A 288,358-nucleotide genomic window follows, 5' to 3' on the forward strand; every position below is an offset into this window, starting at 1 on the left:
ATGCCTGTGTGGCATGTGGAACTTCCTTTATGTGGAACTTCCTTGACCAGGGATCGAACCCGGGCCCCTTGCAGTGGAAGTGTGGAGTCTTAACCACTGGACTACCAGGGAAGTCCTAAACATGGTTAACTTTCTGAATACAAATTTGCAAGGTGTAAGCAGTATTTTTTTTAAGTGTAAGCATTTATTGTTTTGTTTGCTAAAGCATCATTCAGCAAGTTTTCACTTTACAAAAAAAGATCAGAGACTTGGCTTCTTGAGGATTAATGACTCCTCAGTCCTGGGATATCATGAGGCAAACTGGCAAAGTGGAGAAAAGAGCAAATGGAGAACTATTGGCCTGAGAGGTCCCCCAGGGGGCTCCCCCAAACCACAGCACAGAACAAGTCAGTCACCTTCAGGGTTGTGGCTTTCAAACCGCCAGTCACATTTCAAGTGGGCAATCAGAGAGGAGGCCAGAGAGGAGCCCCTTATGGTATCCCCTAGATGGCAGGCCCACCACTCCTTGGTCTGCTCCTTCATCGTTGAATTCTGGCCACTAACTTGTTTCAGAAAATTTCCCCTGCCTTAGCTCATCAGGTCAGACTCTGATGGGCAATGCTGGGGCCTATGTGTTGCAAGTTTCTATCCCTGCCTGCCTGTCACAGCCCCTGACCCCACTGCTCCTCAGGGCTGGCTGCTTGCATCCCTGGGCCATCCCATGGTTGACCCTGACACCATGGCAGGGGCCCTGGCCCTCCTTTCCTATGTGCTCCCATCCCAGCTGGCTCCCTGGAGCTTTCCCCAGTCTGATGCTCCCCTGGTCCCTCCCCAGCCCCGGTTCTCCAGCTCCAGGGGGCAGGATAGCCCTCCAAGGGGTTGGGGGGTGGGGTGTGCCTTAGAGCTTGGGAGACCCTCTCAGTAGTTCTCTCTTCTCCCTGGTCTCCCTGACTGTCCTCAGATTTTCCCTACATTGGAAAACAGGCCTGGAGTAGGAGGTAGTGCCTAGCCTCAGTCTGGAAATGTGCTGAAGGGGGGACGGAGTTCATTTTTCTTGAACTTGAATCCTGCTTTCTCCACCTAGAGCAGCCACAAGTTACAGCAGACCATCTCTTATCCCTGCCCTCCTCTTCCTTCAGCACCCTGTTGAAGAGTACGGGCTCTGGGACACACAGCCAAATTTGGCTCTGGAGCAGGTTGCTTGGCCTCTCTTAACTAGCAGCCTCTTCAACTGTGCGCTGGAAAATAGCAGTTGTACCCACCGCAGGGTATTGTGGGAATGAAGCAGATCTTCAGGTAAAGGGTGTAGTACCAGGCCTGGCCCATGGGGGGCACTCTCCCTCAGCTCCTGTTGTTGGCTGGCGTTCTGTGGCTGAGTGGTGTCCGATTCTTTGCGACCTCATAGACGGCAGCACGCCAAGCTTCTCTGTCCTCCACTATCTCCTGGAGTTTGCTCACACTCACGTCCATTGAGTCAGTGATGCCATCCAACCATCTCATCCTCTGTTGCCTCCTTCTGTCCTCAATCTTTCCCAGCATCAGGGTCTTTCCCAGTGAGTCAGCTCTTCGCATCAAGTGGCCATTGTATTGAAGCTTCAACATAAGTCCTTCCAATGAATATTCGGGGTTGATTTCCTTTGGGATTGACTGGCTGGATCTCCTTGCAGTCCCAGGGACCCTCAAGAGTTGTCTCCAACATCACAGTTCAATTCTTCAGTGCTCAGCTTTCTTTATGGTCCAACTCTCACATCTGTAAAACCATAGTTTTGACTATTCGGGCCTTTGTTAGCAAAGTGATGTCTCTGCTTTTTAATACGCTCTCTAGGCTTGTCATAGCTTTCCTTCCAAGGAGCATTTTTGATTTCATGGCTCCGGTCACCATCCACAGCGATTTTGGAGCCCAAGAAAATAAAATCTGTCACTGCTTCCTCTTTTTCCCCTTCTGTTTGCCATGAAGTGATGGGACCGGATGCCTGTTTGTTATTCTTTTCCTAATCTCTCATTTCTTTGTGGGAGCATAGTGGCACTCGGGGGTCAAGGAGGGAGGAGGGCAGCAGGCCATGTTTCTTCTCCCCTCTGAGTTTTGAGTTCCCCCCTCCCCCCACCCCTTATAGGTCCAGGGCCTTCAGCCAGAGCATGGCCATCAGCCCAGAGCTGACATCCCCTCAGTATAAGTGAAGGAGAACTATGGGACCTGGGGAGGGAGGCTAGTCTGAATAAGATGGGGCGAGAACCTGAGAAGCAGCCTTTGACCATCTACTCTCCCCCAAATTGCTGAATGTCCACTTAAATTCCTTTGAGATGCTAAACACTTCTGAGCAACATCTCTTCAGTTCCAGGCACTTCACCTATGTCAGGGCACCTGATCCATTCCACGCTCCTGGGCAATTAGAGATCATCCCTACCATTTTCTGGGTGGGAAAACCAAGTTCTAAGAGGAGATGTGTCTTATTCGAGGTCATATGGGTCCCAGCCTTTTTGTCAAACCAGGTTGCCTGAGAGCAAGGGCTCTGCCCAGTGTCAGTCACTCTGGAGGGGGGATTCTGGACAAGCCTTTAAGCCCCGTCCCACTCTGGAAGCCACAGGCATCTCTGACACCCCTCCCTAGAGATAACCCTGCTTGGGTTTGTTGGTGTTGTTTTTTGAAGTTGCTGAGTCATGTGCGACTCTTTGTGACCCCATGGACTATAGCCTACCAGGCTCCTCTGTCCATGAGATTCTCCAGGCAAGACTATTGGAATGGGTAGCCATTTCCTTCTCCAGGGGATCTTCCTGACCCAGAGATCGAACCCAGGTCTCCTGCACTGCAGGCAGATTCTTTACCGTCTGAACCACCAGGGAAGCCTGGTGGGTCACTGTGACCCATTCCTTTCCAACTTCTTGCCAGACAGGAACTTCTCTCTCAGTGCCACTGGCCTGCCAGCGGCATAGTTGAAAGTCATACACAGTGTAGCTGATAAATGAGAAGTTTGGTGTTTTTTTAAAAATTATTATTATTTTATCTAGAGAGCTGGCATGGTTTATTTGTGTCCGGGGCTGTCGTGACATTTGGATGAGGTCGAGCAAGGAAGGAGGCTGTCTTCGGGGCAGACAAAGTACACACCTCACCTTGACACACCCTTGGTGAGGATTCTCTTTATCCCTCGACCTGAGACCGCGGAGCCATCTGGGCTGGCAGCTGGGCTTCCTCCGTCTTCCACAGGCATCCTACTCCTTGCCTCCCCAGGAAGCCGTCTCCTGCCTGCTGTTCTGGGTCCACGCCACTCTCATCGCATCCGTGGCCCTTTCTCCCCAGCCTGGAGACAGCTGGATGCGAGCTCCTGCCCGGCCCACCACAACCCCTGGCTGCCTCCCTCTGAGGAAATAAAACCAAGTCAAGCATCCCACCCAAACCTCAAACCCAGGCTTGGTTTTTTCTTGGTCTGGGATCAAATGTCATCCAGGAGGTATGGGATGGGAGGGGAAGTGTGGGGCTGGGAAGTGGAGGCCACCCAGGGGAAGGGGTGAGAGGAGCGCAGACCGAGGACCCTGGGCCTCCTATATTGCCCCCTGGCTTCAAGGGACGTGTCTTTTTTGGTGTGCCCCACCCCACCCCCCACACCCCCGGTTCATGCTCTCCTGTCCTCTATTTCTTGTACTAGGGCTGGGAGATTGGAAGCTGTGGGGACCCTGTAGGGGGCGCTGTGAGTAAGTGGCATTTGTTTATCACTCCCAGGTGGCTCAGATGGTAAAGAATCTGCCTGCAGTGCAGGAGACCTGGCTTCCATCCCTGGGTCAGGAAGATCCCCTGGAGAAGGGAATGGCTACCCTCTGCAGTATTCTTGCTTGGAGAGTCCCATGGACAAAGGAGAGAGCCCCATGGACAAAGGAGAGAGTCCCATGGACAAAGGAGCCTGGCGAGCTACAGTCCATGGGGTCGCCAAGAGTCGGACATGACAGAAGTGACTAACACACACACACAGGGACCGCGGACATTTGTCAGGATTCCCTTGGAAATCTCAAAGAATCACCACATTGGCAAATGTCAAGATACTCTGTCATTTCTGCATAAGCACCATCTGTTTTACTCCTATGCCGCTAGCTTACTTTGAAGGGTCATTTTTTTTTTTTTTTCACAAAGAATTAAAGCGTTCCTAACTTTACAAGGATGAGTGTGTCTGACAAAAAGCAGAGAACCGAGTCACAGAAGGCCTGCACCTCTCACCGTTAGGCAGAGTCTCCAGTGTCAGACTGGTGATGCCCAGTACAGTCTGCTTGTCCTCTTCTCTGTTCCTTTTGGAAGACCCAGGAGACTTCAGGGAAAGGAACTAGAGGATGGTGATTGAGATACCCTTTTAGAGTCACGGATTTCTGTGTTTAAGCAGGTCCTGGTCTTCCTGGGCACTGTGATTCCAGAACACAGTAGGGCAGTCGGACCGACTCTGGATTGTACTTAAGACACAAGGCTTCGCATCTATTTCCTGACCGACTAGATGATCTCCTCTGACACGAGGGGGAGTCAAGAATCCCCCTCAAACACTTTCATCACAAGACATTAGGATCTGGGCAGCATAGCTCTGGGCTTAAAGCCTGCCAGCTCATCTTCCCTGCTAACACCCACCCAGGCACTGATTGCAGCCTTCAGACCTCCAAATGGTGATAAGTCACTGTGCTGCCTCTTGGAGGCCACACTTTGGGGGCACACATTTCTGGAAGGCCCTAAAATCTGATCCACTCCCTGTATCTCTCAGGCCAAATAAGATTGAAATCAAAATACTAGCCAGATACAAAATTGTGAATCAACTATATGTGTGTATGCTAAGTCACTTCAGCTGTGTCCGACTCCTTGCGACCCCATGGCCCACCAGGCTCCTCTGTACATGGGATTCTCCAGGCAAGAATGCTGCAGTGGTTTGCCATTTCCTACTGCAGGGGATCTTCCCCACCCAGGGATCAAACCCAAGTCTCTTAAGTCTCCTGCATTGGCAGTGGGTTCTTCACCACTAGCAAAGCCAGAGACATAACATTGTAAATCAAGTATACTTTAAAAAATAAAAGGCAAGTCAGGAGACTTAAAAAAAATTTTTTTTTTTTAATGTGGACCATCTTTTAAAGCCTTTATTGAATTTGTTACAATATTACTCCTGTTTTATGTTTCTTTTTTTCGGCCATGAGGCTCCCTGTCCAGGGGTTGAACCCACAGCCCATGCACCGGAAATCGAAGTCTTAACCACTGGACCACCAGGCAAGTCCCCAAGCCGGCTGACTTCTGACTGCCCCAGATAGCAGTGTGACCTTGAGCAAGGGGACTTCTGTTTGTGGGTCTCAGGTTCCTGGGGAGATGGGGCCAGATGGCCCTCAGGTCTCTCCCAGCCCCCACCCCCTCAGGTGGGCGGGAAAAGCCCAAAGCAGCTGCCTGTTTTCACCCTCATCCGGCTCTGTCCTGGGTGACTGGGCGGATGCCAGGGAGCGCCAAGGCTTCCCGCAGATCACCTAGGAGGTGGGTTCTAACAGCAGCCTTATTTACCAATGAAGCCACTGCCGAGAAGAGCCAGGTACCTTGCCCAGGGCTCCCGTGAATGAGCGCCAGAGCCCAGCAGTGTGACCCCAGACGACCCCTGCCTGCCTTTGCTGCCGGGAAGCCAGCAGGAACTGCTGTCAGGAGCTGCTGTTCTCATCCGCCCAGCGTGCAAATGATGAGGTTACAGGAGGATGAGGTTTCAGGACTCAGAGACGCTGAGCTGCAGGCAGCATGGTGGGGCATGCAGGCAGAGCTAGAAGGGGTCTCACAGCCCCTCAGGTAGGAGGGAGGAGACCTGCCCAGACCACTGGACCCCTCGGCATCAGCCAAGAGACAGCACTTGCATCAGAGGACTGCAGAACCATGCAGGAAACCAGAAGGTGGGAACCAGGGGAGGAGAAATCTCCTGAGAATAATGGAGACAATTCCGCTAAAGAGAAGACAAGAGATAGGGGAAGGGGGCAGGGAGGGCTGACGTGACGGAGGAAGGGATGGAAAACCAGCACGTGGAGGGGCCTCCTCCCTGAGTGTCCCTTTCCAGGATGATTTCTGATATTTCTCCTCTACAGGCTTAGGGAGTAGATGGATGTGGGTGGCCCAGAGAGAGTTTTTCCATGCCAGAGTCCAGCTCTCTGAGGAGCTAATTGCAGGCTAGGGGCACAAGCCAGACCTATGGGTAGGCTGGAGTCGCTGGCTTCTCAAACTTTTTCTGATACTTTTCCCCTGATACTCCCCTGAGGCTTGTGGAGGGGGAAGAAAAGCAGATTCTACTTTTTCCCAAAGGCATCCTCATGCAGGGAGACTGGGAAGGGGCCCTGGAATCTGCAGGTTTACAGGCACCCCCGGTGTTTTTAGTGGAGGTGGCTCCCGTCCCCACTGCAGACATACTGGTGGGGACCTGTTCAAGGTGGGGATGAAGTGCGGGCTGCAGCAGGCAGGAGGGGTGTCCGTTCCCCTTATTTGTTCTGAAGAAAGTGAGCATGTGTGATGGGGGAGGCGAGCAGGATGTTGAAACGGTCTTAGCAGAGAACTGTCCTCTTCAAGAAACTAAGCCCGTGGTCCTTACCTACGGACAACTTTGCTCCCCCAGGGGACACAGTTGGGAAAGGAGAGTGTTTCTGGTATTGAGTGGGTCAAGGCCAGAGGTGCTGTTGAACATCTTGGGACAGCTTCTCCTGCCCTAACGCACAACAAAGAATTATCCTGCCCCAAAGAGCAGAGGTTAAAAATTTGAGAGCCACCCAGGTCACCATTCCCAACCCCTCTCCAGGATCTTGAATAAAAACTTGCACTGCATCACATCTGCTGAGGAACGATGTGATGTGGGCGATGCTACAATCACAGTCATTTGGCTCAGGTGAAAAAAATCACTGCAGCCAGGTGCATCTCTGTCCCCCTCCCATTCTTTCCAGCCTGTGCTGCAAGCCAGCAGACGCTTTGGATGCTCTTCGCAAGCAACTGGTGCCACCTAGTGATCCTAGAGTTAACACCAGCAGGGATATTTCCAAGAGCTGGAAACTGTTGGTTATTCAGGGGTTTACTGCTTACTGCTGTGAAGCTTCTAGGGAAATAAACGAAGACCACTCAAATGAGTACAAGCAGAGGCTATTTATTCAGAATTTTCAAACAGCAAGAGAGTCAATTACAATTAATTGTATTTGGCAGAGACTCCAGTACAAGTGGAGAATCAAATGCTAGTGGAAAAGGTTTAGAAAAAAGGTTTAGAGAAAAGGTATCAGGTGCCCTGAGTTGAAAGTTGTTGGCTTTGGGAGGCTGGAGGCCGGAGCATCTTTTGTGACTGGGTTTGGAGAGGTTATTTGGCTTTCTATGATTGGTTCTGAGTTGGTAGTGGGGGCAAAAATTAGAGAAGCTGCAGTCATTGACTAAGTCCTGAGTATTCTGGGCCCATTGCTATAGAGGCTGTGGATCAGAGTTCTATCGTCATATATGGTCCAGCCTGTGTCTGTTTGTATATCTAGCCTCTTAATTCATTGGCCATTCTAAATACGGTCTGTATTTAGACTGTTGTTACTACTCATGAAACATTACATAGAATTGTCCATGTGAGAAGCAGCTTGACTGCAAATCAACACCTGTGATTTTCAAAGCCTGCCCTTTCAATTTTTGATTTAGGGTTTATATTTGATATAACTGTTTGATTTTGCTGTCCATGATGTCTTACTGTGTACAACATTGCTCTCCCAAGTGAAATCCACATGGGCCTCAGGGACTCCTCAACTGCGCCTGTGTGGGCGACTGTAATTCCTTGAGATGCTGCACTTGTTCCACCATCACGACCACCACCACCTCCGTCTACTACCACCTGCAGCTCCATCACCACCGCCACAAGATCGATGGTTCTCAAACTGTGTTCCCAGGCCCACAGGCGGCAGCATACCAAAACTTGTTAGGACTGCAGATCCCCAGGCTCCATGCCAACCTACAGAATCAGACACTGGGGACAGGGCCAGCCCTCAGGGAGTTCTGATGGATGCTAAAGTTAGAGAGCCTCCGCTTCAGGGGAATTTCTAGGATGCCACAAGGGGCTCAAGTCAGATCTTCCATGATGTTGCCTCCGAATCTGTGAAACAACTTTTGTTTATCTAGATAATATAAACGACAATACTTGCTAACATTTAGTGACACCTGGTGTTACGTACATCACATACAGTTTTGGCTTTCAAAAGTCTGAGAGGCAGGATCTGTTTATACCTCCATCTGACAAGCGAGGAATAGAGGCTCCAAAAGGTGAGGTAACCTGTCCCTAACATTATACAGGTTACACAGAACTGAAAACAGGCTTATCTGGCTCCAGAATTTTGCTCTTAACTGTTAAAGACACCAATTGGTGGACTTCCCTGGCGGTCCACTGGTTAAGACTCAGTGCAGAGGGCATGGCTCTATCTCTGGTCTGGGAACTAAGGTCCCATATGCTACATGGAGAGGTCAAGAAAGAAATAATCAAACAAAAAAGATGCTAATTGCCACATGGATGGAAGTCTAGAGAATTTGTATAGCTTTAGTCAGAGCCCCCGCCCCAATTTGCCTGAAGTCAAACAGAGGCCCAGACAGACCATGTGAGGTCCTGTGTTTACCTCTTTTGGGGGAGGGGGAATCAAAAATTTTTTTATTTATCCTTCCGCCAAACTAATTTCCATCTACAGTTATTTTTTAAGGTAAAAAGCAGTGAGTCAACGAAGAAAGGGCTGTGGCCTTGGCTAGGCCATGGTCACACTGTGACACTTGGCTGAGACCCTGGGCCTGTGGGGATGAGCGGGACTGGACCCGGCTCAGGGAAGCGTCTCCAGGAAGGCTCTGCGGCCCCACGCCCTCTGCTGGTAGACAAGCTCAAGGTCAGTGTAGTTGCCGTAACAGGAATCTTCAACAATGAGCTGTTTTGGGGATCATAGCTCCCAGGTCAATTCAGTTCAGTCACTTAGTTGTGTCCAACTCTTTGCGACCCCATGGACTGCAGTACACCAGGCCTCCCTGTCCATCACCAACTCCTGAAGTTTACTCAAACTCATGTCCATCAAGTTGGTGATGCCATCCAACCATCTCATCCTCTGTTGTCCCCTTCTCCTCCCGCCTTCTATCTTTCCCAGCATCAGGGTCTCCTCCAATGAGTCAGTTCTTTGCATCATATGGCCAAAGTATTGGAGTTTCAGCTCCCAAGCAGTTTGGTTTTTGCTCTGCTATTTTTAATTTGATTGATTTTTCTATTCAAAGGTCTTAGGTCGCCTTCATCCATACATACTATATAATGAAAAGCTGCGAACTCTTTTTTTGGTAACCCAGACATAAACAGCACTGAGTGGGTCACCTGTTCTGCCATCTTCCCTCCTGCCTAGAGGCCCCCACTTATGTGGTTACCTCTTAATTAGGGGGCTAGAACCTAGGGCCTCTGGTTTCAAATTAAGTCCTCATTAAGCCCTTTGGTGAATTAAAGGCATACAAGAATATTCTACTCCTTTGGGACAAGAGTGGATCCATAAACCAGAGGAAGCTTGTTGTTCAGTTGCTCAGTTGTGTCCAACTCTGTGACCCCATAGACTGCAGCACACCAGGCTTCCCTGCCCATCACCAACTCCCGGAGCTTACTCAAACTCATGTCCATCAAGTTGGTGATGCCATCCAACCATCTCATCCTCTGTCGTCCCCTTCTCCTCCCGCCTTCAATCTTTCCCAGCATCAGGGTATTTTCCAATGAGTCAGTTCTTTGCATCAGGTGGCAAAAGTATTGGAGTTTCAGCTTCAGCATCAGTCCTTCCAATAAATATTCAGGACTGATTTCCTTTAGGATAGACTGGTTGGATCTCCTTGCAGTCCAAGGGACTCTCAAGAGTCTTCTCCAGCTCAAAAGCATCAATTTTTTGGTAAGCAGCCTTTATATGGTCCAACTCTCACAGCCATACATGACTAATGGGAAAACCATAGCTCTGACTAGATGGACCTTTGCTGGCAAAATAATGTCTCTGTTTTTAATATACTGTCTAGGTTGGTCATAGCTTTTCTTCCAAGGAGCAAGCATCTTTTAATTCCATGGCTGCAGTCACCATCTGCAGTGATTATGGAGCCCCCAAAATAAAGTCTCTCACTGTTTCCATTGTTTCCCCACCTATTTGCCACGAAGTAATGGGGCCAGATGCCATGATCTTAGTTTTCTGAATGTTGAGTTTTAAGCCAGCTTTTTCACTCTCCTCTTTGACTTTCAGCAAGAGGCTCTTTAGTTCCTCTTCGCTTTCTGTCTTAAGGCTTGTGTCATTTGCATATCTGAGGTTATTGATATTTCTCCCAGCAATCTTGATTCCAGCTCGTGCTTCATCCAGCCCAGCATTTCTCATGATGTACTCTGCATATAAGTTAAATAAGCAGGGTGACCATATACAGCCTTTGAGGATTTGCAATAGCTCAGCTAGGATTCCATCACCTCCATTAACTTCCTAAGGCCCATTTGACTTCACACTCCAGGATGTTTGGCTCTAGGTGAGTGATCACACCATCGTGGTTATCTGGGTCATTAAAATCTTTTGTATAGTTCTTTTGTGTATTCTTGCCTCCTCTTCTTAATATCTTCTGCTTCTGTTAGGTCCATACTGTTTCTGTCCTTTATTGTGCCCATCTTTGCATGAAATGTTCCTGTGGTACCTCTAATTTTCTTGAAGAGATCTCTAGTCTTTCCCATTCTATTGTTTTCCTCTATTTCTTTGCATTGTTCACTTAAAAAGGTTTTCTTACCTCTCTTTGCTATTCTTTGGAACTCTGCATTCAGATGGATATATCTTTCCTTTTCCCCTTTGCCTTTCACGTCTCTTCTTTTCTCAGCTATTCGTAAGACCTCCTCAGACAATCATTTTGCCTTTCTGCATTTCTTTTTCCTGGGGATGGTTTTGATCACCACCTCCTGTACAATGTTATGAACCTCCATCCATAGTTTCTCAGGCACTATCTATCAGATCTAATCCCTTGAATTTATTTGTCACTTCAAAGTGTATAATCCTAAGGGATTTGATTTAGATCATACCTGAATGGTCTAGTGGTTTTCCCTACTTCCTTCAGTTTAAGTCTGAATTTTGCAATAAGGAGTTCATGATCTGAGCCACAGTCAACTCCCGTTCTTGTTTCTGCAGACTGTATAGAGCTTCTCCATCTTTGGCTGCAAAGAATATAATCAATCTGATTTCAGTATTGACCATCTGGGGATGTCCATGTGTAGTGTCATCTCTTGTGTTGTTGGAAGAGGGTGTTTTCTATGACCAGTGGGTTCTTTTGGCAAAACTCTGTTAGCCTTTGTCTTGTTTCATTTTGTACTCTGAAGCTTGGAGGGTATAGTTAATGGCTGGCCATACTTGAAAACAGCGGAGTTAGGTATGACTTCTGTCTTGAGAACTTCAAAAGGGTCTGTACATCTTGGGAAATGGGAGTTGGATTATTAGCTGGCAGCGCAGGAGTCCCCAGGTTTTCCTGCACTCCTTAGGCTGTTAGCGGCAGTCACACTTCCAGCAGCAGGCATGGGCCACGTCTCCAGGGTCTTTACACTTGTGAGTCCCTGGCAGACTTCTCTGGAAGGCTGTCACCCACGTGGAGATAAAGGGTCATGAATGTAGAGGAGACTGTGGTACCCCAGCGCAGGCAGCCTCCAAGTCCCAAACAGCAGAGCAGAAGACCGCTGGCCTTCCCTGGCTGTCCTGGCTGATTTCCAAGCTCTGCTCCACTCCTCTTTGCTTGGTAGAGCTATCTGGCCTTCTTCTGGTTCTTGACAGTTAAACAAACTCCCCTAGAACCTCACACCAAACACCTTCCTATTTGGGGGCTTTATTCTTTCTGTGGCTGAACACCCTCCCACCTGTACCACCCTCCCCTCTTCTCCCAAGTAGCTGCCATCCTGGGGGTTCTCGTTGCCCAAATTTTGGCTCTGTGCACCAGTGCCAAACAGAAATATGGAGACAGTTATGGAGGAGAAGGAAAGAGTGGCTTTATTACTTTGCCAGTCAAAGGGGGAATACAGTAGGCTAGCGCCTCAAGAACTGTGCCCCCCTCCCTGGTAAATAGGGAGGGGTTATATAGTCTGGCAAGGGTACCTGAGAAGGATCAAGATGGTAACATTCTTCTGCCAAGTTTCAAAAGGGTGAGGTTGCTGACAAGGTTAGGGTGTGCAGCGGCTTGGATGGTTAGGTCTCCTAATTCTTGATGTCCCTTTAATCTTGCCTCAGGTGGTTTCCTGGCTGCTCCTCCCTTGATTAGCAACTGTTCTGTCCTTTGGGACTCTGAGAAGGTCCTGGAGGCTGGAGTCTTGCCTACAAGAAACGGGGGACAAAGAGACCTTCGTGTCCAGGAGACCCGCAGGGCGCAGCTTGGCATCGTCCCCATTGTTCCCTTCTTTCACGGTGGGATCTTCCTCAAAAGTGATGAGCCTACAAGGTCAGGATGTGTGTTTCCATGTTCCCAGGACCTTGCACGGTAGATATTATTGAGCCTCGATAAATATTAAATTGAGTTTAAGAAATATAGACTTGGTTGAATGAATGAGCACTCCGGAGCCACAGCCCCGGAGTCCAAACACGTTCTCCAAATCAGGGCAGCCTGGGAATCCCGCCGTCCAAGGACAACACCCCCCCACCCAACTCCTCCTACCACCCTCCCGGTCCCGCTCAATTGAAAACCAGACCTGTGTTCAGGAAACGGCTGTCAATTTACCCAGCGTTCCCGCGTTTCCACGCTCTTTGTAAGGAAAGCTACCATGTCATTGGAGAGACAGACGCATAGTGGAGAGACCGGGTGTGGAGGGCGCGTTTGGGGTTAATTTTATTTGTGGGGCCCCAGGACCCGAGGGCCGGGTGAGTCTCAGCCGGAGTCTGGGTCGCGGTCGCTTTAAAGGGGCGGTTCCCGAGCCGGCGGGCGGGCGGTCCCGGAAGACGCGCGTTGCGCGGCCTGGGCGTCGGGATCCCAGCTCCCCGGCCCCCCCCAGTCCCCGATTCCCGGTCCTCCGACCCCCGACCCCCCTAGTCCCGATCCCCGGTCCTCCGCTCCGCGACCCTCCGCTCTCCTTCCCCGCCCCTGGCGCCCAGACCTCCAGTGCCCTTGGGACCTCGGCTCTCTGGAGCCCCCACCCGACTCCTCCCCACCGCGCGCTCGCGCCCTGGTCCTCGGCCGTTCGCGCTGCCCCCGCCCCCGGCCCCAGCTCTCCACCCCTCGCCTTATCTGGTTCTTCCTCACCCCCACCAGGCTCTCCGCACCGCGGCCCTCCGATCGGTCCCCCTCGCGCCCCTCCGCGCAGCACCGCTGCGTCCTGGCCCTCGGCGGGTGCACTCTGGCGCCGGCGGGCGTGCGCGGTGACCCTGCGGTCGCCAGGCTCGGTCTCCGCCCGCGCGGCCACCTCGCGCAGGTCACGTCCCTGTCCTGGGGACTGCACACGGGCGGCCAGGTCTGCGCTCCCCCTTCGTCTCGCTGCTGCCTCGCTCTTTAGCGGAATTCTCAGCGGAGGCCCGGACTCATGTCCGCCTTGCGAAAAGAAGGAACATAGATGGGCCCTCCTTAAGTGGAGGCAAGCAGCCGAGGCCGTGACCTCTGGGAGAGGATGGTGACCCCCTGGCGCTTCTCTCTCAGGGTCTGCTTGGCGCACTTGAGAGGTTTTGCGCTCAGAAAGGAACTCGGCCTTCTGAGACCCTCTGAGGGCTGTCGCAAGGCTAGACTTTGTTGGCTTCTGCTTGGCACTTTGCCCAAACTCGTCTCCACCTATGAGGACATTGGCGAGGGGTCTCCGGAGAGCGTACGTCGGCGGAAGACCAGTTGGAGTGACCTGGCTGAAGATGGGCCGCTGGAGAGAGTCCCTCCGGAGGGGCGGCTGGGCTGGCTCCTCCTGCACGTGCGCATCTGGCTCAGAGCAGGGGCTCTCTTGGTGAAATTCTTCCCCCTCCTCCTACTCTATCCCCTCACCTACCTGGCTCCCAGTGTCTCCAGTCTCTGGCTCCACCTGCTTCTGAAAGCCACCGAGACCTCGGGCCCCACCTACATCAAACTGGGCCAGTGGGCCAGCACCCGGCGGGATCTCTTCTCAGAGGCGTTCTGCGCCCATTTCTCCAGGCTGCACGTCCAGGTCTCGCCCCATCCTTGGACTCACACCGAACACTTCCTGCGCCAGGCCTTTGGGGAGGACTGGGGGAGGGTCCTCTGCTTTGAGAAGCAGGAGCCAGTGGGTTCTGGCTGCGTGGCCCAAGTGTACAAAGCGCGTGCCAATCCTTCCTTCCTGGAGAAGGACAGCATCCAGAGACTGGCCACGGCCTCTAGACTGCAGCTCTCCTTGGAAACTGGGGCAGGTGGGGGGCTGGACGAGCTCCCTGGACGCCTGGGGAAGGCGGGGAGGCCTCAAGAGAGTCTTGCCGACCAGTCATTTGTAGAAAGGCTGCTCTTCCCTAAGGCGGACCTGGTTGGATCCAATGCATCCTTGTCTCAGGCTTCAGGGCCCACCGGTGAACAGGAGCCAGATCACCTCGTCCCCGTGGCCGTGAAAGTAAGTGTTCTGATGTTTGCAGCCAGGCCCTCCCATCTCTAAAACCTCACAAACTCCACGGAGCTACCCAGGTCAGGATACACCCCTTTGCAAATTACCCCACTTTGCCTTCCATTGGTTTCTTTCAGCTTGACCATTTTCTGAGTACCTGTGACACGCAAGCTGTTTGATTTCTTGGCTTGAAGGAGAGTGATGCAAATGGCCTGAAAAAGGAAGATGAAGAGGCTCTGGAGTTGGCTGTCTCTGCGGGGGGAGGACCCATCATCCATCCAGCTCACCTCTTGGCTCTGGGATCGGGATAAGTGGGAGACAGACTAGGTTAGGTGTGCTATGGCGAGTCCAAGAGGGCAGCGTTCATTTTTACAACATCAGCTTCCGTCTCTTCATTTCCAGTCACCCCTGCCCAGCTCCATCATCTCTTCTCTCCACACCTTTCCATCCCTGATCCGAACACCCCCAGGAGAACTAGCGGATGCTAGTAGCCAATACCCTGGTGCTCTCACCCTCACAGAAAAATCCCTCCCAAGGGTGCCTCACTGATTTCACCTAATTTCCAAGGCTGAAACCTAATTTCCAAGGGGAGAGTCCGACCTGGCTTTTTTATAAATGCTGCAAATGAGTCGCAACATCAGGCATGTTTAGGAAACACCTGTCCAAAGTATCTTGAAGTTTCCCTTTGCTCTGTGGGAGACTAAAGGAGTAGATGCCTGCTGTATACCAGGAAATGTGTCCCCTTTATTTAATGTGTATGAGGTGCCTGAGGTGGGCATTTTTTTTTAAACAGGTTTAAAAAAATTTTTTTTTGCTTATTTATTTGGCTGTGCTGGTTCTTAGCTGTGGCACGCGGGATCTCCTTCTCCCACCAAGGGTTGAACCTGGGCCGCCTGCATTGGTAGCCCAGAGTCTTAGCCACTGGACCGCCAAGAAGTCCCTGTACTAGTTTTTCTTACATGTTTATTTACATTCCACTTTATTCTGAAAAGGATTTGTGGTGGAGGTAGAGGCTGTTATCTGCGTGTTTTAAATGATGGAACAGGAAGCTGAGAAGAGGTTGAGTGGCCGGTCCAGTTTCATACAGGGGATGAGTTGCAGAACTGGAGTTTTTGAAACCCAGAGCTCTTTCCATCTCACCTCTGGAGTCCTGTGACTCTAGAGCAGTATTTTGCAGGCTTAGGACTACCTGACTCAGTTACCTGGACACTCAGTAAAATGCAGATTTCCACCCTGCCTCCCAGCCAGTCTGATTCAGTAGGTCTTGGAGGAGGCTGGGGGTCCACACTTTACCAAGCAGCCCATACTGGTTTTTTATGCTTGCTGATGTTTGGGAGCTGCTGATCTAAACTCAGTGTATTTGGAAGGGAAGCCAACCTATTCTTCCCAGCAAAGCTGAGTGCCGCTCAGGGGAGCTGCCCTTTTGTCCCCTCAGGAAGGCACAAAGGAATGGGTGTTGGAACTGCTTCCCCTCAGCCAGCTGATGGTCCTCTTTCTGTGGGGGGTGGTTGGGGGGACGTTGGCTGCACCACAAGGCATGTGTGATCTTCATTTCTCAACCAGAGGTAGAACCTGCATTGGAAGCACGAAGTCCTAACTGCTGAATTGCCAGGGAAGTCCCCTAGATCTCTTTTGATGTTGGGCCCCAGCCCTGGCTAGGCAAATGTGCCCCCCTGATTGATCCCTCCTCTGTCTCACTGTTCCTCTTTTGGCAGGTGTTGCACCCTGGCCTGCTCGCTCAGGTGCAGATGGACCTGCTGCTGATGAAGATGGGCAGCCGGGTCCTTGCACTTTTGCCAGGAATCAAGTGGCTCAGCTTGCCTGAGATCGTGGAGGAATTTGAGAAGCTCATGGTGCAACAGGTGAATTCGCCTTCTCTCAGTCGTAAATAGCATACAACAGTTTTTGCTGTTAGCAGCTGTTTCATAAATGTTGAATGGATGAGCATTTTTCTCAGGGCGCCATGGCTAATGTAGAATATTAGTCAGGATAGGTGATGCTAGCTGATATAACAAAGAATATCCAAACCTCAGTGAGTTAAGGCAGCAAGGTTATTTCTTGCTATTCTATGGAAGCTCCATGCAGGTAAACTGGGGGAGCAGGTGGGAGCTCCACTCCATAGTTACTCAGGGACCCAGTTTCCTCCAAATTTAGTCATTGGGGTCAGTATGGAATGGGGAGAGAGACCATGAAGGGTCATGTAAAGGATTCTGTGGCCAGGCCTGGAAATGATGAACCTCACTTCTTCCCAGGCTACATGTCAGGCCCAGTGTAACTACGAGGGAACTTGGGGAAGGCGGTCTTGCATAGAGCCTGGGCTGCAAACGAAATGAGTCTGGTCGAATAGAGCATTATCTGTGCTGCAATCAATGGCCGCACTCCAGGAGAAGAAGAATCAGTGAAGTCACACACTGTGCCTTTGTTTTCCTTTGTTTCTGGGGTTTAATGAGTAGACAAGGGCCCTGTCCAGGGCCTTTGGGACACCTGTTTAAGTAGCCAGACTCAGTAGACACACTGGAGTCCCTGAAGGCTCCAAGGAGCCATCTGTGCTGGCTTCCTGGTGGTTGGCACAGAAATTGACAGGCTTTCAGGGGCTGTGTGCCCAACTTCATTTATGTCATCTGACTTAGGGTTTTAAGCCCCAGGAATGCATTTTCACGTTTAGAAAGCTTTGCTTTATGATATGGAGGTGTCTACTTTTGATAATAAAAGAAAATTAAAACAGAAAAATAGCTGCTGTTCCAACACCCATCTTGGTGTTAATACTCTTAGTTCCACCACCTACCTGAACTTCAGTTCTGCTTCAAGAAGTCTGATACGCACTGTGAGATGCCATCACTTCAAGTTCAGACCTCTATAGCGCTGTAACTCACCCCATTTTGCCTCAAAAATCAACTCTTCCTGCCAGCTGTAGCTCTCAGTGGTCTCATAATGCTGCCTGGCTTGAAAGCTTAGAGTCTGGGTGTATGTAGAGGGATGTATGTTCATTTATAAGTTCATACAACAAGTATTAAAAACTCTGTTAGGATCTGGTGAAAGAAAACAAGTGGGGTTCCCTGAATCTTCTTTGATGGTGGGACCCAGTCCTGGCTGGGCAAATGTGCCCTCCTGGCTGGTCCCAAGAAGTATGTACTAGGAGGAGGAGGGCTGACGTGAAGTGTTTGCAGCACAAGTGCTAGTTCCAATAGGAGTTCTTACGGGTTCAGCTGGGCTTAGCTGAGGCCCAACAGAGGAAGTGGTCATTCCACCCTGCGGGTCCAGGCTCCCGAGGCTTGAGTGGAATCTTGAAAGGAGAGTGTCTGCAGTTAGACCCAATGGGGGAAGAACATTCCAGTCAGGTGGAGTACAGAAGGCACTCAGAGGGGAAGTGTTAGGTGGGCTGGGATACTCCCGCTCTATAGATTGGGTGCAGCTGGAGTTTGGGGCTGTAAAAAAAGGAGGCTGTATCACAAGAGATGGACCTGGAGGAAGAAGCTGGGCCCAGACCATGACCCACCTTGGACGTCTTCCTAACCAATGCAGACTCTATCCTGCAGGGGGTGGTGGTGGGCACCAGCAGATGGATTGTAGAAAGGGGAGCTGGGGGACAGGGAACCCAACTAAGACACCTCTGCTGGGGTTCAGGTGACTGGTTTCGAGTCACCTTGGGAGGAACAGTGGGATGGAAAAAAACAGCTCTGAGCGTGGTGAGGGCTATAGAGCTGATGGCAGCGGGTCTCCCATGGGTGTGAAGGGTGAGAGAGAAGGAATCCTCTGCAGGGACTCTTGGGGCGGGGTGAATGTGAAATCTGTTAAGTTCTCCAGTGTGTCTGTTGTCTGCAGCTTGGAGTCACATGGTGGGGAGGGATGGGGGATCGGGACTTCTGGGGCGGCCTTCACCCTCAAGTGTCCTGGGAGTTCTGCAGGAGGTTAGCTGGTGCAGGCAGGTGAGTCTCGGGCTCTGCCAGCTCTTGGGGGGGTTCAGTGTTGCTGTCCCTGGCCCAGACTAGCCCCTCCCTCACCTCTTCTCTCCACTTGCCTGCAGATCGACCTGCGGTACGAGGCTCGGAATCTCGAACTCTTCCAGTGCAACTTCCTAAATGTGAACTCCGTCAAGTTCCCCACGCCTCTGCGTCCCTTCGTCACCAAGGATGTTCTGGTGGAGACATACGAAGTAAGAAGGAGAGCTTCCCCTAGCCATTTGCCTTTTATCTCTGCTCCACAGGAAGGCTTGAGTCTGAGAGGGGTTTGAATCCGCCTGAGGGTGGGAGATAGGGTAGCAAGGCGGGGAAGAGCCTGGCCCTGCCCTCAGACTTGCTGGAAGTCTGCTCTGCCAATTGTATCTGATTCGCGTTTTTCCCTACGCTGTTACAAAAAACCAGAATGACTTTTTTGGCCAACTCAATATTTGCTGGGTGGCTTCAGTTACCTCCTGCAGAACAGCAGGATACCCTTCCTGCCTCGTAGGAGGCAATGACACATTGAATGCAAAGTGTCCTGCACACAGAGTATGCACAGAGGAAGTGCCTCATGGCCTCAGCTGTCTTCTGGTCCAGCTTCCTTTGTAAAGATGGTAACGCGACCCAGAGGAGTGGCCTGAATGACCCACTGTTACTAGCTGTGTGACGTTGAGCAAGTTACTTAAACTCTCTGGGCTTTAGTTCTTTAATTTGTTAATTAAGATTACAAGATCTATCTCAACAGGCTGGTTTGACAATTAAATAACCAACCTGTCTCAAGTGCCTATGGAGCAGCTCCCCTTCTCTCTTCCTTTTCTTTCTCCTCCAGTGAGGTCGCAGAGCTCCTTCGTGTCCCTGTTGGCTGATTCTTGACTAGATACTACCCTTGATCTTAGCCAAAAGGCCGAGAAGTGATGATGATTCTTGACTAGAAACAAGCTCATCCTGACCTCACAGCCTCTCTTACCTGTGGGCGGCAGTCAGTGGGTTTCCTCCCTGGGAACCTATGGACTTGTTGAGATGTATTATAGAAGGGAAGTGTAAATGTCAGTTACAACTCACTTGTGGGTGACGGATGCACAGGCGTTCTGGGAAAGGAAAAACTCTTTGGGTCATTTCCCAATCAGCGGGAAGGCAGTACCTGTGTGTCCCTGGGAGGATGAGGACCTGGGCAGTCGCGGCTGTGCCGTTGAAGCGGTTCTCACCCCGTCTTCCTCACAGGAGAGTGTGCCCGTGTCCAGTTACCAGCACGCAGGGATTCCCCTGGACGTGAAGAGGAAGATTGCGCGGCTGGGGATCAACATGCTCCTGAAGATGGTGAGCTCACAGCGGGGCGCGCACCCGCCTCCCTGCCTTGTCCTGGATCTCCGGGAACTCGCCGTCACCCTGGAAGCTTTTCCGCGCGTGGCCTGGTAGAGGTGGGATGGTGAGGTTGACTCAGCCTGGAGTAGCTCTGGTCTCTCCGCAGATATTTGTGGACAACTTCGTCCACGCGGACCTTCACCCTGGGAACATCCTCGTCCAGGGCGCCGACGGTCTTGCCCAGGGCCCAGAGGCGCGGCTGCAGCAGGTGGACGTCTGCGAGGCGCTGGCGGTGGCCGTGTCGCCGGCCCGCTGCCCGCTGCGCCTGGTGCTGCTGGATGCCGGCATCGTGGCCGAGCTGCAGGCCGCCGACCTGAGGAACTTCCGGGCTGTCTTCATGGCCGTGGCCATGGGCCAGGTGAGGCCCGCCGGGCCCTCGGGGGGTTGGGGCCGAGTTTTTTTTTTTAACCACGGGGCTCCTCAGGGTTTGTCATTCTTGTTAATGCCGGCATTTGCCAAGGGTGCTCCCGAGAGAGGAAGGAGGGAGGAGGAAGAGAAGCCCAGGAGATGAAGCCACCGAGGGTCCGTAGACAGAACAGGCTTGTTCCTGGCAGCTCATGGTTTAGGATGATGGGAAGCAGTGCCTCCTTCTCAAGTGATGTTCTGGTGGTTTCTCTTCCGTCCTCAGTCACTATACAGTTGGGCTCTGGAAATGCTAGCTTCTTGACAATAATAGCGGCCTCAAGTGCGTGCCATCTGCTCTGAGAAGGTGGGGCTGGAAAGAAGCAGCGGCTCAGGGAACTTACTCTCCCTGTGTGGGAAGTCACCTGGGGCAGGGGGAGATGACTGGTTTTCAGTTCTCATCCCACCCCTCGGAGGAGCTCCTGTGGTTGAGAATTGTTATTTAGGAAAAGGGACTCAGCGAAACCTCTGCGGGAGTCAATCTAAAGTGCCACATCAAGGGTGACAGTGAATTCTCCAGCAGGAAAGACCCCGGGAAAGACGAGCTGGACAGACTTCCCTGGTGGTCCGCACTCCCAGTGCAGAGGGCCTGGGTTCGATCCCTGGTCAGGGAAGTAGATCCCACATGCCGGGACTAGAAGTTTGCATGCCATAACTAAAGGTCCCACATGCCATAAATAAGACCTGATGCAGCTAAATAAATAAATTTTGGGGGGAAAAAAACCTGGGGAAAAAGGGCAAAATTGAGAGAAGCCCCTGCTTAGGAGGCTTCTGGGGTGGATTGGGGGTGGTGGTAGATAGACCAGAGGCTTGAGTCTGAGCCAGTTTGAAAGTGTCCCCCAGGCCAAGGTTAAACATCTAGGTGCAGTGATGGGTGGGGGCTGGGAGGTGCTCCTCTGCACAGGTTAGGGCAGAGGAAGAAGGTCACAGTCAAGGAGGAAGAGCTTGGCTCCTGGGCCATGACCAAGGGGCCCAGGTGGGTGTTAGGAAGACCTTGGAGCATCCTGGGTGGAGGAGGAGCCAGCAGGCTGTGAGCGGGGAATTCTGCTCAGGCAGGAAGACCGCCCTCAAGGAGAGTATGACTAGTCTGTCCCGGAGGCAGGCCTTTGGGCCAGGCCGGTTGGTTGGCAGGCAGTGCCTCGAGGAGCGTGAGCAGTGGGGCCCTGGCTTGGCCACTGGGCCTGTGTGGCCTCGGAGACAAAGGAGACCACACAGCTCCTGCCTCTGATTGTGCTGAGCACGGGTGGGGCCTCGCCAACCGAGAGAAGCATCAAAAGGTTTTGATTGACGACCAGGTATTATTGGAAGGCAGCGAGGTAAAAAAAATGGATGAAGGGGGTGCAAAAGCAGGAGGGTAGAGAAACTGGGATGGAAAGAACTAGATATGAAGACATTTGGGCAGAGAATCCAGGGTTAGGCCCTCTTGATTCTAGCATGTTTTTTCCTTTTCCATCTTCCAGGGCCAAAGGGTGGCTGAGCTCATCCTGCATCACGCCCGGGCCAGCGAGTGCGAGGACGTGGAGGGATTTAAGGCTGAGATGGCCCGGCTGGTGACCCAGGCCAGGAAGAACACCATCACCCTGGAAAAGGTGAGCAGGCCACTGGAGGGCCTTTTCCTCGGCTCACATCCTCCAGGGGTAAGGAGGCCCACTGAAATCTCCAGCTCTCAAGAGTGGCTCCTTGACCGGGCTCTCCTGTGTGGTTGCCGGGGGAGGGGGTGATATATGTGATACTGCACATCTGTCCAGACCCAGGTGTAGCTGTCCTGCAGCTTCATCTACGAGGAGCTCAGCTGAGCATGGGGTGGGGGAGGGAGCATGGAGGCCCCTGAGCAGACAAAGGACTCACCTAGTGTTCACATCCTTTATTTAGACCTGAAGCAGAAAAGTGAAAGTTTTAGTTGCTCACCCATGTCTGACTTTTTGCAACCCCCATGGACTGCAGCCCGCCAGGCTCCTCTGTCCAGGGGATTCTCCAGGCAAGAATACTGGAGTGGGTTGCCATTCCCTTCTCCAGGGGAACTTCCCGGACCCAGGGATCGAACTCTGGTCTCCCGCATTGCAGGCAGATTCTTTACCATCTGAGCCACCAGGGAAGCCCTTACCTGAAGCGGAGCCCACTTTGAATTCTGCACACAGTTCTAACAAAGCTGACTTTTCTTCCCAAGTTCATTCCCAAGTCCACTCTGGCCGGATCGAGTCAGAAAAAGAGGTGGCAATGAGGAGCGGCAGCTGGCCCTTGGCACTGCCTGTCTTATTTATTCCAGTGTGATTTCTGTGTGTGCCGGGCGTGCTGGGGTAGAGGCCTCCAGGCTGGTTCTCCTGGGGGGGAGGGGCCTTTGAGCTCAGTCATGAGGTGGAAGTTGGGCTTGTGTGAATGTAGTCCTTTTGGGGATTTGTCAGGCAGTCCATTTCTGATCAGTGGGGTGTGTGTGGGTGTGGATGTGGGTGAGGGGCAGGTGAGGGAGAGAAGTGGTTCCCTGTGACTCTCTGTTTTCCAGCTTCAAGTTTCCAGCCTTCTCTCGAATGTCTTTAAGTTGCTGATGACTCACAAGGTGAGGCCTGGGTGGGGAGCTTGCACTCTGGTCAGGCAGGAGGGAGGTCTGTGGGGAAGGCCAGTGGCCTCAGGGTTGTGGCAGGTTCTTCTCTTACGGGAGATCTTTTCTGGAAACGTTCTGTACACCGATCCCTCTGCTAAGAGTGCTGTTTCTACTCCCTGACGTCCAGCAAGGTTTTCCTTTGATCACGCTGTAACCCCAAGTTGGTGGGATTTGGGGGGAAAAACTTTATGCTTTCCAAGAGTTTTGACAAGTTCTATTTTAAAAACGACTTAAATCTCACGTTAGAGTTAGGGAAAGCTTTCATCATTGCTGGGGGTTGGCTTAGAGACAACTGGGAATGAACACACACTCCTGGGAGTTTATTTGCTCAGGACAGGTTGCTGGAGGGTGAGGCTTGTAGCCAGCTCTGACCTGGGCGGCCTCTCCAAGGCCCCGGGGCTGCCAGGAGGGCCAGATGAGGCTGTGACACGGTGATCAGTGTGCTGTGACCTCCCTCTATCCACCTAATTCAGTTGGATAACATCTATTAGTATCTGATTTAATCCCAACATTCCTCGAGGCTGGCACCAAACAACTCGCCCTGGCCCCCAAGGCCGCCCGCCCAGGGAGCCCCACTTCCCGTGACTTTGTTCTTTAGCCTTGGGGCTCCCACTGGTACGCAGCCTTCCTCACACACTGCGTGGGACACAACAGTTACCAGTGCTTTAGATGTTTGCTGTTGTCACTGTGATTCCCAGGATGGGAGAGCAGAGAGAGGGCCAAGTATAGCCATTCTCTTCAAATATTTCACCAGGCACTTAATTTAAAATAATTTAAAAAATTTAAATTATGGTTAAAAACTAATATACAGTTTGCCCCTACCCACCTCCAAGTGTACTGTTCAGCAGTGTCAGCCACATCCACGTAGTTGTGTAACAGATCTCTAGATCTCTAATAGAGCCCTATACCTACTGAACAAAAACTCCGTGTCTCTTACCTAAGCCCCTGACAACCACCAGGTCCATGGTTTTGATAGCTCTTGATTTCTCCTATAAGTAGGATCATATGGTATTTGTTCTTCCGTGACTGGCTTATTTCACTCAATGGAGTGTTCTTGAGGTTCATGGACGTTGTAGCAGACGACAGGATTTCCTTTTTAAAGACTAAATAATATTCCATGGTATGTACATAACCATAATTTTCTTTATTTGTTCATCCTCTGATGGACATTTGGGCCACTTGTACCTCTTGGCTACTAAGAACAATGCTGCAGTGAACAAATATCTCTTTGAGATCCTGGTTTCAAATTCTTTTGGATATTTACACAGAATTGGGATTGCTAGATGATATAGTTGGTTTTTTTAAATTTAAGTATAAATTTATATGGGGCTTCCCCTGGTGGCTCAGAGAGTAAAGTGTCTGCCTGCAATGCGGGAGACCTGGGTTTGATTCCTGGGTTGGGAAGATACCCTAGAGAAGGAATGGAGAATCCCATGGATGGAGGAGCCTGGCGGGCTACATTCCACAAGGTCACAAAGAGTTGGGCACAACTGAGCAACTTCACTTTCTTATAGATTTATACATATTATTATTTTAGCTTTTTCTCCATACTGTTTTCCAAAGTCTACACAATTCTATACTCCCACCATGAGTGCATACATAACACGCTGCTTTCTTCTGATTGGCCCATCTGACCCCTCAGACAACTTTTTGGGCCTTAACTGAGACAAAGACTCTTTGCTTTCATGAAAGGTTATTTCCCCATGAGTCATCCTTCCATTTCCTGACCTTCTGTCCACCTGAAAGCAGATTGCTGTTCTAGGTTTAAATCCTGGCTCAACTCTTCCTCATGTGAGTTTCCCTGGTGGCTCAGTGGTTAAGAACCCTCTTGTCAATGCAGGAGACATAAGTTCAATCCCTAGTTTGGGAAGATCCCCTGGAGAAGGGAACGGCTACCCCCTCCAGTATTCTTGCCTGGGAAATCCCATGGACAGAGGAGCCTGGTGGGCTACAGTCCACAGGATCCCAAAAGAGTCGGACATGACTTGGTGACTAAAACAAACAAACAGACTCCTCCTCACCCAGAGGACTTGAGCAAATCACTCAGCCACCCTGAGCCTTAGCTTCCTTATCTACTGAGTGGGCACAATGACTACTTTTGAGGATTAACTGGGTAATCCATGTAAACTATTATTACTGTTAGCCTGGCTCCAAAGGGGAAGAAACCTGCTGTATTTGAGCAAAGCCAGACGTGCTTGGTCTCAAAAAGACTACTGTGGATTTTGAAGCATGACCCATATTTAGATTTATAGTTTCTGGTGGTGGTTGTTGTTTAGTCGATAAGTTGTGTCTGGCTCTTTGCGATGCCATGGCCTGTAGCCCACCAGGCTCCTCTGTCTGTGGAATTCTCTAGGCAAGAATACTGGAGTGGTAGCCATTCCCTTCTCCAGGGGATCTTCCCGACCCAGGGACTGAACCCAAGTCTCCTGCACTGGCAGGCGGGTTCTTGACTGCTGAGCCACCAGGGAAGCCCAGTTTCTGGTGTTAGCTGTGAACTTTTCACTTTAGTACCTTCTAAGTTATTCACACATTCACACTGTACACACTGCATCCCCCAGATTTTTTCTTACTATGTCTAGTGGGTAGGGGGGGTTGGGTGAGTAGATGAGATGGCGGGAAGACTGACTGGATAGGGAAAAGAATGTTCAGTTCAGTCGCTCAGTCACGTCCAACTCTTTGTGACCCTATGGACTGCAGCAGGCCAGTCTTCTCTGTCCATCACCAACTCCCGGAGCTTACTCAAACTCATGTCCATTGAGTCAGTGATGCCATCCAACCATCTCATCCTCTGTCGTTCCCTTTTCCTCCTGCCTTCAATCTTTCCCAGCATCAGGGTCTTTACCAATGAGTCAGTGCTTCACATCAGGTGGCCAGAGTATTGGAGTTTCAGCCTCAGCATCAGCCCATGCAATGAATATTCAGGACTGATCTCCTTTAGGATGGACTGGTTGGATCTCCCTGCAGTCCAAGGGACTCTCAAGAGTCCTCTCCAACACCACAGTTCAAAAGCATCAATTCTTTGGTGCTCAGCTTTCTTTTTATAGTTCAACTCTCATATCCATAGCTTTGACCAGATGGACCTTTATTGGCAAGGTAACATCTCTGCTTTTTAATATGCTGTCTAGGTTGGTCATAGCTTTTCTTCCAAGGAGCAAGTATCTTTTAATTTCATGGCTGCAGTCACCATGTGCAGTGATTTTGAAGGCCAGAAAAATAAAGTCTTTCACTGTTTCCATTGTTTCCCCATCTATTTGCCATGGGGTGATAGGACCGGATGCCATGATCTTAGTTTTCTGAATGTTGAGTTTTAAGCCAACTTTTTCACCCTCCTCTTTCACTTTCATCAAGAGGCTCTTTAGTTCTTCTTCGCTTTCTGCCATAAGGGTGGTGTCATCTGCATATCTGAGGTTATTGATATTTCTCCCGGCAATCTTGATTCCAGCTTGTGCTTCATCCAGCCCAGTGTTTCTCATGATGCACTCTGCATATAAATTAGTTAAGCAGGGTGTATAAGGTTAATTAGCCTTGATGTACACCTTTCCCAATTTGGAATCAATCTGTTGTTCCATGTCCAGTTCTAACTGTTGCTTCTTGACCTGCATACAGATTTCTCAGGAGGCAAGTCAGGTGGTCTGGTATTCCCGTCTCTTGAAGAATTTTCCACAGTTTGTTGTGATCCACACAGTCAGAGACTTTGGCGTAGTCAGTAAAGAAGTAGATGTTTTTCTGGAACTCTCTTGCTTTTTCGATGATCCAGCGGATGTTGGTCATTTGATCTCTGGTTCCTCTGCCTTTTCTAAATCCAGCTTGAACTCTGGAAGTTCATAGTTCATGTACTGATGAAGCCTGGCTTGGAGAATTTTGAGCAGAACCTTGCTAGCATGTGAGATGAATGCAATTGTGTGGTAGTGGGAACATTCTTTGGCATTGCCTTTCTTTGGGATTGGAATGAAAACTGACCTTTTCCTGTCCTGAGGCCACTGCTGAGTTTTCCAAATTTGCTGGCATATTGAGTGCAGCATTTTCACAGCATCATCTTTTAGGATTTGAAATAGCTCAACTGGAATTCCATCACCTCCACTAGCTTTGTTCATAGTGATGCTTTCTAAGGCCCACTTGGCTTTGCATTTCAAGATGTTTGGCTCTAGGTGAGTGATCACACCATCATGGTTTTCTGGGTCATGAAGATCTGGGTCATACAGTGTATTCTTAGAAAAAATACATTTCTGGGTCATGAAGTGTATTCTTGCCACTTCTTAATATTTTCTGCTTCTGTTAGGCCCATACCATTTCTGTCCTTTATCTCTAAGAATGTTACGTAGATAGTAAAAATCATGTGGGCAGACACACGATGCCAGGAGTGGAAGTTGACCTGGTAACTACTCAGGATACTCTCCGTTTATCCATGGGCTTCAGAAAGAACCCCTGTTTTTCTGTTTCAGGTAAAGCTTGAGAGCAACTTTGCCTCAATCGTGTTTGCCATCATGGTGTTGGAGGGGCTTGGCCGCTCACTGGACCCTAAACTGGACATCCTGGAGGCAGCAAAGCCCTTCCTCCTAAAAGAACTAGTGACCTCCCGCTGACAGCAGCAGAGGGGGCTTCATCTCGGAACTGGAGGCCGCTCCCAACAGCCTCTCGTGTGGCAGCTTGGACATTCTAGAACTGGGATTATGGAGGGCCTGCCACTGTGTTTCACCCTGGTTTGGTTTCAAGCATCTGTTTCCAAAGGTCTGGGTTACCTGGGAAAGTAAAAGGAGGAAAGGTCCTGACAGCTCAGTCGTGGAAGCAGGGCTTGGTGTCAGAGAGACTGTTTCAGGGAAAACATTCTCTGGAGGAGGATGAATAAACTTAGTTATTTTGTTTTCTGGTTTTTCTCTTTCCTGTTCTTAACCTCTGTACTCCTGGATCAGGCTGGTCTTCCTGGTCCTTTCCAGACTCTGATATTTAGGTTAGAAAATGTCATAGAAGCCTGTAGACCCATGGTTTCCAAATTGGGGGGCGGGGGGGGCATGGCACATAGCTTGCGAGATCTTAGTTTCCTGACCAAGGATTGAACCCATGCCCTCAGCACCAAGTCCTAACCACTAAACCGCCAGGGAATTCCCCCAAGTATTTTGTGTTGTTTTTTTGTTTTGTTTTTTCCCCCCAAAAGTTTTGATTATGTGCCCTGTTGGTAAAGGGCTGCGTATATTTATATATACATGCACATATAATTTATTTATAGGTTTTATACAGGTTCTACGATCACCAGCAAATCTCTGAAGACACAGACACACGTAGGGCATGTTTCACTGTATCTCAAATTATCCTTTTGATAATTTAAAATCTTTTTTGCCATTCTCTTGCTAAATTTTATTATAAGGTAAAAGAAAAAAAAAACAATGATCAGTGGTTAATGTGACATACTAGAGACAGGAACAGAGTCAGCTCTGCTATTTATCTTAAAGTTTCCCTGTGCTCACATATTAGCATTTAGATACTGGTTTTTCTGAGCATTGTACAGGGCTACTTTTGGTTAATGTCAACAAATAGATAATATAATCAGTACATTCCTGTTAAGGCTTCCCTGGTGGCTCAGATGCTAAAGAATCTGCCTGCAATACTGGAGACCCGGGTTTGATCCCTGGATCAGGAATATCCCCTGAAGAAGGGCATGACAGCCCACTCCAGTCTTCTTGCCTGGGAAACCCCATGGACAGAGGAGCCTGGGAGGCTATAATCCATGGTGTCGCAGACAGTTGGACATGACCGAATGGCTAACATTTTCACATCCTGTTAACCAGGACTTGAAATTCGCAGTAGTGCCCAGCAATACTCCAGCAGTAAAGGAAAGTGGGGTGGCCATTGCCTGGCCCTCTGCACTGGGCCAGCCCACGGGCCATTCTCTCAAAGCTGGTCTGACACGTGGCTGGCCTGCATAGACTTAGAGCATCCCAGGGTCAGTTTGTAGAGTGGATATTAATAAAGCTTAATTTCCTAATTTTGTTTAAAAGTAATGTTTTCTCCTGCATCTCAGTGGATTCTCCTGCTTGTTTTGGAGACTGCTCTAGACAGTGAGTGGAAAGTCAAACCTTCCTGCTCTCTGATAGATTCTCCTATTCTTTCTTTCTTAAGGATAAAGTTCCTGTCTTTTAGGAAACAACTGAGGACAGAAATTATCTTTAGATATTGGACAGAGATTCCCTTGGATACAGTTTTTTTTCTTTCTTTTTTTTTTTTAGAGGGGTGGAGATGTTGTTGGCACTTTCAAAGTCTTGAGGGTAGGGCATTTGAATCAGGCAGTGAAGGGTTGGGGGCTCCAGGTAACCCTGTTCAGCTCCCTCCTCATGGGCAAACCAGCCAGATATTCAGCCCTTTGTGCCAAATGCATATGCATTTGCACTGTGGGACAAGAGACAGGGGTACCAACCAGAGCAGTGTCTCCCTGTGCGAACACCAGCACCTCTGAGCCTTCCTTGAAAGCCAATAAATTCCATCTACTTACTGTGATAATCATTAGTTATCTCTCACTGCATACACGCTGCCCACAAATACAGCAGTTTAGTACAACTGTTCTTGTTACTTGGTAGTCTCTGCAGGTCAGAAATGTGGGCGAAGCTTGGCGGATCCTCTGCTCAATCTTGCACGGCTATAAGCATCTTCGGGCTCCTCTGGGGTAGGTCTGAATTCAGGCTCACTCATGTAGTTCCTCGTGGGCTGCTGAACCGAGGGCCTCAGTAGCTCAGGAGCTGTTACAGCAGCAACAGAAAATGAATACAGGCTGAACTGAAGAGAAAAATGGTTATTAATGGCTGTGCTTGGCTTTAATATAGGTAATTTGCTGATTTTTAAAATAAGCATCTTAAAAAGGCTAAACTTGATTTGTACATTCATCTTCATAAGGAGAAAACACTACTTCTTGGGTGTAAGTAGATAAAGGGGCAGTGGGGCATCACTTGGAAGGGAGATCCCAGTTTAATCCCTCCAAAGTAGAAAGAACAAGGTTCATTTCTGTGTTAAAACTGCAGGAAAGATAAGTTCCTTTCTTCTTTCGGAGACTTAGAGGGAAAGGGTGATCAAGCAACCTTTAAACATAGAAAATTAGGGAATTCCCTGGCAGTCAGTGGTTAAGACTCAGTGCTTTCACTGCTACGGTCCATGTTCAAAGTAAGATTCCAAGAGACATACAGTGCAGGGGGAAAAAAAAAAGTAGAAAATTAAATAAAATGAAATCGTGTGAACAAGTTTTTTTTTTTTTTCCCTTCCTCATTCCCCTGCTGTGTTCTCAATTTCCAGTTACAGGATATATTTTTGATTTGGGGTTAGATGCTATAAGTTAGGCTATTTAGAGTCTGTCCTCACAGTTAAAATTTGACTGGGGAACTGATTTGCCTGTCAAAGCTAAGAACAGTGTCAGGGCTTGTTATCCTTTCCCTCACCTTCTAATATGCATTCATTCAAACAGTTTGCTTTTCTGAGAATCAAAAAGAAGGCCATTGTGCAACCTGCAAAAGGCAGTCAGGGATATTTGCCCTTGGAATTTTTAGAACGTGTCTGCAACACAAACACACATTGCTGTTACACAGTAAAATAGTGTATTGATTGGGACCCTAAACTTTTCATAGTAAAAAATCACAATTAGTGATTCAAAACATTAGAGCTAAGGACCCCACAAATGGTCTATAGAACAGTATTGTTTTAAATACAAGCCAGCATTAAAGTTAAAAGTTTTTATTTTGTAATTGAGCAAGAAAGATGGGGTGGGGGGGGGGGGTAAGTGAATTTCAGTTTACCTGAAAAGCTTTTGCAGCCAGGAAAATATTGACAAAGTAATAAAAAATTGCTGAGTACATGCTGTGGGCCAGGTACTCTCTTGAATGGCTGATGAAGGGCACTGAGACCTGGAGAAGTGACTTGTCCAAATGGACAGGGCTAATCACTGGTAGAGCTGAGGCTGAACTCCAGATCTTCAGACTATCAAGTTGTATGGAGTGCTTTTGTTTAAGCTGGGTTTTTTGTTTTTGTTTTTGTTTTTTTGTGGCCTAGGAATCACAGCATTGTTCTTTCCTAGTAGCAAGGCAGGCAGCTCTATAATATGGGCAAAGAGCTCTCTTCGGAAGGATGGAAGACCCTGCTCTCCCCATTCATGAACATCTCTTAGTGGTTTGTACATGTACTAGGAAGGGTAAGTAGTGAATGGTAGCCCAGAGAAAGCCACACTATTGCGTATCAGCTGGAAAGTCAACTTGCACCCAGAATACAGTACATTCTTTCCTACAGTTTATATACCTAGAAGTTAGGAGGACAGGAGAAGGTAGGGGTGGGGAGGGATAGCAGGTGGATGTGGGGAGGGCCATGAGTTCTACAGGGCCAGAGGGTCAATCAGTAAGTTCTGCAGAAAGGTATGTTGTTTGTTTGCTAAGTCGTGTCCGACTCTTTGCGATCCCTTGGACTGCAGCACTCCAGGCTTCCCTGTCCTTCACTGTCTCCCAGAGGAAGCCTTTCTCCCGGGAGAGAGGTTCCTAGCTACTGGGCACATGGAGGCCCATATCTTGCCACAAGAGGAGTGTCAGTTATATTCAATACACTCAAATCCCTAAATTCAGTTCTATGTGTCTCTCCATAAATTTCCAATTTTTCATGCTTATCACTCAGTGTGAAGTCTTCAGTGCTTGGCAGGTGATCCATTTCAAGTCGAAATCTCCAACGTGTGAGGCTGGCAGGTTAAGTTTATAAAAATCGAGAATTCTTAGGAAAACTATAACCCATAAGTGGGGACACTAAGAATTTTGGAGCCGGGGTTCTCAAGGCTGGAGAAAGGGGTTCTTCAGCTCCCCAAAGTTTTGGAAGTTTGGAGTTCATCCAGGACTTAATATTAAGAGACAAACGCCAAGAATCCAGGGCTGGCTCAGGATCCAGGGATCGGGAGCACCGCGTATGTTGGGGGCCTGCTAAAATTCAGATTCCTTGGCTCTACTCCAGACGTAATAGCTGGGGTCGGACTCCTCAGGGGATTCTGATACCTCCAGGCTAGGTGCTGACATTTGAGAACCACGCGCTGCGGGTTGGTTATTAAGCTCAGGTTTGCACAACAACGTATAACGATGAAAGCTTTAAAGAAATCGTGGAGCCTTTGCAGGGGAGGAATACAATGGACTAGCTTTGGGAAGGACAGACTTGTTCAGAATGGATTTGGCAGCCTAGGAGGGTCTGGAAGGGTACTTAATTCGGGGGAGCAGGCAGAGGGGCGGGCCCGGGTGGGGTAACAGCGCCTAGATCAGCACCCGTAGCAAAGAGCGAGCTGTGTCAGCGTTGTTTCTCAGTGTCCGCGTAACATCGAGGGGCTCGAGGAGCGGAGCGCCCATCCGCGGGCTCCGCCAGGGCCGTCTACACCCATGACCTTTCGTCAGGGGGCCACCAGGCCCGCAAAGCGACGCCCAGTCTGGTGGCTCAGAGCGAACCGCGCGCTCAGGAGGCGGCCCCGGACGCCCTCACCTCAGGGAAGGGACTGGAACGCTCCTTCGGGGCGGTAACTACCGCTTCCCCGCCCCTCCTTATGTCATAGGGAGAGGGGCGGGCCGGCGCTGTGACGTCACCGGCCGGGTGCCAGCGGAAGTGACGTGCGGCGGCGGTGCGGCCTGGGCAACGGCCGATCTAAAGATGGCTGGCATGTCGGCTCTGAAGCGACTGTCGCCTTTCGCTCACGTTGGAGGCCACCTTTTCAGAGGCCGCTGCGCGCGGGCGGCTGGAGCCAGTGGCGTCCGTCGGTGAGTATTGCCTGGGGTTGGGGCTTCGCCCGCTTCTAGAGGAAGGCACTAGCCTTCGGGACGCCCTCACCTTGACGCCGAGCCTCAGGGGCTTATCCTGGTCTGCGGCGGCCTCCACCCCTGAGGCATGCTGGGACTTGTAGTCTGACGGCGCGACGCCGGGGCCGGGGGAGCCGATTGAGGTGTGTATCTGACGGTCCCGGCCCCAGAGGGAGGTTGCCCCCGGGAAGCTGACCAGTTGAACAGTTGGAGACAGTTGGAGTTAATCTTTAAGCAAGGACAGGAGCTGAGGAAATCACCTGTACAGGGTAGTTTGAAGCTTCAAGCTCGAGGCAAGGTGAGGCCGGAGACCTCGGGTCGCAGGGAAAGAATGGTAGAGGCTCCTTATGCGTGGTTGTGCCCTAGTTTCCCTGGTGGCTCAGACAGTAAAGGATCTGCCCGCAATGCGGGAGACCCGAGTTCGATCCCTGGATCAAGAAGATTCCCCCGGAGAAGGGAATGGCAACCCACTCTAGTGTATCTTGGGTGGAGAATCCTCTGGACAGAGGAGCCTGCCGGGCTACGGTCCATGGGGGTCACAAAGAGTCGGACACCACTGACCGACTAAGACACACAGGCCTGCCTGATTTCCAACAGAGGCGCTGATCGGTCGTTTTAATCAGATGCCACGTGGCCACATTTTAATTCTAAAAAATTACTGTGGTTGCAGAGTGGAGAATTAGTGCTCCAAGGCACGAGAATGGAGTGGGGAAGGGTGGGAAGAGAGCCAAAAGTGGATGCTTGGGCAATGTCGGAAGTTTTCTTTTTAAAAATATTTCGTAGAACAGTTTTCTGTTTCCAAAAAAAAAAATTGAGAGGAAGGTACAGAGATTTGCCATAAACCCCCCAAGCCACACATGCATAGCCTGCTCCATTATCAGCATTGCCCACCTGAGGGTACGTTGACAGATTATTGTCACCCAAAGCCCATAGTATCCTTTAGAGTTTACCTTTGCAATACCAGAATTTAAGAGAGTGAGCAAAAGCAGAGTCACCCATGATGTAGCGGGAGAAACCCACTGGAGAGTCCAGTGCTGATGCCAAGGGAGGGCAGGTCTACCAAAAGCAAGCTGGGAGTGCAGAGAGATCCAGTAAGAGCAGGACTGAAAACAGTACCCTGGATTTTTTCAGGTGATGTTCCAGGTCTCTCCGACCACGGTCCACACTTTACCAAGAGGCACTGCAGATAGTGGTTTAAAAGCAGGATTCTGCCCTCAGACTGTTCAGATCTCACCTCTGCCACGCTCTTGCTGTATCATCTTGGAAAAGTTTCATGATCTCTTAAGAACTTAGTTTTCTCACCAGTTTAATTGGGATAATAATGTTGACTTCCAGGGAAGTAAATGAATAACAAATCTCCGAAGTGTTTTTACCAGAGTTGCTGGAGCCCTGTGAAGACCAGACAAATATTGTATAAATAGCTGTTGTTATTAGGGAACTGAGACCCAGCTAAATGAAAAGAGTGACTTGCTTAAAGCCACGTGTCTGTTATGAATATGGAACTGGGACAGACGTAGGATGGAGAGAAGGAAAAGGCATGTGTGACCTGAGAAGGACAGAGATCGAGAGCCACCAACAGCCTTTGAGCCTGCATGGGAAGACGAGGGGGTGTTCCTCTCTGCTGTGCTCTTGGTACTTCCATACCAAGATTTTAATGATTTATTAAAAGTTAAAAAAAAATTAATCTGCTGTCGTAGTTTCTATTTGGAGGATGTTCAGGCCTATCTAGTTTGCCTTAGTGCAGTTAACCACCTCTCGGAGCATAAAATTAGATGTTTGTGGACTCTTTATATTTTTTAATCATGGCAATCATTATGTCATCCATCCTTTCTCTAATTGCAGTGTTTCAAATCTTCGTTCAAAAAGATTTATACCTTGCAGTCAATGACCCACTTATTTCATAGTTAAAACAAGATGTAACTCTCACAATAATGAAATATGGAGAGTTCCTGGGAAGGGGTTTAAACTATAATTTTCAAAACTTATTTTAAATGAGTTTAACTGATGGGCACTTACTCGTATGCACAGATAGCTCCTGCATAGGTACTTTTAAATAAAATTGACATACAGAAACAGTGTGATAAATTCAGGGTGTAAAGTAGTGATGCTTGACAGAAGCTTTTAAAAGTAACATGTCGTGCAGAGGGTTATTGGTGGCTTGAACAATAAATGCACATGGAAGCGCTTTGTAATCTGTAAAGTTCCATACAAATGTAATATCATATTCTCAGCAAAAAATTAGTACTATACGTTAGTAAAAGAGTACCTAAAACCTGACTAAAGTTTAGAAGCTGGCTTTAATAAATGTTTGAAAAAAAAAAAGTAATATATGGTTACTGTAAAAAAGGATACATACTTACATGAATACACACATGCATGCAGAAAGAATAAAACCCATTTCTTATACCATCCATAGCTAATTACTATTAATATTTTATATAGGATCTTTCAAATAAAAATGTTGATAGATAGATACATAGATATGGAATTAATGTTGTTTGTGGGCAGTATTTAAGAGCTTGCGCTTTGCCACTGAACAGTAATACTCCAGTGTCCTCATTTGTAAACATTGATAACCATAGATCTATCTCATCAGGTTGTTTTGAAAATTAAATGATAATATATAAAGTGCTTGGTGTGGTGTCTGACAGGTGATAAGACACTCTGTAAATAATATTAGTAATCTTTAAGAGTAGAGGAGAATAAAAAGGGTACTAGGTAATACGTATCAAGAACCATGGAAGTATTAATGTTCACACAACTGTAGTGTATTTTGAAGTAATTTTACTGAAGTTTTTGTACAGATACTCATTTCTGTGTCAAACAAAAGGGAACATTGCTTTATAAGCTGATTCTTACCTGGAATGAAATTTGTGAACATGTTTTATATAGAAACTTTTTTTGAAATTCAATATCCATTTCTATTTAATAGTATATGTATAGCTGCTGAGAAGGACTTGAAAGTAGCCCCATTAAATACAACTTACATTATTTATGTTAGATTCAAGCTATAATAATAATCCAACAAAATAAAATGAGTAGAGTCCTATGGATGGTATCCCACACCTTGTCAACAGTATCTAAATGAAAAAACAAAAACCAGAAAAACCTGTTCAAACTGATTGTTTTAAGTCGCTTTGTCCAGTGCTGTTGCCTTATTAAAAAGGATCTAAGTTCTCTTTTCCATAAAGTGGTCTTTTAATAAAGATTGTATTACTGATACAGCAGAGGACATAATTTGTCTTGGAAACAGATGGCTCTCCGGAACAAAATTTGCTGATTTGTTTCACTGGATAAGCTAATTGTTATGCCCGATGTCCGAATCCCCGAGCGGGAAGAGAGAAGGCTTCCAAGACAATGCAACTCGCAAAAAAGGGAAGTTTATTACTGTCTCGAGCCAGGGCTTTCTGCCACAAACATCACAGTGGTGCAGGGTCAGAAAAGCCCTGGCTCAAGCTTGGTATACAAATTTATAAGATATGCAAAAGCGGTTAGTAGCTGGCTTAAGCGGATTGGTTACATGTTTGCAAAGTAATTCTATCGGTACAGACTTTCGCGGGCTTTTCAGCTCTCCCTTTGTTCTTACTGGGCGCATATTGATTGGCTGGCTCCAGGTTACCTGATGGGGGTAGGGAATCTTACCATTTCGGGGGAAGCTAAAACTTAGGTCCAGGCCGCCCGTCACGGTATTAACTCTGGCAGCCTCACATTCCCCCCTGTCTTCTTGTTCCTGTAGAGGAATCCTTCTCTTCATCCTGAGCTACCATCTGATATTGCTGCCTCAATACCATAATCTGAATGGTATTTAGACGTTCTTTAATAAATGACATTAGCCGGTTTAAAATACAAGGGCCAAATGTGAGTGTTAATAATAGCACTATAAGCGGGCCCAGGAGGGTGGAAACTAAGGTGGTCAGCCAGGGGGAGCGTTGAAACCAAGACTCAAACCATCCCTGCTGGGCCTCCCGTTCCCTCTTTCGTTGCGCCAGCCCTTCTCTTACTTTTGCCATAGATTCTCTTACCACTCCTGTATGGTCTGCATAGAAACAACATTCTTCTCCCAGAGCCGCGCAGACCCCACCCTGTTGGAGAAAAATCAAGTCCAATCCTCTCCTATTCTGCAAGACCACCTCAGACAAGGAAGTCAGAGACTTCTCTAAGTGGCTGATTGATTCTTCTATGCGAGTTATATCTTCATCTATGGCGGCTCGTAGGGAAGAAAACCCTTGGCCTTGCAGAGATAGTGAAGCTATTCCTGTCCCTGCTCCTGCCAGCCCAAGACTGAACAAGGCTGCCATGGTGATCGCACTGATTGGCTCTCTCTTTTGTCTTGGCAATTCTCGGTCCCAATGTGAGTACATAACCTCTTCAGAGTGGTATAAGATTTTTGGCATTACAGCAACCAGAACACAGAATTCTTGACTCTGGTTAAAAACCTTCACATTTAAACATGGGGTTAGCCCAGTATGTGAACAAATCCACCAGCCCCCAACCTCTGGCACAATCCAATTTTTACCATATAAGCGTAGGTTACTAATAGTCCGGGCACAGAGGGAAGTTTTATCACGTGGCACTGTGCCCAAACAGAGTCCCTGTCCCCAAACTTCATTCATTGTGAGGCCAACCTTGCGTTCTTCCCATCGGCATGGGGGTGGGTTCTGGCCTGAAGATAAGTAGTAAGAGACATTGAGGCCTATGGCCTCATAGAAGGGGGGGTGAAGATTATAACAAAGCCAACAGGACTGGGTTGCATTAGGGTTGGTATGGTTTAAGACCGTAAAGGCTGCATTCACTAAGGCCCATAGGGGGTCCTGAATTGCTGATCTAACGGTAACAGCCAGAGGGTCAGGGGTTTCTGTCAGTCTGCCTCTGAGGCTAGGGGTAGAGGAGATGTTAAATGTTCCTGGCAAGCTTGGTCTGAAGGGGGTTGGCTTGGGGGTCGCCTTGTGCCCCTGTAATGCTTTGACCAGATTGGGACCTAAACTATGTACCTGCACCGGCTCAATAACCTGTTTAATGATTAAAAGCTCGCCTGGGTAGGGGCCGGGCCAATTTACGTGGAGCTGAAAACCCCAAGTCAGTCCTGAGGTCCAGCGGTTTTCTTTCTTCGCCCGTTCCTGGTTAAATCGTACTCGTACCTGAGGCCCCTGGTGTCTACGGTCCTTGAAGGTGAAGCTAACTAGATCTCTGTTTCCGACATCCCACCTCTGGGGTCCATCACAAGAGGTCACACAACTCCAGCTCCTGCAATAATAGCTTTCTATGCCACCACAGGTTTTCCAGTTATTTTTTATATAGCCCGGGCAAGCCCAAAACCCCAACCTATGGTTTTTTATCCCATCCCTATAGTACTTATCATGGAGACCGTCCTGCTTTGCGAAGAGGCTTGAGAGGTCGAAGTTCAGGTCCGGCCACCAGGTGTTTGGAGGGTGGATTCCTGAGGTCTCATTGAGCAGCTCATGAGTTTGCCCGTCGTTGAGTTTCCATGTGATCTTAGCAGGTTGATGGGGGTTATGACTGGTCGCTCCTGGGTCGATGAGAGCTGCCATCAGCAGGAGAATTAGGAGGTCTCCCAGCGGACAAGTTTCAGTTTCAAAGGATTTGACGGGTGAGGACTCGCCTTCCATTCTGCTCGCGCTTTTTCCTGTTCTTCCGATGTGGCTTGCCGCACGTGATTGCAATGAACCCAGGGTCCAATCCCGTCGACCTTGACAGCGGTAGGAGTGGTAAGGAGAACAACATAAGGGCCTTTCCATCTAGGTTCTAATACTTTAGATTGGTGTCGTTTTACCCAAACCCAATCACCTGGGCCAATATTATGTGAGGGGAGGGCCCTCTTGTTTTGGCCCTCATGTATCTCTCGAATCAATTTCCAAACATGGTTATGCACCTTACTTAATGCTATCAGAGTTTGCTGGAATTGTCCCAAAGTAGGGGGTGGCAGATATTTTCCTTTGAAAATAGGATACACAGGAGGGGGTCTTCCATACAGAATCTCAAAAGGAGTAAGATTCAGCTTATAAGGGGTGTTACGTGCCCGAAAGAGTGCAAAGGGGAGGAGGGTCACCCAGTCCCCGCCAGTCTCTATTGCCAACTTTGTCAAAGTTTCTTTTAGGGTCCGATTCATTCTCTCAACCTGTCCTGAGCTCTGGGGATTATATTCGCAATGTAACTTCCATTTCGTCCCCAGAGCTTGGGCCAGCCCTTGTACAATCTGGCTCACAAAGGCAGGTCCATTATCAGAGCCCATAGTCACTGGCAGCCCATACCTAGGCACTATCTCCTCTAAGATCTTTTTAGCAACCACTATTGCTGTCTCTCCCTTAGTGGGGAAAGCTTCCACCCACCCCGAGAAAGTATCTACCAGTACCAACAGATAGCGGTACCCATACTTGCCTGGCCTTACCTCGGTGAAATCTATCTCCCAATGTTGCCCTGGCTTTTCCCCTCGGTACCTCGTTCCCGAGTGCTGCTTCTTCTCTGCCCTCATCAGCTGGCACGCTTTGCAGGCTTGAATTATCTCTCGTACAGTTACATTTTGACGAGGGAACCTCAGGCAGGCCATCTGGAGAAGTGTTAGGGTCTTTTTTTCTCCCAAGTGTGTAGTTGTGTGCAGGTGTTCACACAGGTGACGACCCAGGGAGGCAGGCAAGATCAGGTTGTTGTTTTGGTCTCGGTACCATCCATCTTGGTCATCTTTCTGGAGGGTGGTATCCTTGTTGATCCAGGCGAGATCGGGGAGGGAATATTCGGGAACTGGTGGCAAGGTCCCCATACCAGGGGGTGGAAGTCCCACGGCTAATATGGGGGCGGCATAGTCCCGGCTAGCCGCTTCTCGAGCGGCCGCATCAGCAGCACGATTGCCCAGCGCCTTAGGGTCTTCTCCCTTCTGGTGACCGGGGACATGTACTATAGCTACTGCCCGGGGTAGTTGGACAGCTTCCAAGAGCCTGCGAATCTCAGGCAGATTTTTGACCTCTTTTCCCTCAGCTGTCCGAAATCCCCTTTCTTGGTATATGGGACCTTGAATATGGGCAGTGCTGAAAGCATATCGGCTGTCAGTAAAAATGGTGACTCTCTTCCCTTTGGCTTGCTCCAGAGCCTGTATCAGGGCAATCAATTCTGCTTTTTGTGCAGAAGTGTTTGGGGGTAGTGTCTCAGCCCATATCGTCTGCCCTGAATCATCAACTATGGCTGCTCCCGCCTTCCTTTGCCCATCTTTTACATAACTGCTCCCATCGGTGAACCATACTAGCTCACTGTTGCTTAGGGGTACATCAGTTAAGTCTTTTCGTGCCGCCAGGGCCTCAGCCAGTATCTCACTGCAATCATGGAGAGGGCTGTCCTTCTCTGGGTTGGGTAGGAGCGTGGCCGGATTTAGGAAGCAAGGGGTCTGAAAACGCACCCGTGGGGCATCGAGCAGCAAGGCCTGGTAGTGTGTCAAGCGGGCATTGGAGATCCACTTACCCGGCGGCTGCTTTAAAACCCCTTCCACGGCGTGGGGGGTGTAAACCGAGAGTTGCTGTCCATACGTCAACTTGTCAGCGTCGCGGACGAGGAGGGCTGTAGCTGCAATGATGCGAAGGCAAGGGGGCCACCCAGCGGCCACCGGGTCTAATCGCTTCGAAAGGTATGCTACCGGCCGCTTCCATGGTCCCCATTGTTGAGTCAAGACCCCCTTTCCTATTCCTTGCTTTTCATCTATAAACAGCTGGAATGGCTTATTTGGGTTAGGCAGGGCAAGGGCTGGGGCTTCTAGTAGGGCCCGTCTGAGTGTCTGGAAAGCCTGTTTCATTGGCTCAGTCCAAGTCCACTTTGGGGTCTCTTTACTTCCCTCATATAAGGGCCGGGCCTTCTCAGCAAACCCCATAATCCACAGTCTGCAATATCCAACAGTCCCCAGAAACTCTCTCACCTGGCGGGGGTTTTTGGGCTCTGGTATCTGCAATATTGTTTCTTTCATGGCCTGGGTTAGCCACCTTTGCCCCTGCCTGATCTTATACCCCAAATAGGTGACCTCTTGCCGGGCTATTTGTGCCTTCTTTGCGCTAGCGCGATATCCCAAGATGCCTAGGGTCTGTAATAGGTCCCCAGTGGCACGGCTGCAAGCTTCCTCTGTGGTTCCAGCCAACATAAGGTCATCTACATATTGTAGCAGAATGACCTCTGGGTGGCAAGCCCGATATTCGTAGAGGTCCTCACTCAGAGCCTCATTAAACAAGGTAGGGGAGTTCTTGAACCCCTGTGGGAGGCGGGTCCAAGTTAATTGTACTACTGGTTGGCCCTCCTCCTCAGTCCACTCAAAGGCAAATATCTCTTGGCTCTGGACTGCCAGGGGTAGGCTGAAAAAGGCATCCTTCAAGTCCAGCACAGTGTACCACGTGTACTCAGGCAGTAAACTGCTCAGGAGGGTATACGGGTTAGGGACAGTTGGGTGTATGTCACTCACCCGTTTGTTGACTTCTCGCAGGTCTTGGACAGGTCTGTAATCTGTCCCCCCTAGCTTCTTCACCGGCAGTAAGGGGGTGTTCCAAGGGGATCGGCATCGCCTGAGAATTCCGGCCTCCATGAGCCGTCGAATGTGGGGAGTGATCCCCCGCCGAGCTTCTTGGCTCATAGGGTACTGTCTCACCCTCACAGGAACTGCCTCGGCCTTTAGCTCGATGACGACCGGATGTCTCTGTTTAGCTAGTCCCATTCCTGCTGTTTCTGCCCAGGCCAATGGATATTTATGGACCCACGGTTGTACATCTAGTGCTATAGTCTCTGAGGGCTTAGGCGCAAAAAGTCTGTATTCATCCCTTAAGGCTAGGGACAAGACATGTATCGGTTGTCCAAGTCCATCCGTGACTGACATTCCCCCTGGGTCAAAATGGATCTGAGCATTAACTTTAGTCAACAAGTCTCTTCCAAGTAGAGGGGCTGGGCATTCTGGTATCACCAAAAACGAATGGGACACCTGGTGGGTCCCTAGATTTACTTTCCGTTCTGTGGTCCAACAATATCTTTTTGTCCCCGTGGCTCCTTGCACTAAGCTGGCTTTCTTAGACATTGGTCCCAGTTTTTGATTTAAAACAGAGTGTTGGGCGCCAGTATCCACCATGAAGCCAACGGGTTTCCCCTCCACATGTATGGTTACCCAGGACTCGGGGAGGGGTGCCGAGTCTCGACTCCCCTAGTCACTGTCTTCCCCCGCATATAGAACTCGAGTTCCGGGGGGGATTTTCTCTCTCTGGGTCATTCCTCTCCTTGAGTCCCTCTTAGGGCACTCGTTTTTCCAGTGCCCCTGTTCTTTGCAGTAGGCGCACTGATCCTTCTTTAGGGCCTGCCTTTTTGGTTTTTCTTTTTCTCCCGTCCGGGGGTCTCGAGGTTCCCTCAATTCTGTTCCGGCCTTTAACCCCGCAAAAAGAATCTGGGCTAGCTCCTTCTGGTTCTTCCGGTTTTCCCTCGCCCTATGTTCCCTCTCTTCTTTCCTGATCTTTTCCGCTAATTCCCTTTCCTCCCGCCGAATTCGCTCTTCCCTTTCTTCTGGGGTCTCCCTATTATTAAATACCTTTTCAGCTACTTTCAGTAAATCCTGTATTGTCTGTTCTCCCAATCCCTCTACCTTTTGTAATTTCTTCCTAATATCTGGGGCTGCCTGATTCACAAACGCTAACAAAACTGCAGCGCGTGACTCCTCAGCCTGGGGGTCCATAGGTGTATATTGCCTGAAAGCTTCCATCAGCCTCTCTAGGAAGGCTGCCGGGCTTTCAGTGGGCTCTTGCCTTACTAAATTTACCTTTGCCAGATTTGTCGGCTTTCTTGCTGCAGCCCGCAGGCCAGCCATTAGAGTCTGGCGGTACACTCGGAGACGCTCCCTACCTTCCACCCGCTCAAAATCCCAGTTAGGCCGCAACAGAGGAAACCCCTCGTCCACAAGATGAGGCTGGGCGGTTGGCCTCCCGTCGACCCCTGGTACCCGTTTCCGCGCCTCTGCCAGAATTCGCTCCCGTTCTTCCGTGGTGAAGAGCACCTGCAACAGCTGCTGACAATCATCCCAGGTGGGATTATGAGTAAACAAAATGGAATCTAAGAGGTCAATGAGGCCTTGGGGCTTCTCTGAGAAAGGAGGGTTTTGGGTCTTCCAATTGTACAGGTCACTCGTGGAAAAGGGCCAGTACTGATAGGTTCGCTCTCCGTCCGGGTTAGTTGGTCCCACTCGGACGGGGAGCGCCTGAACAGTGGATGAAGGTAACTCTGGGTCCCCAGGGTCTTGCTTACCCCTATCTCCCTTAGTTTTCCCCCGGGTCCCCAATGCCGGTCCCCCCTCACGGTCGGTTCCCGTTGGCCCTCTTAATCCTCTCGGTTCACCTGTGGGAGCTTCTCTCCTCGGAGGGGATTGCAAGGAGGGCACATATGGCGGAGGCCTTATCTCCGTTTCTAGATCTATCAGGTTTGGATAAGATGATTCCTGAAGGACTGGTTTTGGGTCCTCTTTCTTTTTGGTTTCCTCCGGGGGGGTCTCCATCACCAGGACCTGTGAACTGGAGGAACTAGGAAGTTTGTAAACAAAAGGTTTTAACCATTTAGGCGGATTTTCTACTAGATCCTGCCAGACCATGACATAGGGGACTTGACTCGGATGGCCCCAGGGATCAGGAGCCATAATCTTCTCCTTCACAGCCTGTATGATGGACGGTTGAAAGGTGCCTTCCGGAGGCCATCCAACCTGAAAGGCGGGCCACTCTGCAGAACAAAGAGTTATTAATTTACCTTTTTTGACTAGCAAAGACAAGTCATGGGCCCTGGCCCTGACATCCGAAAAATGGTCAGTCATGAGAGAAAGTGGGGTAGATTCTCCCTGCCCCATGGTCAAAGAATAAACGGTAAGGAAGAGAGAGAATAAGTCAGAAGTGAGAAAGAACGATGCACCAGAAGAGAACGAGACTAGAGACAATGCCGGCACACACACACAAAAACACGGAGAGCCAAAGACAAACACACGGACAAACAAACGTCGGCCGACGACACAGCGCTGGGTTTTCGGGCCCCCTGAATTTTCTTGCCTCCCGGTAGCAGATTCACCTTACCGAATGACGTCCGCTGTTCACCAGGCTCGGGGTCGGGAGAGGAACTTTCCTTCCCGCGGAGTCGGCTGCCCCCCAGCGCGTCCGCTGGCCTTGGCCTTACGCCGGCTTGGCTCCCCCTTTATAAAAAGCCTTCTCGCGGAGTCGGCTGCCCCCCAGCGCGTCCGCTGGCCTTGGCCTTACGCCGGCTTGCTCCCCCTTTATAAAAAAAGCCTTCTCGCGGAGTCGGCTGCCCCCCAGCGCGTCCGCTGGCCCTGGCCTTACGCCGGCTTGCTCCCCCTTTATAAAAAAGCCTTCTCGCGGAGTCGGCTGCCGCCCAGCGCGTCCGCTGGCCCCGGCCTTACGCCAGCTTGCTCCCCCTGCTTCCTGAGCACCGGTGTTATTATTTATCCTTCCCCTTTGTCCTGTAAGCGTTCTCTTCTCCCCGTCAAGGGATCCCGGACGAGCCCCCAAATGTTATGCCCGATGTCCGAATCCCCGAGCGGGAAGAGAGAAGGCTTCCAAGACAATGCAACTCGCAAAAAAGGGAAGTTTATTACTGTCTCGAGCCAGGGCTTTCTGCCACAAACATCACAGTGGTGCAGGGTCAGAAAAGCCCTGGCTCAAGCTTGGTATACAAATTTATAAGATATGCAAAAGCGGTTAGTAGCTGGCTTAAGCGGATTGGTTACATGTTTGCAAAGTAATTCTATCGGTACAGACTTTCGCGGGCTTTTCAGCTCTCCCTTTGTTCTTACTGGGCGCATATTGATTGGCTGGCTCCAGGTTACCTGATGGGGGTAGGGAATCTTACCATTTCGGGGGAAGCTAAAACTTAGGTCCAGGCCGCCCGTCACGGTATTAACTCTGGCAGCCTCACACTAATGACCTACTGCAGGTCGTGATCCTTTAACAACCATGGGGGGCCAGTACCCCGCTAATCAACACATTCATATCTGGTGTAAAATGTATGGATATTCACTCAATGAACATCATAATTAGCCTCTTGTTCAGGCCAGTTTTTGCCGCTGCACACGTTTACAGCAAGCTTAAAGTGGAGTATTTTAAGGGACCATTATCATTCTGGCTTTTTTTGTATTGGAGGAGAGAAAGAAAGGTTTAGTTTCTGGCTGTAACTCATAGAGTTTTAGATGAGCTCGAAGACAAAGCAAGCTGCTTCACACGTCCGTTTTGTTGTGTAGGGCTGGCGGAGGTGCGCACATCGAGCCCCGGTACAGACAGTTCCCGCAGCTGACCCGATCCCAGGCGATCCAGGCCGAGTTCTTCAGTGCGACCATGTGGTTCTGGATTCTGTGGCGCTTCTGGCACGACTCAGATGCTGTGCTGGTAAGTGCAGGAGAGTAGTCCCTGTCCTTCTTTGGGTGTGGGGAGGGAAGATGTGTTAACAGCTGAAGATTGTTTTTCTGTTTGTAGCCTGTTCTTCTCTCTGGAGGTATGTTGTCCTTATGTATATGCAGGGATCCTTTTATTTTAGGAAACATTATCATCTCTGACCTTTTCCACCCAGGGATGTACAGGTAGGTACTGCGTGTCTTATAGTTGCCAGTTGGTGGCCATATCTGGAAGGGAGACTACAGAAGCTAATTCTCTTACCTTCCAAGCTGGGCAGGGGGTCATCGGCTGGTTAAGTTTCACCCTTAAATGCCTTTAAATGATACATGTCATCTAGTCTGTGTAGAGGCCCAAGGCAGCAAGCAGGTTGAGGTGGAATGGATATGAGCTAATTTGCCTGAAGCAGGGAAATTAATTACTGGTGACTTTCTAACATGTAACTGGCCTCAAATGAGCTTTTAATCATATTTGCACAGATACCATTCTCTAGGAAATTACACTTTTAGGCCATTGAAATCCGTGCTTATTGATCCAGAATACTTTGAATTTCAGTAAATTAACTTTTTTTTTAAGGATAGGGAAAAATCTTAAATTTACACTGAGTTCTAGAAGCATCAGGTTGATTGGCGTCCCACTTCTCTTAGAATTTCTGTGCCCTTGTCCCCCAGAAAGAAGCCGCCTGGTGTCTGTGAACTGGTAGCACAGAGACAGCTTTGTCTCACTGTGGGTCAGCTCTTAGGTCTGTGTGTGGCTGTTTGGCCGGAGATGATGACACGCCCTAGATAAGGATCAAAGCGGAATGAGTCCACCCGAGGCGCCCAGGTCTCCCAGCAGGAACTACAGGACAGTTTGAGACACTGTGTTTTGTCAGGGAGTCAGGACAACACTGTTGTCAAGGGATTCACAACAATTCAGGGACTGTTGTGACGTGGGGTGTCTTTGAAATCTGTTGTCTCTGTTCCCCCTCCCTTCCATCCAAAACTCATACTCAAATGCCGGCTCAGGGGGAAGCTCCAAAGTGGCCAAGCTTCTCAAATTCAGGCCGCGGCGCATTCTGAACATATTGAAGAATAGTTGGACCATCAGATGGTTGAAGTGTAATAGAATTTGCTCCTGGGGTATATCAAGGATTGTTTATTATTTAAATCATTTTCCCCCCCCAAGATTTCTTTTAAAATTTAATCAACTGTACAGAGTATAGATTATTAATAGTTTTGTGAAGTATAGATTCTTGAACTTTTTTTTTAATTGGTTGTCCTTAGGGTCACTTTCCTTATCCCGACCCTTCCCAGTGGACGGATGAGGAATTGGGTATCCCTCCGGATGATGAAGACTGAAAACAGAGGCTCAGCTCTTGCCAAATGCGTGCACCCCATGTTTCTTGTTATGTTTAACATTTGTCTGTAAACATGTTTTGACTTTGCACCTATGATGGTTCCGAAGAAACAGTGCATTTTATAATAGCATAAAGAATAATTAACACATCACGTCTAATTTCTGCTTTTCCTATTTTCACATTTGCTGTCATTCTGCCTCCTCTTCCCCCTACACACTTTTAGTCTTATCTTCCTTTTCCTTTTATGTTTCAAAAAATTATTTTTTCTTAAGCTTCGTTACAGTTTAGGGTCCCATTTGTCTGTCTGTTGATGAAAGACTTTAAGCACCAGCTGTGCTGGACAAGATAGATAGCTTGTTTGTAGTTGCACAAATAGTTCTAATGAAAAATTTGAGCAAATGGGAATGTTACATTTTGGAATTGTATGGAAATCAACTCTTTCAATAGTAAAAGGTTATGGCCATTTCATTTTCCAGATCAGGAGGTTTTTCTTTCAAAAGGAAGATACTGGGAGGAATTCTTTTCCTCACAAATCCTTCAGGGATTAAGACATTGTCATTTAAAATGTTTTTAAATCATTGCATGGACAATAGACCTAAAATAAAGCCCAGACTCTTAAAGCTTTTAAAAGAAAGCACAGGAGACTATCTTAACAATTTTAAGGCAGACAAAAAAGTTTTGGAGAAAAAACAAAAGCACTGATTAAAAAAACAATAAATTTTATTTAGCCTCATCAAAAATTTCTTTTATTAAAATATACCATTAAGGACTGAAATATATAAGCCACTAATTTGGAAAAAATATAGCATCTATATCCAACAAAGGGCTTGTATCTGGTATATGTAAAGAACCCCTATAATCATAAATTAGATTAACAATCCAATTGAAAAATGGGCAAAGGCCTTGAGCAGATACTTCACAAAGGAAGATACATGAATGGCCAATAATCACAAGAAAAAAGGCTCTTAATGTCATTAGTCACCAGGGAAATGCAAATTAAAACTACAGTAAGGTATCTTTTGTACTCACTAGGATGGCTAAAATAGGACTGACAACTTTAAATGTTAGTGACAATTTGGAGCAACTAGCAATATTTGCTAGTAAGAATGTAAAACAGTACAATGATTTTGTAGAATTCTTTGGCAGTTTCTAATGAACTTAAACATGTGTATCCTAGGATTCAGCAACTGTATTCCTAGGATTTACTCAAGAGAAATGAAAACTGTATGTCCATAAAAGACATGTAAAAAATTTTTCATAATGTCTTCAAACTAGGCCTAATTGTACCTCAATGAGAGAATGGATAAACATGTTACAGTATATTCATTCAACTGAATAATAATTCAACAATTAAAAGCAACAAGCTATAAGACACAATCATTTAGATTAATCTGAGAGTCATCATATTAAGCAAATGTCACTTAAAAGTACATAATGATTCCATTCATACGAAGTCTACATACTGGTGAAACTGTAGAGGTAGGGTGGGGGTTATGTGGGTATATACAGTTGTCAAAATTCATTGAATTAAACCCTTAGTATCTGCATTTTAATTTTAATTACACCTCCATAAAAATGTAAAAAACATAAAAACCATCGCACATTAATAATTGCCAGCATTCAAAATACCTTGGAAATTGTTTTAAAGAATAGGAAGCATTAAGTGACAGTTATATGTTCCTGTTAAATCAGACTACTAGTATTGCTGTTATTTTAATTAGTAGTAGTTTATTGACATAAAAATCACAGCAGTTTTGAGTATGTGGGGGTGGGGGTTGAGGGCAAACAGTTAAGCTGTTTTACAGCTTGTTTCGTGTCTCTGGCTTTGCTATGAACCAGGCAGAGGTCCCCGTCCTCACCAAGCCTTTGTTTCTCCAATGTTAATAGGTCTGCAGCGCTAGTCTCTCCTATCTTCTCATATATTTTCCAATATTCCTGCACACAGTCATTAACATTTTAATGATCAGAGCATAAGCCTGTTGAGAAAGCAAGGTGATTTTGACTCCTCTGCAAGGCCACTCACATGATTGATGCTCAGTGAATGCTTGAATAGTTGAATGAACAAGAGCGATGGATTTGAAGCTTTCCAACTTTTGTTTCCCTGCAGGAGCCAGGTGAGAATTTCAAGAAATTAAGGACATCATATTGTATATTAAAGTTGTAAATTAAAGTGTGTTGGTCAAGAATGAGGAACTGAGTCACGGATATTTCTGATGATGACAGCCACCCTTCATGGATGATTTCCTGTGCACTGAACTGCTATGCCAACTGCTTATAGCCCTTTCGGTGGATCTTCTTGGGTACCCCATGGTACAGATGATCAGTGAGGACATCAGGGTTCAAGGAAATGAAGTAACCTTGCTTAGGGTCACACACTGCTGGGTGAATGACATTAGGTCTGACCCCATGCTCAACAGCGGTACCATACTGCCTACCTGCTTAGCTGTCTTAGTCACATGTAATTGACAGTTTATGTGAAGATCTTGCCATTTCTCTACTGCTAGTGTTTTCTTGCCCAAAGTATACAGAAGTTAGAGGTCGGTGCAGTCCATCTCGTGTTTATGTATCTCTTGCGGGCTGGACATTGTGTTGAGTCACCATTTGTGGAACTCTTAAGACATGTTTCTATCTAGGAATTCTTAGGGCCAGAGAATGAGATAAGGATGAAATAGGATAATGCAGTTTTTCAAGAGTTTGTTTCAAAGTACTTTTCCACTTTTGTGTAGTATCATAGTTCTGAGAGGAGGTAGGACAGAATTTTTTCTATCTACAGATAAAAATATACACTAGAGTAGCTTAAGGACTTGCCCAGAAGCATAGCTGTTCACATTTTTATGTTTTTGACTATCTAGGTGTTGGGACTGCCATGCTAAACAAGACAGATGAGAACTCAAGACTTTGGCAAGGACAGAAAGACAAGCAGAGGGTTGCTGTGAAGGCAGTTACACTGGCTGCTAGGTGGGTCTGTGCTGATCCTTTTTGGTAGACAGAAGGTTGAGCTGAAACCTGACATGTAGCAGGAACCAGTTGTGTGGGGTCTGAAGGAAGAGTGCCCCGCGGACAAGGAATAGCAAGGACCAAGGTCTAGGGTGGGACCAGGGTCACCATGTTTAAGGGACAGAAAGTCCACTGGGCTTCCAGCAGGGGAGGAGAGGGTGGGACTGGATGAGGTCAGGCAGTAAGAGAGCTGCTCACAAGCTTTAAGCAGGGGATGGTCCAATTTGAGTTCCTAGTTCCTAGGCTTTCACTCACCCTCTGGTTCTCCCCAGTGGTCAGAGTGGGCACAATGGCAGCAGAGGCAAGTGAAACAGTTTTTCACCCTCCCGACTGTCGGCTCCAGCAGCCCTGGGCCTGGTGCACAGGTGTTGGACACTCCTGGTTTTGTGTTTCCTTACCTGTGTAGGAGTGTGCTGTCTCACCTGATGGTCTTTAAAAGATTAGATTCCTATGTACTTTTTAGTTCTCATTTTTTGTTGTTTTCCATTGCTGCTCCTCCCCCCATCAATAGAGTTGTTTGGGAAAGAATACAGTCTTTAACAGTGAACTCAAGTAGGATAACCCAATTAGTTTTTTCCCTGAGAAATCAATCAGAATTGCTTGACTTGAATTAAAAGATTACTTAAACTAGCCCTCTATTTTTTTTTTGTTTTCTTTTTATTTTATTTTTATTTATTTTTTCAGTGGGTTTTGTCATACATTGATATGAATCAGCCATAGATATACACGTATTCCCCCTCCCGATCCCCCCTCCCACCTCCCTCTCCACCCGATTCCTCTGGGTCTTCCCAGTGCACCAGGCCCGAGCACTTGTCTCATGCATCCCACCTGGGCTGGTGATCTGTTTCACCATAGATAATATACCTGCTGTTCTTTCGAAACATCCCACCCTCCCCTTCTCTCACAGAGTTCAAAAGTCTGTTCTGTACTTCTGTGTCTCTTTTTCTGTTTTGCATATAGGGTTGTCGTTACCATCTTTCTAAATTCCATATATATGTGTTAGTATGCTGTATTGGTCTTTATCTTTCTGGCTTACTTCACTCTGTATAATGGGCTCCAGTTTCATCCATCTCATTAGGACTGGTTCAAATGAATTCTTTTTAACGGCTGAGTAATATTCCATGGTGTATATGTACCACAGCTTCCTTATCCATTCATCTGCTGATGGGCATCTAGGCTGCTTCCATGTCCTGGCTGTTATAAACAGTGCTGCGGTGAACATTGGGGTGCACGTGTCTCTTTCAGATCTGGTTTCCTCAGTGTGTATGCCCAGAAGTGGGCTTGCTGGGTCATATGGCAGTTCTATTTCCAGTTTTTTAAGAAATCTCCACACTGTTTTCCATAGCACTAGCCCTCTTTTAAAATCGGCCAATGTGGCCTCCATATACTGAATCCTCTTTTCTATACCTGGGCTGTGAAATCAGTTTGTGCTGATGCAAAAATTGTCCCAGCCAGCCTACTCTCAAAGGAACAAACCTCTTACTTTCAGATTCTTTCCATTTTAGAGATGAGTAAGTTGAACTTCCCTTGTGGCTCAGCTGTTAAAGAATCTGTCTGCAATGCGGGAGACCTGGGTTCGATCTCTGGGTTGGGAAGATTCCCTGGAGAAGGGAAAGGCTGCCCACTCCAGTATTCTGGCCTGGAGAATTCCATGGACTTCCCCGTATAGTCCACGGGGTCGCAGAGTCAGACACGACTGAGTGACTTGCACTTGCAGCTTTAACTTTTAAGTTGAACTGTAGCGTGGTTAGGTAACTTCCCCAAGTCCCAGCAGAGAACTAAGGTTCAAGTCCTGGCTGTTTGGCTGTAGGTCTGAGTGAGGTGGACAGTGTAAAGCTTTGTGAGCAAGACCTGCCCACTAAAGTCATTTTATGCCGTGATCTAGAGTGTGTGAGTGTGTGAGTGTGTGTGTGTGTGTGTGTGTATACATACATAATAGAAAAGTTTTATGAAAACTTACATGTTATATTTTCTTTCTTATTCTATTCTACATTTAAACGGTTGATTGAGACTGATTTTACTACCCACTAATGGGTTTCAGTTTGCAGTTTGGAAAATTGGCATAGTGAAGAACTCAGGCCCTGGAGCCAGACTTGCTGGGTCTGACTCCTAGCTCTGGTCATTTATTTATGGAATGCCTGCTGGGAGTTTGGACAGATTACTTGTTTGAACTTTGCCTCAATGCCCTCATTTGTAAAATGGATTAAGTAGATTCAATGAATTTGCACATAAGCCGTCAGAACTACATCTGGCAGGAAGGAAATAACCTAAATGGAAGCAACTGTTATTTCCAAATCATTGGGTCTAAACTAAGCTTATAGTGACCCGTGAATCCTAGTTTGATTTTTATAAATAAGCCTCCACATGGAGACAACTGTAAACATATTTCAGCAGATGCAGAGCCACCCCTCTCCTTTGCCTAAAGCAAGACAAACATTTAGGATGGTTTTTCCTTCCTAGTGAGTGGCTAAAAGAACAAAGTTAGTTTTAGGCTGTGACCTGGTAGATGGAGAGTTGTACCTTCATAAATGGAAAGGTAGGCAGTGAAAGAATTGATGGCAACAGAAAATATCAAGTGTTAAAATTTAACACACGAGTTTACCCAGTTTCCTATGGAAACTTGAATGTAAGTAACGCAATTACCTAATAAAGTTGTGAGGCGTGGAGGTACTGTGGAAGGAATGCTTGTTGTGTGTCTTCCGGGAATTACAGATGTCCTCTTGGTCCCATCTGCCTCTGGAACTAGTCTGTGGAAGAGGCAGACCCCGGTGCCTGTTGCCACCATCTCATCGGAGCCTCAGAGGACAGCAGTGCATAGTGGAGGAGACGGGAGCTGTCTGAGCCAGTACTGGCCTGCCTCAGTACTCGGCCTTGACCTTCTAGCTCCTGCATGAGCAGTGGGCTTGTTGACTGGAGGAGACAGAAGAGCAAGTGGAATAGGCAAGTGGCACAGTCTCCTTCTCTAGCTACAAATTCAGTATCATGGAGTCAACACCAATTTTATATCCAAATCTCACTATAGCCATCACAACCACGAAGTGTGCATGTGTGTTAAGTTGCTTCAGTCCTGGCCGACTCTGCGACTTTATGGACCGTAGCCGCCAGGCTCCTCTGTCCATGGGATTCTCCAGGCAAGAATACTGGAGTGGGTTGTGGGTTGCTATTTCAGTCACCAGGGGATCTTCCCCACCGAGGGATTGAACCAGCATCTCTTCAGTATCCTGCATTGGCCGGCAGGTTCTTTACCACTAGCACCACCTGGGAAGCAAGTATATAGTAGTGATCTTGGAAACCTACTTATTGACATAGTAGTGATCTTGGAAACCAAAGTCCTGACTTTTTAGTCCTGGCTGCATGAATCTAGCCAAGTCATCCCTGGGGATTCATATTTAGTAGCTGACGAGGGGACCATGCAATCCTTAAGACTGAGCCACAAAAACTTTTCTTTGGTGGGGAGAGGACCACGCCACATGGCTTGTGGGATCTTAGTTCCCTCACCAGTGATCGAAACCTCACCCCCTGCCGTGGAAGCATGGAATCCTAACCACAGGGCTGCCAGGGAATTTCCTAGACCATGTAATCTTCAAGAGCTCTTTTGGCTCTTAATATTTCACAAGTCTAGGAGAACTACATAGCCTAGGTAGTAGGCTCAACCTTTATCAAACCCCTGATAGAATTTAAGAAAAGCTAGTATGGTATGCTTCTTTATAATAATAGAATTTTATCACAATAATTAAAGGATTCATAATTCTGGACTAGATTTTAAGGAAAACTAGAACAATGCATTAAGAAGTGAATCCACAGTTACACTCCATCATGTATGAAGGTTACTTAAAAGTTAGCTTCTGTTATGTGGTATTACAGAGTTACATTTTTCAGATGAGAGAACTGCAGTTCAGAGAAAATACTTGTCTCACTAGCATTTTATTATTCATTGGAGGGGCACAAAGATCAGAAACCAGGTTCCTCAAACATGTGCCATCTTGAAGACTTTTCTGTTTATATTGTTCTCAGACACAGAGTTTCCCGGTAAAGTTTTAGAATTATTTCTCTCTTCTGGAAACTTTGCCTGGTAATATCACAAAACGCTGATGATATTCTAGGTGTCTTTCAAACTTCATGAGATAAAATGTATAAAGTCAAGGTAGCCAGCATTAAAATGGGAAGTATAAAACATGAATGCATAGTTTCAAATACATATATTTCTGTCTACAGCCTGTGTTCCTATAGAAAATACATCTTTGGAAGTTGTGTCAAAAAAAATCTGAAAGGTACCATTCACAGTTCAGAAGAGGGAACTTCTCCAGACAGACTACTACTTGTACGACTCAATTATAGCACACTCTTCAGCTGAGCCACTGGAAGGGGGACAGTCATATCACATCACATCACACAGTACTTGAGGATCATCACCAACATCAGACAAAAACTGTCACTTCTACAAGAGGGTAACTGGTGCAAAGTACCAAGTATTTATCTTGACAACTTACTTTAAATGTATTTCTCATATAAATACCTTTTGCCCACCAAGCAGTAATTGAAATATATATATAAAATTTCATTACATATGAAACAGTGTACACTTCTCAAGTCCCTCCACTGCCTGAAAGAACTGTCAAAACCCTACGTCCATTACTGAATGTGACAGTGCTAGAAAAATAATTGTCTTCATAAAGACTTCTCCATGCAGTCAATCTTTATTATAGCAGTATTCGCATATTCACATCAAGTACATAGAACTTTTTTTGCCTTTTATATAGTACAGAGTTTTTAAATAACTTTACACAAATAAATTTCAATCTGAATTTCAGCTATCTTTTTTATTTAATCCTCCATGCGTTCTATCCAAACTGAACAATATTTTCCACTGTACAAATTTACATGAGAAAAAACTCCAAAGTACAAATGAAAGGACCTGAGCAGGAAAGAGAACTCAGGAAGTATCAAGAAGTGGGGATGGGGAGAAATGAAAAAAAAAAATAAAAATAAAAACTTCAAGCAAACACTGAGGATTAAGGGACAAGGACACATCATCCATTTGACTGAAAATAAATGTCTTATGAATTGAAAAATAAGCTTTAAAAATAAGTTACTCCTTTGTAATTTTTGCAAAGCAGGTACAGAGAGGTCTGTGGACAATTAAAAACCATCTTTTCACTGGGCACACTCCAGACTCCATGAAAACCTTTTCAATGCTTGAGCAGAACTGAAGTGAATAAAACCCAAACCTTTGGCAGCAAGAGAGGAGAGGGATGTGAACATGCATCACTGTAAGGTCTGGTGTAAACCAGGGCCATTAACTCGCCGCGGTTAAAACATGAAGGAGTTCCCTTTCCTCTCTTATAGAAGAACTGTCCTCAAGCTAAGCGTAAGTGAAAAGGTGGGGAGGCGGGATTTCCTTTTTCTTGGTCCAAACCAAAGAGCAATCATAACTAATAAATAGAATTCAAAGGGACATATGTTAAACAGTTAATTTCAATCTCATGGTTGTACACTCCTGTTTTAGAAGAAACAGTAATTGCTGAGCAAGGAAAAGGGTTAGAGTGTGTACAACCAATGAACGAGCTACGTCACTGTGATAGTCCTTCAAATCAGGTGATAGGAAGGCCAAGCTGAGACTATGACCTGTGGCATGGCCTAAGGAAACACAGAGGACCCAACAAATGCATTTTCAAATGAAGGAGGGAAAATTTATAGCATACACACACACACACACATCCCTGTATGTAAACTAACATAACATGAAGATAAATAAGACGTAAAGGTTAGCCATTTATGTTGGTAATTAACATGAATAAAAAGGCATATGTTTATATAGCTGGTTTTAATCAGCTATGGGAACATAGGCAAATGCATTAGGAAGGAATGATTTTTTTTAAAAACCCGTTCACAGCTTAGAATAAAAAGCACACTTATTGCACTCTTACATTTTATTTCAGGTAATTACAGTTTATTTCCCACCCTCACATCAATTTTTCCCTACCCTAGACTTATTCCCATACCTTCCCCCCTCCCATTTTGGTCCATTTTGTCTACATTTGTGCCTAGTCTGTGAGCTTTGTTGCTTATGCTAGTCTGAGGTTTCTTCCTATGTGACATATACTGTCAAAACACAAGTAGGTTAAAAAGGCTTAACACACAAATGTAACACAGTAATTTTCAAAAACAAAGCCAACTGACTAAGCAACTTACTCATAACTCGCATCTCCATTCCTGTAAACAGAACACTTCCTCTGCTCTATCTCTTAAGTGAATTTCACACCCGATTCCCTACGTAGATTCTGCGATGAGAACCAGCCACCTGTGGGTGATGGACAACGTGCTCAGCCTGCCAGAAGCAGCAGATGGTCTGCACATAGCTTTTTTTTTTCATACCAACATGAATAAACGTATTTTAGTTGTTTTCAATGAGTACTTCATAAATCTACAGAAGTCTTAAGAAAAAAAGCATCACAAAAAAACCTCAGATATACTCACTGGCTGTGTCCTCATGCACAACTGGCTATATTATATCATTGCAATTAGTCAAAACTGCTAAATAAACATTTTAATGAAACTGACTTAGTAATTAATAAAACTACATTGACACTTAGGTAAAGGGGTTCAAAAGGTAAAAAAAAAAAAAATCAAAAAAGTATTACAAAAACAATAGCCGAACTTGTGAATGCTGAAATAAAAGATTCACTCAATCACTTTTTTTGAGGTAGAGACTAACCACCCCTAAGCATTTTAAAATAAACCACGGTTACCTTAAGATTTTAGAACTTATGTTTCTATCCTCTTCTACTTTAAAAATACCTGATAGAAACTGCTAATTACCATGACTGGCAAAATTTAGGACTGAAACTCAATTTAAATGTCTTTCCAAATGGAAGTGAAAACTGATTAAGAACAACAAAACAAAGCTTACTCTCCAGTGTACTGATGAAACAAAAATCTTACCAGTATTTTCAATTTACCAGAGCTAGCAACATGGAACATGAGTACATTGGCCACTTTATTCTCCTCGGGCCAACCAGTCATGCAGAGATGCTACTGCACTCCTCGGGTGCTCAACAACCTATGGGTGTTAGTAACACACCTTGGTGGAAATGTCTAGAGAACTCGCCGAAGCCCTTCTTGAGGGTGGCGAGGAATCAAGATACAAGAAGCACACCATGAAGTGTGTCCAGTTCACAGCCGCCCACCAGGTCGTTAGCTAGTCTGCTGTCCTCTCAGAGAGGATTCCCTGGAAGCCCCCACCTGGCCCTCAGAGCATTTCTGAACAGGACAAGCAGGACAGTCCCACTGAATCTGCAAATGAGTCCTGAGCGGCAAGTTTACGTTTCAGTCTCTGGAAACTCAGTGTCTAGGTCGGCAGCAGTACTCTGGGAACCAGAAAATCAAATTCTGTCCTGTACCTTAATTTCTCCCTTCTCACTAGTTAATACATACGATTGCTGCCCAGCACACAGTACTTCAGCCCCAAACTACAGAAATTTAAAATGTCTGTCACACATTTCTGTTATATAAAAGTTCCATGCTTTGAAGAACCTATGGGAGTAGAAAAAGTTTCTCTATAAATGTCACTGAATTGTGATTTCAACCTATTTGCTCTATGTGATAAATATATCTGACTACACTAGGGATTATGTGCTTTAAAAAAATAATTTTGTTCACTGAAAATTTACTTGTGTTTTCTCTCATTTTTTAAATGTGATTTTGGCTATAAACACTTTAGTGCATTTATCTTTGCAGTCTAAATTGCACACTAAAAAATATTAACACAGCTGAGTTAGACCAGGGTGGCTGCTCTCTTCACAAATCACTGATTTCTGCTAAAATTTTAGCTTTTTTTTTTTTTATTGCATCATGAAGGCACAGTAAGATCATTTGGCAAATTGTCAAGGTATTTTTCTAGCGCCTTACCTACACCATTTCAATGTGTGACCTGTAACCTATTTGCTGTTTATACTCACAGTAAACTTTCTGTGTCTGGCTGCAGTTTGTCTGTTTGGTTTGTTTTGCTATTAATAGCCTAATAGTTGGAATCACTAGTTTCAAAGTGCTGATATTCTAGTACTCCCAATGCCAGTTTGGACAAAGAGAATCTTGAAAAATGGGTCATCATTCTACCCTCTTAACTGGGCAGTATCTCAATAGGAAAATCTGTGCATGTGATGAAGTTGTGGCTAACTCATTATGAAAATGTACTGTCTTGCTAAAAGCCTACCGAAAATTAAAATTATATCTGTTAGTCAAGTGTTACCATTAACTATTTAATTTCATGCAATCGATTTAAGGTTAAGATTCTGATACGTACCCCTAAAACAGATTCTGGCACCACTTTCAACAACATTCAGATACTCTGAGCTACATTTTTCAGTATTACTGCTTAAATGTATAATGCCCTTTAGGACAAAAGGAGAGTGCTCAAATACAAGTATACATAAAAGTTAAAATCTTAGATCATCTTCATGTTCTAGAGCTCCTGACTTTTCATATCTTAAAATAAATAACTATTCATTACCTCATTCTGAGGAGGTAGTTTTTGAAGAGGTCACCTGAACCCTGCAATGTGTTTCAAACTAAAGCTAAATGAGGTGTGCACAGGGCTGGAGAGGTGAATGTACAGGAGGGGCAGGTGAGATCTGAGGAGGGGCGTGCAGCAGCTCGAACATTGCCCGATGAGGAAAAGATAACATTGTGTGACAAAGAGCCGTGACTGCATCAAATGACAATCTAGGAAATATTTACAAAGTTTCAGGTTGACAGTGCTGAAGTCTTGAATTCTTTATTACTACACAATGCTCTTTGCCAACTCTGACATAAATATAACATCTATCCTAAAGTATATGGGATTTTATCTGCTAGCGTGCCCCAGCATGTCCTACCAGATCTCAAACACAATCAAGGACTGGATGTTAAGGAACCAGAATTTGACAGCTAGACAGAATCCTCTTTTAAGGTGCACATAAGTACAAATGATCACATTGTATTTTCTGTTCACAAATCCCTTTTATAAATTGCTTTTTGGTCAATATTATTTCAATGGTAAAAGTTTAGATCCTAGACTAATTTAATGATGAAAAAGTCCATCAGTAATACTATGTATTTTAAAATAATCTTCTTATGGTTGCTCTGAGATTTTTCAGAAGGCATAACCTTTCCTTATATACACTACAGAAGGCACTGCAGCCGCCTTACAGGAAAGACATAAGTACAGCCTCACAAGCTTGTCAGGGAAGCAGTCACATCCTATCCACACAAACTACTCATAAAGTGCTCTGCACAACGAAGAGTTCCTCCTTGTATTTTCTTTTTTTTTTTCTCCTTGTATTTTCTTAGGAGCTCAACATGCCTATCTGTAGTCTAAGCATCAAGAAAAAAAAAAAAAGGCATACAAAACTCAGGGGAAATTCCTTTTCCGTCTCATTTGTAAACTAGAGAAAAAAGAATCTGATGGAGAAAAGAAGAAAAAAGGAAAGCTAAAATTTTGTTATTTTTTGAGGGCACTATACAAATCTCTCAACACCCTGAGCCTGGCTTCTGGGCACAGATTTATTTGAGATCAAATCTATTTCCCTTTTTCAAATCAGATAGCAATCTATTCTAAAACAGAAAGGGAAGAAGAAAGAGTTATCACCTTGAATTGTGAAAATGCCAGCGCTAAGCTTCCTCCATAACCAGCTCCTCCTGGGCAGTTTCTGCCCGGCTGAGGGAGGGGGCCCTGCCTGAGAGCTCCTGGCTCTTCCCAACCACGGAAAAGGTAACACGAGCATGTTCATGTTCAAAAGCATCTATGGGGACAAATTTAAAAAGAAAAATAGACACTGCTTTTAAAAGAGAGGCAGTATTATGCACACAGATGCTCTTTAAATCAGCATGAATCATTTTTACAATTTCTGAAATTTGTAGGATCTTGCTCTACTCACCAAAGACTTAAGACCTCATTGTTTTTCAAACTCATTAATAACTTGAGGATTATTTTCCACTTTACTGGGACAATCTTTTACAAATCCATGGAATTTTCAGTAGGCCCTCCTCTGAATGTAGGTATTGTAGCAAAAATAATGTAACGGCAGTAAGCTTTAGTAGGCTGAAAGACAGCAGGGCAATTTACAGTTTGAAAACTTCAAATAATTTCTAATTCCCTGATTTATAGGTTCTGCCTAATATTGTTCAGGTCTTTTACTACATAGCTTGGTTGGGCTGGGTACATTTGATTTACATTCCTAAATCTTGTTAAGAGAGTCTATATTCATGGTAAGGGAGGTATTGACCAGGAACACATCCAAAGTCTCTTTCTTTGCTACTACTGTGATTTATGCCACACTTTAGTAAAGGCTGAGGGAGGTTATGATTAGGTTATATTCTCCATTTATAAAGATAAAGAAGAAGGTTCTTAATTATTCCACAGCAGTTCTTTACTGATGTTAATCTTTACACATCCTCCCTCAGTCCCAATACACCTAAAACTGCTCTATTCTCTGCCTGGGGAACTCAGCTGCCAAATTAACCAACCTTTTGAAGATCAGGCTTGGGAAAAAAGGAAGGAGGAGAATGAATGAAGATACCACCATTTTTATTTGAGGTTGCATATTCTAGATAAAAGACTAAGAAGATGTAGGATGTAGTGTAGGAGTAAGTTGGAAGAAACAATGAGATATTTAGTAAAGATGTTAGTGTGGATCCAGCAAGTACCATTAATTTAAAAATTATAAATATTTGTCATTAAGCTAAGACTCCCCATATATCTAGGTAGAGAAAAGGGTAATGATCTTTCTTTAAAAGCTGCTTATGTAACAAAAATACAATTTTCCAGGATATATAATTCTAGTGGGAAGTAATATTATTTTATTCCAATTCAATCTGAAAATTATTTTCTTTTTTTAATAAAAATATAATAGAAGAAACTCAGAAATTAAAACTTGTACCTTACACTTAAATTACATAAATGTCTCACATTCAAAACTGTTATCAAGCAGTTTTGTAGGCTTTTAATTAGATACAGGCATTTTGTGCCCTGGACAAAGTAGCCACTTAAGTACTTGGTGACTGACTGGAAGAGCTTAGGAGGAAGATATCAATTGTATTTTCCTGAGAACTTGCTACATGGTGGAGAAAAAAAAAATCCCCAAACACTTGTCTTCATTGCTGGACCCAATGGGAAAAGAAGGCAATGCGCGCCACTTCCGGCCGGCCCGCCAGGCAGGGAGCCGCGTGAGCAAGGAAGCCAAGGCCAGAGCCCCAGCAGCCCAGGAAAAAGATGCAGCATTCCCTTTCCTCCACACCCAAACCGACCTCCTCACCTCTCACCCTCCTTTTAAATAAAGTAGCTTCATTTTGGTAAAAATTTGTCAAGGACTGAACATGCACCACACAGGAAGGGCATGCTGCATTTTTGTTCCATCCCTCAGAAATGAACCGGTGGTGGCCAGGGGAAAGGGTTCCACAACACAATCCCAGAACAGGAAAGAGAACGAGGCTTGGTGATTGCGACTGCCCCATCAGACGATCAGCCACATACTGATCTGGTGGTTAGAAGGGCAAAGTTGACTGGCAGACTTCCCAGAGCAAATCTCCCAAGCTGTAGCAGCGGTTTCTTTCCATCATGCCTGACCATCAAAAGGTCAGAACTCAGGGTCTCTCCTCTTTCTTCCTGGGAGTGGGCAGACTTGTATACACGTGGTATTTGTGGTGAAGAAGAAGCACTGGCAGCAGAGAATTCTGGTTCCTAAAACATTCTTCCCTCTCTTGTTGGATGGGAAATTTCCTTCTGTTCCATACCAGCTTATGCACTGAAAACTTTTATCTTTAAAAAGAGTTGAGGAACAGAACTGTGTTTTGATGTTAACAAATTGTACGAACACAAGACTTAAGAAATAAGAGTAGATGCTGTCATGATGGTGTGGCTACTTGAAGGCTGCAAATTCTCCTGTAGAGGGAGGACAAGAGCTAATTTTAAAAAAGTTATCTCAAATAGCCTAGAGACGCAGAAAAGCCTCGCTGAAACCTGAAAGGTGACTAGCTATGTATTACAGATCTAGCAATGACAGGCAAAAATGGTCAAAACCATGAAAGAAGCCAACTTACATAATACTACATTAAATCTGCAGATAATCCCCCAGTTGGGTTTTACATGCTATGATTCTAATCAAGCTATAAGCAGTTCAAATGAACAAAACTTCTCAGAAACCAATGGTAAAATAATAAGGTTGATTTGTAGAATACTTTCCCCCCAAATTATCAACTCATTTTCATTATTATAATGCAACTATTAGGAAGGAAGAAGAAGGAATTAATCTCCTTTTGTAAAAGATAAAATTTATAGGTCAAATAATATGTCCACATTACACATTTGACTGAAGGAAAGAAAATTCAGACCTCTCCCATTTGTAGTTCATTTTACCTTTTAAACTATCAAAAAATTACATATAGGCACATGTCAATGAAGATCATTCTCAGCATACAAATTTTAAATCGCAAAGACCGACCCTTTGAGGTATTATACTCTTTTAAGCTTACTGAATTTGGGGGCTTCAAGACGTTATTTTTCACCAACTATTTTGTCCATACCTTCTACTCGAAACTAGAGATAGGTTCCTCTTATTAATTACACCACAGTTCATTTCTGGAAGTTGGCTAGTAACTGACAACTATCACAATTTAGTCAGCCTTAACATCATTTTTCAGTAACAGCAACTTCTGATAAGGATCCAAGCAATCACTTATATGAATACACTATTTAAATGAAGAATAATCTATCCGTTTTTAGATAGTTTTTTTGCTACTGATTTCAACTGGTTACTAGAGAACACTGGCATGTCCCAACAAACAACAGATTGCTAACGACTGGCTGACAGAATCCTCCGATTGTATGCTGATAATATTAGCAACTATTCTATTGTCTATTATAGTATACCAGGTGACTCCCTGAATACTTTAAACACATTTGCACTGCATCTGAGCCTCATAACAACTCTATGAAGTGGGTGCTATTACTTCTTAATTTACTGGGGTTAATTTACTTCTTAAAGCTGGGGTTTAAAGTGGTTAAGTAACTTGTCCAAAATTTCACAGCCAGAAAATGGCAGACCTGGAATGCATAGCCAGGCACTGATTCCAAAGTCCAAGGTCTTAACAATGAACATATTTTCAATAATGAATTTTCAATAATGAATAATCTGTTTTTCCATTCTGAATACTACTACTAACTGGAACTGCAGATAGTATTATTGTCTCTTTCCATTTAAGGATTCCTTTTAACAAACAATTAACCAAGGTATTTATTGTAAGTCAAAAGATCAAGGAAGGGTAAAAGATTTTTTAAAGTTAAAAGAACTGGGGAGTTTGGCACTGACTGGAAAAAAAGCCAAATTACTAAAACCTTGGAAAGCAAAACATTTAAAGTAAAACCATAAGAGGCTATTATGTAAACAGGGACTCTAGAAATATATAAACATTCTTATTACCTTTGCTTATGGTTTTAAGGTTGCTTTTTTCAGAACTATTCTGATACATTTCTTTTTTTTTTGGATACATTTCTTAAAAGTAATTTTCAACAGTCTCATGAGCAGTCACCATATCCAGCAGAATCTAAAACTCCTCAAAGGAAGCCAATGTGAAAACAGGATTTGCTTAACAGAAATCTTTATAAAAAATGGCTAGAATTCATCTTTTAAGTAAGAGAATATCAGAAAATGATAAACTCTAAGCTCAATTGTATATACCATGTTCAAAATAACTTAAAAAAAAACTTCAGATGTTTCCTACTCATTATTATAATCTGAACAGCATTCTACTTGACAAACTTAAATATTAGCCTTAAAAATAAAATGACACAACCCCCGCAAAGCACAAAATCTTACTAACAAACTTCAAATCAAATAACAATAAAGCAAACTAAAGATCATGCTACCACAATCTACTGGTAGATGCTACCAGAAGAGTTGTTGATTTCATCATCAGACTTTAGGTTGGGGGTGGAGGGTGTGGGGAGGGGATGACAAAAAGAACTCATAGCTTAGGAATTTCTCTGGTGTTCCAGGGGTTAAGATTTCACCTTTCAGTGCAGCGGGTGTGAGTGTGGTCCCTGGTTGGGGAGCTAAGATCCCATATGCCTCTTGGCCGAAAAACCAAAACATTAAAAAAACAAAAAGAACTCATAGTTTAGGTATCAATAAAACTCCTTCTACATGTCTTTGAAATCACAGACAATTTAAGAAAAGACAGAGGTAACAGACAATAGATATGATTTTGGGAAAACAAACCTTTTTTCTTGCTTATTCTTCCCTGCATACCAGGAAATCTCTAAATCCCAACTTCTACTCTATTTTATTTGATGTAAGAGCCAAATCTGCTTCTGTGAAAGTTATTTAAAATGAAACATCTAGATACTCTGACTTTTTAAAAAATCTCAGTATATTAATTTAATTATTAACCAAAAATCAATCAGAGGTCAAAATGAAACTTTTTAAAAACCTCCTTTCTGGTTGAGAATAACCTAAGCTCTATTTTCCATTTGATTTTATTTAGGAAAAGGGCAGAGAACACTTGGGAAGACCCCAAGATTTCAGACACCTCAAATATCAAGTATTTGTTTATTTGAAAGCTAAGGACTTTACTAACTAGTTTTAAGATATTACTAAATGATCACCCTTAATTTCAGAGTTAAATGTATTTCAGTGACTGTTACACATATAATCTGATAAAAATTTCTTAAACATAAAATAGTCTAGGAAAAATCTAATGTTATTTTGTATACAAATATATCCCTGTTTTAGATGTAGAGGGGCAGTCATTTGAAACAAGAGGAAGTCCCATTCCTTCTTTGTGGTGACCTTTCAGGCAGTTTATAAAAAATGAGGAGCATCCTGGCACTGCCACACTGAACTTTAAAACTTAGACAGATAATCACAGAAAAGGCGCTGCAGAAGTGCTCGATGCTCGTCAAGTGAGACTGTAACTGGCCAAGTGTTTCTGTCATGAAATGTTTTCATAATACTTTAAAAAAAGGATAGATGATTTCCTTACATTTAGACTGATCCACTTGGCCAAAAGGCCAGATAAGCTACTGTGTTAAATAGTCACTACTTTAGAATGTGTTTAACTACTTGCTTAGGATTTAAATGGCTGGTTCAACAATACAGTAATATTTGAAAATAAACAAACCTGAAGTATTTTATTTAAATGCTGTGATCCCTAAATAACTTAAAATCAAGAAGACAAACCTCATTCCTTATCACTGACTAGTAAACTTTTAAAATGTAAAACATTTTATAAAATGGCTGCCTTCTGAAGAAGGAAATCAATCAACTTTAATGAAAATATCCGAGGGTACAGGTTTTAGGAAAGAAGCTGTCAGTTGCAAGAGAGTGAACGTCTGTCCTTCTGTTTCAATTCCTTAGTCAAAAAAATTAACTCTACATATGGTTAGGAAAATGTTTTTCTTGTTTGAAGAACAAACACATCTAAAACTCAGTATCAAACAAACAGCAACAACAGAAAGGAAAACTACCATGTATCATTCTAATACTTCATACTTCTCTGGATCCATGTTATTTAAATATTTCACCTGCTACATTTTTAATGTTCTCCCAATAACATTTCCAGCGGGCCCAATTTGGAAAGAAGAGAATTACTATGCAACCCTGTGAAGGCATGTTCAAATGTCAAGGGATGGTATAATGAGTATTCCGAGCAGTTCTAAGAGTTTAGCAATGCCCTCTGGCAAATGAGACTGGTATAGGAAGGAACGAAAAGAGTCAAAAGCAGAGGTGGAGCGCTGGCTGGGTGGTGTTGGTGTAGGGATAGTGCTGGGGGGAAAAAGAGGGTGAACAAAGACAGGAAGATAAAAGTGAATAAACTATGCTGGGAAATTATAAAAGAGCTCTATCAATAAAAAGATCCTTTGACTCTTGCCCAAACCTTTGAACATTCCACAGACCAAAGTCAATTTTGTAAAAACTTTGCTAGCTACATGCTTGCTGTTCAATTCATGAATAAATAAAACCCAGCTTCATGAATAAATAAAACCCAGACTAATAGTTACTAATAATCGCATCTTTAGTGTCACTGGAAAATTTAGAAATTGTGAATTTTGATGTTTTTGAATAAGTTACATTCTTTTACGATTTTCTTATTCTCATTTTTTAAAATACAAGAAATGTTCTTTTTCACTACTCTTCCTAAACTAAAAGTTATGAATAGATTTTTAAAAGCATGAATGGTATTCTTTATCTTAAGCTACCCAAATGAAGGGCAAAAATTATGTCAAACTTATCAATGAGTGATTTCCCTGGATGAAATCTAACTTACTTAAAGAAATAAAATATTTCAAAATTTTATTTATGGTGTGTGTTATCTGTGGTACTTAGAGACTAAACTATTATTAGTGTAAAGTCTTCCCAATTTTCTCCTTTATTTTCAAGAACGGCATTTATGCAGAAACTATCTGTGTGCCGCTGAATAACCTTGAACTGTCAGCTATAATGAAAATCATCACAAATCCAAACTGAGTAAATGAAGGTGTATTTAACAGGCTGGCTTTGGTCCCTAGGCTGACTCTGAAGTTGAAACAGCAATGCTGCTTCTCTCACTTTGATTCCCAGTAAAGACTCTTGATTCACAGTAAGAATATGCTGACTGCCACATTAGTTATTTTTTTTTATACAAGAAAGTGGGAGTCCTAGAAAGCACTAAACATACTAATTACACTGGGGAATCAAAAAAGAAAATAGCATTCATTCATAACAAGTGGACTCCTGTTGGGCAAAGAACATAAGGAGGAAAGATATTTTACAAGACACATGGATAAGGTGATTGCTAACAGGTATCATGAGAGGTGAGTATAATCTAAGGCAATAATAATTTTTAAAAAATCAATTACTTAGTTGTTTGGCAACCGCAGTTATCCAAAAGAAAACAAACCAACCTACAAGTTCTCAGAGAATTCTGCTGTGCTTTTTGGAAGGAAGAGGAGGCAATACTTTTGTCAGCAAATTTGACTTGTATAATGTGTGAAAGTGAAAGTGAAGTTGTGTCCCACTCGTTGCGACCCCATGGACTGTAGCCCACCAGGCTTCTCCGTCCATGGGATTCTCCAGGCAAGAATACTGGAGTGGGTTGCCAGTTCCTTCTCCAGGGGATCTTCCTGACCCAGGGATCGAACCCAGGTCTCTTGCATTGCAGGCAGACGCTTTAACCTCTGAGCCACCAGGGAAGCCCCTATAATGTGTAAGACATCCTTAATATATAAGGAAATATTAACTAAAAACCCAAAGTTAAACTATGTTACTCATGTCAAACATGCCACTCCTCAGTAATATCTTTGGTTACCTATACCGATTATTTAGACTGCTGTAAAGGATTGAAGAAAAATTGTATTTTCTAAATTATTACAAAAAGATATAGTTATAAGAAAAAATATTAATAAAAATAAGCTTATTCCATTCTAGTGATTCCTAATTAGACCTGGTCAGTTTACCTTCACTAACACAGCCTAACTCACCATCAGTTTCCCACCTGGCAACACACACACACAGAGTGCTATTCTAGGAGCCCCTAATAGATGCGGGCTAGCTAATAGCAACAGGTAGGTGAGGAAAGTTTAACTAAAGGTTAATGATTAGACTAACCAAGTAAACAAAACAAACTTGGAATGGGAAGTAAAGCCTCTGGAAAAGGTACTGTAAATTTCCAGCAATGTCTGTTAATTAAAAAAAAAAAAAATTCACTGTTGAAAATCTAATGCTAACCATGGATTTTACACTGGGGAAAAAACTATATCCAGATTTTAAAAACATCCATGTTCTTATGTTCACCTTTAAAGAAAAAGAAAATCCTATTCAATTTAACAAATATATAAGCAAATATATGTTCACTTTCTTTTGTCCCTACCCTCCTAAACGCTGTCAGTCACTCAGTTTGTTTCAGTGAACAGGAAACGTACCATATCCCCCTGCCTGAATGGGTGTTTTTGGAGAAGCACAAGCATATAGACTAAAATCCTCTGTTTGGAAGCCAGCCCGATTCAAGGAGGGTTCTGATGCACTGCGGTGAATTTTTGGCAATGAGCGGGCCAGAAGCTCAATAGAGGCGAGAATCTAAAAAAGGAAAAAAAAAGGAAAGAAAGAATGAAAATGTAGATGGTGTTAATCTTTAAGAGTCCCATTATACTTTATAAGAAAGTGTATGAAATCTTACATTGTTTTTACTGTAATCCCAAATGCCTAGAACATACTAAAGAAACATACTTTTCCTTTAAAAGAAGAGAAAATTATCTATTACATCTTTTAATCTCTATAAACTGAATGAGAAAAGAAACCTGTAGTTAGTTTTTATTTACATCTTATAATTTTTAGATCATTTGCCAGCCTTGGAATAGTAAACAACAAAAAATTTAAAATCAATTATATACCTATTTCTCACAGACCACAAGTCCCTTTTGGGAAGAAGATGGAGCATAAATAATTAAAGCACTATATGACTTCATAAACAGAACCATTAGAGCAACTCATTCTTTAAAGAGATTTAGTAATGGGAAATATCTTTCACACATATAATTAAAGATAGGGCCCCAATGACCCTAGTGCCACAGGAGTGAGAAGTGACAGATGATGACCCATGAGTAAAAAAAAAAGACAAGAAAACTCTACAAATAGACACCAATAAACAAAATGTAGAAATTCAGCACATTTTTAAGGCACAAAGAAACAGGTTATGACTCCTGAAGGCATACAGCATGATAACACATGAAACATACATATAAAGAGCTTGGCACAATGCCTGGCATATAGAAAGTACTCAATAAAACTTTAGCAGCCACTCTTATTACTACTATGATTATATACTATACAGTAGTATTATACACATTATATACTACATTATTATTATTTTTCTGAGCTACCAAAAGTTTTTTTTTAAGTTAAACGAAATCTGTATAATGATTAGTATAAGAAGGCAAAGAAGTAAGCGTTGTTACAAAAATTTTAAAACTATAACACACAAATACAAATTCAAATAATACAGAAAAGTATAAATCGTACCTTCCAGGGGTAACCACTGTTAAAGAGTCTATACTTTCTTCTGGACCTTTCCTATGCATAAACATGCACATATGAAAACAGAGCCCAGCCCCACCCTCACCACCATTTAAAATGGTATCACACTACACATTTTTCGGCATTCTTTCTTTTCCCCTCACTGATACCTAAGCCATCTACAGAGACACCTTGATCTTTATGTCTTTAATTTTTCCTATTACAGTTAACAATCTAGTATCTATCTGGATACTTGGAAGCAGATTCTGTAGCATAGAGTAGATTTTTGGGAGTGGAATTACCAGAGCAAAAGGTGTATGTATTTTAAGTTTATGGAGTCTACCAAATCCTTTCAAAAGGTCAAACCACTTTACATCCCTATCAAAAAAATTTAAAAGAAAAGCTCTTCCTCACTTCCCAACATTGTTCCCAATGCTGAATATATTGTTAATCTGAGAGACAAAAATAAAAATGCATTTCATAGTTGTGACTCTGTATTTTACTGATTATCACTGAATTCTTAACATCTAGTGCCAAGTTCATTCACCATTTGCATTTCTTTTGTGAATCACTAGTGCATATTTTTTGTTCACTTTCTGATTACCTTTACTTATGGATCTGTATAACATAATCACTCTTTATTATACATGCTACAATTTTTTTCCTCAGCGTTTATCTTTCAATATTGTTTTTACTATACAGAGATGTAAAATGTTTAATGTCATACCTGCTAATCTTTTCCCTGATAACTTCTGAATTTTGTCTCCTGCTTAGGAAGCCTTTCCTACCTTAAGGTTGTAAAAATCATGTTACAGTTTTGTTTTTTACATGTAAACCTTTAGCCATCTGAAATTTGTGTGTGTATGGTGGGAAGAGAGATCTTATAATGAAAATGTGAAAAAAGTACTTAAAGCGGCAGTGTTTAATAATCTGGAATATTCATATATGGACTTCATTTTCTAATACCATGAAAAGAGTAAAATATTATTTATGTTTAGAAATATGACCATTTTGTCCCTTTTAATACCATCTGAAAAGTAAGCCTAAGGATATAATCTGTATTATTAATATACATCAACCACGTTAAGCAGGGGGGCCTCGCACCTGGGATGTGAAACAAGAACATGGTGCAGAGCCCTGTTGACACCGGCCAACAATACTGGTCGTTTACTTCAACAGTCATAAGCGAGTGGTTTCCTAGGTTTAAAAAACCCCAACTCTTTCTCAAAGCAATAGCAATGTAGAAGTCCAATTTGTAAAACAAATCTACCCACCCAGCCCTTCAGCCTTCCCTCCCTGCTCTGGATCGAGAGAGACTTGGTTAAAAGCATAAATTCTATCTTTAATTCTTTAGTTGGGAATAAAAGACTCACACATTCACTGACTTCCAAGAAACCTAGCTAGGACTGGGTACTCAAAGGTGTTTAGATTCACAAAAGACCAAGTCAGTAATTCTGGTAGCTGAATTATGGAAGTCAGCACTTCCCACGTGAAATCTGGACTGACTCGCTGAAACATTTATACAGCATATGATGAATTTCCGAGGTATTATAGAACACTGAATTTTTATGACTGTACCTACTACAGCTAAACTTCCTAAGCTTGTTCAGGTACTTAGTTCCAGTTCATGAGGCTTATGAAAAATTATTAACTTAAGGCTGTTAGCCCTCCCACTTGAAAAGAATCTGTGGAAAGTTTCCAAGAGTTAGAGAACGGCAGACAACACCAAGAGCTGCCTTCTCTTTTTGCCCCAGGTAAAAATGCCTCTTCAGATAACCTAATATTAGAGGGATGCTTGCCACCTATTTATTTTATTGTCAAGAAGAATAAAGGTAGCAGTACACAAAGTGTAGTCTGTAGAAAACTATTAATGCACTAACACTAAGATATTATTTGCCTTTTTTACTGTCATTACTTTATAAGTGGAGTTTTTAGAGGCTATATAATGTAAGATACTACAACATAATAAATGCAAAGCAGAGAATCCAGCTGTCTTCTTTTTGCAGCAATTTGCGAGAAAGTGTAGAACAAATGTCACTTTTCTCTAATTTTTTTTGCTTGGAAAAATACATTTTTTCATAAAACATTATTTAACGTAATGGTTTTATTTTTACTATGTTTAAGTAAATTTATAAATAAATATTTAAAACCTTAGTTTTAATTTCTAAAATGGGAATTACTACCTACAAAAACAAAAGGTCCTTGGGGGTCTTCAATAATTTTTAAGTGTAGAAAATGGTTCTGAGATCAAAACGTTTAAGAATTGCTAGACAAAAGCAAAAGCTTTCTGAATATTTTGTATTGGGATCCTAAGTTACTAGGTTCAGCCTTCATTAAATCTCCTTTAATAATAATATGTTAACTTATATGAGTCTTCACATAATCACAAGGAATCCAAATCTGTGAAATACAAACTGTGTGCTCTAAAAAAGTGCCTAAAAATCTGCATTAGAGTTATCAGTCTGTCCTTTTAGGTAACATAAAGCTTTTCCTTACTTGGGGAAAGAGTGGTCTTTCATCTCTTTTCTTTTTTAGGCACTCTGCCATTAATCTCTTCATGGCTTTTGGACAGTTACTCCGTACCTTACTGAGATCTGGAGACAGATATCCTCGTCCCACCATAAAAATTATCTGGGGAGGAAAAAAAAAAGGCAAATGATATAATCTTGTAAATAGGTGAAAACACTGAAAATTCAACAAGTTGTACACGTAAGACAGGGACTTTTCTGTATGTACATTACACTTAAATAAACAATTAAAAAGCACAATGCCACTAGTACTCAGAGTCTTATATATCATAGACTATGGGGAATCAATATGTAATGTGCTGCAAGCTGAAATCTTCATGATCCTGTTGAGTACTGCAAAGGTCTCCTAACTGCTTCTCACACTTTCAGTCTTTCCTTATCCAGTCCATTTTCCCACTGACTGGGTAATCACTCTGAAACACAGATCAGATCTACCTCTTCCATTCAACCAAGAGTTAACCTTTGGTTAACCAAAGTTAATCCATTAAGCAGTTGTTCTGGCATCTGAACTTTGAACTCTTTTTGTTGAGGAAACTCTAATGGGGCATTGAGTTACATAAGTCTGAGAATCAGAGTCTCTTCCAGAGAGAAGAAGGTGAACTGGGAACTAAAATCTTCTGTTTAACAAGAAAAAAGGTTTATCTTCCCTGCGTGCAGGCAGAGATTCGCAATTTTTCTGCTTTCTTTTCTAATTTTCTTACTTGTGGTTCTTTTGAAAGTGGGCAAAGACAGATGTTAGCAGTCTTAAGTCTCAGGGAGAAGAGAGGGATTTTGATCTTAGAGGGAATAGGTTCAATAGCGGTAGACTGGATGCTAATACCCTGATGCTGGGAAAGACTGAAGGCAAAAGGAGAAGAGGACAGCAGAGGAGATGGTTAGATAGTATGACAAGACTCAATGGACATAAGTTTGAGCAAACTCTGGGAGACGGTGCAGGACAGGGGAGCCTGGAGTGCTATAGTCCATGGGGACATGACTGAGCTACTGAACAACAACAGAGGCTAAGGTGGAAAGAGGCAGTCAGAGATCCTTGGTTACAGGGCAGAATTGATGAATTTTAGAAACAGTCAAGTCTGATATCCTACTTTGTTATTTCTGGTTTGGTGCTGTACTAACCCTTATTTAACTACACGCTGATCTGCCCGAGCATCACCAAAGTGAAGTCAGTTTAATTTCGCTTACCTCCTTTCCCATCTCCTTTGTTTTAACTGCTCTTCTTCCACTTCATAACAGGCATACCTTTTACCCATATGCAAGTTAAATATATTGCATATCACAATGTATTGCATATATGACACTGCATTGTGTGATATACTGCAATCACAATATATTGCATATATCACACTGTGCCAAGGTGTAAAACTGCTCAGGGTACCAAAGGGACACTTTTAAATACTGCTGTCTAACTAGATTCTAATGAATGGGTAGCAAATCCCTTTGTAAGACAATTGGTTTCCAATTCTTTGCTTTCAGCAAAATCAACTGAATTGCCAGCTAATTATTAAAATAATTTTAATGACAAGTTATTAAATAATTTTTGGTATGCAATAGAAAGTGTGATGATTTACAGTGTTGTGTCAGATTCTAGTTTATAGCAAAGTGATTCAGTTATATATATTCTTTTTCAGATTCTTTTCCATTACAGGTTATCATGAGATATTCCCTATGTTACACAGTAAGTCCTCACTGTTTACTAGGATTTTATTTTTAACTTAAGCACTTTAAAGTTCTTGAATGTTTCAGCCACAGGAGATATTATGTAGTTTCATTGTTTGATCATTTATGTTTAAGAAACATTTTGTCAGTTCCAATGGCATCTTTTAGCTTTCAACCTGTTGAACAGTTCTCAGTTACATTTGTTTTGTAGAGTTCCTTCTTACTGTTCAAAGAGCAAATTTCTTCCTTGTTCACAAGGAGAGTTCACAAAATCCTCAGTTATGGCCATGTGCTTCTGATCCGTGGCTTTGTCTCCTTTCCTTGCACAGACTTTTAAAAAATAAATTTATCTTAATTGGAGGTTAATTCCTTTATAATATTGTGGTGGTTTTTGCCACACACTGACATGAATCAGCCCCGTCCTGAAGCCCTCCCGCCTCCCCCCCACCCCATCCCTTTGGGCTGCCCCAGTGCACCGGCTTTGAGTGCCCTGACCCATGAGTCGCACTTGCACTGGTCATCTATTTTACATATGGTAATACACACTTCAACGCTCTTCTCTCAAATCATCCCGCACTTCCCTTCTCCCACAGAGTCCAAAAGTCTGTTCTTTATATTTGTGTCTCTTTTGCTGTCTTGCATATAGGGTTGTCATTACCATCTTTCTAAATTCCATATATATGCGTTGATATACTGTACTGCTGTTTCTCTTTCTGACTTACTTCACTCTGTATACTAGGCTCCAGTTTCATTCACCTCACGAGAATTGACTCAAATGCAATCTTTTTAATAGCTGAGTAATATTCCGTGGTGTATATGTATCCCAAGTTCGTTATCCATTTGTCTGCTGATGGACATCTAGATGGCTTCCATGTCCTGGCTGTTGTAAACAGTGCTGTGATGAACACTGGGGTACATGTGTCTCTTTCAATTCTGGTCTCCTCGGTGTACATGCCCAGCAGTGGGATTGCTGGGTCGTACGGCAGTTCTATTTCCATTTTTTTAAGGAATCACCATTCTGTTCTCCAAAGTGACTGTACTAGTTTGCATTCCCACCAACAGTGTTTTTCTCCACACCCTCTCCAGCATTTATTGTTTGTAGGCTTTTTGACAGTGGCCATTCTGACTGGCGTGAGATGGTACCTCATTGTGGTTTTGATTTGCATTTCTCTGATAATGAGTGATGCTGAGCATCTTTCATGTGTTTGTTAGCCATGGCTTTGTCTTAACTGACATTAATTAAATTCTGTTTTTTAAAAATAATAAAGCAAAGAAGAAATTCAATAAAAAAAATAAGTAGGTCAAGCAATATAATCTGTGTGAAAGTTGACAAGTCTTATTATTTTGGGGACTTGTGAAACAGTTTAAGATGGTTTTATGTGATCAACTAGTAGAACAGATACATATTTTCTTATGCTTTCTTTCGAAAATTAAATTCAACTTTTAGAGTATTCTAGTGAAGTATAATTGGTTTTATAAAGATACAAAATTCAATTTTAATGACTCTTCTCCAAATAAATAACTTGCTATTACATTTAGTTTAATAAAACTATAGTATTTCTATGCATATATTTATATATTTTGAAGAAGGAAATGGCAATCCACTCCAGTGTTCCTGCCTGGGGAAATCCCATGGACAGAGAAGCCTGGCACACTATAGTCCATGGGGCTGCAAGAATTGGACACAGCTTAGCGACTAAAGCACCACCATAGAAAGAGTTCAAATAACCAGTGACAGAGTCATGGTAAAGAATTAATCTTGCCCACAGGGAGGGCTGGCTTTTGCCTTTGGCTCCTAGAAGACTCTGGTTCAGTCCCTGGGTTGGGAAGATCCCCTGGAGGAGGAGTGAATGAGCACCAGCACCACCTGGAAGGTAATCTCTGAGCCCTGGAATGTCCTGCCTGATAAGAGTGCCTTTGTTTACCTGGGAGTCTAAGATCATGTCAGACAGTCTTATTCTATCAACGTGATTTACTGAGAGGGTTTTAAGTTATATGGTAAGAGTTTGATCTCTGCAGGGGCTAAAAACTAAGGTGGCCAACTGTATCTATGTGACTGAGGCCTGAGAATAACTCTGGCCTCCAAGACTTAGGCGAGTTTCCCTGGCTGGCAATACTTCCTGCATGCTGTTACATGTGGCTGCCAGGAGAACTTAGGACTGGCCATAACTGCACTGAAAGAGGACAACTGGAAGCTCCATATGTGACACTCTCCTGGATTCTGCCCTATGTGCCTCTTCCTGTGGCTCATTTTAACCTGTATCCTTTTGTTTTAATAAACCATCATGTGAGTATTAACAACTTCCAGTGAGTTCTGTAAAAGTTACTGAACCTGCTGAACCTGCTGAACTCTGCATACAGTTGTAACAAAACTTCTGACTTTCCCATACTCTTATTAATATTTATTTGAACAATATTTCTCAGACTTCTTTAAAAATAAAACTAGAAAAAGGACTGATGCTAAGTCCCAGCTTATTCTAGCAAAAGTCTTATTTTTCACAAATATATGGATGAAGAGGAGACAAAAGTCCCATGTTGTTCATTAAATTACACATTTCCAATAAAATTTTACCTGTTTCTATATATCAAAACCTGTATGTTATTTTCATCAGATATATATTAATAATTGTTAATAGATAATTTGGAATTTAAAAAGTTAACAGAGCCTAAGGTCACTGGCAACTTTTAAAAAAAACTCTAAATTAAAATCCCTATTTTTTGTTGCAGAGATGTAATCTGAGTGATCAATAAGAGGTTTCAAAGCATACAAATATGTTATATTAGGGAAAAAAAACTCATTGGAGAAAGAAAAATACAGATATTCAATAGTTTAAAGGCAAAAAAAGAGCCATGTAAAACTTGCAGAAATTTCTATATATATAATATTCATTCATACATGTTTTGTATGTATATACATACATATATATACATATTTTGGCTGCACTGTGCAGATCTTAGTTTCCCAACCAGGGATAGAACCTGTGTCCCCTGCAATGGGAGCACAGAGTTTTAACCACTGGATGGCCATGGAAGTTCTGAAACTTCCAAAAATTAAGAGGTTTTATATTTTTTAAACAAGTAATGATGGTAAGTATCTAAATAAAGTATGACTTAGATTTTAATTGGTACATTTAGAAGTGATATAATCACATTTTTTGGAAATGTCAATAAAACACACTGAAAATTACATTCTTTGTAATGATTTAAACTTAAGGGAAGGTCTTTGCTGGATGTAATTCATGGATAGGAAATTAAACTGGCACTTACACTACAAAATCAACAGCTTGGTTTGCAATTCTGGGATTGGTTACTTTCATCCTCAGTCTACACATCTACACTTGCACTCCTGGTATCCCTGCCCTCCCTTCACTCCTGTTTTGTTGGAGCACACATCTGCTCATCCTCAACATCACCTCCTGCACTGCCTCAACAGAACTGTGAACTCCCCTTAGAGCACAATCTATGTTTTACTCATCTTTGTATTGCTCTAAATCCCATACAGTAGGCATCACAAATTTTTTTTATTAAAATAAACTAGTTTGCATGTTGGTAATTTATTGGCTTCCCTGGAGACTCAGTGGTAAAGAATCTACTTGCCAATTCAGGAGACTTAGGTTCGATTTCTGGGTCGTGAAGATCCCCTGGAGAAGGAGATGGCAACTGACTGCAGTATCCTTGCCTGGGAAATCCCATGGACAGAGGAGACTGTCCATGGGGTCACAAAAGAGTTGGACCTGACTTAGCAACTAAACAACAACAGCAAGAAAATACTTGTTATCATTCCCTGGTACTTGTCATTTCCTGTCTCCTTTAGATCTTGCAGCTTAGAACCCAGCCACCAAACTGTGATAAAAGTCCAAGGTTCCTGTGAAAAAGTCCTCACAGAAAGACCCATGTTCAGAAGAACTGAGGCCCCTGGCCCTTGGCCATGACTAAGCTTCCGGCTGACAGCTAACTAGTTAACTGGTCACACCTTCTCAGGTATGCAAATGAGCCATTTTGGAAGTAGATCCTTTATCAGCCAGTGAACTGACCACAGCCATGTGAAATAGAGAGAAACCTTCCACACTGAGAGAAGCCCACATTGCAGATTTATAGTTTAAGTCACTACATTTTAGGTGGTTGGTTATACAGCAGTAACTGGAATTCATGTGAAATATAAACATTTTCTTCTAAGATGACACAGCACTTCTGCTCCAAGAGAAAAAAAAGTCACTATACCTAGCTTAACTGAGCACGTTATTAATCCCAATTTAGTAGTGAAGCTGCACTGCAAGAGGTAAGAATAGGGTGACTAGACAGCCAAACAGAATGATAAAGAGAGGGGAAAGGACAAAGCAATTTCTCAGACTTTTGGCACTCGTGTAAGTGAAATAAAAGGCATGCTACTTGGCAAAGTCATATAGGGATGGTCATTCCTCCAGGAGTTAAGAGGCCTATTTAGGAAAGAATCTGATCTTTGTTAACTTTAAGGAATTCTTTAGTTCAATCTCTTATTTTTAATAATTGAAAAAAAAAAAAAAAGATACCTAGAGAGGTACAGTAGCCAGGTCATGCAGGTTGTGAGTCCAACATCTGCCATCACATCAGGCTGTTTGACCAGTCCTATCCTGAATTTACAGGCAAAACCTGCCACCTCAGACTATGGAGGGGTGAGAATATGGGGGGATGGGCCTACCTTACACAGTAAAGAAGCAGCTGTACCATCTCCCATGGAAAAAATAAAGAATATTCCTAGATTTTCAAACAGAAGTCCAATCTGAGAGCCATGGAGATTAAAGTATGAGAAAGACAGAAAGAAAAATCAAATCAAGGAGATGGATGGAACACTACCTGGGGGGATGACTAGAGTTTCTGATTCAAAAGAGGGAGTTCCATGAAAAGCGCCACTTACAGCAGACTAGAAAGTAATGAAGTAGAATGGGGATGGTGGGAAGAGTACACAATTCTTTCATATCCTTTTCTTTATCAAACACTTGGTTTCAGACTGGCAAATTCCAGAAGGCTCTAACTATACTACCAGAAAGAATTAACTAGTAAAGGCCTTACCCTTCTGTTGGTCACTCACTTCTCTCATGGGAAGTAAGCCCTTGCACAGCATTTATTACACTCCCATGGAGGACAAAGCACCTAAAATGCCAAGAAGTGGATGAGTGCAGAACTCTGGGATGCTTTTTCCATATTTTGGAGACACTACTACTTATTTCCATAATATAACTTTATTCTTTTATTAAAACAAACTTATTCACTGACAAACGGATTTCATCCAGATCTTAGGTTTGTAATTTTTTATTGTTTTTTATCTCTATGATAAATCAACTAAAACTAAACTAAAATTCCCTCATGATTCGTCTAGAAGAACAGTATGGCTAGGAAAACTGAACATGGCACAGGGTATTATGCTGGATGGTTGAGTTAATAAGACTGTAACAGGCAGACCACATGAAGCTGGTAAATTAGAGGCAATCTAATCCTCAGAATGCCACCATCGAATCAATCATCTCAGTGATCTAGGATCTGTCACAAGGACACTAAGTGCAATGTTTCAATTATGTTCTTTAGCTTCTATTTTAGCCCACTCTGAATCTAAATTTCATGGAGGCTTAAAAGGATCAGATCATCAGAAGCCAGGTCATAGATTTCTCTTTAACACTTAGAGCTACAATTCAACATTTTAAAGCTATGAAGCAGTTAGAAAGACCAAACAACAAATTAAAAAATTTAATTTTAGACTGACTTAGGTGGAAATGTAGCTATTTAAAAAATCCTCAAGATAGAGAACCAAGGCCATTGTTGAGTTAGGGTCATATGGTGATTCAATAAGTACACACAAGCATATGACAACTTAGATTACTTCTCTGATATTACATGATAGTTAAAAATTCTTAGTGAGAAAGTTACCCAATATCTTTAGAAAGCTTCAGTTATTACCAAAAAGATTGACAGTTGAACTGCTGACCAAAAAACTACTAAAGGAAGCATTATACATTAAAAACTATCATTTCATTAGGTTGGGAGGTTATGACCAAACACATACAACATTCATGCTTTTTTAAAGACTCTTTACACTGGTGATTCTCCGTGTGTGTTAGAAACGCCCAGTGAACCCATTAAAATGCTGATGCCTGGACCCCACCCCACTGAATCAGCATCTGCTCCAGCATCTTCATTTTTAAAACAAATTATCCGGGTGATTCACATGCAAGTCACAGTATAATGTATAACTGCTATTTTAATCCCAGTTTATATGGTCAACTATTGTTTTCTAATATATTAACAGTATAACTGCTGCAATCTCTCTCCACATACACCCCCCCACACACACACACTCTTTTAAAATGTTAAGGTGTATAAGGTAATTTCAGTAAAGACAGTTCACTTTTCTTGGCCAGTGTTAAAAGCCTAGGTGAATTTAACATGGCTGGGATCAAAATGACAAAGAGCTGCACGAGGCTATGCTGACACTTTGGAAGATAAGGAAGAGAGCAGGAGCTTAGGAAGAGAGAAGTAAAAATTCCCTCCTACTTGAATTCGTATCACAGAAAAATGAAAGCATGATGTAACAGTCCTTTCATTTATCTAGCTTTAAAAATCTAAAAAGTAGGGAGAAAGCTTAGTAATTTTGAAAGGATTTGGTATCAAGAAGTTCACAGCTGAGTACCTGCTCAGACCTGACTGCACATCTGTGACAGAGTAAAAGTCCTAAGCCCAGATGCTACAGTACTGTGCCACGGTCACAAGGCAGGAGCCAGGCCCAGCACTGTGTCTCTAGTTCCTAGTCAGGAGGCCAGGCGGTTCACCCCACTACGACACTGAAGTATGGTATTTCAAGGAAAGGTCTTACACGCTGTGATTACTGTCAAAAGTACTGAACAAAAGGTTCTAAACCTGGAACCAAGATCAAGAGTTCTGTTCTTCATGCCTACCCGAGATCCAAGACTTCTTTGCTACAATGAATTGGAGCCTCTTGACAAATAGTAAAATTAACCCCAAGAAATGGGTGAATATTTACCTGGTCCCTGTTGTTGATATTTGAATAAGGTAACTGTCCAGTCATCAATTCATACAGAACAATCCCAAATGCATATACATCTGACTGAAAGCTATATGGGTTTTTATCTTGCATTCTGATTACTTCTGGTGCCTGGTAGAACATAAAAAGAAAAATATTGTTGTTTATTATTCACATCAACCAAATAAAGACTGAAAACCAAACTATAATAATTCTCAGAACAATGTTTTTATCATTAAATAATCTATGCAAAATATGTAATTGATTCTCTTATTTATGGCCAAAGAAAGAAAACTGATTATCAAAGATAAACAAAAAATAAATGCTCTGTAAACTCTGAGAGAAGCAGTACTGAGATTCCATATACATTATTAAGATTTAAAAAATTTTAACAGCTGCCCTCTTTCTACACAAAATACCATTACTGCCATTTGAATTTTTCCCATTACTTTTCCTATTAAGAGTGAGTTCCCACTTTCCATTACTGACTCAGGAAAGAAACCCCAGACCTGTCATTATGAGATGTTTGAAAGCAGCATAACCACTATGGTAATCGCCTGAGAATTTCAGTTTTTCCCATTGGTACAAATGATTCTCCTTATCTCAGCACACATTAGAAAATCATGGTAAAATTTCAAGACTGATACATTCCAACGCCTTTCCTGTCTCCAAAAGCAGTAGAATTATGCCATGGATGCTTTATTAACAAAACCAACAGACAGTAGGTAGATTTAGTAGAAAATGGTATAAAGATTCTTTTGGCTGCTGCTTCTTGGGCAAAGATACAGACCTAATCATATTTGCTATATTTTTACGCATTTCAATTACTATAGTCTACAACTGGATTATTAGCCATTTACATGTAATACAATAAATGGCTGATTAAATATTAGCTTTAAAGAGTTCCTTCACCTTGCATCTTCTGTACTGTTTCATTGGGAAGAAATTAGAGAAACTCAGGGTAACAAGACTTGGTGAAAACATGAGTCTGATACAAAACCAAGACGAGCTGCAAAAATGGCCCAAAGACCTGGAACAAGATTCCCAGTTAGGGGTCAGGGTAAGGCTGGGCAGACTATCTTACAAGGAGTAACAGCACTCCTCAGTCTCACCTGCATAACAGAATCACCTGTGCAGCCTTTCAACTCTCAACATCTAGAGTACATACTAGCTCAGTAACACACCATCAGAGTCTAGGGATGGTATCAGCTTCAACTGCTAGTTTTTATAGCTCCCCAGATGACTTTAATGTCCACCAAGGCTGAAAACCACTGAGGAAAGATGTATGGGAGATCCAGAGGCGAGTAAAGGATGGGGAGGGGTGAGGGTGCTGTGAGGGGTCCATCCACTTGGTTTTGTCATGTATTTTCTTGATAACTGTTCTTGGTAGTACAGTGCAAAATAAACCCCATACAACTGTGAAGCAATCAACAAGCCAGATTATTAAGAGGCCGGTTATGATACAGACATAATTTTCAAAGCCAGGATGCAATTTTTGTGAGGAACAGTTGAAGAACTGCCTTCTTGAAATTTAGTTTTACTTCACTACTGTTGGTAGATGGTTTGATGAAAAATCATATGTGATCTATTTATAAGAAATGCATGATTTATCCTCAATTAATTTAGTAACATGAAAATTTTCACAAAAGGTTTTATTATTTAAGATATAAATAAAGCAAGATTGAGAATACCACTGTAAATAATTCAGGGACTTACCTAACCTTTGGTTCTGACCAAGCTCTTCTCTCTTAGTCTATGGATGTTTCTGTTTATGAAGGCAGTATCAACTCAAAAGGATTTTACTCAACATTTAAGTGTACTACTGACTAATCTCTTATCTTAAAACTCAGCTTGGTGGAATAAAGGATGAACCCATCTGCCCAGGTATCAACAAAAAAGAAATTAAAAGAAAATATAAAACAATGTATAATAGTCCATAAACTGTATAATCTAAGGTTTTTGGAAAAGGACACCTGGAGACTTGACTGAGCCTAACTTTCCCACACTAGTTAAAATAAACACACCTTTAAAACATGTATCAAAAAAAAAAAAAACATGTATCAACTGTTTCTTTATAATTGTAGATTTTGCAATTTCACCCCCTCCCAGGATACCTGTTATCTTTGCTACAGGTGTATGCCTTAAAGGTGTCTGAGATCCAGATTACAATGATTAATTAGCTTGTTTTTAATTATTTATTAAAACAAACATGTATTATAGAAAAATATAGCTAGCTCTAATTACTAGATCCCAGAAAAGGCATTCAAAATCCATTAGTTCAACCCAGTGTTAAAGATGGAACGACTTGGAGGAGGTCAAGAAACAGGCAGGTTAAGAGTCAAAAGTACGAGAGTAAAGACATCTGGACTTCAAGTCCAATGCCAATCCCGTTCCACCTTGCCATTCACTCTAATGCCAGTTATTATAAGAAATCATAGCCAAATTTAACCCCAGGCTTATCGTGACTAATTCAGAATCCTCTTAGAACTGCTACAGATAAGTTCAGGGAATTCAGGCAAATGCGGCTTTGAAAGCCCTTGCAGTTTTGCTATTTCCAGCAGGTGTCCCAAAGTTTTACTGCAGGTTCAGTTATTCAAAACTTAAAACTGCACTAATAGTTTTGGAACATCCTGTATTCAACTTGGAGCACAGGTTCTCAAACTTTTTGGTCTCAGAATTTTTTCAGTCTTAAAAATTATGGAGGACCCCAAGAAGCATCTGTTTATGTGGATTATACCTGAGGATACTGATCATATTAAAACTTAACTGAGGAACTGTTAAAATATTTATTAAATTATAAAACAACCATTAGCTGTGAAGACAGATTACCCCCCTTTTAAAAAAACAAAACAAAACTAGATTTTCAAAAACAAAGCTTACTGAGAAGAATACTGCCATTTTTCCCCTTACCACATCACAAGGCATGCAGGATCTTGGTTCCCCACCAGGGACTGAACCTGTGACCCCTGGCGTAGAAGCATGGAGCCTTAATCACTGGACTGCCAGGGAAGTAAGTCCCTCTAGTTCCTTTTGACTGGTTTAACAGCAGCTAGCTACGGTCACATATTCACTTATGCATTCAATCTGTTGTGATGTGTTCAACAGTATGAAGAAAAAGCTAGTCTCACACAGGACGATCTTGGGAAACCTTAAAGGGTCTTAAGGACCCCCCTGAGAAGAGCTGGCTTAAGAAAAGCCCTATGACCGCCCTTTTCACAGCATGCTGAAAGGAACTGAACAAAAGTTTTAGTTCCCTCTTCTTATAATTTCTCTTTCTTCTTTTCCACAAAGCAGAAATAGGAATAAAGAAAGAACAAGAAGGAGCTATGCAGGGCACACAAGGTTGACAGTGTTAAAAATCTACCTTTCATTTTTCTTTTTCCCAGCTGCCCATAATTACACCATTCTTTCTAGTCTAAAGAAAGTAACTTTCCAATTTAGGCTTAAATAAGATTGTGAAACAGTCTCTTATTCTTAAAAAGAGTAGCTCTTTTATTGAAACCTTAATAATGGCTGCAGATCACACCTACTTTTAAATTGCATACTTGTTTTTTTTTGAAACAGCATACATAGAACATTCTAAACACAAAATATTTTAGAGACAATTCTATATAAAACTTAAGCAGTGCTTATAAAAGATACATTCTTTTGTTTAAGATATACTGAAGCTGGTTCCATAATATTCTTCCTAAAGATAAAATTAAAGTCTATTTATAACAAAATAAGATCAACATTGGTTTTTGTGAATACTGAGAACTATGAGAACACTATAGTTGAAATCTTCAATGACTTTCTAATAACAGCATCTCAGGGGCCAAAAATTTAATTAATGGAGAAATAGCCTCAATTCTTACCATCCACAAAATGGATCCAGACAACTGTTCAAACTGATGGGACCCACTCCATCGAGATTTCACTGTGGCTAGACCAAAATCACCTATTTTTACTGTGAGGTCTTCATGAAGAAAAATATCTGAGGTGTAGTAAGTAAAGGAAAACAACAGGTCTCATTTTCCTATCAAAGCAAGCATTATGAAGATTTTAGGTATGAGATATAATTTCCACAATTCTTTACTATGATATTCTTTAAAAAGAAGTATAGTACTTCGCATTTTCTTTTAAAGTTAATAAGTATGCTTTAAAAACAGTGTTATTTGAACTGTATGACCTGCTTTTAGGATTTTTGATGCCTGAAACGTGGTAAGATGAGGTACGCTGTTTTCCTAAGTTTGTGGGAGACCTTGAGACTTCCCCATTGGATTTTAGTAGAAGAGGCCCAAATCTCCTTCTGGCACTGCTAGGAAGGCTATAAAGCTCATCACTGGCATTGAGGCACTTGGCAGATCGGATCTGAATCTGGGCTTATGGAGGAAGAAGAAACGTTATGTTTTCCTCACCTCATTGTTATATAATGTAGAGCCATCAAATACATCTCAACGACCACTGAACAAGGTCAGGGCACTGAAAGAAGCTAGTAGATAGCTACAGAACTAGGCATGTTATAGTGCTTACAGGACATAAACAAGCAATCATAGTCCTACTATCATAAGGACTTAATAGATTTTTTTTTTTTGCAATGGTTAGCTGTTCAAAAACCAAAAGCAGGTTGTAGTATCGTGTGTTACTACCCTCTAGTGCAAACCCATTTATTGATTCCCTTTACAGTGTATTGTTGAACTCAGCATGAAAACTGGTTTTACATAATGTGAAGATAAAATGCAGGAGAAAAGGTCAGGATGTTTTCAAACTTCGCAGACAAGTTCAGGAAGGATACTATTACTCTTGAGGTCTCTGTGGATGATTGACTTGGCGTGTAAGTAACTGAAAAACAAAACATCATTTTAACCTGAGGAGGGCTAACGACTCTGGCCTCAGTATCTATAGAACACATTTAGGGGTGTAAACAAAGATTTATTTAGAATCATGATACAACTGCAAACTTCACATTGTGATAATCCCTTTATAGAAGAAACAGTAAAATAGACTACAAGTGAACTGAGGATTTTAGGAACATATTACTATTATGGTACAACCAAAATCTTTTTTTCTATTGAATGACTTTGCTTTATCTTTTACTATTTACCAATACAAACCTTCTACTCCAGTCACGCCTATTTATACAGGTCCTTTAAGTATACCTTGGTATTTAATCCCATCTCTGTGATCAGTGCTCCCCTCCCACACCAAATTAGCTTTCATTCTATTCTCCACTGAATCAGACTTATTCCTTAAGACTGAATATAGTTCTGACTCCTAAGTGACATCTTCCCAAGAGTCAACCATAAATGAAGTGATCTTTCCCCTGTTCAGTTATATAGTAATTACTGTAACAGTTTGATTCATGTTTGTTTGCTTTTTTTCACCTATGTTCACTTTCTATTTGTAATATAAACTTAATTTGATAAAATAAAATCACTTTTAAATGTTGTATTCTATGTTCTTAAAATACTTTCTTAAAACTAGTGAGGAACTTGCTACTGTAACAGACACAGTGAATCTATTTCAAAGTCAATGATAAATTTAAATCATCTGTTACCCCTAAAAACTGCCTCAGTTGAGTTTTTTGAGGGAAAGAACTGTGTCTGGTTTGTTTCTGTTCATCCCCAGTGCCTAGTAGCATGCCTGGCATGTGGTAAATATTCAATACATATACAATGAATCAACAACAATGAGATAAATATAATGTCCTAGTGAAGGTTATTTTTCTTCATTTAACTGTAGGAAGAACAGATACATGAGACTTCTGAAATCTAACGATGACTATTAGGAAATAAATTTTGCCTTGAAGTAAGACTTTAAATTCGAATGATATAATCAAAATTATATAATGAACACTGTTAAAAAGAAAACATTTGCAAATAATTAACTTAATTATTTATGCTTTCTCATCTTTAATTTCCTCATCCAGAGATCAAGACTTTGAAATTTTTTCTCAGACAACATTTTTATTTAAAATTACTGCTTATACAAAGCCAACTCCTTCTCCTCCAATTACTCTTACATTATACTGTTTATTTCCTTCACAGCATTTATCACAATCTGAAATTATCTTGTTATCATGATTTTTTAGGCTGAGAGTTTGATACGCTACATCACACTCACTCTTGCATCGAAAGAAAACATGGTTATCAGGCCTCATATGCTTGAAAAGTTCTGCAGTGACATAGAAAGGTTCAAAAGGAGAAAAATGAGTCAATCAAAAGCTGTTCCAAGATGGGGAGACCTTATCCTCATTAGAAAGAAAAGCGGATAGGTCACGATACTGGTGGTGGAGTTTGTTCTTATTAGTATTTAGTACACAGAAAAGGTGTGGTCTCTGGAAAGAGGTCCTGTCTCCTTTGAAATTAAAGACAACAACAACAAATGGGTGGTACATATGAAAATAAAGAGGCATGATGAAGTTACAAGATGGGAAGATATAGGTATTCTTGATGGATAGTCTCAATCTTTTCAACAAATTTGATACAAAGAAATACACCAAGAATAATGTAGATAGAAATGTAACTACAGGGTTGAAGAGAGAAAATTTCTGACCAGGCAAGTACTAGATAATTAACAAGATATAAATATAATGGCTGAGCTAGTGATATATAATCATAAACAGCATAAATCTATTATAGGCCAAAGTTGCATACAGCTGCAACCTGAACTAATATTACTTTATCCTTGTGTAGTCTTTTATCATTTAGAAATTGCTCTACTAACTTGTATCTTATTTAATAAACTGTCTTTCTGCAACACTTCTACAACAAAAGCAGCACAAGAGCAGAAATCCTGGTCTATATAATGGAAGGTTGGAAAGAGGAGAGACTCAAACTCCTCAGCTGGAAAAGAGGGATGAGTATCATACCTCAATCCCTACTCAATCCCTGTAATATTCTCGATATAGGCTGACCCTAAACCATGATTTCCTTAAGCATCAACCAGTTACAATGTAAGATGCCACACCCCACATTAACTGGTTGAGGGTAAGGAAGGGAACAAGAATAAACGCACTAAAAAAAAAAAAAAGAATAAACGGACTTTGCTATAGATGATACAAAAGTCTATCCATTATATAGGACAGTTACACTGGAACTCCTTCTAACCTTTCAAAGATGCTAAGAAGAACCCTCTAAGTTTATAAAAGTAGTGCTTAGTTGCTGAGTCATGTCCGACTCTTTGTGACCCCATGGGCTGTAGCCTGCCAGGCTCCTCTATCCATGGAATGAATTCTCCAGGCAAGAATACTGGAGTGGGTTACCATGCCCTCCTCCAGGTGAGCTTCCCAGCCCAGGGATCGAACTCAGGTCTCCCCCACTGCAGGCAGATTCTTTACCATCTGAGCCACCAAGGAAGTCCATAAAAGTAGTAGCAAAGAAAAAAACATGTTATAAACTAAATGAATATCAGGCTCTTGATAGGTTTCTGTTAGGAGTCTCCTTTCCTAAAGAAAAGTATCCACCTACAGAATCAATTTAACCTGAAGAAGCTGGCACATCAGCTAGTAAAATTTGTTCTCTATGCTGTTTCTTTCAAGGTCTTATGCAAGATTCAATTTTTCAGCGTTCTTTTTAGACCATACTATGATGCCCTGACATCAAACTAAAAAGCTTCTGCACAACATAGGAAACCACCACCAAGATGAAAAGGCAACCTACCAAAGGGGAGAAAGTATATGTAAATCATGTATCTATAGGGGATATCAAAAAATAAAAAGAACTCACACCTCAGTAACCAAAAACTCAAATCAAGTTTTAAAAACAGACATTTTCCCAAAGAAGAAATAAAGATAGGCCAACAGGTACATACATGAAAAGGTGTTCAACACCACTAACTACCAGGGAAATGCAAACCAAAACCACAACAAAATATCATGTCATATCTGTTATAATGGCTATTATCAAAAAGGTAAGAAATGCCAAGTGTTGGCAAGGGGCAGATAAAGGGAATCCTTATGTACTGTTGGTGGGACTATAAATTGGTACAGCTGCTATGGAAAACAGAATGGAGGTTCTGCAAAAAATTAGACACAGAATTACCATATGGTCTAACAATCCCATGTTGGGGTATATATATCCAAAAATATTTAACTCAGCATCTCAAAAACACTTGCACCCTCATGTTCACTGCAGCATTATTCATAGCAACCAAGACACGGAAACAACTTAAGTGCCCATCAATGGATAAAGAAAATGTTAACACACACACACACATATACAAAGCAACAGTATTCAGCCATAAAAAATGAGGATATCCAGCCATTGATGACAACATGGATGGATCTCGAGGTCATTATGCTAAGTGAAACAGGTCAGAGAAAGACAAATACTGCATGATGTCACTTACTTTTGCAATCTCAAAAAAGAGAAAAAGCAAAACAAAACCCAAATTCCTTTCATCTTCCTTATGGTGGGAAAAAAATGTTTATTAAATCAGCTACTGTTATTATGGCAGCTACAGTCACTCTACTGACTCCTATTAAAATTATATTCAACTATAGCCCTAGAGAGTTGTTGTTCTTGCATGGCTCCACAAAACCATTTCCCTTATCCAAAATTTGTGTACTTCTCTATTTTGGACTTGAATAAGATTTCATATTTTGCACACATGGCCTACATGTGCTTAGTTGCTCAGGCGTGTCCGACTCCTTGTGATCCTATGGACTGTTACCTGCCAAGCTCCTCTCCATGGGGATTCTCCAGGCAAGAATACTGGAGTGGGTTGCTATGCCCTCCTCCAGGGGATCTAGCCAACCCAGTGACTGAACCCAGGTCTCTGGCATCGCAGGCGGATTCTTTACTGTCTGAGCCACCAGGGAAGTCCTGAGACATGGCCTGTAATTGTAGCTTATTAAAGTTCTAGTTTTCACTAAAAATTAAGTTTATCAGCATGCAAATGATGCCTTCATCTAAGTAATGTATAAATATATGCTAGTCATATTCAAGAGAAGAGCCAGGACAAAACTCTCCTCGCGTAAGAACTTCAGGTATGATAATTATACAATTATGAACCTAGTTAAATTCTTCATGTGTGTTACACATCTCTATTTTATCCTAAAGAATATCATGAGAGATTTTAGTCAAATACTTTGCTGAGATTCAAATACTGTGCCCACACCATCTGCCCAAATTATCAGTCTAGTCTATTTATAAAAGCCTCAAGTGTCTCTCACTCGTTTGCTGTTTTCTTACACTTTCAGCTATTTCTAAAATCAAGCAACTGACCTACAGACACATTAGCATTTCAGTCCTCTTTGATCTAATGCTACACAATTTGAAATAAGTTCATTGGTCTTTACACAGCAAGATGAATCTCTCCTCTGACACCAACAGAGAACTGTTAGCAGTTGATTGGACTAGAATGCGCGATGGTGGTGACAAGGTGTTATTTTATCCAAATAAGAGTTTCAAATCCCAGTCTCCATTCTAGTTTGATGTTTTCCTCATCCCTCATAATCAGTGTGGAAGGTGAGCAAAACTTCAGGGAATGCCATTCTGCCAGTCTTATGTAGTTAGTAATCATTTACCACATTAAAATGATGAAAGTCCCTAGTAAGTGGAGATCACACATTTTTCAGCTGCATGCTACAGTGGCCTAAATTCAATTTTTACTTAGATCTTTCAGTTTCTCTCACTTTAAAAATCTAATTTACGGAGAGGTGTAACCAGTATACAACACAAAATGTACCCATTTACTATGTCAGTTTAAAGAGTTTTTGGCAGACACATATGTATACTTGCCTAAAGACCAATCATAATCAAGGTGAAGAATATCCATCACCCCGAAAGTTTCTTCATACATTTCTACAATTAACGGTACCTCCCTAGGCTCAGGCAACCATTGATAATGATTTCTATTACTAGCAATTAGCTTTACCTTTCCTAGAATTTCACATAAACAAAATCATTTGGCTTCTTTTGCTCAGCATGATTTGGAGACTCACACCCTGGCTGCATACAGTATTAGAGTGGATAGATATACCATAACTTAACCAGTTAGTTGTTAGACATTTGGGTTGTTGTGTTTTTTGGCAATTATGAATAAGATACTATCTATAAACATTCATATATGAGTTTTTGTTGCTGACTTGTTTTCATTTCTTTTGGGAAGTCAGTGAGATTAGAATTGTTCATATGGTTAATTTTAATTTGAAAAGAACCTGCCAAAGTGGTTGCACCATTTAAGATCCTTACCAGCAACATGTAAGAGCTCTGGTTACTCTGCATCCTTGCAAATATTGCTTTGTTGGCTCTGATTATAAGCATTCTAGCGGGTGTGTAGTGGCACCCTATCTGAAATGTCTAACATGTTGAGGATCTTTGCATGTGCTTATTTGCCATTCTTTCATCTTCTTTAATAAAGTATTCCAATCTTTTGCCCATTTTTTCATTGGGTAGTTTGTCCTATAATTAAGTTGTCTTATAATTAAGTTCTTCATATGCTTTGGATATAATTCTTTTACCAGATAATGTGTCCTGCAAACATTATCTTCAAGTCTGTGGCTTGTCTTTTCATTTTCTTAACAGTGTCTTTTGAAAAGCAAAATTTTTAAATTCTGATAAAGTCTAATTTATTAATTTTTTCTTTTATGGTTCTTAATTTTTGTGTCATAAGAAATCTTCACCTATCTTCAGGCTACAATGATTTTCTCCTATGTTTCTTCTAGAGGTTTTAGATGTTCAGCTTTTAGTCTTAGGCCTTTGATCCATTTTGAATGAATATTCACATCTTGTACCAGAAAAGGGCTAGTTATTTATCCTATTTGGATATACAGTTGTTACGGTAACATTTTATTTTGTTTGTTTTAAAATATTTATTTGGCTGTGCCAGGTCTTAGTTACATGGGATCTCTGCTTTTCTTGTGCATGAGTTGTGGCATGCGTGTTCTTTGGTAGTGGCATGCAGGATCTAATTCCCTGACCAGTGATGGAACACAGGCCCCCTGCATGGGGAGCCAGGAGGCTTAGTCACCAGAGAAGTCCCAGGATGAAGATTTTGTGAAAATGGCTCTAGGGAGCCAGTTCTGGGAAAAGTGGATTGGGGAGAGGGAGCTTCTGAAGGAGGGGGGTGCAGGGGTCGTGGACTCTGAGGAGAGGAAGATTCTGGGGAGAGTAGGCGGGGGGCAGTGGGGAGAGGGAGCCCCGAGTGGAGGGAGATTCAGGCAAACAGGGGTGTAAGGTGAAAGCTCTGATGAGGGGGATTTAGGAGTGGGCCTACTGTGAGCATTCGGGGAGGAGGAGACTGAAAGGAAGGAAGTTTTGGTGAAAGCTAGATTCTGGGGAAGGGGGCTTTAAGAGGAAAAGGACTCTGGGAGAGGACAAGGAGGTGGGTTCCAAAAGGTAGGGGGATTCTGAATCCTGCCAGAATTCTCGGAGAGGAATTCTAGAAGAAAAGATGACTGCTGATGGTGAAGTTGTAAGACAAACCTCCTCCGAGGGGACTGAGAATCAATTTCCAGTAACATTTTTTGAAAGGACTCTCTTTTCTCCATGAATTGCCCTGGCATCCTGGTGTTAAAAAAAAAAAAAAATCTACTGATCACAGACGTAATAGATATACTTCTAGACTTTCTTTCCTGTTTTGTTGAGTCACACATCTATCATTAAAAATTACACTGTCTTGATTACTGTGGCGGCTTATAGAAAGTTTTGAATCTCACATTAAATGTCCTTCAACTTTGTTCTTTTTCAAAACTGACTGACTAAAACTGACTATTCTTGCCACTGTATTTCCATATATGTTTTAGGACCAACTTGTGAATTTATACCAAAATCCTGCTGAGACTGGGGCTGTACTGAACTTACAGATTCTATAGATCAATTTGGAAAAAATAGACATCTTAATAATATAGCGTTTTCTAGTCCATGAATATGATATCTGCATGTTCTGTTTCCTGGCTGGGACTTACATTAGAGAGGGTATAATCTCTCTTTGGAAAATAGTCTCACCATAATTTAAGTACACCACTGGCCTGAAGAGACTAAGTGGGAGTGTACTGTAAACATGGAATATCACGATATTGATAGAATAGCAAAAACTATGCTGTTCCTAGAATAGCATTCATAAGCTCAAACACATAAATTCACAAGTATGGTACTTGTTTGTTTATAAGAGCAAGACAGTTAAATGTGGGAAATGAGAGGTACTTCAACCACTGCTGCTGGAACAATTGGATATCCACATAAGGAAAAAAAAATCTTCAATTCTTACTTCATACTAATTTGAAGTAGGTGGAAGAACTAAAACTAAAAGCAAAAATTATAAAACCTCTATAAAAAAACCAAAGAATTACTATCACCCTCCTGTACATGTAAAGTATTTTCAAGTTCTCAGGATATTTTTTACATCATTTGATTTTATAACCTTTGCATTTCTTTGTGAGGCAAGCAAAAGGGCAATAAGGTCACTTATGCTGATGGGAAAACCAAAGCTCAGAGGACCTAAGTGCTGTGACTAGAAAGGTGAGGAGGAAAGGACATGGGTTGTGAATGTGCAGATCTGGCTCTGAGATCCAACTGTATCACTTACTAGCCGTATGACCTTGGATACATGACATAATTCCTGAAGCTCTGGATTTCTAACATGTAAAACGGAGATAATGTTTACCTTCATAGATTCTTTCTTTCATTTATTTAACACATATTTATTGAAATCCCACTCTGTGCTAAGCAACAATTGTTCTAAGTCTTGGAAATTAAGCAGAAAATCCCTACCCTAAAGGGGCTTGCATTTTAGTACAGAAGATATTAAAAAGATGCAAAAAAGTAGGTGGGAGACAGAAAGTGCTGAGTGTCAGGGGGTTGTAATTTCGGCCAGGGAAGGTCTCTTTTCAAAGGATAGCTTGAGTAAAGATTCAAAGGAAGAGAGGGAGAGTCGTACAGACACGGGGTAAGAACCCAGCAGGCAGAGGGGCGAGCAAGGGCAAAACCCCACGGCAGCTGTGTGCTTCCTGCGCTCTGCAAACAGCAAAGGCAACCTGGCTTAGACGAGAGCAGGAGGCGGAAGAGCAGTCAGTGAGCTGAGAGCGGCAGTAAAACAGGCGGGGGGAGGTAGTGGGGACATTCTAACAACTATTAGAAGTACTCTGGCTTCCTTTCTGTATGAAATGTGAAGACACTGGAGGAGCAGAAGAGCAACATAATCAATCTGACTGAAGTCTTCAAAGGACTACTCTGGCTACTAAGTTGAGAATACAATGAAGGTGGGTAAGGGTGGAAGTAAGGCACTCACCCAGGCAAGAGGTAACTGTGGCCTGAATCAGGGTAACAGCAGAATAGGTGATGAGAAGCTGTGAGATTCTTGCTGCGGTTCAGTCGCTAAGTCGTGTCTGACTCTTTATGACCTCATGGATGGACTGCAGCACGCCAGGCTTCTTTGCCCTTTACCATCTCCTGGAGTTTGCTCAGATTCATGTCCACTGAGTCGGTGATGCTATCTAACCACCTCATCCTATCAACCCCTCTCCTCCTGCCTTCAGTATTTCCCAGCATCAAGGTCTTTACCAATGAGTCAGCACTTTGTATCAGGTGACCAAAGTACTGGAGCTTCAGCATCAGTCTTTTCAACGAGTATTTAGGGTTGATTTCCTTTAGGATTGACTGGTTTGGTTTCCTTGTAGTTCAAGGGACTTTCAAGAGTCTTCTCCAGCACCACAACTCAAAGGCATCAATTCTTCAGTGCTCACCCTTCTTTATGGTCCAGTTCTCACATCCATACATGACTACTGGAAAAACCATAGCTTTGATTATACGGATATCTGTCAGCAAAGTGATGTCTTCGTTTTTTAATATACTGTCTAGGTTTGTCATAGCTTCCCTTCCAAGGAACGTCTTTTAAATTTCATGGCTGCAGTCACTGTCCACAGTGATTTTTTGGAGCCCAAGGAAATAAAGTCTGTCACTGATTCCATTGTTTCCCCATTTATTTGCCATGGAGTGATGGGACCAGATGCCATGATCTTAGTTACTATTTTCTTTTTATGTTGAGTTTTAAGCTTTTTCACTCTCTTCTTTCACCCTCATCAAGAGACTCTTTAATTCTTCTTCTCTTTCTGCCATTAGAGTAAGATCCTAAATATACTTTAAAGATAAAGATAACTGGAGCTGATTAATAGATTGGTAGTATGGTATAAGAAAAAAGAAAGATGTCAAAGACTAGGAACAAAATGTCAGATATAAGCAGCCTAAGAAGAGAGCTGCCAGTCACTGCAATGAAAAGACTGCAGGAAGGGCAGCCTTGAGGAAAAAGATCAGGACCCCAGAATCAGACATATTACATTTGAGATGTCCATTGGACAATCAAGAGATGTTAAGCACAGTTAGATATGACAGTCTGGAGTTCAGAGGAAATGAATTGGCTGGAGACTGCCATAGAAATGGAAATTAAACGGTATTTTAAGTCATGAAACTTGATGAGATTACCAAAGGACTATTTCAATGTTTAGAGAGGTTAAGGAGTTGAAGAACTAGCTGAGAAGGAACAGATAGTAAGGAGAAGGGAAATCAAGAGAATATAAAGTAATGCTTCTCAAACTTTAGAATGATTAATGATTAGAATCACTTAGGGATCTTGTTAAAATGCTGCCTACAATTCAGTAGACACGAGGTGGTGTTTAACATTCAGCTTTTCTAAAAGGCTCCCAGGTAGTAGAGTTTAAGGGATTAAGAAGAGGTTTCATGAAGAAGAGTGTGATCAACTGCATTATACACTTCTGATGGTTGAGGACTGAATATTTAACCACTGGATCTAGCAACATGGTAACTATCTTATTAAAAGATATTTCAGTGAAGTGTCAGGGGCAAAAGCCTGACTGGAGAGGGGTCCAAGAAAAAAGGGGAGGGAAGAATTTAGAGAGTAAGGACAACTCAGTTGAGAAGTTTTACTATAAAAGAAAGAAGAGGAAAGAAGTGATAGCTTGAGAGGGAAGTGGGGTCAAGAAAAGGACTCCCACGACTTCTTTATTATGAAAACTTTTATGCATAGAAAAATGAAAAGAATAGCATAATAAATTACCTGAGACTTGCACCTACGTTTAAGAATTGTCAGCATTCTTCCAAATGTACATAAGAAAGATGTTTTAAAACACAAGAAAATCCATAGAAAAGGAAAATCTGATGTTGAGCAGGAGAGCGCTACTCAAAAGATGTCAGTCTGTAGGAGAAAGGGGATGGTATGTGTGCACAAATTAGAAGGGCTGGCTTTTACTCTTAACCATGAGACAGAAAAATTGAGTGTGAATGCAGACAGGTAGGAAGATACTGTGGTGGGTGTTTCTAGTAGTTAATAAAATGGCAAGCAAGGTTATCAGTTGACAGTTCTTGGAGAAGAGATACTGGAGGACTGAGGATAAAAAAAGTATGACAGGGTCTACAACAGAGGAAGAGCAAAAACCCAGCAAGTGGAAGTATGATGGCTGCATGGCATTCAGGGCCCATTTATATGCTGAAAGGACTAACTAAACTGAAGAAGCAGAACAGTGAAGAGGTCAAGGAAATACACTCTGGAGCCAAAGTGCTTGCGGCAAGTCACCTGGCCTTTTAAACTAGTTTCTCCACCAGTAAATACAGGATAATAACAGTATCTACCTGCAGGGAGGAAAAGGCCCTGATGCTGGGAAAGACTGAGGGCAGAAGAAGAAGCGGGTAGTAGAGGATGAGATGGTTGAATGGCATCTCTGACTCAACAGACATGAGTTTGAGCAAACTCAGGGAGACAGTGAAGGACAGGGAAGCCTGGCATGCTGCAGTCTATGGGGTTGCAAAGAGTCAGACATGACTTTGCGACTGAACAACAACAGGGTTGCTAAGGATTAAATGAGATAGTATATATAAAGTACACAGAACAGTGCTTGGAACAAATATTATGTAACTGCTAAATATATCACTATATAAAAAACCCCACAAAACATAGTTGGTATAAAAAAAAGAGTGAGTTACTAGTAGTAGCAGAGATGGAGTTAGAACATATTTATTGATCGGTAAAGACGTCTAAAATAAGAGCAAGTAAAAAAAAGTAAAACCAGTGTGATTCTGTGTTTAAAACAACAAACCACTGTATGCAGTATTAAAATACAGAATTCTGAAAAGATACACAATACTACACATCCGAACGTTAACAGTAATTCTCTCTCAGCATAGTACTGGTGCTTATTTATGCTTACACTTTCTAAATTTTCTATAGCAATTATGTATTTCCTTATAATGCTTTATATTTTGAAATTAAGAAAAACTGCAACAAAGGCTAATTGTAGAAACCACTTTTCCTCACTACATTTAACGCTTTAAAATTTTTACACATTTGCCTCCTTTTTAAAAAAAATTACACCTGTAAGAAAGTTGTGAAAATAAAACACAACTATAGAATCTTTTAAATAAAAAGACGGAAACCACAAGAATTTTACATAGGTAAAACTAAAGTCTCTTTGTCCTTGATAAGCTAGCCCCATCTTAAGACTCTTTTTTGCCATCCTGGAGACAACTACTACTGATTGAGCTTGCTGTGTACCTTCTAAGCTTTTGTTTAATATTTCTACATATATATACATAAGATTTAAAAATACATGTAATGCTTTGTTTTTAAAATTTTAAATGGTCTCAGGCTGCAGCTTGCTTTTCTCACTTGACATACTTTAAAGCTGATGTTGAAACATATTATTATTCATTTGTGCTATATATTCTTTCCCTGCACATACGTGCCAATACTTTATTCATGCAGTCCTCTACTGATGAGCATTTATGTTTCCAAATTTTCACTAGTAGATATTTTCCTGTAGTATATCTCCTTCAATATATCTCTCTTGGAACAAAAGCTGGTTGTTTCTTGGGGGAAGACCAAACACTTTGTTTTAATAGATCCTTCCAAGTTATCCCCAGGTTGGCTGGCTGCGTCAGGAGCGTCCCAGTAAGCAATCCCCCAATCTTTATCAATACTTAATCTTGCCAGAATTTGGACATTTAAGCAATTCTAGTAGGTAAAAAATAGTACTTCTTTTAATTTGCATTTTTTGTGATTATCAGCATCCTCCTCTCAAATACTGTTTTTATCTGCCAGAAAATAATGTTTACTATAATTAAATATTCTTTGATCAATCAGAATTATTTTCAGTCATTAATACATGTTTACCATCTTCTCAGCTTCAATTCATCCTTCTGTCTTTCAACCAGGATGACCCAGGAGTAAAAAGCAGCATGCACGCTGTGCACGCTGAGTCGCTGTGGTCGTGTCTGACTCTGTGCGACCCCCTGGGCAGCGGCCCACCAGGCTCCTCTGTCCAAGGGACTCTCTAGGCAAGAATACTGGGGTGGGTTGCCATTGCACTTCATTGTTGTTTTTTAAGTAAATTGTAAGAATTTATCCTCAAATTATTTTTAATCACCTTACAATCAGAATACATCACTCCTGTGAGAACAACAGATTGCAACTTTTTCTGTGTGCCTCCCTGAGTAAACATTTAGTAAATTTTCTAATAACACTACATTTAAAATTATACAATAAATATTAGACTGAAATGAAAAGCCCTGAAAAGAAATAGCACAACAGACTGACCTGAAAAGAAATAGCACAACAGACTGACAATTCCTGGAATTTCTCTGTAACGTTATTCTTTAAATACTTTGGCCCTTTGGCAGAATCAATGACTTTCAGGTGAGAAGATGATAAACATATACTATATGAATCCTGATTCCTAAGAGTGAGTCTTTAATTATCTGCCACTAGAAAAGCTCTGCTCTCTTAAAGTAAACCTAGGAATAGGAAATGATCTTTTGCTGAAGAGAGAAGACAGTCACACAGGAAAAATGTCACTCATCTACTGTCGGCTTATATTTTCTAATCCAATAAAAGGGACACATTTGAAAGTCCCAATAATTCAATCTTCCTAATTCCTAAAGGTTTTATCTAGGAATGACTGAAACCCCAGTACTATATATAGTGAGACAGCATGCTCTTATTCTGCTTACATCCTGGAACTTTAGAATCAGTTTTGGAAAGCAGTCAGAAAAGATCATTTTGAACAGTCTCTGGAAATCATTCGGGGGCAGACTAGTTTGAAATGAGGGCTGAAATAAAGGCCATTACTAAGCAACTATTTAAATAGTCTACAGATCTACTGGTCAGCTATATCTAGCTTGTTCTGTACTTGGTGAAATGATGGTGAAGGACAATGGAAGAGGGACCTGACATCTAAAAGCTTAAATAATTGGAAGGAATGTAATTTCCAGTTGACTATAAATATCAGCATTTTAACATTTTTACATTGTTATAGGAATGTTCCTTATAAAGCATCTGTCCTTATTTCATAGAAAATCTTTTATCTCTGAGGAAACTGGTAAGAGGTTTTTGCAGGGGGGGGGGGGGGGTGGGGGTGGGGGGGGGGGAGGTTAGCCCTTCTTGAACTGTGTTTGTTTATTCCTAGTTTCCTTTCCCCCATTTGTTCTCTGTCACTGGCCTAAGAGACCTTCCCTCTGATGTCTGGTAATTGAGAGATAATTTGTCTTTATCCAGACTAAGTGAGACTAAAAGGCAGTCTGAAAGCTTGGAGCATACAGATGGAATCCTTGTTCTGAACTCCCATCTAGATGGAATTCCTAGTATCACTACCTTTGTGTCTCTACCCTTGGCTGGTAGATTCCTCAAACAAGAGTCTTCCAGTCTCCTGCCTGAAGGGGAAGGTTTGGCTGCCAGTACTCTGGGAAACAAATGAAAACAGAGTACTAGCTCTCCATTCATCACTTAGTAGGCAGTCACCCAACCCCACTCCCCACCCCCACACCCCATTTCCCCTGTATCCTGGGTCCAGAAACTTTCTCTCCTCTCTAGAGAGTATGTTTCCAGTGTCCTGCCAGGCAGGGTAGGGATGGGGTGTCCATCCAGTGGCATAGAGCACGAGAAGGGATCCCGAGAAACATTTCAGACAGGCCTTTTCATTTATGTACTTTTCCTCCTCCAGAGATAATTCACACTCCCAGTTCTTGAGACTTGAGGATTCCATAGTACAAATCAGGTTGGCTTCCATTTTTCTACACCCAGTTAATAATTTATTTTTTTGGGGTGCGCTATGTCTATTATCACTTCTTCATTTGCTTTCTAGCTTCTAAAATATTACTGCTCTTCTTTTTTTCCTCTCCATCATTATATGTTCATGCTTAAAAACAATTTTCATTATTATAGTTCTGGTGGCATCTCAAGGAAACAAAAATGGGTCACCTTAACCCAAAAGCCACATAGCCACTTTAATAAGAGGACTTTCAATCTGCCAAAGCCTTCAGTAAGAAAAGATGTGTTGGAACATTTAACCAGTTGCATATATTGTCTTATAAGAACTAAAAGGAAAAAAGGAATTGTATCTTCTTTGGTTAAATTTAAGCTGGCAATAAAAAATATAATCTGTTAGGAAGCTTATATTTTATAATTAATATTTTTCAGCTATTAAGATAAAGGATAAACTAATGGGATGATCTACATTCACAACCAGATATACTCAACATATAGTTAGAGTTACTTCAAAATGCAAACCAAGTATTTTAAACACATAGACTGTAACAGTTTATACTTACAGATCCCAAACTGTAAAGTAATGGGAAAATACTGCCTCTTAACTATTTCCCAGATCACAGAACAATTCCAATTTGACAGTGTTTTTCTCTACCGCTACTTCTTACCTTAATCAACACTGCACTTCACTGCCCAGTCACTGTTTCTAAAACAATATTTAATACTATTCTGTTGCCTCTGTGTATAGCAAAAGCCTTTTCCTCTGTGTTAATCTTTGATTACGTCTTTGACTGTTTTTCCTTTTGTTGACATTTCTCACTTTTGATACGATAAGGATGTGGCTGCTCTCTCTTCTGGAAGGTAAACCTATCAATAATATGCTGTTGCGTGTAATCATGGTTTCATTTAAAAATTTTTGTCATATGTATCTATCATAGCTCAGGCCTTGTTTCAGGCATTAGAGATAAAATAAGGAGCACAGCATTAAACCCCTGCTCTCATATAGCTTGTATTCCAGTGGGGATGACAGACGATAAACAACTATGTCATATGGAGTTGGGTGTTAAAAACAAAAACAGGAGTGCGGTAGAGGGTAACAGAGTGGGGTAGGAATGTGTTAGTTATATAAGGTGATCATTTGAAGGCTTCCTTGAAAAGGCAACATTGGAACAGAGACATAAGGAAGAAGCTCTATGAATACTGGGTGGTGGGACTACTTATCCTAAAAAGAAAATAACAAGTACAAAGGCCCTGAGCAATGACCATACTTGGCCTGCTGAAGAAGCAGCAAAGAGACTAGTGGCGTAGAAGCAGAACAAGATTTGTTTCTCTTTCAGTGTTTACCATTGTGGCCACGGTTTACTCTTTGCAAGATTTTAATATAACCTTTCAGATTTGAACAGATTTAGAGTCAGAGGTGGGGCTGTTTTAGTCTACTGGATAAGTGGGAATGTTACTGAATAAAGTAATAAGCTGCTGCAATAAGGACTTTGGCGGAATACAGATTTATAAACAACCTAAATTACAAATATACTGCCTAGTTTTCTGACAGAAAGGGTAGAACAGTGGGAAGATTTAAGAGCTAGATCACGTTTTGAGTCCTGGTTCTATGCTTATTTGCTATAAATGACCCTGAGTCAGAGTTTTAGTTTTACTGTTTTATTCTAATTTTATAATGCACAAGTGGTATAGTGGTTTGGGGGAAAGAATAATGGTTGGGAGCCAAAAATTTTGAGCTAAACATCTTTGTTGCTGCTTATAAGTCTAGACAAGTCATTTAGAAGCCTCAGTTTCTTTATCTGTAAACATAAAATATCTACTTCATAACATTACAAAAATTAAATGACATAATGACTATGTATGTGAAAATCATCTGCATACTATAAAATGTTAAACTGACTTAATATACATGCTGACTTAATATAAATATACATGTTTAAATATATATATATATATTTTTTTAAATATATATTTTTAAACTACATATGGAACCTTCAAAATTGTATTTAACTCACTTAAATATTTTCATCTAAGTGCTTTCAAAACATATTTAATTTTACCTTTTGATTTATTTACTATTTGCACTTTATGCAAAATCTATCCTTGGTAGTCAATTTCTTACTTTGACCTATGATACATTTTATAAAGTAATTTATTTTATCTTTTAAATTACAAAGTAAAATTCAATGAACTAGTCAACTTGAAATCCTTAAAAAGGATCAAAATGCAGACTTTCACTTTTACTTTATTTTTACTATATTTTACACAGATTATTATTCTGCAATAGAAAATAGGGGCACATGGAGAAAATAACTTGAAAGGATAATTAACAATCATTTTATATGCTTCAATAACTATTAATGACTTTTCAGTGGATTTATTTTTTTTGGGGGGGGGACTATTTTTATCTTTTGATCCCTCACTGCTTAGCTAAATTATAGTATACTAAACATAAATTCACAGTCACATATATATTATCAAATATTTGATATATGTTTTGAAGACTGTACAGAGACAGACTACTCTATTTCTTAATATCATATAGCTAGCCATTAGTTAAAAGTGTCTATATGATGCTAGAGAGTAACTGGGAATTTAAGTCAAAAGAATAATGGCTAAAACCTTTGAAACATCCTCAGTGGTCTTCAAAAGTAATTTACATGAGATTTAACAGAATGGAACTTACTCCATGCCCTGTGCAGTTTGCCGTGCAATATCTATAAGTTTGATCATCTCGAATTTGGTCTCAATGATGTGGAGATGATGATATAAACTGGAGCCCTCACACCACTGGGTAACAATAGCCAGTTGTGGCTTTGTTGAATAACCCATGAAGAGGAGGATATTCACATGTCGAGTTTTCCTGTAAAAAGAAATGTAACAGGAAATAGTAAATGTTGATATACTTTAGCAAATGTTAAAAAAAAAACAAAAAAACACAAAACCAGGGCCAAAGCAGTCTACTTGTCAATAAGATGCTGTCAGAAAAAGGTATTTTTTAGCAAGGCAGCAGAAAGATAAATTTAGATGAGACTTTAGGAATTATCTAGTCTAACATCCTAACTTTTTCGTAAATGTCTTTTTTAGTGTACCTCATAGATAGGCAACTAGATATTGTTTAAATACCTTTAATTATGGGATGTTCATCACTGAGACTGTAGCCTGTTCCCACTACTCTTTTTTTCCTTTTTCTTTTTTTTTGGCTGCATCATGCGGCATGTGGAATTCATGTTCCACGACCAGGGAAATCTGAAGTTCCTTCACCAGGGATGGAACCTGTGCCCCTGAAGTGGAAGTGTGGAATCATAGCCACTGGACACCAGGGAAGTCCCCTCTTCTTTTCTTTCTTCTCTTTAAAGTAGCTCTAGTATTAGTAAAATTTTAGGCTAAGAAAAAAAACATTTTCCTGCAACTTTCACCACTGGCTTCACTATTCTACTCTCTAGAATAAAACAGAGTAAGTTTATACTTTTTGAATGTAATAGCCTCCTATGGACCTAAAGTCTCAGTTCCGTTGACAATTTTCTCCCTAAGTTATAGTTCCAGAATCCTCCGCATCTAAGTTCTCCTTGCCTGGACATACTCTAGTTTGCTCATTTCCCTCAAGTTCCAGGTTTGATACAATCTCTAAGTGTGTTCTGATAACCTCAGAATTTTTAGAGCAGTATTTCCATAAGAAAAAGCACCACTTTTCATGATTGGAACACTGTGTTTCCATTAATTCACTCTAGGATTAATAATTTTATCATCTGTACCATATAATATTGCATACCCCTTAAAAGAAAACAGTCAAAGACAAAACATACTCAGAAAGACTGTCTTGTCCATTTTGAGTAAATCCATGAAGCTAACAACAGCTGTCACTGAAAAACACAAGTTGAGCACAGTAACTTCTCTGGAAAACATGATTCACACAAGCTTACCTGAGTACTCCTACTTCATTTTTGAAGGCCTGTAACTGCTGAGGTGTGGGTGCTGTCACATTCAACATTTTCACTGCCACATCACCTAAAAGGTAATTGCCATTCCAAATGTCATTCCAATCTTTAAAATTTAAAAATATAAAAAACTCTAGGGTATTTTCACAAATTACAACAGCATTAAAACCATACCACTACAAAACTGCAAATAAATTATACCTTAACTACCTAAACAACATTAATTTTCTAAGGATAACAACTAAAAAATGACACTCCTATACTAGTATTTTAAAATATCAATCCCTGTACCCCCTCCCTCAAAAACAACCAGCCTATCTCATTTTTCCCTTGGAAATTTAGTTTAACCAATTAAATACCCATGATATTTTTCTAGCTATTTAGCAAAACTAAATTAGAGGCATTCACTAACTGAATGTTAAAACTGCAGATGACAGGCCCAACGGAACTTTGTGGAAATAGAAAACTGCAAACTTCTTTATCAGAGTATTTAATACTTCCTTCAAATCCACGGATCACTTACTGCTTTTACTTAGAAAAATTATTAAAAAAAAAAAAACTTTATATGAAACAGGTAGAATTCTTACACATTGCCAAAAGGTGTATAAATTGGTACAACCACCTGAAACACTGCTATCACTATCTACCACTGGCCCCACAAGTCTTTCCTAGGTATATACCAACTGCCATGGACACATATGTTCACTAAATGACAGGTGCTAAGAATATTCATAGCAGCAGTGTTTATAAAAGCCCCAAACTGGAAACTATTCAAATGCTGGTCACACAATAGTCATGCCTATAGTCACACAATGAACACTATATAGAGAATGAATAACCTACAACTATATACAATAATATAGATGAATCTTATAAACAATATTGTGTAAAAAGGGCCAGACACAAAGGAGTACATACTGTATTATTATGTCTGTTCAGGTAAGGATAGTGGCTACTCTTGGGGGTGGGGGACATGAAGAGGACTTCTAGAGTTCTGGTAATGCTCTGTTTATTGAACAGATGTGTTAACTTTGCAAAATTTTAGCTACTTGTACATTAAAGTGCACTTATTTGCATGTATATTTCAATATAATTAAACTAACATTGATTTTTCCTGATTACCAAATGCTTATAGCAAAAAAAAACTGACTTAAAAAATTAAACATTTTAAAAGCATAAGGAATAAAATAAAAATCTCCCATAATCATGTCATTCAAAAATGATCACTGTTAACCTACTCCTGTATACCCTGTGTGTATACTCAGTCACTTCAGTTGTGTCTGACTCTTTGCAACCCTACGGACTATAGTCCGCCAGGCTCCTCTGTCCTTGAGATTCCCCAAGCAAGGATATCAGAGTGGGTTGCCATGCCCTCTTCCAGGGGATCCTCCTGACCCAGAGATTGAACCCACGTCTCTTGTATCTTTTGCATTGGCAGGGTGGATTCTTTATCACTAGCTCCACATGGGAAGACCTGTTGTATTCCTTACTAGGCTCTTAAAAGTATGCAGTATGAATATTTATAAATATGTATGAAAAAGACAGGGGCTTCCCTAGTGGCTCAGCAGTAAAGAACCTGCCTGCAATGCAGGGGACCTAGGTTTGACTCAGTAGGGAAGATCCTCTGGAAAAGGAAATGGCAACCCACTCCAGTATTCTTGCCTGAAGAATCCCATGGACAGAAGAGCCTGGTAGGCTATAGTCTATGGGATTGCCAAGAGTCAGACACGACTGAGTGACTAACACATACATACACGAAAAAGACAACCTAAAAAAGATATATACTAAAATAATGATGGTCATTTAGAAAATTATGATATATATATGTACCATCACAGTATGGGATATTATACATGCTGCTTTTAAAATATACCACAGAAACTTTTCCATATCAATAAATATAGATCTACCATAACATTTTACTGTCTATATAATTATATATGGATGTTGTCAGTGTAATCCCATCTTCTTTTAATGGCCATTTTAAGTTATTTCCATTTTTCCTTAATATTAAATCTCCAATGAATATACTTACACATCTGTTTGTTCCTGTTCTACAAATAAAATTATTGGTTCCATATACATATTGCCAAACTGCCCTCCAGAAAATTCATAGCAATTTACTTTCCCACCAGCAGCATTACAATCACAACTCTAAACAATCAATTAAAATAATTTTTTGTCCATTTGATTATTTTTTCAAAGAAAAATAAATCACTTGAGAGGCAATGATGATTTCTATTTTTTGAATTTTTAATTCTTTTGCAAGTAGTGAGACTGAACATTTTTTATATGTTTACTGGTCATTTTTTCCTTTGGTTAAGTGCTCTTTTTATATGTTTACTTGTGGTTTATAATACAAATAAAATTACCAGCAGAAAGACTTATTAAAAAAAAATCTTGGTGACTAGCTCGTCCGGAGGATCATCATCTTTAAAAATTATTACTGAAGTATAATGAGAGAATTTCTGGTGCTGTGAATTCAATTTTTATTTCCCATAATTTTTGTTAAAAACCTTTGGGGAACTCTTGCATCTGATCAAGACAGCTTAATGATACAACAGTGATTACTCCCTTTGATACTTTCTTTTTAACAGAAGTTGTGACAAGATCACCGTATGACATACGTACCATGCCACTTCCCCTTGTAGACGGTCCCAAATGACCCAGATCCAATTCTCTGCCCCACTGTGATCTGTCCATCAGGAATCTCCCAATCGTCACTTGAATCCCGTCTACCAAGCGTTTTCTTGATAAAAATAAGGCAAAAGTCAAGCCAAAGCAAACAAAAACGGAAAACTTTATGTCTGACACTAAGTACTTTCCTCTATTTCTGAAAAGGACATAAGAAGAGAATAAGAACTTTGGGGAGAAACAAAACAAAAGTATACTCTAGAGGAATAATAGGAAAATGATTTTTACAATACACAAATTAAGTTTAAGAACTAAGTCAATATTAGGGTGGAAGTAATTCAGTAAAAATAAAAATTATTTATTGGTTATGAGAAGAAATGTTACATTAAATTTCAGTATTAAAATCAATAAAATAAAGCAACTTAAAAAAAAATCATTTGGAAGACTAGTAACTAGGGGCAAGATAAGCACTACACATTTGTGACTAGCTTTGGCTCCAAAGGCCAAAAATTTGAGTTAAGGTACTAGGCAACTGTTGATAATCTAATTACTTTCTCCCAGTCAGTACTAAACTACTTCATACATCTTATGTGATCCAATCTCTCTCTCTCAAAAATGTTATCAACACATATAAAACTCTGGTATGACAGAGAATCCACTTAGCCAATACATACTAGTGCACTACTGCTAATGTGATTAGTTTTTAATAAATATTTAAGTTACAGCATAAAGTTAACTTTTCAATAGGAAAAAATGTCCTTTGGTAGATATTTGAATTTCAGACCAACTCTTTAAAAAACATATATGCCTAATGCTTCCTAAAATACCAGCTTACTCTCTTTCCATAGCTTAGAAACAGAACACTACTCTAACTCTTCCCAAACTGCCTTACTCAATTATATTAGAGTTGAGAGCAAAAATCAACGTTGTGGGAATATGCTTTAAGCAAAAAACTATCAGCTCTTAATGATTTCCAAGAAGAAAGCACTTCAGAGGAAAAAAGATATCATATACTCTCACCATTCGATTCCTGTCTTCTGACGATGAAGAGGACTTTCTTTCTCGCTGAGGTCCTGGAGATTTCTGCAATGCTTTCACATTAGAGAGTGAGCCAGGTAATGAGGCAGGGGGTGTGGCAGATAAACCTGTGGTTGATCCTAAGTTAGTGGAAGGAAACATTTATCTATTAAAGGAGGATCAAGTACATTAGCTTACTGGGGGCAGAGGGTAGAGGGAGATGTAGACTTATTTTAAAAAATGCAGTGCATGTTTTAATATTGACCATTAGGAAAGGACAGGCAAAAAGACGGCCTCATTTGGTGATTAACTATAAACTTAAAAACTATAGTTTCTTTTAATTTTACAATTTTAGCATTTTGGTCAATTTAATAACCTTTAAAATATATGATTATAGATATATACTTTGCTTACTGCTGCAGAGTCTAGGAGAAAAACAATCTTAAATATATCTCAATTTTTTCTTTGATCAAAAAAAACAAAAAGCAAAATCAACTTAAAAGCAAACATAAAAAATAAACTTCAATTATGTGACATTAACAGCCAATCAATAATAATAATAAAAAAAGATAGAAATGCTCCAAATGGAAACATTTTCTAATAATGGCCTTAATACTGGCATTATCTAACTCTTTCATATTAGCCACTAAAATTTTAAAAAATCCTACATTACATACTATATAAGATACTAGTCACTGTCATTGGTTTCTGGAGCCTTATTTTGCTAAACAAAGATTAATTTTACCTGCACAACAAAGTTAATGCCAACAAACCCAAGTAGGTTTCTCAAGACTTTCTGAAAAATCTCTGCCTATAAAATGAGAACAAGGTAAGTGCAATGACATCTCAGCCAAGTCACTACAAATGGAAATATTTTATCAGCAAAATGAGTCCAAGGGCTACACTCTTTGAAAATGGACTCAGCTGGCAGGGTTTCATACCTTTCTGATGGATACTTTTCCTTCCAAGTGCTGACTGAGCAAAAATCCCAATTCATGTACAGAAAGCACCTGGTTCAGAGGGGTTCAGGGTAATGATTCCTGGTGGGGACTGAGTATAGCTAAGCAGGACTGAGATGTCAGTTAATAATTGCACAGACAGAACAAAAAGACCCCCAGTTTTTTAAAAAAGTAGATAACTATTCTCAAGTTGAAAAGTCACTCTCTCTCAAAGGATAAGGATCAAAATACTAATGGCAACATTTAAAATGTTAAAACTAGAAAAAATAAATAAATAAATAAAATGTTAAAACTGTGTACAAATTTCATCATTACTATACCACATATGTCATCATGTGGAATTTCCATGATCTCACATGCAATTCTCTAAAAGAAAATGACACCTGGAATATCTATTAACTACAGTTATTAACTGGAATCTCTATTAACTACAATCCATATTCTCCTTCCACTGATAATATTTCAGCATCATAAAGCCTTAACTGTCTACCCTGGCTTCACAGTTCTGATCTACTCAGCGCTGTACTGCATCACTTACTTTAATTACACTACTCGGTTCTCTATAACTTCCAGCCCATTCCATGGATTCTCTGAGAAAGTTGGGCAGAAAGAGCAAAAATCTGAAAACCATCATTCATTCAGAATAAGTAACAGACACTAGCAAAAACCAGTAAACATAATTCTTTAAAAATATTTACAGCAAGACACTTGTCTAAATTTTGACTTAAATTTTAAAGAATTAGTTTAACCACTAATTAAAGAATGGTGAGATAAACTGGGTGGGTGAAATTATACTGCTAAACTTTCCCCTCATATGAGAGCATAACTGAAAATATCTATCTCAATTTTCTAAAGTATGCTAAAATACCTCAAATATATTACAGATCTTCTTTAAGTTCCCTAGTTTTGATATAAAATATACATGGCTTATGCTTTAAAAAAAAAAAGCACGTATTACAAAAAGACAAAGCCAAAAGTCTAATACGAACTCATAATAGGGATTTCCATTTTTTAAAAACCAAAAATATTGATATTAGCAACCATCAAGGTTATCACCTAAATTGATTAAAGCAAAAGAAATTCAGCTTGAAGAAAACCCTCCCCACATTATTTACTGCCACCCCCTGAGTTTAAGAAATTATCAAGACCAAAAAATAGTATTAACAAAAAACAAGATGGAAATTTCAGCTCTCGCTTTTAAACATTTATGACAGACAGCATACAGAAAGCTTGTGGAAGTGAGTATGTGAGAGAAGCACATTCAGAGCATTCCAGCCAGGCCAAGCAGAAATTTAGTACTGAAAACTCTCACACTTACAAACACACTGTGAGGGTGAGACACAAACAGTATCTGTTGTTTATATTTAATTTGCTTTGGGTGAAAACAAGAAAGAAGAGCCCAACTACCTCTGAACACTGGGCCAGGCTCAAAATCAAACACTATTTCACTGGGGACAGAATGTAGGAGGGGACTGGGAGTCCGGGATTGGTATTTCCGAAGACAGCGCATCAGCTGGTTCAAAGGGGCTGTTAGAAGAGAAAGAGAGGGGCAGGCAAACACAGGAAGACAGACACAGAAGAAATGAAAGAAGTCACGGGGAATAAATAAGATGAGTTGAAGCCTGCTTCACAAAATAGTTCTGGATGTTTAAAAAACTGCTTATTTTCATAAAATTCCAATCATTCTTTTAAAAGTGATGCATATAAAGGATAAATGCTGTTTGATTTTTGGTACTAAGCAGGCAATTTTTATGACTAAGTTAACTCTGTGATGCTAACATGATGGCAACATTTAAATGCCAGATGTATTGGGCAAAATTGTCAAAAGCCACAGCTATTAAGACATACGAAAGTCAAACTGGCAGCAACATTAATTGGTGGGTTCATGGAATAACAAACAGGAAAAAAAAAACACTTTTGTAACTATGTACTACATATAGTAAATACTAACTCCAAAGTACATAACACAGGGTTATTATTTTGGCAGGTCCACAAGTATATAGAAACATAACAAAAGATGGTTCATGCAACATTTGACATAAAGTATCTCTGCATCTGGGCTTAGATATTTTGAATATAAAGCAGGGTCACAGTGAAGAGACCGACTCTAAACAAAGTATGTGGGCATTGCAGGGCTTCCTTATTAAATAGATGACAGTTGAAGAGGGAAGCATAAAGGACCACCTGGAAGAAAACTTCAAGACTGTTTCAAACAGCATCTCTTACAAAAAATCTTATGGGGGTAAACTCTTATTTTAAAAAGTATTTTCTAAAGTAATGTTTTGCTATGACCCCAATATTCACTGGGTGCCAGAGTAAACAGCTGATAACAATTCTTTAAGAAATCTCAATTCAATTTCTCATTTGCTTATTTTATTTACTGGACTAGTAAAGAGGGGAACTAGGCTTTTCTATTAGGGGTCCATGCTATAAAATGCATCTTCCAGGGCCTTCTAGAAAGCTGAAGGGAAGTAGCTGACAGTGTCTATCAAACTGACAAGCTGTAGCAGGTAATTCCAGGGATTTTCCCCAAGAATGATTTAAGAAAGTCAAGTTTTAACTGTTTGTAAGCTCAGTCTTTAAGTATTAGTGGAGATAGTTAGGAATAAAGTGGGTAAAATAATTAAGATTTCTCTTTGATAACATTTTAAAAATTGTAGATGTCACATTTAAGACTCCCCTTTTATGTCCTCTTTTTCCTCTGTTTCTAGAGTTAAAATTTAAAATCAGTTAAAATTTTATTAGAGACAAATGATAATTACTAAGAAAAGCAAACAATTTTTATTTTTCTCTATGTATTTTTCTCTGTGTCTGTGTTTCATGAAAGAAGCAAATATAAAGGAGACAAGCAGCAAAGCAATTGCATTCTTCCCCGTTTTTTTTTTTTTTTAATTGAAATCACTACTTACCTCCATCACTACGAAACCCTTGGTCTCTAATCAAGTCCTACAAATAGATAGTAATGTATACGTAATCAAAGCATATGATAAAAAGGCAACAACATTTTATTTTCCACTAAGCATTAACAGAAAGGTGAATTCAAAATAATACCTGTCTTATAAATTACTTCACAAAACAGAAATAATATGGAATTAACTAGTGAACATGATAAAATAAAAACTCTGAAACACTTGCCAACCTAACCCTAGATTGAAGGGATTATTAGTCCTGATCAAATGTTGAAATCCATTTCAGGCCATTCAAAACCAATGGCTGCATTAATGCTTAAAAACATTCTACTGGCACATATTAAGAGCCATAAAATGTTCATACCCTTTGATCCTATAATTCCACTTCTGGTAATTTTTCCTAAAGAAATAATTCAGAAGAAAAAAGTGATATGCACAAAGATGTTTAGTGCAACATTATCCATTATACTAAAAAACACCAGAAATAATTACTTCCCTATTTTAGGCATACTGCCATTTTCGGCATACTGACATACATTGGTTAAGTAAATTATAGTGTGTCAATTCAGAACATACTATGCAGCTACTAAAACATACTACTAAAACAGTTATGAAGTTTGAATCATGAAACATGTTTATAATTAGAAAAGGATACAAAATTAAGTATACACTGATACAATCATAAAAATATAAATGTTTAAGGACACATTAGAAGGGAAAAATTTTTTAAATTGTCTTTATTATTAAAATACAGCTTTTTATAACAGATAGTGTGAGGCAGGGCAGCGGGGGAGGAGTCTACTGGCAATGCAGTGCAATTTGGACCTTGACAGACATAACTTAGTTTGCCTAGTATAACTGATAAGAGAGACTGACTGAACTGCCTCAAATGTCTCTAAATATGCTCAAAGGCTTATAAGCTAAAACAAGAGAACATTCTTTGCAGATGCATTTCTGCCATGTTCAATGTACTATAAAAAACCTTTAACATTCTGTACAGAATAATCAACAAATACTCATATCTGCAAATAAGGTGCTAAGTGTTAGCGGTTGTATGACTACCCATAAATATAAAATCATGGTGGTCTCACTAACTTTGAGTTCTTGAGAGCTTATCATCTAAGAAAGATATACAAACACAGAAATTACATAAAAATAAGAGCTTAGGAAAACAATAAAAAAATGTGCCAACGTTGCTTAGTTAATTGCCAAATAAACGGTATACGTAAAAAGATTCTTGGTGCAACATAAGTTCAAAGGATAAATAAACAACTATAGAACTTGGTCACTGGTGAAGCATTTGAAGAAGTTAATCTAAGAGCTGGAGTTTGAGCGGTAGATAGGAATGCAGAAAAGCAGAGGGGGAATTCCCTGGTGGTCCAGGACTCTGAGCTTTCACTGCTGAGAGCTGGGGTTTAAGCCCTTATCAGGGAAGTACGATCCCATAAGCTGAGCAGCGCTGCCAAAAAAAAAAAAAAGAAAGGCCTTCTGGACAACCTGCTGCTAATAACCACCGAAAGGTTGTATTTCCCAATCTTAAATATGTTCTTAAAGCTCTCTGACAATCTTTTTCTATGTGGTCTAGGTTAAACAGGACCTTCTAGTATTCCGATAGTGGCTATTTCAAACTTTCCCCCAATTTCCTATGGTTCCTTTCTTAATTACTGCTCTTCTCCTTTTTAGCAGGATAGAGAAAACAGAAGCTATCAAAGAACATTCTGTTCTGTCTCTATATCTACAAACATCTGCACAATAATATTAGCTATAGTTTCTGAATTCTTTTTTTGTGCCAAGAATAATCATCACTACATGGGGTAGACACTGTTAGCCCCAAGGTTAACTCATCTGCCCGTGGTCATTCTGCCTCTAAAGAGCTGCGGACCTAGCTATGTTCACCTTTAACTCCTCATAGCCCCTGAGGAACATCACTTCCAAGTTCAAGGAATTTTTATTTACTACCTTAATTATTCCTTCTCTTGTTCTTTTGAACCTCTCTCTTTACTTGCTTCTTCCCCTCAAGTTACAAGTATGCTCAAGTCTCTCATGTGACTGCTTCAGTCTATGGCTTTCATCATTCCTTTGCAGCCAAGCTTCTCAAATCTGGCACTGAATCCCACATCTTTACCAGCTTTTGCTCTCCTCCACTAGACCTCTAAAACAGCTCTCAATGACATTAAAATGACACTGTAACTGCCCAGTTCAATAGTTATATTGAATGTATTCAATAGTTCTATCTCATTTGAGTCTCAATGGCCAACTGCCATCAGCTACTTCAGCATTCTTGAAGTCCCCATTTCTCCCTTTGGCTTCTTCAACACTACTTTCTCTTCTTTGTTTCAAACTAAATTTAGGAAGAGGAGCCTATAATGGAGACAGAGAAAGACAGTCTCTGCCTATATCTCAAATGTTAATGATCACTGGGGTTGCATTTCTACCCTCTTCAATTTACGTAATCTTGAAGTAATAATATCATTTACATCCATGACTTTAACACAAATAGGCTAATTATTTCTAAATGTGTATATCTACTCAAGGTCTTTATTTCAACTGCTACTGGATTTCTAAACCAGTAAAGATCCACAGACATCTTCAAGTCAGTATGTCCAAAATAAAAGTTAACATTTTCATTTCTACAAACCCTGTTCTTCCCTAGGCATTTCTATCCTAATCAATCAAATAAATACTATGTAGTCACCTAAGGCAGAGAATTCTAGGCATTGTCTTTTTTTATCTCTCATCTCCCACTTCTCTCCTCTACTACTAGACAGAACAGCGACTGACTTTAAGAAGAATGGCCAGGTTTTACCCCATTTCAATCATTTATCACCTGTGTGATCTGGAATAAGTTTCTTGACATCTCTAAATCTAATTTTCTTAACAGTAAAAGAAGGAAAATAATAGCACTTAACTTACAAGTGTTTATGAGGATGGAATAAGAAAATTTATGTACTTGAAAAAGGACCTAGCACATAGTAAGCATGCTATTTATAGTATCAATCTTAACAATCGTGTCTATCAAATCTCTCACTAGATTCAAAAGATTTTTCTAAAGTAAAGAGCTGACCACCTTCTTTCCCACTCAGTTTACTGGACCCTTTACTATCAACTACTACACAGACCTCAGAATAATACATGTCATCTTCCCTACAATATCAAGTATTAACTACATCCCACATAAAGGTACTTCCATACTTCTGCACATACCATTTCCTTAACAAATGCTCTTCCTTCTTAAAACCCCTAGCACTAGGTACTTAATAAATTCCTACTCCTTCATATTCATCGTTCATCTTCTACAATCTGGCTTAAATGTGGTCTCTTCTCTGCTAAACTTGACTGTCTTTAATCAGGTAGAGTTCATCCCCTTCTATAAACTATCACCTTATATTTTTGTGTTTATTTATTTATATGTCTGATTCATCCATTAGACCATGACCTCCCTGAGGGCAAAGACTGTGTGCTAATTCATCTTAATTCCCTATTCTGACACAGTGCCTATCCCACAGTAAATATTAAATTTGGTTTACTGGAATAATAAATGACAAATAATGACTGAAACTGAAATGACTGAAACTGAATGAAATGCTAAAAGGTTTATATTTTATAATCAATGGGAAGTAAACAAAAGTTTTATAACAAAGGAACAGATGGTGATTGAAGTCTTACAATAAATAATAAAACAGAATAAAACCCTATTCTGACAGTAGCAATTAAGAATGTAAATGGACAGAGAAATCAATGGCAGGAAACTTATACAGCAGATTAATGTCATAAGTAGTTCAAGTGAAGAAATATGGGCCCAAATGGTGGTAGAAAAAACAAATTTGAGAAACATGTCAAAAGGAAAGGTGATATTTATGGGGAAGATGAAAAGGCAAGATATAAACATGACACTCCAAATGTTCACGCCCAAGAGAACAGGAGAATTTTAGTAACACTAAGACATAAGGAGAAATACTCTAAAAGAATGTTAGTTTTGAAAGTAAATACAAAGTTTACAACTTTGAACATACTGACAATAGATCTAACCTAGAAATAAGATCTGATTTCATATTTCACGCAATCTCCTTATTCACTTATTTCCCTCTCCTACTTTTTTCCCCCTTTGTATGTGGATCTGGCCAGATGGAAGAAGCCCTTCTTAGTTGAGAAAAATTGGTATTAAGAAAAGACTACTTTAAATAAATTCAACAAAAACAGAAAAAAAATTTCATAGTAAAAAGTAGGAAGAAAGTCTGACTTGGGAATGTATCTTGAAAAATGAAATTAAGATTGATAAAAAGTTTATTTTCATCTACTTCAACAAAAATATTAAGTTATAATGTCAATAATATGCTAATTCTTAGAATTAATACAGAGGGAATCAAGGTTTTGTTGGTCATAATATCAAACTTACAACAGCATAAACTCTCAATTTAACATTCATCTTTCACATCATAATCAATCATTTCTATAAAAATTTTAAAGGGATTTCATCAGTTCCCTCAATGACTCCATCAATCCTTTGATATTTAATTCATTTTCTTTTGAAAAGCCTGTTCTCTTGTCATCCTTTAGACACTTACTCTCTTTTACTGTTAACTGGACTAATTCAATTCTGCTGTATCCTTATTTCCCAATGACTTTTCACTGTCTTCAATAAATCCTTAAAATCTTTTTTTTGTTGTCAGACTAGCAATCAGTCTGCTTTATTTTTTCATTGTAATGTTGGATAGTGATGAAAAAGGGCTGGAATGAAAGCTAGTATTAAATGGGGAGGGAGGGCTATGTGGGTAGAGACTTACTAGGGGAGTCTGTTAATTAGTGAATATTTTCCTGTTAGGATAATTTTGGCTCCTTTACTCAACCTTATGAGGACTCACAGAAGGAATGCCTGTATAATGAGAACATTAGGCTCTTTAGAGAACAACAGGCTGTCCTCTAGCATACATGACTCCTCAGTAACTTCAGTATCCTGCTCATCTGGGTAAACAGTTTCAGATTTCTTTTTAAATATGATTACTTCCCAATGCAAACAAATTTGGTAGCTTTTCTGTTTTGTTGCTTATTACATTCAAAGATTAAGGATAACCCACATTTTTTATTCTAAAGTACAAATTATCGGAGAAATGATCCTGACCCCACCATAGCTCAGATGTCAAGGGCTCTTTATTCTCTTCAGGAATTTGGTTATCAGGATGATACAGCTGAATGAACCAGTCCTTTTGGAGTGATCCTGTGTATGTCAGAATTTATTTTTTTCTCAACTCTTCTTTCCCTTTTGTCTATATATGGGACTGGCAAAAAACAATGGGCTGGCCACCTGCTTTACTGAAGTTTATCAGAATAAAGCCTCACCTGTTTGTTTAAAATATATTTATTATCTATGGTTGTTTTCACATTAGTGACAGAGTTCAACAGTTGTCTTTAGAGATCCCAAGATCCACAAGCCTAAAATATTTACCATCTGGCCCTTTAAGAGTTTGCTGACCCTTGGTCTGTATTATGGGAAGTAGACCTCTGCTTTGTCTTGTAAGCCTTTTATTAACACAAATATTTTTTGATGATCTCTTAAGTTAGGTCATCACCTAATAGTTCCTATTCTAGGCAACTATATTGGGAATGGTTTTTGCTGTCCAGAAGTTAAGGTTAAATTGAAGAAGTGATACTAAGGTACATAATTAACTTCCAGTGTGTAACATAAACTAGAAAAGGAAAAAATTCAAGAGTGATCAGCCAGAAGTAGCTAAAATAACTGATGTGTATAGAGATGGAGTACAATGGTATGCTGCTGCTGCTGCTAAGTCGCTTCAGTCGTGTCCGACTCTGTGTGACCCCACAGACGGCAGCCCACCAGGCTCCTCTGTCCTTGGTATTCTCCAGGCAAGAATACTAGAGTGGGTTGCCATTTCCTTCTCCACAATGGTATACTCAAGAAAGTAAAGAAGGTAAATGGTAGCTTTGCACGAGAAGTACAAAAGTAATGATTAGTCCTTAAGGGTTATTTAACTCAAAGCTGAACTAGAAATTTAGGTAAAGATTTCACATTGAAATATGCAAGTATATTCTTATTTTTTCTATACCTTCAAATGGGTTAAGTGGATTGATTATCTGTTAAATAAATGAAGATAAGACTTTTACAGAGGTGTCATAAGGAAAAAAACAATGAGAATAACTCTATACTTTGGTACCAGGTTAAATATTTTATGCCATCAGAGAAGATGACAAGATTTTTCTGATCTGTAATTCATGAAAAGTCTATCACTTATACTAACTGTGATAAATGAAAAATGTTTTCTGATTTATATTATAAATCTATATTATAAATACACACAAAAAGATTAAAATTAAGTCAATATATTGAGAAAGGGCATGGGAGAGAGGAGAGAGAGACACAGACAGACACTAACTTCTAGAGAGAGAGAGAAAACTAAATTTACAAAACAGCTGACAGAACTAGATTCCCCAAATCTGTGGTCCAAAAAAACAGCAGAAAAATAAACACACTTGAATTTTCTAGATTCGGACACTGCTGGATACTTACATCAATATTGACGGGTTCTATTGTGTTTATATGTACATTTGGAGCTGATGAGGACCGGTCTCGTTGTCCAAACTGATTTCGATGATCTTCATCTGCTGGTCGGAAAGGCTGTGGAATTGGAATGGATTTTGAAGGAGACGGACTGGTGAGAATTGGGGGCCTGGAAAAGTCAAGTGATTGGAAGATAAGATTTAGAGCAACTTTCTAGAGATAGATAACATAGAAAAGTGAATTATATGAAGATTTTGTTTTCATATTCTCAAATAAAACCTTAAAATACAGGTAATGGCAGTAATGGCTTTTAAAAGAATTAAGTTTAAAAAACTAATTCATGCTTACAACTAACACCAACAAAGCTGGTTTGCTCAAGCAGACCCTCCATGAGGTATCAATGATAAGAACACTGATTTTATTCAGAACATTCCAGAGACATCTACAAATGGCTAGAAATTACCTGTGGTTAATCAGCTGAAGAAACTTGTTCTTTAACATTATACAAAAATGTTCAAAATACACACTAACTGAATAATGTCTGCTAATTGTTTCTACCTTTGCCATTTCTTGATAGTTGAAGTTACTAAGATGTAATTTTTATGGAAAGTATTAGGAAATCATAAATCTTTTAAAAGCACACGTGTATTTCATGTATCTATTGCTTTATACAAGAGGTGAATTAAAATCTTGAACAAAAATGGCAAAAATAATTTCCAAATTCAAAAGATTCTCAGAGTGTCAAATCTCTCAGAGTTTGAAATGTTTACCATGCCCAATAAATGATACAAGACACACAGAAGAATAATACATTAAACCTTAAAGCAAATTTTGTAAAAATTGCTCTTTGAGGAAACTGTGACAGACTGACCTATTTTGGTAGTGTGGATAAAACAAAGTCTATGATCTCTCACTGCCCCCAAAATGAAGCTGGCATTCACAGAGCATATTAAAGTTTTGAGAATAGATTGTAAACACCCATGAGAAGTCTGTGCCCCTCAGAAAGAATATCCAAGGGAGGTGAGAAGTGAGTACCACTTGATTGATGAGGTGCGACTCAGTGAGCTCCGTCAGGACCAATGAATGATTCAATGCTATCAGCTTCTCTTCAGAGATTGGTTATTGTTGCACCCCATCTTATGCAAACTCTGTAACTAATCAGCAGTATCAAGTGGTTAATAAGACAGCCAGAAAGACAGCTGAGGGAATAAAAAGACATTTTTAAGAGGAGAGAGGGTTTAAAGAGGAATGAGAAGAAAATATAGTTTTGGACCAGATGAAGGTCGGAAGAGTCAAAAAAGCCAACTTGTGACAAGAAGCTTCTAAATTAAATATATTACTAGAATCTGAACCATACCCGCTTATGAGCTTTACTTCTTTGAAGCACCCTTTTAAAAGGGTAGGGAAAGAAATGTTAACTTTAACTGTTTATATTAACTAAATGAATCCACTTAGAACTGAAATAAAAATAATTGCTCTATTGGTCCTTTTTATTATGATTAATTGATTAATTTTTAGTTTGTGACAAAGCTGTGCTTTTGCTTTAGACAGCCAATAACAGCCTTTGGCAAGGGATTTTGGGAGCAGGTAAAAAGAATTTTAAAATGACAGTATTAGCTTTAAGAAAGTTTTGAAACACACATTGACTTTCTATATACTTAGAGGCTAATTTAAAGTCTCAAGGCAGTGACACACTTTATGTCAGAACTTAAAAGTAGAAAAAGCCTTAACTAACTACAACTGTAGAGGGTGGTCAATTAACATAATTGATCTGGTGTAGTGACAGCAAGTCATTCTCGAAACTTAATAATAAAGACTATGATAGCAACATGTAGCACATAAGTCAGAAATATGTATGCAAAGGACACTGGTCTTTACATAGGAAAAACAAAAATCTGGATTAAATCTGATAAATGTTATTATCAAATCTAAAGAAAATGGATAAACTAGAAAATGAAGATAAGCTGTTTCTGTCCTTCTCTTCTCCCCCCACCCCCTGGTCCCACCATCACTACTGCGCTCTTATCTCCTAGACTCATTCAGATTCCGGAATTCTTTATGGTCCAGTTCAAATCCCACTTTCTTGATTAAATGTTCACTACTCTCTCTATTCTCTTTTGTAAACATCGCAATATTTATCACATAGTTTAAAATAATATATCATAAATTGTAGATTATAATTATATTTAGCTTAAAACTGTTGGCCATTTTCTAAATGGAAATCATATACTTCTGTATCTGATATTAAAAATAAAGCAAGCACAAGGCAGGGACTCTAAATTATTTGTTGCTTGATTTTTTCCAAGTATGGTCCTACAACAGTCTATGTCAGTTTTAACCCTCTGTATCTGTATCAAATGTATGACAGGTGTGATGAGTTACCTGAAAAAAAAAGTCCTTAATTTAATTACCCAAATGTTGGAAATGTTTCAAAGCAACTAAAAGTTTAAAAAAAAAAAAAAAATCAGCTCAAGTAGCATGTCACTGAACAGCAGGAATCAAATCATACCCAATAGAATCGGAGGGGGGTGCAGAAGGGGATGAGCCACATGGAAGGGTAGTCTCTGCTAAGGAGGCCTCCTCCTGTGGTATTGGGTGGTGTTCAAAGAACTTGGAGACAAACAGCAAACTGTGAGGCAAAAACAAAAACAAAACAAAACAAACCTAACTTGTGCAAAACCCAGAAGCTTCATACACCAGAATACATTAAAGAGTTAACAAAAATATCTGAGCTCAAATTGCATTTTCAGGAAAGACTGCTAAATTCAATTGGCTGTATTTCTGTCTGATAGCTTAGGGTAAAAAATTATACTCTACTTTCAAAAACAAGCTAAAACTAACTATTTTAGCTAAAACTAATTGTTCTATATAGCACATTTCTACATAGTAGAGAGGAAAAATTATGCTTTATGGTTAAGGAATTAGAAGAAAATGTATCTATTGCTAAAAGGTTACATTATTATCATGTACTTTAAACTACTGAGTGGAACTCTCCCTAATTCCAGTGATCAAAAAATAAGACCTTAATAGCAGTAGTGACAATACACACAAAAAGATTAAAATTAACTCAATATATTGAGAGAGGGAGTGGGAGAGAGAGAGACACAGACAGACACTAACTTCGAGAGAAAGAGAAAACTTAATTTATAAAACAGCTGACAGAACCAGATTCCCCCATCTGTGGTCCAAAAATATAAGTTAATTTAATTTAAACACTCGAAAACCATCTTAAAGTGATATCTATGTATGTGGAAGGGATCTTATATTAATTAAAAAAGAATATGAAACATAAATGAAATGTCTAGCAAACCAGAATTACAATCTGAAAGTGAAGTACTGGCTACACTATCTAGCCAAACCTCAAAAAACTTTTGTTTTTTCCCTGTAACAACTCTTCTGTAAAGAAAATTTCCACGGACTCTAAGACATACTAGTTTCACATTAAGAAAAGTTAAATGTAAAGTGGCAGAAAAGAAAAATTTTTTGATTACTTACTCTAGTTGGTCATAATTAACACACATCAGTGGAACCTCTGTACTACAACGCTGGTGAAATTTATAACCACATGTTTGACAGCGGAACCCCTGGAAAAGCAGCTTTCGACAGAAGTCACAAAATGCTAAGGTGAAAAACGTTTTCCGTACCTGCAAAGTAAAACATCATGGAGGATTCTGTAAGAATCTTTTTAGAAATCAACTTATACTCTCTTGTTTAAAATAACAAATTTTTACTATGTTTGTGTTAGTCGCTCATTCGTCTCCAACTCTGTGACCCCATGGACTATAGACTGCCAGGCTCCTCTGTCCATGGGATTCTCCAGACAATAATACTGGAGTGGGTAGTCATTCTCTTCTCCAAGGCGATCTTCCCAACCCAGGGATCAAACCCGAGTCTCTTGCATTGCAGGCGGATTCTTTACCGTCTGAGCCATCAGGGAAGCCCAAGCCTATAACACCTGGTATTCCTAGGCGGTCTCCCATCCAAGTACTAACCAGGCTCAACCCTGCTTAGCTTCTGAGATCAGATGAGCTCTGGCGCGTTCAGGGTGGTGTGGCTGTAGACTTACTATGTTTACATCATGAGAACCAGCTTAACCACAAAGAGTCTAAAATGAAACCAGGGGGTTCAAGGTAACAGATGGACTACATGAATTTATCTCCCACCCACTATTCAATTAAACTCAGAAGTCAAGAAGATGGGAGATGAATAAAAGACTAGAAGCTAATTTCAAGCTTTACTATATAAGAGTACAGGAGAAGGAAGTAATAGAGGTGAAAGAACGAGTGAGAGTACACTTGAATAATTCTACAAAGGAGTTAAGAGATGCTTATTGGTGTTGACACAAGAAATAATAGCATGCTTAAAGTTACAAAGGTATGGAACAGAGGAACCAAAAAACCCACAAAAACCAAAAACACTTCCGAAGAGAAGAGGAAAGAGGGGGAAAGACTGTCATGTTACAGATGATCTAATTTCCAATGGAACTGGCATTAAGTAAACGATGTCTAAAACTGATACAGAAGTTGTGACCTAAAGTTATTATTCAGTAACGTGAAAAGAATCACTAGAAGAGCTTAAAACAGAAACCATTAAAAGTTAAGAATGTAATTATGTTGAATTGGTTCATAGAGCTTTTCAGGTCTACTATATCCTTCTACTTTTCTATCTATTCAATTGATTTCTGAGAGTTTGATATTGAAACTCCCAACTAAAAATCTTAATTTATCTACTTAAGAAATAATTGTAATATATAGTGGAACTATATATAACCTTGTTCTATATTTTCCAAGTCTCCTATGTCTTTTTTCAAATTTAAAAAAGAAAGAAGAAATAAAAGGAAAAGAATGGTTTCCTCTATATAGTGGCATTAGAGGCCAATAAGGGTTGGGGCAACCCCTTTGCACTATATTAAAAACTATATACATTTGATTAAAATGCAATATACTTTGATTAAAGTGTTAAAAAGTTACAAAAGAAAAAAACTAGTTTATAATTAAAATTATATGAAAATCAGATTAACCCTACCTAAACTTGTTAACTTAGGACAAAGGATAGGAACATCACCTAAAAGAAGGTCAGAACTACGTTTAACAAATTATCAGTTTGTTAGAGGATCAGAACACCTCAGTGTATCTGTGACCATCCCTCTATGTGATGCTGACAGGGCAGCATGTAGGAACTCCATGTCAGAAGGCAAACACGTGTCACATAAACACAACTGTGCTAGGGAGGTTCTATCTTGGTAATGGACAAAACCAGAAATTGTTTACAACTGTTTGGTTTGTGTATGTAATAAGTAGAAAACATAAGCAGGATAAGCAAACGACAAATGTTAACAACGGCTATTTGAGAGTGATGAGAACATAGGTAACTCTATTTTGTCCTTTGTTTTTTGCTATATATTCTCAAGTTTTCAGACAATATTAATCATACACAATAATAAGAAAAATACATTGTGATCCAGGATATAGTTGCATGCTTGTAATATTACTCTATATATAATGCACATCAGAATTTCTAATCCATTCTATTACATATAAATGCTTTTCATGATCCAATAAATTGATTTCAATACTCACTTTATAAAACTCTTCAATGAACACATATTTAACAGGATAAAATGTTATTTAAAGAAATGTTTCTTAAAGAAATGTTTCATAGAAAATGGTACCTTGGCATATCATCCATTCTGGCTTTTTGAGAATATTTAGATAAACTAGACAGTTTTAAGAGTAGCTCTTGCTTTCTTCACATTCTGGCTATGAATCAAATTATAGAAGATATAAAAAGGCAACTGACTGTTTTTAGCTTTGTTCCTTTTCCATTTGTCTCTGGATATACAAGCAGTAAGAAAAAGCTTCTTTAATACTTATGTGGCTATTATTTACTAAAGCAAGCATCTTTTTATACTCGAGCGTAATCTCTGGAAATTAGAGCACAGAAAAATATAAATTGTATTCATAGGAATCAGCATTTTATAGTCATCTTATCTTTTTTGCTACATACTCATACTTTCAATTGCCTAATAATCTGTTTCATGAAGCCCTAATTTCTCTTCCTTCTTTAATCTAGCCAATTGCAGTCTTTCTTCCTGTCACTGACATACTTGAAAACTATGCATAACATTATTTCTGTATGTAAAGGAAATGGGAGAAAAAGAGAAGGAAGGGAAAAAGCAGGGAAGCAGAAAGGAGAAAATATGGATATGCATTTGAGCATAAACTGAGTGACATACACCTCTGTATGTACACCTTTGTTTATAAGCAGGTACAGGAAGATATATCTTTTCTTTTGGGCCACAACTTATGCTTATTTTGGAATTTGAGACATGAATGGTAAACTCATGTGGGCCACAGAACAGGCAATTTACATGCATTGATTTGTAAGGTGTGGGGCTGTCTGAGGTTAGCATCTATGTAACATGGGAAGGTCTGGACCCATGGCATCTGCTTCTAATCTTGCTTCTCTACTTTTCCTGCCTCCTCCACCCAATCCATTCCCAAGGATTCCTGGGATACAGGTAAATGCTGAAGGAATTGCCTTTGTAACAGACTATGAAACCAGGGGGCATAAGCAGCCTTCCTGCCATAGCCAACAAAATTCAGCACACAGAAGCAGAGAGAGGAATTCTTTCCCTTTCTAAGCAGAACTCAGGCTTACTCTTGTTTCTATATGATGCTAAGAGCAATTGTTCAAAACCACAAATCTAAACACACTGCTCCCTTGCCTATAACAGTCATTAAATTTCCAATGATTTTAGGGAAAAGTCCAAATCTTCAACAGAGCACAGAAGGACTCACATGAGCTTACTCCACCCGTATACACGCTACACCGTAACATCCGCCTCTCCAAGTATGTAGCCTCCATTCTAAACTTCTCTCAAAACTGAAAAGGTAACCAGCTTTGTTGCTCTTCCCTTTGTCGAGTGTAGTCTTCCCTTCACTCATCTTTCCTCATCCACCAGGTCTTAGCTTTGATAATTCTTCCTTTGGGAAAATTTCCTGACTCCTCAAAAGCCAGGTTAGAAATCTCTATTCTGTGTATCTATTCTACTTCAATGGAGAAGGAAATGGCAACCCACTCCAGTATTCTTGCCAGGAGAATTCCATGGACAGAGGGGTGTAGTGGGCCCCAGTCCATGGGGTCGCAAAGAGTTGGACACGACTAAGCGACTAACACACACACACACAGCACTTTAAATGTATACAGTAATTAAGAGTCTTTATGAAAATTCTTAATGAAAACATTTGTTCTAGGAATCTCTATTCTGTGTACCTATAGCACTTTAAATGTATACAGTAATTAAGAGTGTTAATGAAAATTCTTAATTAAAACATTCAGTCACTCAGTTGTATCTGACTCTTTCGCGACTCCATGGACTGGAGTCCGCCAGGCTCCTCTGTCCATGGGATTTCTCACGCAATAATACTGGAGTGGGCTGCCATTTCCTTCATCAGGGGATCTTCTCAACACAGGGATCCAGCCTGTGTTCCCTGTATTGCAGGCGAATCCTTTACGCCTAAGCTGCCGGGGAAGCCCTAGGGCAGGGATCCTGTTTCCCTCTTCACTGTTACATCCCCAGATCAGACAAAATGCTGGCAAACAAAAAGATCTCAACAAACACTTACTGGCGGCTCTCCAGCTGTGCTGTGCGGATTCCCATACCCCTCGGCTCACCTGCAGTTTGCTTTCACTGTCCTCTTGTGGCGAGGACCTGCCTGAGGCACTACTTCAAGGCTACTGACTTAGGTCTTCCTTTACCTTCTCATATCCAATTTTTAATTAAGAAGAGTAACCAAGAAAAAGAGTACTGATCACTGTGAAATGTAAACTCAACTATTTTTTTTTCAATTCCTAAAAACTGGAATAAAAATTCTTAAGATTTATCTTCTCAAAATTCTACAAGTTAAAAACAAAATCAATACTAGCGAATGCCTTATCTCATGATTATAAAACTATTTGCTTCACGGTAAATCTGACTGACATCAGGTATATTTTACACTTGTCCAAAAGATGCCTTATCTATTGAAGCACAAAGCTGACTTCATTATTCACCACTAATGGAGCCCCCAAAACACTAACCCCCTGGGAAATCAGAAGAACCCAGCTGTTCTAATCACAAAGGCACAAGGGAAAACACTTGATGCCAAAAGGGAAGCGATTACTATCCATCTAGCAAAATAAACTACAGTTCAAATTTCATACACAGAAAAGAAAGAAATGCACTCCTGCCTTATAGATCACTCTAATCTTGGCTGCTGGCTACTTGTTCAGAGGACAGGTTCTCAAGCTCTGGGAACTGTACCCTTATCTCTGAGGTAGAGAGGTTCCATTGTTCCAGGCCTCATGCTGGAAACACTTAGCTTAAGCTAGGTTCTGGCAAATGCAAAAACCAGATAAAGGGAGAAGTATGGAAGGAGAGCTTTAACACCTGTCTTTCTTCAGTCTTCATGGTATTCCACTTCCATTATGCTCTTTCAGAAACATTTATACAAGTGTGTCAAGGTGTATGCAGAGTCTATTTACCATGTTTAGAATGGATTTTTTAAAAACTTAAATGTCAAAGAGGAATGGTTAAATACACTGAATTTATATTCTTATGGACTACTATGTAATCATTATAAAGCTCGGTGTACTGACATGGAAAGATGCCTATGATGATGTGTTTAACACTTAAAAAAAAACATACAAAATATAATTCCATTTTTAGTTTTTTTAAAAGAGGAAAGAAATGGAAAATAATGAAGGAAAATGAAAGAAGTAAAAAAGATTATTTTGGGCTTGCAGATATAAGAACACACATTTTGTGCTCGCTTCGGCAGCACATATACTAAGGTTGGAACGATACAGAGAAGATTAGCATGGCCCCTGAGCAAGGATGACACGCAAATTCGTGAAGCGTTCCATATTTTTAAAAAGAAGAAAAAAAAAAAAAAAGAACACACATTTTATATAGACTTTGGAAGACTACACAATAATCAATTATTAATAACAACTATTTACCTCTGGTAGGGTACTTCCACACTTTTACTTGATATACTTTCATACCACTCAAATTTTTTAAGAATTTTCTTTTAATAATGACTATTACTTTTTAAAATTAAAGACAAAGTATAATGATTAAAAAAAAGAACTCTTTAATATGTGGTGCTTCTTTTCCTTTAAAGAATAAAACTGATTTTCAACTTAGGTTGAAAAAACAATGTCAAAATTGTTCATCTCATACTTCATATTCTTTAAATAAAAACTCCAAGAACTTGACAATTTTTTACATTAAAAAAAATATAAAAAGTACATACAAAGTTGTGTGTTGTAAGTGGAACATTCTCCAACACTTCTACATGCAATTCCTCTCCAGTAAGCCAGGAAATATCAGTGTCCCAGCCAATTGGTTTCTTCTCCCTGAAAAGTGTAGACACAGCCTTTCTTGGTTATCATACCTAAAAAGCTTCATATACCTCATGCTGAAGATATGAAAATTGGTTATTGAGGGGCTAGTAATGGTGAGGGAGTTTTGGCTCCCTAGTCTTCCATCGTTAGAAATTTAAATGGCAATAAATTAATTTTTAAGTTTACCCCAAATAAATGTATCACTCTTGGACAAACAGCAGGGTAAAGAGATGTACTCTTTTCTTCAAGTCAGCTCCAGAAAAGACCTACAACAGCAGAAAATGGATTGTTCCTGGGGTCCAAAAAAAAACAAAAAACAAAAAAAAATCACAGGTATGGATTTACCTATCCATTCAAAGAAAAAGAGTACTCAAGGGACACTATGCCCCCAAAAAGATGATCTCTTTTTTTCTTTTCCAGATGGGATTCAAAATTGGGAGTGGCAGGGGTTGGGGTCATGGCATAATTTCATGCTTTCTGAAAAATAGTTCAATATAAAATGTTAATTTTGATAAGTCTTTGGTGAAACTATGAGTTTATATTAAAAACAGGAGTGGGAAAGAGTCCATTATTCAAAGAAGAAACAGACAAAATGGTTCAAAATTTTAAGAATCTCAAACTCCATATAAAGTCATTTGATCAAAATAATAAACACCATCATCACACAAAATTGTCTAATGTTCACTCCTCAAAGGGCATACCAGACTTATTTAGGCTAATTAACTTAGTATTTTTTTTTTTTCGTTTTATTTTCTGAGGTTGATTTTCAATACCCTAGGTTTGGGTAAAGATCTTACAGAATACCTCAAAATTTAATATCTGATGTTTTTTCCCTTTTTTAAACAAAGTTTCACATCACATACAAACCATACCCATCCTGAATTCTGTAAACAGCACAGCACTCTGGGATTAGACCTCTCATCATCAGCGCCTTCTTCAGGCTGTCCCGGACTGTGACTCCACACCGTGCAGGTACCTACAGTATCATAAAGACAGGATATGAGGTAGAATAAACAAATTATAAATTTTTCACATCACTGAAAAAAAAAAAACAACCCAGTAATTTACCTTTATAACATTTTGAAAATGTCATATGGATTACTATGTCAGGAAATTTTTTCTAGGGCTGACTTAATATTAATGGAAAATTATGACTCAAGCATCTATTATTACTAACCAACTTAAGGCAAAATTAATTTTTAGTTTATTAAAATTACAAAATATCTTAAATACATAAACGAAAAGAAAATACAACAGATCACTAAGTGCCTTCTGCTGAGAAATAAAAAATGTCAACATTTAAAGCAAGATCAATTTTGATCCAACACTGTTCAAAGCTGAAAACTAATTCTTCAATCATTATCATGGTCCTTAAGAGATGTCTTACTGATCCTAAACATAGAAGAGAATACTTGTCTTAAGGTATACAGCTGATATCTGTTGTTTAGTTGTTTAGCATTCCTATTTCCTCTGGGAATCCACCTTTCCCTAAAAGCCACATGGTACTTGAGAAATTATGAATCCAGGGTCACTACTTTTCTGGCTGCACATGACATAAGCTGGCTAATCAGTTTCCAGATCCCAGATCCAGGGCTAGATATGACCCAAAAGTACTACAGTTCTTCCTTTAACTGACAGATCAACTCTGGTTGACAGAAGTTTCTTTCCTCCTGTAAAGTTCCAAGAAGACAGAAATATGGAATCCCTAATGGTTATCTTCCCTAGTACATTGAGAAAATCTGGCTATAGAATGAAGCTAACTTAAGGAGAAGTAGAGATGACATTAGGAGCGAAGAGAGAAGAGGCATTGAAAAGAGAGAGAAAGATAATCTGTCTATCTTGGTCTTTTCTGCCAGTGATTCATCTCCCTTCTTATTAATTTGAATAATTTAAAACTGAAAAAGAACTGACAAACACAGTGTAGACTAAGATGAAGCAATGGGAGTTCAGGTTGGTCAGTTTTTATGTGGAGAAGGGAGTGGAGGGTGACAGGCAAGATGTGTTAGTTAATAACAAAATTAAAGGTTTCATTCTTTTAAATCACTACGGTACTTAGCAAACCAAAAGTTTCTCAAGAAATTGGGACTCTTATGCCAGAGGGGGAAAAATTGAGTGAAAGTGAATATAAGACAGCTGAATTTAAACAGTATGTCAATGGGGAACAATCCAGAAAGCCAAATTAGGACCTAAGATTTAAAAAACAGAAGACAGATTTTAGCTCAATGTAACTATTAAAACTATCCAGCAAGGGAAAAGTTTGAGGGAGTAGGTTCATCACTGGAAGTATTCAAGAGACTAGATTTATAGAGTTGATCCTCTTAATTCATGGATTCTGTATTTGAAAATTTGCCTATTTGTTAAAATTTATTTTTAACCCCCAAATCAATACTTGCAATGCTTTTGCAGGCATGCACAGAAAACTGAAAAATTTTACCCTTTCCAGCTGAAGTTAATCAAGGTGACATGTCTCTTTCTCTAGCTCTCATACTGTAAATAAATGCCCTATGCCAGGTGACTTTTAAGCTAATGGACCCCAGACTGCTGTGAAGAAATAAACAATCTAGGGGACAACATACAGAGGCCATCTTTAGCTCATTTATAATAGTAATCCTGCACTTGTCCTAGGAGCAGTGGTTCAGTATTCACTATTCAGTGTTTGCAGGAAATATACAGAACATAACTACTGCCAATAGTGAGAACTGGCCATACCTTCCAGAAATAATGAACAGAAGGGAAAGCTCACTTTTGCCCTCTGCTATTTGTATTCTGCCTACTCTAAAGCGAAACTTCTTAGGTGGCAACCCTATCTTTAGTTTTAAACCCATCGAATCTGATCCTATCCCGTTATCAGTGAAATCTTTTTAAAAGGAGGTATTCTTAATATGTGTGTGTGTGTGTGTGTGTGTTTGCCAAATACTTCTGAGAACCTGATAAAAGCCTTAGAATAATCTCTTTGAGACATAAAACTTCAAGCCCATCTATGGACTTCTGAGGAGTCCACTGAACTCAGAATTTCATTCTGTGATATAACCTTACATTTCATTAGTCTTCTCAAATTTTTCCAGTTAATTATAGGGTGAAATTCAAATTCCTTAACACAGCATACGAGGTCATTAATGGACTGGGGCTATGCACCCTTCAGTTTCTTTGGTAATTTCTCTCATGCACTCCTGTAATGCTATCTTCTAATATAGCTAAGCTCCCTTATGCTTCTCTGAACAGGTTGATTCCAAGGTTATACATGTTTCATCAGTAGGCAAAATTTTGGTTTCCCACTCTTATCACCAAGGGAAAGTCATCCATCTCTCCTTCATCCACTTCAATAGACTGATTTTTGTTTCTTCATGATACTACCTGTTCAACAGACTGACAGACCAATGGAATTAAACAGAAAAACCAAAAGCAGACTCTTAAGCACATAAATAAAATCAAAATAAAGGCAGCATCTGTAATAGGGTAAATATGAACTTTTAAATAATTGATGCTGGGACAACTGGAACCAATCTAGGAAAAGAAAGTTCATCCATACTTCATACAGTATCCTAGGGTAAACTCCAAATGGATCGAAGATTTAAATGTTGAAGGAAGGAGGGGACAAACCATAAAAGAACTAGAAGAAACATGGTAAGCTCCCTTACAATATCAAGTGAAGAAGGCCTATGAAACTATGATGCAAAATCTGGAAGTCATAAAAGAAAACACTCACATAACATACTACATACAGTCAGCCCTCCATATCTGTTGGTGCCACATTCATGGATTCAACCAACTGAGGATCAAAAATATTTAGAAAAAAATTCAGAAAGTTCCAAAAAAGTAAACCTTAAATTTGCCTACTGTAAGTAATCTGGAGGTGATTTAAAGTATACAGGAAGATGTGCATAGGTTATATGCAAATATTAATACTATGCTATTTTATATAAGGGACTTGAGCATCTAAGGATTTTGGTACCCTTAGATAGTCATCCCCCAATATCTGTAGGGGATGTGTTACGGGGTCCTGGAACAAATTCCCTACAAATACTGGGAGAATGACTATATAAGCAAAGTCAAAAGACAAATACAAACAGGGAAAAATCTTTGCTACTTATGTATCAGGAATATAATCTTCCTGATACATAAGGAGCTCCTGAAAAACTGAGATTAAGACCAACCCAACAGAAAAATGGGCAAAAGAAAGAGTGCTCAGGAAAACAAATTATAAATGGGATTCAAAATTATGAAAAAGTGTTCAACATCAGAGAAAAGCGAACTCAAACTTGCCAAAATATTTTTTCACTTATCAAATTGGCAAAAATACACAAGTTTGACAACATATTCTGCTGGTGAGGCTATGGTAAACAGACATCTCATACAGTGCTGGTCAGTTCAGTTCAGTTGCTCAGTCATGTCCAACTCTTTGAGACCCCATGGACTGCAGCACACCAGGCCTCCCTGTCCATCACCAACTCCCAGAGTTCACTCAAACTCATGTCCATTGAGTCAGTGATGCCATACAACCACCTCATCCTCTGTCATCCCCTTCTCCTCTCGCCTTCAATCTTTCCCAGCATCAGGGTTTTTTCAAATGAGTCAGTTCTTCGCGTCAGGTAGCCAAAGTATTGAAGTTTCAGCTTCAGCATCAGTCCTTCCAATGAATATTCAGGACTGATTTCCTTTAGGATGGACTGGTTGGATTCCTTGCAGTCCAAGGGACTCTCAAGAGTCTTCTCCAACACCACAGTTCAAAAGCATCATTTCTTTGGCATTCAGCTTTCTTTATAGTCCAACTCTCACATCCATACACGACCACTGGAAAAACTATTGCTTTGACTAGACAGACTTTTGTTGGCAAACGTCTCTGCTTTTTAATATGCTGTCTAGGTTGGTCATAACTTTTCTTCCAAGGAGTAAGCGTCTTTTTATTTCATGGCAGCAGTCACCATCTGCAGTGATTTTGGAACCCCCCAGAATAAAGTCTGCCACTGTTTCCCCATCTATTTGCCATGAAGTGATGGGGCCAGATGACATGATCTTAGTTTTCTGAATTTTGTAGTGCTGGAAGCAGTGCAAAATTAAGCAAAATCTATGAAGCAAAATTTCAAAGTATCTTATCAAAATTACAAATGTATATTTCTCTTTGATCAAGGAAGCCTACTTTTAGTATATCATAATATAACTGGCAAACTATAGCACATCTGTACAATGGAATCTATAGCTATACGGCTGGCTCACATAAACATTAGAAGCAAAACATTGAACATTAAAAACATAGCAAAACATTAAAAGCAAAATACAGAATGACATATACAGTATGATGCCTTGTATGAAGAAGAGTGGGAAAATAAGAATATATTTTTGTATTTTCTTCTTGCTACATCTTTAGAAAGGCAGCACACCACCCCCCCCGCCCCCGCCCCTAATAAAAAGTTACCCTAAAAGGTGCAGGGGAACATGGATGTATACGGACAGGGGCAGGAACAAGATTTCTTGATACAAATACCACATGAAAGAATTATCTATTCACAAAAGAAAATGGGTGGGCTCCCCAGGTGGCTCTGTGGTAAACAATTTTCCTGTCAATGCAGGAGATGTTGGTTTGATCCCAGGGTCGGGAGGATCTTCTGGAGGAAATGGCACCCCGCTCCAGTATTCTGCCTAGAAAATGCATGGACGGTGGAGCCTGGCAGACTATAGTCCATGGTGTTGCACAAGAGTCCGACACAACTTAGTGACTAAACAACAAAGGTAAAGGAGTAGGGGAGCACTGTTTCAATTTTTATAGATGGAAAGACTAAAAAGATATTTTTAGAAGTTAATGCTTCTTTTCCAAATTTCAAAATTAAATGTCCTTGATTAGGCCATCAAAGCTGCAATAACTTCTCTAAAAAAGTGTAAAATCTAGCATCCTACCTTAACAAAGATCTAAAGTCAATGTAATCATCTGAATATTTGCAAAGGAAAATATATCCAAGAAAAACAAAGACATATGTCCACACAAAAACCTGGACATGAATATTCATAGCATTATTCCTAATAGCCAAAAGTGAAAACAAAATTCATAATGGATAAATAAAATGTGGTTTGATACACATACAGAATATTATTCAACCATAAAAATGCATGAAGCACTGACACATGCTACAATATGGATGAATCATGGAAACATTATGCTAAGCAAAAGAAGCCAGTCACAGAAGACCATATATTCTATGATACCATTTATATGGAATGAAATGTACAGAACAGGCAAATCTAGAGAGGCAGAAAGGAAGTAAGTGGTTGGCTAGGGCTGGGAAGACTGGGGAGAAATGGTGAGTGACTGCTAAGGGGTACACAGTTTCTTTTTCAGAGTGATGAAAACGTTCTAAAATTAACAATGCTGACAGTTGCATAACTCTGTGAATAGACTAAAATTGTATAGTTTAAATAAGTAAATTATATGTCTATAAATGATATTTTAGTAAACCTATAAAAAATAAAATAAGCAAATTCTCTTTTAAACTACACGTTCAAGAAAGTCAGCTTAGGATAAGCCACATTTCAGGAAAATTGGGCGAGTTTTTTTTTTTTTGGTTAACTTGTTGTTAACACAACACATTGAAAAATATACATGAATGAGGGAATCTCATGTCTAATATATTTGAAATTCTGTTAGATCAGTTGTTTAGCTGCTAAGTCATATCCAACTCTTTCGCAGCCCACCAGGCTCCTCTATACATGGGATTTCCCAGAAGAGAATACTGGGGTGGTTTGCCACTTCCTTCTCCAGGAGATCTTCTCAATCCAGGGATTGAACCCATGTTTCCTGCACTGGAAGGCGGTAACATCTAAATTTCATTAACACTCAAGGTTGACCAGGGTCTTATGGGAAAAGGAAATCTTATACAATAGAGAGAATATAAACCAGTAAAATTTTTCGGCATAAAATGTACATTTTACGAAGTTTTAAGTGTGCCTACCCCATGACCCAATACTTAAGTCCCTAACATCAAAATATTCCCACAACATTTCAGGATATGTGTATTTAAATGTATTTTGCAGCATTTAATTATCCATAATGAAATAAATAGTTAATAAATCAGATATGATCATTCTAAACAATAATTTTAACGATAATAAAACAAGTAGCTTGGCATTATGTGAAAGAAGGGGGTAAGCATAAGGCAAAGATTAGTCCCTTTCTCCTGCCCCCAGCAATGTCCCCATCCTTCAGATAATCGCAATTAACAGGTTTTTATACATGATTCAAAACTATCTCAAAGGACACACACATTTATTCTTTTTAGTCACTGTATCTAATCCATGACCTGGATAGTCTTAAGTAGTTCTGTACCAAGGGACACTTACCTTGCTAATACTTTTTTCATTTTTAGAAATAATGAGTACACATTCATTTTGATACAGAGTATCTTATAAAATCTCTAAATTACTTTTTAAGAAATTACAGTTTTGAAATTTTATGTTTTTTTACAGTTTTGAAATTTTAAAGTAAATATATTTGTTAGAAATCCTGAAAAGGAAGAATAAATACCTCTAACACCACCATGAAACAATCATTGTAACATTTAGAAAAGAAGTTTTACATGCGTTTCATATGAATTTTAATACAATAAAAGACAAGTAAGATAGATTTTCTATGTAGACAAACTAGTTGCTAAAAATAAGTTTCATTTCTTTCTTTTTAATATTTGTGTTTTTTATTTCTTTGTCTTGATCGAGATTGGCTAGAATGTTCAACTCCATAAGTAGCAGATTTGTCTTGTTTCCAATTTTAATGAGAACACAGAATCCTTCTTTAGACATACTTAATAGATACCCTTTATCAAGAAAGTTGTCTTTTATTCCAAGTTTACAGAGCTTTTTTGTTTCTTGTTACAAATAAGGTTTTCAATACATCAAATGTCTTGTTTACTGTATCTAGAGATGTCCACACACTGTTATTCCTTTAACCTGCTAATAAGAACTGCACTGTTTGTTCTGGAGGGGGGAATCCCACACACACGTGGGGTCTTAGTTCCCCCACAGGGCTGAACTCATGCCCTGGGCAGTGGAAGCATGGAGTCCTAACCACTAGACCATCAGGGAAATTCCAGAGCTGCACTAATTTTAAAAAATCACTGTTGCACTCCTAGAATAATTATTTTTTAAAAATATATACATTGTTAGGTTCAGCTGACCAGTATTTCATCAAAGATTTTTGCAGATATGTTCTTAAATTAGATTAACCTTTAGTTTTTCTTTAATAAATGATCTTTGGTTTTAGAACCAAGATATACAAATTCTACAAATGAGTTAGGAAATGTTCTCTTTTGCTTTTTTACAGAAGAATAACATTTATATAGGACTAGGATTTTTTTCATATTTTCTCTCTGACATATGACATTCGGAAGTGTCTTCAAATCTCTAAAAATGTGGTTTCCCATTATTGTTACTAATTTCTGCTTCAATTGCATTATGCTCAAAAAACACACTTGTGTTTGTGAAGATTCCCTTTTTTGACTAAAATGCAGTAAAAGAAGTTTTTCAGTGTCCCATACATTCTTGAAAAGAATGTGTGTTCTTTCATTGATTAGTACAAGGTTTACATGTCTATTAAATAAAACTGACAACTATGTTGTTCAAGTCTTCTGTAATTGCTTTATCTACCTACATATCTATTTCTGGCCACATCACAAGCCTTGTGGGATCTTAGTTCCCTGACCAAGGACTGAACCCTGGGGCCATGACAGTGGATGTGCCAAGTCATAACCACTGAACCACCAGGGAATTTCCTCTAGACTTTTATAACGGAATTATAAAGTATATAGTCATTTTTGTCTGGCTATTTTCACTTAACATAATTACTTTCAGAGTCATCTATGCTGTTGTGTGTACTAGTAATACATTCTTTCTACTAAGTAGTATTCCATTTGACAGCTATACCAAACTTATTTAACCATTTGGGTAATGCCCAGTTTTGCATATGCCATGTAAAACTATTTATAAAAGTAAATACTTTCTCCAGCAAAGATATAGAAAAGCCACTTGATATCATCAGTCAACAGAGAAAAGTATATCAAAATCACAACAAAGTCCCACTTCATACTCAACAGGAAGGCTATAATCAAAAAGAAATAATTTAAAAGTACTCCATTTATTTCACTGGTCTATCTGCCTATATCAGTACCAAAATGATTTACTTATTAATTTAAAAGTTTTAGTATCAGGAAGTATGAGATCTCCAATTTTGTTCTTTTTCAAAGTTGTTTGAGTATTCGGGATTCCTTGAGATGCCATATGAATTTCAGGGTGGATTTTTCTATTTTTGCCAAAAAAAAAAAAAAAAAGCTACTGAGACTTTAAAGCTAAAAGACTTTAAAACATTAAGTTAATCTTCAAATTGCTTTCAAAAGTGGTTATACCACCACTATACATTCCTATCACCAGTGTATGAAAATTCAGTTATTCCATTCCACATCCTCACCAATAGTTGGTAAGGCCACTCTTTCATTTTAGTCATTCTAATAGGTGTATGGTGGTATCTTGTGCCTTTAATCAGCTTTTTCCTAATGACCCATGATGTTGAACATCTTCTTATGTGTTTACTTGCCATCCACATATCTTCTTTGAAGTATCTATTCAAATCTTTTGTCCATTTAATTGTTTCCTTACTGTTGAGTTCTAAGAGTTCTTTATATATTCTGAATACATGTCTTTGATCAGATATATATATATTTTGCAAAGATTATCTACTAGTCTGTGGTTTGTCTCTTTATTCTCTTAATACAGTCTTTAGGAGAAGAGCAGTTTTTAATTTTGATAGAGTACAACTTATCAATGTGTTCTTTAGAGACTGTGTTTTGGTGTCATATTTTAGAAACTGTTGCCAAATTCCAGGTCACAAAATATTTTCCTCTGTGTTTTCTTGTACAAACTAGCTTTACATTTAATTCTTACTTTTCATTCCTTCCTCTGTGTTCAATTTTTTACATTTAATTCTTACTTTAAAATGTTTACATTTTTACATTTAATTCTTACTTTTCATTCCTTCCTCTGTGTTCAGTTTTCTCCCTAAGTTATTTCCAAGGTAGTCCCTTTGGGTAGAGCTTGGGAAAAGTAAACTCCTCGTCTGGAGAGGCCCTGACTCACAGTGTACCAGATCAGTTAAACTCATACTTTAGCTAAGCAACTTACAGCATCAATCAGCGCGTTTTGAGTATATTATTCTACTGTCTTCTGGCTTCTACAGCTGCTATAAAGAAATTTTTTGATAATCTAACTGGAATTTCTTTATAGGTAATTTTTCCTAAGTGCTTTTAAAACAATATTCTTTCATTTTGTTACATCTACTAAGAATGAATTTCAATTTATTTAGAAGACTTAAAGCTTATGTATCTCAAATCCTTAATTTGTCTTTAATGAAGATTAGCCATGATTTTTTTGAATTTTGCTCTATTCTTTTTTTTTTAAAAAAGTATCTATTTATTTATTTATGGCTGTTGCTGCACAGGCTTTTCTCTAGTGGTGAGCAGGGGCTACTCTTTACTTGCAGTGGGCAGGCTTCTCATTGCGGTGGCTTCTCTAGCTGTGGAGCATGGGCTCTAGCTTCAGGAGTTGGGGTTCCTGGGCTCTAGAGCACAGGTTCAATAGTTGCGGTGTACAGGGTTAGTTGTTCTGCAGCATTTGGGATCTTCCTGAAACAAGGATCAAACTCATGTCTCCCACATTGGCAGGTAGATTCTTTACCACCAAGCCATCAGGAAGCCCCATTCCTTTGCTCTGTTCTCATTTTCTGCTTTGAGGCATATGATGAAACTATTCAGTCCATCCTTCATACCTATTAACCTCTCATATTTTCTATAACTCTCTTTCTCTGTTTTCTAGAGGTCACCAATTCTCTTCCTCCAGGTAAATTCAATCTACTCTTAAATTAATCCATTGAATTTTTAAAAATAAATATTTTTATTTCTATAAAACATTTTAACACCTGGTCTGTAATATGCTATTGTAACCAGCTTGATATATTGAAATTTTAGCAAAAGTGTTACTTTGCTACTTCCTCAAATCAGTATCAATATGTTCACTAATTTTTTTTCCTAGGGACAACTGTTTCTTTTTAACTCTCTACTTTTCTTTTGTTCCATGTTCTTTGAATTTTTCCAAATTCACTAGGAAAAACTACAAACATAGAAAATTAGAAGGAATGGCACAATTAACATCCAATTTTCCCAGATTCTAAAATTACTTCTCCATATTTATTTTCTCTCTTTAACATTTTGTTTTCCATCATACCATTTGAAAATAAGTTCTAAATTTATTGATTGAGACAGAATTCAGTATAGTGGTTACTCTTAAAGGTGGGTACTCAATTGAGGGAGCACAAGAGTATACTCTCAACATTAGAAATGTTCTATAATCTTTATCTGCATGGCAGTTACACATGTAGAAGGTCACTGAGCTGTACACTTGAGATTTGTACGCTTTACTATATATAAGTTTTATTTTTAAAAAAGAGGTGAGAGAGGTTGCAGGCACCGTAACAATTTACCCCTAATTATTTAAGCATATGTTTCCTAAGAATAAAGATATTCTCCTACATAATATCTCTATTATCACACTTAAGAAAACTAATAATTCCATAAAAACATACTACATTCAACCAACATTTGACATATCCCCTCTCAAGAAGGACTTCTACAGCTCTTTCTCACTCTAGTCCCAAACCAGGATTACAGAATGCATTTGGTTGTTTTGTCTCTTTGTTCTATTTAGTGTAGAATAATCTCCGTTTTATTCTCCATAAATTGAGAGTCCAGGCTGTCTTACGGAATGTCCACCTTTCGAATGTGTCTGCTTCTCATAGTGCTTAATTTTTCCCTTTACTCCTTGCCCTTCTTATAAAGTAGAAGGACCAGAAGCTTAACATTCGACACAATTATTTTTAGCAATAATACTTCAGAGATGATAAGTGTCATCCACTGAGTTTTAAATTTTAAGGCCACCTGCAGATTTCCCTGCTTTAAAGGTTATTTACAAAAAAAAAAAAAAGGTTATTTACAGAGTACTATGTTCCAATGATGATATAATGATCAACAATCAAAACTTATGTAAACAAGAGGAAAAATGTCAAGCACACTAAGAATCCAACATTTGATAATAAATCCAAATAGGGATTTCTCTATGGCAAAGAACAAATCTTACCTGACATATGTTAGACGACAAACAAGCTTAAGTCTCAAAATTCTGACTGATTCTAAACTAGTACTCAGACGTGAGTGTGGTTCAAGCTTGGTAGACAGGTATACATGTGACACTAAAGACAATGCAATTTGTTCCACTTAAGGAACACAAACTTTGGCACCAAATAACTATGTCTTTTCCATTCTTGTTTAAATGGATGCTTCCATTTGCATGACCACTGGGTATCACATTTCATTTTCCACAACTAGTCTTTCTGAAAAATACGAAGAAAAAGCCACGATGAATTAAAAGCTGACTCACCACTGTCCTCTGTTTATTGGGCAGGAAGACTCTAACGATAGGTTTTTGTGGTGACTTGGGGTTGCTCCGTGACACATCTGTGGGATTTTGAAAAACTGAAAGAGATGAAGGCAGCACTGAAAGGCTAGAAGAGGAAGAAGATGTAACGGTGTCCGTTGATGCAGAGCTAGAAACAGAAAAATCAGTTCCATTCCCCAGGGATTCCAATAACTGTTGTTCTCTTTGTTGGAGGGCATCTAGCTTGCTGGTGTATTCTTCATAGGCCTATAAAATAAAGTAGACTTACATTGAATCTGGACTTTTTCCTGACAGTAACAAAAGGAAATATGAAATTTTAGTTTTTGATTATAAGCTCTTTATAATCTAGCTAAAAGGATTTTGTGTTACAAATTACAAAATAAGTACTGGAAGTATTGTAAATTAGTACCTTTATCTTTAAACTGATAAATCTTTTGTTATAAGACACTTACATTTAGAAACTGACACACACACATACATGTATGATGTCCATAACAGCCATGAATATTAATTAAAAAAAACTAGTGTTAGCTATTTTCTGGCCAAATCACAATTTATCTTTCAAACTACACATCTAACATAAGATAAACTACTACATCAAAGCCTTTTTTTCTAGATAAGTTATAGGTATACAAGGTTTCACAGCTCTCTGGGTCTCTCTCTAAACAACTGAGAGGGGTTGAAAAGGAGAAGGTGTTAAGAGAGATCTGTCAAAAAGACAAGCCTAAGGTACACAGTCCAGGTGGCGCTAGTGGTAAAGAACCTACCTGCCAATGCAGGAGACATGAAATGTGGGTTCGATCCCTGGGTCAGGAAGATCCCCTGGAGGAGGGCATGGCAACCAACTCCCAATATTCTTGCCTGGAGAATCCCATGGACAAAGGAGCTGGATGGGCTACAGTCCATGGGTTTGCAAAGAGTCGGACATGACTAAAGCGATTTGACAGGCAGGCAAAGGTACACAGTGCCAGGTCTCACCATAACCACCTCAACAGGGTCTCCTCAACAGGGACTAGAGGATGCATAACTGTGACCTTTTTTCTGAAACAGTTATTAGTTAAAAATATCTTCTTTTTCGCACTATGGATACCTTACGACCTCCCCTTTCCCATCAAACACTGCTTAGAGAATAGAATTTTATTTGAAAAGGTGGTTTACATCCTGTAGTCAAGAAATTTTGAGACCATTACCCATCAGGGTAAAGTATCATTTTACTAAAGCTGAAAGGTCACATGATCACATAAGATATCATTTTCTAAAAGCAGGAAGAATCTTGAAAATAGAATGATAATTGAAAATTTAAGAGACAGAATGGATTCAAATGTATATGCCCACGGTTCTTTACTGCAGTGGTAATCACCTTCTCCCCTCCACGCCATAATCCACCACCACGTCTCCCTACCACCCCAAATAGATAACCACCACACACATTTATAAAAGGCCACAAAATTTTAAAAGTGGCATTTCCCATTACCTAGAGAGTTTATTATTGGGCTGCAGAGAAGCAAATGGCTACATTTTTATTGTGTTATATATGAGAAAGAATGCTTTTGATACAAGGTAAGAGTAAGGAAGGGGGGGCAGCTTAAAATGTTAGCATTTATATAGATAGAGTTAAGTGGCGAGAAGAGAGTACTGTGTAGTACAGGAGACATTTTTAACAGAGTAAGGAGGTTAGAAATTTTAAGACAGAGGAAAACTATGGACTAGTATGGCTGACTGTCATACAATACCTGGGACATATCAAGGGATCAATAGATGTTTGTGTAATTTAAGTGAAGAATAGGAACACAAATCATAAGACTAGAAAAGTGGGGAAAAAAGAAAAGTGGGTAAAGGACCAGCTTGGAGAGATTGTATATACTATGCTTTGAAGCCTGAACTTCATTCTATAAGCAAGGAAGAATTATCACAGGAAGAGGAGAAAAATGGAGAAGGAAATGGCAACCCATGCCAGTATTCTTGTCTGGAGAATTCCATGGACAGAATAACCTGGTGGGCTACAGTCCATGGGGTCACAAAGAGTCAGACATGACTAAGTGACCAATACTTTCAGAGGAGAATAAAGGAGAAATTTCAATTCAATATAGGCCACCACACCTGATGTCTGATCTCACCATATAACTTTTTTTAGGGGGGAGGGAAAATACTAAAATGAGTTACTGAAGGGCTTAATTAAACTACATAAAAAAGCACTCTCCTTTACAATCCAATAGTTGCCCAATGTTGACCCCAAAACGTTTCACAGCATTTCAGGGCATTATAGCCAAATCAGTCCAAAATCTACTGAGCTATGTTTCTATTTAGCTTTCAGTTCCATGGGCTAATTACTTAAGGATATCTTTTTTCAGTATGATCCACTTATTGATACTTAATCATTCAATAAATATATACTGAGCATACATGTGCCTGGTACTATTTGGGGCTCAAACCACAAAAATAAAGACCAACACAATCCCTACCCTTTGAAGATTATATACATACAGCCTAAGGAGACAAAAATTCCTCCTTGCATAGATCATGTAATCTTATTATCACCTGAGCAGGTACATTTACTACACAGAGTTAAGCTTAGGAAAAGTAATAAATGTAAACAAATGTTCAGAATGTTAACTCTGTATCAAAACATTAGCCTTAATTTTTGAAAATATATTACAATAACTCTTTCTTAAATACAAAACATTTACTTATTCCACTTCTCTCCATTCTCATAGATGCAATCTACCAAGGTACTTCCTTCCCCGCCTTGTTTTGTATCTGATTTGGCTCATTTCACCCCATTATCATTGCTGCATTCAGTGTGGATGGTGATTACTCTTTTTTTTTTTTTGGTGATTACTCTTATAACACCCCTATCTTAAAGTTATCTAAACCTTTTATCTACAAAGGCATTTATTTCTGCTCTACCTACAAGATTCAGAGATACAAATAATTCTTTACAAAAACATTCTAAATGATGACAAGATCTCAGTTGGGAACCTCCCACACTCCTGTGCACACACACTTATCCCATTGTCTTAAATTTCTTAAATGTCTTAAATCTCACTACCACACTACTCTGGTTCATGGTCAATATTAATCTCTTAAAAGTTTTTCAGATTTCTTTGCTATTTTCTTCCCATGCTTTGTGACTCACTATTTCAACAATGCACTGGTAATATCTTAGACTGTCTGGTTAATTCTTATTCTTTTACCAACTTGCTTGTTAAATACCAACTCTGGGTAAATTCCATCATTTAATTATTCCATTCTTTCTCTCAGGTTACCACATATTACTGAAGAAAATAATAAAACAAGGCCATTGAGTTCCATTATCAATTCATGGAAATTAGTCCTCCACATTACTGCATGAAAACTTGTACTTATTTTTAATTCATATTACATGTCTCACAACATTTACTCCAACCTTTTCTATGCTTCTCTAGCTCCTAACTTCATTCCCCAACTTTAATTCACTCAGAAAATACCATTACATTCAAATTTACTCTGAAGATCAAAGTCATCAAATAAAAGTTTCCTCTTCTTTCTTTGAGCAATTCTCCCCATTTCCCCCCATCCTTCTTTTGTTCTTAATTTAATGCTAGCATTGGGTGGTTAAGGTCCCCAACTACGGAGGCCTTGGTTCATCACTGTCTCCATTTTTTCTTTTATCTTCCAACTTTCCCTTTTCCTTCATTTTCTTACCCTGAAAATGTGAGTGGGTCATCTCGCATAAACATATACCTCAAGCACTAGTATTACCATCAATGAAATTCCTCTGGTGCTTCAAGAAGTTGCAGAAACCAGGTATTTCTTCAAGAGGCAGCTTTTCCAAAATCCCATTCTTTCTCATCAAAATCCTACCCATTTTTCAAAGTCCAATTCAAAGCTCTGTTTGACAAAATCTTTTCACCTTCTTTACAGTATTATCACACTTTTCTTTATATGGTTTAAAAAAATCATTTGTGAAAAAACTTTGTGAGCATTGAGATAAATAATAGTAAAGAAAGTTATCACAGAGACTACCACATAGCAAAAACCCAAAACATTTATTAGTAGTAATAAGTAGTAACAATTCTTATCATTATTACTGTTACTACTACTGGGTTGGTCAACAAGTTCATTCAAATTTTTCCACAAGACATTACAGAAAAACCTCAACTTTTTCTCTAACCCAATATATTACTTGACTAGGTTCTCAACATGACTCTACCAAACTATAAGGTACTTGAGGGCACAACTCATGTTATTTATTTTTTTATCCATTTGTTTATTCAATGGCTTCTTTTTTAAACTGAAGTATAGTTCTCGAACTAAAAAAACAAAAGAATGTGGAGAAAAGAACACAATATTATTTAGATGAAAATACTCCTCAAATTGATATACAGATTCAATGCAATCCTTATCAAAATCCCAATTGGCCTGTCTGCAGAAATGGATGAGCTGTTCTTAAAATCACAAAGAAGTACAAAGGACTCAGAATACTAAAACAATCGTGAAAAAGAACAGTTGGAAGATTCACATTTCCTGATTTCAAAAGTTACTACATAGCTAAAATAACCAAGACATGTGGTACTGATACACACATAACAAGGCAAATTAAGAGTCCGGGGGAAAAAAGCCTTACATTTATGGTTAACTGATTTTTGACAATGTTACTAGTACAACTGAATACCTGCATGCAGAAGAGTGAAGCTGGACTATTACCTAACATCATGTTCAAAGATTAACTCAAAGCGGATCATACACTTAGGAAGAGCAAGACCTAGAGGGGCAGGATGGGCAGAGGTGGGAGGGAGGTTCAAGAGGGAGGGGATACATGTATTCTTACGGCTAATTCATGTTGTTGTACGGTAGAAACCAACACAACATTCTAAAGCAATTATCCTCCATTTAAAGATAATTTTTAAAAAAAGAGTTAAAACTAAAAAACTCTTACAAGAAAACATTAATAGGAGTAAATCATCATGACCCTGGACTAGGCAATAGTTTTTCAGATGACACACCAAAACACAGTAACCAACGAAAAAACAGATAAACTCGACTTCATCAAAATCCAAGCTTTTGTGCTTCAAAAGACACTATCAAAAGAGCGGGGGCGGGGGGGGAGACATCTCATAGAACGGGAGGAAATATTTGCAAATCAAATCTGACAAGGATTTCCCACCCAGAGTATAGAAAGAACTCTTACAACTCAGCAATAAAAAGACAACCCAGTTTTTTTTAATGGGCAAAGGATCTGAATAGACATTTTCCCCTAGAAAATATAAAAATGGCTAACAAGCACATGAAAAAGATGCTTAACATCATTAGTTACTAATGAATTACAAATCAGAACCACAAGGAGATGCCAATTCACACTTACTAGGATGGTAATAATAATAATAAATGGAAACTAACAATTCGGCAATGATGTATAGAAACTAGAACCCTCACACATTGCTTGTGGAAATGTAAAATGGTGCAGCCACTTCGGAAAGCAGTTTGGTAGTTCCTCAAAAAGTTAAAACAGAGTAACCAAAGGACACAGCAATTCCATCCCAAGGTACATAACCAAAAGAACTGAAAACATGTCTACCACAAAAAACTTGTACATGAATGTTTATAGCAGCTTTACTCATGACAGCCCAAAAGTGGTAACAACCTAAATGTCCATCAGCTGATCAACGGATAAACAAAATGTGATGTATCCACATCACATGGACAATAGAATGGATGATAGAACATTAGCCAAAAAAGGAATGAACGCTACATGCTATGACTTGGTTGAATTCATTCACACAAAATGTTCAAAAAGGCAAATCCACGGATTAAGAAACTAGCTAAGTGGCTGACAGGGATTGGAGAGAATGAATGCCAATGGGTAAAAGGTTTCTTTTGGTGTGATAAAAATGTTTTGGAATTATATGATGGTGATGACTGTACAATTTTGTGCATATACTATAAATTACTCAACCGTATACTTTAAAAAAGTGAATCACAGTTCATGAATTATTTCTCAATTAAAAATGGGAAGAAAATTAAGACCCTACTTAATTAAAACATAATAGGAAAAAACAATGGAATAAAAAATTTTTAATCATTAGAGTTCATTATATTTATTCTTATTGAACTTAATCTCACAAGATACAATGAAATCTTTCAAACTGTCCACGACTGATAATTAATGAACTGTTCTGCATTCCACAGGAAGCACCTAGCTTCCAGTATTATTTTCACTACAGTATCTGTTTCGATAAATGTCTTTGCATTATCTTCGGTTCTACACAAGCTAAGGATCAGAAAGGCTGTAAGCATAATAATAATGATAAAGCAATTAAGAGCACAGGTTCTGATAAAAAAGAAAAAAAACAAGAAGACATACACACGGGGAAAATGTAAGCAGTTACAGAAGACTCATTAAAAAAAAAAACACAGATTCTGAATTCAGAATGTCTGGCTTCAAACTTTGGCTAGCCCACTTGCTAGTTGTGTGTAACACTGGCCACGTTATTATTAAAATCCTCTTTGCCTGAGTCTCTTCTTTGAAATGGAAATGAGTACTAATATAACTCAAAGGGCAGGTTGAGGATTAAATGATCTGCTACTATATGCTTGGAACAGTTCCTGGCATAGCAAGCACTCAATAAATGTTAGGAGCTTTACTGTCTGTCTGCAGGGGATCTGAGCATACACATAAATGTGGTGGTGGATTGGAGGGTTATTCCAGGAGCTTTATTCCCTTCACTTCTGGAATCCAATAAATCAGGTCCAGAAACAGGAATCTACTTCTAGAAAAGCATTCAGCATTATATCTTACATACAGAAGGCATTCAAATAATTTGTTGGATGAGTAAAAATAAAAGAATTGGGACAAAAATAAGAAATTCTGGGAAATGACTTTTAGGGGAAATTTCTTTGTATGATGGTAAAAAGAAAAGATTGGAACCAAAGACTGAAAAGACAAAACTGAAATTCTTTTAGAGTATGACAGCTCATTTCACTGCAGTTATCATCAAGGGAATCAACAGTGTTAATTATTATTCACATGCCAGTAGGAGAAAATCTAGAACTTAAAAGCTTGCTTTTAAATAAATTAGTACACAGAAAAAAGAAAATCACGAGGATTTCTGATGGTGATATAACTGATTTCATTCTGCTTTGCTGTGAGGAAGAAATGTGGGGATAGGTAAAGATTTAACTTTCTATGGAAACATCAAAATGGTTTCTTTGGAAATGCTATGTAATGAAATAACTAGAGCACAACTTCTATCTGCCAGTGCACAAACTAATCTGAAGCCAGACTGTGAACACTGGAAAATTTTTACTTTTTAGCCTCTTATTTCAGAAAATGTAAGCAGAATCACTAGTCTAGGAGTTATGTAACCCCATTCTGGTTGGTGAGATGTAAAGACTTGTAGGGGATTTGAGGGGAAGGTTTTCCTCCATGAAATAACTCAGTACACCAGAGAGTATCTGTGATCCCTGCTTCTGGACTTGAGGTATTGTGTTAAGAGTACAATTCTCAGATCTGCTGCAGATGGAAAAACCCAAAGGATGGTAGTAATCTATGCCAGTGTGTAACAACCTTGAGCTATAGAATCAATCTTTGAATAATTTACCTCCATGTTTCTCACTGTGAGAGGAGAAATTAAAAACAAGTTTGGACAAAAACAAGCCTGTTGTTTGGTTTTTGCAGATCTCCTAGATTTATTCTCTAATTTTCCCCATCTTTCCTTTAATATTTTCTATCTTTGTATTATTCAGCTTTCTGGAAGATGTCCTTAACTTTATGTGAGTGAGTGAAGTCGTTCAGTCGTGTCCGACTTTTCGCGACCCCATGGACTGCATGGTCTACCAGGCTCCTCTGTCCACGGGATTTTCCAGGCAAGAGTACCGGAGTGGGTTGCCATTTCCTTCTCCAGGGGATCTTCCCAACCCAGGGATCGAACCCAGGTCTCCTGTGTTGTAGACAAACGCTTTACTGTCTGAGCCACCAGGGAAGTCCTTAACTTTATAGTGTATGTTTATTTGTCTATTTATATGCACATGCAGATACACACACATATATAAATTCCCTACTATACTATTTTAACTCTAACTATTTTAGTTTCCAAGAGCTCTTTCTTATTCTGTAATACTTTTGCTTCTTTAATTCAACCATGAAGCAAGAACAGATTATGGATCTTCTCTTATCTTTGATGTTATAGCGATTTTCAAATTTTCTCTGTTCTCTGCACTGTTTCTGAGTCCCTTCTGACCATTTCTGCCATTATCTTTCCTGTTAAAAGCTTTCTTCAAATATCTGGTTATTCTTAACTGTTCATTTGTATTTAAGAGTTACGAACCTTGAAGATGTCAATACTACACAAAGCAATCTACAGATTGAACGCAACCCCTAACAAAATCCCAATGTGTTTGCAGAACCAGAAAAACACCATCCTGAAATACATGAGAAAAACCAAGGGATCCCAAATAGCCAAAACAATCTTGAAACAGAACAAAGCTGGAGATCTGCATTTCCACAATGAGATATCCATCCCTTCACACTCATTAGGATAGCTATTATTACACACACTCATACAGAAAATAAGTCTTAGCAAAGATATAAAGGATTGTTAATGGGAATGAAAAATGTAGCTGCTTATGGAAAACAGAATGGCAATTCCTTTAAAAATTTAATATAGAATTATCTTATGATTCAGTAATTCCACTTCTGGGTATATACACCCCCAAAAAGTAAAGTCAGTATTATTCACAATAACCAAAAGGTGGAAACAACCAACCACTGATGGTAGCCATCAATAGATAAATGGATAACATACATTATATTATATACAGGTATACATATATATACAATGAAATATTTTTCAGCCTTAAATAGGAAGAAACTTTTGATACATTCTTCAACATGGATCAAGCTTGAAGACATTATGCTAAGTGAAATCAGTCAGTTACAGGATAAATATGTTAGAATTCCACTTATACGACATTCCTAGAGTTGCAAAATTCATTGAGACAGAAAGGAGAATGGTGGGTCTCAGTGGGTAATCAGTAGATTACTCACTTAAGGGCCTTCAAATATCATGACCCACAAGTCTTTTCCCTTGGCCTGGTCAACTTTCCTCAGGGAAGAAAACTCTCAATTCCGGCCAGGCTCCTCTTCATACTAAATCAAATGGTAGTTAAGTTCAATGTTTTAACTTATTTATGTATTTATTTTCTGTAAACCACTCCCTTGATTAAAATATAAGCTATCTCAAGGCAGAGATTGGGAGAAGGGGATACCTTGTTTTTTTAAATATACATCCCCAGAGCCTAGACAAGTACAAATGTTAGCAGGCACTCAATAATTGCCTGTTGAATAAATGAATCAAAGATTTATGGAGCACTTATTTCATAATCGTAAACTCAAAATTTAGTCTTTAAATTACCATGTGTGATATATTCCCATTTTACCAATTAGGTGAGATATACGGAGGTTAGGTAACCTGTCTGCAGAAATTAAGGCAGAGCTACAATTCAAACAGAGGGTCTGTGTAACTCCATGGTTCATCTCAACCACTATATTATACTGCTTTCTATAGAGAAACTGTGTAATGTTAGTCCCTGACAGTAAGAATCTATGTGCTAATGATACAACCTATGAGGTATAGTCTGCTGTAAACTGTCCTGTTGTCATTCAGCTGCTAGGTTGTGTCTGACTTTTTGTGACCCCATGGACTGTAGCTTGCCACTTTTCTGTCCATGAGATTTTGCAGGCAAGAATACTGGAGTGAGTTGCCATTTCCTTCTCCAGGGGATTTTCCCAACCCAGGGATGGAACCCACGTCTCCTGCACTGCAGGCAGATTCTTTACCACTGAGCCACCTGGGTAGCCCTATACAGTCCTAGTTAGATATAATTCGAATAGTAAAAAGTCTGAAGAGTATGTGTGTGGAGGGGCGAATGAATCCCTGCTATAGTGAAACCATGTTATTGATGCAAATGTATTACATCTGAGGGTGGGGAAAGTTTCCTGACACAAAAATGGTTGGCAGAAAAACTGCTGGTTAAGTTGTCTAATTCTGATTAACAAGCAATTATCATTTTCACCAGGACCATTTGCCTCCTTGTGACCCCTTTGCTTGTTCTCCTCACACACAAAAGTAAAACAGGGAGCATGTGATATTACAAAATACACTAACTAGCATTCAGAGGTATGAGTTCCAGTCCTAGCACTGATACTAACTGGCAGTGTGCTCTGTGATAAGCCACATAAAGAGAGAATAGTTTATTAGCAGTTATTTCCAAACTTTCAAGGTAATTTTAGAAATATACAAACTTACTTTCTCTTGAAATACAGATTTAACTTACCCCTTAAAAGTAATTAGATTACTAAATTAGAATTTTGGTTTAGGAGTCTGTCGATCCATGCCAAAAAAATCCCTGGCATTTGAAGGCAAATGGTGACCTGATCATTTGTAATCTAGGGTTATCTCCCAGTGTGACTGGTGCTTATAGTTGGAGCTAGTTTTTATGGAGACTGGCAGTATAGTGCAGTGGTAAGTGGTATGGGTTGTGGAGCCTGACTGCCTAGATTCTATAACAGCTTCCTTGCTGTGGAACTTGAGTGGCTTACATAAGGAAACTAATGCCAAGAAAACTTATCTGTGATTATTACAGTAACGGCTACCTCATAAGATTAACAACAATAACTACTCTATAAACTTACAATGATGTTCGAAACTGGATACAAAAGTTTCAAGGCACTATTAAACTGTAACGTTAAGCAATCTTGAGATACTCAAATTTTGTAAATTTTACCCATGAGGAAGCAAAAACCTATTTGAGGAGGATTTGTTCTGGAAACAAGATATTTCACAAAATTCTCCCCATTTTCTAATACAGCAACTAGTTTGCTGACCTCCAGAAAAGAATGTTTTCTCTTTTTTCAGTAATTTTTTCTTCTTTTAAACCAGGGTAATATTTTGAAGTTTATATACAACTTCTTCTTTTGCTATTTCCCAAATTACCAAATACTACATATTTATTGTAACAAGTGAAACAACATTATAAAGAGTACAATAAAGACAAAGCTAATTCTCTCTTCCCATATCTATTTTTAATCCCACTCCCTAAAATAACTCATATTACCAATACAAATGCATCTTACAAGTTCATTTTCTTTTTCTCAAAATTACTACAAATATGACACTCAAAAGCTTACCTCCAGATATATTGATGGTGGATTATGCTCCCCACCAAATTTGTCCAATAGGGCCTCTATATGCTCCTGTGTCAACTTAATCATTTGTTTGATATTCCACACCTAAAAAATATTTTAAAAGAATTTAAATACAAATCATTTAGAATATGCATTAGAAATATCTTAATATTCCTACTGAAATATTACAGTAACTGTCAGTGTTCCTTGAAATTTAGAGCTTAGAGATCTCGAGATGATTTATTTTAAACTTCTTCTTACATTAGTAATACAATATATTCTCAACTATAAAACATTTAAGTAATACATGAGTATTCAGGAACAAGCAGCAAAAATCTCTTTTCACATTCCCCATATTTCTGGGTGTCCTGCCAAAAATTTAAGTCCTATTTATGGTTTGGTATACATTCTTCCATAACTTCTTTTTACTCAAATAAAAAACAAAAATACATACATATATAAAATAGACAAATACATGTAAACATTAGTTATTAAAATATTCTCAACACTTGCTTTCTTCACCAAACAACATGCCTCAGAATTCTTTCCATGTCAATATGTATGTATTTTGCTTTTATTTTTTTGAGTGTTTTTTTTTTTTTTTTTGCAGTTTGTTCTTTTTTTTTTTTTAATTTTTTATTATATTTTATTTTTTTAAATTAGTTGGAGGCTAATTACTTCACAACATTTCAGTGGGTTTTGTCATACATTGATATGAATCAGCCATAGATTTACACGTATTCCCCATCCCGATCCCCCCTCCCACCTCCCTCTCCACCCAATTCCTCTGGGTCTTCCCAGTGCACCAGGCCCGAGCACTTGTCTCATGCATCCCACCTGGGCTGGTGATCTGTTTCACCCTTGATAGTATACATGCTGTTCTTTTGAAACATCCCACCCTCACATTCTCCCACAGAGCTCAAAAGTCTGTTCTGTATTTCTGTGTCTCTTTTTCTGTTTTGCATATAGGGTTATCGTTATCACCTTTCTAAATTCCATATATATGTGTTAGTATGCTGTAATGTTCTTTATCTTTCTGGCTTACTTCACTCTGTATAATGGGCTCCAGTTTCATCCATCTCATTAGGACTGATTCAAATGAATTCTTTTTAACGGCTAAGTCATATTCCATTGTGTATATGTACCACAGCTTCCTTATCCATTCGTCTGCTGATGGGCATCTAGGTTGCTTCCATGTCCTGGCTATTATAAACAGTGCTGCGATGAACACTGGGGTGCACGTGTCTCTTTCAGATCTGGTTTCCTCAGTGTGTATGCCCAGAAGTGGGATTGCTGGGTCATATGGCAGTTCTATTTCCAGCTTTTTAAGAAATCTCCACACTGTTTTCCATAGTGGCTGTACTAGTTTGCATTCCCACCAACAGTGTAAGAGGGTTCCCTTTTCTCCACACCCTCTCCAGCATTTATTGCTTGTAGACTTTTGGATAGCAGCCGTCCTGACTGGCGTGTAATGGTACCTCATTGTGGTTTTGATTTGCATTTCTCTGATAATGAGTGATGTTGAGCATCTTTTCATGTGTTAGCCATCTGTATGTCTTCTTTGGAGACATGTCTGTTTAGTTCTTTGGCCCAGTTTTTGATTGGGTCATTTATTTTTCTGGAATTGAGCTTCAGGAGTTGCTTGTATATTTTTGAGATTAATCCTTTGTCTGTTACTTCATTTGCTATTATTTTCTCCCAATCTGAGGGCTGTCTTTTCACCTTACTTATAGTTTCCTTTGTTGTGCAAAAGCTTTTAAGTTTCATTAGGTCCCATTTGTTTAGTTTTGCTTTTATTTCCAATATTCTGGGAGGTGGGTCATAGAGGATCTTGCTGTGATTTATGTCAGAGAGTGTTTTGACTATGTTCTCCTCTAGGAGTTTTATAGTTTCTGGTCTTACATTTAGATCTTTAATCCATTTTGAGTTTATTTTTGTGTATGGTGTTAGAAAGTGTTCTAGTTTCATTCTTTTACAAGTGGTTGACCAGTTTTCCCAGCACCACTTGTTAAAGAGGTTGTCTTTTTTCCATTGTATATCCTTGCCTCCTTTGTCAAAGATAAGGTGTCCATAGGTTCGTGGATTTATCTCTGGGCTTTCTATTCTGTTCCATTGATCTATATTTCTGTCTTTGTGCCAGTACCATACTGTCTTGATGACTGTGGCTTTGTAGTAGAGTCTGAAGTCAGGCAGGTTGATTCCTCCAGTTCCATTCTTCTTTCTCAAGATTACTTTGGCTATTCGAGGTTTTTTGTATTTCCATACAAATTGTGAAATTCTTTGGTCTAGTTCTGTGAAAAATACCGTTGGTAGCTTGATAGGGATTGCACTGAATCTACAGATTGCTTTGGGTAGAACAGCCATTTTGACAATATTGATTCTTCCAATCCATGAACACGGTATGTTTCTCCATCTGTTTGTGTCCTCTTTGATTTCTTTCATCAGTGTTTTATAGTTTTCTATGTATAGGTCTTTTGTTTCTTTAGGTAGACATACTCCTAAGTATTTTATTCTTTTTGTTGCAATGGTGAATGGTATTGTTTCCTTAATTTCTCTTTCTGTTTTTTCATTGTTAGTATATAGGAATGCAAGGGATTTCTGTGTGTTAATTTTATATCCTGCAACTTTACTATATTCCTTGACTAGCTCTAGTAATTTTCTGGAAGAGTCTTTAGGGTTTTCTATGTAGAGGATCATGTCATCTGCAAACAGTGAGAGTTTCACTTCTTCTTTTCCTATCTGGATTCCTTTTACTTCTTTTTCTGCTCTGATTGCTGTGTCCAAAACTTCCAACACTATGTTGAATAGTAGTGGTGAGAGTGGGCACCCTTGTCTTGTTCCTGATTTCAGGGGAAATGCTTTCAATTTTTCACCATTGAGGGTGATGCTTGCTGTGGGTTTGTCGTATATAGCTTTTATTATGTTGAGGTATGTTCCTTCTATTCCTGCTTTCTGGAGAGTTTTAATCATAAATGAGTGTTGAATTTTGTCAAAGGCTTTCTCTGCATCTATTGAGATAATCATATGGTTTTTATCTTTCAGTTTGTTAATGTGGTGTATTACATTGATTGATTTGCGGATATTAAAGAATCCTTGCATTCCTGGGATAAAGCCCACTTGGTCATGGTGTAGGATTTTTTTAACATGTTGTTGGATTCTGTCTGCTAGAATTTTGTTAAGGATTTTTGCATCTATGTTCATCAGTGAAATTGGCCTGTAGTTTTCTTTTTTTGTGGCATCTTTGTCTGGTTTTGGAATTAGGGTGATGGTGGCCTCATAGAATGAGTTTGGAAGCTTACCTTCATCTGCAATTTTCTGGAAGAGTTTGAGTAAGATAGGTGTTAGCTCTTCTCTAAATTTTTGGTAGAATTCAGCTGTGAAGCCATCTGGTCCTGGGCTTTTGTTTGCTGGAAGATTTTTGATTACAGTTTCGATTTCCTTGCTTGTGATGGGTCTGTTAAGATCTTCTATTTCTTCCTGGTTCAGTTTTGGAAAGTTATACTTTTCTAAGAATTTGTCCATTTCATCCAAGTTGTCCATTTTATTGGCATAGAGCTGCTGGTAGTAGTCTCTTATGATCCTTTGTATTTCAGTGTTGTCTGTTGTGATCTCTCCATTGTCATTTCTAATTTTGTTAATTTGGTTCTTCTCTCTTTGTTTCTTAATGAGTCTTGCTAATGGTTTGTCAATTTTGTTTATTTTTTCAAAAAACCAGCTTTTAGCTTTGTTGATTTTTGCTATGGTCTCTTTAGTTTCTTTTGCATTTATTTCTGCCCTGATTTTTAAGATTTCTTTCCTTCTGCTAACCCTGGGGTTTTTCATTTCTTCCTTCTCTAATTGCTTTAGGTGTAGAGTTAGGTTATTTATTTGGCTTTTTTCTTGTTTCTTGATGTAAGCCTGTAATGCTATGAACCTTCCCCTTAGCACTGCTTTTACAGTGTCCCATAGGTTTTGGGTTGTTGTGTTTTCATTTTCATTCATTTCTATACATATTTTGATTTCTTCTATGATTTGTTGGTTATTCAGAAGCATGTTATTTAGCCTCCATATGTTTGAATTTTTAACAATTTTTTCCCTGTAATTGAGATCTAATCTTACTGCACTGTGGTCAGAAAAGATGACTGGAATGATTTCAATTTTTTTTGAATTTTCCAAGACCAGATTTATGGCCCAGGATGTGATCTATTCTTGAGAAGGTTCCGTGTGCACTTGAGGAAAAGGTGAAGTTGATTGTTTTGGGCTGAAATGTCCTATAGATATCAATTAGGTCTAGCTGGTCCATTGTGTCATTTAAGGTTTGTGTTTCCTTGTTAATTTTCTGTTTAGTTGATCTATCCATAGTAGTGAGTGGGGTATTAAAGTCTCCCACTATTATTGTGTTACTATTAATTTCCTCTTTCATACTCGTTAGTGTTTGCCGTACATATTGCGGTGCCCCTATGTTGGGTGCATAAATTGTTATATCTTCTTCTTGGATTGATCCTTTGATCATTATGTAGTGTCCTTCTTTGTCTCTTTTCACATCCTTTATTTGAAAGTCTATTTTATCTGATATGAGTATTGCGACTCCTGCTTTCTTTTGGTCTCCATTTGCGTGAAATATTTTTTTCCAGCCCTTCACTTTTAGTCTGTATGTGTCTCTTGTTTTGAGGTGGGTCTCTTGTAGACAGCATATATAGGGGTCTTGTTTTTGTATCCATTCATCCAATCTTTGTCTTTTGGTTGGGGCATTCAACCCATTTACATTTAAGGTAATTATTGATAGGTGTGGTCCCGTTGCCATTTACTTTGTTGTTTTGGGTTCACGCTTATACAACCTTTCTTTTTGAGTGTTTTTAAGTATTTGTTCTTTTAATATAGTTTCAGTTTTAATTAATTAATTAATTGATTTTACTTCATTGCTGTGCACAGACTTTCTCTGGCTGTGGTGAGCGGAGGGCTACTTTTCACCGTGGCGTGTGGGCTTCTCCTTCTGGTGCCTTTTTATTACAGAGCACAGGTTCTAGGCACAGAGGCTCAGTAGTTGTGCCTAGGCTTAGCTGCTCCACGGCATGCAGAATCTTCCCGGACCAGGGATCAAACCCATGTCCCTTCATTGACAGATGGATTCTAATCCACTGTGCCACCAGGGTAGTCCTATTTTACACCTTTTAAATGGCTGTACTACAACATCGTAAGTTCAGACAAGACAACATTCACTTCATAATGTTAGGACACTGCTTATTTCAATGGTCTTCAAACTTCAAAGGTAACTTAAGGTTAGGTGGATATGGATGATTTTAGGAGAATCATTTCCAGATTTGCAGTGTCTATTTGTATTCTTTCTTTTTTTTTGCTTTATCAATTTTTTTATTTTTTATTTTTTCAGTGGGTTTTGTCATACACTGACATGAATCAGCAATAGATTTTATTTGTATTCTTTACTTTATTTGTATTCTTTCTAACTGATCTGCTTAACAACTAGTTCTTCTTTCTTCCTCTCCTTTAAAGATCACTGCTTTGTAATTCTCCACTTTGTAAAAGAAAGGCAAACTCCTTATCCATCTCAAGTGCATCTACTAACGCGTACTCTTCTGAGCTATATAAACTTCAAACTACCTAACAAACAAGAAAAGAAGGAAAATCCCTTGACAAAAAAAGGGGGGGGGGGTGGATATTAAGAGCAAGACCTTATTTTATCAGTGAAACAAATTCTTGGGAAGGTTTCAAGCCTTATCTATTTATCCAGCCATCCAACTGAGAATTCAGAAGTCTAATGGTCATAGTATAGGCACACAGTACATGTTTAAGATAAATAAGCAATCAGATTTTTTTTTTCTTAGTGAAAAGTGAGTTCAATCTATCTGAGTGATTTTTGCAAATGCAAAACATGCAAAACATGCTTTTTGCAAATTACACTACAGTATATACTGTCTACAGATACTCTATAAACTGAATGATTTAAATCTGTAATTTTATGGTGTGACTGAAAATGTATTTAACATAAAATATACTCTAGAAATCAAGGCCACTTAAATTATTTGAAGTTATAATGAAAAACGTGAGATAATTTTTTAAATGTACAAAGGAGAACAAATAAGCAAAGGGCACTTGGTTTATTTAATAATTCCTTCCTGGAGGACATTTAGATTATTTCACCTCTCCCAGCTTTAAACAATGCTTCAAAATGGCTCTGTAATGCCTTTCTGGGCAAAGGTAGAAGTTTTCCTTTTAGATAGTGAGGCACAGGATTCCAAAATTGAAGGATACACTCATTTAAAAAAATCAGTATGGCAAATGGTCTTCCAAAAGGACAAAAGTACCAAGATACCTCCTATTAGGGTATCAGTCCACCCTTTCCCCACAATCCCACCACAGTGTATATTATCAAACTTAAAAATTTTTCCTGATCTTAATGGGGGAAACGTGATCTTCTTGTTTCAATTTGTATTTCCCAGGAAAGTTCAGCATTTTCCATGCTTATTGACCATTTAAATTTCTTTATGAAAAATTCTCTATCCATATTCTTTCTCCCTTCAATTTTTTTTCTTTTCAGTTTCTAGATGCCCTTTTTTCTGGATATTAATCCTTATTCTCCTACAAATGCTGCAGTCTTTCCTTCTTTTTACTTTGTCTCTTTAGTCATAGATTGTCTTGCTATTCAAGGCATGGTTCATAGACTACCAGCAGCATAATCTTCTGGAAGTTTGTAGGAGCAGCAGAATCTCAGGCCCCATTTCAAACTTACTGAACTTTATCAAAATGATCCTTATTAAAGTTTGAGAAGAAATGACAGAAGTTTCTAGTTTTTTCTATAATCAGATATTACAATATTTTCCTTTATGAATCTTTAGCTAATTTCTCATATCCCCACCAAGCATTAGGATGCCTTTTCTCTAGTTACATTTACTCCCCAAGTAATCTTATCTAATCCCGTGGCTTTATATATGTACTGATGAAGTCCAAATTTTTAAATCCAGCTCTGTTCTCTCAACTCCATGGTATTTTTGTTCAGGTGCCTACTGTACATTGCTACATACTTATTAAGATAAGTATTTCAAACTTAACATGTTCAAAAGTTAACTTGATATTTATCCACCAAGTCCTGTTTCAAAATCTGTTTTTCTTACAGTCTCTTCATCTCAGAAAATGACAAACTCCCTCCATGATGAGTTCACTGACCACCCAGGGCAGAACAGCTTTATAATCAGAATTTGATATTCTAAAATTGATTATGTTTTTCATGTCTATTAGCTACTTTGAAATCAGAAATAAGTTTTATTCATCTTTTATTCCCTCATCACTTATCTTGGTATCTTAGTCATTACAGGTATTCAAATTAGTGCTGGAGCTAAGATTTAAGCTTTCTTCAGAATAGGATAAGAGAGAAAAATTAATCCTAGTTCAGCAATTCTTTACAGTCCAAGAAATTAAGTACTCTATTACCTACAATCTCTCTTTTTCCTTTTCCCCCTTAAAGTTCCACAGATAAAACTCATGTGGTTAGGGTAAAGAACCATTCACCCAAAGAATGGTAGAAAAAGAAAGAAAAAAAAAATTAGAGAGGGCAAAGAGCATGCGAGAAACGAGGAGACTGAGCTGATTAGAATTGATTCCTTTTCTTCCTGGTGGTAGAAAATGCGAAGATTTACATAAGGCAGGGCCAAACCACAACTGCCTGAAAGGCAGGTTTCTTAACTTCCAAACAAAAGTAATTTTATAGCCAAAGAATGAAGAAAAATCTCTATGAACACTCACTTATAATTAGAAAAAAATCAGTCTGAGCAAGCAAACTCTTTCAGATTTTTCCTAAAGAATAAGAAAAAAGAAACTGTGATGATAATAATACTTTGATAATATATTAAAAAGTAGAATAAGATATTGTAAAGTTAACAGTAGATATAGAGTTTTGGCTTAAAATGTCTTCTTGAAAAAACAAGAAAAACTGTTACCACAATCCTAAAGGGGAAATGAAAGAATTAAAAACAAAAAATTTCAAGAAAGGTACTAGAAGAATTCCTATCCTTTTTTGATCTCTTCAGCAGAACATAGCAATTAAAACCAAGTAATATTAGTAAAGGGCAAAGGCTAATAGAGTTCTTCCAAAGAATGCACTCGTCATAGCAAACAACCTCTTCCAACAACACAAGAGAAGATTCTACACATGGACATCACCAGATGGTCAACACCAAAATCAGACTGATTATATTCTTTGCAGCCAAAGATGGAGAAGCTCTATACAGTTAGCAAAAACAAGACCGGGAGCTGACTGTGGCTCAGATCATAAACTCCTTATTGCCAAATTCAGACTTAAATTGAAGAAAGTAGGGAAAACCACTAGACCAACCAGGTATGACCTAAATCAAATCCCTAACGATTATACAGTAGAAGTGAGAAATAGATTTAAGGGACTAGATCTGATAGAGTGCCTGATGAACTATGGGTGGAGGTTCTGTATAGGAGACAGGGATCAAGACCATCCCCAAGAAAAAGAAATGCAAAAAACCAAAACAGCTGTCTGAGGAGGCCTTACAAATAGCTGTGAAAAGAAGAGAAGCCAAAAGCAAAGGAGAAAAGGAAAGATATACCCATCTGAATGCAGAGTTCCAAAGAATAGCAAGGAGAGATAAGAAAGCCTTCCTCAGTGATCAGTGCAAAGAAAGAGAGGAAAGTAACAGAATGGGAAAGACTAGAGATCTCTTCAAGAAAATTAGAGATACCAAGGGAACATTTCATGCAAAGATGGGCTCAATAAAGGACAGAAATGGTATGGACCTAAAAGAAGCAGAAGATATTAAGAAGAGGTGGCAAGAATACACAGAAGAACTGTACAAAAAAGATCTTCACGACCCAGATAATCACGATGCTATGATCACTCACTAGACCAGACATCCTGGAATGTGAAGTCAAGTGGGCCTTAGGAAGCATCACTATGAACAAAGCTAGTGGAGGTGATGGAATTCCAGTTGAGCTATTTCAAATCCTAAAAGATGATGCTGTGAAAGTGCTGCACTCAATATGTCAGAAAATGTGGAAAACTCAGCAGTGACCACAGGACTGGATAAGGTCAGTTTTCATTCCAATCCCAAAGAAAGGCAATGCCAAAGAATGCTCAAACTACTGCACAGTTGCAGTCATCTCACACGCTAGCAAAGTAATCCTCAAAATTCTTCAAGCCAGGCTTCAACAGTACATGAACCGTGAACTTCCAGATGTTCAAGCTGCTTTTAGAAAAGGCAGAGGAACCAGAGATCAAATTGCCAACATCTGCTGGATCATCGAAAAGGCAAGAGAGTTCCAGAAAAACATCTACTTCTGCTTTATTGACTATGCCAAAGCCTTTGACTGTGTGGATCACAATAAACTGTGGAAAATTCTGAAAGAGATGGGAATACCAGACCACCTGACCTGACCTGCCTCTTGAGAAATCTGTACGCAGGTCAGGAAGCAACAGTTAGAACTGGACATGGAACAACAGACTGGTTCCAAATAGGAAAAAGAGTCCGTCAAGGCTGTATATTGTCACCCTGCTTATTTAACTTATATGCAGAGTACATCATGAGAAACGTTAGGCTGGATGAAGCACAAACTGGCATCAAGATTGCCAGGAGAAATATCAATAAATTCAGATATGTGGATGACACCACCCTTATGGCAGAAAGTGAAGAAGAACTAAAGAGCCTCTTGATAAAAGTCAAAGAGGAGAGTGAAAATGTTGGCTTAAAGCTCAACATTCAGAAAACAAATATCATGGCATCTGGTCCCATCACGTCATGGGAAATAGATGGGGAAACAGTGGAAACAGTAGCAGATTTTATTTTTTTGGTCTCCAAAATCACTGCAGATGGTGACTGCAGCCATGAAATAAAACGATGCTTACTCCTTGCAAGAAAAGTTATGACCAACCTAGATAGCATATTAAAAAGCAGAGACATTACTTTGCCAACAAAGGTCTGTCTAGTCAAGGCTATGGTTTTTCCATTAGTCATGTATGGATGTGAGGGCTGGACTATAAAGAAAGCTGAGCGTCAAAGAATTGATGCTTTTGACTGTGGTGTTGGAGAAGACTCCTGAGAGTCCCTTGTACTGCAAAGAGATCTAACCAGTCCATCCTAAAGGAAATCAGTCCTGAATGTTCATTGGAAGGACTGATGAAGCTGAAATGCCAAGACTTTGGCCACCAGATGCGAAGAGCTGACTCATTTGCAAAGACCCTGATTCTGGGAAAGACTGAAGATAGGAGGAGAAGGGGATGACAGAAGATGAGATTGGTGGATGGCATCACCGACTCAATGGACATGAATTTGAGTAAACTCCGGGAGTTGCTGATGGACAGGAGGCCTGGTGTGTTGCAGTCCATGGGGTCTCAAAGAGTCGGACACGACTGAGCGATTGAACTGAATATATTAATAAACAACAGATCATTTCTCACAACTTACAAAAGGCAAAATTCACTCTCCAAAAAATGTGATTTTTTAAAAAAAATCTACGCTAAAATATAATGCATAAGAACTGCTATGGAAAGAACTGAAGGGTGGCAATGGCAGAAAAAAAACTACAGGCACTGATGCCCCTCCCCCCAACAAGAAGGTATCAGGTTCAAATCAATGATTTCTATCAAATCTTTAAGGAAATACACTATCAATTAATAGGTGATAGTACATATAAAAAAGAAAACCTTTCAAATTCGTTTTATGAAACTAGCAAAATCTAGATTCAAAACTTGACAAAAACAAAAAAATAAAGCCACAAAATAATCTAACCTGTGAGGACAAACTCAAATATAACTCAGTACTATATATGTATTTTTTAATGTAGGACTAGAGATCTCTTCAAGAAAATTCAAGAAAATTAGAGATACCAAGGGAACATTTCATGCAAAGATGAGCACAATAAAGGACAGAAATGGTATGGACCTAACAGAAGCAGAAGATATTAAGAAGAGATTGCAAGAATACACAGAAGAACTATACAAAAAAGATCTTCATGACCCAGATAACCACAATGATGTGATCACTCACCTAGAGCCAGGCATCCTGGAGTGACAGTGAGGGACGCTGGGAAGCTCACGTTCACACTGCTGTATTTAAAATGGATAACCAACAAGGACTTATTGTACAGCACAGGGAACTCTGTTTAATGTTATGTGCCAGCCTGGATGGGAAGGGGGGTTTCAGGGAGAATGAATACATGTATGTGTATGGCTGAGTCCCTTTGCTGTTCACCTGAAACTATCACAACATTGTTAATTGACTGTACATCAGTACAAAATAAAAAGTTTATAAAGTTTTAAGTAAAGTAAGATAAGTAAAATAGACTCATGTCTGAATAAATTCTACTTTCCATGAATAAATTTCAGAAATTCAGAGTTGAAAAGAAAACCCTAAATGGTTCCTACAAAATAACTAGAATTAATATCAGGCTTTTGATCAGCAACATGAAAAGAGAAAGTAGATTACTTGTTGCCTAAGACTGGTGGATTAGTGGGAATGGGGAATGACTGCTGTCTGGGGGATTCTTTTTGGGGTGATGAACATGTTCTACAGTGACTGGGGTGACAATTGCACAACTCCGGGAACATATTAAAAACTGAAGTATATTCCTTAAATGGATGCATTCTATGATATGTGAATTATGTCTCAATAAAGCTGTTAAACAGAAAAAACAATGGAGTAATGTTTTCACTGTCCTATATAAAAATGATCTGAACCTAGACTTCTACCCTCAGGGAAACTACCAATCAAGCATGAGGGTAAATGAAACCTTTTTGGTCATGCAACGTCTCAAAAATTTACCTCAGTAGGAGTCACAGGTCTGAAAACACTCCTATCTTTTAACTTAGCAATTTCACTTCTAGGAATTTTTACCAATCTCCCACAAAACTAGAAAAACATAGTAGGTCTATTTATAAAGAGAAATGATTCACTAGATGATAAAACATCAACTGATTTAAAATTTGGCACTATCTTTACATTTTAATACCACAAAACAAGCACAAAGCAAAAACCGAAGTTGCTTCCCACCCCCCCCCCCACCAAAAAGACATCCCATAAAAAGTTATGTTTTAAAGTAGAGAATTAAAGATAACAAAAGTGATGACAAAATGCAGTCAGAACAACTAGACATAAGGTCTGGTTATGAAGAGTCCTGAAAGTCATGGTAAGTTGCTTTAATTTTATTCTAAGATATGAGAATTTGAATTTTCAAAAGCAGACGTATGTGTGTCATCATCTGATATTTTATCACTGACAATTATCATCTCATTTTATAGATGAGAACACTGTGGCACAGAGCTGTTAAATTAGATATGGGAGAAGAATGAGAGAAGTAAGAATCAAAGCTGACCCCAAAATTTTAAAGTAGGTAACAGGATGGACAGTGACGCCACTGAAGTGGGGAATCTCTAGGGGAAGAAATCAAGTATTATATCACCTAAAAGAGAGGTTAATTAAATGATCAAGTAGGCAGCTGGCTATGCATTTCAGCACTCAGGAAGAACTATGAGGCAGGACATATATTTAGGTGTCACAGAATGCTAATAAGGAAATCTCCAACAGAGTATACGCAAAGAAGACTCAACCCTAGAGCCCATCAAAATTTAGAAGACTGATAAAGAATAGAGTCCACAAAAATGATTGAGAAGAAACAGACACTGAGGTAGGAGAAAAACTTGATTCAGTGAAGATAATTTATTAGATAAGAACAGGAACAAGAAATAGTAGATAGAAGACAGAAGAATGAAATATAAGTATCTGTATATAGTTTGTCATCATATTTATATGTATTTGCATATGTATCAGGGCTGGCAGATAACAGAGTATGTTTGTAGGCTGGAGGGAAAATCCAACCAAAAGACAGAAACTGATGATGTGTAAAAGAGATGCCAGCTGCAGGAAAGAAGCCCTAGAGACAGTAAGAAGAGATGGAACCTGAGTCACAAGAAGTGGAATTAGATTGGCAGGGAAGGTTTCTTAATAACAAGAGAAAGAAAGACTGAGAACCTGAAGACCAATGCAGGTAGGTTTGCAGATACAGTGATGCAAAGATGATGACAGCTGCATCAGATTTCTCAATAAAGTTTGAGGTGAGGTCCATAGATGAGAGTGGGGGCTGTGAGAGGTTTGCAATGAGTGGAAACACAGTATTAATGGAAAGTGAAGAAGGAGTAGCAGCACTGCCAGACATTGTTGAAGCCCTGTTGAGGTTTGTGGCATAAATTTAGAGCAGTACATTCAACTGCCTGAGTGCAAGCAGAGAGACGGTGGCCAGATGGTATTTTGTTCTGCCCATAAATGGGGAGAGGAACTAGACAGTCAAGGATATCATTAATTCTTACAGGCATTCCTTACTAAAATCTTCGTCCTGAAGTCTGTGAGTTGTGAAGAAAGTTTTACTTGAGAAGGCTGAAGAAGGGCTATAATCAAGGGCAAAACAGGTATCTGGAACCTTTCTGAGCTTAAGAGGTTGAGGATTTAAAAGTTTGCTAAACACAGTTTCACAATTACTTTGGCCAGCAGACAGTGAGAAATAAAAACAGGAAAGTGGTACTCATGAAATCAACAAATAGAAAATGTCCTGACTTTGAGTTAAGCTTGGAAATTAAAATTATCTAAAATAGAATAAGTGAATCAAACCATTTCTTCTGGTTGATTAAGAGTAAGTAAATCCTAATATTTCCAGGATCCTGACAAAGCACACACAAAAAAAACCAGCACATAAATGAATTATTCTAAACTACCCATAAAATTGTCCACTAATTTACTTAGTTTTTAAACTGAAAGTTCAACAGCTACTCACCACTATTATTCAAAATGAATGGTCTTTAGTAAACAGATCAAATTTTTGCCACATACATATAACTGAATTAAATGAAACTATTTTTGGAGTAGGAATAAAACTGAATGAAAGTGCAGATTCATATCATGTGAAACAGATGCAGTAGAGATTCAGGACTTTCAACTGCAAATACTTTTGCATATCTTAAAAACACACCATGTCTCCTGCTAATCATTTTGATACAACTCCCCAGTCATAACTTTCTTCCACTGTAAACCTCCTATCCCAAAGCACTTTCTGTTTCCACGGGAAACACTTCTAAGTGCCACATCCTAAAATCAAAGATTTGTGGGAAAACACTGTCACAAATAAATAACTGGGGCATAATCGCCTATAAGGGCCATAAGTTCAGTAAAGTTGAGATCGGTTACTCATCAATCACTGTTTTACTCCTAGCACTTAAGTGTTCCAGCAAGAAGCAAGTATTTTATAGGTGCTGGCTACCTGAAAATATAAAAAACTCTATATTCTGGGTAAGCTCAGAGCAAATCACAGTTCAAGATTATAACATGATTCCATACTGAAACAAGTTATGTATGCAGATAGACATAAATAGAGATGCCAAGCATAAATTTGATATTGATGAAGCAAGTAAGTTTAAAAAGGCTATGTCTGGAAAAAAAAAAAAAAAAAGGCTATGTCTGGAATAAAATACTTGTAAGTGATATGACTTACAATGACTTACCTTCCAAAATATATGAAGAGCTCATACAGCTCAATATCAGAAAAACAAACAACCCAATCAAAAAATGGGCAATAGACCTAAACAGACACTTCTCCAAAGACATACAGATGGTAAACAGGCACATAAAAAGATACTCAACATTGTTAGTAGTGAAATGCAAATCAAAACTATAATGAGGTATCACCTCACGCCAGTCAGAATGGCCATCATCAAAAAGTCTACAAATAATAAATGCTGAAGAGGGTGTGGAGAAAAGGTAACCTACCTACACTGTTGATGGGAGTGTACACTGGTGCAGCCACTATGGAGAACAAAATTAGAGTTCCTTAAAAAACTAAAAATAGAGTTACCATACGATCCAGCAATCCCACACCTGGGTATATATCAGGAAAATATGAAAACTCTAGTTCGAAAAGATACATGCACCCTAATGTTCATCGCAGAAGTGCTTACAATAGCTAAGACATGAAAGCAACCTAAGTGTCCATCAACAGATGAATGGATAAGGAAGATGTGGTATAAATACACAGTGGAATATTATTTAGCTATAAAAAGGAGTGAAATAATACCATTTGCCACAACACAGATGAACCTAGGGATTATCATACTTAATGAAGTAGGACAAAGACTACTCACCACTACTATTCAAAAGGGTCTTCAGTAAACATATGATACCATATGATATCCCTTATATGTGGAATCTAAAGAAATTATACAAATGAACTTATTCACAAAACAGAAACAGACTCACAGACATAGAAAACAAATTTAGAGTTACCTGAGGTGAGGGATAAATTAGGAATTTAGATTAACAGATACACACTACTATATATACAACAGATAAACAACAAGGACCTACTATATAGCACTGGGAACTCTATTCAATATCTTGCAATAAGCTATAGTAGAAATGAAACCTGGAAAGGAGTATCACTTTGCTATACATCTGAAACTAACACAACACTGTATTGGTAAATCAACTATACTTTACTCAATCAACAGACTACATCAGTAAGTAAAATAAAAATGTTAAGTCAAAATAAGCACTATAAAATAGGCAAGTTCCCACCTAATCATAGTTCTTCTCTCACAGGAAAACATCAAGAATTTAGTGAGATATTTTATAAAACACCAAGCAGATTGCTTAAGAAATAATTGAAAATATAATTATTAGTTACTAATGTTATCATCAAATGTTTAAATATCAGAAGCTCCATCAATGAGCCATTTTCCAGGGAAGGTGTGCAATCAGAATAGGCTACATTATACCCTGTTAAGGATCTCCCATCTCTGTAGTTACAATCAGGGAAAAAAAAGACTCTCCCATCTCTGTGCCTTGAAACAAAATAAGTTTAGTTTTCATTCATGCTCTGTGTCTATTTCAGGTAGGAAGGGAAGCTCTGTTTATTGCAGTCACGCAGGGATGCAGGTTAACAGAGCAGTAGTCACTGTTTTTAATGATGCTAATCACCAGGCTGGATAGGAAAAAAAAAAAACAAAACTCTGGAGGGCCTGACACTGGCAACTAGATATAGGGTATGTCACCTGAGGTGATACAGGTCATATTTATAATAAAAAGAATAGAACTAGTCACATGCCTTCTTTGTGACCAGGTAGGAAAACTGGATATGGGTAAAGAGCACAAGGACTACTAGGGAAGGCTAATTTATCTAGAAATCCACAGGTACAAGAAAACTATAGAAAAACAGTCCGAGACTTTGGCTTAGAAAGAATGATTAGATGTCATGGGAGAAATGAAGAAATGTATTACATCTATCAAAACACTATCTACATTTTAATGGGCTTTGAATACACTGCTCCTTCTGCTAGAACATTCTTTCCTTCCATTAGCCACACCATCTCACAACATAACCAAATGGGCAACTAGGTTTTTTCTTCTGAAGTCTTTAATGTGAACAAAAACCATAAGCCCCAAACACACGGATTAGCACATACTTAAGCTGATTCATACAGAAATAAACAATACAATCATAAGAAATCTGAGATACAATTTTAAGTAACATTTATCCAGGAAACTGAAAAACTTGAAAGTTAATGTTCCTTTCTCCTAATCATACAAGAGAAAAACTTAGGTAGCAAAATAGCTATCTATAAAGAAGAAATAATAAACATAAATTAGGGTGTTCCTTGATCCGTAATAATTATATTAACACCTGACTTCTGATGACACACACTGCCAGCTGGCCACAGGAAGGACATGTTATACAAGATGGGCTAATCATGTACTTCATCCCACTAGACCAGGTAATTGAGTACTGTGGGCACATGATTCTAGTTAGGAACAATTATATTCTTTCCCAGCAATTTTCCTGAAATGCAGCTTTCCTGACTATTATATGTGTGGCTATCTATCTGTTCTTCACTATACACATATGACTATAGTCATTTAAGTGGAAGCAAACGAACCTAGGGCTACTTACAGCCATGCTTTCCAGCACACGGGAAAGTCTATCTCCAACAGAAGATAAGGAGCAAATATTTAGGAACAAGCAGAAAAAGGTGGAAAATATTTAAATTCACTGGTGCTGGACAACCTAAGGTCCACCTTGACTGATTTCTGTAGCTCAACTAATTACTCTATTTCCCATAAATTTTCCTCTTTTTGATTAAGCTGAATGAGTTAAGTTTCTATTTTGACCAACACTGTTTTTGCCAAATAATGTATTTAAAAGAAGAGTCTGGTTTAGTGTCCATTGGCTGAACAACACCAGAAGACCAGATTCCCTGTAGATGACAGGAAAACTAGGAAGAAATGCATCTGGCTACAAACATGCCCATCTAATTCAAGCTTCATAATGAATTCTGGGATTGGCTGGAAAGCCCAGATAAAAGACTCAAATTGATTAACACTGAAAAACAAACACGTGAAAGAAATATTCATAAGCTAGAGGTATCCACTATTCTGGTCATGTAAAAGGTTATATAAATAGTCCTATTCAATGTGTTATGAACAGAAGTTACCTGTGCTAATGATTTTTAAAAATCTGATAAGCAATAATCCTTATAAATTCAAGTAGCCAAATCAAGTTACCAAGTATTAATTGAAAAAGATAAAAACTTTTAACACAAGGAGGTAACTTTCACTGAAACTTGATATAATCAATAGATCTTATTTATACAGATTAAAAAAAAAAACAAGAAGAAAGAGGAGAGGAAGAGAGAGGTGAAGGGTAAAAGGAAGAGAAATCATCACTGTATATGAACCTGCTCCTCTGAGCATGGCAAGGCAGTGATGAATATCTGAGCAGAGATTAACAGACAGGTAATCAGAGGCCTCTTTTTGTCATCACGGTACAGGATAAAATATTAGTTGCAGAGCATTTAGAAAACATTTCCTAACAAGGATTAGAAACCTACCACAGAATAAAGCTATGATAGTGACAGAGAACTTAAGACTATTCTGACATCTCTTGAAATCTTACTCTGCTTAAACTTTTAAGATAATTTTCTTTGATCAAAGAAATGAAGTTAATAATTCTTTCCTTTATACACTTAAGGAATCTACTGTGATAATCAAGTAACAATATACCCTTTCCTATGAGTTACAGTATGAAGATGTACATGTTTGTTTTACATTAACTTTTAAGAAAGTTTAGAATAAAAACAGATCTCAAACATATTCAAAACTGCATTTTAAAAGGATACGTTAAAACTTTAAAGGGAAAAAAAGCAACTGAACTCTTTCTCATTAATATTATTAGTTCAGTCTATTTATGAGAGTTCTCAACTTTTCTTAACTAATAGCAAAAGGCCCTACCTCAAAGTATACACATCTCCCAGGTTCTAGGTAATCTTAGCACCAAAAGTCCTTTCAGGTAGCTCCCTTTACTCCCAAATCTTCAGTGAGATCACCTTTCTGACTCAAGTAACTACAAAAAAGGGCTTCAGTCTATCTTCTAACTAGGATGCTGTAAGTGTTTGCTCTCCTGAACAGTCACAGCAAAAAAAAAAAAGGGAGTGAGGGAGAGGAGATAATCACAGAGAACACTTCTATGCCTCATTGTAAACTTATATGACTATCATTCCCTAATCAGATTAATTCTCTTTAACATAATATTCAAAACGTCCAGCAAACAATTCAAAATTACTCAGCATACAAAGAACTAGGGAAACCCCCAAGTCACGTGGAAAAGACAAGCAAAAATTACAAACCCCAAGATAACCCAGATGTTGGAGTTACCTGACAAAAACTTCAAAGCAACTTTAATAAGAATGCTTCAACAAGCAATCAAAAATATTCTAGAAGCCAATGGAAAACTAGAGTCTTGGAAAACAACTGAAGACAGTAAGAATTACAATAACAAAAATTTTAAAACTCGATGGATGGGCTCAGTAGCAGAATGAAGATAGAGGAGTCAGGGAGCATGAAGGCAGAACAACTGAAATTATCCAGTCTTAACATAAGAAAAAAAAAGAGATCAAAAATTTTTTTAAAAAATTGGGGTTCTACAGGACAACAACAATAAGGTCTAACATTTGTGTCACTGACTTCCAAAAGAAAAGGAGAATGAAGCAATAAAAAAATATGTGAAGAAATACTGGTTGAAATCTCCTCAAATTTGACAAAACACGTAAAACTACAAATTCCAAAAGATGAGTCCCAAAATGGGTAAGTACACAGAAACACATACCATGCACATCAAGTGTTGAAAACTAAAAACAAAGTGTTATCTTGAAAGCAGAGACAAATGACCCATAAACTACAAGGGAATAACATTTCAGATGACTACAGGTGTCTCAAAAGAAACCATGAAGGCAGAAAGTAGTAGCACAACATTTTAAAGCATTAAAAGAACTGTCAACCTAGTATTTTATACCCAGTGAAAATATCTCTCAGCAATGAAGTAAAATAAAGATATATTCAAATAAATAAAAATAAAGAAATTCTGCTGCCAAAAGAATTACTAAAAGAAATTCTTCAAACAGAAGAGAAATTGTATCAAAAGGAAATCATAAAGAGCATGAATGAAGAGCGGGAAAAAAAAAGGTAAATATCTGGGTAAACACAATACATTAATCCCCTCCTCTTACACTTTTTAAATATGTTTAATAGTTGAAAGAAAATTGTATAGTATTTCCTAATGAGGCTTTCCATAAAGGAAATGTAACATGCAAGACAAGAATAACAGAAAGGAGCTGTTGGTGGGGGTGGGGGGGGGGTGGGCATAAAGAGACCTATACAGTAGTATTATTTCCATAATCCACTTAGGGGAATAGAGAACTTATTCTAAGCAAACAATGAAAACTTTAGTGTATATACTGTAATTGCCAAAGCAACCACTAAAGAAACTATTGAGAGATATAACTAAAGAAAATAAACACACTAGGTAAATTTAAAATGGAATACTAAAAAAATGTTCAAATAACTTAAGAGAAGGCAGGAAAGGAGAAACAGTAATGAAAAACAGAGGAAACTAACAGAAAATGAATTACTAAACTGGTTAACCTAAATCAAAACATACTGGGATTCCCTGGTAGCTCAGTGGTAGAGAATCCACCTGCCAATGCCAGAGACATGGGTTCAATCCCTGATCCATGAAGATGCCACATGCCACAGAACCACTAAGCCTGTGCACCACAACTACTGAGCCTGTGCTCCAGAGCCAGGAGCCACAACCACTGAGGCTATATGCCACAACTACTGAAGCCCATGTTCCCTAGAGCCTGCACTCCACTGTAATGAAAAGCCGGTGCACCACATCTAGAGAGTAGCCCCCTGCTCACTCATCGCAACTAGAGCAAAGTCTGTGCACCAAGAAAGACCCAGCAGAGCCAAAAATAAGTAAACAAATAAACTTTAAAAAAATATATCATTATATTAAATGTAAATAGTGTACAGATACAAATTAAAAGATAAAGACCATCAGAAGGGATGAAAAACATCTAAATACACAGTTTCTACAAGCAATTCACTTTAAATATGCATTAGAATCACTCAAAGCATTTCTTTTTTTTTTTTTTTTTCAGGGAAAACACTTTTTTTTTTTTTTTATTAGTTGGAGGCCAATCACTTCACAACATTTCAGTGGGTTTTGTCATACATTGATATGAATCAGCCATGGATTTACACGTAGGGTATCAAGCTCAGAGTTTCTGATTCAGTAAGTCTACAGGAGAGTCTTCATTTTTAACAGATTCTCATGTAATGCTGCTGCTGCTGGTATGGGCATCACACTTTGAGAACCAGTTATTTAAAAGGATGTTTTGTAATTCTAAAAAAGTTATGTTAAAAGATATGAGAAAAAAAAAAAAAGATATGAGATAAGTTTTCTACAGATGCTGCTTTCCAGTTTTACTAATCATCTCTCTCAAATGTACAAATAGTGTACATGGGTGATGGACATACGGTTCCTTCTGTGTCTGAAAATATCTTGATGAGGTATGGGATTCTTAATCACAGCTGTTGTTTACCTCTCAGTGTTGCCATTGTCGACCTGCTAATCTTTCCTTTTTGTTCTATCTGAGCTTCCTTTCTAAGCTTCTGATCATCTTTATCCCTAATATTCAGTAATTTCACTATGAAGTATAACTTCTGCTTATTATTCTGCCTTTCAATATACAGATTCAAGTCTTTCTTCAGGTCAGGATATAGTTTTCTATTATTCAGTTAACTATTACTTCCCTGCTTCTTTTTTCCTTCTAGAAATCTATTAATTCATGTTAGACTTCCTGAGTCTATCTTCTAAGTCACTTACATTTTTACTAATGAATTCCATTTCTGTGTATTTTCTTTTACTGATTAACAGTTTATGTACCAAACACTATTCTAGGCTTTAGGCATGTAACAAAACTCCTGCCCTCATGGAGTATACTTTCTATTAAGGGAACAAATAAACAAAAAAACAAATGTATAATTTCCAGCAGTGAATCAATGCTTTGAAAAAAATTCAACCAAGGTAAAAGACAGAGAGTAGGGAGAAGGCTCTTTTCCTTTACTTATTTCTAAAATTTTATTTATTTATTTTGGCCACACCACGACCATGGGGCATGTAGAATCTTAATTCCTTGACCACGGATAGAATTAGTGTCCCATGCCGTGGAAGTGTACAGTCTTAACTACGGGACAATCAGGAAGTCCCAAGAAGGCTCTTTCAGAAACCGTAGGCTTGTAGTTAGGAAAGGTCTTGTCAAAGAGGTAGTAACATTTGAACAGATATGAGAATAAAGTGAGAAAGCTGGTGAAAATATTCTTCAGGTAGAGATAAATAGCAAGCAATGAAAAAAGTCCTAGGTTACAAGTATGCTTGGAGTATTCTACAAACAACAAGAAAGCCAGTGAGGCTGATGTGACGTAAGAAAATGCATACAGTGCAAGACAATAACTTTCAAACTTTACGAGTATGCTCTCATGATCCCTTTACACTCTTGTGAGGATCCCCCAAACTGCTGTTTCTGTGAGTTATATCTAATGATATTTGCCCTATTAAGAAATCAGACTGGGAAATTATTTTAAAAATTATTTGAATAAAACTGTCATGCGTTAAACAACTTTTTTAAAAAACAAAAAATAAGTCCACAGTCCAAAACAAACAAAAAATTTAGTGATAAGAATGACAGTTTTACATTTTTGCAATTCTCTTTAATGATTAGTTTAATAGAAGGTAGCTGGATTGTCATACCGGTTTCTACATTAACTTGTAACAATAACACAGATCACGTAGCATCTGGAAACTTGATTCTACACACAGGAGAACTAGAGAGAAAAAGGTAAATATCATCCTAGTATTATTAATAGTTTTGGCCTTATAGATCTCCTGAAAGGAGAATAGGGACCTCCAGCTTCCTTTGGACCATATTTTGAGAATCACTGGTTTGGAAGATGAAGCTATAGAAGCTGGGAGGGGCCAGATTCTATAAACCTTGACACCACAGTTTAACGTTTGGGTTTTCTTTTAAGTGTAGTTTTCTAAGCAAATGAGTAACATTATATAAATTACATTTTAAATAATTACTCCTACTGGTATGTACAGAACAAAATATAAGGGGGTCAACATCAGTTGGAAGAATTATTGCAATAACTGGGGAGATGACAGCAGCGAGGACTAAGATGGTGGCAAAGAAAACAGTGAGAAGTTATCTGGTTTAAGAGGTACACAAAATCCCCTACATATGAACGAGTTCTGTTCCAAGAGTGTGTTCATAACTCCAACAAAATTAGCCTATGTAACCAAGTAGGGGACTTTACTGTAATGGGTTTGTAATACTTTTCACAGAAATGATACATAAAAAACACAAAAAACAAACATTTTAAATCTTACAGTACAGTACCCTGTAAAGTACAGCAGTACAGTACAACAGCTGGTTGTACAGAGGCTGGTAGCGAGTGAACAGGCAAGAACTACAGCCTGGAGGAGGAAGCAGGGGTTGGGAGACGGTAAAGCTGAAGGACTGTCAACAACAGGACTTTCAAACACTGCACATTCACATATTTTAAAGTTTGCTACTAGAAGGTTACTATGTTGAAGACTTACTGTATTTCAAAGGTAGAGCCAATGGAACTCACTGGAAAAGTGGATTTCAGATGTGAAGAAAAAAGATCTTACTTGATCTTCCAGAACACAATATTCAGTTCTGAGCAGTGGTTTCTCTTTTTTAGTTTCAGGTCCAAAAGTTATACATTTGGAAATTAGTACAAGAGAAAAATTATCTTGGTTCCAGGTTTGAAATACATCCTGGATCGGATTACTTCTTACCACTTCCCCCGCTAGTCCAAGCTACCATCATCTCTCCCCTAGAATCTCCACAAATTTGTTCACTGAACTCACAGATGATTAAAATAAAAAGAAAACAGGCAACTGTGGATAATGCATTACCGTATGGTTGCAGAATTAAAAACATGTAACTCCACTCAGAATGCCATTAATCAAACAAAAAACTTAAACCCTATATAAAAATATAGGCATATGAATATATTTATATGCTTTAAAATATGTATCTCCTTTCCTTAAATAATTTTCCACTTTAACCATTTTCAATTAACAACCTTTTTCAATCAACTGGCACTGACTGCATGATCAATTTAAATAGCAAACATTAACTAGCAGGATAGTTTTTCATTTGCTTTAAATACAAATGAGATCACAACCTAACAGACTGCAAGTTCAAAGACTACAGCTATGGAGATAATACACAGTAATAATCAATGAAAAATCAAGTAAACCTTAAATTGACAAAATCTTCAAATAAATACTATGAATATATGTATGTGTATATAGGGGATACACACACACATCCTAGAAAACTTCACACTGTACAAAGAACAGAATGTCTACAACCCTTTCTATTTAAAACATAACCAAGTTCTAGGTCCAAACCTAGAAGTTTAGCCAACTTACAGCTTTTATCTTATTTAAGAAAAAACATTTCTCTTTTTTTATTTTTAAGCACAACTGAACTATCTGCTTCAAAAGAGAATATAAAGGATAATTTTCCTACAGCTTTCTGCTATGAAAAGCAAAGCAGTCACTTGATCTTCCTATTTCCTGGTCACCCTTTGGCAAACATTCTGCACTGTCATCTTAAGGAGTCTACCTTTAATATAGTTAGGATTTAAACCACTGAATTTAGAATCCACCACAGGTAGGATGTCCTATGTTCTCTTATTTTACTAGATCATATTTAGTCACACTCTGTAACATCTCATATTATTCTCTCAGGGCAATTCTGTTTTTCTTCCATGGTGCCATGAGTTACTTTTTCAATTAGCCATGTGCAATATTTTGGGGCTTAACCTTTAATCTACAGTACTTATTTTTCAAGATTTCTAAAGCATGTTTATAAGTATCTCCAGCTATTTAATACTGTTCAAAGATTCAGTAAATGTGAGGCACCGTCCCTATCCTTATAGTATAATGGAGTTCCTTAAAACTATTCCAAGCCCACATTTTGTTTCAGTTCCCTTGCCTATGAAGATGAATAACCACAAAATACATTACTTTGGTTTTCACCCTTCCTGATAAACTGTTATATGTACTGAAATGGTGATTTTTTTAAAAATATATATACTTATTTATCCACAGACCTCTCTGCCTACTAACATAACTAAGCCCGGTATGTTCATGCTCTGTATGTAAAATAACAACAGGCACAGAAATAGGCGTGTTTGTAAAAACACACAATAAAATAGTAACTATCACTTACTAATCAGGATACATATATTAACTCATTATATCACTATAACAGAGTAAGATAATATGTATTCCATCTTACAGATGAGTGGTAAGGCTCAGCAAGGTTAAGTAACTTGTTCAAACTCATAAGAGGGATCTGAATCCAGATCCATCTCCTTTAGCAATTAGAAATGACAGTATCTGAACAAAGGCTTCAAACAATGTACCATCTACAATAGACCTTAACAATGGAATTTAACAAACATACCCATTATATGCAAATAATTACAGGCTTTAGAGATACAGAGATAACCAGACTCTTAGTTTTTAGAAAAAACATAAGAATTTAAAAAGAAACATAAGGTATCTTTTACTTCTCCAGAAGCTACCAATTTAAGTCAGGTTCTCACTACAGAAGACTCTTAAACTTCCCAGTTCCAGGATCCCTTTAGAGTCTTAAAAGTTACTGAGGAGCCCACAGAGCCTTTACTCATGTAGGTTATAGTAATCAATATTCACCTATATTAAAATTATATCCAAGAAATTTTTATACTTAATTCACTTAAAAATTACAACACATTTATTAACACAAATTACCTAGTTTTTATGAAAAAACATAACTACACTTTCCATAACAACAAAAAACAGTGAAGATGGAAAGTGGCTATATCTACCTTAACAGAAGACATTTGAATTCTCATATCTTCTGCATTCAATCTGCTGCACTATGACACACCACCATAACTGTATATTCACAAGAGAGTAAAAATGCAAATAATGTTAGTATTATAAAAACAGTTTTGACTCAAGGACCCTCTAAGGGTCTCAAGAACCCACAGGCACTCTTTACTATTCCTTAATAATCACTTTTCAAAATTTATAATTATTAATTCAAATATATGTGTGCAGAAATGGCAAAAAGTGAAGAGGAACTAAAGAGCCTCTAAACGAAGCTGAAAAGAGGAAAGTGAAAAGGCTGGCTTAAAACTTAACATTCAAAAAATCAAGATCATGGTATCTGGTCCCATCACTTCATGGTAAACAGATGGGGAAACAATGAAAACAGTGAAAGGCTTTATTTTCTTGGGCTCCAAAATCACTGCAGATGGCGACTGCAGCCATGAAATTAAAAGACACTTGCTCCTTGGAAGAAAAGCTATGACAAATCTAGACAGCGTATTAAAAAGCAGAGACATCATTTTGCCAACAAAGGTCCATGTAGTCAAAGCTATGGTTTTTCCACTAGTCATGTACGGATGTGACAGTGGACCACAAAGAAGGCTGAGCACCAAAGAATTGATGCTTTCAAACTGTGGTACTGGAGAAGACTCATGAGAATACCCTGGACAGCAAGGAGATCAAACCAGTCAATCCTAAAGGAAATCAACTCAGAATATTCATTGGAAGGACTGATGCTGAAGCTGAAGCTCCAATACTTTGGCCAACTGATGTGAAGAGCTAACTGCCTCTGATGCTGGGAAAGAGGGCAGAAGGAGAAGGGGATGGCAGAGGATGCGATGCTTGGATGGCATCACTGACTCCAAGTTCATGAGTTGGAGCAAACTCTGGGAGACAGTGAAGGACAGGGAAGCCTGGCGCGCTGCAGTCCGTGGGGTTGCAAAGAGTCGGATACGACTGCGTGACTAAACAATATGTGTGCACAGATTTTGTTCAAAGTCTGTGTTATCTCTGGGCTATAGGTTCTATAGTGACTGACTGTATCTATTTCTATATATAAATATGTCCACAATGTGTACACACAGTGCCCAGCACACAGTCACCACATAAATATCTGCTGGATTAACATATTACAATACAAAGAAACTAGTCTGGTTAAGAGGAGGTAAAGGGACAATGTGTGGCAGGAGGCAAATTTGGAAGGCTTCATATTTGACCTGGATCCCAAAGGATAGTCTGAATTTTATTAAGTATATGGGATTAGAGTACTCCAGTCATAGTAAACAATTAACTATGGCATCAAGGTACAGGTATGTTCAAATTAACTATTGCTATGGCTATAGCATTAGTGATAAAGGTAATAAAGGTAGGCTGAAAAATCTTCAGCGGAGTTTGGCTTTTATTTTAAAGACATGATCAAATGGTTAAACCCCAGGTTTCAATTTTGTATCATCATTTCCTAGATGAACTTTGATAAGTTTATTCCAAATCTTTTCCTGCTCATACTTCATAAGTTATTTTAATGGCTTTATGAGACAATCATTCCATGCATTACCTTGTTTACTATCATTACTCTAGTTTAAGCTATCTTTTCTCCTGGAACTACTACTTACAAAGGCATCCTAACTGGCTTCCCCACTTCTTTTGCCCTACTTCCAGTCCTCTCGTATCCTTTCTCCACAGTCAGAGTAAAATCTCTAAAACACAAATTCTGATCACAATCACTCTTGCTTAAACCTCTTACCGGCTCCTCAATGACTCACAATAAAACCTGAAGTTCTTAGCAACCTGCATACGAGATCCTAAAGGACTTCGCCCCTATCTCCTGCCTCATTAGGCGCTATTCTCTCCATCCCTTACTCAATGAACTCAACCACAATGGTGTTCCGGCAGCAGACCTTTACCGCTATTCCTTCTTCCTGGAAAACTCGGCTCAGAACTTTTCCAAGCTAGCACAACTTGTTCAGACAGAAGAGATTTTTAGATTTTACTTCTTCCAAGAAGCCTTTCCTCACTAACCTCCTCCCAATCTATACTGCATACTCATTAAACTCTCACAGCAGATAATCGCAATTCAGAATTTGTGTGCATGTATATATTTTTTAAATAATTTTTAACAGACAGCTGATTGCAGAGACTTATCTAAGCCAGCACATACAGTAACTTTTTAAAGTGTAGTTTTTGTTACAAATGTCTTTTGATCTGATTAGACATATATTTCAGGTTGTTTACTCTGGCAACAATGTTTAAGTTAATAAGTCAGAGAGGTACTAGAGGCCCACTCTCATTAAAAACATGCTACAGCTATCAGCAAGAAGTAATGAGAATCTGAGCTATTAGTACCCTATGAAAACCTTGCTTTGTTGCAAGGAAGAACCTACGGTTCTGAGAGAATAAACGGCCATTCCAAAACAGAAAGTTTGAAACTTTCTGCCAAATAATTCAGTTATGAGTTTAGATGCCCAGAAAAGTAGGGTGCTAAGAGAAACTGTAATCCCAGCTCTACAAAGTAAATCATCACAATTGTAATCCTTAAGTCTGATGGTGGTTAATTGAAAAGATTAGTTAAATCAGGGAATCCTAAGCAATGATAAAACCATAATCATTTTAAGTTATTTCAAGAAACATTTTCTGTTATAAAAACTCTTCAAGACCATAAAAAAAATCTTAGAAAATTAGTCAGCTCTTTCTAACAACACAAACATAATTCTGATACCAAAACTGGGTAGAACAGCACAAGAAAGTTATAGACTAATCTCAATCATAAGCACAGATGTAACAGCACTAAATAAAAAGTTGTATGGCAAATGTAATGAGTTAAATTACATTAGCAGAAGAAGAAAACCATACAATCACCTTGATAGATGTAGGTAAAAAAATCTGACAAAATTCAATACCCATTTATGATTAAAAACACACACACACACACACAAATCTCTCAAACTAGAAATTGCATCACCAAGCATATAGAAGCATTCCCATTAAAGATACAAGAAATAAAAATGCAGTGATATAGATCACTACAACTATCAAATATTGTATGCAAGACCCTAAGCGGTGTGTGAAAGCAAACAAAAAGAGTCTTACAAATGAGAAAGGAAAAATAAAACAATCACTATTTGTACATATGAGTGTTAAAAATCCAAGACAATCCACTGATGAATTTGAGAACAAGACTTCTATAAGAATCAGATTTTAAAAAATCAATGTACAAAAGAAAAAATCACTTCCCTACAATAAGTTTTTTTTTTTTTTTTAAATCCCATTTGCAATAGCACAAAAGATTCTTGGGAATAAAACTAATCCCCCACTCCTCAAAGTATAAGAACATTATATTGAAAACTATAGACATTTATTTAGGGAAATAATGGACTAAAATAAATGAGGATCAAGACCATGTTCATGAACTAGAAAATTCAATTTGTAAATATCTATGTCCCTACATTAATATATAAATTTAACACAATCACTATCAAAATCCCAGTAGGACTTTTTATAGAACTTAATAACTTGATTTGCGTTCCTGAACAATATAGTTAATTCCATTTGTTTTTGAACTTTTTATAAACAGAATAATGTAAAGAATCTTCTGTGATTTTCTAATGTTTGACTAAATTATGTTTGGGAGATTCATACAGATGGATACAGGAGACAGATTTTCTATCTGAACGATATTTTTATTCCATAAATGAATATACAATGATTTATCTATCCAGTCCACTATTGATGGACACCTGAATTTTGTGTCTGTATACTTTGAGGTTAATAGGAATAATACTGCAATGAACATTTTTCTATAAGTAAGCTTCCTAGTCCATATATTGACACATTTCTCTAGGACAATGGTTGGTTCTCAAAGTATGATTCCTTGGCCAAGTTCCCATCACCTGGGAACTTCCCAATAACACAAATTACCAGGCTCCATTCCACTTCAACTGAATCAGAAACTCTGGGGCTGGGCCCAGACATCTGTCTGCACCCCCACAAGTGATTCTGATACACACTCAAATCTTACAACCACTGGTCTAGGGTAACTGCTTAGCAGTAGTACTGTAGGTTGTAGAAAACTATTATTTTGCAAAGTGGTTCATCAATTCACACTCCTACCAGCAGTGGAAGAACTCCCATTGCTCCATATCCTTTCTAATGCTTGATGCTGTCAGATATTTCTGTCAATGTAGTCTGTATAAAATGGTCTCTAGTGGTTTGAGTTTCTGTTCAATTGTTAATGATAATGATCTTTTAAATATGTTAATTAGTTATTTGAATGTCTTTTATCATCAATGCCTTCTCAGACATTTTGTCCTTTTTCTAGTTGGTGCTGTCTTAGTAAACAGTTCCTTAGGTATATTTTTCACAAAAGTTGTCCATTCATTACATGGTGGATGTAACATCTATAATGGCCCCAATGATTGTCACCTCTTGATATTCATGCCCTTGTACAACCTCACCTGGAGTATGGGCTGGGCTTACTGACTTGCTATTGAATAGACTGGCATAAGTGATGGGATGTCACTTTTTTTTTTTTCAGCTCTTTTCTTTTTTTTTTTTTTTCAATTTCTCCTTTTTTTTTTTTTCAGTGGGTTTTGTCATACATTGATATGAATCAGCCATAGATATACACGTATTCCCCATCTCGATCCCCCCTCCCACCTCCCTCTCCATCCGATTCCTCTGGGTCTTCCCAGTGCACCAGGCCCAAGCACTTGTCTCATGCATCCCACTTTTAAGATTAAGTTTTAAGAAGACAATCAACCTAAGTGTCCATCAACAGATGAATCGAGAAAGAATATGTGGTGTATCTATAGATACACAATACTACTCAGCCATAAAAAAGAATGAAATTTTGCCATTTGCAACAACATGAATGTACTTGGAGGGTATCATGCTTAGTGAAATAAGTTAGAAAAAGACAAATACACTTACATATGGAATCTAAGAAATAAAACAAGTGATAAATATAACCAAACAGAAACAGAGTCACAGAAATTAGAGAACCAGTAGGAAAAGGGCAGGAGGAGGGGTAAAATAGAGGCAGGGGATTAAGAGGTACAAATGACTATGTATAAAATAAATAAGCTACAAGGATATATAGGAGAGCACAGAGAACACAGCTTTAGAAAAAAAGACCCCAGCTCAGATGGTAAAGAGTCTCCCTGCAATGCAGGAGACCTGGCTTTGATCCCTGGGTCAGGAAGATCCCCTGGAGGAGAGAATGACAACCCACACCAGTATTCTTGCCTGGAGAATTCCATGGGAAGAGGAGCCTAGCAGGCTACAGTCCATGGGGTCACAAAGAGTTGGACACAACTGACTGACTTTGACTCACCACTACCCTCCCACCACCTCCCCCCAAAAGACTGTGGCTGTCACCTTAGGGAGTCTCTCTCACTCTCGTCTAGATCTCTCATCCTGGGAGAAACCAGCTGCCACGCTGTGAGAGGGCCCTAGAAGGAGGCCCATGTGAGTGAATCTGGGACTGGATCTTCTCAGGCTGCCACATGCGCAAGAGGAAGCACGGAATGAGGCCCTTCTTCAGTGCAGCACTGAGAGAATCGCAGGCCCAGCTGACACCCTGACTGCAGCCTCACCAGAGACCCCGAGCTAGAACCACCAAGCTACGCTGCTGAGACAAATACTTGTTACCAGCAACAGGTAGCCACTGCAAACCTCTTTGATCCTGTACTTTATCTTTAAGTCTCTTAAGAGAGTCTTAATAATTAAGTTTCTACTTTTAACATAGTCAAAAATTCATCAATTTTTATGGTGTTTTTCAGTCTCAAGAAATCGTTCCCTGCTTTGAGTTCATAAAAGTATGCCCCTTCTTTTAAAAAGATTTCTGAGTTTGTCTTTTGTATTTAATCCTCAATCCACTAGTAATTAATTTTTATTCATAGTAAGAAAGAGGTGGGGTAGAACTTCATTTATTTAATGCATTAAGCAACTAATTTGCCATTAAGCATGTTTCCACCCACCTACCCCCATAAAAGCATATAAAGCTCATTTAGCAACCTCTACTTACATAGTATCATCTGTCATTTTGTTATTCATCTTCCGTTTTCTTCTTATAGGCACCTACGACATCCCACAGGCTAGACCTCAGACACCCAACTGCCTAGGCCTCAAAACCCTCATGCCTGTGGAACCCTCAAAGTCACTCTCCCTAGCTCCCCAAGATCAGGTTAACTGCTCTGGACATCACTCAGCAGCAGATCCCAACCCTCTCCTGCATTTCTAACAAGGCTGTAATACAACTGACATTCTTAAAGATCTATTTAAAGAAAAAACCAGTCTACTTCTAGGCTTCCTACCATTTAAAAAAATTCACAAAGGAAAATGTAAACAAAAAACATACACAATGAGGAAAATTTTTAAATATGAAAAAAATCATATAATAAAAATTACAGTGATGTCTGCTCGTATTCTTGGCACTCATCTGACATTTTAGGAAATGGTTTGTTAAAACCTCCAGATATCACTAGAAGTGAATCTGAATGTGACCTTTGGTGGGAGCCACGTGTCTTATTCACCAAGGTAATACCAGGGCCCAGCAGTGCTTCACATATAGCAAGCATTCAAATTTGTTGACGGAAGAAATGTATTACAGAAGTCATCTCATCTTACTGTTCTGTAAGAATATCTTGGCAATTGTTGCCTCTTTTTACTTCAAAAGAAACCATTAATCAAGCTGTCAAGTTCCACAGAAAAACCGACAGAGGTGTAGATTTCAATAAATTACTGATCAGTTTGAGAAAAACTGACATTTTCACCACTCAGTCTTTCAATCCATCCTCAGGACATGGTATATAATTCCATTTATTTGCGTGTTGCTTTCTGTCTCTAAATAAAGTTTAATTACTCTTCTTTAGAAAAGTCTTGCACATCTTAAATAGATAAAATTCAGTTTAAGTATCCCTTTTCTAAAAAATCTCTCCATCCTCTATCCCCTACAACCATTTTGAATTACTATGCTCCTCTTCTATGATTCCTCTGGCACCTGGGCCACACTTTAAACATAGTATACTGTCCTTAATTCTTGATTTGTCTGCTTCTACCACTAGACTATAAGACCCTTAAAGACAGAGACTGACATTCATTTCTCTATCATAGCACTCAGCAACCAGCACAAGGGAGCTCAATATTTTTAAACTTTAAACAAAAGAATAAATAATCAATGAATAAAGCATAAACTATCTTATAAGGAAAAGAACCACCATTTATTGAGTACCTTCTATGTACTGGACATAATAATACGTGGGGTTCTTAGATGTATTATCATCTAATTCTAAAAGTAACTCATCCTTTGGACACACACTTTATAAAGGCCTGATACTAGTGTCACATGATATACAGGGCATCAGGAATTCTGTAACGATAGTCCTTACTGACCTGGAGGTCACAGTCTCATAAGCCTTAATAGGGAATAGCAATTGTCTTAGTCTGTTTGGACTGTTTATTAAATAACACCATGAACTGAGTGGCCTGTATATAGACATGTCACAGATCTAAAGGCTGAGAAGTCCACAATCAAGGTGCCAACAGATTCAGGGTCTGGTGAAGATCCACTGTGGTTGCAGATGGTGCTTTCTAGCTGTAATCTCACATGGAAGAAGGGACAAGCTAGCTCTCTGAGGTCATTTATAAAAGCACTAATAATCTCAATCATGACGGTTCCACTGACTGCAATCTTCTGAAATCTGTTGAAACTTGTTTTATACAGTCAATTTTCCCAATATCCTTATGTGCCTGAAAATGATGTATAGTCTTCTTCCACTAGGTACAAGAGGTTCTATAGATCATCTGGGTTAAGTTTGTTCATTACGCTGTTCAAATATTTTAAATCCTGCTTAAAGTGCCTGTTGCTTGTATCAATTACTGAGCAAAATATTTAAAATATCCCATTAAGACTGTAAATTATTCTACTTCTTGTAGTCTTGCTAATTTTTGTTATACGTATTTTGAAGCTACAGTTCAGGCTATCCTGTATGATTAAAGTCATTAAATATTCCTAGTGAACCGTTCACTCTGTATTTTGAAGGGAGTCCCCTGATTGCCAATAAATCTTTCTGAATTAATGTTCCCTTGAGAACCCCATGAACAGTATGAGAAGGCAAAATGACAGGATACTGAAAGAGGAACTCCCCAGGTCAGTAGGTGCCCAATATGCTACTGGAGGTCAGTGGAGAACTAACTCCAGAAAGAATGAAGGGATGGAGCCAAAGCAAAAACAATACCCAGTTGTGGATGGGACTGGTGATAAAAGCAAGGTCCGATGCTGTAAAGAGCATTATTGCATAGGAACCTGGAATGTTAGGTCCACGAATCAAGGCAAATCGGAAGTGGTCAAACAGGAAATGGCAAGAGTGAATGTCGACATTCTAGAAATCAGTGAACTAAAATGGACTGGAATGGGTGAATTTAACTCAGATGACCATTATATCTACTACTGTGGGCAAGAATCCCTTAGAAGAAATGGAGTAGCCATCATGATCAACAAGAGTCCGAAATGCAGTACTTGGATGCAATCTCAAAAATAACAGAATGATCTCTGTTCGTTTCCAAGGCAAACCATTCAATATCACAGTAATCCAAGCCTATGCCCCAACCAGTAACACTGAAGAAGCTGAAGTTGAACAGTTCTATGAAGATCTATAAGACCTTTTAGAACTAACACCCCAAAAAGATGTCCTTTTCATTATAGGGGACTGGAATGCAAAAGTAGGAAGTCAAGAAACACCTGGAGTAACAGGCAAATTTGGCCTTGAAGTATGGAATGAAGCAGGGCAAAGGCTAATAGAGTTCTGCCAAGAGAACGCACTGGTCATAGCAAACACCCTCTTTCAACAACACAAGTGAAGACTCTACACATGGACATCACCAGATGGTCAACACCAAAATCAGACTGATTATATTCTTTGCAGCCAAAGATGGAGAAGCTCTATACAGTTAGCAAAAACAAGACGGGGAGCTGACTGTGGCTCAGATCATAAACTCCTTATTGCCAAATTCAGACTTAAATTGAAGAAAGTAGGGAAAACCACTAGACCATTCAGATATGATCTAAATCAAATCCCTTATGACTATACAGTGGAAGTGAGAAATAGATTTAAGGGACTAGATCTGATAGACAGAGTGCCTGATGAACTATGGACAGAGGTTCGTGACACTGTACAGGAGACAGGGATCAAGACCATCCCCAAGAAAAAGAAATGCAAAAAGGCAAAATGGTTGTCTGAGGAGGTCTTGCAAATAGCTGTGAAAAGAAGAGAAGTGAAAAGCAAAGGAGAAAAGGAAAGATATTCCCATCTGAATGCAGAGTTCCAAAGAATAGCAAGGAGAGATAAGAAAGCCTTCCTCAGTGATCAGTGCAAAGAAATAGAGGAAAACAACAGAATGGGAAAGACTAGAGATCTCTTCAAGAAAATTAGAGATACCAAGGGAACATTTCATGCAAAGATGGGCTCAATAAAGGACAGAAATGGTACAGACCTAACAGAAGCAGAAGATATTAAGAAGAGGTGGCAAGAATACACAGAAGAACTGTACAAAAAAGATCTTCACGACCCAGATAATCATGATGCTATGATCACTCACTAGACCAGACATCCTGGAATGTGAAGTCAAGTGGGCCTTAGGAAGCATCACTATGAACAAAGCTAAGTGGAGGTGATGGAATCCCAGTTCAGCTATTTCAAATCCTGAAATATGATGCTGTGAAAGTGCTGCACTCAATATGCCAGCAAATTTGGAAAACTCAGCAGTGGCCACTGGACTGGAAAAGGTCAGTTTTCATTCCAATCCCTAAGAAAGGCAATGTCAAAGAACGCTCAAACTACTGCATGATTGCACTCATCTCACACGCTAGGAAAGTAATGCTCAAAATTCTCCAAGCCAGGCTTCAGCAATATGTGAACCGTGAACTTCCAGATGTTCAAGCTGCTTTTAGAAAAGGCAGAGGAACCAGAGATCAAATTGCCAACATCTGCTGGATCATCGAAAAGGCAAGAGAGTTCCAGAAAAACATCTACTTCTGCTTTATTGACTATGCCAAAGCCTTTGACTGTCTGGATCACAATAAACTGTGGAAAATTCTGAAAGAGATGGGAATGCCAGACCACCTGACCTGCCTCTTGAGAAACCTATATGCAGGTCAGGAAGCAACAGTTAGAACTGGACATGGAACAAGGCTGGTACCAAATAGGAAAAGGAGTATGTCAAGGCTGTATATTGTCACCCTGCTTATATAACTTATATGCAGAGTACATCATGATAAACGCTGGACTGGAGGAAGCACAAGCTGGAATCAAGATTGCCAGGAGAAATATCAATAACCTCAGATATGCAGATGACACCACCCTTATGGCAGAGAGTGAAGAGGAACTAAAAAGCTTCTTGATGAAAGTGAAAGAGGAAAAAAAAAAAAAAGTGAAAGAGGAGAGTGAAAAAGTTGGCTTAAAGCTCAACATTCAGAACATGGCGTCTGGTCCCATCACTTCATGGGAAATAGATGGGGAAACAGTGGAAACAGTGTCAGATTTTTGGGGGCGGGCTCCAAAATCACTGCAGATGGTGATTGCAGCCATGAAATTAAAAGATGCTTACTCCTTGCAAGGAAAGTTATGACCAACCTAGATAGCATATTAAAAAGCAGAGACATTACTTTGCCAACAAAGGTCCGTCTAGTCAAGGCTATGGTTTTTCCAGTGGTCATGTAAGGATATGAGAGTTGGACTGTGAAGAAAGCTGAGTGCCGAAAAATTGATGCTTTTGAACTATGGTGTTGGAAAAGACTCTTGAGAGTCCCTTGGACTGCAAGGAGATCCAACCAGTCCATCCTAAAGGAGTTCAGTCCTGGGTGTTCATTGGAAGGACTGATGCGGAAGGTGAAACTCCAACACTCTGGACACCTGGTGTGAAGAGCTGACTCATCAGAAAAGACCCTTATGCTGGGACGGATTGGGGGCAGGAGGAGAAGGGGATGACAGAGGATGAGATGGCTGGATAGCATCACCGACTCAATGGACATGAGTCTGACTGAGTAAACTCTGGGAGTTGGTGATGGACAGGGAGGCCTGGTGAGCTGCGATTCATGGGGTCGCAGGGAGTCAGACACGACTGAGTGACTGAACTGAACTTCATATTAATATAATTGTACCATGTTCACTTTGTTAAATCTGCATGATATATTTACAACTTTTACCTAAGTCCCAGATAAACTCCATAACACCATGTTTTAAAAAATCTGGTCTAACAATCTTTGCCTTTTAAGTGAAACATTTAATTCATTTAGTACTTAATGTAATCAGTGCTATGTTTAGAGATATCTACCCCTACTTTGTGTTGTTTGTCCTTCCTGATCTTTGTTATTTTGCGTCCTTTCTGGTTTTCTTTGGATTAATTTTCTCTTTTTTATTTCATGCTTCTCCTCTTTAGAAGTTATAAGTCTAGTTCTTAGAGTTATATTTAGCCTATAAATTAAAACATGGAATTATCAAAGTCAATTAACACACTTTACCTTCCCCCAGAAAATACTATCTAAGAACACAACCTTTATTTATCATATATTTTAATTAAGGTCTTACTAATAATTTATATAGTCAATGTTTAACTCAACATGTACACATATTTGTCACTCTCTTTACTCTTTATCCCATCTTGCACCTCAGATCTTTATATGTAAACTTTCTGTCTAAAGTATAACACATGCTTCAATTTTCTCTACAAAGGGCTGATGGACTTTGTTCAACAAGATGTTTATTTACCCTCATCCTTCAGTGGTACTTAAGTAGAGAATTTATAAATATAAACCTACAGTTATTTTGTGAATGTATGTTTCCTACTGAGAACTCAGCTTTTGGTCTACGGTTGCTACTTTGAAAGAAATCTTCCTTGGGCTGCTTTTAAGATTTTTCTCTTTGTATTCAAGTTTACACCGTTTCACTATATGGTTTGTCTGGGTACAGATGTCTTTTTACTTATACTGTTAAAAATTCACAGAGTTTCTTAAATCTATCGCTGGTTTCTCATCAAAAGTAGAAATTTGTCAGCCAGAAATACCTTTTCAAACATTACCTTGGTATCAATCTCTTTTTCTTCTCATTCTGGAGCTCTGATTAATTATGTTAGATCTCACTCTATCTTTCACATCACTTTGCCTCCCTTCAGTATTTTCCATGTCTTTGACTCTCAGTGGTGCATTCTGGAGTTTCTTATGCCTTAACATCTGGGTAACTAATTCTTTCTTCAGCTAGGTATAATTTGACAAATTTTTCCCTTACGGATATTTGACATAGTTTTATTTCTGAAATTTCTCTTTGGTTTTTTCAAGTATATTATGTCACTTTTTCCACTTCATGGATCACAACCTTACTGCGGCAAAAGCTGTACAATTCAATGAAGCTATGAGCCATGCTGTACAAGGCCACCCAAGATGGATGGGTCACTGTGAAGATTTCTGACAAAACATGGTCCTCTGGAGAAGGGAATGGCACCTACTCCAGTATTCTTGCCTGGAAAACAGTATGAAATAGCCCATTCTTACGTGGACAGTATGAAAAGACAAAAAGAGATGACGTCGGAAGATAAGCCCCCCAGGTTGGAAGGTGTCCATATGCTATTGGGAAAGAACGGAGAGTAATTACTAATAGTTCCAGAAAAAATGAAGCAGCCAGGCCAAAGTGGAAACAACACTCAGTTGTGGATGTGTCTGGTGGTGAATGAATAGGAATCTGAACTGTCAGGTCCATGAATCAAGGTATATGAGAGGTGGTCAAGCAGGAGATGGCAAGAGTGAACATCAACATCTTAGGAATCCGAGAATTAAGATGGATGAGAATGGGCAAATTTAATTTAGATGACCATTGTATCTACTACTGTGGGCAAGAATCCCTTAGAAGAATTGGAGTAGCCCTCATAGTCAACAAAAGAGTCTGAAATGCAGTCCTTGGATGCAATCTCAAGAAAGAAAGAATGAGCTCCATTCATTTCTAAGGCAAACCATTCAACATCACAGTAATCCAACTCTATGCCCCAACCACCAATGCCAAAAAGCTGAAGTTGAATGGTTCTATGCAGACCTACAAGACCTTCTAGAACTAACACCAAAAAAAAGACATTCTTTTCATCATAGAGGATTGGAAGGCAAAAGTAGGAAGTCAAGAGATACCTAGAGTAACAGGCAAGTTTAGCCTTGGAGTACAAAATGAAGCAGGGCAAAGGCTAACAGAGTTTTGTCAAGAGAACACATTGGTCATAGCAAACACTATTTACCAACAACCCAAGAGACAACTCTACACATGGACATCACCAGATGGTCAACACCAAAATCAGACTGATTATATTCTTTGCAGCCAAAGATGGAGAAACTCCATACAGTTAGAGCTGTTATTACATGACCTGGAGCTGACTGTGGCTCAGATCATCAGCTCTCTTTACAAAATTCAGGCTTTAAATTGAAGAAAGCAGGGAAAACCACTAGGCCATTCAGTGACAGTCACTCAGTTGTATCTGACTCTTTGCGACCCCATGGATTGTAGCCTGCCAGGCTCCTCTGTCCATGGGGATTCTCCATGTAAAAATACCAGAGTGGGTTGCCATTCCCTTCTCCAGAGGATCTTTCTGACCCAGGGATAGAACCTGCATTGCAGGTGGATTCTTTTACGGTCTGAAACACCAGGGAAGTCCTAAGCTATTCAGGTATGATCTAAATCAATACCTTACCATTATACAGTGGAGGTGACAAACAGATTCAAGGGATCACTGCTGACAGTGATTGCAGCTATGAAATTAAAAAATGTTTGCTCCTTGGGAAGAAAGCTATGGCAAACCTAGACAGCATGTTAAAAAGCAGAGACATCACTTTGCTGACAAAGGTCCAAATAGTCAAAGCTATGGTTTTTCCAGTAGTCATGCATGTGTGTGAGACCTGAACCATAAAGGCTGAGGGCCAAAGAACTAACACTTTCAAATTGTGTTGGAGAAGATCCTTGATAGTCCCTTGGACTGCAAGGAGATCAAACCAGTCAATCCTAAAGAAAATAAGCCCTGAATATTCACTGGAAGGGCTGTTGCTGAAGCTGAACCTCCACTTTTTTGGCCACCTGATGTGAAGAGACCACTCACTGGAAAGGACCGTGATTCTGGGAAAGACTGTGAAGACAAAAGGGGAAGGGGGCAGAAGAGGATGAGATGATTAGATAGCATCTCCAACTCTATGGATATGAACTTCACTATCCGAGAGATAGTGACGGACAGAGAAGCCTGGAGTGTTGCAGTCAACGATGTTGCAGTCAGACACAACTTAGTGACTGAACAACAACAAAGTGTCACTTTATACAACGCCTTGTTTCCTGCTTCTCTTCAAATGTCTTTAATCCTTTAAACCTAACAAACAACTGTTTTAACTTCAGTGATATTTGCAATATGTAAGAATTTTGTGGATCCATTTATGCTCTTCACTATTATTCACAGTGCCATTTCCATGCATGTTACTACTATATTTTTCTTCATAAAAAACTTACTTTGAGGTATATGTATATAAAGAAAAATCACTTATGTGTCAATTGTATTTCAATTTTTAAAACTACACAAATCTTAACTATATTACTTGAATTCTACTAGGTTAGTACAAAAGTAATTGCAGTTTTGGACTGTGAATTTTAAATCATTATAATTAGGCTCAAACACATCTGTATTAATCAAAGTAGGAACCATTACAATCAACACATTTTTTACCAATGAGAAATGAGTTTGTTTATTCCTGTAGCATAAAAATTTGTGCTTCGGGATTCAACTAACTCTTCAAAAGCATTTTCTGCCTCTTGCTGGTTGTGGAAGTACTTTCCCTGCAAAAAGTTGTCAAGATGCTTGAAGCAGTAGTCAGTTGGCAAGAGGTCAGGTGAATATGGCAGATGAGGCAAACTTTGTAGCCCAGTCTGTTCAACTTTGGATGTGCTGGATGTGTAATAAGCATTTGAGTACTGCTGAGAAGAACTGGGCCCTTTCTGTTGACTAAGGGCAGATGCAGGCATTGCGGTTTTCGGTGTGTCCCACTGAATTGCTCAGTATACTTCTCAGACGTAACGGTTTCGCCAGGATTCAGAAAGCTGTAGTGGATCAGACCACCAAACAGTAACCATGACCTTTTTCTGGTGCAAGTTTGGCTTTGGGAGGGAAGTGCTTTGGAGCTTCTTCTCGGTCCAACCACTGAACTGGTCATTGCCAGTTGTCATATAAAATCCAGTTTTCATCACAAGTCACAATCCGGTCAAGAAATGGTGCATTGTTGTTGGGTACAGTAAGAGAAGATGACACTTCAATGTTTTTAAATTTGTGGTCAGCTCATGAGGCACCCACTTATCGAGCTTTTTCACCTTTCTAATTTGCTTCAGATGCTGAACTACCACAGAATGGTCAACGTTGAGTTCTTTGGCAACTTCTCATGTAGTTATAAGAGGATCAGCTTCAATGATGGCTTTCAATTGGTCGTTGTCAACTTCTGATGGCTGGCCACTATGCCATCTTCAAGGCTCTCGTCCCCTTTGCAAAACTTCTTGAATGACCACGGCACTGTACCTTTGTTAGCAGTTCCCGGGTCAAATGCACTGTTGATGTCGCAAACTGTTTCTGCTGTTTTCAAGCTATTTTGAATTCAAATAAAAAAACCGCTTGAATTTACTTTTTGTCTAACATCATTTCTATAGTCAAAAAAAAAATTAAATAAACAGCAAGTAATAAGTCATTAGCAAAAAAACATAAAGTGAAAAATGCACACTAAAATGATATATAACATAACCACATTTGGAATGTATTCCAGTATCAAAAGGCAAATTTCAATAGTGCAAAAACCGCAATTACTTTTGCACCAACTTCATACATACATCCATCCATCCATCATGTAATCTTGACTAGTTTTTTTCAAATATGCCTGGTTACTTATGACAATGTACTGCTCTCTGTCCTTGAAAAACTGCTGTTGGCAATTCCCTCAAAGTGAAGAAGACTGTGTCCTACAGATGATTTGCCTTTCCTTCTGCCAGACCTTGGGAGTACTACCAGTCAGAAACAGCCATGATAAAAGGGGACCTGGATCACCCCAGCAGGACAAATGTAACCGTCAATCAGTGTGAGGGCTAAAACTATGGTCAAGACTTGAACAGTTTAATTAATTTCCTTTTTCTTGCCCTGCTCCAATTAACCCTACAATTCCCTTGATATTGGAATAGGTAGACAGTTCTCTTTCACATTTAACCTAATGATGAAATTATTGGAGTAGCATCCTCAATGGAGTTGTTCTCATTTTTGACTCTCAGCTTGGATGAACTCTAGGTCTTGCCTTCTGCCCTCTTCACCCCCATGACATTCACCAAAACCAAAGCCCAACTTCAAACAGACTGACAACTGCCCCTAGGGCAAAAGCTACTTCATCACCTTCTTTTTTCTTTGGGTTTTTGCTTTTGGTCTGGCAAGTTTCTATTGGGCTTCCCAAGTGGCACAGTGGTAAAGAATCTGCTTGCCAATGCAGGAGACACGGGTTTGACCCCTGGGTTGGGGAGATCCCCTGGAGCAGAAAATGGGAATCTGCTCCAGTATTCCTGCCTGGAAAATTCCATGGACAGAGGAGCCAGGTGGGCTACAGTCCACAGGGTTACACAGAGTCAGACATGACTGAGCAACTGTGCACACACACACACACACACACACACACACACACACAATGCTCCATTATCTTTTCAGCTCTTCATTCATTAAGATTTTTTCAAATAATGTTTCAAAGATTTTTCGTTGTCTTCATCAAAAGTTTGTCTGAATAACCTAATCTACCATTACTGAAAACAAATTTATTTCCCCCCTTTATGACAACTATTTTGTACTACTTCTTGAAATTTAGAGATAACCTACATAAGCACAATTTAAAAAGTCAATACAATACCCTAATTGTACTTTCAATCAGATGAAAGAAATTAAGTTATAATGAAGTATTGATTTCAAAATGTGAAAGCAATTACCGTAATAAACGACACAATAAGGCCATCAGGTGCTTGCATCTATATGCAGAATCACTGTGACTGTGGTGGTTACAACTGCAGACTGAGGAGAGTATCTGAGTCATCAATACTATACAAGTGGCACCGCCATAATTTATGTGATTTTCCGAAGTGGTAAAGAACTCTTGATAAAGGTCTGATTGAAAACTTTCTAGTGTACTCTATGAAAATAATGACTCACACGTAAAACAAAGTTAGTTTCTAAACTCAGATGATTACGATCACTTTTTCCCCCTACCTCAAAGTCTAGCAACTCATTCTAAATCATGTGATTATCTGAACAATTTAAAAATATGCGGACTGTCCTGAATGCTGTGGGAAGGCTGACTTCCCTGGTCCTTGCTCATTGAATGCTAGTAAGTGCCCTGTTCCCCCACCTTGCTAAAAAGCAAAACACCTTCAAGTATTCAGAACGTTTCCTCCAGGAAAGGACTGCCCACACACAGACCCTCTGGCTGTAGAAGACACAGGGATGCAACATCAAGCTTTTCTTCATGGAAGGAACTGCTGCCCAGCTATGAGTACAGTCAGCAGACAGCCTCCAAATGTCCCCTCCTCCAAGGTCCACCTCAACTGCTGCCCAGATTAGAGACCAAACAAAAGCCCAGCCATCTTGGCTTAACACGGGTCTCTCTGATAGGCAATCTCTCACTCCAGAGCTCCACGCTGATAGGTAAAGGTTTTCTGAGGTTTACATCACAATACTTTGATGAGAGAACTTTTTTCTCTGCTCAGTCCCACACAGAGCCTCTTTCTCTTGCAGGTATTGATTTCTAATAAAATCTTGCACTGCAAAAAAATGTGTCAGTATCTGCTTTCAAAGAACCCAACCTCCAACTGTGGCCTAGTGTAACACCTGACTACCAAGTCTTTCTATAAACATTTTTTGGTTGTTTGCCCTCTTTCCATCTTGATTCTACCCTACACTCACCAATTCAATGACCCTGGAATATAGCTTTTATAATTTTTATTTTAAATCTCCAGTTTCATCCCACTGCATATAATATAAAGTTAAAATTTTTTTCCAGTCTATCATTATTTTCCACAATCCAGCAGCATCTAATTTAGCCACATTTTACTTCATACAATTCACTTAACTAGACTATTCTGTTCTTTAAAAAAACTACCTTATGAATTTCCAACTCCAATTTTTTCAAATTCTATTCCCACTGCCCATTACAGCCCTTTTCCTTACTTCTACCTGCCTAGGTTAAACATTAACTTCCATCACGCGAGCCTTAACTATTTTATTGAATATAGTTGTGTTACTTTCAAGGATACAACAAAGTGATTCAGTTAGGTACACATACGTATATAGTTCTCCAGATTATTTTCCATTATGGGTTATTACAAGACATTGAATATGGTTCCTTGTGCCGTACAGCAGGTCCTTGCTTATCTATTTCATATACAATAGTGTGTATCTATTAATCCCAAACTCCTAATTTATCCCTCCTTCCCTGCCTCTCTCTTTTTCCCTTTGGTAATCAGAAGTTTGTTTTCTATGTCTGTGAATCTATCTTGTAAATAAGTGAACCATGACTTTTAAAAGGTCTAGAACTGACCACAGAGAATGCAACGGCAACCCACTCCAGTACTCCTGCCTGGAAAATCCCATGGACAGAGAAGCCTGGTAGGCTGCAGTCCGTGGGGTCGCTAAGAGTCCGACATGACTAAGTGACTTCACTTTCACTTTTCACTTTCATGCCTTGGATAAGGAAATGGCAATCCACTCCAGTGTTCCTGCCTGGAGAATCCCAGGAGGAGCCTGGTGGGTTGCCATCTATGGGGTTGCACAGAGTCGGACATGATTGCAGCGACTTAGCAGCAGCAGCAGCTGCAGAACTGACCAAGGTAGCCACAGCCAAGTGTTGACTATTTAATGAAAATTTAAATTAAATGAAAATTTAAAAGCCAGTACTTGGTCCTACTATACATATTCTGAGTACACAACAGCCGCATGTGGACATACTAGACATCAGCAAACATTTCGATCATGACAGCTGTCTTGACTGAACAGTGCTGGTCTAGAGGGAGAAGACACATAATAACAAAAACCTAGTAACACAATATAGTAAGTAAAATGATACAGATATGCCTCAGGATGCTACAAAAGCACAAAGTAGAAGCACCTAACTAGGCCTTGAAAAGAGGATAAGGAAGGCTTCCAACAATAAGTGAACTACGTTTGAAAGGTTTGGGGGATGGGTTTAGGAGGGGAAATCTGTATTTCAGGCAGCAGGAAAAGCACAAGTAAGGACAGGTCAAATTTGGAGGGTTCTGAAAGTAACAGGACAGCAACTGCTTCACTGGACAGTATAAAAATTAGACTGCAATAGCTGGGATACTACTCCACAAAGAAAAACAATATTCAAAATTTTTTCAGTAAATAATTACTTTTGAAAAGAAAATTAGTAACCAGAACTCTCCAAATTTAGCTTCATAGCAGGATAATGGCAGATACTTCATGAAGAAGTAATAATTCATGTTCTATTTCCCAATGATTCTATGTTTGTGAGTCAAAATGAGAATGACTCGTATCAATTATTAAATTGCCTTGGCAGAGAAGGCAACAGCACCCCACTCCAGTACTCTTGCCTGGAGAATCCCATGGACGGAGGAGCCTGGTAGGCTAAAGTCCATGGGGTCGCTAAGAGTCGGACACGACTGAGCGACTTCACTTTCATGCATTGGAGAAGGAAATGGCAACCCACTCCAGTGTTCCTGCCTGGAGAATCCCAGGGACGGGGGAGCCTGGTGGGCTTCTGTCTATGGGGCCGCACAGAGTTGGACACGACTGACGTGACTTAGCAGCATCAAGGACAAATTTACTGGGAATTCCCTGGTAGTCCAGTGGTTCGAACTCTGCACTTCTACTGCAGGGGACCTGGATTGGAACCCTGGTCAGGGAACTAAGATCTGCATGGCATGGCCAAAAATAAATAATAAGAACTTTGTCCATTAAAGGTACCAAATTAAAAGTCTTATCTTTCAACTAAAAAATAAATAAATAAATAAATAGCCTTGGCAAGTTACATTGAACTTTGATCTGAGGACAAATTAGGAGGCCCACAATACTGTCTGGACAACAGCAAGTAAAATACTAAGTAAAATAACCTAATAAACTGAACTGAACATAGTCGCACAGTCATGTCCGCATGTGCAATCCCATTGACTGCAGCCTGCAAGGCTCCTCTGTCCATGGGATTCTCCAGGCAAGAGTACAAGAGTGGGTTGCCATTTCCTTCTTCAAGGAAATAACCTGATATTGTCTATCAATTCACTATTCCTAGTCTATTCACTCTCACACACTCCTAACAACCTTTAAAATCTTTACCTTTCTCCTTAAAACGCCACATCCCCAAAACACCAAAACCCCAAGGTATCTTAGCTGATAACCTTCAGTCTGTCTTCACTGGGAAAAAATGAGGCAACTGGAAGACAACATGTACAGATTCCAGCATCATATCGATCTACTTATCAGCACTGCTACTCCACATACTCTGCCCTACCACTTATTATCAAAGACAAAGTCTCTATGCTCCTACTGAGAGCCAGTCCTTCCACTTGTACACCAAATCCCTTTCCCTTTGGCTTGTTCAGACACTGCTCCAGCAATTCTTCTGTCTCTCCTGAAATCACTAACATTTTACACCATAATGGTTCATTCTTTCATTATATGCCCTTACCTTTTCATCATTAAAAAAAAATCTCATGACTCCAACTCCTTCACTAGCTATGGTCCCATTTCTCTTTTCCCTTTGTAGGAAAAGTCTTCAGTATCTTCACGTCCCCTCCTATTCTCTCTTAAACTCACTCACTCAGAGTATCTCCCTCAGCATCTTCTTATATAAATCATCAATACCATCCATTCCTTAACTCGAGTGGAAAATCCTTGGTCTTTATCTTACTTAACATAGCAGCAAACACAAATGACCACTGTCTCTGTTAATAAACTTTCTTCATTTAATTTTCTACCTCACTGGTTGCTCCTCAAGTTCCTCCTCTTTTCTCCAACCTTGGAGCTCTTTTTTTGCCTATCTATGCTCATTCCCTTGATGACCAAATCATCCTCACAGCTTTAAAAACCACCTAATATGCAAATGGGCTTCCCTGGTGGCTCAAAGGTAAAGACTCCACCTGCAATGCAAGAGCCATGGGTTCGATCCTTGCATTGGGAAGATCCCCAGGAGAAGGAAATGGTAACCCACTCCAGTATTCTTGCTTAGAAAATCCCATGGAGAGAGAAGCCTGGCAGGATGCAGTCCATGGGATTGCAAAAGAGTTGGACATGACTTAGCGACTAAACAACAATAAATATATAAACAGCTCATGCAGGTCAATTAAAAAAAAAAAAGCAACACAATCAAAAATGAGAAAACCTAAATAGACATTTCTCCAAAGAAGACATACAGATGTCCAACAAACACATGAAAAGATGCTCAATATCACTAATTATTAGAGAAATGCAAATCAAAAACTACAATGAGGTATCACCAGTTAGAATGGCCATCATCAAAAGATTTACAAACAATAAATGCTAGAGAAGGTGTGGGGAAAAAGGACCCCTCCCACAATGCTGGTGGGAATGTAAATTGGTTCAGCCATTAGGGAGAACAGTATGGTGGTTCCTTAACAAACTAAAAATAGAGCTACCACATGATCCAGCAATTTCACTCCTAGGATATATCCAGAGAAACCAGAATTCGAATGGACGCATGCATTTGATGTTCACTGCAGCACTATTTACAATAGCTAAGACATGGAAGCAACCTAAATGTCCATCGACAGAGGAATGGATAAAGATGTGGTACATATCTATACAATGGAATATTACTCAGTCATAAAAAGGAATAAACAGTGCCATTTGCAGAGATGTGGATGGACCCAGGGACTGTCAGAGTGAAGGAATTCTGAAAGAGAAAAACAAATATCATATAATAGTGCTTATATGTGGAATCTAGAAAAATGGTACAGATTAATTTATTTGTAAAGCAGAAACAGAGTCACAGACGTAGAGAACAAATGTATGGTTACCAAGGAAGGAAGAGCGAGTGGGATGAACCCAGAGATTGGAACCGATATACATGCACTGCTATGTATAAGATGTGGATGTGACTGGTGGTAAAAGTGAAGTTTGGAGCTCTAAAGAACAATACTGCACAGGAATCTGGACTGTTAGGTCCATGAATCAAGATACACTGGATGTGGTCAAGCAGGAGACAGCAAGAATGAATACTGACATTTTAGGAATCTGTGAACTAAACTGGACGGGAATAGGCAAACTTAATTTAGATGACCATTATATCTACTACTGTGGGCAAGAATCCCATAGAAGAAATGGAGTAACCTCACAGTCAACAAAAGAGTAAGAAATACAATACTTGGGTACAATCTCAAAAACGACAGAATAATGTCTGCTCGTTTCCAAGACAAACCATTCAATATCACAGTAATCCAAGTCTATACCCCAACCATTGATGCCAAAGAAGCTGAAGTTAAATGGTTTTATGCAGACTTACAAGACCTTCTAGAACTAACACCAAAAAAAGAGGTCCTTTTCATCACAGGAGACTGGAATGCAAAAGTAGGAAGTCAAGCAATACCTGAAGTAACAGGCAAGTTTGGCCTTGGGAGTACAAAATGTAGCAGGGCAAAGACTAACAAGAGTTTTGCCGAGAGAACACACTGAGCACAGCAAACAGTCTTTTCCAACAACACAAGAGATGACTTTACACATGGACATCACCAGATGGTCAATCGAAACCAGACTGATTATATTCTTTGCAGCCAAACATGAAGAATCCCTACACAGTCAGCAAAAACAAGACCTGGCGCTAACTGTGGCTCAGATCATGAGCTCCTTATCGCAAAATTCCAGCTTAAATTGAGGAAACAGGGAAAACCACTAGGCTGTTCAGGTATGACCTAAATCAAATCCCTTAGGATTATACAGTAGAGCTGATAAATAGATTCAAGGGGTTAGATCTGGTAGACAGAGTGCCCGAAGAACTATGGATGGAGGTTCATAACACTGTACAGGAGGCAGTGACCAAAACCATCCCAAAGAAAAAGAAATGCAAGAAGGCAAAGTGGTTGCCTGAGGAGACCTTACAAATAGCTGAAAAAAAGAAGAGAAGCAAAAGGCAAGGGAGAAAGGGAAAGATATATCCAACTGAATGCAGAGTTCCAGAGAATAGCAAGGAGAGAAAAGAAGGGCTTCTAAAATCAACAGTGCAAAGAACTGGAGGAAAACAACAGAATGGGAAAGACTAGAGATCTCTTCAACAAAATTGGAGATACCAAAGGACTATTTCATGCAAAGATGGACACAATGAAGGACAGAAACAGTATGGACCTAACAGAAGCAGAAGAGATTAAAAAGAGGCAGCAAGAGTACATAGAAGAACCATACCAAAAAGGTCTTAATAACCCAGATAACCACAATGGTGCTGTCACTCACCTAGAGCTGGACATTCTGGAATATGAAGTCAAGTGGGCCTTAGGAAGCATTACTATGAACAAAGTTAGTGGAGGAGATGGAATTTCAGCTATTCAAAATCTTTAAAAATGATGCTGTTAAAGTGCTGCACTCAATATGTCAGCAAATTTGGAAAACTCAGCAGTGGCCACAGGACAGGAAAAGATTAGTTCTCATTCCAATCCCAGAGAAAGGTAATACCAAAGAATATTCCAGCTACCATACAACTGTGCTCATTTCACATGCTAGCAAGGAAACAGTCAAAATCCTTCAAGCTAGGCTTCAGCAGCACGTGAAATAAGAACTTCCACCTGTACCAGCTGGATTTTGCAAAGGCAGAGGAACCAGAGATCAAATTGCCAACATTTGCTGGACATAGAGAAAGCAAGAGAATTCCAGAAAAACATCTACTTCTGCTTCACTATGATAAAACCTTTGTGTGGATCACAAAAAACTGTGGAAGATTCTTAAAGAGATGGGAGTACCAGACCACCTGACCTGTCTTCTCAGAAACCTGTTGCAGGTCAAGAAGCAACGGTCAGAACCAGACATAGAACAACAGACTGGTTCAAAATTAGAAAAGGAGTACATCAAGGCTGTATATTGTCACCTTGCTTACTTAACTTCTATGCAGAGTACATCATGGGAAATGCCAGGCTGATGAAACATAAGCTGGAATCAACATTGCCGGGAAAAATATCAATAACCTCAGCCATGCAGATGATACCACTCTAATGGCAGAAACTGAAGAGGAACTAAAGAGCCTCTTGATGAAAGTGAAAGAGGAGAGTGAAAAAGCTGACTGGAAACTCAGCATTCTAAAAACTAAGATCATGGTATCTGGTCCCATAATTTCATGGCAAATAGATGGGGGGAAAGTGGAAACAGTGGCAGATTTTATTTTCCTGGGATCCAAAATCACTGCAGATGGTGATTGCAGCCATGAAATTAAAAGATGCTTGCTCCTTGGAAGAGAAGTTATGACCAAGCTAGAGAGCATATTAAAAAGCAGAGACACTACTCCGCTGACAAAGGTCCATCTAATCAAAGCTATGGTTTTTCCAGTAGTCATGTATGGGTGTAAGAGTTGGACCACAAAGAAGGCTAAGCACTGAAGAACTGATACTTTTGAACTGTGGTATTGGAGAAGACTCTTTGAGAGTCCCTTGGACAGCATGGAGATCAAACCAGTCAATCCTAAAGGATATCAACTCTGAATATTCATTGGAAAGACTGATTCTGAAGCTGAAGCTCCAATACTGGGCACGTGATGCGAAGAGCTGGCCCACTGGAAAAGACCCTGATGCTGGGAAAGACTGAGGACAGGAGGGAAAAGGGGGCAACAGAGGATGAGATGGTTGGATGGTATTACAGACTCCATGGACATCAGTTTAAGCAAACTCCAGGAGATGGGAAAGGACAGGGAAGCCTGATGTGCTGGAATCCATGGGGTTGCAAAGTGTCGGACACGACTTAGCAACTGAACAACAAAGAACAAATGAGAACCTACCGTACAGCACAGGCAGCTCTACTTGGTGCTGTGTGGTGACCTAAATAGGAGGGGAATCTAAACAGAAGAGTTCATGCATGTAAACACATAACTGACTCACTCTGCTGCACAGCAGAAACCAACACAACACTGTAAAGCAACGACAAGTGAATAAGTCAATTGCTCAGTTGTGTTCAAATCTTTGCGACCCCATGGACTGTAGCCCACCAGGCTCCTCCATTCATGGGATTCTCCAGGCAAGAATACTGGAGTGGGCTGCCATGCCCTTCTCCAGGAGATCTTCCCAACCCAGGGATCGAGCTTGGGTCTCCTGCACTGCAGGCAGATTCTTTACCATCCAAGCCACTAAGGAAGCCCCCAATAAAAATTAAAAGAGAAAATAAAACTAATTTGATGTAAGAAAAAAATTTTAAATGTAATTTAGTGAACATTGTATGGATTCTCTGGCTGAGTGGTGAAGTGGGTTAGTCATGGAGGAAAATGTCTTGATTTAAAAAAAAAAATCAGATATAAAGTGAAAATAAGGTTTGTGGAGTAATAAAGCTCCTAGGATGAGTAAGCAGTGACACTGACTCTAAAAAAACAAAAACACCTAAATGCTCAAATTTAAAGTTAGCTGTTATAACAAATACATCTTAAAGGTATAAGGACTCAAACTCATTAAATTTATCTTACTCATCTAATAGAACTAGGTGGCTAAACAGGTTGGCAAGATGGTTCTTATCTAGACGGATGCAGACAATTTACCATTTACAACACATGGCTTCCAACTTTCCTTAAAGATCAGCTCTGTTCCAGCAGGCCAGAAGGGAAAAACCAGATGGAAGATGATGGTATGGCCTAGACCTAGAAAGGTGTGCACATCACTTGTGCTCATATTACATTAGCCTGAACTTAATCACATGATCACACCCAACTACAAGCAAGAATTGTCTAGCTTTATACTCAAAGAAAATAAGATAAATATGGTGAACAGTCTCTGCCATTGGACCTCACTCTCAAATTCCAGACTCATGTACCAACTGCTTACTCAATGTTTTGGACATCTAATAGGTATTTCAAACTTAACATCCTCAAAACTGAATTCTTAATCTGAACCCTCCCCTTCCTCATGACACCTCTCTTTCTTGCACATCTCACCTTCAATCTATCAACAAATTCTGTCACCTCTACTTTCAAAATGTCCAAAATCTGACCACTTCCCAAGACCTCTACTGCTACCAATCTGGTAGGCCACTGCCTTAAGAGGACTGGAAGCGGCTCCTCCCTGGCCCCCTTGTGTCCATCCTTGCCCTTTACAACTCATTGCCCCCACAGCCATCAGGGCATTCCTATTTCCACATAAGTCAGATCCTAGCACTCACCTCTGTACTGCTACTTACTTCACTTAAAGTCAAACTCCTCACACGGCCTGTGGTCATGCTCCCACTGCTGCTTCAACACCTCTTAGATTTCATCCTACTATTCACCTCCCTTCCTCAAGGCACTTCAGCAGCTCTGGCATCCTTGCTGTTTTTTGAATAGGCAAGGTACATCCCTGGCTCAGAACCTTTGATCTTGGTTCTTCTGATACATTTTTCTCTGCCTTCCTAAAATCTTTGCTCAAATGTCACCCTTTTCAGACAAGGTCCTACCTACATCTACCTTAAATTGCTACCTAACCCCCAAACTTTACCTGCTCTTTCATTTTCCCATAGTACTCACTATCTTCAAACACACTATGGAAGTTTCTTTTTATGAGTGTGTGTGTGTCTCTCTCATACACACACACACACCCCTACACCAGAATGTAAGCTAGATAAGGAGAGATCTTTGCATTGTTTTGGCCTTTAAATGGACTAAGCAGCTAGATTACTACCTGGCACAGTAGAAATTCAAATATTTATTGAATACATAAATACCTATTGTCCTGTGAAATGACTCAACACAAAATTTATCAATGTAGTTTTCGAAGGATGACAAGGCAAATGGTGGACAATAGCTTTAAAAATGCCAAAACACAAGTCCTAATGCTTACCATTTTTCCTATAAAGCCATGAGATAGTCTTTCTACTATCATATAGAGAAGTTACCTCATTCCTATGAAATGTTTACCCAAAATACCAATATGCTGCCACTTTTAATTTCTTTAATTCAATAGTGTTTTAAAGATAACATTAATGGAATGTTGGCAACACTGAAACATTTCTACTAGGTCAATCATCAGTCCTACATTAAGAACTAACCAAAAGTTTTTGACAACTAGAGCCCTGTGCGAAAGTATGTCATTGGAAATTCCTTTAAAACGCCATAAAGATATCTGAAAGCAAAATTTCGAATATATTTATCTTTGTCCCCAAAATTGGCAGAAAAATAATACAACTATAATTCTGTGAAGGCTTGTACGTATTGTCACGCCACCCCTGTTATCCACTTACAAGTTCAGTGCACAGCATGAGGAAGGGCAGGACCGGGATCAAGAACTGCCAGTGAAAACCAAGCAGTGTATGAACGGCTATGACACTGGATAGTTATGACTTCATGATTAAACTTTTCTCTCAAGTACCCATTCATGATAGCCAATAACTAAAAGTTTGATTCCTAAATACATACAGCAACTGAAGTGCCCAATTCAGTAGTAGAAAAATCATCTGCAATAAACTTACCAAAACGTTACACTGCAATAAATCTTTATGCATAATGAAACTTTTAGATTGTGTAATTTACTGTTAATGTGAGAAGACACACAGAAAGAATATATGGGTAAAACATTTCACATTTTAGAAGCAAGCATGTGAAAACTAAGATGAAATGAACACTTTCAGTAGTTGTAGAATAGGAATGTAAGGACTATACTAAATCATAAAGTCTTCCCTGTCTGAAGTTCTCTGACACCTGTTATTGTTTAGTCGCTCAATCATGCCCAACTCTTTGTGACCCCAATGAACTGCGGAACGTCCGGCTTCCCTGGCCCTCACTATCTCTCCCAGAGTTTGCTCAAACTCTCTGACACTATTCCCATGGAAGTTTAGTAATGTGATGTGTAAAAAATTAATTCTGAGTTATGTAGGGATAATTAACAATAGTTCTTTATCTTTTCATAGTTAAAAAAAAAAAAAAGGCAGTAATTGTTTGGGACTCATGGAAAACGTAGGATTTTTTAAAAAATAATAAATGGAAATTAAATTACCTTCATACATGACCAGAAATTATGCTACTAAGAACTCTTTAAAAACAAAACTCCTGGAGAAGGAAAAGGCAACCCACTCCAGTATTCTTGCCTGGAAAAGTCAATGGACAGAGGAGCCTGGCGGGCTGCAGTCCATGGGATCACATGACTGAGCATGTGTGCACGAGGGTGGAGGGAGATGTGTTGGTAGCAATAAAGTGGTAGAACTAAAAATAAAATAAAATAAAAACAAAACTCTCAAATTAGTAACTGTTGGGATTTTTTTTCCCTCTATGCTTCGGAGAGATTTCTAGGTAGAGAGTACAAACTTTAAAACAGACAAAATGGGATTAGACCCAACGTGGGAAAAAAATAAATACTGTAACTATTTACAATATCACTGCTGAAGCTAGTAAACTCCTTCAATAAAGCACATCTGTAAACACAAACAGAAATTTACTTTGCAAAATAAGTGCTGTAATGCAGCAAATATAAAAATCTTAGGTCAACAAAGGAAAAACACCCAAGCAGTATTTTAAACTGTTTCAAATACTCAAAGGTAAGTGACTAATTCAAAGCATCCTAAAATTTAAGCCATTCTGGAAATAAACTCAAATTTTTCTGGTGTTATTACGTTAAAGGTTATATATATATATACTGAAAGAAAAATATAAAACAAAAGAGTATTTCTCGATTTAAACACAAGGCATCTTTTTACAGTAAGGAGAGGCGTACTTTTTAAAACACGTTGATTCGGGAACAACAGTTGAAAATAGTCTCCAAAAATGTTGTGGTTCTCTCTCCCTGTAAGTGCCATTTCAAAATCTGCAAAGTAGCCAGATACAATTAGAATACTACTACTTACTACTAAAGAGACTCTTGATGAAAGTGAAAGAGGGCAGTGAAAAAGTTGGCTCAAAGCTCAACATTCAGAAAACTAAGATCATGGCATCTGGTCCCATCACTTCATGACAAATAGATGGGGAAACAGTGGCTGACTTTATTTTTGGGGGGTTCCAAAATCACTGCAGATGGTGACTGAAGCCATGAAATTAAAAGACGCTTACTCCTTGGAAGAAAAGTTATGACCAACCTAGATAGCATATTAAAAAGCAGAGACATTACCTTGTCAACAAAGGTCCGTCTAGTCAAGGCTATGGTTTTTCTAGTAGTCATGTATGGATGTGAGAGTTGGACTATAAAGAAAGCTGAGCGCCGAAGAATTGATGCTTTTGAACTGTGGTGTTGGAGGAGACTCTTGAGAGTCCCTTGGACTGCAAGGAGATCCAAACAGTCCATCCTAAAGGAGATCAGTCCTGGGTGTTCATTAGAAGGACTGATGCAGAAGCTGAAACTCCAATACTTTGGCCACCTGATGTGAAGAGCTGACTCATTTGAAAAAACCCTGATGGTGGGAAAGATTGAAGGCGAGAGGAGAAGGGGATGACAAAGGATGAGGTGGTTGTATGGCATCACTGACTCAATGGACATGAGTTTGAGTAAACTCTGGGAGTTGGTGATGGACAGGGAGGCCTGGCGTGCTGCAGTTCATGGGGTCATAAAGAGTTGGACACGACTGAGTAAATGAACTGAACTGAACTTACAACATGAACAAAAGCCTGAATAGTCTTACCCTCCCAACTGTCACATGACCCTACTAAGTCAGGTATTACAAGGTATTACAAGGACTTTCGCTGATGTTTAAGTCTTAAGTTTTCCTTCCTTCACAAGGAAACTAAGGGGAAAAAAAATCAGGTAATGTATTCATAACTCTTAAGTGAGAATCATGACTACAACTATCATTTTACATTGCAGGGAAGCCCTTCAGGCTATGGAATAAAAAGCTACCACCACTGTAATTTCAAACAAGGTAATAGGTCCTATGGGTCCCAATGAAAAAGGAAGAAATATGACCAACCACCACAATATGCTTATCCTTAGTAAAAACAATTTAATGATGACTCTAAAAGTAATAAAGGTGCTAATTCTGCAACATCACAAAACATGACATAGATTTCAAATGGAAAAACTCACTTGAAGATGGAGAATAACACAGCTAGTATTATAGACTAGTAACTCCCACCACCTGACTGACATTTTCCATAACTTTTTTGGTGAATAAACAACTTAACATATTCACTTTCACCCATACATATCTTGATTATTGAGTTAAAATTTTTGAAATGCAGGTAAAAAAACAAAAAAGGACACTGTTGACCTTCTGGTGTCACCTAGTAGGATATCGTCTTCATTTCTTATGAAGTTAATTTTAGATGAAACATGTTTTCTGTATCTGCCACTTTTCACAACCTCTCCACCAAATAAATCAAGGAAGGGATGTGTTAACTATATACTACAGTGAGTTTAAACTTTTCTTGGATAGCAGACACCTTTCAGAACTGGGAGAAAATTACGAACCCTGTCCTGTCAAAAAATACAATAGCACAAAAGAATTTTAAAAATCAAATTTTAAAGTTCTAAAAATCCTATAAACTGGATCTACCTAATTTTAAGATTGAACTATAAAGCTACAATAATCAAAAAAAAAAAAAAAAGCTACAATAATCAAGACACTGTGGTACCAGGCAAAGAGACATATAGGTCAATAAAACAGAGTATAAACCTCAAACACAATCAACTGATTTAAATAGAGGTGCCAAGGTAATTCAACAGAAAAAGGTCAGTCTCTTCAAGAAAGGTGAAAAACTGGACATCTATATGAAAAAGAATGACTAAACTTTAACCCTTACCTCACAATATATAGAAAAATTAACTCCAAAAGGATCAGAGACTGAAATGTAAAAGCTAAAACTGTAAAACTTATAGAAGAAAACATGGGACAAAATTTTATGGCCTTAAGTTGAGCAAATATACACTGGGCAGGACACAGAATGCATGAAACATAAAAGAAAAAACTGATAAATTTTATTTCATAAAAAACAAAATTTCTACTCTTCAAAGAACATTTAGGAAAATGAAAAGACAAGCCACAGACTGGGAGGCATGTACAAAACACATGTCTGAAACAAAGAACTTGTATCCAGGTTATGTATACAACGTTCTTACAACTCCATAATAAGAAGGCAAATACTACATAAAAAGATCTGAATGGCTACTTTACCAAAGAAAATATATGAGTAACTGAATGAGAAATAGATTTAAGGGACTAGATGTGATAGACAGAGTGCCTGATGAACTATGGTCAGAGGTCTGTGACATCTTACAGAAGAAAGGGATCAAGGACATCCCCAAGAAAAAGAAATGCAAAAAAGCAAAATAGCTGTCTGAGGAGGCCTTACAAATAGCTGTGAAAAGAAGAGAAGTGAAAAGCAAAGGAGAAAAGGAAAGATCCATTTGAATGCAGACTTCCAAAGAAAAGCAAGGAGGGATAAGAAAGCCATCCCAGTGATCAGTGCAAAGAAACAGAGGAAAATAATAAAATGGGAAAGACTAGAGATCTCTTCAAGAAAATTAGAGATACCAAGGGGACATTTCATGCAAAGATGCACTCAATAAAGGACAGAAATGGTATGGACCTAACAGAAGCAGAAGATATTAAGAAGAGGTGGCAAGAACACAAAGAAGAACTATACAAAAAAGACCTTCACGACCCAGATAATCACAATAGTGTCATCACTCACTAGAGCCAGACATCCTGGAATGTGAAGTCAAGTGGGCCTTAGGAAGCATCACTATGAACAAAGCTAGTGGAGGTGATGGAATTCCAGTTGAGCTATTTCAAATCCTAAAAGATGATGCTGTGAAAGTGCTGCACTCAATATGTCAGAAAATGTGGAAAACTCAGCAGTGGCCACAGGACTGGATAAGGTCAGTTTTCATTCCAATCCCAAAGAAAGGCAATGCCAAAGAATGCTCAAACTACCGCACAATTGCAGTCATCTCACACGCTAGGAAAGTAATGCTCAAAATTCTCCAAGCCAGGCTTCAGCAATACATGAACCGTGAACTTCCAGATGTTCAAGCTGCTTTTAGAAAAGGCAGAGGAACCGGAGATCAAATTGTCAACATCCATCATATCACAGAAATAGCAACAGAGTTCCAGAAAAACATCTATTTCTGCTTTATTGACTATGCCAAAGCCTTTGACTGTGTGGATCACAATAAACTGTGGAAAATTCTGAAAGAGATGGGAATACCAGACCACCTGACCTGCCTCTTGAGAAATCTGTATGCAGGTCAGGAAGCAACAGTTAGAACTGGACATGGAACAACAGACTGGTTCCAAATAGGAAAAAGAGTACGTCAAGGCTGTATATTGTCACCCTGCTTATTTAACTTACATGCAGAGTACTTCATGAGAAACGTTAGACTGGATGAAGCACAAGCTGGAATCAAGATTGCCGGGAGAAATATCAATAACCTCAGATATGCAGATGACACCACCCTTATGGCAGAGAGTGAAGACGAACTAAAAAGCCTCTTGATGAAAGTGAAAGAGGAGAGTGAAAAGTTGGCTTAAAGCTCAACATTCAGAAAACGAAGATCATGGCATCTGGTCCCATCACTTCATGGCAAATAGATGGGGAGACAGTAGAAAAAGTGGCAGACGTTATTTTTTTGGGCTCCAAAATCACTGCAGATGGTGACTGCAGTCATGAAATTAAAAGACACTTACTTCTTGGAAGAAAAGCTATGACCAACCTAGACAGCATATTAAAAAGCAGAGATGTTACTTTACCAACAAAGGTCCATCCAGTCAAGGCTATGGTTTTTCCAGTAGTCATGTATGGGTGTGAGACTTGAACTATAAAGAAAGATGAATGCCAAAGAATTGATGCTTTTGAACTGTGGTGTTGGAGGAGATTTTTTAGAGTCCCTTGGACTGAAATGAGATCCAACCAATCCATCCTAAAGGAGATCAGTCCTGGGTGTTCATTGGAAGGACTGATGTTGAAGCTGAAACTCCAATACTTTGGCCACCTGATGTAAGGAGCTGACTCATCTGCAAAGACCCTGATGCTGGGAAAGATTGAGGGCAGAAGGAGAAGGGGACAACAGAAGATGAAATGGTTGGATGGCATCACTGACTCAACTGACATGAGTTTGGGTAAACTCTGGGAGTTGGTGATGGACAGGGAGGCCTGCCATGCAGCAGTTCATGGGGTCACGAAGAGTCGGACACGACTGAGCGATTGAACTAAACGGAACTAAGCATATAAACAGCTGTCAAATATCATTAATCTCTAGGAAAATGCAAATTAAAACCACAATGAGCTACTCCTGCATACATATTAGAACTGCTAAAACTAACAAGACTAATAATCCAAGTGTTGACAAGGATAAAGTTGGGAACTCTCATTCCTTTTGAGTGGCAATGCAAAATGGTACTATTGCTTTAGAAAAGTTTGACAGTTTCCTATATAATTAAATATACACCTACCATATGCCCCATTAATCCAAGTTCTAGCTCCTCACTAGAGAAATAAAAAACCCAGCGTCCACACAAAAACCTGAACCCAACATTTTTGGCAACCTTATTTATAACTGCTGAAAACTAGAAAGAACTCTGCTACCCATCAACTGGTAAATAAATGTGCAACACCCATATGCTACTACTAAGCAATAAACAGAAACCAGTTACTGATACATGCCAACAACATGAGTCTATCTCAAAAATACCAAACTAGGGACTTCCCTGGTGGTCCAGTGGCTAAGAATTCAGCTTGTAATGCAGGGGACACGGGTCACTTCCTGGTCCATGGCAACGCGGCCCACGCAATGCAACTACTGAGCGTGCAGCACTCCAGAGCTCACACACTGGAACCAGCGAGCCCACACGGCAGTGAGATGCCTGCGTGCCCCAGCTAAGACTTGAAGCAGTCAAAGACGTAAATACACACATAAAATAAAAAACAAAAACAAAACACTTCAAACTTCTATGTGGCTTAAGTTAGAGGGAAAAAAAAATTCAAGTTAAAAAAAGATCAAATGTAAGTCCATGGTTGATTCATGTCAATGTATGGCAAAAACCACTACAGTACTGTAAAGTAATTAGTGGTTAGCCTCCAACTAATAGAAAAAAATGAAAAAAAAATCAAACTAAATGAAAGTCGCCAAATACAAGGTTACACATACTGTATGATTCCCCATTTATGCTTTGGAAAAGGCAAAGCTAGAAGTCAGCTCAGTGTTTGTCAGAACTGGCAGTAGTGTAGCGAGGAAAATGAATGAAAAGAGGAATTAGGGAAGTTTTGATGGAAATGTTCTTTATCTTGATTGTGGCAGTAGTTACATGACTATACACATTTGCCAAAACTTATCAAGTTGTGTGTTTAAAATGGTACATTATAGTATGCGTGAATTATAACCCAATAAACCTGACTTTTAAAAACTTACAGAATTCTAAATCACACCGTAACTTCAGAACCTCAAATATGATCTACTTAGTCTCCATCAGACTAAGTAGAAAACTTTGGCCCATGAACTAAATCTGTCCCCCACCCCAGCTGTTTTTTGTACAAGCCAAGAAATGTTTTACATTTTTCAATGAAAAAAAAAAAAGAAGAAAATATTTCATGACACATTCAAATTTCAGTGTCCGTAAATAAGTCTCATTGGAACACAGTCACACTTACTCATTTACATAGTCTATTAGCCGATTTCATGCTACAGTACGATGATTGAGTGCTCAGTCCTTGTAACAGAGACAGAGCAGTTAGGTCCACAGTGCCTAAAATATTTACCACTTGACCCTTTACACAGAAGTCAGCTGACTGCTGCCTTAAACACAAGTTGCTGAAAATCTTCTACACAGATTATTACACTTGGGAAGATTCATGTCAGCACAAATCTCTCTTCCATGCACAGTAGCTCTGAAATTTTTACAGCCATCAACTGCTTTTCTTTCAAGGGGATCAATGCCTAATGCAGATAAATGAAGAATTTCAACAGTTACAGTATAGTGGGACTAAATAAAGCCTTGAGGTAAGCTCTGAAGAAGGTCCTTGATACCCTCAAAACAAATTGTTGCAACCAGGTGGTTGTCAATCTAACAAACTGATTTTATGAGCAGCATTAAAAAAAGAGAACTGAATGGTACAGAAAATCCAAGCGCACCATATCTAACAGAGTTTCATTCACCAATTCTTTAAAAAACTATTTTTTTAACTGAGGTATAGTTGATTTACAATATTATATTAGTTTCAGGTGTACAACACAGTAATGCAAAAATTTTATAGATTGTACTCCATTTAAAGTTACTATAAGATACAACTCAAAAATCTATATTTCTTATAGTGCTAATGTGTTTTTAAAAACAGTACTAGAGCTCTACAGAAATTGGAAAACCACAATCTTATGGCACATTTGTCCCCAAAGTGCTGTCAAATTGCAGCTATATTACAAGAGTAAAAATGATGTTTCATTTCATGTTACAGAGCTTCCAGAAGATATAAAGTTAACTGAGTTCAGAGCCATTTTTATATTCTTTATCAAGGGCATTCCCAGAACCCAGAAAGAAATGTAATGTTACTGAGCATCACTTTGCCTCTATAAGCACAAGCCTGATATGAGGAGAAACAAGAATAACAGTTTTTTAAACCCAAGAGAAAACATGGAAACCAAAATAATCTCAGAGGATAGAGGGGAGAAAAAATAATTGCTTAATGTTAGAGTAGAGGCTGTATTAAAGAGTTTCGTCTTGAAACAGATCACCAGCCCAGGTTGGATGCATGAGACAAGTGCTCAGGGCTGGTGCACTGAGAAGACCCAGAGCGATGGGGTGGGGAGGGAGGTGGGAGAGGGGATCAGGATGGGGAATACATGTAAATCCATAGCTGATTCATGTTAATGTATGGCAAAAACCACTACAATATTGTAAAGTAATTAGCCTCCAACTAATAAAAACAAATTAAAAAAAAAGTTTCTTCTGACTACCGTGGTAATTATGCATGACAGTAAATTAGACTGGTAGACAAAAGAAGACTGAAAAATAAAAACCACTTCCCAGGACATGTCAATGCCTCCACCAAATATTTAAGGAAGGAATAGAAGAAATAAGGCTAGATTTTTGGTTCTTATCTACAACATTACGGCCATGCAAGAAGCATTGTTTACAAAACAGAAAAGCTCCTCAGCAGGCTCATCCATTTTGAATTCAGAAGCTGTATAACTATTGCTGATCCTGACTTTACAGACTAACCAATACAGATGAACTAGACAAAGAGAATGAGTAAAAGGACTCAAAACAATTCAACTTCTGAGGAAGAAAAATTCAGTAAAAGCCACTGACTCTAAAGGTTTATCTGAATAACAATTTGAGGCAGAAATTTAGGAAGCACAGGAACATACTGAATTTCATAAAAGAGGAAGCTGACACAAAATGTTCACTTAGTACCAGCTAAATTAGTATCAAGATGTCAAGGAGAAAAATGCACTTTTGCATTTCTAAAGGAGAAAAAGAGCTTTACGGTTGTAGAAAAAAGAACACTAAATAAATGCCTCATTCTTCAACAAGGTAAGCATCAAGTCTTAGAAAACACTAACAAAGCAGTATACAAATGCTAACAAAGCTCCCTCCCTTTCTTCCCTAGCACTCACAGAACGTAGGTTTCCATTTGTTATGATCTGATCGGCTCCCTCAACAGTAAAGCCAGAAACAGGGAATCAAAATAAATCAAACTTCTCTAGCCTATAGTCTTAATATAATTTGTCTAGCCTATTATCTAAATACAATTAAATCAAGTTGCTTTCAGGTTTTACTACATTCAAGGATTCGAGTACTCAGTTCCAAAGTTTCTTTCTTGTCCATTTACTGACTATCAATTCCTTTAATAGTCAGCATACGTAAGTGACAGATGTCAGAAAATTTCTAAATAAAAGAAGAGGTGAGTGGTGCCTAAAGGAGGGAGTTCATTAAATGATAAGAGAGAAAGATTACAGAAAGGGAATGCTACAAATACCAAAGACACACAGTTATTTTATGGTTTTGACTAACAGGCATGTTCTGTCCACTTTGAAATGTATCTTAACAAGTTCATACAGCAAGTCAGAACTGTAGAAACACAAAGTTTAGCGGGCCTACCACTTTTTAAAAGTATGATGCAACTCAACCTGGTTTGGCATGATTCATAAAAATGTATTTTAACACACTGAACCTCATTATAAAGGACATACTATCCCAGAATACTACTTAGTCAATGCATTATTATAACACAGTTTAACCAAGGTTGGTGATAACAGATCTTGAAAACAATACAATCTTAATTGTAATGTGATTGTAAGAGGCTCCTTTCTACAAAAATACACCATAAGAGGAATGGTTAATAAATATCATACCCTGGCATAACACATTAAAAAAAAATAATCAATGTATGGCAAACACCACTACAATAAAAAAAAATAAACAAATAAAAAAAATTTTATACCATATTGTCATAATGTCCCATACTATACCATATGGTCATAGAAAGAAAGTAGTATCAGGGAAATATAAATGGTCAGAAGTAAATGTTTAATGCCAAAAGTAAAAGCACATTTATTTGATAAATATTTAATAAGCTCCTGTCATTTATTAGAATACTCTATTTTGAGCTTCTACAAAGTAATACTTACATTTGTAAGTAGGACATGAAATTTGTTCACTTACCAACATAAATCTACATTCTATGTTCAAGATGTCTGACAATAAAATTTTTAAAATTAAAAACAATATAAAAATTGTTAAAATCACACTATATGTTAAATCTTTTTTGATGCTGTTTAAAAATATTACAAAACCACATACATTATGCAAGCATAAAAGAGTGTATGTATACATACTAAAACTTTTTATAGTAATTATATCTTAGGGACAAGATTACAGATAATTTTCCAAAATTTTTTGCACTTATATTTTTCTAATTTTTCAATAATAAATGTGTTTTTCCTCTGAGAAGCTTTAAAAAATCTGTATTTTACTGTCAAGTAAGGTAATTCTTTAGACACTTTTTTTCATTTCATTCTATGCACTTGAGAATCATAACATTATCTCCTTAAGAGCATATAAGGAAGACAGTTTAAAAGATGACAGTAAGCCAACTTATAATTTTAAATTATTTTTTGGAGGAATTTATTCTATCACCCATAACATCAATATTTATATTGAAGAGATTCGTTTTTAACCCTTTACTCTCCCCTCCCCCAGTCAAATACATTTATTATAAGCTCTTATAAAAAAATATGGAGGAAAAACTACTATTCATCACTAGCCATAAAAACTTGGGTGGAGGAGGCTAGGGGAAACACTTCTACTGAAAATTAGTTAAGAGTACAGTTATGGTTTCAAGAGGTACTAATATCTTTTCCAATTATTACCAATTTAAACTTGAATTCATCTAGCCTAGAAGTTCTCAAGTATTGGCACATGAGAACTGCCCAGGAAATGTGCCAAATACAGAAACTCATGGCCCTAGCTCTCACCTACTGAGTCAGAATCTTCAGAATAGAGCTAAAACAATCTGGTCCTTTCAAATAAAATAGCAGACATTGTACTTAACAGAAAATTTCTCTATATCACTGCAAACTGTTCTAATAAATTTCGAAACAAAGTTCTCAACGAAAATAATGTTACAATCAGAAATACCATTTCATAGAAAGAGAAAGTGTCAGTCATCAGTTGGGTCTGACCCTGTGACCTCATGGACTGTAGCCTGCCAGGTTCTGTCCATGGAATTCTCCAGACAAGAACACTGGAGTGGGTGGCCATTCCCTTCTCCAGGGGACCTTCCGGACCCAAGGATCCAACCCAGGTCTCCTGCCTTGCACACAGATTCTTTAACATCTGAGCCACCAGGGAAGCCCCATTAATCTTACCATTCTTTGGGATGCAATTCAACAAAACCACATAAGCGCTACAAAGTAAAGTAAGCCTAGAGGCACCTGTGAGGAGTATGACAAAGGCATATCCGATTTGTGGAAAAAATAGACAGCAGATGTGACCCCAACTATTTATCCATTAAAAACAATGTATTCTAAAAATAAATTTCCATGTCAACGGAACAAAGTTGTTTATAAATAAGAAGGAATGTGGAGGTGTGGGGAAGACAAGAGGAAGCCTCAGCAAGTTAAGCACCAAAAGCCAGGAAACAAAGCAAATGAATGGCAACTGGGGACAAGGAAAACAGAATGAACTAGGAAATGGAAGAAGGGATGACCACTATCCTTAAAATCCAAGAAACTAGGGGAAATGAACAGATATTAGAGGACACTGATCTGAGCAGAAATGCAAACAGAAAAGTAACTGGGAAGTGGTGTAAAGGATACACACAAACACACACACACACACACACATATATATACATACACATATCACATATATCTATATAGAGATATTTATATAATTCGGAAACAAAGCTCTCAACAAAAACAATGTTACAATCAGAAAATTACAATTCATAACCCATGCCCATTATTTTTTATAATATATATTTATAGATATATACAAATGAGAGTTTAAGACGAAATCAAATGATAGTACAGAACGAATCTTGGGCACAGATGCAAGTGGTGTAAGAGAATGAAAAACAAATAGTATTGTGAACAAACTGATACTGAATAGAGCGAGCACATGGGATGAATCTCAAAGATGATGAAGCAGGAAAAAGAGAACTGCATAGACAGAAGACAGAGTGAGACATTATGAGAATTGGGAAATAAAATGGAAGTGCTGTAGTATGAAGGAAAAAACTTTGAGCAAAGTCAAGGGCGTTAAATCACATTATCTAATCAATAATTATAAAGCACAGTTATCATACCATACATTATCTCATTATTTGGAAAGCATAATAAAGTGTATTATTTTATGTAATACAAAACATTTTACATAATAAAAACCAAAATGTAAAGAAAGTAATCTGACAAGGTGATAAGAGACTAAAATAAACAGTGGCTGAGAGATGGAAGGACTAAAGAAGAAAAAGTAAAAGAAAAAAAAGGGACAGAAAGAAATCAATCACACCTATTTAAAAACCACAGGTAGGAATAAACAAAGAGGCATGGATGCACAATGGATGACGGACTAAAAGGTGCCAGGAAAGCAAGTGAAATCTGACGGAATCTTGACAGCATCAGGATTCAGAAAGTAAGCAGTTACAAAGTGTCCAGAAGGATTTGTGACCGTAACATGTTACGGAGCAGGGGAATGAAATATAGGGCCTCAACAAGACTAAGACGAGAGGGGTGCAAAAAATCGTCTTAAGTAGAAACTGAGGTTAGGAGCAGGCAGGTCCGACCACTGGCAAAGGAGAGGGGAGGCAGGTGGAATTGGGATGGGGATTACCAGCTGGAGACACTGACAAACATTAGGAACCGGGGGTCTGAGGTCGGGATGGAAGAAAGAACGGAAACACTAGCACTTAGGATTGAAAAAGTAGAGGCTAGATCAAAACCATTAGCTGGTTAAAACAGGTGACGAGAAACCCTCCCCTCCGCCCTAACAAGTAGAGAAGCGGAGGGAGCGCAGCGGCCTGAAAAGGGGCAGAGTCGGGGAGAGTTAGAGAATGATGCGCCCATCTTCACCGTGACCATGTAATAATTACACACAACGTTAACTCGGGCTGGGGTCCCGGCCCCGGCTACTAACCCACGTATTTCACCAGGATGCCGGCCCCAGCTCTCCCACCACCACCACCACCACCAAAAATAAAGAAAACATCCAGGAGATGCGAGGCTGGCTACCTTCAGCCAGCCTTGACCTTCTCGGACCAACCCCGAGTCTCGCCCCCTATTGATAGCCTCCTGCTCCACCACGGCTGCCCGAATCCCTCAAGCCCAGAGCGCGGACCAGGGAAACCCCCCCTGGGCCATTGTGTGTATTTACGTAGCGAGCTCCTGCCTGGCGGGGAGGGACAGGTGGGGAAAGCCAGTCTCTCAGCCCGCAGAGCCCCGAGGAGAAGGTGGCTGAGGGCAACCGGAGCCCCCACCGCCACCTCTTTCCCCCAAAATAAACACTAGTCAGCCGAGCCCCGAGACCGGAGGGGTGCAGGGTGCGCCGGCACTCACCTCCTCAGGAATGGCGGGGTCCGCAGTCGAAGAGGCCGCGGCGCCGGCCTCGGGCTCCATGTCCCCGTTGAACAGAGCCTGGCCCTGCTCCGCGCCGCCGCCGCCGCCGCCGCTCAGCGCCGCCATCTTATAACCGAGAGCCGGGCCCAAGCGACCGCTGCTGGGCGGGGAGGGGGAAGGGAGGCGGAGGGCGGGGGGAGGCGGAGGCGGAGGACGCGGGGCGGCAGGGAGGGACGGCCCGCGCGGTGTTGGCGATGGGAGGGCGCCTGGGCCACCTCGGGAACCGGCCTGCGGCCCCCGGCGCAGCTGAGCCTGAGGGGATTGGGGGAAGGACGCTAGGCCGGGGGTGGGGGGTGGGGCGGGGGCAGGGGGCGGAGACGACTGGAAGTCGCCGCGGCAACGGCGTCACCCGCGTGTCACGGTCGTGACGTCACCTGAGGTGCGTGACGTGATCCTCGGAGCGCCCTCGCGCCGTCGTCAGGGGAGGGTGCCTACCCCTCCTGCCCACCCTCCTCTCCCACGTTTCCTCCGCTCGGCCGTTTCCATGGCTCCGATTAATTCTCTTCTCCTCAGTCCTAAACCTATTCTGTGTTGTCGGATTTACTCGAAGAGGAGATTGGAGAAGTTGAAATCCTAGAGGGAGGAAGGCGGAAAGCCCATACTACTGTGTTATTTCTATTATCGTTACAACGAACGTCTCCGAGTCATAAAAATAAGACTCGAAACCCCGAGGTTGCTACAGCCAAGCAGAATTTGATAGAAATATATTTAGGAAAAGCCAGGTTACCAGAATGATGCTTGGATCCTTTTCATTAAAGGATTTGGCCTGTCAAAGCGGGTCTAAATGGAAGTGCAAAAGCTTTTTTTTTTTTTCTTACCATCGTTTAGGAATGAAATGTTTTAGTCTGTTTTTCGTTTTCCAGATTCGTTCATTTAACAAATGGAAGTGGATCACTTCCCATGCACTAGGGCCTGCACAAGGCATGGAGCATTCTGGACATCTGAAGCTTCCAAACTTGAATCATTTAATTTTCAAGAAAATCATTCAAAATATTTTAAATACTTTTGTGCAGTTCATAAACAGAATAGCCCAAGGCATTCTGTATGCAAAATATGCGTGAAAACGAGAGGAGAGGTAAATTACCTTTGAGAGGTCTAATTATAGATTGGAATTCGTTAAATCTGGCTTATTATTAAAAAATACATTTATGTGACAAGAAGGAAATATGCTGGGGAAAAAACTTAAGAAAGGGAAAAATCAGAGTGAGAAGCAGTGAGAATTACTGTGAACTCCTGATGGGGTACAGGTAATCACAAAATAACTTAAGCATCAAGTCATGGTATGCTCTAAGTGGACTACCCATGGGGGGAAGTCACCAGTGACCTTCTTGCATTCACCATGGTTCAGGAGATAGAAGACTGTCCTATTGACATCTGATGCAGGATGTCTGTGTATATCGATAGAGTCAATATGAGCCCAGGAGCTGATCATTACTCCCAAGGTAAGGACTTCTGTGTGAGGCTTCTTGTTTAATCAGAATGCTAATATTCCCCTACATTGAAAAATAGGGGACAATAGGGAAAAATTAGAATACCACCTATCAAATGAGCATAGTATTCTCTGTACTTTTCTTCTAAGTAGAGAAGTCTCTTTGAGACACTAAATTTAAATCAAAAGATGGCTTGACAAAGTAGTGTAAATGAGGATGATGGTAGAGGATGATGGTAAAGGATAATGTCATTGAGCTATACAAGTCTAAAATGCCCTACTTTATTATAAGGAATTCTAAGCAGAGGAACATGGAACCAGCAGCCAATCATAGCACCTTTCCCCCTCGATACCATCAGAAATATAATTGGCAGAGTTTTTATTCTCTAATAGTCCTGTCCTATTTCATTTTTAAAAAAATCAACCCCTAGAAATATTACATCATTATCTCACTTCTTCATAGCATTAAAACTCCAGGATTTTTTTCCATTGGTTGCACTTTAAAGTATAACCTTCTTTATCTGCCACACTCTGTAGATCATCTCCTATTTTTTCTCCACAGAATGGGGTATCTCGTCCATTTAATATTTATTCTTGTTAGCTTTTGTTTATTTAGTATTTTCTGACTTCATCATCAAATTCTGGATATATCTTCTTTGATTTCCCTAAGCCGTTCTAAAGACCCACAGAATCCAGATGGGAAAATATAGTGGAAAGCATAAACTTTGGAATCCAAAGATTAGTATTTTAGTGTCAGCATGCCACATCTTGGCTATATAATCTCAAGGCTAGTTAGCGCAAATCCCTGTTTGCTGTTCTTTCAGTCTCTAAAATGAGGGTAATGATAATGCCAGTCCTGTCTGTCTGTATCATTGTGAGAATCAAACCTAATAGGTTTGCCCTTTATAAAATATAGTCACCCTCTTGGTCAGAATTCAGGCAAGGCATAGCAGACGTGGCTTATTTCTGCCCCATGATGTTTGTGACCTCGATTGGGAAGATTGACTGCCTGGAGGTGTCTCAGTGGTGAGGAACTGGAATCATCAGGAAGCTGATTTCCTCCTATCTCTGATGGTTGAAGCTGGGACCATAACTAGGGCAGTCAGCCAGAATTCCTCCCTTCAGGTGGCCTGAGCTTCCTCCTAGCATGGCTGCCTCAGGGTATTGAGACTTCTAACAAGGCGGCTGAGGGCTCTATACCCTCGGGTTCCTGTAAGCAAGGTGGAAACTGTATTGCGTTTTATGACCTAGCTTTCAAAGTCACACAGTATCACTTCTGCTACATTTTATTGGATACGGGTGTCACGAAATCCTTCCCAAATTCAATGAAAGACACGCCAAAGAATTTACAGATATATTTCATTTCAGACAGATCATGTTTAGAATAATGAACTAGCTACTCTGTAGAAATGGCTACCTACCCTCACCTTCTCCAGAGGGGATTCTACACTTACACTCTCCCCCTTTAATTACAGAGAATTGCCGAGACATATCTCAGTATGGTCATGAAGAAGCCTTTACCTTCTTTTTTTTTTTTTTTGAAGACTTTACCTTCTTTCTTTAGATTTGGAGGCCTCCACTGTTTGCAAAAATAAATGCAGGTCCTTGGTCTTTGGACACAGCCTCTCTCGTCTTGGACATTTCCCCGTAAATCTCAGTGCTGACATAGACAGTGGTGATGTGCTGAAACCCTCTACACAAAACAGTGACACTGTGTTCTCGGAGACTGTAATGAGCCAAGCCAGTTTGTGTTGAGCAGAAACAGAAATAACACCTCCCTTTTGTGTTATAGCATGCCATATGGGCATCAAAGCAGTATTATCTTGCCTTCTATAGTCTTGCAGACATTTTAATCAACACAGTTCTTTTAGCTTTTGCTCACCGTCCGCTTGGGGTCACAAAGAGTTGAACATGACTGAGCACGCATGCACATCCCCTTTCCCCCTTCGACATTCATGTTTCCACAGAATGCTGGAAAACAATCTAGGTGAAATACACTACTCAGAACATTGCTCCAGTGGATGACTGAGACAGTGTTACAAAGCCTTGCTGCTATGTCTGACCCTCTCTTCCCTGACTGTGTGTTTGTTTCCAACTGGTGATTCTATCCTGAAACCTGCATTTCAATAGACACTGAATAGTCCCATCCATCAGCCAGACTTAACCACCCAGGTCTCATCCCTCATGAGTGTTGTCAACTACTGAAATCTGGTAAAAGGCTTCTAGGAAGCTTAGAAACTCCAACCATGTTCAGTGCTGTATAGCTAATCTCAGTTTAATATTTTCTTTATTAATCAAGGTCATCATTACAAATAATACTTCCTGTGTTGTTTAATAGTAGATTACTCTCGTAAGTATTTAGGTGCACATAGAAAATAGAAGCAGAGAATTGATTCAGCAAAACGTTCCTGCTGAGAGACACTTCGAATCTCATCTCTAGAGTTCTAGAATCTCCTCAGATACTTTAGTGAGGGAGACTTCAGTAATACAATACTCTATTCAACTATAACTTGAAATCCTCCTCTTTGTGACATCTATATCCTGATCTAAGTTTTGCCTTATAGAAGAACACAGGATGAATCTGTTTCTTATTCTGTGTAACTGCTTTCAAATATTTGAAGGAAGTTCTCTGAAGGCATTTTTCTCTTCTTTCTGTGTACTCTTTTCAATGTTCCTCTTAAAACGTGGTCCTGTGAATTAAACACGGTTCCAGATTTGGTCCAACTAACAAAGAATAGACTGTCTCATTGCAATAATCTAGGAACCATGCATTTGTTAATATTATAAAAAAATCATATAAGCAACCCTACCCCATTATTCTTACATAGGAAGCTTACAGTCAACAAAAAAACTTTTGTTGTTTTTTAAATAAAATGTTATTGCATCAAGTCTAGGTTTTCAGTCATTTTAGCATTGGTCATCTCTTCCACTGAAATTCTGTTTCTCAGACTTGTAACTCTTGAAGGAAGATCTTGCTTTTTAATTCATGAAATTTGTTAAATATTATATTCTAACATTTAACAGGACATTTATATAAATATGTTATTTAATCTTATAACATCTTGCTTATACTATCCTTGGTCTTGTTAATTAGATAGAGCTCTTTGGAACATTCTTTGTGAATTTGGTAATATGGGGTGCTGAATTTTTAACGTTTGCTTTTATTTCAAGGTATAGGTGTAGCTTTCCATATCAGATATGGGAAATTATCTATATATTGAAAATAGTACCTGATAAGGAATGGGTCATAGCAGAGTGGAGGAGATTTGGTGGGAGCAGGACTTCCCTGAGTTACCTGAGTATACCTTTTAATATGGTTTTACTTTATGAGTGTAAATAAGTGAAAAAGTACAATCTAAAAAACTAAATCTAATTTCACATCAAATTAATAACATCACTATATGGAGAAAGGGCTTTCCTGGTGGCTCAGATGGTAAAGAATCTGCCTGCAATGTAGGAGATCTGGGTTCAATCCCTGGATGAGGAAGATTTCCCTTGAGAAAGGAAAGGCAACCCACTCCAGTATTCTTGCCTGGAGAATTCCATGGACAGAGGAGCCTGGAGGGCTATACTCCATGAGGCTGCAAGGAGTCGAACACAACTGAACGACTAACACACATACAGATAAAATGATTAATGCATTTCCTGACTGGAGACTATGGTGGATTTACTGTGTTAAATTATCTCAACTGGACCTGTTTCCCAGAATCCTCTTACATCCTTTAAGACCTGCTGACCATCTCCTTAAGCATATCCCATTGTTGTTGGTCAGTCACTAAGTCCTGTCCAAGTCTTTGTGACCCCCATGGACTGCAGTATGCCAGCCTCCTTTTCCTCCACTATCTTCCAGTTTGATCAAATTCATGTCCATTGAGTCAATGATGCTATCTAACCATGTCAACTTCTGCTGGCCCCTTCTCCTTTTGCCTTCAATCTTTCCCAGCATCAGGGTCTTTTCCAATGAGTTGATTCTTCATGTCAGTGGCCAAAGTATTGGAGCTTCAGGATAAGTCCTTCCAATGAATATTCAGGGTTGATTTCCTTTAGGATTGACTGGTTTGACCTCCTTACTGTCCAAGGGACTCTCAACAGTCTTCTCCAGCACCAAGTTCGAAAGCATCAGTTCCGTAATGCCCAGCCTTTTTCATGGTCCAACTTTCATATCTGTACATGACTACTGGAAAACCATAGCTTTGACTATACAGACCTTTGTTTGCAAAGTGATGTCTCTGCTTTTTAATATGGTGTCTAGGTTTGTCATAGCTTTTCTTCCAAGGAGCAAGCATGTTTTAATTTCATGGCTGTAGTCAACATCCACAGTGATTTTGGAGCCCAAGAAAATAAAATCTGTTACTGCTTCCACTTTTTTCCTTCTGTTTGCCATGAAGTGATGGGACAGGATGCCATGATCTTAGATTTTTGAATGTTGAGTTTTAAGCCAGCCTTTTCACTGTCCTCTTTCACCCTCATCAAGAGGCTCCTTAGTTCCTTTTCACTTTCTGCCATTAGAGTGAATCATCTGCATAGCTAAGGTTGTTGACATTTCTGCCATCAGTCTGAATTCCAACTTTCGATTTATCCAGCCTGATATTTTGCATGATGTACTCTACATATAAGTTAAATAGGCAGAGTGACACCATTCAGCCTTGTCATATTCCTTTCCCAATTTGGAACCAGTCCGTTGTTCCATGTCTAGTTCTAACTGTTGCTTCTTGACACCCATGCAGGTTTCTCAGGAGGCAGATAAGATAGTCTGGTATTCCCGTCTCTTTAAGAATTTTCCACAGTTTTTTGTAATCCACGCAGTCAAGGAGGGACTTTAGCTTAGTCAGTGAAGCAGAAGTAGATGTTTTTTGTAATTCCCTTGCTTTCTTCATAATACAGTGGATGTTGGCAATTTGATCTCTGGTTCCTCTGCCTCTTCTGAATTCAGCTTGTACATCTGGAAGTTCTCAGTTCACATATTACTGAAGTCTAGCTTGAAGGATTTTGAGAATAACCTTGCTAGCATGTGAAATGAGCGCAATTGTGTGGTAATTTGAACAGTCTTTGGCATTGCTTTTCTTTGGGATTGGAATGAAAACTGAACTTTTTCAATCCTGTGGCCACTGCTGAGTTGTCCAAATTTGGTGACATATTGAGTGCAGCACTTTAACAGCATCATCTTTTAGGATTTGAAATAGCTCAGCTGGACTTCTGTCATCTTCGATAGCTTTATTCATAGTAATGCTTTCTAAAGTCCACTTGACTTCACACTCTAGGATGTCCGGCTCCAGGTGAGTGACCACACCATCATGGTTATCTGAGTCTTTAAGACTTTTTTTGTACAGTTCTTCTCTGTATTCTTGTCACCGCTTCTTGATCTGTTCTGCTTCTGTTAGGTCCTTATAGCGTCTGCCATTTATAGTGCCCATTCTTGCATAAAATGTTCACTTGATGTCTCCAGTTTTCTTGAAGAGATCGCTAGTGTTTCTGATTCTATTGTTTTCCTCTATTTCTTTGCATTGTTCACTTTAGAAGGCTTTCATATTTCTCCTTGCTCTTTCCTGGAACTCTATATTCAGTTAGATATATCTTTCCCTTTCTCCCTTGCCTTTCACTTCTCTTCTTTCCTCAGTTATTTGTAAAATCTCCTCAGATAACCACTTTTCTTTCTTACATTTATTTTTCTTTGGGATGGTTTTGGTCACTGCCTCCTGCACAGTGTTACAAACTTCCATCCACAGTTCTTCAGGCACTCTATCTACCAGATCTAATCCCTTGAATCTATTTGCCACCTCCACTATATAATCATTAGAAATTTGATTTAGGTCATATCTGAATGGCCTAGTGGTTTTCCCTACTTTCTACAATTTGAGCCTAGATTTTGCAACAAGGAGCTGATCATCTGAGCCATAGTCAGTCAGCTCTAGGTCTTGTTTTTGCTGACTGCATAGAGCTTCTCCATCTTCGACTACAAAGAACATAATCAGTCTGATCTCAGTATTGACCATCTGATGATGTCCATGTGTAGCATCATCTCTTGGTTTGTTGGAAAAGGGTGTTTGTTATGACCAGTGTGTTCTCTTGTCAAGACTCTGTTAGTCTTTACCCTGCATCATTTTGTACACCATCGCCAAACTTACATGTTAGTCCAGGTATCTCTTGAGTCCCTACTTTTGCATTCCAATCCCGCATGATGGAAAGGACCTCTTTTTTTCTATTAGTTCTAGAAGGCCTTGTAGGTCTTCATAGATCTGGTCAACTTCAGCTTCTTCAGAATCTGTGGTTGGGGCATATGTTTGGATAACTGTGATATTGAATGGTTGGCCTTTTTAAAAATTTTTTTATTGAAGTCGCTCAGTCATGTCCGACTCTTTGTGATCCCATGGACTATAGCCAGGTTCTTCTGTTCATGGGATTTTCCAGGCAAGAACTGGAGTGGTTTGCCATTTCCTTCTCCAGGGGATCTTCCCAACCAGGGATCGAACCTGGGTCTCCGGCATTGCAGGCAGACTCTTTATCGTCTGAGCCATCTGGGAAGCTTGGAAATAACCAAGATCATTCTGTCATTTTTTAGACTGCATCCATGTACTGCATTTCAGACTCTTTTGTTGACTACTCCATTTCTTTTATGGGATTCTTGCTCACAGTAGTAGATATAATGGTCATCTGAATTAAGTTTGCCTTTTCCCATCCATTTTAGTTCACTGATTCCTAATATAGTGATGTTCTGCTTGACCACGTCCAGTTTACTTTGATTCATGGACTTCCATAAGAGGGTGCATCTATCCCATGAGAGGGTCCAAAGTCTCTTCACCAAAGATGTAGGAAATGAATTTGTGAGGGTAACTTTTAGAGCTCTTTGGTGGCTCGCTTTCATAAGCCAGAAATGCCAGTAACTGCTACCATTTCTATGGAGTGCACTTTTAGCTGTGGTGGAGAGCACTGTCTTCTCCTACAGGATGTCCATCATGGGAGTTGTCATGAGAGCCCTGGGTGGTGAGAGTTTGACTTATATTGCAGTCCCTCCCTGTGGTTTCCAGCAGTAGACCCAGAAACACTGGTCTCACATAGACTGTCTACCCAGATCCACAGTTGCATAATATCAAATCCCTAATGTAAATAAATTATTTACATTTCCTAGTGCTTCTGCTTCTAATTAGGTACTTACTGGAAAAGAGTCTAAACACAAAATTAATTGCAAATAAATCTTTATTTAGATTTATTATTGGTAGTAATCTTGGTTTTGTAATTCTGAAACAGTTTGTAGTTATTGCAGCATAGAGCAAATGAGTACATATATTGCTATTGGGAATCTGGGTTCATACTGTGGAAAAAGTAGAAACACACATGGAGTAGGGGAATTTGAAGAAGAACGCTGTGGTGTTGTATTTAATTGGAATGTAGTAGTACTAACATAAGATTTAGGGGGGGGGAAATACATACACACACACATATATATACACACACATAGACATTCTATAATTTTTAAAAGAATATATGTTAGTTAATATAAGAGAAGAAATGATACAATTAGAAAAATACATGCTAATGAGTATATCAGTTGTGTAAAAACTTGCTGCTATGTAAGTGTTGTTGTTGTTGTTGTTCAGTCGCTCAGTTATATCTGACTCTTTGCAACCCCATGGACTGCAGCACTCCAGGCTTCCCTGTCCTTCACCATCTCCCAGAACTTGCTCAAACTCATGTCCTTTGAGTGGGTGATGCCATCCAGTTATCTCATGCTCTGTTGTCCCCTTCTCCTGCCTTCAATCTTTCCAAGCATCAGGGTCTTTTCCAACGAGTCAGTTCTGTGCATCAGGTGGCCAAAGTAATGGAGCTTCAGTTTCAGCATCAGTCCTTCCAATGAATATTCAGAATTGATTTCCTTTCGGACTGACTGGTTTGATATCCTTGCAGTCCAAGAGACACTCAAAGAGTCTTCTCCAACACCACAGTTCAAAAGCATCAATTCTTTGGTGCTCAGTTTTCTTTATGGTCCACCTCTAACATCCATACATGAATGCTGGAAAAACTGTAGCTTTGACTGTATGGACCTTCATTGGCAAAGATTGTCCCTGCTTTTTAACATGCTGTCTAGGTTTGTCATAGCTTTTATTCCAAGGAACAAGTGTCTTTTAATTTCATGGCCGCAGTCACCATCTGCAGTGATTTTGGAGCCCCCCAAAATAAAATCTTTCACTGTTCCCATTGTTTCCCCATCTATTTGCAATGAAATGATGGGACTGGATGCCATGATCTTTGTTTTTTGAATGTTGTGTTTTAAGCCCATCTTTTTCACGCTCCTCTTTCACCTTCATCAAGAGGCTCTTTAGTTCCTCTTCGCTTTCTGCCGTAAGGGTGATATCATCTGCATATCTGAGGTTATTGATATTTCTCCCAGCCATCCTGATTCCAGCTTGTACTTCATCCAGCCTGGCATTTCCCACGATGTACTCTGCGTAGAAGTTAAATAAGCACGGTGACAATATACAGCCTTGACATACTCTTTTCCCAATTTTGAACCAGTCCATTGGTCCATGTCTGGTTCTAACTGTTGTTTCTTGACTGCATACAGACTTCTCAGGAGGCAGGTGAGGTGGTCTGTTATTCCCATCTCTTTCAGAATTTTCCACAGTTTATTGTGATCCACACAGTCAAAGGCTTTAGCATAGTCAATGAAGCAGAAGTAGATGTTTTTCTGGACTTCTTTTGCTTTTTCAATGATCCAGCGGATGTTGGCAATTAGATCTCTGGTTCCTCTGCCTTTTCTAAATTCAGCTTGAACATCTGGAAGCTCTGGGTTCACATACTGTTGAAGCCAAGCTTGGAGAATTTTGAGCATTACTTTGCTAGCATATGAAATGAGTGCAATTGTGTGGTAGTGTTAATATTCTTTGGCACTACCTTTCTTTGGGATTAGAATGAAAACTGACCTTTTCCAGTCCTGTGGCCACTGCTGAGTTTTCCAAATTTGCTGACATATGGAGTGCAGCATTTTCACAGCATCATCTTTTAGGACTTGAAATAGGTCAGCTGGAATTCCATCACCTCCACTAGCTTTGTTTGTAGTGATGCTTCCTAAGGCCTGCTTGACTCCAAGATGTCTGGCTCTAGGTGAGTGATCACACTATCATGATTATCTGGGTAATTACGATCTTTTTTGTATAGCTCTTCTGTGTATTCTTGCCACCTTTTCATAGTATCTTCTGCTTCTGTGAGGTCCATAGAGTTTCTGTCCTTTATTGAGCCCATCTTTGCATGCAATGTTCCCTTGGTATCTCTAATTTTCTTGAAGAGATCTCTAGTCTTTCCCATTCTGTTGTTTTCCTTTATTTCTTTGCATTGTTCACTTAGGAATGCTTTCTTATCTCTCCTTGCTATTCTTTGGGACTCTGCATTCAGATGGATGTATATCTTTCTTTTTCTCTGTATATCTTTCCTTTTCTCCTTTCCCTTCACTTCTCTTCTTTTCTCAGCTATTTGTAGGGCCTCCTCAGACCATCATTTTGCCTTCTTGAATTTCTTTTTCTTGGGGATCATTTGATCACCACCTCCTGTACAATATTTCAAACCTCCATCCATAGTTCTTCAGGCACTCTATCAGATCTAATCCCTTGAATCTATTTTCCACTTCCACTGTATACTTGTGAAGGATTTGATTTCGGTCATACCTGAATGGTCTAGTGGTCTTCCCTACTTTCTTCAATTTAAGTCTGAATGTGTCAATAAGGAGTTCATGATCTGAGCTACAGTCAGCTCCTGGTCTTGTTTTTGCTGACTATATAAGCTTCTCCATCTTTGGCTGCAAAGAATACAATCAGTCTGATTTCAGTATTGACCATCTGGTGATGTCCAAGTGTAGACTCATCTTGGGTTGTTGGAAGAGGGTGTTTGCTACGACCAGTGCGTTCTCTTGGCAAAACTCTGTTAGCCTTTGCCCTGATTCATTTTGTACTCCAAGGTCAAATGCTATATAATTGTGTACAGCTGCCCCTTGAATAACACAGATTGGAGCTACACAGTTTCACCTATCTATAGGTCTTTTTTAATAATAAATTCTATAGTACTACATGATCCAAGGTTTGTTGAATCCACAGATGTGGAAATGCAAATATAGAGGAATTGTATATACAGAGGGCCAACTCTAACTTATACATGGATTTTCAAGTGCAAGGAGGGTCAGTGCCCTTAACCCCTGCGTTGTTCAAGAGGTCAACTGTATATCTTTATAAGTACTTATAATCTACATATCTTTATTTATTTATCTATACCTGTATAGAGTATATATGCATACTATATAGCTACTTTTGTGTGTGTGTATACATATGTATATATATGCATATATATGCTCACTTGTGTCTGACTCTTTGCCATTCCCTTGACTACAGCCCACCAGGCTCCTCTGTCCATTGGATTTCCCAGGCAAGAATACTGGAGTGGGTTGCCATTTCCTCCTCCAGGGTATCTTCCCAATCCAAGGATCAAACCCAAGTCTCCTGTGTCTCCTGCATTGGCAGGCGGATTCTTTACCACTGAGCCACCTGGGAAGTCCTGTATACATGTAAGTACTTATGTGTATATATATATTACATATAGAAGTATATAAATACATATATGTATATATATTGCATATAGAAGTATATAAATACTTATGTATATGTGTACTCTGTATTGATATAGATGTAGATTCATAGGTTGGTATAGATATAATTCATGGCTTGTTAGCTCTGCCCACTGAAAGAAGTGCCTAGGAATAGTAGTAAGCATATCTGGTACCTGGATCTTGATTTTGAAATGCCATTCTCCATTAATAATAGCATTCAGTTCAGTCGCTCAGTCATGTCTGACTCTTTGTGACCCCAAAAGTGGCATGAGCTTCTTTAAAAAATGGTTCATCCCTCTGGGACAGTAAATGTATAAACTGAGTTTGCACAGGATGTACCGTGTATATGCAAGAGCAAGGATATGATAGAATTAGAAAAATCACCATTTTGCAACCACCAGTGTGGTAATTAGTCTAGGTCAGGACCACGAAGAGTTGCTGAAACTATTATTGGGTAAAAAACTGCTGGGGAACAGGACAGTCTTATGGTTTCATAATACCACCGCATGGACCTCTTATTAATTATAAAGGGGAAGTGTATATTTACAATGGAGAGATCTGGGAGCCACTATATTAACCAAGTAATAAAACTTAGCATCACCATTAGGGGGACAGTTCACTATTATATAAGTCCTAATGCAGTGCATCGTCTGTGTTGTGTTTGGGTCCAAAAGTGTTCAACCTGAACGTAATCACGAGGAAACAATCAGAGCCAGAATGTGGGACATTATAAATATAAGACAACCAGGTCTAACTCTTTAAAAATTCACTATTGTGAAAAACAAAAGAAGTCAAGGGCAGAGGACTATTCTAGTTTACAACAGAATGAAGAGCTATAACAACCAAATGTAATACATGAAACTTAACTGAATCCTGGATAAGAAAATAAACTATGTTAGGAACAATTGGGAAAATCTAAATATGGGCTATGTATTAAGTGGTAATTTTGAATTAATGTTAATTAATTTAATTAATGTTAATATTCTTATTTCTATGAGATGAGTGGTGAAGTGTTTAGAGCTGAAATGTCATATCTGCAATGTATTTTAAAGTGGCTGAGAGACAAATGGAGAAAGAAATAAAGAAAGGGTGCAAATATTAACTGGGGAATCTAGATAGATAATGTATTTGTAATACTATTCTTTTAGCTCTTCTATATGTCTGTGTTGGAAGAAACAGTTTTTATTGTATAAAAGTAATACATTAAGTTTTACCTTCTTCTTACATGACCTGCCTAGGATCTACTTCTAATAAATCTTGTTTGAAAATACCTTTCCTTTTCTGACACACTGGAATTAAACCATTTTGTGTCGTGATTTATAGCCAATAAAAATTATGAAATAAAAATTCTCCTGTATCTCGCTCAGGTTTTAGTAAGACCCTATAATGTATCTCTCTACCTATCAAGTGAGAATTTTCTCACATCTTAAATGTTGTTACGTTATTATAAGTGTGTGTTTGGAGTACATATTCTTTAATTTCAAATATTTGCAATAAGACCTGTCCTAGTATCTTCTCGTTCTTAAGATATTTTTAAGCTGTCTCATAGTTCATGTCTTCATTTCTTTGTTCATTCCACAGATACTTACTGCATACCTACTGGGTGCTAGACATGGTACTAGGCTTTTGTGTGATCTGAACAGTAATGAGAATGTTAGAGTTTGGTTTGTTTGCTTCAACACTTGCCGTCACTCTTAAAGAGCCTTGTTCATATACAGTTGTTGTTTTCACTTGCTCAGTCCCGTCCAACTCTGCGACCCCCTGCACTGCAGCGTACCAGGCTTCCCTGTCCTTCACCGTCTCCCAGAATTTGCTCAAACTCGTGTCCATTGAGTCAGTGATGCCATCCAACCATCTCGTCCTCTGTCATCCCCTTCTCCTCCTGCCTTCAGTCTTTCCCAGACCCTTTTCCAGGGTCTTTTCCAATGAGACGGCTCTTTGCATTAGGTGACCAAAGTATTGGAGTTTCACCCTCAGCATCAGTCCTTCCAATGAACATTCAGGGTTGATTTCCTATAGGATAGACTGGTTGGATCTCCTTGCTGTTCAAGGGACATACATACATACAGTAGATTGTTAAAAGCAAATCGCTAATAGTACCCAACATTAAAGACATCAGAACTTCTGTTACTGTTTTGTGTGTGTGTGTTTAATGTCTCTAATGCTGGTTTCTAAATCTGTGTTTTGCTTTTGTCTTTGATTCTTAGGTATAGAAACCTGTCTGTAGAATCTTGCTTCCTATTTCACGGAAGAAATAGAGGCTTTAAGGCATTAACTCTAGTTTCCAGCTCCCCTAAGTGGGAACTTCTATGCATTTTTATTCATTCTCATCTCCTTCCCCACCACATAGTATGAAGTGTCACTCATTATGCATTTGATACTGTTAGCTGTCTCCTTTTCCTCAAAAATCTCTATTGCCTTAGATTTTATGACTCTCCACATTCCTAATACTCCTCATAAGAGATCAATTCTTTCTTGGTTTCCTTTTGAGGGTCAACTTTCACCATTTGCAATTTGACCATAGATATAACCTGGGCTTTCATCTTCTGCCAACTTTTGTTTTCTCATGGAACTCCTTTTATTCTCTTATCAATTCCATTGGTTTTATTTGCAGTGATGACTTCTACATCCATATCACCATCTAAGTGTCGCCACCTTGACCTCAGCCTTCAGTATCCAACTACCTACTAGATGCTTTCACTTGACTATGTCACAAACAGTGCAGACTCCACAAGTACCAAACCGAGCTCTACAATCCGCACTTTCTGCTTTAACAGCTGGTCATCTTTAATATTTTTTAAAATTAATATTTTTTAAAATGTCATTTGATGGTACCATCTTTTGACTTTTTAATTTAAGTTTAAGTACCAATTATATACTTTATTCTGTGCTCTGCTGCTGCTGCTGCTGAGTCGCTTCAGTCGTGTCCGACTCTGTGCGACCCCATAGACGGCAGCCCACCAGGCTCCTCCATCCCTGAGATTCTCCAGGCAAGAACACTGGAGTGGGCTGCCATTTCCTTCTCCAAGGCATGCTATAGATATAACAAAAATCTTTAAGTTGATTTCTGTAATCTTTTTTTAGTAATTGAATTAAGCTACTTTTTAAGTTTTTTAACAATAAACTGGCAGATGTATGTCTCTTCACCTTCACATCTTTTCCATTTTAGGTGTCTTCTGAGAAATCTGGATTCCTCTTTTAAAATTCTTTTATTACTTCGGTAAGTTTTCAGCTGTCTTTTTTGCTCCTGGTTTCTGGTTTCAGCATCTGCCATGATCATTTCTTTTCACTTTCATTTTCATGACTCAATACTAGATAATTTAAGTCAAATTTAACACTGTTGCTTTGGGAAACAAATATCCTAAATTATTCTGACCCTTTCATACTGTTCAGACTTCATGATGGTTTGAAGGCAGCACTTTTCAAATAAGAATTTTTGTTACATGAATATAAATATATCTTCCATGATTTTGCACAGGACATTAATTCACTCTTTAGCAAATGTTATTAACTGCTAAAATAATGATAGAAGTTAGATGTTAGGAACTTAAGGTACCAAGAACTCTGTTACTTTAATAAGAAGACTGAATATTTTATCATATTTGCATTTCCTGCTATTTGATGCCTTTCAAACATACTGTAAGTGTAGTCAATTGTTCTGGATAAGACTAGGCCCAAAGATTTTTGAAACACTGAAGAGAAAATACAGTTAAAACTGCCCTAAAACTTACAAACAGGAGACTGTCAGTGAAAGCAAGGCTAGAGTGGTGGCAGACAGCTAGGTTGGACTCAACCAGAAGCTGAATTTTACTGCTGTTAGTTTACAAGATACTGATGAATGCAGACAGCAACTTCATAATATTACTGTACCTTTAGAAGTTTTTAAATATATAGATCAAGGTTGAAACTCCTTATGCCATATAGAAGGATGCTTAGAGAGGTCTCAAGCTAAAAATGAATAAGTTAAAGGCGAAATTAACACACTGAAGAAATATTAAAGCCTCTTTCTAAAAAATTGACATGGCTAATTATTGCAGTATCCAAGGTGAGGGTCATCCATCTTCTTAACTAGCTTATTTTTACTAAGTCTGAAGGTATCTATTTATTCCTTCTGTGTTGAAATGACAGTCTAGTTATAAGGTGTTTGTAAACAATAAGTAATATTATAGTTTTCTTGATAATATGGAACAGGAACTATTTCTTCAAGGCCATCATACCTTTCCTCAAGACACTTGTCCTTGTAATTTGACCTTGCAGCATGTTGGAAACTTGAAGTTATGGAAGGTATAAAACCAATTTCCCTTTCCCTGTTCCTGAAGACTTATTTCATTGTCAAGTTTTCTATATACAGTTAATTACACATCTTTGGATGTGGTTTATTTAATTATTGCCTGTGGGAAAATAAATCATAGGAAGATAGTTTGGAAATGTTAAATATGCTCAGTAAATTAAAGATTTTTAAAAGTTATGAAGTTTCATTTCTTGAATGGGTCTAGATATAAAGCAAGTACCTGCTCTTCTTTTCCTCAAAATACATACATACAAACATCATTGAATAGTGGAGGACAGAGGAGCCTGGCATGCTGTAGTCCCTGTGGTCACAAAAGGTGAGACACAACTTAGCAACTGAACAACCACCACCACCACTGAATAACCACAAATACTAGGTGTTCTGATTTAGATATATGCTTCTTTGTCCTTTTGGATGTAGGTTGGAGAAGGCATATGGAGATGTTTATATTATGCATTGAGGCAAGTTACCCAAAACCAGTTGCTTGTTTCATAGCTAAGGTGGACTCTTTGTAGGGGATGATGTCGAGAGTTGTTTGCAGGAGATGAAGAATGAATAAAGACAGGAAGCTAATTGGTCACTTTGGTGAAAGACTGTGAGGTCTGGGCTTAAGTGCCTGAGAAGCCAAGTGCCATGGCTGTAGGGAGTAGGCCTTTCTCTGAATATCTGCACAAAACCCAAGCCTGATCTGAAATGGGCAAACAATGGAGCTAGGACTATTAAGGGACTGCATCCTTGGCATGAGTAATGGGGAGCTGCCATGGGCATCCTCAACATTAGTATCAGTGGTTCTCCTTTAGACAATGTCAAGGACAACAGTGGCTAGGGCACCTGAAGCAGAGGAGGAAGACCATAGTAGATCCTGAATGGGAGTTGGTCTGTGAACACCTTAAAGGTGCAGGATCAATGCTGCGCCATTGCAAGGACACCATTCACATTTTACTTACTGTGAATCTCAGCTGTGCTCTGGGGAGTGACATTCACCCAGGAACCAGTGTCAATTGTACACCCCGGAATTGGGCAATGTGGCTGTCTGATCCTGGGAAGCATCACTTTCGCAAGCTCCCAGAAATAATTACAGGCTGCCTTAAATGGGCTGCTGAGGTTCAAACTATGAAACACCGGGTAGGAACCCAAGTCATTGTGATTTTCGGTTTTGAGTTAATATATCCTCATTTTATTCATTTATTCTGAATAACATCTGGGAATTTGGATTGCTTAGTTTTGTATACTCCTGCCAGATATTGTAATGTTCTCTCACATAGAGCAGGGATCCAGCGAGAGTCTCAGCATTGTTCAAGATTCAAGCGTATGTGGAGGACTGAGGAGACAGGCCTTCCAGTAGCCCATTTATGGGAGGGATTGGAGTGACTTGTAGGTGGATCAAGGACTGTGAACCAGTGTTGAATAGAGTGATTCTCATAATAGTATATTATCGCTTACTTAAATTATTTAAATTTTTCTCCACTTCCACAGCTCTCACTCATACCTGAGTTTTGAGGTGAATTTGTTAAAAAGATAAATCTGTTCAGTACAGAGTTCAGTATGGAGCAAGCTCCACTGGGAGAGTCACACCGTGCTGACCTTCTGGAGTGAGGATATGCCATCTGAAGAAGAGAATTACACTCCTTGAGAAACATTTCCTGGTGTATTACTGGGCCCTCATAAAGACAGACTATTAGACTGTGAGGTGCTAAGGAGCCATGGGTTCAGAAATGCTCATGAGGGATTTTGTCAGACCTGCCCAGTTATGTCAGATGGCCCTGCAGCCATTCGTAAAAAGAGTGACATCAAGGAAGACCAGAGGGCAGAAAGGGAACCTAGACCCCCATGCACAGGTACCCTCTTCCTCACTCATACTTCTATCTTGACAGGGGAGGTCCTATAAAACCAGCTAAAGGAGGAGGTTCACAGAGGTGTAGGTTGTTGTTAGTTCTTCAGTTGCTAAGTCGGGTCTGACTTTTTGCCACCTCATGGACTACAGCACACCAGGCTTCCCTATCCTTTAATGTCTCCTGGAGTTTGCTCAAACTCATGTCTGTTGAGTCAGTGATGCCATCCAACCATCTTATCCTCTGTCGCCTCCTTCTCCTCATGCTCTGAATCCTTTCCAGCATCAGGATCTTTTCCAGTGAGTCAGCTCTGTGCACAGGTGGCCAAAGTATAGGAGCTTCAGCCTCAGCATCAGTCTTTCCAATGAATATTCAGGATTGATTTCCTTTAGGATTGATTGGTTTTATCTCCTTGCTGTCCAAGGGACTCTCAAGAGTCTTCTCCAGAACTATAGCTTGAAAGCATCAATTCTTTAGCGCTCAGCCTTCTTTATGGTTACTCGCATGTCCTTACATGACTATTGGAAAAACCATAGCTTTGACTATACAGACCTTTGTTGGCAAAGTGATGGCTCTGGTACATGGGTAAAAACTGGATATGATTATGGCAGCATTATATCCACTTTTAGGGGTGACCTTGAACAGTAGTAGGCAGGGAAAATCTTCCCAATAGGCAGAGTCATGAATGGTACCACTGGTCATGCACTTTGTAGGAGGAGAAGTGGGCCAAGAGGAGAGTATATGCAGATTCTTCAGCCGTGGTCAGTGATTAGGAACCTAGAAAGAAGAGACTGACAGATCTGTACAAGGAGATCTAGGGAAAAGCCCTGTGAGTAGACCTATGAGAGTTGACACCAGTGAGCACATCTTTATATCAAATGTTAACATCTACCAGAGGGCATCCACACATGGATAAGGCGTTAAACAACCTAAGAGACAAAATGGTTAGGCCAGTTGATGTCAGCTAGCTTATGTCATAAGACGTCCCAGTACTGGCACAATAGGCACATGAGCAAATTGGCTGTGGGAGCAGAGACTGAGGTTACTCATGGACCCAACATTCTGGGCTCCTACTTGCCAAGGTGGCTGTAGCTACAGGTGCCAGCCTGCTAGCCAGAGAGACCAATGCTGAGTCCTTGATATATTGCACCATTTGTTAAGGAGAACTGTTGGTCACTCGGTGACAAGTTGACCACACTAGACACCTTACTTTTCTTAATATTACTAAAAACATCTGATAATCCCTCAAAGTCAACTGCCACAGCCTGGGTTCAATCCCTGGTTGGGGAACTGAGATCCCCACAAGTTGTGCCGTGAGGCCAAACAAAAAAGTAGGTATGACGTTTGCAAAAGATATGTACTCAGTCTCTTCAGTCATGTCTGACTCTTTGTGACCCTCTGGGTTGTAGCCCACCAGGCTCCTCTGTCCATGGGATTCTCCAGGCAAGAATACTGGAGTGGGTTGCCATTTGAATAGATACTGTCAATTATTTTACAAAAAGTCTCTAATACTTCCTGTTTCCACCAACAATACATGAGGATCTCCTCCCTACATTCTTGCTAGTACTGGCCATTATCACTTTAAAAATTTTTTGACATAGATTTAAAGTGATATCTCATAGTTACTTTATATTTCCCTGATCATAGTATTTTTATGTGTTTATCAGTTGTCAACTTTTCTTCTGTGAATTGTCTATTCATGTCTTTGCCTACTTTTCTACTAGTTTCTTATTCTCTTGTGCCTTAGTTTGTAAGAATTCATTATTTATCATAGTTGTTGAATATCCTCTTCTGTTACACAAATATTTTTTTCTGAATCTGTTGTCTCTCAATTTAAATTGTGATATCTCTTCCATATATATTCATACCAAAGTTAAAAAAATTTTAGATTCATTATGTATCTTTTTCTTTTATACCTTTTGGCCTTCCAATGCCATCTACCTGTTGATTAAATGTATATTTTCCTAGATATTATTTCCTCAAAGATTTTGTTTGATTAATATTTTAAAGATTTTATCTATCTGTATATTTTTAATATCTGGCTCAATAGCTAGCACCATTTATTATATAATTCTTCTTTCCCACAGTGATTCCACCCACCTTTATCCTATATTACTTCTCACATGTATGCTGAAATCTTTCTGAATTCTTATTCCCTTCCATTGATCAGTCAGTCAGTTCAGTCGCTCAGTCGTGTCCAACTCTTTGCGACCCCATGAATTGCAGCACAACAGGCCTCCCTGTCCATCACCAACTCCCAGAGTTTACTCAAACCCATGTCCATCGAGTCGGTGATGCCATCCAACCATCTCATCCTCTGTCGTCCCCTTCTCCTCCTGCCCCCAGTCCCTCCCAGCACCAGGGTCTTTTCCAATGAGTCAACTCCTTGCATGAGGTGGCCAAAGTACTGGAGTTTCAGCTTCAGCATCAGTCCTTCCAATGAACACCCAGGACTGATCTCTTTAGGAAGGACTGGTTGGATCTCCTTGCAGTCCAAGGGATTCTCAAGAGTCTTCTCCAACACCATAGTTCAAAAGCATCAATTTTTCGGTGCTCAGCTTTCTTCACAGTCCAACTCTCACATCCATACATGACCACTGGAAAAACCATAGCCTTGACCAGACGGACCTTTGTTGGCAAAGTAATGTCTCTGCTTTTTAATATGCAATCTAGGTTGGTCATAACTTTCCTTGCAAGGAGTAAGTGTCTTTTAATTTCATGGCTGCAATCACCATCTGCAGTGATTTTGGAGCCCCCCAAAATAAAGTCTGACCCTGTTTCCACTGTTTCCCCATCTATTTCCCATGAAGTGATGGGACCAGATGCCATGATCTTCGTTTTCTGAATGTTAAGCTTTAAGCCAACTTTTTCACTCTCCTCTTTCACTTTCATCAAGAGGCTTTTTAGTTCATCTTCACTTTCTGCTGTAGGGGTGGTGTCATCTGCATATCTGAGGTTATTGATATTTCTCCCGGCAATCTTGATTCCAGCTTGTGCTTCTTCCAGCCCAGCGTTTCTCATGATGTACTTTGCATATGAGTTAAATAAGCAGAGTGACAATATACAGCCTTGACGTACTCTTTTTCCTATTTGGAACCAGTCTGTTGTTCCATGTCCACTTCTAACTGTTGCTTCCTGACCTGCATACAGATTTCTCAAGAGGCAGGTCAGGTGGTCTGGTATTCCCATCTCTTTCAGAATTTTCCACAGTTTGCGGTGATCCACACAGACAAAGGCTTTGGCATAGTCAATAAAGCAGAAATAGATGTTTTTCTAGAACTCTTCTTGCTTTTTCGATAGTCTAACAGATGTTGGCAATTTGATCTCTGGTTCCTCTGCCTTTTCTAAAAGCAGCTTGAACATCTGGAAGTTCACGGTTCACGTATTGCTGAAGCCTGGCTTGGAGAATTTTGAGCATTACTTTACTAGCGTGTGAGATGAGTGCAACTGTGTGGTAGTTTGAGCATTCTTTGGGATTGCCTTTCTTAGGGATTGGAAGAAAATTGACCTTTTCCAGTCCTGTGGCCACTGCTGAGTTTTCCAAATTTGCTGGCATATTGAGTGCAGCACTTTCACAGCATCATCTTTCAGGATTTGAAATAGCTCCACTGGAATTCCATCACCTCCACTAGCTTTGTTCATAGTGATGCTTTCTAAGGCCCAGTTGACTTCACATTCCAGGATGTCTGGCTCTAGCTGAGTGATCACACCATCGTGATTATCTGGGTCGTGAAGATATTTTCTGTACAGTTCTTCTGTGTATTCTTGTCACCTCTTCTTAATATCTTCTGCTTCTTTTAGGTCCATACCATTTCTGTCCTTTATCGATCCCATCTTTGCATGAAATATTCCCTTGGTATCTCTAATTTTCATTCATATGTTTGTCCAGTTTAGAGCTCTGTAATGATTTGATAACAGTGATGTTTTAGTGTGTTCTAATATCTGTTAAGTCCTCCTTTTTTGTTTATTCTGCTATATGCAATCATTTATTTTAGTGTATAAACTTTACAGGTATTTTATCTAATTCCAACCTGCATTGATATCCTAGAGTATTAATTGAAATTTTATTAAATGTATAGATTGTTTTAAGAAAATTGACTTTCTAGTGTTAATGTCCTCGTCTAAGAACATGAATGCTTTTCTTTTGTTCAGCACTTGCTTCATGTTCTGAAATAAGATGTTATTATTATCTCTATTTGCTGTGCTTTTCTTGTCAAATTTATCTCTAAGTAATATATATCTTTTTCTCCTATTGTGAGTATCATTTTAAACCTCATTTCCTTTTCTAAATGTTTATTAAAGTGAGTAGAGAAAAATCAGTAATTCCTATACATTTATCTTGTCTTCAAGCATCTTATCATATTCTGTTATTAATTCTTGCAGTGTTTCTTTAATCTGTACCTCTTGAGTTTTATCTCCTTTTCTCATAATATTTGTACCATTTTTCCTGTCTCACTGAAGGTACTGGATTGTTCAAGACAATGTTTAATAATACTGACATAGTATCCTGACTACTTAATGATTTTAATGAAATAGTTTTGGTATTTTACTATTTATGCTCTTTTCTGTTGGGCTTTGGTAAATAATCCATTATATGAAGGGTTTCCTTCTATTTTATGTAGAATTTTTATTAGGAATTGCTGCTGGCTTTTATCAAAAATCTTTTTAGCACCTATTAACATGATTATATAGTTTTTCCCTTTAAAATTTCTTGACAAAATGGATTATATTGATGGAATTCTTGTTATTACCCACCTCAAAAACATTTGATTACATTACTGGATTAAATATAAATTGTTTGGAACCATGCATCTATACTTATAAACTTGGAAATATGTGTCTATACTCATGAATGAGACTGGTCTACATTTTTCCTGCTATTTTTGTATTTTCTTCATCAAGTTTATATTTAAAATTTGCTAACTTTATAAAATGAACTACTGGGCTTTCTATTTTTTCATTAATAGCCAAGCATAGTTTCAGTCAGTTCAGTTCAGTTCAGTCGCTCAGTCGTGTCTGACTCTTTGCGACCTCATGAATCGCAGCACACCAGTCCTCCCTGTCCATCACCAACTCCCGGAGTTTAGTCAAACTCATGTCCATCGAGTCAGTGATACCATCCAGCCATCTCATCCTCTGTCGTCCCCTCAAGAATAGTTTAAATCACATTAAATATTATGTTCTTTAAAGAATAAATAAAAATCTGCTAGGAACCTATTTGGTTCTGGCACAGTTTACAATGGGTGAATTTAACACTTTCAACTCCATCTATAGTAATTCTTCTATTCACGTTTGCCATCTTTCTTGGATATGTTTTGTTTATATAGGAAATCATCTATCTCCAGCTTTCAAATGTATTGACATAAAGGTGTATGTGGTATTCTCTTAGAATTCTTTTAATCACTCCATTTCTGGTATATCTCCAATCTCATTCCTAATTGTGTATATTTTTATTCCCTTTATTTGTCCCTAATTAGACTCATAGAGGTTTATTAATATTTTCACTTATTAAAGATATGTTTTATAGTATTAAAAGAGAGTAATTGAAGTCATAAAGCATCATACATCTCCCAGCTGTCTTTGATGATGAAGAGGGACAGTGTTTTTCCCCAGAAGAAATTTCAAAGAAGCTTTTTTTTAAAAGCCACAAAGGGAATTCCCTGGTGCTCCAGTGGCTAAGACTCGGTGCTTCCATTGAAGGGGCACGGGTTTGATTCCTGGTTGGGAAACTGAAATCCTGCATGCTGCACGGTGTGGCCAAAAATAAAAAAGTAAAATAAGAAATCAATTTGCAAAATAAGCAGTTATACAGCAGACAAAAACTAATGGAAAGGAACATGAGAAATGCATGAGTTTAGTGTAATTATCTTCAATGTCATTTATGAACCCAGAGTGAAGCTTTTAAAATATGTTCACACTTTTAACAAATCGATATGTTCACTTATGTGTTTCAGTAATTTATTTCTCTATATAACCTTTACAGGTTTTTTATCTAATTCCAACCTTTTATCTAATTCCTTGCTAAGAGTACTCTTTGTGCTTGTGTTCAGTTGTGTCCAACTCTTTGTGACCCCATGGACTGTAGCCCACCAGGCTCCTCTGTCTATGGAATTTTCCCGGCAGGCATACTGGAGTGGGTTGCCATTTCCTCCTCCAGGGGATCTTCCCAACCCAGGGATTGAATCTGAGTCTTCTGCATTGCAGGTGGATTCTTTACCGCTGAGTCACTGGGGAAAGCAAGAATACTCTTTACCTTGAGGAAAAAGTGCAGCCAAATTTATACTGAGAAAGAAAATGTTTTCACAGTTATCAAGGTGTCTTGTCTTAGAGTGTTGTGGGGAGTAGTGTTTGGTTTTTCTTATTTTGTTGTCAAAGGATCTTTTTAAATTAAAATTCTTATCAGCAGATAAGTAGGTCGAGTTTGGTAACACCTTTGTTCTAAGCCAAATAACAGATCTATAAATTTTTTAATAACGTTACAGTGAAAGTGAAAGAAAGTGAAGTCGCTCAGTCATGTCCGACTCTTTGTGATCCCATGGACTATAGCTTACCAGGCTTCTCCGTCCATGGGATTTTTCCAGGCAAGAGTACTGGAGTGGGTTGCCATTTCCTTCTCCAGGAGATCTTCTCAACCCAGGGATTGAACCCGGGTCTCCCGCATTGCAGGCAGATGCTTTACCCTCTGAACCACCAGGGAGGCATGACCTAGCAATTCCACTTTTAGGTTTATACCCAAGATAATTGAAACCATATGTTCACACGATAACTTGTACATGGATGCCCATAGCAGTGTTATTTATAATAGCCAAAAAACAATCCAAATGTTCATAAACTGATGAATGGGTAAACAAAATGTTATATACTCTTACAATGGAGTATTATTCAGACATTTAAAGGAATGAAGTATTGACACATGCTTCAACACGGATGAACCAAGAAAACATTATTCTAAATGAGAGTAGTCAGACAGGAAAGGTTGTGTGTTGTATGATTCCATTTATCTAAGATGTCCAGAATAGGCAAATATGTAGAGACAAACATATTAATGGTTTGCCAGTAGTTGAGGGGAGGAAGAATGAGGAATGACTGCTAATGGGCACAGGGTATCTTTTGGAGGTGAAAAAAAATATTCTGGAGTTAGATAATGCTGATGACTGCATAAATTCATGAATATGCTAAAAAAAAAGCCACTTGTACACTTTAAAATGGTGACTGTTATATTATGTAAATTTTACCTAAAAACCTTGCGGAATAAAAAATGCCTAGAAAAAATGTTAAGAATTAGTATTCATGCAAGTCAGGGAAGAGGTCATACTAGAGATACAAATTCAGAAAGATTTCTTTATTGGTGGGACATAAAGTGTTGAAGCTATGGTTTTTTCCAGCAGTCATGTAAAGATGTGAGAGTTGGACTATAAGGAGCTGAGCGCCGAAGAATTGATGCTTTTGAACTGTGGTGTTAGAGAAGACTCTTAAAAATCCCTTGAACAGCAAGGACATCCAACCAGCCCATCCTAAAGGAGATCAGTCTTGAATATTCATTGGAAAGACTGATGCTGAAGCTGAAACTCCAATACTTTGGCCACCCGATACGAAGAACTGACTGAAAAGACCCTGATGCTGGGAAACATTGAAGACGGGAGGAGAAGGGGACGACAGAGGATGAGATGGTTGGGTGGCATCACTGGCTCCCAACTCCAGGAGTGGGTGATGGACAGGGAGGCCTGGAGTACTGCAGTCCATGAGGTCGCAGAGAGTCAGACACGACTGAACGACTGAACTGAACTGAACTGAAAGTGTTGGGTCTGAGTCTCTGTTTGCAGATAATATGATTTAAAATATGAGGAAAATCCTATGGATTCCACAAAGCAACCACCACAACTAGTATGTGAATTTAACAAGGTCCCAGGAGACCTGGGTTCTATCCCTGGGTTGGGAAGATCCCCTTGAGAAGGAAAAGACTACCCACTCCAGTATTCTGGCCTGGAGAATTCCATGGACTGTATAGTCCATGGGTGTGCAAAGAGTCGGACTCGGACTGAGCAACTTTCACTTTCAGGATATAAGGTTATGAAAAATCAGTTGTATATATATCATAGTAAAAATAATTGGAAAATGAAATACTAAAAAAAACTCCATTTATAATAATTATATAAAGCTAAAATGCTTAGAAATAAATTGAACAAAAGATGTATAACTACACTAAAATTATTAAACATTGTTGAGAATAATTAAAGAAAATCTAAATAAATGATGAATTAGCCATATTCATAGTGTGAAATAATAAGAAATACATATATTGGTCTCTATCCTTGGTTCCTAACACAGAGGTCCTGAATCCCTTATTAATAATTAGGATGCTGGGAGAATCTTCTGTTTTTACATTTCATCTCTGACCCAAGTTCCTGGCACAGAGATTCTGAAACTCTTGTAATTTCCAAATGATAAGAGCCCTGGGAGCATCTTTTGTTCTAATATTTGACCTGAGTTTTTGATACAGGGCTTCTGAATTCCTTAGAATTTCCTGGGTGATAAGAGTGTCTTTTGTTTTAATGAGGCAATTCTGGATGGACTGCTGGGTCAGAGCTGGTCACCAGAAAGACCAAGCCTTGGTTAGAAGCGTGGAATTTTCAGCCCCACTCCCTCATTCTCTCAGAGAGGAAAGAGGTGCTGAAAATGGAATTAGTAACTGATCATGTCTATGTGATGAAGCTTCCATTAAAACCCCAATAGTGTGGGGTTTGTAAAGCTTCTACATAGGTGAACATATCCATATACTGGGAAGGTGACAGATCGCAGTTCCACAGGACCCTTCCAAACCTTGCTCTGTGTATCTCTTCATCTGGATGTTCATCTGTGTCCTTTATTATACACTAAACAGGTAAATGTAGGCAAGTATTTACCTGAACTCTGTGAGCTGTTCTAGCAAGTAATAGAATCCAGCGGGGAGGAGATCATGGGAACCCTTGAACTATAGCCAAGTTAGCCAGAAGTTGTGGCTCACCTGGGGACCTAGTAGCAACTGACCTCTGAAGTGGGGGCAGTCTCATAGTATTGAACCCTTAACTTGTGGGGTCTGTTGCCATTTCCATGCAGGTAATATCAGAATTGAGTTAAATTGTAGGACTCCCAACTGGTGTCACAGAGGGTAGTTTGGGATGAGAAAACCCCCATATATCTAAGTGTCAGAATTGTTGTGAGCATGGTAGTGTGAATTTAAAGGAGGGACACACAGGAGGAGGACTGGGCTTCTCGAACCATGCGGATTGGCTGATTCAATATTGTTAATGCATCTATACTATTAAGCTTCTCAGGTGGTTCAGTGGTAAAGAATTTTCGTGCCAATGCAGGAGACACAGGAGACTTGGGTTCTATCCCTGGGTCAGGAAGGTCCCCTGGAGGAGGGCATGGCAACTCACTCCAGTGCTCTCGCCTGAAAAATTCCATGGACAGAGGAACCTGATGGGCTACAGTCCATGGGGCTGCCAAGAGTCAGACACTGCTGAGAGACAGGACAATGCAGGTTGAATTCAGTCTCAATCATAATTCCACTAGACTTTTTTTTTTTTTGGTTGAAAGCTCATTCTAAAATCCGAAGCAGTCTTACAAAATAAGAAAAAGTTGGAGGACTAACATTGCTTGACTTCAGTATTTACTATAAATCTAAAATAATCAAGGCAGTATAGTACTGGTATAGGGATCACCTAATAGATGAATAAAACTGAAGAAAAATCTAAGAAACACACACACACACACACACACATATAATCATTTCATTTTCAGCAAAGATATTAAAGCAATCTAATGAAGAAAGAAAAATATTTTTAACGAACTATGCTAGAACTGGATATCAGTATAGGAAGTCCTTAACTATCTCACATCATATATAAAAATCAAATCTGGGGACATTTCCAACTATAATCTCTTCAAAAATTTTCTCATACCCTGTCTTTTCCTCTTCTTCTTCTGGGACCCCTACAATTAGAATGTTGGTGCATTTGCTATTGTCCCAGAGGTCTCTGAGATTATCCTCAGTTCTTCTCATTCTTTTTACTTTATTCTGCTCTTCAGAAGTTATTTCCACCATTGTATCTTCCAGCTCACTGATTCATTCTTGTGCTTCAGATATTCTGTTATTGATTCCTTCTAGAGTATTTTTAATTTCAGTAGTTGTGTTGCTTGTCTCTCTATGTTTATTCTTCAGTTCTTCGAGGTCTTTGTAAATTGACTCTTGCATTTTCTCCATTTTGTTTTCAAGGGTTTTGGTCATCTTTACTGTCATCATTCTGAATTCTTCTTCAGGCAGTGTGCCTGTTTCCTCTCCATTTATTTGGACTTCTGTGTTTCTGGTTTGTTCCTTCATCTGTGTAGTATTTCTCTGCCTTTTCTTTTTCTTTTTTTTTTCTCTGCCTTTTCATTATTTTTTTTTTTAAACTTACTGTGTTTGAGGTCTCTTTTTCCCAGTCTTCAAGGTTGAATTCTTTCTTCCTTTTGGTTTTTGCCCTCCTAAGGTTGGTTCAGTGGTTTGTATAAGCTTCTTATAGGGTGAGGTTTGTGCTGAGTTTTTGTTTTTCCTCTGGTGGGCAAGGCTGAGTGAGGTGGTAGTCCTGTCTGCTGATGATTGGGTTTGTGTTTTTGTTTTGTTTGTTGTTTAGATGAGGCCTCCTGCACAGGGTGCTACTGGTGGTTGGGTGATGCCGGGTCTTGAATTCCGGTGGTTTCCTTTGTGTGAGTTCTCATTATTTGATACTCCTGAGGCTTAGTTCTCTGGTGGTCCGGGGTCTTGGAGTCAGAACTCCCACTCCAAAGGCTCAGGGCTTAATCTCAAGTTTTGCGTGGTTCTATATATTCCTTTCCTCTGGCCAGGTACTCCTGTCCATTCTCAGCTGGTGTTCTGCATCCACTTCTGTGTCTGAAGGTGTATTCCTGATGTATCCAGGGAGAGAGATGTACTCCGCATCCACCTACTCCTCTTCTTCGAAAATCTAAAAATTAATTCTGAATTTATCATAAACCTAAACGTAAAACCTTAAACTATAAAACATCTAAAAGAAAAAATAGTAAAATACTTTTGTGCCTTCTGGTTAAACAAAGTCTTTAGGATACAGACTTATCTAGCCATGGAAGAATAGGTTGAAAAGGGGGGGATAGTGATCAAAAAGTACAAACTTTTAGTTGTAAGGTTAATAAGTTCTGGATACCTAATATAAACTATAGTTAACAATGATGTATCAGTGACAATTCTGGAGATGAAAAGTACACTAACTGAAGTGGAAATTTAGCTTGAAGAGCTCAACAGAAGATTTGAACATACAGAAGAAGGAATCAGTAAACTTTAAAGTTAGTTAAATTGAAATTATCCAATGTGAAGAACAAAAAGAAAGAAAAAAAAAAAAAAAAGAAGAGAGCCCTAGAGATTATAGGCCATCATTGAGTGTACCAACATATGCCTTATGGTAGCCCCAGAAGAAAAGTCAAAGGGCAGAAAGAGGATTTGAAACAAACAAAAAAAATAGCCCCAAACTTCCCAAATTTAATGTCAGACATTACTATACACATCAAATTCAACAAACTCCAACTAGAATAAACAAGAAGAGAGTCAGAGCTCGGCACATCATAATCAAACTATCAAAAGTCAGACAAAGAGAACCTTGAAAGCAACAAGAGTTAAATGACCCATCACATTACATGGGATCTTCAATAAGTTTATCATTTGATTTCTTACAGAAGCTATGGAGGCCAGAAGGCATTGGGATCACATATTCAAAATGCTGAAAGAAGATACTGTCAATTAAGAATTCTATATCCAAACAACAACAGCAAACTATCTTTCAAAGATAAAGGAGAAATAGGCTTTCTTAGATAAGCAGAAAGAATGTATTCTAGCAGACCTGCCTTATATGAAACACTAAAGGGAATCCTTCAGGCCGAAATAAAAAGATACTATAGGGACTTCACTGGTGGTCCAGTGGCTAAGACTCCATGTTCCCAATGCAAGGGGCCTGGGTTGGATCCCTGGTCAGGAAGCTAGATCCCACATGCTGTGACTGAAGATCCTTCATGCCACAACTGAGACCTGGCACAGTCAAATAAAATAAATATTTTTTTTAAGAAAAATACTAGATATTAACTTGAATTCTCATGAAGTAAAGCACACTTGTAAACGTAATTTCAAAGGTAAATATTAAAAGCAATATGACTGTATTTTTTGTTTGAAATTCTTTATTTTTCTTGATTTAAAAGACTGATACATAAAACAATAATTATAGATCTGTGTTGATGCACATAGAATATGTATTGTGTGACAGGAATAGCACAAAGGAGCTGGAAGGGAATGGAGCTTATGGGAAGAATGTTTTTTGCATACAATTGAAATTAAGTTGGTACTAATGTGAACTAGATTGTTATACATTAATATGCTAGTTACAGTACTAGATAAGATCTCTCTTGTCTTTTACCAGTTTCCCCCTCCTCCTTCTTACCTTAACCATGGAGGGGCACAAACCACATCTAGTTGAGTAGAGAGCAAAGTAGGACAAAGTGGAAAAACAGGTGTCACCTAGGGTCACCTTTTTCCATAGCAATCATCTACCTGTGGGAAACAGCATAAACAAGCTTAAGCAATCTTTGTAAACACTTATAACTAGACTTGTCCTTCACAAAGCTAAGCAAAGCTAATTACTCTCTGACTTCATATGAATCGTATTTTGCACCTGGCATTCTTCTACCCCTACACTCTCTTGTAGCATTCTTCGTTTCAAAGAGGACATGGGTGGTAACTTTAGGAACACCAGACCGGTTGCTAAGTTGCCTGATGCCAGCAAACTTTGCAGAAGAAAAAAAAAGAAACTTTGCAAAAGAAAAAGCATAACCTTCATGAGGCTATAAAACCTCTCCCTGTTCCTGAGAGACAGGACACAATTGTTGAGGTGCTCAGTTCAGTTCAGTCGCTCAGTCATGTCCGACTCTTTGTGACCCCATGAATCACAGTACACCAGGCGTCCCTGTCCATCACCAACTCCCAGAGTTACTCAAACTCGTGTACATCGAGTTGGTGAGGCCATCCAACCATCTCATCCTCTGTCGTCCCCTTCTCCTCCCGCCCCCAATCCCTCTCAGCATCAGGGTCTTTTCCAATGAGTCAACTCCTTGCATGAGGTGGCCAAAGTACTGGAGTTTCAGCTTCAGCATCAGTCCTTCCAATGAACACCCAGGACTGATCTCTTTAGGAAGGACTGGTTGGATCTCCTTGCAGTCCAAGGGACTTTCAAGAGTCTTCTCCAACACTATAGTTCAAAAACATCAATTTTTCAGTGCTCAGCTTTCTTCACAGTCCAACTCTCACATCCATACATGACCACTGGAAAAACCATAGCCTTGACCAGACGGACCTTTGTTGGCAAAGTAATGTCTCTGCTTTTTAATATGCAATCTAGGTTGGTCATAACTTTCCTTGCAAGGAGTAAGTGTCTTTTAATTTCATGGCTGCAATCACCATCTGCAGTGATTTTGGAGCCCAAAAAACTAAAGTCTGACCCTGTTTCCACTGTCTCCCCATCTATTTCCCATGAAGTGATGAGACCAGATGCCATGATCTTTGTTTTCTGAATGTTAAGCTTTAAGCCAACTTTTTCACTCTCCTCTTTCACTTTCATCAAGAGGCTTTTTAGTTCCTCTTCACTCTCTGCCATAAGGGTGGTGTCATCTGCATATCTGAGGTTATTGATATTTCTCCCGGCAATCTTGATTCCAGCTTGTGCTTCTTCCAGCCCAGTGTTTCTCATGATGTACTCTGCATATAAGTTAAATAAGCAGGGTGACAATATACAGCCTTGACGGACTCCTTTTCATATTGGGAACCAGTCTGTTGTTCCATGTCCAGTTCTAACTGTTGCTTCCTGACCTGCGTACAGATTTCTCAAGAGGCAGGTCAGGTGGTCTGGTATTCCCATCTCTTGAAGAGTTTTCCACAGTTTATTGTGATCCACACAGTCGAAGGCTTTGGCATAGTCAATAAAGCAGAAATAGATGTTTTTCTGGAACTCTCTTGCTTTTTCGATGATCCAGTGGATGTTGGGTTGAGGTGCTAGCCTACTGCATTTCCCCTTGACCTGGCAAGGACTAAAACTACTCTTTTCTATTTCCTCCAATCTCTGTCTCCATATTTTTATTCAGCATCAGTGGACAGGGAGCCAAGACTTATGCAACATTAATGACAAGTTGCCAGTGTCCATTATACCTGATATACAGTGGTGAGAAGACCAGGATTACGGCAATAAAACTCCCACTCAGAGAAAGTGGGAAATGCGAAATTTCAGCAGTTACCAACCTTTAGAAATTATCAAATCCTGCTGGACAATTACTGAATCCTACTAGACAGGAACAGGTTTCTCTGGTAGCGCAGACGGTAAAGTGTCTGCCGACAATGCAGGAGACCTGAGTTCGATCCCTGGGTCGGGAAGATCCCCTGGAGAAGGAAACGGCAACCCACTCCATTATTCATGCCTGGAAAATCCCATGGACCGAGGAACCTGGTCGGCTAGTCCATGGGGTCGCAAAGAGTCGGGCACGACTAAGCGACTTCACTTCACTTCACTAGACAGAAACAGTGACAACTCCCGGCCCTGATAGAGAAATAAGTTCCTTGATGAGCCAGTCTGGCAGCGCCTAAACATTTCCCTGGGGTAAACCTGTGTCTCCCTCCATTTCTGTAGATAGTGCCCTTCTCTTCCTCCTAGCTCTATTTGGGGCCTAAGAGATTGCTTAAATTCAGTAGCCACAGGCTGTTACCACATTCTGTTTGTCTTATTTTTGTTTGTTGTTTAATCTACACAGTTCTCTTAAACCTAGTAGGTTTTTGGAGTATCTATTTCTAATTAATTCTATGTGCATGTAACCACAGTCAAGATTTTTTTCTATTAATAGATAGTCTCTGAGTCTGAGAATTTGGGGCTCTTAGATCAGCCTTAATACTCTGCCAGTCCTCCACTCCCAGAAAGTAATGGCCCCAGCCCCTGATGCTGGGAGAGATTAAAGACAAAAGGTGAAGGGGGCAGCAGAGGATGAAATGGTTAGACAGCATCACCAATTCAGTGGACACGAATCTGAGCAAATTCTGGGAGACAGTGAAGGACCAGGGTAGCCTGGCATGCTGTAGTTCATGCTGTCACAAAGAATCAAACACGATTTATCCGCTGAACAATAACAGCCTTGCAGCTCTTTGAAGCAAAGGCAGGAGGACAACACCCTTAATCCCATCTTCTTCCACTGACATTCCTTCTTTGTCAGGCAAAGAAGTCTTAACAGTGAAGGTACTGGTTAAAGTTCTGGGCTTCCAGTCTTCTGCCCTGCTGGCCTGCTGCTTCGCAGCCTGGCTTGCTTGGACCTCAGGGTGAGATATTGAAGCAGTTGGCTTTTTCAGTTTCACAAGGATCCCAACTCCAAGACAGTTGGCTTCTGCAGACAGAGCCCCTCTTAGCCCTGAGGATTTCCACATTCCCTTCCCTCTCTGTTTGCATCTGGCTAACTTGAGCCTCAGTTTGCTCCTTTTTGGAGACCGTTTGCTGGAAGTGGCAAGATATTTTGTTGCAGGAAAGCAGACCCCTTCCAGGGCCTGAGAGTGGGCTGTTCCCAGAGACACACATGCTGACACAGCAAGAGATTTTATTGGGAAGAGGTATCTGGGTGGAGAGCAGGGGGATAAGGGAACCTAGAAGGACTGCTGTGGCAAGTGGCCCAGAGTCTCAGGCTTTAGTCTCAGGTTGTCTCTGGCCAGTCCTTCTGGCTCAGGGTCCTTCCTAGTGATGTAGGCATTGCTCAGCCTAAATGGATTCCAGTGAGGAGGATTCTGGGTAGGACATGTGGTGGCTCCTTTTGGCCTTTCCCAAATTTTTTAGGCTGGTGGTGGCTTGTTAGTTCTGTGTTCCTTATCAAGACCTCCAGTCATAAAGTAACTCATGGAGATGGTTACTGTGGTGCCTGCCCAGGGTGGGGAGTTTGATCAGTGGTTCCCTAACAATCTGGCTTCCTACCACAATCAGAGTCCTTACAGTGGCCCAAAGGCCTTCCATGCTCTCACTCCCCTCCGCCACCACACTCCCCTCTACATCAGTTTTTACTATCCTCCTTTTTTTTTTGACTCCTGTTCCTCCATAAACATTCCAAGGAAGCTCCTCCTACACCCACTGCTTGGACAGTGTCATCCAGGTAGCCTCACGGCTCTCTCCCCTCTCACTTCCCTCAGGTCCCTGCCTACCTTTCACATTATCTCAGTTTTCTTTCTGACCACTTCACATACAGAGCAACTCGTATTCATAAAACTCCCTCATCTCCTCTACTTTGCTGTTTCTTTCCCATAGCTCTTTATAGACTGCACATTATATGACAAGATATGATAGATAACATTCTGCCCAGATATTACATATCTGTATTATATGTATTATATATTATGTATTATATGTATTAATATTATATATTACACCTTCTCAGCCTGAAATGATTGATTCTTGGTATTCTGTGACCAATTCCACAAATTTGTTTTCTTATTCTTGTGGTTTCTCATATCTCAAAAAAAAAAAGTCAAAATCAGCCAGGAATACTTTCGCTTCCAAGAAACCAAAAACTTCCATGGGGCTATAACTAGATGGAGGAGTATTTGTCTCACACCACAAAAAAATCGGGGGATAGGTAGGTAGTCTAGGTCTGGTACAAGGAAGTCTCTGAGTCCAGGCTTCTTGTATTAATATCTTTCCACACTTTCAGTGTTTTGGCCTGTGTTCTTTTGCTGGTTACCTGTTATGCACAATATAGCTGCTGCATCTCCATGCTTTGAACACACATTTGTGCAAGAAGAAGGAAGAAAAGGCATTACTTGTATCAATAATGAAAAACTTCCCCAGAAATCCTCAGCACTTTCCTTTTTGTTTCCATGGTCAGGACTATATTGTATGGCCTCTTCGATATGCAAGAAAATTCTAGAACATGAATATTTTTAGCTGGAAACATTGCCACCTGGAACAAAATCTGGCTTCTGTTAATAAGGAAGACGAGGTGAATGGCTGTTGGGTAAACAGAAAAGTCTGTCAGTGTTTTTCTCTTCTGTGAAGTGCTATTTATACATTTTGCCTAGTCTTTCTGTTGGGTTATCACCACCTTATTAATTTTTAGTGGCCTATTGTATAATTGGGATGTTAGTTCTTTGTTGATTTTATGCATTATAGATACTTTCTACCATTCATTCATTCATTCATTACAAGTTGTAATAAACTACACATCAAATTTACCATCGTGAGTATTTTTCAGTGTACAGTTCAGTGACATTAAGTACATTCACATTGTTGTGCAGCCATCACCAGAACTTTTTCATCTGTCCCAGTTTCAACTCTATACCCATTAAATGCTAACTTCCCCACCCCCAACCCTTGGCAACCACCATTCTACTTTCTTTCTCTATGAATTCGACTACTTTAGGATTTCACATAAATAGAATCATACAGTATTTGTCCTTTTGTGACTGGTTTATTTCACTTAGCATAGTGTCCTCACAGTTCATCTATGTTGTAGCATATGACAAGATGTCCCCCTCTTTTTTTTTTACTGAGCTATGGCATGCGGATCTAGGGATCAAACCCGTGCCCCCTGCAGTAGAAGCACAGAATCTTAACCACTGGACCGCCAGGGAAGTCCCTGTCCTTCATTTTGAAGGCTGAATAATATTCTCTTTGGGGATTTTTCCTGGTAGTCCATTGGTTAAGACTTTGCCTTCCCATGCAGGTGATGCAGCTTCAGCCCTTGGTCGAGGAGCTAAGACCCCACATGCCTAGCGGCCAAAACAATCAAAACGTAAAATGGAAGCAGTATTATAACAAATTCAACAGAAGACCTAGTAAAATTCCACTTGTGTATATATATGCTACATTTTGTTTATCCATTCATCCATCAGTGGTAAATGGACGTTTGGGTTGCTTCTACCTTTCAGATATTGTGAATAGTGCTGCTTTGAACCTGGACGTACAAGTGTCTCTTTAAGACCGTGCTTTCAATTCTTTGGGGTATATATCCGGAAGTGGAGTTGCTGGATCATGTGGTTATTTATTTATTTATTTTTGAGGATTTATTTTTATTTGGGACTTCCCAGGTGGCACCAGTAGTAAAGAATCCGCCTGCCAATGCAGGAGATGCAAGAGACATAAGTTTGATCCCTAGGTCAGGAAAATCTCCTGGAGGAGGAAATGGCACGCCACTCCTGTATTCATGCCTGGAAAATTCCATGGACAGAGGAACCTGGCAGGCCACAGCCCATGGGGTTGCAAAGAGTCAGACGCGACTGAGCACACAGTCCATTCAATGCCTAGTGACATTGAGCATCTTTTCTTGTGTTTGTTGGTATTTGCATAACTTTTTTTATTTTTTAGAAATATCTATTTAAATCCTTTGCCTGTCTTTTATTTATGTTACTTGGGGATTTTTGTTATTGTTGAATTCTAGGAGTGCTTTATATATTCTGAATATTTCCTACTTATCAGATATATGGTTTCTATGTATTTTCTCCCATTCAGTGGGTTGACTTTTTACTCTGGCTTTCAAGCTTTTTGAAATTTATTTATTTTTATTTTTGGATGCACTGGGTCTTCGTTGCTGCACTTGGGCTTTCTCTAGTTGTGGAGAGTGGGGACTACTCTCTAGTTGCAGTGCACAGGCTTCTCGTTGTGGTGGCTTCTCTTGTTGCAGAGCACAGGCTCTAGGCACACAGGCTTCAGCAGCTGCAGCTCATGGGCTTAGTTGCTCTGCAGCAAGTGGAATCTTCCCGGATCAGGGATGAAACCCGTGTCCCCTGCATAGGCAGGTGGATTCTTAACCACTGAACCACCAAGGAAGTCCTGCTTGTGGTCTCTGATTCACAGAAATTGTAAATCTTGATGTAGTCCAGTTGATCTGTTTTTCACTTTAGTTGCCTGTGCCTGTGTCATTCCAAGAAATCACTGTCAAATTAAATATCAAGATGCATTTCTTCTAAAAGTTTTCAGGTTTTTACTCTTATGTTTAAGTCTTTAATCCATTCTGAGTTAATTAAAAAAAAATTATTTGGCTGTACCACAGGGACATGTGGGATCTTAGTTCCCCAACAAGGGATCAACCCGTGTCCCCTGCAGTGGAAGCATGGAGTCCTAACCACTGGACTGCCAGGGAATTCCTCTAAGTAAATTTTTATATATATAGTGTAAGGTGAGGGTCCAACTCCACTGTTCTGTATGTGGCTATCCAGTCTTCCCTATATTATTTGTTGAAAAGACTGTCCTTCCCCCATTGAATGGTCTTGTTATCTTTGTCAAAAAATCATTTGAACACATATGCAAGGATTTATTTCTGGGTTATCTCTTTTATTCTGTTGAATAACCTCAGATACACAGATGGCACCACCCTTATGGCAGAAAGCAAAGAACAACTAAAGAGCCTCTTGATGAAAGTGAAAGAGGAGAGTGAAAAAGTTGGCTTAAAGCTCAACATTCAGAAAACTAAGATCATGATATCTGGTCTGATCACTTCATGGAAAATAGATGGGGAAGCAGTGGAAACAGTGACAGATTTTATTTTTGGGGGCTCCTAAATCATTGCTGAAGGTGACTGCAGCCATGAAATTAAAAGATGCTTGCTCCTTGGAAGAAAAGCTATGACCAACCTAGACATCATATTAAAAAGCAGAGACATTACTTTGCCAACAAAGGTCCATCTAGTCAAAGCTATGGTTTTTCCAGTGGTCATGTATGGATGTGAGAGTTGGACTATAAAGAAAGCTGAGCGCTGAAGAATTGATGCTTTTGAACTGTGGTATTGGAGAAGACTCTTGAAAGTCCCTTGGACTGCAAGGAGATCCAACCAATCCATCCTAAAGGAAATCAGTCCTGAATATTTGCTGAAGCTGAAACTCCAATACTTTGGCCACCTAATGTGAAGAACTGACTTATTGGAAAAGACCCTGATGATGGGAAAGATTGAAGGCAGGAGGAGAAGGGGATGACAGAGCATAAGATGGTTGGATGGTATCACCGACTCAATGGACATGAGTTTGAGTAAGCTCCAGGAGTTGGTGATGGACAGCGAGGCCTGGTGTGCTGCAGTCCACGGGGTCACAAAGAGTCAGACACAACTGAGACTGAGTGACTGAACTGACTGACTGATATGTCTGCCTTTATTCTATTACTACACTTTTAAAACATAGTTAAGATATATTATTTTAACAAATGTCTAAAGTTATTCAGTATTCCTATCCTTCTCCCGAAACAATACAGATCTTACACACTTTAACTATAAGATATTCTTCATCTTTTAACTTTTGAATAACTTTGTTACCTTTTTTAAACACAAATAAATTAGTTATTTTTAAGTTACCATTAGTAGGTATTTAAACTTACCAACTTTTAAAAAAATCAGTTTTTATCAATTTTGGGGGTTTTCTGTTACTTATTGATTCTATGATTTTCCCTAAGGTTCCTCCTTCTTTTGCTGAAGGGCCTTTGTACTGATTTTTAAGTTATTGTCTTTTAGCTCCAAATCCACTCTTCTCTGCCCTGTGATGCTGGGCCTAGGATTTTGGAAACTACACATTTCCTTTGTTAACTTCGTTGCCTATCTATAGGTTTCCCATCTACTTGTAGGCTTGCCTACAGAAACCTGGAGAAAAGAGAAGTGACTTGCTTCTTTTGATTTACATGTTATTTCTGTTAACATTGCCCCAGACTCTTTACACATCCTACTCATCCCTTTAGATCTGAGGTCCAAAAAACCACATTTTTTTTTTTTTTTTTTTAAGGCAGATTGGTGGATGAAGATTCATAATCTTACTACACTGGTAAATTTTTTTTTTTTTTTTTTGTATGCAAGTACTTTTGACAAAAGGACTTCCCAGGTGCCTGCCCGCTAAACAGATGCGAATTTGATCACTGGGTTGGGAAGATCCCCTGGAGTAGGAAATGACAACCCACCCCAGTATTCTTGCCTGGAAAATTCCATGGGCAGAGGAGCCTGGTGGGCTACAGTCCATGGGGTCACAAAGAGTTGGACACAACTGAGCACTTTTGAAAAAAATGGAACAATAGCTTTACTGAGATATAATCTACGTTCCATAGAATTCACCCATTTAAATGTACAATTCAGTGATTTTTAGTATATTCAGAGCAAGATGACCACAATATCTAATTTTAGAAAATTTTCATCACCTTCCAAAGTAACCCCATTAGCAGCCTAATACAGTCATTTTGGGGACGTCCCTGGTGGCTCAGTGGGAAAGAATCTGAATTGTTTTCATCTAAGGCGAGTTTCCACAGTTCTGGTCCAGAAATTGTTTTCTCTTAGGCCCCGTCTTTTATTTCTGGACAACTGCATTTGGTGGGTAAGAGATCAGATGAAGAAACAATGCCAAACATTCCAGACCCTCTGCCCTCTGTGTTGGCTGCCACTCCGACAGGCCACACTCACGTGCCGTGGCAGCCTGCTTTACAGGCCCTGTGCAAATCACATAGACCATGGTCAGGATGGACAGGTTCTGTCTGTGCAGCATGAGCAACGTTCACGGGAGAAAGTCTGAGCCAAAGGTTTCCTGTTAATTAGTGTTTCTCACCTGTTGGTATTACCTGTCTTTTCATCACCTTCCACCTCCATGCCAGAGGCAGCTTGGACCTGGAGGATCCGAGGCCCACTGCTTAGATTTTATAAATTTTTTGCTGGAAAGATCAAAGATCCAAGGGGACAATAAGATTTTGCTCCTAAGGGATGTGAGCCAGTATATTTTACCATGTTCTTAAAGATACAGGAAGCCTTTAAGACTTTATCCTTGAAATAAAATCTTGGCAAGACCAATTCCAGGCGCCGCCGTTCACAAAACCTACAGTATGTGAAAGGCACACCCTAAAGTATGGAGTGTAACCAGCACCAATATCCTTAGCCTGAGTCTTGGCCAGCAGATATATGGTAACAACAGGATAGAAGTAATGAGGAGGATAATTAGCATTCTATGGCACCTTCTGTGTGTGAGATTTAACTAGAATGTCTTGGAAATGTGTACATAAAACCAGTGATGTTGCTGTGGCTCTCCCTTCATATTCCCCCACCCCCATCTTTACTGAGGAATAATTGGCAAATAAAAATTGTGTGTATTTAAGGTGTACAGCTTGCTGCTTTGCTGTATGTATACATTATGAAATAATTGCCACAGTCAAGCTAATTAACATATATTAATAAAAGAAGCAAATTGTGGAAAAAGGAGAAGAATTTGTAGCAAAATTTACTTGTGGAAAATTGTTCTGTGATTCTCTCTCCCACTCCCTCAGGGGAGTAGGGGGTAATTCTCCCTTCATATCAGATAAGGAAAAAAGACACACAGGGAACGGGTGCCTGACTCCTACCTGGAAAAGCCCCAAGCTAATAAGGGCTAACTTCAGACCCAGAAGCAAAGAAGGAGAGTGAGAGTATAGGAGAGTGGCTGCTCAGGGTGGTCCTGCTCCCAGAACCTGCTCCCAGAGTCTCAGAGCAGAGAATGCTTGAGTATTCTGAACACCCACTGTGGCCTCTCAGTAGAGAGCCCAGCTGGGCCCACACTGGTGGTTGTTGTTTAGTCGCTGGGTCGTGGTCCGTCTCTTTGCGACCCCATGGATTATAACCCATCAGGCTTCTCTGTCCCTGGGACTTCCCAGGCAAGAATACTGGAGTGGGTTGCCATTTCCTTTTCCAGGGTATCTTCCCGACCCAGGAATCAAACCCACATCTCCTGCATTGCAGGCAGATTCTTTACCACTAAGCCACCTGGGAGCCATACTGGACCCAGCCCCAAAGGACCACACGAAGGAAGGAGGGACAGCGGAAGACAAGAGTCTCCATGGAGCAAACCTCTGAAAAATTAGAGAGAAAACTGGTCAACCTGCAGAAAACACTTGTCTCACACCACAGGAAATGCAGCCCAGAGTTCCCAGGGGCTGCCTCCAAGGAACCCAAGGAAAGTCCCATGAGAGAAAATGTCAGTCAGAGACATCTGCCAGGCCCAGGGCTGTAAAGTCACCTTCCAAGTCTACCATTCAGATGAGAACTTTCCTGCAGTGCTGTGCCAATCTGCACCCCTGTGTAGGCTTATCAAATGATCACCCGTATACTGAACCAAGTGGAAATGTTAATAAAGATTTCACGATCTAAAATCAGGATGACACATGAAGTCCTGGGTTGCCCAGTCTGTTCTGTCTCCATTGTAAACCCTCACAAAAGTACTCATCAGGGGACATGATGACCCAGTGGCCCTTGAACTACAGGCTGATGATTTGAAACACTGTTCCCATTGCACAATGACTCAAGGTTGTAAGACAAACAAAACTCAACAGTCCATCTTTATTTACATTTTTGGTGTGTTGTTCATCTTGGACTTTTTGCATTTGATTTCTTAAAAAAACTTTGCATGATTTATCTTGATTACTGATGCCTTTTAAATTTTGCACCTGAAGCAAGCACTTTCCTTCCAACCCTGTTTTCCAGCTCTGTTTTTCTTGCCTTTTCACCCCTTCAACCTAAGAGAACCCAGAAATCTGGGTTATTTAGCAAGAGGGAGGGGAGGGGTGAAGCATGAAGTGAAGAAAACTTCCCATCTACAGATGGTCTGAGCTGGAGGAGAGGCACAGTGGGAGGCAAAAATAAAGATGCGCTCTCTGATTACATTCCCTGAAGATGTGCTTATTCAAGGTATTGGTCACATGAAGTTGCATACCAGCTTCAAAACAAAATCACACAGATGCTTGGAAGTTGGGACTTCAATTGAGGATAGACAGAGAAACCTCCAGCGTGATATAGTGAAAGAACTTAGGGTTTGAGGTCAAAGGTCATGGTTCCTTGATACACAATCTTGGGAAAATACTCTGGTAGCCTCTTTCCACCATCCATAAATTCAGTGAATGTTGTTGAAAACTTCCAATATGCTAGGAAGACGTGATTACATCTTTGGGGAAGACAAAAGCAAACAGCCGATGGCTGGCTGTTCAATAAGCCTTATGGTAGAGCTATCTTCAGGCTGTGTGCCTGCATGGAGCCCAGGGGCAGAGCAGCCTTCCCACCTGGGGAGCTTAGGAAGGTGACAGCAGAGCTCAGTAGGGCAGAAATCAGAGAGACGGGTCACATGACGCTGCAGGAAAAGAATGCCTTAGCCAGAGGGAACTGTATACACAAAAGCATAGAGGATTCCGCATATGTGCATTAATACTGATGCTTGTTTTTCTCTTTCTGATTTACTTCTCTCTATATGGCAGACTCTAGGTCCATTCACATCTCTACAAATGACCCATTGTTGTTCCTTTTTATGGCCAAGTAATATACCATTGTATACATGTTTCACATCTTTTTTATCCATTCATCTGGGATGGACATTTAGGTTGCTTCCACATCCTGGCTAAGAGGGGAAATCTTAAGTCTTCTCACCAAAAAAAAAAAAAAGGCAAGCAAATGATAATAACCATGTGAGGTGATTGATAAAGGGTAAAGGGTTTTTAAGAGCGAAGCTACCAATTTTTTAGATATCTGTTGAAAAATTCCTATATGGTAGTCTACCTTGAAAATTCCTTTGGGACTTCTCTGATGGTCCAGTGGCCAAGACTCTGTGCTCCCAATTCCAGGGGTCCGGGTTCCATCCCTGGTCAGGGAACTTGATCCCGCATGCCACCAGTAAGACACAGCACAGTCAGATAAATAAATATTTTTTTTTAAGAAAAGAAAATTCCTTTGGTATCAAATAGCTAGAGCCTTGCTGACTAAGCTGAAAAGTCCATTTCAACATGCTGCTGCTCTTATATTGAAGAGGTATCTTTCCTCAAGATCTGGACATGGTGAGAGAAAAGAAGTGACGAGTTAAGATTCCTCAGCTCTACGGGATTCCCTGGTGGCCCAGTGGTTAAGACTCTGTGCTTGTACTGCAGCGGTGAGGGTTTGATTCCTGTTCTGGGAACTAAGGTCCCACATGCCATGCGATGTGGCCATAAAAATAATAATAATAATAAGATTCCTCACCTCTAAGCTCTATTCTTAAAGGCAGAAGTCTACATTTTAATAAAAATATAACATTTCAGATTGGAACTTGAGGACTTCTTGTGAGTGATGATAGAGTCAGCGCCTGAAGCATCACCTGAAGTTAGTGTGTTCTTACCTGAATCATGGCCAAAGTACTCATTTCAGATAGAACAGTGATTCATCGAACTTCAGATTCTTTACTGCATCCTACTGAGAGTGGCTAAAACTCGCAGGTAAAGATCTGGAAGGTGGAAGTAGCTACAGTCTCATTGTGAGACCAGATGTTATGTATGAAAGATAGAAACTTTGAAGAGGTATATAACATTAGTTTTCTCCAGAAGTCTGATTCTCTGTGTGCAGTGTCAAAGTATAGGTCAGCCAATTTCTGAGTAATTCATAGATTCAAAATTAGCAGAATTCAATTAAGTAAGGTTTGGCCATGACTGTCTTTATTCTAGCATAGGAATATAGTGTCTGTCTTTTTAGGGGTTGCTAGTAACCAGCCTCAGGCCAATTTGTCTGTGCTGTCTCTCTGTTAGCACTCTTCATAAAATTTAGCTTATCTAAGAAAACCCTAATCCTAATAAACATCTCTCCTTGAGTCTATTTTAAACTGTAGTAGGAAAATACTGCAGGATAGGAAATTTTTTATGTCAGGCTGATCTGACATTCATCAATCATATTAAATATCATTTCTTCAGAGATACTTTTGGGAGTGTCATGAAGGCAGGGATGTGTATGTCTCACCCACTGCTGTGTCTTCAGGAGCTTGCCCACTGCTAGCACAAAATATGTGCTCTGTCATCATCTTCTTGATGAATGGATTCGTTTACTCATTAACCTGTGACAGGCCTATTGTTCGGTGTGTGTGTGCATGCGTGCTAAGTTGCTGCAGTCATGTCTGACTCTTTGTGACTCCATGGACTATAGCCTGCCAGGCTCCTCTGTCCGTGGTCTCCAGGCAAGAATACTGGAGTGGATTGCCATGCCCTTCTCCAGGGGATCTTACCAACCCAGGGATCAAACATGTGTCTCTTACATCCCCTGCATTGGCAGGCAGGTTCTTTTCCACTAGTGCCACCTGGGAAGCCCTAGTGTTTGGTGACAGTGAAAGTGTGAGTCGCTCAGTCACGTGCAACTCTTTGTGACCCCATGGACTGTTGCCCACCAAGCCAGGCAAGAATACTGGAGTGGGTTGCCATTTCCTTCTAGTGTTGGGCACTGGGATGTAAAAAGGAAAGATGGGGTCCCTGTCCTTGAGTAGCTGGTGGTCCCTTTAGCGGAGACTGACAATTGCCATGCGGTGTGAAAATCACTTTGGTAGAGTACTCTGAGTTGTGTGGGATCAGAAAGGAAGGGTGTGTAACACCATTTGGGTGAGAGTGGGAGGAATGGGGGAGTGACTCAGACAAGGCATGGTTGCTTGAACTAAGTGTGTGTGTGTGTGTGTGTGTGTGTGTGTGTGTGCGCGCGCGCACTCACTCACTTCAGTGGTGTCCAACTCTTTGCCATCCCATGACTGTAGCCCATCCGATTCCTTTGTCCATGGATTTTCCTGGTAATAATAGTGAAGTGGGTTGCCATGGCCTCCTCCAGGGGATCTTCCTGGCCCAGGGATTGAACCCTGCATCTCTTGCTTTGCAGGTGGATTCTTTACTGCTGAGCCATAGGGGAAGCCTCTGAACTAAGTGTTTAAGGACCGGTAAAAGTTAGCCACATCAGAGCAGTAAAGAAGAAATTGCAGGTTCAAAAGGAAAGAGGACTGGGACTTCCCTGGTGATCCAGTGGCTAGGACTCTCCTCTCCCAGTGCAGGGGGCCCAGGGTTCAATCCCTGGTCAGGGAACTAGATCCCACGTGCCTCAGCTAAAGATCCTGCATGCTGCAACAAAGATTGAAAATCTTGTGTGCTGCAACTGTGAGCTGGCATGGCCAAATAAATAAATAATTTTAAAAGTAAATAAATTAATAAATTGTTTTAAAAAGAGAGTACAAAAAGTGTGTTGGTATATCAGCACTTTCCTAAGGCAGAGTCTAAGAGGTATGTGAGTGTGTGTGTGTGTGTGCGTGTGGCTGTGATGAAAGAGGCCTACTCCTCAGTTCCTCTGAAGACCCATGACCCTATTTCCAAACAATGCATGGAGCTGAAATAGACTCTTTTTCTGTCTGCCTGCTTTTTGCCTTGCATCCACTCCCATCCTTCTCCCTCAAATCACCTGTTTGTCCTTGATGCCTGGCTACCTGGCCAGGGTACCTTTTCTTTCCTGTCCCTGTATGGGTATAATCTCCTCATTTGTATGGCCAGCTGTCTTTGGTGTGGGGGGCCATCACCGAGTCACTCCAAATTGTAGTCCCAGGGCAGAGACTCCTTCATATCACAAATGGCAATTATTTCCCTGCTATGGAATTATTTGATTGATTGTCTTAATCTTTTATTTTCTTTCCATTGAAAGACACAATCTGAAATTCATATGTTGGTTTTTCCTATGAGAAAAGCTACCAAGGATACCAAACTGCTCAGGCAGTGGAACAGTAACAATGGAATCAAGCTCAGAGAACCAGATTCCACTAAAACCAGGACCACTGATTAGCTGTGTAACCTTGGAAAAGTTGTTTTCTTGTGTTTAAAACAGTAGCTGGACCAGTACAAGATGCTCGCTAAAGTATCCTCCAACTCAGATTCTTGTCAAGGGAGAAATATTTAGCCTTATGAGGAAGAGACAAAGTAGTGTTGTTATTGAGCAAAAACAGTAGTAATTGCCTGCTCATCTCTCTGTTTATCTCCCCCTCTCTGTTTCTCTCTCTCACTTACACACACAAACACACACACTCCATGGGAATATTTCAGCTAAAGGAAATCAGCTTAACAGAAACTCAGCAGTGGGTGTAAGGTTAGCCTTCTCCATAAATGTTTTGATAATTGTGCAGCTGTAATTAAGTTCTGCTTGAGAAAATTGGTTCTCACGGTGCAGCTTGAGAACCTCCTTCATTGCTTATTCAACTCCAAAGCCCAGTGGATCTCTGCTTCCTACTAGTCACCAGTTCAGCTTGTTGTCCTAAGGTTCAGAGAGCACTGTGATACCCCTGAGACACAGTATCATCTACCTGAGTTCTGACCAATATGTGGTGGAAGCCAATAATCTGTATGTTTTTGAAACAAACAAAGAAACCAAAATCTGTTTATATTTAGATTTGGTAGACTATCTTTCCATCCAAAAGGAGAGCTGATTACACTGTTTTTCTTCAAGGGGGTAAGTTGGTTCTGAGTCTGGTATTGTGTGTGTGTGGATATGTGTGTTTACCTGTCTCAAAGTAACAATTCCAGTTTGGCAACCCCCTAATTGCAGGGATTGTTAAAAAGATTATTATACGTGTTATTGCAGAGAACTCAGCACCCTATAAAGTCATGTGGCAGGAACTAGGGTATTTCTCAATTTACCACATAACATTGCAATATACCAACTCCTCTTTGTAAATAGCAAGCCAGAAGGACTACCCAGAGGGTGGGCTTGCAGGGGCTTCTGAAAACTTTTTTCGTTGTTGAGGGAGGGTGGAGAAATCACAGTCATTTTGTTAATTCTTTTGTTGTTCTTTGGCTTTTCTCCTTCTTTTATATCTTTTTTCTAATTAGAAAAGAAATACATATTGAATGCAGAAAATTTGTAAAACGCATAAAAGTATGAAAAAGCAATAAAATTAACCGAGATCCCATCTCCTAGTTACAACCGCTATCAACCTTCAGAAATACTTCTTTACTCTGTTTACTCGTGTATAAAAAATATTTATGCTCTGCTTTTAACTCCGTAAGACAGGCCTTTTTCTTATTTAAAAATTTGTTTATAACTATCATTTCAAGTGGCTACCTAGTGTTTTATTTATAGAATTTGCCTAAACAGACTACTATCATTAGATGTTAAGTCAATGTCAATTTTTCCACCCGAATATAAAGTTTTACATTGTTCATCTTGATGTCAAAATATTTGTGCATATTTTGGGTAACTGCTTTAGCATAGGCTACTAAGAATGGAATTTCAAGGTCAGGGTGTAGAACATTTTAAAGCCTCTTTAAACACACTGTGAAATTGCTGTCCTGAGAAGTTGTGTTAATTTTTATTCCTGCCACCAGCAATATACAAAAGGACCCATTTCACCACACTTTCATCCATTGAGACATTCACATTATAACACATCTTTGCTCAACTTGTAGGTGGGCAAACTATCAGGTATTTGTAGTTTTACTTCTTGGTTATTTGATTTTAGTGAAGTTAATCATTTTACCAAATGTCTATCATCCAATTGCATGTTCATTGTCTATTCATATTGTTTGTCCATTGTCTATTGAGAATTTAGAGAGGTTTTTTTGAACTCATTTGTATGATCTCATTTAATTCTTGGGCCATAATATTTGCTTTAGTAAATATTTCTCTCAAATGATTGCTTGTATTGCTTCTGTATCTTTTTGATGTATAAAAGTTTAAATATTTGATACAGCTCAAGTTTTAATCTCTTTTCTTCTTAAACTTAGAAAGTTATCTCCAGTCCAGAGATTAATAAAGTTTTCTTTCTCTTTTCTTTCACTGTATATCCATAAACTATTTTAAATGCAAAGCACATACCCCCAAAATCTGAGGCTATACCCATCAGTTCAAAGAAAGCAAAAGTGATGATTCATTAAGAAGGCAAAGCTGGTCTCTGTTAGGAACCAGCTGGACTGCAAACTTTGATGAGTATTTGAAAGAAACACCTGTGACTGTCAATGAGCTGCTGATCATGAAGTGTGGAGGTGATTGGGAGGGGATGGTTAGAAAGTCTGGAGAGATGGATTTTCATGCTGGTTTTGAGGCCTCTTCATGTTTTCCATTCTTTTCTTAGAATTTCTGAGTTTCTACAATAAATTTGTAGTAGCCATGGATTCAAGGAATGATGACTTAAGACCTTTTCCTAAGATTGACAGATAGCTATGGGTTGCAGAACACACAGTTCCTCATTTTCAAAAGACACAGAGAAATAGAAGAGTTAGAGAACTGGGGCAAAGCTAACTGGGAGTCTCTCAGTGTTACCCCATTATAAACAGAAACAGTAGGTAAATGTAAAAGTTGAGTGTCAGGGCACAGAAGGTGAGCTACATGGAGATGTGGAGCCTAAGTGAGAGGAAATGGTTTCTCTTTTGAAATGAAATAAGGAGAATCAGAATTAGATGAAGCATTCGTACAATTTGAAATTCGGTGTAAGAAGGGCACAGATAGTTGTAGTTTCATATGTTTTATTTATACTTTAAATCTACTTATTTTTATTTCATCATTGTAGATTATTTAAATATTTGTATTGGATATCAATCCTGCTAACACATTTAATTTTTAGTTGAAATTATAATGTAAGTCTTCATGGTTATTTCTGCTTGGACGAAACCTCAGTGGCTGGTCTAGCATCTCCTCAGGAGAATTTGCCTTTTAACTTACCTGGACTGCAAACACAGTGACTAAGAGAAACTGCTTGGTTTGTGAAGTGCTGGCTTGGTAAGCCCAGCCTTATAAAGTGACCGCAGTTTACACAAACTGACATCTGTGCCCTGTTTGAGGACATTTGCCAAGAGTCCTTCTGTAACCTGGGATCCAGTTCTGCATTTTCAGGGGCCCTTGGGCAAGACATCTGGCTCAAGACAGGCTAATTTCTTCAGCTGTTATAGGGGGGCTTTGGCTAAATCTTTAAGGTTGCTTCCAGCTCTAAAAGTTGGACTTTTTTTTTTTTTTAATCCTGCAACTAGGAGAAACCTAACAAGGATAGTTTTCTTGCCATTTTTCTTTAGCCATTTGAAAACTACATTTCAGGACAGTCACAGGAAGCAGCCTGGAGCTTTATAATTGATTAGGAGTACTAGAAAGGTAAACTAATATTATTCCTTTAAGTTACTCTGGTTGCCTAGGCTCTAACTTTTCTTGGATAATTTGTTGTTGTTGTTGTTAAATCTTTTGTTTTCTGTTTTCTTAATCTTAGTATGTAAGAAATAGCTACCATATTCAATTAAGTTCAAAGATTTTAGTAAAGAATTAAAACAGAGCAAAGAATAAAACCATGTGTTTATAGTAAAACTTCTTATTGTTTAAATAACTCAGCCATGACTGAGGTGCTACTGCCACCTGCTGGCACTTTGCCTAATTACAGGAAAAATATCAAAACAGCTTGTGAAACTGAAGTGACAACAGATATAGGTCTTGTTTGTTTGTTTGTTTATGGCCACACCTTGTGGCATATGGGATCTTGGTTCCCCAACCAGGAATTGAACTCAGACCCTCTTCAGTGGAAGCACAGAGTCTTAACCACTGGACCACCAGGAAATTCCCAAATGTTATAGTTTTAAACAAGCCTCTGAAATGTATATTTAACTGGCAATTACTATGTAGATAAAACTATTATAATCTAGTAGTGCCCAGGTTGGTGCCAATGAATCTATAGTCAGACAACATTGCTTATTTTTGCTTCCATGCTCTTGGGAAGAAAAAAATCCACTCCCCCCTGCCCCCACCCCAGTTGCTCCAGTGGCATTTATTTATTTATTTAAAAATTTTAATTAAACAAGTCATGGGTACTTTTGTGGAAAAGTTAGAAAACTGAAAGAAGCAAGAAGTTTATAAAAGTCATTCACAATGGTATCGCCCAAGAGTAAACACTCGTTAACTTTTGGGCATATTTCCAATATCATATCATAAGTTTTTCTGCATCATTTTAATGATGGCGTAAGTGATTTAGTACACATGCAACAATATTAATAATAACAACTAATACTTACATTGTACTTATTATATGCCAGGCACAGTTCCAAGTGCTTTACATAAATTAAATTTGATCTTCATGGCTGGCCTATGAAGAAAGTAATATTTTCTTCATGTTACACACAGGAAATTGAAGCATGTAGAAAAGAAGTAGCTTACTAGATGTTGCACATATAATAATTGGTAGAGCTGGGATTCAAACTTAGTCTGCTTGGATTTAGGATCTGTTCTTAACCACCTCTCTGCATTATGTTATATTGATATATTTTAGTCGCTAAATTACCCTTGTAGGACATTTAGGTAGTTTCTAAAGTTATTGCCCTTATAAACAGTGATGTGGTGATCATTGTTTTTGTTAATTTTTGCAAGTATAATTTGTTATACTTTTTGGCTAAATTCCAAGAGGTAAAATGAAAGTCAGATTAACTCCACATTTTTTAAGGTTCATTGTCTAATTGCCTTGTGTCAGACAGTAAGAATGTGCTCAAAGAAAGAAGGGTGTGGTGAGGGAAATCTAAAGGGAGTCAGTGGTATTGGATTGGAATTGAAGGCATGGGTATGAACTTACAGTATTTAGAAATATATTTAGATAGCTAAATATAGAAATAGATTGAGATATGTGTGTATTGAGAGGATATAAATTCATACGTTATATGTTTAACAGCTCTGTCTGCTGAGAGGGCCCCAAAACAATGACACCCAGTAGCAATGAGCACACTTAGCACTCACATCATGGTTTCTAAGTGCCATTCTTCATTAAAAGGAACCACATCTTCTTTGGAGAAATGGCTGATTCCAGGGCTGGGGCTGGGAAAGTACAAGATGAGTGTGCAACATTTTGGGGTCAGAAAGTAGGGCAGTGACCAAAAAAAGAGGGAATATATCAGAAGAATGTAGAATTCAGGTAAAAGGGACTCCTACTGACCAAATCTGGGACAATTTGAGCATCAAAATAAATAATGATAGTAAAGAATCCATGAGTTTAAACCAGTATGAGTGTATGAAACAAAGAACGAATGATGAATAAATGGGACAGGGAAATTTTTCCTTAATAGTAATATTCTAACTAATTAATGTTAGTTAATTAGCTACTTAGGGCTTCCTAAGTAGCTCAGATTGTAAAGAATCTGCCTGCAATGCAGGAGACCCAGGTTTGATCCCTGGGTCGGGAAGATCCCCTGGAGGAGGGCATGGCAACCCACTCCAGTATTCTTGCCTGGAAAATTCCATGGACAGAACAGCCTGGTCCATGGGGTCGCAAAGAATCAAACACAACTTAGTGACCAAACAACAACAGTAAGAAATGTATATGCTATAAAAGGGAAAGTGATTTCGAACTATTTTTTTTTTAATCCTTTTCCTCAGATATAATCACAGTAAGCAGTTTGGTGGATAGGCTTACAAACATCTGCTATGCATATATAAATAGGTGTGTATGTGTCTGTATATGTGTTCTTACACATAATTTTTAAGTAGGTTCATACTATAATAGAATATTCTGCTACTTGAGTTTTTAAAATGTATCATTGACATTTTCAGAAATGTCAGAAAATATATATATATCTTTTTAAGAACTAGTTGTTTAATATCCAGGGTGTGGATGTATAGTACAGCTTAGTTAGTAACTTTGCTATTGATAAACAAGTACTTTTCTACAAAAACCAGAGTGAACATTTTTGTGCATTTGTATCTTTATTCCTATGCTACAGTCACATGGAAATCCTGAGTCAAAGGATATTCATATTTAACCTCTTGATAAAGATTGCGAAGGCCTCTTTAGAAAGCAAAAACTTTCCTACATAATATCTCTTGATTACCACTGTCAGGGCTATACATTCAGGATATACTTGAACAACAACTGAGACCAATGTGGGGGCCATTTGGGTGAGTCCTGTGGACCACGTTCTGCTTATGGCTTTGCATCGATGACCAGCACGGGCAGTGTAAATGCCTCTTGTACTCTTGTGTATTACCAGTAAACATCTCTGGCTGTGGGTTACCTCATGCAGGCTGGTACATGACTGTATACAGTTTCTCAAGAGTTCATTGTTAACCTAAGGGGTTGTGCCAGCTCTGTAAGTGCCCCATAATTACCTGTGTGTTTTCTAGTGTGTTTGTCTTAAGAACACAGCTATTAATTATTGTGACGCGGATCACTACTTATCTTCTACTTTACTTTCTTCTCTTTACTGTTCTGTGTTATTATTATTATTTTTGCCTTTCACTCACAACCAATTCAGTAATACCAGTTAGATACCTGTAAGGAAATATTGGCATCAAGACAGGCTTAATATGAATAAATAGATACAATAATTCCTTTTATTATACCGTCTACCATTCATCAGCAATGGATATGTTATGTTGTGGGAGAGGTCTGTATTCAAGCGACAAGTGGCAGAAATAGTTATCCCAGTGAAACATAGGCTCAGAGATTGTTTGTAAGCCAATGGAAATGTTTTAGAATCATAACTGTAAATTAGCAAATTAAGGATGTAAAAAGGCGTTTTAAAGGATAGAAAGTTACCATAGGAAAATCTTCAGGCAGTGCAAGATTTACTATGACACATTGGAGAACAATGAGAGGAAGAATCATGAAAAGTCGTTTTCATGTAACATTTATTGAGTTTCTGTTCCAAGTCCTGGGCTGGGTGCTGGGGAACATAGATGAATAAGGCGTGCCGTTTTCCCCTGGGTAACTTACCTTCTTGTGGGGGACATAGACATGGGTGCACATAATTATAATGTGGTATGAAGAGGTATGTACTAGATGTAGCTGTCAAGTGTCAGGGAGCACAGAAAAGAGAATAATTAGTTTTGACTCAGGGTGCAGCATAAGGGAGGACTTTCTAGGCGGCTTCCCAGTGGTGAAGAATCCACCTGCCAGTGCAGGAGACACAAGAGACGCGGGTTTGATCCCTGGGTCGGGAAGATCCCCTGGAGGAGGGCGTGGCAACCCACTCCAGAATGCTTGCCTGGAGAATCCCATGGGCGGAGGAGCCTGGTGGGCTACAGTCCTTCGGGTCGCAGAGTTGGACACGGCGGAACGACTGATACTTTGACTTTTTAGTCGCTTTCCAACGCTGTGTTGGTTTCTGCGGTACAGCAGAGTGAATCAGCTGTAGGTGGACACAGAGCCCCTCTTGTTTGGACTTCCTTACCATTCAGGTCACCACAGAGCACTGAGGAGGGTTTCCTGTGCTGCACAAGTGCATATGGTTGTTTAGTTGCTCAGATGTGTCCAACTCTTTGCGACCCCACATGGACTGTAGCCCACCTGACTCCTAAGTCCATGGGATTTCCTAGGCAAGAACACAGGAGTGGGTTGCCATTTCCTTCTCCAGGGGATCTTCCCGACCCAGGGACTGAACCCACGTCTCCTGCTTGGCAAGTGGATTCTTTACCTGGGGTGCATGTGCTGTACAACAGAATCTCATTAATTATCTATTTTATATATAGTTTCAGTAGTGTATATATATCAGTCCCAATCTCCCAATTCATCCCACATCCTCCTTGCCCCTTGGTATCCAAACGTTTGTTCTCCATGTCTGTGTCTCTATTTCTGCTTTGTAAATAAGATCATCTATACCTTTTTTTTTTTTTTTCCAGATTCCACATATACAGTATTTGTTTTCTCTCTCTGACTTACTTCCATTTGAGTTATTTGATGATGTTTTCTTGGGTGCTTCAGTGAGAAAATAGATGCATCAGTTGGAATGATCTGTTTTGAATTCGTGACAATGGTTCCTAAAGAGCCACCTTTTTTTTTTTTTGATCACAGAAGTGATGCTTGTGTTTTGCAGAACATTTGATAATAAGCCATGATTTGGAGTGGTCTTTGTCGAGTAGATAATTTGGACTATTTTTCTTTTATTCCTGTTTTCCATACCTCACCCTGTGGCCACACCCTCCTTGGGGAGCTGGCTCTGGTGAGTGGTTTGGCAATGTGGTAAACAGAATCCTGGGGTGGGGGGGTGCCCACCTGTCGCGCTAAAGACAGCCTGTGATCGCCAAGTAAGATCACTGAGCTGTTCTTCCCTTTCATCTTCCCTGCTATTAATGCTGGTTGTGAAATGCAGTGGGGAGGCTTCATAAGACTAATGAAGGAGGAGGAAAGATCAAGTGATTATTTTTCACAAGAAAGATCATCCTCATCACGATTTCTGTGATGAACTGCACAACCTACCCAGATGGTTCGGAGCAGACCACACGGCTGGAATTTAGTGCCCAGGGATTGGACTATCCTTACTCCCTCAGCCTCTCCCAGAAGATCCCCACAGAGACCACTGCAGAGATGAGATCATACAAGATCGTACAAGAATGATAAGCAATGATTAACACCACGGTCTCACTAAGAATAAAATCAGATGGACACATGAGCTTGTCGGAGGGAATTATAAAATCAGAGACTGAAGATCAGTGATGAGGACCCCACAATCCAAAGTTGACTCAAGACATCTTTGATAACATTTCCAAGCACATGATCCTCTATCTGGCGGGCAGCATCTAGTGGGCTCACTAAGTAAACATCTTGGAACCAGGGTTTATCTCTTTCAATTTTGGTTCCACCGGATTCCTGAAACATCAATTCTCATTCTTTCAAGTGCATACTAATCACCTGGAAGCACTTGCTGGGAATGCCTGTGCCTGGGCCGCCTCGCAGTCAGCTGGCTCAGAGAAGCTCCAGGAAGCCCAGGAGGCTGAACCCAGCCGCTGAGTGTCCCTCCTTCCCAGAGTCATGCTGACTGACAAGCACAGGGCCCATGCGACTGGGGAAGAATGTCCTGTTTTTCCTCCCGCTGGCTTCCCACCAAGTGCTGAGAGTAAAGGCTAAACGAAGAGGTCCAAAGAAAGGAAAAACAGAATAGATGACCCCCAATTTTTACAGCCCAGATGCATTTCTCAAAGGTTGCATAAAACTCTTAATTTGTGTGAGCTTTATCTTTACTTTCTCTTTATTTCAACCCTGACATGCTATATCCACTTTTTGATTTTCACGTGGTCGTGGCTTTGCCACCTCACCTTTCTTTTTCAGCTCCACCCAGCCTCTCCACTGTGAATTTAACTCCTTGTGAACAGAGTGAGCAGGGTAAGTGAGAGCCCCAAGGGCCCCCTGCCTTCACAGCTGCAGAGCCCCTCATCTCCCCTGGGGGCGCCCCTCTCCGGAGTCAGCGCCTGTCTCTCAGGGGGTCACAAGGCTGCTGGCCTCCTGCCTCGGGGTGTAGGATTGTTTGCACCCTGCCCAAGGCCCGGATCTCCTCTCGCTCTGCCCTGCTGCCTGTCAAGTTGTGCCTGGAGGTGCAGAGTGACTTCTCTCTATCACTTGTCAGACCGGGTGTCCCGGTGGGGCTGGTCCCCCATCTGGCTTTGTTCCGGGTCAGTGCCGCACTGACCGAAAGGGCTCAGAAGTCATTTCCCATCAGAGTTCCAATCCTGCTCGGCAACCAGCGCTTCGTACCTCTGTTTGCTATCAGAGTAGGTGAAATGCTGCCCAGGGCTTCCCAGGTGGTGCTCGTGGTGAAGACCCACCTGCCAATGCAGGAGACGTAAAAGATGCAGTTATGATTCCTGGGTCAGGAAGATCCCCTGCAGGAGGGAATGGCAACCCACTCCAGTATTCTTGCCTGGAGAATCCCACGGACAGAGGAGCCTGGTGGGCTACAGTCCATGGGGGTCTCAAAGACTCAGACATGGCGGAAGAGACTTAGCACGCAGGTAAAGCGCATACTCACAGAAGAAAAATAAAACCAGAAAACTTTTGTTCTCTAACAGTGGCCCCTCCTGAAATGCATGGTCCCTGCTTCTGCCCACCTCTGCCTTCAAAATGCACAAACATGTCTGTCTCGTCCGTGCAAAGCCTACTGGATCCTATTCCATTCTTTCCCTTGGCCGTCACAAAATCCCAGGAAGCACAGAGAGAACCAGGTGTCTTACTGCTTCGAGCAGAATCAAGTGTGCTAGAAAGAGCAGAAACCAGCAAGCCTGCTAGTCTCTTCCTCAGGAGAAGACGCTTTCCTGTCTCTCAGTTGCTGATGGCACGGGTGGTTAGACCTGCCCATGGCGCTTACTTAGGTGCTGCGGCTGCACTGGGGGCTTGCAGGCGGCACCCTTCACCAGCGCCGCTCCTTCAGCACCAAGGAGGCTGACTCAAACCCCGGCCAGGGTCAGGCAGTGCCTTATCCTGCAGTCACTCCCAACCTGTGCTGTCACATGGACTTCGCTGCTTCAGCGAGGTCCTGGGACATATTTAAAGACTGAATAGCCTACAGAAAAGCCAGGCAGGAAGCCAGAGGAGCAGGCAGGGCAACGGCCCAGGGGTGAACAGGCTGCCTCTGGGTCTGAAAGGGCGGCCCGTGTAAACCCGCTGTGCCCACGACTTCTGATTTTTTTTTTTTAAGAGAAGCTGATATCTAGGTTTTATGTTCAATCTCTTAATTATAAAACATTAGTATCTAATTCACAGTTTAAAAAATATCACAGGGCCGGACAACTCATACTCATGGGCCAAATATGGGCTGTAAGCCACCAGCCTCTGACCTCTGGGCTAGATTCTTTCCTCCTGATCCAGCTTCGCCTGGCTGCCTTTTGCTTCTCTCTTAGCCGCTCTGGTCCTCAGGCTTCCGCACTCTGAGCCTGGTCTTACCTTGGCACTCCACTCTCTCTACTCACTCCAGGCTCACCTGTAGTCCCTAGCTGCCTGACCCGTGTCCTCCTGCTCTGCCTTCTGGGGGCCATGTGAGGGGCCATGTGTGTTGATCTCGTGTTGTCGTAGCCCCGCACCCCCAAGCCCATCTGTACCTTGCCAGGGGACCTGACAGAACCCCCAGTTCTACATTATGGGGCAGAATTTCACAGTGTGGTACGGCCCCCTCAGTGACTCCTATCTTATTATTGATGTTTACCTGGATCTCCTGCTTAAGATGGTGTCTGTTAGGTTTCTTTACCTTAAAGTTACTACTTTTCTCTTTGTGCATAATAGTTATTTTTAGGGGAGATACTTTGAAAGCATACAAATATCTACATACTTTTGCCCACTAATTTTAGCATCCCATCAGTGGATCCTGCCTGCAGCCATGATTATGTGGTGTTCTGATGGTGATTTTCTCTCTTCCTCATTCTTTACATTTTTAAGTTGCTATTCTTCAATTCAAAGAAATAGAGGTAAACAATAGAATGGGAAAGACTAGAGATCTCTTCAAGAAAATTAGAGATACCAAGGTTACATTTCATGCAAAGATGGGCACAGTAAAGGACAGAAACAATACATACCTAACAGAGGCAGAAGATATTAAGAAGAGGTGGCAAGAATACACAGGAGAACTGTACAAAAAAGATCCTCACGACCCAGATAACCACGATGATGTGATCACTCACCTAGAGCCAGACATCCTGGAATGCGAAGTCAACTGGGCCTTAGGAAGCATCACTATGAACAAAGCTAGTGGAGGTGATGGAATTCCAGTTGAGCTATTTCAAATGCTAAAAGGTGATGCTGTGAAAGTGCTGCACTCAATATGCCAGTAAATTTGGAAAACTCAGCAGTGGCCACAGGACTGGAAAAGGTCAGTTTTCATTCTAATCCCAAAGAAGGGCAATGCCAAAGAATGTTCAAACTACCACACAATTGCACTCATCTCACACACTAGTAAAGTAATGCTCAAAATTCTCAAAGCCAGGCTTCAACAATACGTGAACCATGAACTTCCAGATGTTCAAGGTGGATTTAGAAAAGGCAGAGGAACCAGAGATCAATTTGCCAACATCCATTGGATCATCGAAAAAGCAAGAGAGTTCCAGAAAAACATCTACTTCTGCTTTATTGACTATGCCAAAGCCTTCGACTGTGTGGATCACAATAAACTGTGGAAAACTCTTCAAGAGATGGGAATACCAGACCACCTGACCTGCCTCTTGAGAAATCTGTACGCAGGTCAGGAAGCAACAGTTAGAACTAGACATGGAACAACAGACTGGTTCCCAATACGAAAAGGAGTACGTCAAGGCTGTATATTGTCACTCTGCTTATTTAACTTATATGCAGAGTACATCATGAGAAACGCTGGGCTGGATGAAGCACAAGCTGGAATCAAGATTGCCGGGAGAAATATCAATAACCTCAGATATGCAGACGACACCACTCTTATGGCAGAAAGTGAAGAAGAACTAAAGAGCCTCTTGATGAAAGTGAAAGAGGAGAGTGAAAAAGCTGGCTTAAAACTCAACATTCAGGAAACTAAGATCATGGCATCTGGTCCCATCACTTCATGGCAAATAGATGGGGAAACAGTGGAAGCAGTGTCAGACTTTATTTTTTTTGGGCTCCAAAATCACTGCAGATGGTGACTGCAGCCATGAAATTAAAAGATGCTTGCTCCTTGGAAGAAAAGCTATGACCAACCTAGACAGCATATTAAAAAGCAGAGACATTACTTTGCCAACAAAGGTCCATCCAGTCAAAGCTGTGGTTTTTCCAGTGGTCATGTATGGATGTGAGAGTTGGACTGTACACATGTAAATCTGTGGCTGATTCATGTCAATATATGGCAAAAACCACTACAATATTGTAAAGTAATTAGCCTCCAACTATAAAAATAAATGAAAAAAAAAAAAAAAGGTGAATGCCGAAGAATTGATGCTTTTGAACTGTGGTGTTGGAGAAGATTCTTGAGAGTCCCTTGGACTGCAAGGAGATCCCATCAGTCCATCCTAAAAGAAATCAGTCCTGAATATTCATTGGAAGGACTGATGCTGAAGCTGGACCTCCAATACTTTGGCCTCTTGATGCAAAGAACTGACTCACTGGAAAAGACCCTGATGCTGGTAAAGATTGAAGGTGGGAGAAGGGGACGACAGAGGATGATATGGTTGGATGGCATCACCAGCTCAATGAACATGAGTTTGAGTAAGCCCTGGGAGTTGGTGATAGACAGGGAAGCCTGGCTGCAGTCTGTGGGGTTGCAAAGAGTTGGACACAACTGAGCGACTGAACTGAACTGATTCTTCTATAATAACAGTTGTCGCTTCTCTCCAATTTATTTGTATCAGTATGAACTCAAGGATATTTATTTTAATCTTTGGGTTTTAAACCAGCACTCTTCTTATTTGTTCTGATGCTCAAATTGTTCCAGCCTTGGCCATTGGGAACTCTTTTAGGTTAAATCCCATGCCTTTTGAGCAAGTTCCCTCTGTTTTGAAAGGGCATTAATTTACTTTCTGACGTTTTACCAACTGCAGCCTTGGAATCCACTTTCTCCAAGGAGCTGGGATTTCTTGTCTTATAGAATGGTATTTAAAAATAAAAATCTAGATGCAAAGTTGTGTTTTTAGGTCAAAGGATACGGGTGTTATTAATGGCTTGGTATACTTGTCAATAGATTCTTTTTCAATAAGGCTAAACTATACTGCCAACAGCAATCTTCCAGTTTTACTAAATCTTGTTGTCAATCCAAATGAATTATCATTCATTTATTTTTCTCTTCCTTCATCCCTCCCTCCCTTTCTTCTTTCCTTCTCTTTTTTTCTAATATAGTGAGAAAAAAGTACTTTATTAATTTTCCAATTATAAGTAAGTTTGGGTCTTTCATTCAGCCAAAATGTAGAGATTCTGACTACAAACCAGGTACTGTTCTAGGCACTGGGGATATAGTAATGAGTGTGAATAAAATTCCTGTCCACATAGAGCTGGGTTTTTGCAGGACGAAGAGACGATACATAAACTGTTCACTGTGCCTGGTAGAAAATGGAGCAGAAAAGGTGAGGTTCACTCGTGAATAAGTATTTGTGATTTTCAAGTGAGTAGTCAGAGAAAGCTTTGTGAGTGTGAGGTGACCTTTGGTCAAAGACCTGAAAAAGTGAGTTTAAGAGCCAGGTGGGACATTTGGGGAGAGTGTGTTTGGAGGCAAAGTATAAAGGCCCTGAGAGTAGAGTGTGTATCCTCATGTATTTATTTACTAATTCTAGTTGCTCTTTTTGTGTCATTTGCCATTTTTCTTTTGTTACTTGCATGTTTTTCTCATAAAACTGTAGGAATTATTTATATAACTTAAAAAATATCCAATTTATTTGTCTTGTTTGCCGTAAATATTTTTTTGGTATCATTTAAAAATTTTCTTAAGAACCTGTTTTTAATCTGCTGGCCTTTTCACTTGGGCTTCTTTTATTACTTTGAGGTTACAGAAGTAAGCATCTGTCCAAGTTTAGCTAATGATTCAGTTCTATTCCCTTACACTTTCCATTAAATTTTTTTCCCCTGTATTTAATTACTGACCCATGCAATATTTATTTGGTGTATGGTATGAAGTGTTAAGTTGTTCTTCCCCCACCCAATTGCTGACTAATTGTCCCAGTACCATTTATTAACAAATTTGTGAAGCACCCTTTATTATATGTTCATATACAAACTATTTCTAGATTATCTCTTTTTCCCCTTCATGATTGATTCTTGTATGAATACCAGTATCTTTAAAAACAATTTAAACTATATATTTAATCATCTGATATAGGTCTTCACATTATTCTTACTTTTCAGAATTTCTTTTGTGTTCTCTATTTTTCATTCCAAATGAAATTTTAAATCCTTTTATCAAACACCAGAAATGTATATTGAAATTTTGATAGAAATCATAAATTATATAAATTAAATGTAAACTATTAACATCTTAATAACACATAATCTTCCTATTCAAGTATATGGGATTCTGCTCCATTTATTCAATTTTTCTTTTACAACAGTCAGTAGTTTCGTGAACTTTCTCATACTAAGACTTTCTCCTTACCTGGAATGGACACCTTGTTCTCCAGCTGTCAAGTTCTAAAGATTTGCTCCTTCTGGGTTAGGAGAAGGCTTCAGGGTGGCTAAGAAATCTCATTCGAGGTAGAGCCACACTAGTTTGCCAGCTGGTGGGCTTTGGCCGAGTGACTTTAATAGTTCTCAAAGTGTGGTACCATGCTAGCAGCATCAGCAACACTCAGGAAGTGTTACAAATGCAAATTCTTGGGCCCCTGGGAGCCCTACTGAATAAGACAGTCTGGGGTGGGGCCCAGCCGTGTTTGACAAGCTCTCTCGATGATAACTGCTGAATACTGAAGTTTAAGAAATAATACTTTTTTTTAATTAAAAAAAATTTTTTTTTATTTGGCTGCACCCGGTCTTAGTTGCAGTACACAAGATCTTCCATCTTCACTGGGGCACGCAGGATCTTTAGTTGGGGCACGTAGTCTTAATTGTGGCATGTGGGAATCTAGTTCCCTGACCAGGGATCAAACCCAGGCCCCATGCATTGGGTGCTCAGAGTATTAGCCACTGGGCCACCAGGGAAGTCCCTGAGGAATACTGCTTTAAAGCCATGACTCTTAATCTTGGCTGCACAGTACAGCCATCTAAGGAGCTTCTCAAAAATACTGTGGTGAAGTCATTGCTCCCACCCCACCCCCATGCTGATTGAATTGGCCTGGAGTGGAACCAGCTGCAGGGTTCTTCTAACCTCCTGCTGGTGACTCCAGCTGGAAGCTGAGGACCACAGCTCTAAACTCCCGTTCACATATAAAGTGGGAAAAGTGGTACTTCATAGCGTGGCTGTAAGAATTAAGTGATATTGCTTAAGGAGCTAAGCATAGTACTTGCTGTGCTGTGCTCAGTCGTGTCCGACCCTGCGACCCCATGGGCTGTAGCCCACCAGACTTCTCTGCCCATGTGACTTTCCAGGCAAGAATGCTGGAGTGAGTTGCCAAGTCCTTCTCCAGGGGATCTGCCCAGGAATTGAACCCGTATCTCCTGCTTTGGCAGGTGGATTCTTTACCACTGAGCCGCCTGGCAAGCCCAAGCACAGTGCTCAGCAAATGCTAAAACACCGGACAAATGGTAGTTATTGTTACGGTAATCCTCAGATTTAGCAGATCTGTGCTACGCTGTCATGTCACAAAAGGTACAGGCTTTGGAGTCAGGTGGCTTGGACTTAACCTTCAGTCTAAGACATTTGGAGCTGTGTGATTTTTAGCAAAAGACCTAAGCCTCAGTTTCTGCATCTGTAAAAGGGGGGATACTTATGATATGGGAATTAAATAAAACCAGGCTTACAAAGCACAATCCCTGGCATCTGATAAATGCTCTAAAAACATTGACATTACTTGCAATCATGGTTGTCACTGCTTGTAAAGTTCCTGATAGTTCAAACCACATTGATCTCTCAAAACGTTTCAAGTTCAGCATACATTTTTACTGGTTTTCCAGTTATCTCCACATCCAGGGCTTTACTATTTGTTTCCTTGTTTCATCTAAGTCTTCTTGAATGTATTGCTGTTTGTTTTGGTGATTTTCTCTCATATATATATAATTTTAAATATATAAAAAATATTAATATATGTATATATATTTAGTGTATATATATATATATATATATATATATATACACATATAATTTTTTTAAAAGAAATGCTTCCTTTTGAACTCATAAATGAGTACTTAAGAAGGACCATGAAGTCAGGATTGGCAGGTTGAAAGACATTTCCCTCTGCCTTTTGCTCTTTAAGTTTGTTCCTGTCTCTCATTCTCTAAACTTTGAGACTTAAAAGCTTTGGGAGAAGTGTGTGAGGAAAGAGGAAAAAGGTGAAGAGGGTGGGGTTTTATTTTTTTTAAACTTTTTATTTTATATTGGAGTATAGCCGATTAAAAATGTTGTGATAGTTTCAAGGGGACAGAAAAGGGACTCAGCCATACACATACATGTATCCATTTGAGGGTGGAATTTTAAATTCTGACTTTTTTTGTGGGAGGAGCTTCATAAATAAAAGCATTATGATGTTTGTGTGTGCTTTAAAAAAAAAAGTTACTGGAACCCATGATTACAGAAACAGTAAGATGCATCTCACGCCTTCTTCCTGAACCTGCCATGCTGCTTATAAATGTAGAGAACTCATATTTTTAGCAGGTATTTATCGACATTGCCTTGGAAAAACCTGCTAGTAAGTCAGAAGCAATTCTCATTAGTCATACAAATAGCTGTCTGTAAAAATATTTGACTAACCTTTTATAGTATACCTAGTCCTTTTCACAAATGTTTTCATTAATCCCATGAAGTACTATCATGATTTTACAGAGGTAGAAAGTCTCGGAGGTGGTAAGGGACCTAATGTCTCCTAGCTGGAGACACAAAGCCATGAGTTTTGAATCATGGGTTTCAGAAACCCACTCTTTTTACTAAGCCATTCAAGGGTGAAATCCTCCATGCACATGAAACACTAGAGGGAAAACAAATAGTTTTGGTTCTGACCAGAGAAATTAAACCATCTGGCTAGCCAAAACCCAAAAAGGTATTTTTTCTAGTTGCAGTTAGCTCTTAACTGCTGGTCGCTGGTGTCCTGAAATGTGTTGATTCCAGGGAATTGAGAATTGACTCTTCCCTCTCATCTTTTACTTTCCGTCTGGTCCACCGTTCAGTACAGATTGTTTTGAGCTGCAAAATGTTTGCTTATTGGTTGGTTTTAGGGTGCAGCTCATGTACAAATGCATTTTAGCTTTAGTTCTCATTTTCAGCATGGAGCAGTGCCACACTAACCTGCTGAGTTGTCTACAGCTTTCCTGTCAAGTAGTGCGAAGGCTCCTTGGAGGCTCAGGGACCATCAGCGCAGCAACACACCGATCCTTGGCTTGTTTTCTGACTCAGGGGAGCTGTCGACATCTAATGCAGTCACTGTCTTTAAGTATCAAGCTAATGCTCCTAAGTTCCTCTTACAGTCTTTCCCGCAAAAGGTGGTGATGGGGTGATGCAGAACATCCATTTAGCTACACTGGGTTCAGGCTGCAAGCCTGTTTCTCAGCCCAGCATCCTGGAGCCCATCTACCGGCAGGCTCCTCTGCACTGGCCAAGAGTAACAATGTATCTTCACTTTGAGTCCCCAGGATCTGGTCAATACTTTACAACACACACGTTCATTCACACGATCCTAGGGACTAAGGCTATTCGTCTGTGTCCTCTACAATTAGCATGTGCCAGGTGCTCAGGAAAGTTCTAACCGAATGGATTCTCAGATTTCTGCTGAAATTCATGTCTATCAGATGGAATTATCCATTTTTAGGTATTTCTTATTTTTATCAACTGTAATATAGGCCCTAGCCATACCATCTGGATAAGTATCTTTAAAAATACCATGTATCTAAACATATGGAGCAAGATTCCTACTAGTTCAGGAATTACTCACAGGGCAGTTACTGCCAACACTGCCAGTGTTGCAGGGAAAGAAAATTAGAGCTAGAGCAGCGGCTGCTGGTGCTTTGCCAGTGGGGAGCAGGGGTTAAAGGCGCTTTATTTTCCACAATAATCTGCATACAGTTAGTGCTTCTGTACTGTACACTTAAAAACAGTCAGGATTTAACTTTTATGATTTTGCCACAGTAAAAATAAAGTATTTAAAAAATTTCCTAGACAGTGCTAGAGATCTTTAGAATACTTGGGGGAAAAAAAAAAATCAGAAGCCCTTGCATCTCATTGGAAACTCACTGCTAGTATACAATAAAAAGTTAATCTGGTTAACTATATACAAGTAAATCTGGTTAAGTCCAAGCTTTTTCAAAGAACTTGCAAAACCCTTCCCAGTCGGGCTTTTGTTTCGTTAACTAAAGTCACACTAGTTCCTGTCTCTTCAGTTCCTCAAACTGGACCATTTCCTTTTACCTTCCGGCTTTGCCAGTGGATGTTCTCTATGCCTCTAATGCTTTTCCACCATTTTTATTCTGCCCCACCCTAATTTACTCTTCAGAGCTCTTTAGGGAGGCCTTCTTTAAACTACTTAACGAAGTTTTGGCCTCTTGCTATCCCTCTGGATCAACCCATCGATCCATCCACATTCTCACAGAAGTCTGTCTGGATTTTTCCTTTGTAGCATATAATACAGTTGTATATGTGTAACTATGTAATATCAGTCTCTCCCACAGGACTGCAAGTTCCATGAGGTAGGGACTGTTTCCTGCAAATGACTGTATTACCAGGGCCCTGGCAGCTTGTATAAAGCAGGTATTCAGTACTCTCCTACCAGGCACAGCCTTTTATCCCACAAACTTATCTTACAGATATTCTCAAAGGAGCAGGCAGAGAGGAACATAAAGTTTGTGAGCTTGGTGGTGGAGACAGTGGTTGAACAGCCGCAGAGATGATAGGAATGGTTTAGGTGGGGAGGCAAGAAAGGAGTAATGAGGACATTCATTTAATGAGTTTCCCCTCCACTCCTCCAACACCCCATCCCCTCCCAAACCAGTCATTCAACAATAAATAATCATGCATTCCATTTCTTTGGGGAATAAGGTAAACCTCAGATTACAGAACCAAGGCAGATAATTTTGCATAATTAGAATGAAACCAGTCACAATTCAACTGGGTTAGATTTCAACACGGACGTGATGGTATTCCTCCAAACAGTCTTCAACCTGGGAAGCTGACTCCTCCAGGATGTGGATGGACCGTAAATATACTTCCTCCTGCTTTCAGCCGCTGAGAGAGAAGTCCTCCCCTGACGGACCAGCACTATTTCTTTTTCGCTGCTCTTTTCCCTTCTCCTTTCCTTGGCTTCTCCTTTCCACGAAGCTTCTTTAGACGCAGCTGCTCATCCTTGAAGTCCTGATGTTCGTCTCTGAAAGGAGAAAGGAAAAAATAATTAGCCAGTATTTTTACCCAGACTGGAAAAGTACACCTGTCTAGAATGTTCCCTTAGGTGGTTCTGGTCATAAAACTCTGACTTCTACAGCTTAGTGAACAGAAAGGACAGGGAGCCCCTGATGTACAGACAGGCTGTGTTCCCAGAGCTGCCTTCTAAGTCAGTTTCCCCTCACAGAAGCAAGGTCACAAACAGCAGTTAATTGCCAAGCCCATCCATGTAAACCGATATAAGTAGGATTCAACACTAATAACTGCCCCATTGACGGGGGCAGAAAGTGGGTATAAGCTTCAGGAGCCACACGAGACCCTGGGAGGCCCAGGGATCAGCACCTAAGCGGGTAGGTGTGGAGGAAGCTGCCTGGATGACAGTGGATGAGTCACAAAAGGCTGCTGGGGAGTCTCCGGCAGAAGGAAGCTGGGTCAGCAGAGAGCAACTCTACAGACAGGGCCTCGAGGGATCAAGGCGGCCAGGGCTGTTTGTACATACAAATGGGGTGTAAGCTGAAGACTGCCTGTACTGTATAAAAATGTCTGCATTTCACAATCAAACATGGTCATTCCTTAGTATCCTTGGAGGACTGGCTCTAGGAGCCCCCCACCAAGAGATACCAAAATCTACTGGTGCTCAAGTCCCTTATATAGCATAGCATTAGCATATAATCTATACACATCCTCCTGTATATTTTAAATCATCTACTTATAAGACTTAATAATGTAAATATTATATATAAAGAGTTGCCAGTGCACAGCAAATTCAAGGTTTGTTTTTTGGAACTTTCTGGAATTTTTTTTTTTTCCCCGAATATTTTCAGTCTGTGGTTGGTTGAATCTACAGGTAGCTAACCTGTGGATAGGAGGGCCTAAAACAGTATAGTGTTTCAATATGTAAGCTCTGGAACCCATGTGACCCTGGGTTCAAGTCACAGCTCCACCCTCTAGTAGCTGTGTGACCTTGGGTGAGGATCCTTCCCTCTCTGCACCTTGGACTCCTCACCTATACAAGTGTGGATAGTGGTAAACTAATTAAATGTAAGAGAGCGGTTTCCTGGGCCCAATTTTAACTCCTGATGCTGTTTTTTTAGGGTTTCCCTGGTAGCTCAGCTGGTAACGAATCCAATGCAGGAGACCCTGGTTCGATTTCTGGGTTGGGAAGATCCCCTGGAGAAGGGCATGGCAACCCACTCCAGTATTCTTGCCTGGAGAACCCCCATGGACAGAGGAGCCTGGTGGGCTACAGTCCACAGGTCGCAGAGTCGGACATGACTGAGCGACTAAGCACACACAGCACAGATGCTTTTTACTTTTTTTATTCTTTAATTTTTGGCTGTGCCGTGTGGCTTGTGGGATCTTAGTTCCCCAGTCAGAGACTGAACCCCAGCCCTTGGCAGTGAAAGCTCAGAGTCTTAACCGCTGGACCACCAAGGAGTTCCTCCAGTTTAGCTACAACAGACCTCTCTGGGATTAGCTATGTGCTGTGCTTTGCTTAGTCGCTCAGTTGTGTTCCACACTTTGCCATCTGATGGACTGTAGCCGGACAGGCTCCTCTCTCCACTGGGATTCTCCAGGCAAGAATGCTGGAGTGGGTTGCCATGCCCTCCTCAGGATTAGCTATGATTGCCCCCAAGTAAGTCACTCTCAAAAAAGCAGCCAGAATGATTCTACTGAGACGTAAGTCAGATCATGTCACTCCTCTGTCCACGGCCTGGCAAATCGTTCTCTGCTTTCTCAGCCCCCTTCACAACCTGCCTCCTGTCCCAAGGCTTTCCCTTCAGCCTGTGAGGCTCCTGGAACAGATGAGGCGTATTCCGCAAGGCCTCTGCTCTGCTTTGGTCTCTGCCTTGAAAGCTCTTCCTTGGGTCCCCCCGGCTCACTCTCCACCCTCAAGTCTCTGTGGAAACCTTGTCTTCTCAGTGAGGCTACCCTGACCGTTCTGTTTAATACTGTGATCCATCCTCGCCCTGCCCACTGAGGGACCAGTCAGCACTCTTGAGCCCGCTCAGCTGGCTCTACTGTTTTTTCCCCCTGCATCACATTCAACTTTGTAACATACCACGTAATTTACTTATGATGTTTTTTCCTCTCTTCTTCCCTCCCGTCAATCATTTCTGACAACCCCCCAGCCAGAAAGAAAACTCCAAAGGCAGAAAGGCAGGGGTCTTCGTGGATGAACCGCCCGAGCACCTGCTTGATGGAATGAGTCACGGTTTTTGAGACCCTGATTGCCTCCCCATTTTGTAGGTCTTTGTAAGATTTTCTTTACTGAAGTTTGTCTGCTTTCATCCTGCCTGACTCCCCAGGAGGCCTTGCGTTAGAGGCACCATTTACCGTAACTAGTGACTACATACGTGAAAATAATTGTGCTTCTCCATGGATAACTAAAGCCAAGTGTTTTTCCTCTGTCCCCAAAGAGAGCTGAGGCTTTATTTTTCAAACAAATGGGGAGCAGCAGCAAAAAAGTAAATTAAAATAACTGAAGGTAATTTTGGTATGGGTTATGATTTTCTACTCAGGACATGTATCTTTCAATATTTTATTTGGTGTAAGAATAAAATTAGTTTTTATTTTTTGAGCCAAGACTTTAGGGAGATAATCCCAAAAGCAATTCCAGAAATTCAAAATACATCATGGATTATCATCTCTAGTGATATATTAACTAAGCAAATCTATTTTGTTCATAGAACATTTCCCTTGTGCCCATCTTAAATGCCTGCATATGGAAGGTACTTAAAAAAAAAAAATCTGTTGGGTAAATGAATGTACCAATCTCTAGTTATTTGGAATGAACTGTTAATCTTATTATATTAGAGCAAACAGTCCCAAATTAATTTTTGTAACATCGCCTTAAGACAATTAAAACATGTTAAAAAAAAAGAAGTAGGCATTTAACTTCATACAATTATGTACTGCTTAAATTCTTGTATAATGAGCATGTATTCATTTGGTAATTAAGACATTTTTTATCTTTATTTTTTTTAAGACATTTTTTAAAAGAAAAATGATCACAGGGGTATTTGATCTTTTTTCTTTCTAGAGCAGCATATTATCTTAAGCGCCCACTTCCTACACATGCACAAACATACAAATGCACGGTGGAAAGAGCCTGCTACTCTTACTATTACATATTATTATCCTATTATAATATTAATTACCTATTATCCATAGGGGTAAACTTCAGCTTTAGTATACCAAAAAGGGTGCCAATTAAAAATGCCCAAAGAGGGTGCAAGGAAATAAGAAATCCAACAAAACTGCCAACAGGAAAGAAAGGAGGCTCCCCCTCACCAGTCAGGAAGCAGGTCGGCTGTGCCTTTTTCATCTGACCAACGGGATCTGCTCAGTGTGTGGACCTGTTTCCTCTGCATCCATTGAGCGCTCTTAGATTAACGACTAATTCAAGGTCCCTCTATAGCTCAGTATCTAGTCAATGGTAGTCACATCTTAGACATAATTAACGTAAGTCTTCTAGTGACTGCATGTTTCTTTTTCCTTTTTCTTAGTATACTCATTATGGATATTTTGAAAGCTTTCCCCTGCCACAACTGTACCTTTTGAACTACCTGGGCACTATTATAAGAACCAAAAAACTATAAAAGTAGAAAGGCTAAATTTTTCCCTTTCTGATCTATTAAACAAACCTCCTATAGGTTACTCTTTGTGGTTTTTTTTTTTTTTTTGGTCATTACCTGTAGAGGCCAAGAAAACGTAGTATCCCCATGAGTGCAAAGTAAGTGTTGTGATTTGGATACCAGTCATAAGTCTCCTTTCTCTTGGCCAAAGGCTGCTCACTGAACAGCTTCACCACTTTCATGGATTTGGAATCAGTAGGCCTGGCAACCTCACCAAACAGCCGGGCACTCAGACGACTCATGCGCAAGGCATATTCTGAAAGTGAAGACATTTCTTGAGCAGCAAGGAACAAGAGGCCCTATAGAAAAATGAGAACACAAACAGTTCATGTTAAGAAATTCCCAGATTATCTAAGGAATACTTCACAAAGTGAAAACACAGCGAGCCACCCATGACTTAGTTCATGTTGGCAGGACATGCCTTGGGGTTGAGAAATATCCACAGTTCGAGTGGTTATTTCCTTTGCATGCTTTCCGCTCGCATCTTTTACGTTTGGTGTTCGCAGATGATTATTCCTGTGCTGTAATGCCCTTTTTACAATGAACGGTTTTGTGATTTAATAGGTTATTTACTGATAGTCAGCTTACCTATTTGTAGGCTAGATGAGGACAGGGAAACAAGTTATTCAGCCACAGCATCTGTTATTATACCTTCAGAAAACATCGACCTCAGCACTCTGCAGAATAAACATGCTGACTGCTTGCCATCTAAAGGTTTAATCATGGTGGAGAAATAATTATGCTGTTGTCTTTATTATCAGCCCTTTGAACACTGTTCTCCTCAAGGGCTCCAGATGGCTCTGAGAACGGCTAATGAATTATGAGGTCATTTAGCCTCTAGGTTGCTGGATTGGATTCTGCCTAGAGACTGAGAGCCAGTTGGGAAAAACAGAGATAGTAGTCTTATAGGAACTAACTCGACGGCTCAAAAGATTCATTTTATTCCTGAATAAAAGGCATTTATGAGTTGTGATGTGACGTGTCTTATCTTCCATCTTATATATTCTGTTTCAATGAAAACTTGCTAAATTCCTATTAGCTGAAAACAGTAACTTTTTCTTTGGAGGCATAAAATGGTGAAATAGTGTAAGAATGATATCTGCAATATGCAGAAATTACAGGTAATATATATTGAAGATTATATAAGTGATACACTAAAAATCAAGACTGTTCACCAGTATTATACCAATATTTTGTAACTATAAATGGAATATTACCTTTAAAAATTGTGCATCACTATAGGGTATATCTGTAACATATAATATTGTACATCAGCTATAATTCAATTAGAAAAGCAGTAGAGAGTTTCTTATATTAGAAAAAAGAATGATGCTAGTAGACTAACTCTCATTCCATTTTAGTTCAAACATAAGGGTAACTGTCAGCAGAGTATACTAATTTACATAAACTTTTGTAGGGACATGAGAGTTTTGTTAACTAAGACAGTATCCTGCAGTTCATCGAGGATGAAAAGGAGCTGACCTCTGAATAGAAAAAAAGGCATCAACCTATCTTGAAAAACCAATCGAAGAAATATATTTAAAAAAAAACTCTCCTAAACAGGAATGCTGCCAAGTAAATTTCAAAATTGCTCTGGCAATTTAAATACCCAGTATTTAAAGAACTTTTCATGTCCATTCCAAGATCCACTGAAAGAGTCTAAAGGATGACCTGAAACCAACTTCAGGTCAATCTCTAACCAGTTACCTTCCGAAAACCAACCAAGCAATCTTGGGCCAACAGTGCCACCTGAAGGCCAGCAATGGGAGAATGGTCAGGTCCAAGGTCTCCCCCCTCCATCTCCCCTCCAAACCGGGATCTGTGCAAGCCTTACTCCTCTCAGCACTCTCTGTTCCAGGATTCCCTTCTTTCCCAACTCTTGCTCCACTGTGGATGGGGATGGATTGGGGTTGTTAGGGCTAGGTTTATAATTTCATCAATGAGAAAGTCACTAACAGTGTAACATATAAAGAGAATATAATAATGTATCAGGTTTTGCACATTACCAGAAGTTACCTTCAAAAGCTACAAAAAGTTTCTTTGCATGCATTATCTTTTCTCTTCCCTCCACCCTTCAGTTCAGTTCAGTCGCTCAGTCGTGTCCGACTCTGCGACCCCAAGAACCACAGCACGCCAGGCCTCCCTGTCCATCACCAACTCCTGGAGTTCACCCAAAATTGGGTGAACAGTTACCTATTGTCTCTAAGTATGAGTTTCCCTTTCAGAAAACAAAGCTTGCAGGACTGTGTGAGAAATAAGACAGTGGCACTGAATAAATGGCAAACTAAAAAAAGCAAAAACCTAAACGTGCTTGGTATTCATACGTTCTGTATACAGACACATTTGTTTGTTCCTTGTCCTCATTTAATCATGCACAAAAGGAGATGCACACCCCATGCAGCTGAACCTGTGCCTCCCTGGAACGGTATCCTCACTTACAAACACTGACACCCAGGGAAACACAGGGGAGGGGACCACATCTTGGGAATAAGGAAGAAGGGACTCACCAGGACTGTGGTCACTGAAAGCATCACAGGATGCTCACTCATCTCCGTGCCAACCTTGGAAGGCAGCAAAGTACTGGGACACATGGCTCATGGATAGTAAGGTCTCATTAGAATCCAATGGAGGGCTTCCCTAGTAGTCCAGTGGTTAAGAATCTGCATGCCAATGCAGGGTTTGATCCCTGGTCTGGGAAGATTCCATGTGCCATGGGGCAGCTAAGCCCATGTGCTGCAATTGGTGATCCCGCGCACTAGAGCCTGTGCTCTGCATCAGAAGCCCGAGCACTGCTACTAGAGGAAAGTCCACGTGCAGCGATGAAGAACCAGTGCAGCAACACGAGTAAATACATAGAAAGATTTGTTAAAACAAAAAGAAGAATCCTATGGAAATGGTCCTGTCACAAACTCCAAGTCCTAGAACTTTTCTGATGGAGAAAGAGAATGTCTTTCCAAACCTGAAACATTAGAAGCACTTGCTAAATAGAAGCAAATAAAATGGCTGTAACAATTACCAGTTACTGCTTTGTAGCCTCTTACAGAGCACAGACCTGTATGTTCCTGATGAAGGATGGCATAGGTGCTAGGTAATCCTTTCTTT

The 288,358-nt window shown here is 39.8% G+C and overlaps 4 protein-coding genes, 1 non-coding gene and 1 pseudogene across 13 annotated transcripts in view; 3 read left to right on the plus strand and 3 right to left on the minus strand.

Annotated features, from left to right (window-relative positions):
- Positions 1-12,859: 12,859 nt before the first annotated feature.
- On the plus strand, positions 12,860-27,644 carry ADCK2 (aarF domain containing kinase 2). 2 transcript variants are annotated; one of them, XM_043872311.1, is made up of 8 exons: positions 12,860-14,489; positions 16,196-16,342; positions 18,505-18,633; positions 19,640-19,735; positions 19,887-20,138; positions 21,643-21,771; positions 22,683-22,736; positions 27,224-27,644. In XM_043872311.1, exons 1-8 carry the CDS (start codon positions 13,557-13,559, stop codon positions 27,362-27,364), a joined length of 1,881 nt encoding a protein of 626 aa, XP_043728246.1. In that variant the 5' UTR covers positions 12,860-13,556; the 3' UTR covers positions 27,365-27,644. The 2 variants fall into 2 exon arrangements, with proteins under 2 accessions (XP_043728246.1, XP_043728247.1); XM_043872312.1 differs by lacking the exon at positions 22,683-22,736.
- Positions 27,645-32,351: 4,707 nt separating this feature from the next.
- NDUFB2 (NADH:ubiquinone oxidoreductase subunit B2) lies at positions 32,352-46,451 on the plus strand. Its single transcript, XM_043872313.1, has 3 exons — positions 32,352-32,527; positions 44,817-44,961; positions 46,230-46,451. Exons 1-3 carry the CDS (start codon positions 32,421-32,423, stop codon positions 46,302-46,304), a joined length of 327 nt encoding a protein of 108 aa, XP_043728248.1. The 5' UTR covers positions 32,352-32,420; the 3' UTR covers positions 46,305-46,451.
- Positions 46,452-53,973: 7,522 nt separating this feature from the next.
- Positions 53,974-216,331, minus strand: BRAF (B-Raf proto-oncogene, serine/threonine kinase). Of its 5 annotated transcripts, XM_043872318.1 has the most exons (20): positions 215,987-216,331; positions 149,499-149,600; positions 138,314-138,577; positions 126,724-126,827; positions 125,761-125,863; positions 119,957-120,105; positions 118,971-119,090; positions 116,471-116,630; positions 109,948-109,984; positions 108,446-108,565; positions 106,083-106,219; positions 105,060-105,177; positions 102,414-102,498; positions 101,177-101,353; positions 84,293-84,339; positions 83,373-83,491; positions 79,519-79,650; positions 70,819-70,953; positions 67,233-67,386; positions 53,974-61,217 (listed from the first exon to the last, which is right to left on the minus strand). In XM_043872318.1, exons 1-20 carry the CDS (start codon positions 216,110-216,112, stop codon positions 61,195-61,197), a joined length of 2,412 nt encoding a protein of 803 aa, XP_043728253.1. In that variant the 5' UTR covers positions 216,113-216,331; the 3' UTR covers positions 53,974-61,194. The 5 variants fall into 5 exon arrangements, 4 of the variants coding, with proteins under 4 accessions (XP_043728253.1, XP_043728249.1, XP_043728250.1 ...); XR_006334923.1 differs by lacking the exon at positions 108,446-108,565 and having other exon boundaries at positions 62,755-67,386; XM_043872314.1 differs by lacking the exon at positions 108,446-108,565.
- Positions 120,405-120,523, minus strand: LOC122674916 (annotated as a pseudogene).
- Positions 125,268-125,374, plus strand: LOC122674946. Its single transcript, XR_006335109.1, has one exon. It is a non-coding gene; the product is annotated as a U6 spliceosomal RNA (small nuclear RNA).
- Positions 216,332-281,250: 64,919 nt separating the features above from the next.
- Positions 281,251-288,358, minus strand: part of MRPS33 (mitochondrial ribosomal protein S33) — an 8,731-nt gene continuing 1,623 nt past the window's right edge. For 3 of the 4 annotated variants that reach the window (XM_043872720.1, XM_043872722.1, XM_043872721.1), the window contains 2 exons: positions 285,314-285,555; positions 281,251-281,604 (listed from right to left, as the gene is read on the minus strand). In XM_043872720.1, the coding sequence (XP_043728655.1) occupies positions 281,499-281,604; positions 285,314-285,528 (321 nt within the window). In that variant the 5' untranslated portion in view covers positions 285,529-285,555 and the 3' untranslated portion in view covers positions 281,251-281,498. Of the gene's footprint in view, positions 281,605-285,313; positions 285,556-287,763; positions 288,011-288,358 lie in introns of those variants that run through there. The other variant, XM_043872719.1, reaches the window with a different exon arrangement.

This window comes from Cervus elaphus, chromosome 18 (genome assembly GCF_910594005.1).
Source record: "Cervus elaphus chromosome 18, mCerEla1.1, whole genome shotgun sequence".
NCBI lineage: Eukaryota > Metazoa > Chordata > Mammalia > Artiodactyla > Cervidae > Cervus > Cervus elaphus.

What these genes read in the sequence shown, in the direction of transcription:
- NDUFB2 (XM_043872313.1), top strand. Translation starts at nt 32,421, where the DNA reads ATGGCTGGCATGTCGGCTCTGAAGCGACTGTCGCCTTTCGCTCACGTT. An exon ending in GGAGCCAGTGGCGTCCGTCG is followed by an intron (nt 32,528 to 44,816) that starts GTGAGTATTGCC and finishes TTTGTTGTGTAG; the next exon opens with GGCTGGCGGAGGTGCGCACA. An exon ending in ACGACTCAGATGCTGTGCTG is followed by an intron (nt 44,962 to 46,229) that starts GTAAGTGCAGGA and finishes GGTTGTCCTTAG; the next exon opens with GGTCACTTTCCTTATCCCGA.
- ADCK2 (XM_043872311.1), top strand. Translation starts at nt 13,557, where the DNA reads ATGGTGACCCCCTGGCGCTTCTCTCTCAGGGTCTGCTTGGCGCACTTG. An exon ending in AGAAGCTCATGGTGCAACAG is followed by an intron (nt 16,343 to 18,504) that starts GTGAATTCGCCT and finishes ACTTGCCTGCAG; the next exon opens with ATCGACCTGCGGTACGAGGC. An exon ending in TCAACATGCTCCTGAAGATG is followed by an intron (nt 19,736 to 19,886) that starts GTGAGCTCACAG and finishes GTCTCTCCGCAG; the next exon opens with ATATTTGTGGACAACTTCGT.
- BRAF (XM_043872318.1), bottom strand. Translation starts at nt 216,112, where the DNA reads ATGGCGGCGCTGAGCGGCGGCGGCGGCGGCGGCGCGGAGCAGGGCCAG. An exon ending in CACTTACAACACACAACTTT is followed by an intron (nt 120,106 to 125,760) that starts GTATGTACTTTT and finishes TTTACTTTGCAG; the next exon opens with GTACGGAAAACGTTTTTCAC. An exon ending in TAGAACCCGTCAATATTGAT is followed by an intron (nt 109,985 to 116,470) that starts GTAAGTATCCAG and finishes ATCTATTTGTAG; the next exon opens with GACTTGATTAGAGACCAAGG.